Source organism: Balaenoptera borealis, assembly GCF_965194805.1.
Source record: "Balaenoptera borealis genome assembly, chromosome: 13".
Classification (NCBI taxonomy): Eukaryota; Metazoa; Chordata; class Mammalia; order Artiodactyla; family Balaenopteridae; genus Balaenoptera; species Balaenoptera borealis.
In genome coordinates, this window is record NC_138870.1 from 43,565,170 (window position 1) to 43,825,977 (window position 260,808).

The 260,808-nt window shown below is 45.5% G+C and overlaps 8 protein-coding genes and 2 pseudogenes across 21 annotated transcripts; 4 read left to right on the forward strand and 6 right to left on the reverse strand.

Moving 5' to 3' along the window:
• The first annotated feature begins 4,619 nt into the window (after positions 1-4,619).
• DAZAP2 (DAZ associated protein 2) lies at positions 4,620-8,932 on the forward strand. Its single transcript, XM_082352560.1, has 4 exons — positions 4,620-4,770; positions 5,769-5,887; positions 6,303-6,548; positions 7,478-8,932. The coding sequence occupies exons 1-4, from the start codon at positions 4,758-4,760 to the stop codon at positions 7,604-7,606; spliced, it is 507 nt and encodes a 168-aa protein (XP_082208686.1). The 5' UTR covers positions 4,620-4,757; the 3' UTR covers positions 7,607-8,932.
• A 946-nt stretch (positions 8,933-9,878) lies between these two features.
• Positions 9,879-35,495, reverse strand: SMAGP (small cell adhesion glycoprotein). Of its 3 annotated transcripts, XM_082352565.1 has the most exons (5): positions 34,957-35,160; positions 34,197-34,268; positions 14,922-14,974; positions 11,338-11,418; positions 9,879-10,642 (listed from the first exon to the last, which is right to left on the reverse strand). In XM_082352565.1, the coding sequence occupies exons 4-5, from the start codon at positions 11,408-11,410 to the stop codon at positions 10,464-10,466; spliced, it is 252 nt and encodes an 83-aa protein (XP_082208691.1). In that variant the 5' UTR covers positions 11,411-11,418; positions 14,922-14,974; positions 34,197-34,268; positions 34,957-35,160; the 3' UTR covers positions 9,879-10,463. The 3 variants fall into 3 exon arrangements, with proteins under 3 accessions (XP_082208691.1, XP_082208690.1, XP_082208689.1); XM_082352564.1 differs by lacking the exons at positions 14,922-14,974; positions 34,957-35,160 and adding an exon at positions 35,168-35,495; XM_082352563.1 differs by lacking the exon at positions 14,922-14,974.
• A 4,483-nt stretch (positions 35,496-39,978) lies between these two features.
• On the reverse strand, positions 39,979-72,674 carry BIN2 (bridging integrator 2). Of its 3 annotated transcripts, none has more exons than XM_082352460.1 (12): positions 72,548-72,674; positions 65,725-65,805; positions 55,028-55,082; positions 54,637-54,731; positions 53,950-54,045; positions 52,560-52,667; positions 52,170-52,255; positions 50,572-50,647; positions 49,185-49,267; positions 44,362-45,106; positions 41,266-41,340; positions 39,979-40,460 (listed from the first exon to the last, which is right to left on the reverse strand). In XM_082352460.1, exons 1-12 carry the CDS (start codon positions 72,626-72,628, stop codon positions 40,431-40,433), a joined length of 1,611 nt encoding a protein of 536 aa, XP_082208586.1. In that variant the 5' UTR covers positions 72,629-72,674; the 3' UTR covers positions 39,979-40,430. The 3 variants fall into 3 exon arrangements, with proteins under 3 accessions (XP_082208586.1, XP_082208585.1, XP_082208587.1); XM_082352459.1 differs by having other exon boundaries at positions 44,362-45,109; XM_082352461.1 differs by lacking the exon at positions 39,979-40,460 and adding an exon at positions 40,476-40,726 and having other exon boundaries at positions 44,362-45,109.
• Positions 60,248-173,962, reverse strand: LOC309610094 (THO complex subunit 7 homolog; the record flags this gene model as incomplete). 2 transcript variants are annotated; one of them, XR_014233712.1, is made up of 2 exons in its annotated part: positions 60,248-60,317; positions 173,058-173,962. XR_014233712.1 is itself a non-coding variant. In XM_082352553.1 (2 exons), the coding sequence occupies 2 exons, from the start codon at positions 173,960-173,962 to the stop codon at positions 172,652-172,654; spliced, it is 510 nt and encodes a 169-aa protein (XP_082208679.1). In that variant the 3' UTR covers positions 171,507-172,651. The 2 variants fall into 2 exon arrangements, 1 of the variants encoding a protein (XP_082208679.1); XM_082352553.1 differs by lacking the exon at positions 60,248-60,317 and adding an exon at positions 171,507-172,689 and having other exon boundaries at positions 173,491-173,962.
• On the reverse strand, positions 60,315-64,933 carry LOC309609634 (protein DBF4 homolog A pseudogene; annotated as a pseudogene). The gene is made up of 2 exons: positions 64,906-64,933; positions 60,315-64,297 (listed from the first exon to the last, which is right to left on the reverse strand). The product of its transcript is annotated as a protein DBF4 homolog A pseudogene (transcript).
• Positions 72,996-100,915, reverse strand: CELA1 (chymotrypsin like elastase 1). Its single transcript, XM_082352505.1, has 8 exons — positions 100,804-100,915; positions 92,305-92,523; positions 91,532-91,614; positions 90,285-90,385; positions 88,641-88,766; positions 87,742-87,878; positions 86,080-86,225; positions 72,996-78,059 (listed from the first exon to the last, which is right to left on the reverse strand). The coding sequence occupies exons 2-8, from the start codon at positions 92,342-92,344 to the stop codon at positions 77,736-77,738; spliced, it is 957 nt and encodes a 318-aa protein (XP_082208631.1). The 5' UTR covers positions 92,345-92,523; positions 100,804-100,915; the 3' UTR covers positions 72,996-77,735.
• Positions 97,371-131,609, reverse strand: GALNT6 (polypeptide N-acetylgalactosaminyltransferase 6). Of its 5 annotated transcripts, XM_082352423.1 has the most exons (13): positions 131,501-131,566; positions 130,741-130,813; positions 124,610-124,851; positions 119,562-120,154; positions 117,527-117,699; positions 109,028-109,177; positions 107,757-107,991; positions 104,399-104,516; positions 102,816-103,016; positions 102,153-102,284; positions 101,440-101,541; positions 100,054-100,206; positions 97,371-99,001 (listed from the first exon to the last, which is right to left on the reverse strand). In XM_082352423.1, the coding sequence occupies exons 4-13, from the start codon at positions 120,050-120,052 to the stop codon at positions 98,888-98,890; spliced, it is 1,869 nt and encodes a 622-aa protein (XP_082208549.1). In that variant the 5' UTR covers positions 120,053-120,154; positions 124,610-124,851; positions 130,741-130,813; positions 131,501-131,566; the 3' UTR covers positions 97,371-98,887. The 5 variants fall into 5 exon arrangements, with proteins under 5 accessions (XP_082208549.1, XP_082208548.1, XP_082208550.1 ...); XM_082352422.1 differs by lacking the exon at positions 130,741-130,813 and having other exon boundaries at positions 131,501-131,587; XM_082352424.1 differs by lacking the exons at positions 124,610-124,851; positions 130,741-130,813 and having other exon boundaries at positions 131,501-131,609.
• Positions 131,120-142,859, forward strand: LOC309609676 (uncharacterized protein; the record flags this gene model as incomplete). Its single annotated transcript, XM_082351376.1, has 4 exons — positions 131,120-131,123; positions 131,243-131,254; positions 131,465-131,831; positions 141,732-142,859. The coding sequence occupies 4 exons, from the start codon at positions 131,120-131,122 to the stop codon at positions 142,060-142,062; spliced, it is 714 nt and encodes a 237-aa protein (XP_082207502.1). The 3' UTR covers positions 142,063-142,859.
• Positions 148,769-152,405, forward strand: LOC309610101 (small ribosomal subunit protein eS12 pseudogene; annotated as a pseudogene). The gene has a single exon. The product of its transcript is annotated as a small ribosomal subunit protein eS12 pseudogene (transcript).
• SLC4A8 (solute carrier family 4 member 8) lies at positions 152,497-240,875 on the forward strand. 3 transcript variants are annotated; one of them, XM_082352349.1, is made up of 25 exons: positions 152,497-156,719; positions 176,032-176,113; positions 183,459-183,605; positions 184,115-184,250; positions 185,894-186,054; positions 188,578-188,766; positions 189,792-189,883; positions 190,811-190,968; positions 191,859-191,946; positions 192,914-193,060; positions 193,878-193,978; positions 199,839-200,013; positions 200,624-200,757; positions 202,030-202,275; positions 213,527-213,632; positions 214,223-214,384; positions 217,312-217,425; positions 219,795-219,956; positions 220,865-221,116; positions 223,986-224,054; positions 227,661-227,834; positions 230,161-230,298; positions 232,326-232,417; positions 234,288-234,383; positions 235,526-240,875. In XM_082352349.1, exons 1-25 carry the CDS (start codon positions 156,675-156,677, stop codon positions 235,536-235,538), a joined length of 3,279 nt encoding a protein of 1,092 aa, XP_082208475.1. In that variant the 5' UTR covers positions 152,497-156,674; the 3' UTR covers positions 235,539-240,875. The 3 variants fall into 3 exon arrangements, with proteins under 3 accessions (XP_082208475.1, XP_082208476.1, XP_082208477.1); XM_082352350.1 differs by lacking the exon at positions 152,497-156,719 and adding an exon at positions 156,738-157,076; XM_082352351.1 differs by lacking the exon at positions 152,497-156,719 and adding an exon at positions 174,008-174,042.
• Positions 240,876-260,808: the final 19,933 nt, after the last annotated feature.

Sequence of the window (260,808 nt, forward strand, 5' to 3'; positions counted from 1 at the left end):
TTTGGTTAAATTTTTTCCCCAGTTTTATGGAGATATAATTGACATATATCACTATATAAGTTTAAGGTGTATAACAAAATGATTTGACTTATGTACATCATGAAATGATGACCACAATAGGTTTAGTTAGCGGATATCCGTCATCTCATGCAGATACAAAATTTAAAAAAATAGAAAAAATGTTTTTCCTTGTGATGAGAACTCAGGATTTACTGTCTTAAGAACTTTCATTTATAATGTACAGCAGTGTTAATGATCTGTATCGTGTTACATTCCCTAGTACTTATTTATAACTGGAAGTTTGTACCTTTTGACTACCTTCATCTAACTCCCCCTCCTCCCAGCTACTTTTTCTAATGGTTGGCCATATACTTATTGATCTCTAGGAGCTATTAATATTTAGGGGAATTAGCCCTTTGTGATACAAATTGCAAATTTTTTTTTTCCAATTTGTCATTTTTCTTTTGACTTTATGGAGTTTTCATCCCTGACATTAATCCTGTTAATTAACCCTGGACATTAATCCCAATATTAGTCCAGCTGCTTTGCCTCCTAAATATTTCTGGAATCCCCCCACTTCTTTCTACCCAAATGCCACTTTCCTAGGCCAGTCTGCCATCATCAGTCACCTAAATTACTGCATTGTATCCTGTGTCTCCCAGGCACACCTCAACTCTTGCCCCTTTCTAATCTAGTTTACATTTGGTAGCCAGAAAGATATTTCTAAAATAAAAACATAATCATGTCACTTTTCTGCTGAAAACTCTCGGTGGCTAACTAGTGCCTGTAGGATAGACTCCATTATCTTAAGATAGAATCCTCCGCGGGCTCCAAGGCCCCCAGCACGGAAAGGCATCTGTTTACCTCTTCAGCTTCATCTCTGACCAGTCCTCACTTCCCATTCCATGTACCGGCCATACTGAACTGTTGTCACATCCTCCCTCTCCATAAGCCCTCCCACTTGTAGGTCTTTGCATACACTGTTCCCTATTTGGGGAACCCTCTTCACTTGCTTCAATTCCACCCACCCTTCAGATTTCATCTCAGACATCCCTGCCAGCATGACACCTTCCCTGACCACAGTAGAAAAGATTAGATACCTCACCCAGGTGTTCTCATAACACCCCATACTGTCCTTATGGCAGCATTAATCACACTATATTTTGATTATGTTTACTTTTCTGTCTCTCCCATTAGGTAGACTAAGTTCCATGAGGATAGGGACTAAGTGTGCTTCTTCACTATTGTTCCCCTAGTGTCTATTACAGGGCCTGGCACATAACAGGTGCTTGATAAATAGTTGTTAAATTAACTCAAGAAAGGATGTTTGATGACTTAATGACATCTTCATCTCATTGGGGGACCAAGGAGAATGAGGAAAACAGAAAGGCTCTTGACTCCTGTTCAAGAAAGTAGCCAGATGCCCCTTAATCCCACCTGCCAGAGAAAACAGCGGCTTGTAGCCCCTTCTTTTCTGTTGGTAATCTTATTTGGCTCCACCCTGGCTTTCAGGAGACCCTGGTCCCAGCGTGTTAAGCAAAATATCTAACATCCTGTAGAGGAGGCACTGACCAATCTGAAGGCAGCTTGTCTTAGCTGGAGCTAGGTCCTGCAGGCTTCCTGGGTGTCAAGAGTTAACCCTTTAGGGACTTCCCTGGTGGTCCAGTGGTTAAGAATCCGCCTTCCAATGCAGGGGACGTGCGTTCGATCCCTTGTCGGGGAACTAAGATTCCACATGCCGTGGGGCAACTAAGCCCGCGCACTCTAGAGCCCTCGTGCCAGAACTAGAGAGCCTGCGCGCCGCAGCTACTGAGCCCGCGCACTCTTGAGCCCTCGTGCCACAACTAGAGAGAAGCCCGCACGCCGCAACGAAAGATCCCGTATGCTGCAAAGAAGATCCCGACACAGCTAAATTAATTAATTAAAAAACAATTTAAAAAAATAATAATAAAAAAAAAATTTTAAAGAGTTAACCCTTTAATTACTGGACCATGGAAAGGTCTGGGGAAGAGGGGTTTCAGTGGAGGGCTGGAGCAGAGGAGGGTATTTGGGGAGAGGGCTTGGGGCAATGGCTGTTTACCATCCAGTAGAAGTATTTGTACTTTTATCTAGGGCCTGATCAGAATTTACAACCTGATTATCAGCTTGGCCTACTTCCCCTCTGCCTTCTCAGGCTCTTCTTTGCTTTTTTCCTTCCCTAAAACAGAGCCTAGATTTAGAGCCTGAGGTGACACAAGGATCATGTGAATTTTCTGGCAGATGATGAAATTGAGACCTTTGGGAGGCAGCAGATTAAAAACAAGGTAAATAGATTAAACAATGTAAACATTAGAAACAAGGCTTGTAAAATCAAGCAAAGCTGAGTTTGAACACCGGCTCTGCAGCTGTGTAACTTAGTTCAGCTACTTAACCTCTCTGAAATACAGTCCGCTTGCCTGCACTTTTCCTTGGTCTGCTATGGACACGAGGTGGATAATATCTGCAAGGACAGTGGTGCAGTATCTGACTCCTACATGACAAGGAATAAGTGGGAGTGGAGGAGACGAGGACCAAAGTCAGTTAGTTGGTGACACAGTGAGGACTGGAACTAGCTAGCATCCCTCTCCTACACTCTCACTGACGTGGGCTGCTATAGTCAACACAATTTCAGGGTCCCTAACTGAGGGCCCAGTAAGAGAAAAAAGGTAAGTTTCCTTTCTCAGGTACACTCCTTTATTTTCTGAGGCCCAGAGCACAGGTTAGGATGGGTATAGGTTAATGACCTCTCCAGTTTTAGGCTTTAGGGTGGAATCAGTTTAGGATCTGACTTGTAAGAGTTAGGTTACAGGAAGAAGATTTGACTGATCTGACCTCCAAGGATGTTCATTCAAATTAACCAACTACTGCTTGCAAATTTCATGCTAAGAAAAATGCAAGGCCCTGAGGGTAAAAGTCCACTAAAAAAAAAACCCCAGTGTTTTTCAAACTGTGAGTCCTGACTTGTTACTAGGATGTGAAATCACAACCAGAAGTGAAAAAAGGAAATAGGAGAAAAGAGAAAATATGACAGTGCATTGTACACAGAAGGAGGTATCAGATCATAAAATTTTCAGTTACGTATATTTATAAATGCGTGTGTACTGGGTCATGATTTAAAGTGTATTACTGTCAATTTTGGTCCAAAAAGTTTGCAAGCCCCTTTACCAGAAGGTGAGATTCAGGAGAGCCAGAGCTTTGTTTTGTTTTAGAACAGTGCCTGGCATTTGTTAGTGTTCTCTGAAGAACCGTTCAATGAGTGAATATCTAACACTGTGCCTGCCTTCAAGATTAGAGTCAGAAATACAGGAAAAGGTAAATATCATAGGCTTTAACATACTAATATTAATGTGAACTAAATAAACAATATGAATCTACTGAAAGGGAAGGAACCTAAAAGAACTCCAAATACACATAGTCTTGGAAATTGGGCTTTTAGAGTATTTTAGCCATGATAGGCAGAGTGAAGTGATAAGAACAAAACAAAACTGACTTGGGAACCTGGGAACCAGGATACAGGACCTGACTTTGTAACCTGCTCACTGTGTGACTTAGGGCAAATCTCTTTAATCAATTCTCTCATTTGAAAAACAGGAATGATCAAACAGGCCCCGTCTGCCACACAGGGCTGCTGTGAAGACCTGTGATGACCCCATAAAATCGTGCATTTTAAGGGTGCTCTGCAAACTGTAATACGATACTGGAGAGAAAAACAAGGGATTGCTGAGTTGAAGTGAGTACAGCTCTTTTCAGTGGTTTAAGTCATTCATCAGCAAGTATTTATCAGGCTTCTAATGTTTACTGAGGACTTTTCTTTCCAAAGCTTTCACTTTTCAGATGCTTTTCTAATATTCTTCCTGCAGTACAGAATGTAAACTCCATGAGGAAATAGTGTTGGGCTGTCTTGTTCAGCTCCATCTCTGTACTTGCACATAGCAAGCGCTCAGCAGGTATCTTAAAATGAAGAACGGAAGGAAAAACTTAATTGCTGCCTTAACGGATGTTATCTTTGCCCTTAAGAACAATTAAGTTAGAAGAGAAGTGATAACACGGAGAAAATACACGTAAGGTGCCTGTAACAGGTACCAAAGGGCCGGGCCACAGGCACTCCTTGGGTACCACGAGTATGCCAGTTTTAGTGCTAGCTGCTGCGGGAGGGACACAACACAGCATACCCTTCTTTATGGTGAGAAAGCGACACAAATAAATACCGACCGTCCGTCGGCAGGACAGGCAGCGAAGATTCGAGTGAGGGGAACGCGTGATCAATAAATCAAGGGTTAGGGAGGGGAGCGTATCTCAGGCAGTTAGAGACGTTTGTAGAAATCTATGCCCCTCGTGGAAAGACTGTCAAGGTGAGATGACCTTGAGGTGCTGTGCGTAGGTGGAAAAAGGTTCCGGAGAATAGTTTAATGGTACTGCCTCCGAGCGCCCAAGAGAGAGAAGTTCCTATTTCGAGACAATACCTGTATTTGGTTTTCTTCCAGTCGAGAGACAAGGGTAGGGGTTGGAGGACAAGACCCAGTGGGCGGGGCCCACACGAGCGGGCGGGATCACGTGGGCCCTCCCTCCAGCTACCGGAGGCCGGGAGAAGGGGCGGGGTTTCCGGTGGCAGCGGCATTCGGGCGTCGGGTGACGCTAGGCGGACAAATCGTCACGTGACACGGAAGTGACTACGAACAGGAAGAGGACGAAAAAAATAACCGTCCGCGACGCCGAGCCGAACCGGACCCGCAGCCACCATGAACAGCAAAGGCAAGGACAGGGGGCGGCTGAGGCCGCCGGGGGAAGTAGTGCTGGCCCGGACCGAGCGGGCCGGGAGCCCAGGGTCACTAGACGCCAGGCCTGGGGAGAGCTGCGCCGCGCTCCTGGGCCAGCTGCAGTGCCCGGGGCTTCGCCGGACGCCTTTGTCATCCCCGAACTACGGCTGCTCGCTCCCTCCCGGCCCTTTCCCCCTTAAACTCTGTGGCGCAGTTTGGAGCTGCGGGCTCGGGTTGGGGGGGGCAGTGGGGGGGGGGAGAAGGCTTGTCGAGATGGGCATCTGCAGGAGCAAATGGGGAGCTAGAGGTGAGATTTGGGTGGGCCAATGGAGAGCTGGCAGAGGCGGGGCGCCGCGCTCCGGAACCACAGGCAGGCCCCCGGGCTTAACTAGTGAAGTGCCGGCGCTGGTGGGCGGGCCAGGCGGGCCCGACGGGTCTCTTTCCCCTTACCCTCGCTGGCGGCCAGAAAGTCTGCCGGTTCCTGTGTCAGAACATTCCCCTCAACCCCCTCTCCGATCTCAAGGTTTACTTCCACCACTCACTTTTTTTATTTGGAAGTCGACCTTGAGTAGGAACCTGTGAGGTCGATGACCACAACCACTGTAACTCATGAGGTCTTGGTCAGTTACAACGAGACCTTTGGAGACCACCCAGAGTAGAGAGATAGGACACACTCTTGAAACATCAGCAAGAAGGGGTTCCCAGAGCTGCCCTGCATTCTGGAAGGATCTTGGGCCCAGCTAGACTTTCCCCTCACACCAGTCTTCTCCTGGAACGAGCTTTTCCTGTCCAGTTAGAATCCAGCATCTTCAGTTATAAGGGTGCAAAGAGGATGCTTATTTTCTTGGCTCCAGGGATCAGGCCCTTCAGGGCAGTCGGTCTGTTTGCAAATCTCTTTCTGCTTGCTCCGGCTAGGTTAGCTACCCAGTATGCCCTGCCTTATTTTGGTGACTCTGTATTGTAGGCAACATGCATTGTTTTCTTGTCTTCCAGGTCAATATCCAACGCAGCCAACCTACCCGGTGCAGCCTCCTGGGAACCCTGTGTACCCTCAGACTTTGCATCTTCCTCAGGCTCCACCCTACACTGATGCTCCACCTGCCTACTCAGAGGTGCTTCCAGTTTATTAGACTTTATTAATGGAATACTCTTGGATCATGTTTTCAGTCTTTAGCTAAGTCTGACTCCACACATTTATTTACTCTCCACAAACAGGAAAGAATGCTCACATGAATAATCTAAAACATTATATAGTTCAGCAATTTCTGTTGGGGTTGAGAATGCATTATCTGATTATTTTATGTTATTTGGCACAGGCTGAGGTTAAGAAGATGAGTTTGCGTTCCTTGAGCCTAACATTAGCTATAGCAGGAAGTGATCCAGGAGAATATTTAGTGGCAGTGGAAAGGCAACTTGTGTAACTCAGAGTGTAATCTGCACAAGAAGAATTAAGAATTGACTCATTAAAGAGATCTGAAATATGAATGTCATAAAGTAACTAGTTGCCTTCTCTTCTGCCTCTTTTAGCTCTATCGTCCGAGCTTTGTGCACCCGGGGGCTGCCACAGTCCCCACCATGTCAGCTGCATTTCCTGGCGCCTCACTGTATCTTCCCATGGCCCAGTCTGTGGCTGTTGGACCTTTAGGTTCCACAATCCCCATGGCTTATTATCCAGTTGGTCCCATCTATCCACCTGGTTCAGCAGTGCTGGTGGAAGGAGGGTATGATGCAGGTGCCAGATTTGGAGCTGGTGCTACTGCTGGAAACATTCCTGTGAGTATGACTTTGTCACAAAAAACTCAACCCTTGCCTATTTTAACTTTCTGAAATGACTACATAGTCATCCTTTCATCATCCCTGGGTAATAGTTGCTGGTATTGGTGCAATCACTGACGTCCAGTAGTCAGGCAGAAAGCACTTGAGGGGGCAGGAGAACTGTGGCAAGTCAGTAGCATCTGGCACATTCACTGGTGTCTGAGTTAATCAGATTCCTTTGTTTTCCTGTCTTAGGAGTCCTGCCTGCTGCTTTCCCAGTTCACTTTGGTACTGGTCTAGTAACACTGCTCATTCATTCCATAAGCATTTACTTAATATTTGCTATCAGTATGGCATTGTATTAGGAACCATGATGATTAAAAAATAGAATGCACAATCCCCATTAGATTACATTTAGAAAGATACTAGGGCTTTTAGTTATGTCTCCTGCTTAGTTCTCCTATGTATGAGAATTAGAGCCCAAATGGTCCTTGCTAGGATCATCTACTCAATAACCACAGGCTAGGGATGAGGTGAGAATGCTGTCATCAGGTAGAGCTTTCAGATTATCTAGGGCCATTTGAAAACTGTCGGACCCTGTGACATAAGGCCCTGCCTGGACCTAGTACCCGCTCCCTGTATTTTAGAATGTGAGTAGGAGTGATTTTCTGCCCTGAAAATGCCTATGGGTCTGGACTACCCACACTCCGAAGGTATCCATAGGCTTTATCTTGGACCTGGAACCCTTTAAATGAGTGGGTTTCCTGTTTATATCTTTGGGCTCACAGAGACTAGAGACCTGCTGTACCCGAATTGGTGGCACAGCTAGCTCTTCGAGATGCCATGGGTTAGCACATTGCCGTCTTCCTGACTGGTCCTCTTTCACCTTTGTCCACTTCCCTTCCACAGCTGCCCCGTGTCCAATCAACCTTGTCTTTTCCTTTCAGCCTCCTCCCCCTGGATGCCCTCCCAATGCTGCTCAGCTCGCAGTCATGCAGGGAGCCAATGTCCTTGTAACTCAGCGGAAGGGAAACTTCTTCATGGGTGGCTCAGATGGTGGCTACACCATCTGGTGAAGAACCAAGGCCACCTCTGTGCCGGGAAAGACATCACATACCTTCAGCACTTCTCACAATGTAACTGCTTTAGTCATATTAACCTGAAGTTGCAGTTTAGACACATGTTGTTGGGGTGTCTTTCTGGTGCCCAAACTTTCAGGCACTTTTCAAACGTAATAAGGAACCACGTAATGGTAGCAGTACCGCCCTAAAGCATTTTGAGGTAGGGGAGGTATCCATTCATAAAATGAATGTGGGTAAAGCAGCCCTAAGGATCTTCCTTTAATTCCTCCGGAGTAATACTGTACCATACTGGTCTTTGCTTTTAGTAATAAAACATCAAATTAGGTTTGGAGGGAACTTTGATCTTCCTAAGAATTAAAGTTGCCAAATTATTCTGATTGGTCTTTAATCTCCTTTAAGTCTTTGATTTATATTACTTGTTATAAATGAACCGCATTAGTTATCTGCCTTTTCCTTTCTGTCCTTTGCCCCACGTCCTACCCTCAACCCTCGTCTTCCATTCCTTCCCACCAATCTCCATTGAATCAATGGTGCAGGACAGAAAGCCAGTCAGACTAATTTCCTTCTCTCCTTGCACTTCTCCCCACCTGTCATCTTTTAACTAGTCTTTCACAAAGGATCCTCTGAAACCCCCTCTGTGCCCCAAGCACAGACCCCATTACTTCTGCTTTTGCGTCTCCTCAAGCAAAAGTGGAGGGTGCCTTTTGGACCCTCCTCATAGGTTGTCTCTTCATACATGAACCAAATTTGCAAACCCAAATTTGCTTTGGTGCCAGAAAAACTGAGCTTTGTTTTAACAAAGGATGCAAACTGTATTGTAAACAGCAGTTTGTTTATAATTTGAGGGGCAAGGAGGAGGATGCATTTAAAAGCCTGATGACTCTAGAGCCAAATTAAGGGGAGTTTTCAGATCAAAAATTGGTTACCATTTCTTGTCAGTGTCTGATGGCAGCCACTCATGGCTCCCAAGAATTCCTGAGCTGGGTTAATGGGGTTATATTGTGAATGCCTCACTACTAAATGACTTGAGTCCAGTGAAATCTCATTAGGGTTAAGAATATTTCAGGGATCCTTAATATTTTGATTTTTGTTCTCTAAAATTGGATTTTATTTTATTTTATCTTATAATTTCAGTTCATCTAAATTTTGTGTTCTGTACATGTGATGTTTGACTGTACCATTGACTGTTATGGAAGTTCAGCGTTGTATGTCTCTCTCTACACTGTGGTGCACTTAACTTGTGGATTTTTTATACTAAAAATGTAGAATAAAGACTATTTTGAAGATTTGAATAAAGTGATGAAGTTGCATTACACCTCACTTCAAGGATTCTTTACTCAGCTTGTTTTTAGATCTCTTCTGTATATATCTTCTTTTATATCCCACCTAGAATTCAGATAAGTGCTGCTGTCATTCTGGTTTTTTAAATGAAGCCTTTCAACTAAATGCAGGAGTACAAGGCTAGGATTTGACCATTTTCATGAGTTCCATTCTAGATGTTTAACTTTTCTTCATTTTACTTCCTAAGCTCTTTCAGATTCTTATGAGCCTATTATGCCAGAGGAATTCAGAACATAAACTTAGAAATAAGGGAACAGTTGATTCTCCTAACTTGCCCTTAAGTTTGACTTGAGGAAGATGTTTTTTAGCAGGATGACCTTCAGTTTTTCCAAAATCCTGTTGGAGAAATACTGAAAACTCCTGGAATCTAGGTTGCCAAGATTGATCCCTCAACTCTTGGGTCTCACCTTGGGTGGACTTGAGCTTGAACAATGGAGGCAATATATTTAAGACCTCGAAAGAGATACAGCTTAATTCCAAAGTAAACAATACCTGAAGAGCTAATGATTTCTATCAAAACATTGTACCTTTTAAACATACCTCATTTTGAGACGAAGTTAGCTCCAAGAAGCCTCTCTGGGCTTGATATAAAGGGCACCGGTGGGAAAAGTGATAGATAGGTTGTTCCTGGTTCCCTCTGTGTGTACGCAGAATGGGTCTGGGAAATTCTGGCCCTTGCCAGGATGGAGGCTAAACAACTAATCCCCCAGGGTATGTTTCTAATGACACTCTTCTAGGACAAACCTCCCAGGACCATCTTTGTTTCAAGCCCCTGAGATTGTTCTGGGAACTTCTGAAACTTCCCTGGGGCCCCCTTTGCTTGGGAGAGAACACAGGCAAAGGAGTTAAGTGAGCAAAAGAAACTGTCAAAGTTTAAGCAAAGAAAAAGTGTAAAGGTAGTTATTTCTTACACATGAGAATCTGATTTCTGTGTCAACGAAAGATTTTAATTCTGAGAAAAATAGCCTAAGAAGTCTGGCTTGCTGGGGAATATGGAAAGGAAGGGCTCAGATTAAGGGATGTGGCACGTTCATCAGGAGAGAGGTCTCCACAGTCTCCTGCCCCTCCTGGCCTGGCCTTTCACTGTGGTGTCCGGCCTCCGGGAAGAACTTCTATGGGACACTGTTTCCACTTGGGCTGTCACTAGGTGACCAGGTATGGGACAGAGGAGCATCCAGTGACCCCCAACTCTCCTCCTTCCCTTCGACCTGTGAAAAAAGTGAAGATGACGGGGCACATATTCCAGTGTTGCCTGGTACAGCTCAACCTCGCTGGTCAGCCAGAAGCACCGGCTGTATGACAAACGCCTGGCTAGAGACGTCATGAGCAGCTTTCTTCGTGTCCCCAGTCCCTGGCGTCGGTGATGTTAGCACTTGTGCCTGTGTCCCAGAAGGAGCTCAGTTCTGCCAATATCAGTCGATGCTTCTCACCGGTTTCAGATAAAACTTTCACCTAATAAATTGTGTGTTAGCACTGGAGCCTGGATAAGCTCCTTGGGGTCTGGGAACCATTAGATGAAATATTCCTCCTTCTCCCTGCCCTTGGCTGAGTTGCTCTCCATCTGGAGGATGGCGCCGGGCTCGCCTTCTGCAGGTTCGTAGGTGACGTAGCTGCCTTTGTTCTTGTACAGGTAAAAGAAGATCAAGATCACGACTGAGAGCAGGGTGAGGAAGACCACTGTGATAACAACTTGGAAAGGAGAGGGAAAATGCAGAGATGTTTCAGGATTGAGGACGTCTCAGTAACTCACAAGGTCCCCTGCATTACACGGTCCCCGCACTCTTGGTGAGGATCCTCCTGCTGAAGTTAACTAAGCGTCCACTTCCAAATCCATATTCTCCCACCAAGCCCGACTTCTTGGTACATGATATCTGGAGCCTCTTTGTGCTTAGGGACATAAGGCTTTTGATTTCTGACAAAACTGAACTCCCTCTCAACTAGTTCCTGATGATTATGACAGAAACAGGAAGGAAGGAAACAGGAAATCGCTTATCCCAACAGGAAGGGTTTTAAAATTCATAGCCTCCTGTAGGGGTTTCTGATCCCTCCCATCCTCTTTCTCACCCACTCAACAAACTGCACACATCCTTATCCCTACCCCCATACTCAACTGTAGTGCCCATATGCACTGCAGCTATTTGTGGCCACCTCCCAACCTGTCATTTACTGGCGGCATCTCTGGCACGAAGCCTCTAAGAGTCTTTTATAACCTTGTGTGTGTGTGTGTAATACAACTTGCATGCCAAAACGAGCCCATTAATGGATTTGGTCTCTAATTTGTGGTGCTTTCCCATGTAGGGAAAATCCTGGTCTATCACATTGTCTCTGGAGCAACAGAGCCCCTGAGCTCAGAAGGTCCCTTGATTTGGCTCAGAGCCTGTTACCTGCAATGAGTGCTGTGCTGGCTTCAGCTTCTGGGGATAGGGCCTCAGTGGCCTGTAGGATTGGGGTGGCCATCGGTTCTTCTGGAAAATTTAGCAAAGTGGAAAAGGAAATGGGGTGAATTCTTTTGTTCTAAAACACGTTTGTCCTTCAATTTCACTACCCCACCTTCTTCCCTAGTCAGACTTTTATCATTTAACTCCTATAGGACATCTGTATAGAAAAACCTGGAGAATAGAGGAGAAAACAAACCACCACCAAAGACGATAAACATTTTGATGGATTTCTCTCTGTCTAACATAGTGGTTAAAGTACGGGCTCTCGGGGGCTTCCCTGGTGGCGCAGTGGTTGAGAATCTGCCTGCTAATGCAGGGGACACGGGTTCGAGCCCTGGTCTGGGAAGATCCCACATGCCACGGAGCAACTAGGCCCGTGAGCCATAGCTACTGAGCCTGCGCGTCTGGAGCCTGTGCTCCGCAACAAGAGAGGCCGCGATAGTGAGAGGCCCGCGCACCACGATGAAGAGCGGCCCCCACTTGCCACAACTAGAGAAAGCCCTCGCACAGAAACGAAGACCCAACACAGTCAAAAATTAATTAATTAATTAATTTTTTAAAAAAAAGTATGGGCTCTAGAGCTGACTGACTAGGTTCCAATCTGAGCTCTTTTACTAGCTGTGTGATCTTCAGAAAATTACCTAACCCCTCTGTGCATCAGCATCCTCATCTGGCAAATAGAGATAATAGTACCTACTTTATAGGGTTGTTGTGACATGTATTAAGTAATTCAATAAGGGTAAGCTATTATTAGGAATACATTTTTGCATAAATGAGATAAATGATAAATGTATATACATGTATATATCAATATATTTATATTATATGCCACATGCATTTCTTCACTGTTTTTACAAACTCTTTGTAAACGTTATTTTTTAATAATGAAATAATGCTCCTTCCCTTATTAAAACCCTTTTCTACGCTTCCAGAGTAAGCCCTGCCATTTGAAAGGTTCTGAAATAAGGCCTCTCCTACCCTAAAATATATCCCATATCTCCTTCTGCTATTGGTCTATCTGTCCTTCAGAGCCTGAAAGTCCCACTCCTAAAGTCACTACCCAGACTTCTAAGTGTTTCCAAAAGAAGTCAGGAAGCCCTTCAGTTCTCTCCTAGTTAGCATTTTAGTGTAGGCGTTTGAAAAGGTTAGTTACTGCAGGACAGAGGTATCCTGGGGAAAACAGTCTGACTGACCCTAAAATCACCCACAGGAGGCATCTCAGTATTCATTCAATAAATAATAATAGCAGCACTCATTAACTCTCTACTGTCTGCCAGCAGGAACAGCCTCCCCAGGAAGCAGGATTTGAGCTGGGGGCTGAAGCAGGGGTAGGAGTTTACAGGGTGAAAGGGGCGGGAGGTGGGGCACATTCTAGGCAGAGGGAAGAGCCTGGATCAAAGCTCCGAGATGAGAGGACCCAAAGGCCAGTGTGGCCGGAGCACAGGGCGTGAGCCTGATTCCTGTCTCTTGCCTGACACCTTCAGGATTCCATCCGGGACAAGGGAAATTCAGTCACTAGCGGTGGCCTGGTGAGCCTGGGAGCGGTGCCAAGAGGGGTCAGTGGTGTTGAAAGACCTTCTCACACAGGCCAGGGGAGGCCTGTTGAGCCGTCCTGGTTTTGCAGGAAAAGCAGATGTGGGTTGCCTGGATCGCCACCCGGCTCCCAGGGCCAGGCCAAACCCTTCTCCACTCTTTCTTTAAGAGCGGTGATACAGTCAGCTACTTTGTGGCTTCGGGCAAATGGTTACATCTCCCGATTCATCCATCCATTCTCATCTGTAACCAGTAGGAACTATATTAACCAACTCTGCAGGGCTATTGCGAAGGCTAAGTGAGAAAACGTGCAGGCAAGCATCATTGAAAGGGAAAGCCGCTCTAGGTTTGAATCCTGCCCCCAGCATAGTCCTAGGTAACCTTGAGGAAGTTACCAAACCTCTCCGAGCCTCAGTTTCTCTCCCATGCGTAAAATAGGAGTGTGGTAGGCAGCTTCTAAGATGAATCCCGATAGTTCCCACCTCCTGGTGTTTACATCCTTGTGTTAAGCCCCTCTCCCCGTGTGTCAGCTGGACCCAGTGACTAGCTTCTAACAAACAGAATACAGCCAAAGTGATGGGCTGTCACTTCTGAGATTATACTGTGACTTCCATCAAAGACAAGCCCTGAAGTTTATCCACCTGATCACTGCCTCAGACTGCTGCCCCTCACCATGCATGCTTTCCTCCCCCAAACGTCCTGGGGCTGCACACCATCTTCCCACCATTGATCTAGAGTTCTATACAGCTGCTCTCAGTTTTGTCTTTCTTAAACATTTGAGAACTTAAGATACACAAAGCACCCAGAAGAATAATGTATGTACAGAAGCTTCAATATAAAGATGAGTCAGATTCAGTTCAATCGATCAACAAGAATTTAGTTTGCACCTACCACGTGCCAGAGGCACTGTCATAGATGCTGGGCAAGCAGCAGTGATGAGGTTCACCAGGGACCAACCACGGAGCTGAATTTTAGTGAGGCTTCAGAGAACAGATATGTATGAGTCCTCGGAAAGAGAATCCAGGAGGGTAGATGATTCCTAGTTGGGAAATTCTGCAAATAATTCCAATTATAACAGCTGCCATTTGCTAAGTCCCTGCTTTGTGCTGGGCATTTTGTATACATAATTATTAATCCTTAGAATACCAACCACTTCACAGCAGGTGTTTTTAATTGCCAATGTGGACCCTGAGGCCCGGGAAGAGTTAAGTGACATCCCTCGTATTACACATGAAGGAACAGTGGATGGAGCCAAGATCTGAATCCAGGACTAGCCCCTCCAAAGCCCAAGCAAGGTATTTATACTAAGCCTTCCTAACGCTGTCCTTTTCTTTTTTTTTTTCCAATAGGGAAAAAGAGGAAGAGGTAACAAAAGATAACTATGAGGCAGCACAACGAGCTTTCCAAAAGTGCAAGGTTTTAAAAGATATGGACATGGGGGCTTCCCTGGTGGTGCAGTGGTTGAGAATCTGCCTGCCAGTGCAGGGGACACGGGTTCGAGCCCTGGTCTAGGAAGATCCCACATGCCGCGGAGCGACTGGGCCCGTGAGCCACAACTACTGAGCCTGCGCGTCTGGAGCCTGTGCTCCGCAACAAGAGAGGCCGCGATAGTGAGAGGCCCGCACACCGCGATGTAGAGTGGCCCCCGCTTGCCACAACTAGAGAAAGCCCTCGCACAGAAACGAAGACCCAACACAGCCAAAAATAAATTAATTAATTAAAAAAAAAAGAATGCAACACAATTCTTAAAAAAAAAAAAAAAAAAAAGACATGGACAGTTGCGGAAGAAAAACCAGAGGACCACAATCAAATACAGACCGTTGCATTACAAAGAGTGCTCCTTTAATGTGAACTTGCTCACAGGCGACTGGTGAGCAGGTTATGATATCAGAATGATATCAGTCACGTTGGTTCATATGCAACCTCAAGCTTTCTACAACTGAAGAGTACATTTCATCAATAAGGACCTTAAGAAACATAAAATGCACTAGAAGTACCTTCCTTGGACGCAGTTATCAGTTGGTTTCCACTTATATTAAGCCATCTGGTGCTGCAGTAAGTACAAATGAAGGAGGTACAAAAAAAAATTACTTCTATACAAAAACATTAGAAGAAGGCAGAGCCATGTAAGAAATTTACCTCTATATGAAATCTACCTCTATGAGAAAACACTAGAAGGAGGCAGATCCTACATCAGATTTTTATTTTTGATGAAAATAATCTCTGTTGGAAGTTAAGTCTCTCTGGAACCAGCTTCTAAAAGGAGGAAGCACACTCCCCAGGGCACAGGGGGTCTAAGACGGACAGGGATTCAAGGTTCAATGTTGGTGGAGATTTAACTGCCAATATTTTAATTCAGACTGTTGTATTTTTAGGGTTCTCGTTACAAAGTTTCATAAGTTTCGAGTGTTCTGTCCCAATTCTGTCTTTCCTGTAAGCCCATTTCCAGTAATGTGATTTCAGAATGTGACTCTTTTCAAAACTGCACATAAAAAAAAAAATGCACATAAAGGTTAAAAGCAGAAACTTAGAAGAATAGTGTCAGGAAGCTCTATACAGCTCAAGTTGGCAAACACATTGGAAGGACAATTTAAAAAGTGTTATATCTGGAGCAAAAACAAGGAAATGGGCCAGGCTTGCTCTCTGGGCCTGAAGCTAAGAGATCGGAGGTAACAGAGAAACTAGAACTCTCCCAGCCCGTTTTGCCTCTGTCTCCTATCAAAGAGAATGATTTCTGCACTAAAGGAGAGCAGGAACCTTGGTGACGTGGGGAAGTGAGCTCAAGAGAAGGGACACAACCCAGAAAGCACCAAGCTAATCTAAAAGGGATCCAGGTAAGTGACAGCCAAGGGCACCGAAAGAACATGTAAATGGGATCGCTATTGATGATACAGGAGCTTCTGAGAAAGACAGAGGGGCCAGGAGCCTGAAGGGCCACAGAAAGAGGTGGATTCTGTAAACAACTGGTGAAATTGATATAGTTCCTCAGCAAAATTCTAGAACAAGTTATAAGGAACTGCTTTGGGGGTCCTGAACTTGAAACCACAAGCATTAAGAGTTAATATGAGACCACTATGAGCAAGCTGGGTCAGACAAGTCACACAGCCTTTTTAGACTGAGGTTCCAGGTTCATAGACAGAGAAATTAAAAGGCTGATTCAACAAGTATTTACGGAGTGTGTACTTTGTGCCAGGGTCTGTTCAAGGTCCTGGGCATAGATTAGTGAACACAACAAGCAAAAACTCATGCCTTCACAGTTCCTTAAAAAACTAAACAGAATTATCATACGGTCCAGCAATTTTACTTCTGAGTATCTATCCAAAAGAAATGAAAGCAGGAACTCAAACAGATATTTGTACACCAATATTCACAGCAGCATTATTCACAATAACTAAAAGGTGAAACAACTCAAACGTCCATCAACAGATGAACAGATAGACAAAATATGGTGTATATATATACACACACAATGGAATATTATTCAGCCTTAAAAAGGAAGGACGTTCTGACACATGCTACTATGTGGATGAACTTTGAAGACATCATGCTAACTGAAATAAGCCAGTCACAAAAGGATAAATATCGTATGATTCCACTTGTCTGAGGTACCTAGAATAGTCAAATTCATAGAGACAGACAGTGGTCATCAAGAGCTGGGAAGAGGGGAGAATGAGGAGTTATTGTTTAATGGCTACCAAGTTTCAGTTTGGGATGATGAGAAAGCTCTAGAGAGGGATGATGGTGATGGTTGCACAACAATGTGAATGTACATAATGCCACTGAACTGTATCCTTTAAAATGGTAAATTTTAGGATTGGTTCAAGATGGTGGAGTAGAAGGACGTGCGCTCACTCCCTCTTGAGAGAACACTGGAATCACAACCAACTGCTGAACAATCATCGACAGGGAGACACTGGAACACACCAAAAAAGGCACCCCACATCCAAAGACAAAGTAGAAGCCGCAATGAGATGGTAGGAGGGGCACAATCACAATAAAATCAAATCCTATAACCGCTGGGTGGGTGACTCACAAACTGGAGAACAATTATACCACAGAAGTCCACCCACTGGAGTGAAGGATCTGAGCCCCACGTCAGGCTTCCCAACCTGGGGGTCCAGCAATGGGAGGAGGAATTCCCAGAGAATCAGACTTTGAAGGCCAGCAGGATTTGATTGCAGGACTTTGACACGGCTGGGGGAAACAGAGACTCCATTCTTGGAGGGCACACACAAAGTAATGTGCGCACCAGGACCCAGGGGGAAGGAGCAGTGACCCCATAGAAGACTGAACCAGACTTACCTGCTAGTGTTGGAGGGTCTCCTGCAGAGGTGGGGGGTGGTTGTGGCTCACTGAGGGGACAAGGACACTGGCAGCAGAAGTTCTGGGAAGTACTCCTTGGCGTGAGCCCTCCCAGAGCCTGCCATTAGCCCCAACAAAGAGCCTGTAGCCTCCAGTGGTGGGTCGCCTCAGGCCAAACAACCAACAGGGACAGAACCCAGCCCCACCCATCAGGAGACAAGCGGATTAAAGTTTTACTGAGCTCTGCCCATCAGAGCAACACGCAGCTCTACCGACCACCAGTCCCTCCCATCAGGAAGCTTGCACAAGCCTCTTAGATAGCCTCATCCACCAGAGGGCAGACAGCAGAAGCAAGAAGAACTACAATCCTGCAGCTTGTGGAACAAAAACCACATTCACAGAAAGACAGACAAAATGAAAAGGCATAGGACTATGCACCAGATGAAGGAACAAGATAAAACCCCAGAAAAACAACTGAATGAAGTGGAGATAGGCAACCTTCCAGAAAAAGAATTCAGAATAATGATAGTGAAGATGATCCATGATCCAGGACCTTGGAAAAAGAATGGAGGCAAAGATCAAGAAGATGCAAGAAATGTTTAACAAAGACCTAGAAGAATTAAAGAACAAACACCGAGAAGAATTAAAGAACAAACAAACAAAGATGAACAATACAATAACTGAAATGAAAAATACACTAAAGGAATCAATAGCAGAATAACTGAGGGAGAAGAACGGATAAGTGACATGGAAGACAGAATGGTGGAATTCACTGCCATGGAACAGATTAAAGAAAAAAGAATGAAGAGAAATGAAGACAGCCTAAGAGACCTCTGGGACAGTATTAAACGCACCAACATTCGCATTATAGGGGTCCCAGAAGGAGAAGATGGAGAGAAAGGACCCGAGAAAATATTTGAAGAGATTATAGTCGAAAACTTCCCTAACATGGGAAAGGAAATAGCCACCCAAGTCCAGGAAGTGCAGAGAGTCCCAGGCAGGATAAACCCAAGGAGAAACACGCTGAGACACATAGTAATCAAACTGACAATAATTAGAGACAAAGAAAAATTATTAAAAGCAACAAGGGAAAAACGACAAATAACATACAAGGGAACTCCCATAAGGTTAACAGCTGATTTCTCAGCAGAAACTCTACAAGCCAGAAGGTAGTGGCACGATATATTTAAAGTGATGAAAGGGAAGAAGCTACAACCAAGATTATTCTACCCGGCAAGGATCTCATTCCGATTCTAAAGAGAAATCAAAAGCTTTATAGACAAACAAAAGCTAAGAGAATTCAGCACCACTAAACCAGCTCTACAACAATGCTAAAGGAACTTCTCTAAGTGGGAAACACAAGAGAAGAAAAGGACCTACAAAAACAAACCCATAAATGGTAATAGGAACATACATATCGATAATTACCTTAAACGTGAATGGATTAAATGCTCCAACCAAAAGACACAGGCTCGCTGAATGGATACAAAAACAAGACCCATATATATGCTGTCTACAAGAGACCCAGTTCAGACCTAGGGACACATACAGCCTGAAAGTGAGGGGATGGAAAAAGATATTCCATGCAAATGGAAATCAAAAGAAAGCTGGAGTAGCAATACTCTTATCAGATAAAATGACTTTAAAATAAAGACTGTTACAAGAGACAAGGAAGGACACTACATAATGATCAAGGGATCAATCCAAGAAGAAGATACAACAATTATAAATATATATGCACCCAACATAGGAGCACCTCAATACATAAGGCAACTGCTAACAGCTATAAAAGAGGAAATTGACAGTAACACAATAATAGTGGGGGATGTTAACACCTCACTTACACCAATGGACAGATCATCCAGACAGAAAATTAACAAGGAAACATAAGCTTTAAATGACACAATAGACCAGAAAGATTGAATTGACATTTACAGGACATTCCATCCGAAAACAGCAGATTACATTTTCTTCTCAAGTGCACATGGAACATTCGCCAGGATAGATCACATCTTGGGTCACAAATTAAGCCTCAGTAAACTTAAGAAAATTAAAATTATATCAAGCAGCTTTTCTGACCACAACGTTATGAGATTAGAAATAAATTACAGGGAAAAAAACATAAAAAACACAAACACATGGAGGCTAAACAATACGTTACTAAATAACCAAGAGATCACTGAAGAAATCAGAGGAAATCAAAAAATACCTAGAGACAAATGACAAAACATGACGATCCAAAACCTATGGGATGCAGCAAAAGCAGTTCTAAGAGGGAAGTTTATAGCAATACAATCCTACCTCAAGAAACACGAAAAAACTCAAATAAACAGTCTAACTTTACACCTAAAGGAACTGAAGAAAGAAGAACAAACAAAACCCAAAGTTAGTAGAAGGAAACAAATCATAAAGATCAGAGCAGAAATAAATGAAATAGAAACAAAGAAAACAATAGCATAGATCAATAAAACTAAAAGGTGGTTCTTTGAGAAGATTAACAAAATTGATAACCTTTAGCCAGACTCATCAAGAAAAAGAGGGAGAGACTCATATCAATAAAATTAGAAATGCAAAAAGGAGAAGTTACAATGGACACTGCAGAAATACAGAGCATCCTAAGAGACTACTACAGGCAACTCTATGCCAATAAAATGGACAATCTGGAAGAAACGGACAAATTCTTAGAAAGGTATACCCTTCCAAGACTGAACCAGGAAGAAATAGAAAATATGAACAGACCAATCACAAGTAATGAAATTGAAACTGTGATTAAAAATCTTCCAACAAACAAAAGTCCAGGACCAGATGGCTTCACAGGTGAATTCTATCAAACATTTAGAGAAGAGCTAACACCCTACCTTCTCAAACTCTTCTAAAAAATTGCAGAGGAAGGAACACTCCCAAACTCATTCTATGAGGCCACCATCACCCTGATACCAAAACCAGAAAAAGATACTACAAAAAAACAAAATTACAGACCAATATCACTGATGAATATAGATGCAAAAGTCCTCAACAAAATACTAGCAAACAGAATCCAACAAAACATTAAAAGGATCATACACCATGATCAAGTGGGATTTATCCCAGGGCTCCAAGGATTCTTCAATATAAGCAATCCAATCAACGTGATACACCATATTAACAAATTGAAGAATAAACACCATATGATCATCTCAATAGATGCAGAAAAAGCTTTTGACAAAATTCAACACCCATTTATGACAAAAACTCTCCAGAAAGTGGGCATAGAGGGAACCTACCTCAACATAATAAAGGCCATATACGACAAACCCACAGCAAACATCATTCTCAATGGTGAAAAACTGAAAGCATTTCCTCTAAGTTCAGGAAGAAGACAAGGATGTCCACTCTCACCACTATTATTCAACATAGTTTTGGAAGTCCTAGCCACAGCAATCAGAGAAGAAAAAGAAATAAAAGGAATACAAATGGGAAAAGAAGTAAAACTGTCACTGTTTGCAGATGACATGATACTATACATAGATAATCCTAAAGATGCCACCAGAAAACTACTAGAGCTAATCAATCAATTTGGTACAGTTGCAGGATACAAAATTAATGCACAGAAATCTCTTGCATTCCTATACACTAACAATGAAAGATCAGAAAGAGAAATTAAGGAAAAAATCCCATTCACCACTGCAACCAAAAGAATGAAATACCTAGGAATAAACCTACCTAAGGAGGTAAAAGACCTGTACTCAGAAAACTATAAGACACTGATGAAAGAAATGAAAGATGACACAAACAGATGGAGAGATATACCATGTTCTTGGATTGGAAGAATCAATATTGTGAAAATGACTATACTACCCAAAGCAATCTACAGATTCAGTGCAATCCCTATCAAATTACCAATGGCATTTTTTACAAAACTAGAACAAAAAATCTTAAAATTTGTGTGGAGACACAAAAGACCCTGAATAGCCAAAGCAATCTTGAGGGAAAAAAAAACAGAGCTGGAGGAATCAAACTACCTGACTTCACACTATACTACAAAGCTACAGTAATCAAGACAATATGGTACTGGCACAAAAACAGAAATATAGATCTTTGGAACAGGGTAGAAAGCCCAGAGATAGACCCATGCACCTATGGTCAACTAATCTATGACAAAGGAGGCAAGGATATACAATGGAGAAAAGAGAGTCTCTTCAATAAGTGGTACTGGGAAAACTGGACAGCTAAATGTAAAAGAATGAAATTAGAACCCTCCCTAATACCATACACAAAAATCAACTCAAGGGCTTCCTTGGTGGCGCAGTGGTTGGGAATCCGCCTGCCAATGCAGGGGACATGGGTTCGAGCCCTGGTCCGGGAAGATCCCACATGCTGCGGAGCAACTCAGCCCGTGTGCCACAACTACTGAGCCTGCGCTCTACAGCCCGCGAGCCACAACTACTGAGCCCGCATGCCACAACTACTGAAGCCCGTGTGCCTAGAGCCCGTGCTCCGCAACAAGAGAGGCCACTGCAATGAGAAGCCCATGCACCGCAGCGGAGAGTAGCCCCTGCTCACTGCAACTAGAGAAAGCCCGCGCCCAGCGACGAAGACCCAACACAGCCAAAAATAAATAAATAAAATAAATAAGTTAAAAAAAAAAAATCAACTCAAAATGGATTAAAGACCTAAATGTAAGACTGGACACCATAAAACTCTTAGAGGAAAATACAGGAAGAACACTCTTTGACATAAATCACAGCAAGATCTTCTTTGACCCACCTCCCAGAGTAATGCAAATAAAAACAAAAATAAACAAATGGGACCTGATGAAATTTAAAAGCTTTTGCACAGCAAAGGAAACTATAAACAAGACGAAAAGACAGTTCTCAAAATGGGAGAAAATATTTGCAAACGAATCAATGGACAAAGGATTAATCTCCAAAATATATAAAAGCTCATGCAGCTCCATATTAAAAAAAAAGAACCCAATCAAAAAATGGGCAGAAGACCTAAATAGACATTTCTCCAAAGAAGATATACAGATGGCCAAGAGGCACATGAAAAGCTGCTCAACATCGCCAATTATCAGAGAAATGCAAATCAAAAGTACAATGAGGGGCTTCCCTGGTGGTGCAGTGGTTGGGAGTCTGCCTGCCGATGCAGGGGACACGGGTTCGAGCCCTGGTCTGGGAGGATCCCACATGCCGCGGAGCAACTAGGCCCGTGAGCCACAATTACTGAGCCTGCGCGTCTGGAGCCTGTGCTCCGCAACAAGAGAGGCCGCGATAGTGAGAGGCCCGCGCACCGCGATGAAGAGTGGCCCCCGCTTGCCGCAACTAGAGAAAGCCCTAGCACAGAAACGAAGACCCAACATAGCAATCAATCAATCAATAAATAAAATAAGTAAATCTTTTAAAAAAACAAAAACAAACAAAAAAAACTACAATGAGGTATCACCTCACACCAGTTAGAATGGGCATCATCAGAAAATGTACAAACAACAAATGCCAGAGAGAGTGTGGAGAAAAGGGAACCCTTTTGCACTGCTGGTGGGAATGTAAATTGATACAGCCACTATGGAGAACAGTATGGAGGTTCCTTAAAAAACTAAAAATAGAATTACCATATGACCCAGCAATCCCACTACTGGGCATATACCCAGAGAAAACCGTAATTCAAAAAGACACATGCACCGCAATGTTCATTGCAGCAGTATTTACAATAGCCAGGTCATGGAAGCAACCTAAATGCCCATCGACAGACAAATGGATAAAGAAGATGTGGTACATATATACAATGGAATATTAGGCATAAAAAGGAACGAAATTGGGTCATTTGTAGAGACGTGTATGGACTTAGAGACTGTCATACAGAGTGAAGTAAGTCAGAAAGAGAAAATCAAATATCGTATATTAATGCATATATGTGGAATCTAGAAAAATGGTAGAGATGAACAGGTTTGCAGGGCAGAAACTGAGACACAGATGTAGAGAACAAACGTATGGACACCAAGGGGGGAAAACAGGGGGGTGGGGGTGTGATGAATTGGGAGATTGGGATTCACATGTATACACTAATATGTATAAAATAGCTAACTAATAAGAACCTGCTGTAGAAAAAATAAAAAATAAAATTCAAAAAACTAAAATGCAATAAAAAAAGGTAAATTTTATGTTATGTATAATTTTACCACAACTTCAAGGAAAAACATTTTGTCATATAATTTACATCATGCGGGGGGAAGATGGACAATGAACAGGTTAAAGAAGTAAAAGATATACTATATTAGATGCTGGTTAGTGCCATACAGAAAATAAAATCAGGAAGGGGGATAAGGAGTTGGGATGTGGATAGGGGTGGTGAGGGAGTGTCCCTGATGAGGTGACTTGAGTAAAATAAACACCTATAGAAGGAGAGGGAGGCAGCCATGAGGAGACGTGGGAGAAGAACATTCCAGGCAGAGGGAACAGCAAGTTCAAGGTAGGGCCATCAAATAATATTGAAAAGCACCTGGGGCCGTCACAGGCTCAGCATGTTAAAGGTGCATCATGGAGATCACTGGGAAGGAGCAAGGGGGAGCGGAGGATCAGGTGAAGTAGAGGGGGCTGTATAAGAGGGGTGTTGAGGTCATGGAAGGCCTTTGGCTTTTTCAGTGAGTGAGATGCAACCCTTTTAGAGGTTTTTGAGCAGAGACTGGATTTACATTTCAAAGGGGTGCTTCTCAAACTCTGCAGCGCATAAGAATCTCCTAGGGAGCTTGTTAAAATGCAGACTATAGGGGCTTCCCTGGTGGCACAGTGGTTAAGAATCTGCCTACCAATGAAGGGGACACGGGTTCGAGCCCTGGCCCAGGAAGATCCCACAAGCCGCGGAGCAACTAAGCCCATGCGCCACAACTACTGAACCTGTGCTCTAGAGCCCACAAGCCACAACTACTGAGCCCGTGTGCCACAACTACTGAAGCCCGCACTCCTAGAGCCCATACTCTGTAACAAGAGAAGCCACTGCAATGAGAAGCCTGCGCACAACGAAGAGTAGCCCCCACTCACTGCAACTAGAGAAAGCCCGCACGCAGCAACGAAGACCCAACGCAGCCAAAAATAAAAAAATAAAATAAAAATAAAATAAAATAATGAAAAAAAAAATACAGACTATGGTTCATTAAGTCTAGGGTGGGGCCTGAAATTCCAAAGACTGCCCTTTTGAAACACGGAGACCACCATGTTGTATGGAAGACCAGTCTGGCTCACTGGAGGATAAGAGGCCACATGGAGAAAACTGAGGCACCCCCAGCTCAGCCGACAGCCAGTACCAACTGGCAGACATGTGATGGAGGTCATTTTGGACCTTCTAGCCCAGTGGACCTTCCAGCAGATTGCAGCTGCATGAGTGAGCACTGGTGAAAACAGCAGAGGAGTGCCCAGCCAACTCCCAGAATGGTAAGAAATAATAAATTGCTGTTGTTTTAATTCACTAAGTGTTGACGTGGTTTGTTACACAGCAATAGGTAATTGAAACAGAAACTGAGTTTTAAAGCATCTCTTTGCGTGTGGACAACGGGCTGTGAGAAGGTGGAGACAGGAGGAGAAGCAGATTATACCCAACACGTGGGCACAGCTGAATCCACCCAAAGGAGGGAGTCTTTTTCTAGTTTGCACAAAGGCACTGGCTGGGTCTAGCAGCTGTCCCGTGAGAAAGCGGTGGGATTCTGGAGACTTCTCGGGTGGTCCAGTGGTTGAGAATCCACCTTCCAATGCAGGGGATGTGGGTTCGATCCCTGGTCGGGGAACTAAGATCCTACATGCTGCGGGGCAATTACTGAGCCTGCGCACTGCAACGAAAGATCCCACATGCGTCGACAAAGATCCCACATGCCGCGACGAAGATCCTGCGTGCTGCAACTGAGACCCGATGCAGCCAAATAAATGAATAAATAATTTTTTTTTTTTTTAAAGAAAGTGGTGGGATTCTGGATATATTCTGAAGTTAAGGCTGAGGATGTGGGGTGAAGTCAAGGATAACACCAAGGTTTGGGGCCTGGGTAACTGGAGGGAGAGAAGGCCTGCTGTTATCTGAGATGCGAAGCCTGCAGGTGGAACAGGTTTAGAGGGGAAGATCCAGAGTTCAATTTTGGACATGATTGCAGACATCAAGACTGGAATTTGGGGGAATTCACTGGTGGTCCAGTGGTTAGGACTGCGCTTTCACTGCTGAGGGCGTGGGTTCAATCCCTGGTCAGGGAACTAGGATCCCATGAGCTGCGTGGTGTGGAAAAAAAAAAAAAAGACTGGAATTTGGGGAAGAGGTCTGGATTGGAGATTTTAAAAGTCAGCACCTTTACAATCATGAGACTGAATGAGATCACCAAGGGAGTAAGTACAGATAAAGAGGACCAAGGACTGAGCCCAGGGAGGAAACAGCAAAGGAGGCTGAGGAGTAGCAGCCAAAGAGACCAAGTACAAGGACCACCAGGTTTTCCCACAGAGGTCATGAGTGACCTTGACAAGAGAAGCTTGGTGAAGTGCTGAGTATAAACCCCTGGTTTAGAGTGGGTTCAGGAAAAAAAGAAAGCAAACTAAGTGTCAATTGACAGATGAATGGATAAAGAAGATGTGGTATATATATACATACACATACACACAGACACACATGCATGCACGCACACACACACACAATGGAATATTACTCAGCCACAAAAAAGAATGAAATAATGCCACTTGAAGCAACATGGATGGACCTAGAGATTATCATACTAAGTGAAGTAAGCCAGACAAAGACAAATATGATACGATATCGCTTATATGTGGAATCTAAAAAAAAAACAAAATAAATGAACTTATTTATAAAACAGAAATAGACAGACAGACATAGAAAACAAATTTATGGTTACCAAAGGGGAAAGGGGGGGGAGGGGTAAATTAGGAGCTTGGGATTAACAAATACACACTACTACCTATAAAATAGATAACCAACAAGGACCTACCATATAGCACAGGACACTAAACTCAGTATTTTGTAATAACCTATAAGGGAAAAGAACCTGAAAAAGAATAGATATATATGTATATGTATAACTGAATCATTTTGCTGTACACCTGAAACTAACACAACATGTAAATCAATTATACTTCAATAAAATTTTTAAAAAAAGAGAAAAAAGGGAAGGAAAGGCACTGAAGGCAGAATATAAACTCTTTTTTTTTTTCTGTAAAGTTGAGCAGGGAAATAGGGCTATAGCTGGAAGGGGAAGAGAGTTCAAGTTTTTTTTTTTTTTTTGCTTTTTTTAGATGGGAGAAATGACAGCCTGTTTATGTATGGACAGAAATGACTCAGATGAGAGGGAACAATTGACGGCTGGAGCCATGTCCTTGAAGGGATGGGACCCAGTGCACGGATGAAGGGATTGGCTGCAGACAGCAGAGATCGTTCATGACTAATGTGCACATGAGCACGGAGGTGGGCAGTAGGTAGATGGGGGCAGTGGGAGCCTTTGGCAGTTCTCTTCTGAGAACTTTAATTTGCTCCAGAAAATAGAAGGCCGTGTCATCAACTGAGAGTGAGCATGCAGAGGGGGTTAGATGAGTTGAAGGTGCTGCCTGAATAGCCAACGTCTCATCCCAGAACCGTGATAGAGTGTTTCCAATATCCCTGTGGAGTAACACAGCCTGGCTTTATTGAGGACTAAGTTGGGTAGGGACTTCCCCGGCAGTCCAGTGGTTAAGATTCCACCTTCCAATGCAGGGGGCGTGGGTTCTATCCCTGGTCGGGGAACTAAAATCCTACATGCTGTGCAGCGTGGCCAAAAATTAAAAAAAAAAAAGGACTAAGTGGGGGGAGTAACTGGCCATCAGGGAATGAAGTGATGCCAGTCTAAACAGAGCTTCTTCTTCCACTGGGATTTGACCTTAATTCTTTTTGAATTGATATTATTATGTCAGACCATGCCAGGGCCAAATTAAGGCCTTTGTGTAATTCAAAATAAAAATACAGACTTCCCTGGTGGTGCAGTGGTTAAGAATCCGTCTGCCAATGCAGGGGACATGGGTTCGAGCCCTGGTCTGGGAAGATCCCACATGCTGCGGAGCAACTAAGCCTGTGGGCCACAACTACTGAGCCTGTGCTCTGGAGCCTGCGAGCCACAACTACTGAGCCCACATGCCACAACCACTGAAGCTCACGCGCCTAGAGCCCGTGCTCCGCAGCGGGAGAAGCCACCGCAATGAGAAGCCTGCGCACCGCAATGAAGAGTAGCCCCCGCCAGTCTCAACTAGAGAGAGCCGGCGCGCAGCAATGAAAACCCAACACAGCCATAAATAAATAAATAAATAATAAAAATAAATAAATTTATTTAAAAAAATAAAAAAAATTAAAAAATAAAAATAAAAATACTAAATCACAAGACAGATATAAGAAAGTCCAATAATACATTTTCCCTTTATGGTAACAACTCTTGGCTTTTTTGTTTGTTTTTAAAATATAGTGAGGGAATTCCCTGGCTGTCCAGTCGTTAGGACTCTGCGCTCTCACTGCCGAGGGCCCGGGTTCAATCCCTGGTCGGGGAACTAAGATCCCACAAGCCAGGCAGCACAGTCAAAAAAAAAAAAAAAAGTGAATATTAAATCCTTTGTGAGAGCTTTTGTTTTGGTGTTCTGCCTTATTGGTGCCTTCCACACAGGCTTAGTGTGGAAGGGTTTAGTGTCCTTTGGGTAAATACAGACCCCAGTAGACCCAGGGAAGGTTCAACAAATCTGTGGACTCAAAGTTAGAGGGGCAACTAGTAAGCTGCTAAACAGAGATTTAAAATGACTGGAGAAATTGGCCAAACTGAACAAGATGAGAATTCAACACACACCTTGCTCTTAGGTCCGGGAAATCAACTACTCACAAATAATGGGGAAGCCACAGCTTAGCAGCATCTATAAAAGACTTACAGTGGGATCACTAGAAATTCACCGACACTGGAAGAATAGAACCCAAAATAGCAGCAAGAGTGATAGGAAGGTCGTAGAATTTTGGATACTTTTTATTTTCTTTCTTTTCCTTTATCTGCCAAATTTCTTAGGATGATAATGACTTTTATAATCATAAAATATTTAAAACTTGCTGTTATTTTAGGCACCATGAATATAAATGTGGTCTCTACAACGGCATCAACAGTGCAGCCCTACTCTGCACTACTCCTAGGCCACTGAGTTGCATCTGGGTGCCAGTTTTGAGCTGAGCAGCCAACACAGTGAATGGCTTGGAAACCATATCAGATCAGGAAAGCCTGCAAGAGAAAGCTGAGTGAAAACTTAGTTGGGGATGGAGAGTTAGGACTTGAATGCTGTCTTTGAATATACCAACGATGACCTGTACAAGAGGACTAATGGCAGAAACTAATGGGAGATGGATGTCTTCCCCAGAGAACGAAGAGCAAAACTGGGCAGATGCTTCATGGGGAACTGGAGAGAGAATTCCAGCACAGAACGGGTAGTTGAACTATCTGACCCTCAGGACCTGTCTCAGCCTTAATGTTAGAATTTTTATAAATTGAAAATGTTCTATCAGAATTCTCTACAAAATAAAATTTTCAAACTGGTGAACTCTCAATGAAGTCTGTAGTTTAGTTAACAGTATCATACGAATGTTGGGACTTCCCTGGTGGTCCAGTGGGTAAGAAGACTCTGCACTCCCAATGCAGAGGTCCCGGGTTTGATCCCTGGTCAGGGAACTAGATCCCACATGCATGCCGCAACTAAGAGTCCTCATGCTGAAACTAAACATGCCACAATGAAGATCTTGCGTGCCGCAACTAAGACCCAGTGCAGCCAAAATAAATAAATAAATATTTTAAAAATAAATAAATTAAAATTGAAAAGAATAATGCATTAAAAAAAAAAAACAGTATCATACCAATGTTAATTTCCTGGTCTTCACAAATGTACTGTGGTCATCTCTATCGACGTCAAATGTACCAAATGACATTTGAGGAAACATGGCTGAGGGGTACACAAACTCTCTGTACTATTTTTGCAACTTTTCTATAAATCTAAAATTATTCCAAAATAAAATGTCTATTAAAAAATCAAAAATTTAAAAGAATCTAAAAAAGAGTGGATATGTGTATATGTATAACTGATTCGCTTTACTGTACAGCAGAAACTAATACACCATTGTAAATCAACTATAGTCCAATAAAAATTTTTAACAAATCAGGGACTTTCCTGGTGGTCCAGTGTGTAAGACTCCGTGCTTCCACTGCAGAGGGCATGGGTTCGATCCCTGGTCAGGGAACTAAGATCCTGCATACCGTGCAGCAAGGCCAAAAGAAAAAAAAAAAAATCAAGAATTTGAATTCTATTCCACACAGAAGAGGTTTTCTCAGACTAAAAGTCACAGGGTGTCCGAGCTAATGAGCTGGAGCCTTCGGGCTTTATGTATCAGAACGGTAATCTATATTTATGACTTACAGTTTGCAAAACATACATTATTTTATCTCCACCCCAAGAATGTGATGTAAGTAGGGTTGGTATTATCATTATGTACAAGCCAGAAAATTGAGGTAGCTCAGCAAGCTTCGTCAACCAGCCCACCGTCACTCAGTGGTTGGCCCAGCCAGGCTTTAAATCTATCTCCTCACTTCAAGGTTCTTTGCAACTTCTGGAACCATCCCTGCTCTGCCTCCAGCTAAACATTTTGTTGACGTGTCCACTGGGTTTGGTTCTCAGAGTTTTATTGCAGGATGGGTGTTCACTAAAGCACTGTTTGCAAGAGTGACACATATCTGAATGTCTATCAGCAGAGGAATGATTAAATAAATGACAGGTCATTCATTCTGGAAATAGTACACAGTTGTTAAAAAGGATGTGGTAGATCTGCAATTACTGGGACAGAATATGTGGTTAGACGAAAAAAGCAAATTGCTAGGGCTGTATGTGTTATATGATTACATGTCTGTAAAAAAAAGTAAAGTAAAATAAAACTATAAACATACACACACACACACACACACACACACACACACACACACACATAGAAAAAGTCTAGAAGGTTATTCCCTGAGGGGCATGTAATAGCTTTGTAATGAAAGAACAACAACAACAAAGTAAACTAAGTTCAGGAAACGTGGCATACAAGGGGGGAAATGGTTTACAGCTCTCCCCCTATTATCTCCTGTTCCTACCCCATTTCTCTCCTGTCTCCTCTTCCAAACAAAGGAATAAAGTTACTCTGGGGACTTCCCTGGCAGTCCAGTGAGTAAGACTCGGTGCTCCCAGTGCAGGGGGCCTGGGTTCGATCCCTGGTCAGGGAACCAGATCCCGCATGCATGCCTCAACTATGAGTTTGGATGCCACAACTAAGAGTCTGCATGTCGCAACTAAGAAGTCTGCCCACCGCAACTAAAAGATCCTGCATGCCTCAGTGAAGATCCCGTGTGCCACAACCAAGACCCAGTGCAGCCTAAATAAATAAATAAATAAATAAGAAAGGCAATATACTAAGGAAAGAAGAAATATTAAAAAAAAAAAGAATGTTACTTTGTTCCTTCCCTTCTCCGGCTTAGAAAGACTGTAGCACCTATTTTCTTTAAGGAGGGAGGCCTGGGGCTGAGGACCACAAGATTTGAGATTTGAGGCTCCACCCAAATCCTAACCTACAGCAAATGAACTTCAAGATCTATTTGGCTCACTCACCTTTTTTTTTTTTTTTTTTTTTTGTTAACCTAGATACTGGTTGGTTTCTTTGTGGCCCTTGTTCCTGGGCTAAATCTCTTATCACTGAGGCATCAGATCCTTTGCCACCTGAGTCTGACAACCTATTTATTTGCTCTAGCCCTGCCCAGCAAAGGGCGGCTCCCCCAATTCTCCTTTCCATGGGAACCCGCCCTGGAATTCTGCTCCCTTTCTCCTTCCTTCTCTTTCATGTGCCCCAGCCATGGGGTGGAGTGGCTGAGAGCAATATACCATGACGGAAAGAATACAGGACTTGGCACAATATCCTGCCTCTGCCATTATTAGCTGCACGACTTTGGGAGAATTTCTTAACCTCTGAAAATTTCTTAACTTCCCTGAACCTCAGTTTTTGCTTCTGTAAAATGAGAATGAAACGTGCTCACAGGGTTGTGACGAGGAATAAGCGAGATGAACAACACTGAGCGTCTACTCTAGAGTGAGGATAACCTAGGATGTAGCTAGTGTGACTACATGGCAAGGGATGGGCTTTACCCAGTGGGGTGGGCAGAGCGGACAATGCCTATTCCACCCCACTCTCCTTCCAAGAGGGCAATTTATGCACTAGGTACAGCAGGCAACGCACCTAGGGTCCACCATACTTCTAGGGGCCCATGAAAATGTTTTTTAATGATCTTAATTTCTTTTAAAATCAGAAGAAAAAATTGAATGTTTATGTCAAGGAAATTATAATATTGTTATATCAATCAATTATAAATATAACCATTAATGATTTTATTGTATATTAATATTGTATTCTTCCTTATACCAACATAGTTGTAAAATACAATTTTTAACATATTACCTTTTTAAATAGAGGAATGGGCCCACAAAGGCAAAAGTGCCAAGGGCCCCTGAAAGTTCTAATGTGGCCCTCACTTTCAGCCCTCTTAAAAGGATATCTCCTTTAGGAGATCTTTATAGATTGGGGCAAAGGGATGTGAGACGGCATAGGTGGGGAGGTGGGGAAGAGACATGCAAGACCCTCAGTGATCCCATTCTTCAAAGTACAAGCCCTCACCCTGTCTGTAATTTCTCCACTTCTGTCCCTGAACTTACATTTGCTTGGACCCAGTGGGTAGGGAACTATATGATATGTCCTAAAATGCCACTCCACTCATGTCATTTGTTGGGTTGAAAATGTAAACATATGACTCAACAACAACAAAACCAGACAATTGAAAAATGGGCAAGGACTTGAATAGACATTTCTCCAAAAGATATACAGTTGCCAATAAACACATGAAAAGATGTTCAACATCACTAATCATTAGGGAAATGTAAATCAAAACCACAATGAGATACCATTCACACCCATTAGGATAGCTGCTATTAAAAATCAGAAAATAACAAGTGGTGTCAAGGATGTGGAGAAATTGGAACCCTATGCATTGCTGGTAGGAATGTAAAATGGTATAGCTACCCTGGGAAACAGTATGGCGGTGCCTCAAAAAATTAAACAGAATTACCACACTTCTGGGTATATACCCAAAAGAACTGAAAGCAGGGACTCGAAGAGATATTTGTACACCCACGTTCACAGCAGCAGTATTCACAACAGCCAAAAGGTGGAAGCAACCCAAGTATCTATTGATGTATGAGTGGATAAACAAAATGATACACATTATATACATATAATATTATTCAGCCTTAAAAAGGAAGGAAATTCTGACACATGCTACGAAATGGATGAGCCTCGGAGATGTTATGCTAGTGAAATAAGCCAGAGACAAAAGGACAAATTTTGTATAATTACACTTATACTAGGTACCTAGTCAAATTTATACAGATAGAAAGTATAATGGTGGTAGCCAGGGGCTGTGGGGAAGGGGGAATGAGGAGTTATTATTTAATGGATACAGAGTTTCAGTTTGGGAAGATGAAAAAGTTCTGGAGATGGATGGTGGTAACAGTTGTACAGCAATGTGAATATCACTCAATACTTAATACCACTGAACTGTACACCAAAAAATAATCAAAATGGTAACATTTATATTATGTTTCTCTTACCACAAAATTTAAAACAGAATGTATATAGTTCTGCTTTTGTCCCAGTCCTAATTTCTCAGCTGCCCAAGAAAGCATCACCTCTCTTCCCTACAGGCAGGTTTATTCTGGAGGTCCTCTGCCCTGTCCCCCAGAATACCCTCCAAGGTAAGCACAGTCTCTGTAGTTTCAGAAGTGGCGGCGCTACCTTTATCTGGAATCCCTGCTGCACCCCTCTTTGCCTGTATAAACCTCACCCATCCTTCAAGGGTAAGGGCTCCATCCCTTCCCCACTCATGAAGCCTGTACTAACTAATCTAGACGGCTACCCATTTCTCCTTTTCTTATTTCCAGCAGACAACTAAGGGTCTGAATTGCTACATCACCAGTCACAGAGGACACTGCCTTTGACTTCCCCTGGGGTTCTCACTCACATGTTTCCACATCAGTAAAGCAGAGAATGTCTGTCCTAATGACAAACGAGACCGCATATGGAAACAAAGGTGTATAGACCAACCAAGGTTTTGTTCCTCCCTTACCCTAATTAACATGTAATGAAAACAACCAATGAGTATCTGATGGTTTGTCCAGCTCAGCTTGGTTATGAAATGTAAGGTAGGAATTCATTCTCATTCTCTTTTTTTTGGGAATCCATTCTTAACGTGAAGGGGAAAGAGGGGGATCCCTGACTAGGGAACAAGGGTAAAAATAGTTCCGGGAAACAAAGGATTTTTGATGCTGGAGTGAATCATAAGAGGAGTGGAATTAGAAAGCAGGCAGAGGGACTTTCCTGGCGGTCCAGGGGTGAAGACTCTGCACTTCCAAAGCAGGGGGCACCGCGGGTTCGATCCCTGGTGGGGGCACTAAGATCCCACGTGCTGCAGAATTCCTTTCTAGGAATAGGTGGGCTTTTCTAACAAGCACCCAGTAATAATAACCGATGTTACTGAGTGCTTGCTAGATATGAGACACTGTGCTAGGTGTTTTACATGGATTATCTCATTTAATCCTCACAAATAAGGTACTATTTCCCCCGTTTTACAAATGAGACTGGAGCTTAGAGGGTAGCTCACAAGGTCACAAAGCTCTAAGTAGTAGTACCAGGAATTGGTCCAGGTGCATGAAACTTCAGATTCAAACTGCACTAAAGTGTGCACGCTGGTTGCCTTCTGCTTCCTCCCAGGACCTTTTCTGGTGTGAGGCAGGTGGAGAGTAGTGGGAGTCTTCCCACCTGGGCAGAGGGCTCAGGGAATTCCAGGACTGGGCTAGGGTGGGGCAGTTGAAGTGGGAAAGGCCTTCACCTACCTCCTGGAGAAGGCGTGGTTGGGAGGCTAGTCATCTCGGCAGGTGGACGGGCACCTGCAGGGAGGTGCAGATCTGTAGGAAGAGGGACAAAGAGCGGAATGAGGTGGATAGGCCCATGCCTGGGGCTGAAGACGACTGGAAATCCCAGGAAAGCCTTTGGTGCCAGGTTTTCCTGAGTCCCTTCCCCAACTCTCCCCCCGCACCCCCCGCCCTATTGAACGTCTATCCGGGGATCCTTTCATTGGGCCACCACATTCACCTAGGAGGTTTCTCAAGGCCTGAGAAAGTTAGGTAGATGTATGCAAATTAGCAGCGGACCCAGTTTCACCCAGGCGAGGTAACAGGTCCCCGGTTCTCTCCCAGCCCGCAGTCTGGGGGGAGCCGTCCACTAGGTGTCAGGAGAGCGCAGGGAGGTCAGGCCCCCGGCCCAGGCTCGGGGCCGGCGCGGGGGCAGCGGCGGGGCCGGGCCGGGGGGCCAGGCGCCGGGCACCGGAGGGAGGGTCGTCAGTCGCCCTCTGGCCCGCCCGAGACGGCCAGTTGTCGGGGCTCGGCCCTCCGCCCCCAGTGCCCCCTCGGTCGTCCGCTGCAACGTCCGCGCGGTCTACCGAGCCCCGCTGGCCTGGCCCCCGCGGCCGCCCACCACCGGCCCGGCCGAGACTCTGGCACCCTGGGGCCCTCGCCGCGTCCGCGGACGTCGGGGCTCGAGCCCGCGGCACCGCCCCCCGCGCCCTGACCCCGGTCCAGAGCCCTCCTGCGTTACCCGCGCCAGGCAGGGCTCACTGCGCTCCGAAGGCGGCCCGTCCCAGGCACCGGTTCCGAGCCGCCGCGACGGGAGGCTCCAGCCGAGGCCCGAGCTCGGCCGCTCTCGTTTTCAGTTCTTGACGCGGCCTCGGCGGCTGCAGCGTGAGTGTGGGCGACCGGGCTCGCCTGGCCCTCCGGCCCTGCCCGGGTCCCCACCTCCGCGTGCTCACCTTACCAGTCGGACGGGCTGCAGGGGAACGGCAGGCGCCGCGTCGCGCGTCCTGCTCAACTCGACGGGGGCGGGAACCGCAGGCACCGCGGGGACCCGCCGGGGACCCAGAGCTGAGGAAGCAGCGCAAAGACGCTCAGAGTTAGCTGCCGAGGCCGGCCGGGGGCGGGGGGGGCGAGGGGGCGGCCGGCTGGGTGGGACAGGAAAAGAGGAGAGAAACCGCCCTCTGCAGGTTCCCTCCGCCCGCCGGGCCGCCTCAGCTCCCCCGGGAGGAAAGGCTGCTTTTCCTTCTCCGATTGTCACTTTACTCTCCATCCGGAGCCGCTTCCTCCCCCGCCTGCCTCGAGGCACGGGAGGGCACGGGATCAGAGTGAGCCCGGAGCTAATGGGATGTGTCCTCTTTCCCCGCCATCGACGTTATTTGAATTTTCAGCAAATGTGGAAAATTACATTTACTTGCGTTTGCATATCACTTACGTAAATGGGTCTGTATCCAGAAGCTTGGAACATAAGCTAACTTAGTGGGCACACCCCGGGCCGGGGAGCGGGGTGTGAGGTGGGGAAAGGAACGTTGCCCCATTCGGATCTTCCTTGCCCGAATTCATCTGAGGCAGTGTAGTGTAGAGGTTAAGAGCATTGTGGACTTTGGACTCAAACAGTCCCAGCTCCGCTGCTTCTTAGCTGTGTGACTTTGGGCAAATTACTTAACATCTCTAAAAGCTGTTCCCTCATCCCTGAAATGGGGGACTGAAAAATCATGCCGTTTCATAGCGTGGTTCTAGCACCTGGGAAGCACATCAATTTAACTACTAATTAATGCCATACTTTAGTCACCTCTTGACTCGCTTCTTTCTGGCAGGAAATGTTCCCAAATTAATGAGGAACTCAATGAGTAAGGATGTAAAGTATAAACACAGGCTCTGGAATCTGCTCTGCTGTGTGATCTTAGACAGTTTTGTTTCATTTATCTGGGGCAGTATCTACTGTGGGGATGGAATGAGTTAATATTGATACATTTAAAGCATTAGAAGCTTACCTGGCACACAGTAAGTGGTCAGTAAATGTTATCTTGGCTTCCTGTTTAGGGTTAGAACTCTTGTGGTTATTCTGTCTTCCCTCCCAGTGATACAGACTTCTGTGCTTACTTCTTATTCCTGGGAGGCAGTCTCTAGGTTTGGGACTCAATATTTATATAGATCGATAGAGACAGGAATTGTGCATGTTCATTTGGGAGACAAAGACTGAAAGAGTCTCAGAGAATGGGGGCACAGAGTGAGAAAAACAGCAAAGAAAGAAAGATAGAAAAGAAGGGAGGGAGGGAGGAAGGAAGGAAGGAAGGAAGGAAGAAAGAAAGAAAGAAAAAGAAGGAAAGAAAAGAAAGCATAGTTGCTTTCATTCCTAAAGATGTTATGTGGTTGGAAAAAAAATAAAAATAAAAACAGAGAAAAAACAGTAAATTGACTAAATTTATTTACTTAAATATATTTTTAAAGGCATAGCAGTTATCAGTGAGGAAGAAGAAAGCCCATGTATGGGAAAACTACCAATCCAACCAAGAAAGGCAAAGAAAGTAACACGTAGGCAAGGTGGATGTAAGTTAATAAAAAGGTAAGGCTGGCCAGTCCTCAGATAAAAGAATACCCAAGAGAAAAGGAAATTCAAATCCTAACGGTTAAATTGCAAAGGTGGGCAACTGCTTGCATTTATTGACAAGCTGACCATGAATTCCAGGAAAAGTTGAGATTTTTCTTGTTATCTGGGTCAGTCTCCCGCATGGCATATTCCATTATGTCTGAAGATTGTTAAGAACCACAGACTCTCATAGGCCATCCAGCCCAAGTGAATACTGATTTGCTGTGTTACTTTTACAATTTAATTTGATGGCTAATAGTCTCTCACAAGCATCTTTTTTGTTTAAAATGTAACCTTAAAAGTTTTGCTGGTACATGATTTTAACCCTGTAGGCACATGCTATTCATTTTCAAAGTGTAAACATGCAGAAAAACAGGATCCCATATGCACATGCTCAGCACCCACCCAATTTAGCATAAAGTAAGCAATACTGTAAGCAGTGTGTACTCTGCTCTTTGGGGTGTCCCATATATCCTGGATGTGTGCTGTCCCTAGTACTCTCTGGATATCTTACCTAGTCTGTCAGTATTGTCCTTCACATTGCTGGAAGGCAGGGACTGGGTGTTCTTGCAATTAATTCTAGATAGAGATGCATACAGATAGGTGATGAATGAAGCCTCGGAGCAGTGGTGAGCTACCGGTGTTCTCCAACGATTAAATGCTAAACTTCAGAAACCGGAACAGCCATCCTTGTGTTAACAGACCTCCAGGGGCCTCAGGGCAGGGGATAAGAGATATTCATCTCTGCCCAATTTTATCAGCTTTCAGCCCGGTCTTGCACTGCTGCCAGGATGGCAGTCTTCTAAGTCCTAGTTCTGTTAATGCACTACCATTGGACCAACCACAACTTCACTATTTTGTAAATTAGAGTAAACAATTTGGTCCCTGGCTGGGACTATCTACCCTAGATAAGCAAAATTATTACTCATGCCCAGCTTACTGGCCCTTTTCCCTATCTTCCTGGAGCCTCCAGTAGGGCCATATGCAAATGAAGTGTCAGTCTCACAGTTTAGTAAAATTTTCCACTTCATTTGTGCCTCTTTTGTAGCAGTTACCTTGAGTGCTTATCTCCCCACCACCAGACCATAAGTCCCCAGAAGTATTCTCTGGCACACTCTCCAAAGAGGATCAGTTTCCTAGGAGATGAGGGTCAGGGAAAGCCTGGTAAAGAAAAGGCTCGAACTGGGTTTTGCCTTGGGAGGGGTATTCTAAGCAGGTCCTGGAGGACCTTGGACAGCCAGGAGCCTGTATCCCTAGCATATCCCCGACCCTTCCGTTAGCCCTGAGTATCACTGCCAGCAGTAACTGAGTGCCACGGGAGTGGGATGCCTTCTAGGAGAGGAATTAAAGTACAGACAGTAGGGCTTTTACAGGGGGATATGCAACCTCCTCTCCATTACAGCAGTAGAGATCCTTTGAAAGTTTTTAAATGGACGAGTAACAGGATTAGATCTTAGAAAAATGACTCCTAAATACAAATATGCATTACCAGCTCCCTAAGGGACATGTCTACTGAAAAGTCATGCAAGTTCTCAAGCTCTTTGTATCAATGTTTGTATGGGACACCCAATAAACTGCCCATAAAGGGTACAATTTGATCAGTTTTGACACATGTATACACATTAAGCTATCACCATAATCAAAGTTAGGAACATTTCTATCACCCCAAAAGCTTCCTTGCGCTTCTTCGTAATCCCCCCTCCCTACTCCCACCCCGTATCACCACCACCACTGGTCTTCCTGTCACTGTAGACCCTAACATGCCTCCCCCCAAACTGGGCCAGTCAGATTCTTTCTCCAGGGAATCTGCATCTGGAAAGGACACAGTGGCAGGAGGCAGCTGAAGCCGAGTCTTCCAGTGACAGCTGCCTGGAGGGGCAGTCCACATGTTCCTGCTACAGACACCCGAGGACGGGCTCTTTCCGCAGCCTGGTTGTTCTTTCAGTTCTTTTTTTTTTTTTTTTTTAATAAATTTATTTATTTATTTATTTTTGGCTGTGTTGGGTCTTCGTTTCTGTGCGAGGACTTTCTCTAGTTGCGGCAGGCGGGAGCCACTCCTCATCGCGGTGCGCGGGCCTCTCACTATCGCAGCCTCTCTTGGTGCGGAGCACATGCTCCAGACGCGCAGGCTCAGCAGTTGTGGCTCACGGGCCTAGTCGCTCCGCGGCACGTGGGATCTTCCCAGACCAGGGCTCGAACCCGTGTCCCCTGCATTGGCAGGCAGACTCTCAACCACTGCGCCACCAGGGAAGCCCTGGTCTTTCAGTTCTATGAGCTGCGTAACACCCTTCCAACATATCCTTTAGTGCTTAACTGTGTCAGTTTGTTGCTTGCCACCAGAAAACTCACATATAATGCACTTCTTCCTACAGTCACCACTTCAGGGAATGGCACCACCAAATTCTAGTCTCTCACACCTAACCTAGAATAATTCCTTAAAACTTCAGTCTTCATCACGTCTCCTCTCACTCATTGCTAAATCTGGCCTGTCTGCTCCCTGCTCAGTATTCTGTCTCTATAACGTTCTTACTTTTTTTCCTCATCATTACTTCTCTAGTACCTAGCACAGCGCTTGGCAGAGTACTCAATGAATTCTTGCTGAATGACTGAATGAACAGTGACATCATCCATCACCCCCAGAAACAAAAGCAAAGATGGATGAGTGAGTGCTTGCATATGTATGCATGTTTATCAGGGTGGCAGGACTTCAAAGTTAGTTTTTAATGGTTTCACAGAAGCACATGATAGGACTTGAATCCAAGACTTCTGACTCCAACTTCCATACCATTTCCATTATACTTTGTATCTATACCATGTATCCTTTCTCTTCACTTGGAGTTCCCTTTCTTCTTCCATCCTGCTCAGATCCTTACTTACACCAAGTACCAAACTGTAGGCACTAGATACAGCTCTAAAATATAAACCCTTTCCAAGAATATCTGCTTGTTAACCAAAGGGTGGGGGGGGGGGGTCAGGCAATAAAGCATCTAGATTGAGGAGAGGAGCCTGGGGCCCCTGGCATCATCAAAGAGTTCTAGCCAGGAGGGAGGGTGAGCTGGGGGTCAGGGATGTGACTAAAGCTTTCTGAACCGGGGGTAGAGTCAATGACCTTGCCTAAGTGGAGAACAGTTTGCTGGGCTGGAACAACTTCCTGTGTCAAACAAAAAAATCCATACATCGTCAGAATAATACTTTATTTAACAATCTGAAAATCTGTTCTTTTGGTTTTAAGTCTTGCAAAATGAGTGGTAAATCAAAGATCTGTTCACTATTCTCTGAGTATGTGTGGTTATATGCCTGTGGGTGGACAAATGTCTATGTCTACAGATGCTTGTGCTTTTCATAGTCATTTTAGCCCCACTTCATTAGTATATAAAGTCTTATTATTCTAACAATGCTAAAACCTGAATTAAATATTCCGAGTCTAACAGTCTCTTCACCCAAGACTGCCTCCCTCCCTCCCCTAAGTCTGCTCCTCAGCCTCCATTAATGCTAGGTCTTTAGAGACCGCCAGCATTCATAGTTTGAGAAACCATAAATGAATGCTGGATCTTAAGTCCCTCTGACTTATATCCTCTAGCTGAGGGGCTTTTCTGGGGAGGTGTGTGTGGGGAGGTCTTGGCAGTTCCTCTTCAGAGTTGTGCATTTTGAATGGTAGACACCTAGAAAGTAAACATGATTGCATTAGATGCTGACCTGCCCTCCCACTAACCAATTAATAAGGGGGGGGTGAAAACTCCATTTTCTTGTCCTGAATTATATTTCATGTAATGCACTGGCCTGTATGGAGGTGGGGGCAATGTGAAACTGGCTGTTAGGATTATTGTAAAGACTTGTTGCAGATACTGTTCATTATGTCATTCACCATCTCTTTATGAGGATTCGCAGAAGAGATTTCTTTTTCATCTTAGTAGCAGGAGTTGTTCTCCTAAGGAATGGGCATAATAAATTGGGTGAACTGATCAGGTTTTTCCTCTTCTTCTTGGATGTTAGTCTGGAACCAATTTTGTGGTCCATCCTTAGTAAGTCTATTTTATAGAATGCACATTTGTACTTGCCTAGTTCATGGCTCCATTTTATGTCACTCTCACTAATACACTTCTGAGTTACTTTACTACATTTCATGTGGGTGCCTGTATGTATTTACATTTTGTATGCCTTTTGTAGCTCTTAACTCCTTTTTGAAGTAAGTTCAGGTATAACTAAATCAATTCTTAGGAGACAGGGCTATGGGAAGAGGTCAGGAGGCTCAAAGCCAGTTGGGAAATGGGCACAAAGGAACCACAAAGTGTGGTCACTCTTGGTTCTTCTGGCTCCCACCTGCTTGACTTTGCCCTAAGGATATTGTTCACTGCTGGGTTCCCCTCACAGCCCACAGCGAGGATGCCAGCCTGTAGCCAAGCATCTGTCCATCCATAATCCCAGTCTCACCACCCCTCCTGTTCTCTGCATATCTGGATTCCTTACCTCTTCTTGAGGCTCGGGTGCTATGACGCTGCTCTCTTCTGGAACCGCAGAGACATGAAGCTGAAGACCTTGGTTCTACAAAAAGAAGAGTTCTGCCAGTGAGACGTGTCTCAACCTCCCAGCCTCTCAGCTTAGAAGGGTCTTTTGTGCCTTACACTTCATAAGGGTCATAGATAATACTAAGGGCAATCATACAATGTTGTTTCACTACAGCCTGAAAGCAACAGGGAAGGCTCTACTGCCATCCTCCCTCATATCAGTAAACCAAGATTTGAAGGGTGAAATGACTTGCTGGGACAGGAAGCCAGGTCTTCAGATTCCAGAGTTGTTTCCATGATTTGTGTGACATGGCATCTATATGTATAGCTAGGTGAGACTCTGTAAGTGTATAAATATAGGTCTTAAAACCACTACCTATCACTTTTAGGCTAATCCTCCTCAAGAATGCACAGCAGTTCTCACACTTAGATGATCCTAACCCACAGCAGTTAGGAGAGGCAAGTGGTAGGATGGTTTCCTTGGGAAAAGGTCTAGGTTCTGAGATGGGAGCCCAAGGTGTGGAAAAAGCCGTGTCTAGTAACTACTAAGCCAGGGGAAGACCTTGGCACTCTAAGGTTTAGAATGAACTTTTTAAAAATGAAATTTATTTAACACACTATAAAATTCACCCTTTTAAAGTAGAACCGATTTCTAACAGTATGACAGCCACTTGAAATTCTGTGATTTCTCCTTTCAGGAAAATTTCCTTCGTCGTACTCCCTCTGCTGATTCTAGGCCATGAACTACCTCAAAGGTAATACTATTAATACCTCCAAGAAAGTTATCAAAATCTTCATTTTCTCTCAGGTGAGTCAAATGCTGAGCAAGAACAGATTTTCTCACAGTTACCTTTTTATTTACCCGTTTTTATATGTGGTATGTCCATAATTCTGCTTGAGAGAAAATATGATTTATGATGCATCTGTGAGGGAGATGAACAAATCTTATAGGACACAGGCTTCAGAGGACTGATAATATTGATACACTAGGATCTAAGATGCTCTACTGCTTAATTCCATAGGAAAAATATGTCTCCTTAGCCAATGACCAAAGCCATCCCACAGGAGAGGCTGGGAGTAAATCTCAAACATAAGGAGGTAACCTCAGGGGAAGGAGGTTGTGTCCTGTACCTCATTTCCAAGGAGGACAGTGTTACTAGCCTGTTCCTCCAAATAGTCAGACAGCATCTTAGTCCCCATAATCCCTTCAGTAAAATTACTCCAAGAATGCAAACTTGTTATATTATTCACCTGAGCCAAACAGGTCATTCTATTGTTGTCTCTATACTAAAATCATATAACATATTACAAAGTCAAATTTAAATTAATTTTGGATTTTCCATACAGTTGAGTTGCTCTTTTCAGTGCAGAAGTGGCTATACTCTTCATCTACGCAAAATCCCACATTTATCTTGGGCTTATTCACTATCCACGTGCCCTGCATCTCTCTCTCACTCAGTGTAGCTACCCCAGACCAGAAACCAGCCAAGGGAAAGTTTTATATTATGCTCTGTTAGGACCTTCAGTACCTCCCGTGAATCAAGACTGAGGGCATACTACTGCTGATGACTCAGATTTTAGTGTCTCGGGGGAGTCAACTGAGATAAGTCTATTGTCCTCTTGTCTTCTACCTTCCTTGCCTTGCCAGACATCACACCCTTGTTCCCTCCGTCCATGTTAGTTCCTCTCAGACAGCAGGAGGCTCCCAAGATAGCCTGGTCAACCTTCAGGTAGGCATATTCAGTAGTAGGGTGGTATGATCTGAGGGGTACCAGACATCTCACGCTCCCAGATATCCACATGGCTCATGCCCTGGCCTCCTTCATTGCCCAAATGTCACCTTCTCTGACTGCTCTGTTTAAAGCTGCAATTCAGCCTCCACTCCCTATGCCTCGCCCTGCTTAATTTTTCTCCCTAACTCATGTCACCACTAAACTGTAATTTTACTTACTTATTCTGTTTCTTGTCTATCTCCCCCTCCACTAGAATGTAAGCAGCTGGAAGGCAGAGAATTTTGTGTTTTGTTCACTGTAATACCCCACTTTCTAGAAAAGTGCCTGGCACATAGTAGGGGTTTAATGAGTGATTGTGGAATGAATGAATGAATCTGGGTGCCATCTAGTCAGACGTTGCCCCATAATCCTCTCTACAACGCACCTGACAGGGAACCATATAGCCTTAGCTTTTAACATCAAGGAAGGGGAACTATTTTTCAAGGTGGCCCAGCACATTTTGGTTTTTGGATGCCCCTTGTGCCCCCTTTCCTCTGTATTAAAAAATTTTTTTTCCCATACCACTTCTTAGGGCTAATTGCTGAAAGTTCCTCCTATATTGATCCAAAATGTACTTAAAAAAACAAAAACACTTTACACACAGGGCCTTTTTCTGTCCTCAGGAGTCTTATAGAACAAGTCCAATCTCTCCTCTATATGACAGACTTCCATGTAATTTGAATAGAATATGACTTGATTTCCAGATCCTTCACAGAATTGGTTGCTCTCCAGAGGGTCTGTGTCTCTATTTTAACAGAATCCTTTTCTCATCCATATTTTCACCTTTCAAAAGACCATCCCTTTTGCTTTACCTTCCCTTTGTGAGTTCCTTCTTCTAGGCCTCTCTCATCAAAGAAGATATACTTTGGAAATTTGCTGATGCCATTTTGCTCGGGGTCTATTCACCATAATCACAAGTATGACAAAGTGAAGTGAGACCTTCCTCCCTCTCCCACATTAAAAAAGGTAAAGATCAGGATCCAGTTGTAGGTTCTTTACGTTGGGAACTCCCAGAACTTGGAGCAAAAGAAAGAAATTAGTAAGAATCTGCTTATATTAGGGATAAGCCCTTTGCAGAAGTCAATTACCCTGGGAGTACAGGTCGCTAAATTAGTTACTATGAAGATGTGCAATCCCCAGAACCAAAAAAGGTGTCCAAGAGTATCCTTGAAACGGTAATATAATGACATAAAGTCTTATCTACTGTGGGGCAACCTGACCATAGTAAAAATAATCTACATGGAGGTTATAAGAGGGAATAAAGACTCAGCCAGATCCATTCTCACCTGAGAGATCATCAAGGCTGGGGCAGTACAAAGTTCTTCTGGGTTCAGATTATCGGTGTTTTCCTTTTCTCCGGCCTCAGGAGTTCTTGCTGGCTTCTCTGGTGGCTGTGGATCAGGAGAGGCCTCTAAGGAGGCCCTAGGACTTGGAGTCTCAGCCCCCAAGGAGGCCCTAGGGCTGATGGGTGAACTCTGTTCAGAGGCTGGAGGGCTGGAGGGCATGTTCCCTAAGGAGGACCTCGGGCTAGGAGTGGCTCTGGGTGGAGGAGGCCTATCAGGTGCTGAGGCCCTCTGCATAGAGGCTCTCTTTGGCTGTTCAGATCCTTCACTTGAGGTGTGGGTTCGGAGGACTACTTCTGGGAGAGATGAAGCCTGCTCTGAAGGGATCAGAGCTCTGCCTGGTGATGGAGCTGGGGAGCAAGGGAGAACTTCCTCCTGGGACTCTCCACCCTCAACGGTGGGTGAGGGCTGGGCCTGGGAGGGGCCGTTGAAGGCTGGCAGAGGCTCTTCCTCCTCAGAGGAGCTTGCTTCTGCCTCCTCCTCTATTTCCTTGTCTTTTAAGGGCTCTTTTTTAATCTCGGAGTTATCTTCTCCCTGGGCTGGATCAGATGCCAGCTCTTCCTCACTTGCTGAGGTGGAGTCCTTCTCACTCTTCAAGGAAAGCGCAGAGGGACTGGTAGGTGAGGTAAGAGGGCTGGAGACTGTAGATGTTCGAACTGGGGGAGAGATGACTAGAGAGCGTCTGTTGCTGCTAAGAAAGGAAGGGCATTTAGATTCAGAAGAGCTAAAAACTGGAAGTAACCTAAATCCCCAAATAAATAATGGTACATTCACATAATAATAAAACAGAATAAAGCAATTTAAAATGGTATTAGAAAGTCTGTATAATTTGCAGTAATGCTTATGTTATAAAGTGAATTGGAAAAAGGCTATAAAATTTTATCCATATCACAATCTTGATTATCTAAAAATATATAAAGAAAAAGAAACTGGAAAAAAAAACTCAGCAATATATTAACAGAATACTGTCCTTGGGGAAAAGATTCACAAGTGATATACAGTTGATCCTCATGGATTCCGTATTTGCAAATGCACCTACCCCCTGAAATTTATTTATAACCTCAAAATCAACACTCATGGTTCTTTTGCGGTCATTCACGGACATGTGCCAGCTGTGAAGAATGAGTGCCTGACCAGTACTTTCCCAGCTGAGGTCTAACAAGGCAAGCCTCTGCCTTCCTGTTTTAGCTCTCTTACTGTAAATATGTCCTGTTTGCCAAGTTTTTTGTTGGTGATTTTGCTGTTTAAAATGGCCTCCAAGTATAGTGCTAAAGTGCTGTTTGAGAGGAGAAAGTCTGTGATGTGCCTTACAGAGAAAATACATGTTAGATAAGCTTCATTCAGGCATAGTGCTGGTGGCTGTGAGTTCAATAGGAATGAATCAACAATATGTATTAAATGAGGTGTATTTAAACAAAAACACACACAAGAAAGGTTATGTGGGCTTCCCTGGTGGCGCAGTGGTTGGGAGTCCGCCTGCCAATGCGGGGGACATGGGTTTGGGCCCTGGTCTGGGAGGATCCCACATGCCGCGGAGCAGCTGGGTCCACGCACCACAGCTACTGAGCCTGAGCTCTGGAGCCCGCGAGCCACAACTGCTGAGCCCGCGTGCCACAACTACTGACGCCCGTGCGCCTGGAGCCCGTGCTCCGTGGCAGGAGAGGCCGCTGCGGTGAGAGGCCTGCGCACTGCAGCGAGGAGGAGCCCCCACTCGCTGCAACTGGAGAAAGTCCATGCACAGCATCGAAGACCCAACGCAGCCAAAAATAAATAAATAAAATAAATTAAAAAAAAAAAAAAAAAGAAAGGTTATGTATTGATCGATCGATGAAAATGTTAGGACCAGGGGCTCACAGGAAACTAACCCTGTGTCCCTGTGTTTCCCCTAGGAGCAATGGTTCAGTATTCACTAATTCAGTGCTCATGGTGACTTAGGACAAAACTACCACGAACAATGAAAACTGACTATAACATTATCGTGTATGCTGGATACTGTGCTGAGTGCTTCTACAGCAACATCAGCTTGACTCCTGCTCACCTCCTTAAGGCCCTCCCATGTACCATCCACTAACTGATTAAGCAACTCACAAATATTGACTTGACATGTACCAACTATGTGCTGTGTCCTGGGTTCAAGAATGGGAGATGGTGACAGGAAGAGAAAGAGAAAAACTTAGTTCCAGCCCTGTGGGAGTTTCTGACGTAAGATAAGCTAAGTGACATAAGGTTCTTTCTAGCACTAGCATTCTATGGGTCAGCAGGTTTAGAAGGCCCAGGATATAGCAAGAAAAGACCAGATTTCCCTAAAAGATTCTGGGACATCTTCGTGTAAATGATGGTAAGTTTCAGATGAATGGACGCTTAGAGAGAACTCTGGTTTTCAATGCTGGGAAGAGGAGAAAAAGAGTTTTTGGAGTAAAAGGGAAATCTATATTGGCCTGTTAGTGATTCTTTTTAACAGTCTGTAACTAACTGCTAAATGAGGAATAGAAACAACAAACTGAGACCCATTCTTCCTGCAAATCTCAAGCTCAGTTTCACCACCTCCTCAAAGCCTTCCCTGACCATCTATCTGCACGCTGCAATTACTTAACTCTTTGAATTCCTACTGGTTTCCTCAGGCCCTTAGTCTGTGCAATCTTATACTGTTCCTTGTTTCCTTAGGCACACTTTGTGTCCTTCCAACTTTTTTTAAAAAAATAAAATTTATTTATTTTTGGCTGCGTTGGGTCTTTGTTGCTGAGCACGGGCTTTCTTTGGTTGCGGTGAGTGGGGGCTACTCATTGCAATACGCAGGCCTCTCAATGCAGTGGCTTCTCTTGCTGCGGTGCATGGGCCCTAGGCACACGGGCTTCAGTAGTTGCAGCACGTGGGCTTCAGTAGTTGTGGCTCGCAGGCTTAGTTGCTCTGTGGCACGTGGGAAGTTCCTGGACCTGGGATCAAACCCGTGTCCCCAGCATTGGCAGGCGGATTCTTAACCACTGCGCCACCAGGGAAGTCCCCCTTCCAACTTTTGTAAATCACTTCAGGAGAAAGACAAGTCACCTATGTCCTTAGATGCCTAACTCTCAGCATAAAACCTTGTGTATAGAAGGAACTTAATAAAACTTCTTAAACAAAGGCATCAGAATAAGAAAATGATCACATTCTGAGGGACCAGTAAATTGCTTACATTTACCAGCATAAAGAATGCATGAAGGTAACAGACACACCACATACACACACACAGAAAAGCAAACCATAACAGGTTAAGAAAAGATATTTGTGGGACTTCCCTGGTGGTCCAGTGGGTAGGACTCCACGCTCCCAGTGCAGGGGACCTGGGTTTGATCCCCGGTTGGGGAATTAGATCCCACATGCATGCCACAACTAAGAAGTCTGCATGCTGCAACTAAGAGCCTGCATGCCGCAACGAAGATCCCACACGCCGCAACTAAGACCCGGAGCAGCAGAAATAAATAAATATTAAAAAAAAAAAAAAGAAAGAAAAGATATTTGCAGTACATATCATTAAAGGATTAATATCCAGAATATACAAAAAACCCCATCTCATGTAAATCAGTTTTTTAAAAAGGGTAAACAATCCAAATGAAAAATGTGAAGAAAGGATAAACATGAAAGTCACACAAAAGGAACCTTAAAAGGCCAATAACACGAAAAGATGTTCAAGCTAACCAGCCATTGTGGAGACGTAATTAAAACTGCAAAAATTCCATTTCATACCCATTACCTTAGAAAAATTAAGAAGTCTGACAATGTCGCATGTATAGCAAGAATATGGAGCAACGAGGGCTTTTATTCACTTCCGGTGAGTTGTAAATTGGAACAATCACTCTGGAGAGCAATCTGGCAATGGTAATATCTAGTAAGGCTGAAGAAGCCCAAATGCACAGACCCTATGACTCAGCAATTCGACTCCCAGTATACATCCTAAAGAAACTCTTGATAATATTCACAAGGAGAAATGTGAAACGCGTTCACTGCACCATTATTTGTAATAGCATAAAACTATAAGACAACCCAAATGTCCACTAGCAGTTCAGAGAAATAAACTGTGAACTAGCCATACAGTAGCATCCATAACAATTATGAAAAGGAAAGATCAGAGCTGGCAACATGTAGCAACAAGGATAAGTTATCTCACAAACAATACTAAGAGAACAAAAGTATTTGCAAAAGAATACATACAGTATAATTCTAATAAAATTTTAAACCATGCAAAATAATATTTTCTATGTGTGCATATATGTGTATATAATAAAAGTAAAAAGACATGCATGGGAATAATAAATACTAAATTTAAGATAGTGGTTACACTTGGTGGGGGACAGGAAGAGAAAGTGAGTGGGGAAGGGGCACTGGGAGATTTAATTATATATATATAATAGTTGATTTCTTTTCTTTCTTTATTTTTGGCTGTACCACGCGGCATACAGGATCTTAGTTCCCCGATCAGGGATCCAACCAGTGCCCCCTGCATTGGGAGTGCAGAGTCTTAACCACTGGACCGCCAGGGAATTCCCAATAGTTGATTTCTTAAATTTGGTGGTGGGTATATGACTCTTTGTTGTATTATTCTTTATACGTTTAGCTACCACTAAAATATTTCATTAAAATACTTTATATAGGGGTGTAGCACCAACAAAAAACAATATTATGTACATGAACAGAAAGGAAAGGTCAGGATTTGGGATTGGAGGTGAGAGTGTTGAATGTGTTCACACACAGGGCAAACCAAGCAGAAATGAGTCTCAGAAGTGACTCACCTTGAGAGTCCCTTCACCACAAAGACTTTGTCGGAATGTTGCTTCTCCAGTTTGCTCATCACCTCGTACAGATTGTGGTTCAGCTGGAGTAAGCAAGAGAGAAGGAGATGCTAGCCATGTGGGAACCTGAGACTGGCATATCCCTTCTCTCCCCAAAATAAAACCTTCCTACCCTTAATGATAAAATTCCTTATCCCTTTTGCACTAGTGCCCAGGGTCCTGTCCCACCACCCCTTCTTCCTTTACTATGTCTAAAGTTCTGCTTCTTCCATCAGACTGGCAGCTCTCTCAAGGCTGGGTCCTTGGTATTTGATGTTGATTTGAGGTTCTAGCGTCTCTCAGGTGATCCAGGGAATGAAAACTCATTGTAATATTAACTAGGCAAATCATAATTTAGCCAAAGAAACTGTGGAGAGGAATGTGTGTGGATGTGGATGTGGATGTGAATATAATTAACATTTTAACAGCAAAGAGTCTTGGAATCGCAGGACTAGAAAAGACTCCGTGAGGTCATGTTCTGTGGCTGCCCGTCATTGAACAGGATTGGCCCTATTCAAGACGAACTACCTGAGAAACTGACCTGTGCCTAAACACTGTCCTCTCTGCTCCCCAGCAACAGAAGATAGAGATTGAACTTGGTTCCCCATTTCAGCTATTCCTTCCATAAGTCTAATCTCTTTTATGCATCTGAAGCCCATTTGGATGCCATTATTCAGTTGTTAATGGAGATGGAGAGGGCCCTCTGACATTATATAAACACGTGCTTTTTTTTTTTTTCATTTTCTTCTGTGTATTAAAAACAAACAAAAACTCAGTACACTAGAAATAGGGAAGAATTTCTGTTAACTTATGAAGGGTATTTAAAAATATCCTAAAGCAAACATCATACCTAGAAATGAAACACTGAAAAATTTCCCCTGAAACTGGAAACAAGACAAGAATGTCCACTATCACCACTTCATTCTGTGTTTTTTGTTATTTATATTTGTGTGGGGTTTTTTCCATATAATTATTGATCATTTAGGTTTCTAGCTCTTACCTCACTCTGTTAGTTTGTCAGTAATTTGGTTTCCCTTTGCTAAAATCTCCTATGAAGATTTATCAATTTCTCCTTATAGGGCCTTTCAGCTTTTTATACTATGTATTTTTTAACATCTTTATTGAGATATAATTCACATTTAAAATATACAATTCATCCTTTTTAAGTTAAAGATGTGCTTTAATACAGTTCAACACAGTCCGTCAAGTGCTATTATTTCATCATGAGAAAGAAGTAAAAATTTGTGATGCCAATATGGATATCTAATGAGGTTATGTAAATTAGAGCGACCTTCATATTTATTAGAAAAACCCTCCTAGATGTCTAAATTGGCCGGATGTTTCTCACCTTGCTCATTTCCCTGTAGAAGACGTCTCTCAAGTTGGAAATGTTTTGGAAGATGGTCACATAACAGCCAATACGACTATCAAGAGGCAAAACAACAAACACGTACAGGTAAGTGTTGGTAAAGGAAGTCTTTGAAGTACAAGGTAGGAGCGTAAGCCAAAGCCACCGCCGGCTCCGCACAGAAAAGCACCCCACGGCCTAGGCTCAGGACGTTCTGGGCTCCGGATTCGTCAGAGCCAGGCCAGGGGTACACTTGACTCTCAGGAGTGGGAAGGCCAGAGGAGACACGACCAGCCTAGGCTGACACCAAAGTATAACAGATCTCTACGAAAGAAGTTATCTGATTCAGGCTCTTTAGGTTCTGAAGTAGATATGAAAGTGCTTTGAAGAATTTTTAAAGTGCCGTATAAACATAAAGCCATACAATTATAATTATTATAGTAAGTATTCTTTCTCAGTATACAATACTTGGACTTCTATGAAGCTGTACGTACATTAATGGAATTCTACCGTAAATGAATTGGGGAAGTTTACATTTAAAGAAACTATTAAATTTCAATTCTGTTTAAATTAGGAATCACATAATTAAAGTTTTAGAATACATTTAGTCATTAAAAAGGCTCCCTCATTCATAGACTAATATAAAGTGACAACATAAAATACTCTGACTACAATTGCATTAAAGCATATCTTTTTTTTTTTTTTTTGGCTGCACTGGGTCTTCATTGCTGTGCGCGGGCTTTGTCTAGTTGCAGCGAGTGGGGGCTGCTCTTCATTACGGTGCGCGGCCTTCTCATTGCGGTGGCTTCTCTTGTTGTGGAGCACAGGCTGTAGGGCGCGCAGGCTTCAGTAGTTGTGGCATGCGGCCTCAGTAGCTGTGGCTCATGGGCTCTAGAGCACAGGCTCAGTAGTTGTGGCTCATGGGCTCTAGAGTGCAGGCTCAGTAGTTGTGGCACATGGGCTTAGTTGCTCCACGGCATGTGGGATCTTCCCGGACCAGGGCTCGAACCCTTGTCCCCTGTATTGGCAGGTGGATTCTTAACCACTGCGCCACCAGGAAGTCCCTTAAAGCATATCTTGTGCAATGAAAAGGAAATAGGATACAAATAGAGCTTCTGTTCAGATTCCTCTTCCAATGTGGAAAATTTACATCTAAAACATTTTTACCTACTGTAAAGCAAAGACATCTTCATTAATGGAAATACTCATCCCATGGTGTATCTTCTACATGAATCCGGATGTTCGCTAACCAAGCTTGTTTAAAACAATACATGCTCGAGCAGAAAACCAGATACTCCTAGTATGCATGATGACAGCACTTTACTTGCCAAGATCTCTCCTATCCAAGAAGCATCTTGTCTTTAAACCCGGAAAAGCTGGTAGGGCAAGGATGGTTATCTCTGTATTGCAGACAAAGAAACCAGGGTCGAGACAGAAAGGTGGCTTGCCTAATATCACACAGCAAGTTAAGAGCAGGGCTGAGGCTACATCCCACTCTTGGACCAGGGCTCTTTTCATGAGGACATGTTTGGGCTGTCAGGTGGCCTGGGACTCCACTGGCCCGAGAGTCCAGCCCCTTCCTGAATCTCAATCATTACCTATTATAAAGAACAGGCAGCTCCTCTAGTAGTTCCTGGTTCAGATCTTCAAATACAACCTGGGCTTTGTTGAACTCTTCCTCTGCCTAGGTGGTAAAAGAGACAGGACAATTCCCCTCATTCCTGAACCCAAAGCTAGAGGCTGCTTCCTTTATTCTCTGCATGTTTTCAGGGACTGGGCCTGGAACCATGCCTCCCCTTCCCCAGACCTATGTCCTCCCCAGCCTCAAGTCTCTGACCATCCTTAGAGCGTCAGTGTCAGAGGAGACAGGATCTCCTTCAGGACACTGGAGGCTGAATTTATCGTTTCCTAAACCCAGCTTGGCCCAGCCACCTGCCACCATTATGGGGAGAGGGCGGGCAGGGAGGTTTTACCAGGCTCTTCTTTACCTTGGCAGTCTTGGCCTCATCTTTCTTCTTGGCACTCTGTACCGCCTCCAGGTGGTGTCGGGCACTGTCATAGTCCACGAGTTTCCGGCCCCGCTTGGCAATTCTTTCCTAACCCAGAGTCAAGAGAGAGGGCCTTGATACTCACTTTTCGGTGGCCAGGATGTGGGTAACAGAGTATCAAACGGAGAAGCAAGATTCCTGTCCTATTATCAAATTTTACTCTCTAACAGGGTTTTGTGCCAAAGGGATCTCCCTCATTATCTGGAAAGAATGGGAGTTCTCAGGGGGAGAGAGAGTAGAGGGCAATTCTCCAGAGCACCTGGAAGCCTGCACTGAATTTTAATATATCCTGTGAACCCACTAGAAACTGGTTCAGCATCCAGAAGAAATGGCCTTGAGAATCCTACTAAATTGAAAGTCAGGAGTTTTGGGTTTTACTCCCAATGCTGCCGTTTATTAGCCTTGTCACCTAGGGCAAGGCACACCTCTTCTGGAGCCTCAGTAGCCTCATCTGCCCTATAGTGTTATTTTAAAGATCAAATGCTCAATATAAAGGGCTTTGAAAATCCTAAAGCATAATACAAATAGTAAACTATTATGAGCACTGAGAGAACGTTTACTCAATCTCATCCCAACTACAAATTATACCAGGGAGAGGCAAACAATGTTAATGGCTTTGTCTTGTTCTCTCAACCACAGAATTTGAAAGGATCTTGGTGATTATCTGATCCAACTTCCTGTTCAATACACAAAGCCCCTCTACAATATCCAAGATAAGAAGTAGTTCGACTTCTTCTTGAAGAGAGAATAGAGAACTCACTATCTCACAGTATATTTCATCTCTTTCTTGGAAAGCTTTAGCTATGAGAAATTTAAGTGAGGCTTCCTTTAATTTCTTCCTATATTAATCTAAAACCAGCACAGTGCCCAACAGAGTAGACGTTTAATAAATATGAGTTGAATGAATTAATGAATTCTAATTCTACTTTCTGGAACAGTTTAGAACAGGTTGAATTCCTCTTTTATCTAACAGACTTTCAAGTATTTGAAGATAATTATTATAACTCCTCCAAATTTCCTCTCCTCTACAATAAACGTCTTTAGTCCCACCAACTGTTTCTCACAACGAAATGGGATGCCCTGACCTGGATCTAATTCAAAGCCAGCCCAAATCTAGTTCACTGAAATCTAAGTCTAAATGTAACCTTCACACTACCTCTAACCCTCCTCCCTAACCTCTTGTCTAACCCTCAACTTTCAATCTTTTTCCTAACCTATCCAACTTCACTCCTAACCATGGGCTCTAACTCTGCTTATACTTTTAACCCAACATGTTTTCTAACTTATATGGGTCACCCATACCCCATCCTTGATTCTGTAAATTGATTACCTTAATCTCGCTGAATTGGGCTACATAGTTTTCCATGGTCCTCAAAGCCTGGTCAGCTAGTTTCTCTTCATAGTCTTCCCAAAGGAGATCATTATTCTGTGGGATAGAGGCAGAGGGGAGTGGTGAGGGCTCCACTTCTCAACAGCAACTGCATTCCAGGGAAATACCTAAATTTTTCCTGCAACAAACCTCCTTTTTGGAGCACTGATATTTTTAGAATATCATTTTGGATTCTGGGGAAGAGTCAGATGAAGAAACAGCCCTTCCCCAAGGAACTGCCGTATAAGAGACTGGACGTGCATTCAAGGGATTAAGAACAGGAACCGATGGTCGAGAGTCTTGGACTCTAGAGCTTGAAGGATAGGGAAGTTTGGGTGCAAATAACTGCATGAAATTAGTTTTCAAAAACAACCAATTGGTTTTGTGTAGGTAAAACTTCCTAAGGTTTTAAAGAGAGGAAGAGGGTAAAAAACAGAGGAATCCACAGATTACGGAAAACTTGTTTTTAACTTCATATAATATTTTCCTGTTACAGCTTTTTCCTACCACCTATGACCACAGCTATACAAATGAACAGTGTGAACTGGCTCCTTTGTTTTCCTATTTGCTTGGACAGAGAAGCTGGGGTGAGGTTGAGATGACGGTAGAGTGAGTGTTGAAGAGCTGTAAAGCCCAGAATACTCTTACCGCTACAATGGCCTTCAGCTCCTCATGGCCATCCCACTTGCTGCTGTAGATGTCCTGCAGGGTTTCTGACACTCTCTTTGAACTTTCATGCATCACTGAAAGGAGAGAACTCAGTTCTACCATAAAGTAGTTTGGTATAATCATATGAGTGACAGACAAATCAGTGGCTCCAATCCAAAAGGACAAACTCAGAAGGTTTGGGTTATCAGTCAGAGAAGCTGGATGGGGCTGGGATAGGAAAAGTTACTCTTCCTCGGCCCACAAAGATCCAGGAGTCAGGCACAGGCAAGTGATGAAAAGCCTGAGTACGGCTGTTTTTTTTTTCCATCCCCCAGACCTCTTAGTAGCTGCATAAACGCCCTCTGGATCCCCTGTGCTCCCTGATACCCACCTTTGACTGCACTGAGGAAGTTCTTCAGGTCCTTGTATAGCTTGTGGCCTTCCGCCTGAAAGGGAGAAATGCCTTTGATGACTAAGGAGATATATTTGGAAAGATGCTTCAGAAGTCAAAGTTGAAAAGTAGGTTAAAAGCAGAAATCAATCCTGGAATTTCTTCAAACATTTGCAATTGTTATATATTAGCCTCTACTCTCTTTACCAAGAAGTTGTTGGTTGTCTCTTTTGGGGCAAATTTTAAGTTGGGAAATTGCTCCCATTGCACTGGCATGTCTTCTTTCCTCTGTTTGTTCTCCTTCCAGTGAACTAGAACCTATAGTTCCTCTGTTGGAATTTAAGAGTCCTATGTGACACTATATATGTGATCCTCTGACTTACACCTTCCTCTCTGGGTAGAAAAACTGCTACCATTTTCTATAGACACCAGGCCCTCTTCTTCTCTGCACCCTCACACAGGCCATTCCTCGTCTCCCATGCACTTCATTTTTTTTTTCCTGTATTATATGTTTTAATCAATAATACTCTTTACCAGGCCTAATTATAGGCAGGTCTTATGAAAATTTAGGTTCACCATCATGAAACTAAATTGTGTCTTCTCTAGGAAGATTTTGACCAATGTATAGGTTTTTTTAAAAAATTAACTTTTATTGGAGTATACTTGATCTACAATGTTCTATTAGTTTGCACTTCTTTTTTTTTTAATTAATTAATTAATTAATTTATGGCTGTGTTGGGTCTTCGTTTCTGTGCGAGGGTTTTCTCCAGTTGTGGCAAGCGGGGGCCACTCTTCATCGCGGTGCGCGGGCCTCTCACTATCGCGGCCTCTCTTGTTGTGGAGCACAGGCTCCAGACGCGCAGGCTCAGTAGTTCTGGCTCACGGGCCCAGTTGCTCCACGGCATGTGGGATCTTCCCAGACCAGGGCTGGAACCCGTGTCCCCTGCATTGGCAGGCAGATTCTCAACCACTGCGCCACCAGGGAAGCCCTGCACTTCATTTTTTAATAGCTCTATTAGAACTTCTGCCCACTGGTCTTAGGTTGGCCTTCTGTATTTGGAGCAGGCTAATTTCTCTTGCACACAGGTTTGAAGATGTCTTTCACATGCCTGCACCGAGTCCTCTTTTTCAGAGGCTTCCTCAATTGTTCCTCATGGTGTTGTCTAAAGCCCATTCCCATTCTGGTCTCTTTCCTCTATGTGAACTCTAGTTTCCAGTTGGGTGAGAAGGAATTTTGAGGCCAGGCTGTTGACATTTTGGAGCTTGGCTTCGGGAGTGTGAGACTGGACTGAAAGGTGCACAGCCCACATCAAGGGTGTCGCACAGGGCCAGGCCTACGGACCAGGACAGTGATCCTCACAGCAGTTCAGATGCTTTGAGCTAAGATCCATTTTGCAGTACATGATAAAAATACTTGTTCACTTGTTTTATTTGCTTATGTTCATTATAGGTAGGCTATTGAGCATACCAAAAGTATAAAAAATTTATGAGAGAAAAGCTGAAAATTCAGAAAATTCTATCTAATAACTTACATTTTAAATTTTTTAATCTGTGCAATTCTTTGAGGGAAAAATCATTATTATTTAATTTTAGCAGCAGAAAACCCAGGTCTACTTGGTCAAGTAAACAAAGGAAACTGGACTAATTATTTTATCCAACTTCTTGCCTCCAGAGCTCACCTCTGAGCCAGTCCAAACTCTTGACCATACCTCAGGTTAAAAGTCCGTTTCAAGAGGCTGAATGCCAGGGCTCAAGGGACACGAAGACACAGTCTCAAGGGAATCTAAGGCGCTGTCAAAGAGGTAGGAGAAGAACTGGGATCATATGGTGTGTTATAGCAAATGAGGATCAAGACAGCATTCTCTGATGACTGAAGAAGGATCAGATGCTACAGAGAGGTTAGAATGCATGAAGAATCAGTAAATCACTGAACGTGGTAATTGGAGGTCACTGGTGACCTTGAGAAAGTGCTTTCAACAGCATGATAGAGACAGATTCAGTCAGTTAACAAAATTCAGAAACACTCAGCATTCACCAGGAAAGATGTCCCACTTCCTCTTTGCTTTTCATTCACAGAAAAAAAAGTTTAAACAGTCTAAGATGTTCAATGTACATAATAGCTTTTAAACATGGACATGGTAGGTAGGTATAACTTTGAGAGTTTTGAAAATGTGATAACCATGGTTTGGAAGAGTTTTGGGGATTATAAAAGTTAACAAGGATTTTAATTTCTTTCTTGAAAGAAAACAACATGGACCCAATTTTTTACTTCACCATGAAGATTTGGTCACCAATATACATGTCTGAATAACAAAAGCTGTTAAATGATCTTGCATAATTTCTAAAAATGAAATTCTTAATTTTTTATCCCACTAGATATTATATGGCCTGAAAAATCAGATCAGTAATCAACACTACCACGTATGGTAAGGTACAGGTTGTATGTACACTCTTCAAAACTAAGGGTACTATTTATACCATAGTCCTTATGATGGGAATGCTTCTGCCCTTCATTGCACCTCACAAAAGTCCAACTCCATTTCCGTGTTTTAGAATCAAGTGTTTTGGTCAAAGTTCTTCCTTTATGCTCCTGCCCTTTCCTTTGAGGAGATGGAGAGGGGGGGAGAGAGAGAGAGAGAGAGAGAAGGAGAGACAGGTGGTGGTAGTGGTAGTAGAGGGTGGGAGGGTGGGGTGGTGGGACAGCACCTGTGTCATTTTATTCCTTTGACCTGAAATGTCTCCAGGCTGAATAATCCCAGCATCTTTCTTCTCTCCTGACAGATGTGACTCTCACAGTCTTAGCTTTCCACTGGTCTGGGAGTCAAAAACTTGTTTCTACTACCAACTAGCAAGTGATTCCACTTCTCTGGCTTTAATTTCCTCATCTGTAAATATCAAGTAAGGCTATCTCTAAATGTTAATTCTAGCTCTAAATGTTATGATTTTATCACTTCTGCTCTCTAAATCCTTGCAAAATTCTTGGCAGTGCCATAAGGAGTCTGAGTTAGTCCTTCCCATCCCTTATATTGATACAAAGTCCCAGCCCTCAGTTAATGAATCACTCACTCTGGAAGTGTGTCCTAAGCACTCAGGTAGCAGAGCTATGTCCTAAGAGACTGGGGTTCTGAGGATAGAGAAGAAGTGTCTGTCCTGGGGTTTCCAACTTGCTAGAGAAAAATGGACTCAGAATCCCAAACACTCAGCAAAATAAGAGCATGATCAACCCTGAGCAAGTGCTGACAGTTCTTGATCTAATCGAGGTCCAGAAGGGAAAGATGAAGCTCGATTGTTAGATGTGATTTTAAAGGCAATGAACTGGAAGCAGCTGTCACTACCAAAAATAAGAGATTAAAATGTTGCTTGACAAAAATAATTCTTCCCATTGGCTTGGCCAAAAAGTTTGCTTGGGTTTTCCCATAAGATGTTATGGAAAAATCAACCCAATATATGTTTTGAGGAAAGGGAAAGGAGGAAGCAAGCAGAGCCCTCAAAGAAAAATTACTTATGGAGATTTGATTAAGAACCTAGGCAAGTGTCAAGGCCTTGAAATCTGGCTGGGAGGTTTGGAAGTGATATTTATTAATAAAAAGTTTACCTACAGGACTTCCCTGGTGGCACAGTGGTTAAGAATCCGCCTGCCAATGCAGGGGACACGGGTTCGATCCCTGATCCAGGAAGACCCCACATGCCGCGTAGCAACTAAGCCCGTGCACCACAACTACTGAGCTTGTGCTCGAAAACTTGCGAGCCACAACTACTGAACCTGTGTGCCACAACTACTGAAGCCCACGCACCTAGAGCCCGTGCTCCACAACAAGAGAAGCCACCGCAGTGAGAAGCCCGCGCACCACAACGAAGAGTAGCCCCCGTTCACCACAACTGGAGAAAACCCATGCACAAAAAGGAAGATCCAATGCAGCCAAAAAAAAAAAAAAAAAAAGTTTACCTACAAACTGGTTGCAGGTAGGGCACAAGATCAACTGGTCCAACTTCTGGAATACTTCACTTTCAATTTCCTTGACCTTGTCCTTTTTCCTCCCGTTCATCTTAGACACCTAGGTCCAGCTTCAAACCTGACTTTTTTCACTGTCTTTCTCCTTAAGCTGTGAGAGTCTTGAGAACAGGCATGTTGTCTTATTCAAGTTGAAGTCCCGGCATCTGGCACAGTGCCTGGCATACAGCAGGTACTTATGAAATGTTTGTTAAATAAACTTTCCAAGCATGTTCAAACACCAGTTACTATGTGTATCATTCTCTCAGGAGAAATGTTTTTCCTTATTCCTAGCCTAACTCCATTTCATTTCTCAAATTATTTCCCTGCTCAAGTGTTTAGTTGGTAGGCTCACGTAGGGAATTCTGAGGGGGTTGTCCCATCTGATCCTCTTCTTCTTCTTCTACTTTTTTTTTTTAATTTTTATTTTTGGCTGCGTTGGGTCTTTGTTGCCGTGTGCAGGCTTTTCTCTAGTTGCGGCGAGCGCGGGCTTCTCATTGCAGTGGCTTCTCTTGTTGCGGAGCGTGGGCTCTAGTAGTTGCGGCACATGGGCTCAGTAGTTGTGGCTTGCAGGCTCAGTAGTTGTGGCGCACAGGCATGTGGGATCTTCCCGGACCAGGGCTCGAACCCGTGTCCCCTGCATTGGCAGGTGGATTCTTAACCACTGCGCCACCAGGGAAGCCCCCTCTTATTCTTCTTGATGGCCCTTCCTTCACCTCCTACCCTTTCTACCCACACATCTGCCATTGTAGGTCTATCCTATAAGGTAGAGAAAGGACTGAGGGACAGAATGGGCCTAGAGTCAGAAACCTTTCAAAGTGGGTGTCAACTTACTGATTCCTATCCTGGAGTTGGAAGTAGAACAGTAATTGGAGTTGTGAAGAGGCCCAGGGAGGCCTCCTTGTGAGGTAGAGGGGAAAAAGCACAGGGTTTAAGTTAGACTCCTAGCTCTGCAACTCTTATGGTATATTACCTTGATTAAATTATTTCCCTCTCAGGGCTTCCCTGGTGGCACAGTGGTTGAGAATCTGCCTGCCAATGCAGGGGACATGGGTTCGAGCCCTGGTCTGGGAAGATCCCACATGCCGTGGAGCAACTAAGCCCGTGAGCCACAGCTACTGAGCCTGCGCGTCTGGAGCCTGTGCCCTACAACAGGAGAGGCCGTGACAGTGAAAGGCCTGCGCACCGCGATGAAGAGTGGCCCACGCTCACCACAACTAGAGAAAGCCCTCGCACAGAAACGAAGACCCAACACAGTCAAAAATAAATAAATAAATAAATAAATTTAAAAAAAAATTACTTCCCTCTCAATCAGATCCTATTTCCCTTTGATGGAGTTAGACTAGATCAGTGGTTGCCAAATGCTGTTCTCAGACTAGCTGCTACATCATAAACATAGAAAGCTTAATGTAAAACACAGATTCTCTAGTTAATGATCACCTATTGTTAATACCACACAAAACAGGAGACAACCAGACATTATGTGCCTCCAGATGGAAGAATATAACACCTATAATAACAAGTATTCTTGCCTCCAAAACAAAAACAAAAATCGGAATCTCATCAAGCCTCTAAATCTAACTATTAATTTACAGAAAATACGAGACAGAGTAACATGTTAAACAATACCATGGAGATTCAATCAGCAAAATTTAGAGACTGCAGGAAACGGCAGGAAAACAACCTAGTATCATCAACAAATAAACTGCAAAAAGGAGGGATTAGAAACCTACAGATCAAGAGATTTATTAAACATGGCAACAAATTGCTGATTTAAACAAATTGTTAAAAAAATGACACAATTAGAGGAGTGTGAACACTGAATATTTTATGATATTAAAAAATTATTGCTAATTTTTAAAGATATTACTGAAATTTATGTTTTAGCTGGATATTTAACCTGAAATATCTGAAAAGATATTTGTATTAAATTAAGTGAAAAAGTCAAGTTACAAAACCATAAGAATGGAACAATCTCACTTGTAAACCTATTTATTTGTTGTGGATATATTTAGAGATCATACACATACATAGCAAAGTAATTGTAAGCATAAAAAAACAACAGTAGTTGTAGCATGGGAGGTGTGAAATCATTATTTTTTAATTCACTTTTTTCTTGATATACTTTGTTTTTTTTTTTTGGCCATGCGGTTTGTGGGATTTTAGTTCCCCAACCAGGGACTGAACCCAGGCCCTGGGCTGTGAGAGCGCAGAGTCCTAACCACTAGACCACCAGGGAATTCCCTCTTGATATACCTTCTGATTTGTTGTAATGATTAAATGTTTAATAGAAAAATATTTTTAGGTATGATAATGGTTTTGTGGTTATATTTTAAGCCCTTATCTTTAGAGACTGATAATGAAATTTTTATAGATAAAATGATATCTAGAATCTGCTTCATAATGATCAAGGATGGGGAAAGTGGGTAGAGACATAGATGAAACAAGATTCCCAAGAGTTGATAAATTATTGAAGTTGGGTAATGGGTACCTGTGGATTCATTATACAGGTTTTTCTATCTTAGTATATATTTGAAATCTTCCATTAAAACAAGTTTAAAATATAGATTCCCAAGCCCTACTAACGGAGATGTTGCATTATTTCTCAAATGATCCTGACACAGTCAACTACTGAATTAGATTATAGCTAATATCCTTTTAATATAATTTTTAAAAAAATAAATTTATGTATTTATTTATTTTTTGGCTGCATTGGGTCTTTGTTGCTGCGCATGGGCTTTCTCTAGTTGCAGCGAGCGGGGTCTACTCTTTGTTGCATGCGCGGGCTTCTCAATGCAGTGTCTTCTCTTATTGCAAAACATGGGCTCTAGGCACGCGGGCTTCAGCAGTTGCAGCATGCGGGCTCAGTAGCTGTGGCACACGGGCTCAGTAGTTGTGGCTTGCCGGCTCTAGAACGCAGCCTCGGTAGTTGTGGCACACGGGCTTAGTTGCTCCGTGGCATGTGAGATCTTTCCGGACCAGGGCTCGAACCCATGTCCCCCACATCGGCAGGTGGATTCTTAACCACTGCGCCACCAGGGAAGTCCCTAATATAATTTTAAAGAATTATTTTCCATATAATTCTTGCATTATACCATAAAGAATTTGACTGGTCTTTGGCCCTGGTTTCTGAGAAGTAACTTCTAAATCCTTGGGATTTTGTTATTCATGGTGGGCCTCTCAGATCATACCTGAGTCTATGCTAAACAAATGACTCAGGATGGTGGCTGGTCAGGCGGGAAAGGTGAACCAAGTGATTAGAGGGTTGGGGCTTTCAGACAGGTGATATCAGTATGACCTCCAGAAAGGAGAGGAGGGAAGTTAGAGATTAAGTTCAATCACATGGCCTATGATTATCACTATGTAATGAAATCACAATAAAAACTCTAGACACCTGAAGTTTAGGTGAGCTTCCCTGGTTGGTAATCCTACATCAACGTGCTGGGAAGGTGACATGTCTTGAGAACACAGAAGCTTCATGTTTGGGATCCTCCCAGACCTCCCCTTGTGTGTCTCTTCATTTGGCTGGTCCTGATTTGTACCCTTTATAATAAAACTGTAATTGTAAGTAGAGCACTTTCCTGAGTTCTGTGAGTCATTCTAGTGAATTACGGAAGATGAGTGGTCGGTAGAAACCCCCAAATTTGTAGCCAGTTTGTCAAAAGTGCAGGTGGCCTGGGAACTTTGGAGCTTTACAGCTGGTGTCTGAAGTGAGGTAGTCTAGTGGCAGACTATGCCCTCAACCTGTGAAATTTGAACTAACTCTGGGTATTTAGTGTCAGAATTGCATTGCAACTGGATATTCATTTAAGTTAATAACTAACTCCCTTCTATTATAAAGAGGGGATCCAATCTCCAGGACTCATGTCAGAATTAAATGAGATAAATGTGATGCCTGGCACACAGAGATGGAAAGTCAATGTCCCATAGGTCAAACCTCTGTAATCCACTTCTTTTCCCCCCTTTTTAAAAAATGAGCCACAAGTTTATTCTATAATTTCTCTGTAACAGGTAATCAATTCTGCAGAAAAATGCAAACATCACCTTTATTGTTAATATTTACATTTGGTTCTGTAAACAAACTTGGCCAAAAAAAAAAAAAAAACCCTAAGAATTTTTATACAAATTTTTAAAATTTCAAGAATATGACCTTCATCACTTCTGAAAGCTATTTAAGTCAAAAGCCAGTAAATACACAGGTTGAAAGGGAAGAGAAAAACATTGACAACAGATTATTTGAATTTCCCTTTTCCCGAATATCTAAAACATCACATATACCACTGTTTTCAGCATAGCTTGTGAAATCTAAAAATTCTGACTTCACTAGTCTGAAATAAGTTCAGTAGAGATTGTAGTGGTGAACTACAGATTGTTTTCTTCTTGTGTAGTAAGAAGTTCAGTTCTCTGCTTATCAAACTCCACATTTGGTTCCAGATTTTTTTTTTTCTTCCTTATAATATTTTCACTCTCCGATGGATTTTACCAGAAGGTAAACTACCTGTATTCTTGATGTCACATTCACTGGGTTCCTAGGAGGACTCTGGAATGTGGTCTTTGCCTGAATTGTTAGATGTTCCTATAAACTGTTTATTGCTAACAGACTAGAATCATGACCAAATGCTGAATGAAGGTCCTTTTCCTTCAGATCCTTTGCTGGAAAATGCACAGCATCTGACTTTAGTTTTGGTTGAGATGTACTCTTATCCATATTGAAATTAGAAACTTATATACATGTCTGTGGCCTACATGGATAGTGATCTACCCTTACTTCTAAGTCATTTTCATGTATAATTAATTTATGTTCAGAAATGTCAGGAATGCATTCCTGTTCATTTTTATGTGGAGGTAGATGGGTAAAATTTTGTTTTATGTCATTTTCGGCTGGATTTAACATGGAACATTTATTAGATGTTTTCTCATCAAGCCCTCTCAATTCACTGGAAAAGTAGGGAATATGTTCTGAAATAAACACAAATTTTGTTCAGGTTCCTGGGTTTCTTTATATAGGAAACTCTGCTCAATCACTTGTACATTATTTTCCCTGAAGTCTGAGATGTATGTTGCAATTCTAGCTTTTCTTTATATTCAGGCTTTTTCAGGACAGTTGCAGTAATAGGAGAAATGGATCTAATACTGTATTTTATTCTTTTAGGCATGTCCCTTTCATATTCCACAAAGTCAAAAACTAACTTAGATACAATATCATCAACAACTTGATAGTGATTACTCTGCAAAGTTTCTGTGCTGCTCACTTAGAATATGTGGCTCATATCTTCTACCTTTACAAAAGGCTTTTTGAGTCTACTTGTTCTTGCCTTTTGTGGACCAATACCTATTCTTTTCCCCACATCGCTTACAGAAATGCTTGATTTCTTGAGTAAATACAACTCTTTTTTTCTTTTATTCAATGTAGCATCTAATGTCATCAATATGAAGAATTTTTACTCCCCATGACAAGGTATTTGATAATATACTACTTAAAGGAAAAAAATCATGGTCATTTCTAGCTTTTTCGACTACTAATTTTCCTCTGATCAAACACACTGAATCTGGAGACTCAAATGAACTTCCATCATGGCTAGAATGAGGTGAAGTGGTTTCTGCACTATACGCAAATTCAAGGCTTGGTACACGAGAAATCTGTCCTTTTTATTTGAAATAAGATAACTGATATCTTTACTGAGAAATTCTTCAACTCGCTGTCCCAGATCCTTAATGTCCTTTGGCAGTTTTTCAGATACAGTGACAGAAGGTAAGTCAATGTAAAATACTTTTCCCCAAAGTGGCTTACATTTGGATTTTTCTGGTTTGTTATCAGTTTTCAGAGTTTAAAGACAGCTATTTTTTTCATTTTTGACTTGGATTCCACCCTGGAAATGTCCTTTACTGTAGATCCTCATGGCTCCGTAGTTCATGGCAGCCACCTGGCATTCATATGCTGGGTCTGGAGAGGGCGTCACGTCCAGCAGTTCTGGAAACACGGCTCTCCAAGGCCCACTGACTGGCCAGTTGCCTCTCCCCTTTTGCAGGCCACCAACTGTTGTCCACTTCTTTTTTTTTTTAATGTTACTATAAACGAATTACATATTTTTTCTTGTTCCAATTGCATGTGTACTATAGAATTTTCAGAGTTGGTTGCAGTGACCTGTTATCCACTTCTTAAAGTAAGTTTTCTACATAAAATTACCCATAACATCCAGTGAAGACAGAAGGAACAGTGAGAACAGGAGGTTTGGGTGAGAATGACAGGTAAACGATGGAGGTATTATTTTAGAATAAATGGCTTTGGTGAGGTAGATGCAGTGGACAAAGAGGCAACAAAACATGGAGCCACTAAGATGAGAAGACCCTTAGGGTGGGAGAGAGGCAGCCTAGGGAAGATAGTAAGCCAGAAACTAAGGTGACAGGGACTTGTTTTGATTTTGTCTAAGGACCTGGTGATGTCACTGTACCCTGGGGGAACCACCAAGAGAAAAGAAGAACACTCGTCTGTCCCCCCAAACCCAGAGTGAGCAGGAACAGGAAAGGTAATTTTGTGGTTCCCAGGAGAAGGATAAGCAGCAGGTCACCCTGTGGCCCTTACTCCTGGGGGGAGGATGGGTTAGTAGGGATGCTTGCTGATTTGCAGAACTTGCTATTCTTCTGCCACTCGGCCCTCATATCTTCTTTCTTCCTCCAAGCTTCCCTTTCCCACCCTCCAGATTACCTGTTGTTGGTAGAAGTTATTGGCATTTTGTTCAAACCGTTCATCTTTGGTTTCCACAGTTTTCCCCAACTTCTGCAGTACCTGGGGATATAAATCAGAGAGGTCCACACTGTTAGCGTGAAGTCTCTCTTAACTGTTGGCCTCATTTGACCCTGGCTTCTCTCAGAGTCTCAGATGCAACTTAAGGGATGCACTCATATCAGTCCAACAGAATTAGAAATATAGCATGTTGCTGAAAAATCAATCATGTTTTATGGTTGTTCTCAAATTGGGGTACTCCTGGGGATATGCAGCAGTGCCCTAGGGGGTACATATAAAGACCAGAATAAATAAGGTATATGTTCCTGGAATGAAATTGTTATTTACAGTGGTTTTCGGCGTGGGGGAGAGTATTATATTAAAACAAGAATTAATTAGAGGAATGTAAAATGTGCATGGCTTTTGAAGATAAAACATGAGCCTCGAAGATATTTTTTTACTTGAGAGACCCTCTTCCAGCCATAGCAGCAGATTCCTTTAGATAGATGAGGTCAGAGAGGCGAGCAGGAGACTCTCATCTTCTGAAGGCCCTTGTGGAAAACTTTGAGAAGCCCTGATATAATGCATTTGAAACTCAGCTAGAAGTGAGTGCTCCTTATTGATCTCCTCTCCCCGGTGACAGGGAGAGCCAACCATCATACTGATCTGAGTGCTGATGCAAAGGACATGGAAATGAGAAAGGCACTGCTCCTATTCTCATAGGGGACACTCACTCATAACAAGTAAGAAAACCCTGACTCGGGCTTCCCCGGTGGCGCAGTGGTTGAGAATCCGCCTGCCAATGCAGGGGACACGGGTTCGAGCCCTGGTCCGGGAAGATCCCACATGCCGCGGAGCAACTAAGCTGTGTGCCACAACTACTGAGCCTGTGCTCTAGAGCCCGTGAGCCACAACTACTGAGCCCGCGTGCCGCAACTACTGAAGCCCGTGCGCCTAGAGCCCATGCTCCACAATGAGAGAAGCCACTGCAATGAGAAAGCCCGCGCACCGCAACAAAGAGTAGCCCCTGCTCGCCGCAACTAGAGAAAGCCCGCGTGCAGCAACAAAGACCAAACACAGCCAAAAATAAATAAATAAATAAAATAAATTAAAAAAAAAAAAAGAAAACCCTGACTCTTCTATCTGTAACCCCATTTTGGAATGAGGCACCACCATCCCCCAGGCCCAAGTCAGAATCAGGAGTTGCCCTCAACTACTTCTCTCACTTCCTTCATGGAATCCCTCACCATCTGGAAACCATCCCATGATTTCCAGTCTCAGTGTCATAGCTTTAGTCCAGGCCTTCATTGTTTTCCACCTGGCCTGGTCTATCATGCTGTAAAACCTTCTGATGATTCTCCACTCATCTGCTCAACAGATTTTTATTAAATGCCCAATATGGGACTTCCCTGGTGGCGCAGTGGTTAAGAATCCGCCTGCCAATGCAGGGGACACGGATTTGATCCCTGGCCCGGGAAGATCCCACATGTCGCAGAGCAACTAAAGCCCGCGCGCCCTAGAGCCCATGCTCCGCAACAAGAAAAGCCACTGCAATGAGAATCCTGCGCACTGCGATGAAGAGTAGCCCCTGCTCGCCGCAACTAGGGAAAGCCCATGTGCAGCAACGAAGACTCAACGCAGCCAAAAAAAAAAAAAAAAAGTATCTACAAGTTATAGTTCTAACTCTAGCATACATATGGGTCTCAATGATCTGATCCCCACTGAGCCTCAGCTCTCAGTATTCCTTCTTCCTACCGGTCTCTGTCTCTCACACTTATTTAGTTTTCTAATAAGCCATACTGTTGCTTGTTGTAGATGCTGTTCCCTCCTTCCAGAATGCTCTTCCTCACCTTATCATCAGCCAACTATCTAAAAAGACCTAATTTATACTCTGTATCCTTTGTGACACTTAATCACATCTACCTCATCCCATTAATCAAGCTAAATTGCTCCCTCCTAAGCAGTTACAACTTCTGTACCTGTATACACTTTTATTAGTGATTTTGGTTTTTGTTTTTTTGTTTCTTTTGGCCATGCTGCGCTGCTTGCGGAGTATCTTAGTTCCCCAACCAGGGACTGAACTCGGGCCCCAGCAGTGAAAGTGCTGAGTCCTAACCACTGGACCACCAGAGAATTCCCCTATTACTATTTTATTATTTGCATTTATCTATGTCTCCTTCTAAACTGTGAGCTCCTTGAGGATTGGGCACTTGCCTTATCTGTATTTCTCAGTATCCAGCAAATAGATACTTAATACTTACAACAGGAAGGAGAGTGAGACTGATACAGGAGGGAACCAATGGACTGGGCCTTGAATTAAGATTTTGCTAGGGACTTCCCCGGTGGTGCAGTGGATAAGACTCCGTGCTCCCAATGCAGGGGGCCAGGGTTCGATCCCTGGTCAGGGAACTAGATCCCACATGCATGCCGCAGCTAAGAGTTTGCATGCCACAACTAAGGAGGCTGTGTGCCGCAACTAAGGAGCCTGCCTGCTGCAACTAAGGAGACCACGTGCCGCAACTAAGGAGCAGGCAAGCCGCAACTAAGGATGCCATCTGCTGCAACTAAGAGCCGGTGCGACCAAATAAATAAATAAATATTAAAAAAAAAAAGATTTTGCTAGACTGAAATAAAGTAAAAAGGGTGAGGATAGAAAGAGGATTTCAGGCAAAGGCAACATCAGCAAAGTCACAGGAGTATGCAAATTCATGGCAGTTTCATGAGATGGTGCAGCACGACTGGTTTAGGGTGTGTTATGGGGAGTGATGGGTCAGGAAACTAGAAAGGGAGATTGGAGTCTCATTGCGAAGGACTCTGAATCTTATGAAAGAGTGCCCAGGTCTTGGGCGTGAGACCGGCTCTACGTAGACTCTGACTAAGGTGTCTCCATTCTTAATCCTGGGGCTAACATCTCTCACTTCCGGAGCTCTCTCTATGGTGGTTAAGCTCAAGGTCGCTGGAGTGAGACAGATATATGCCCCTATCTTGGCTTTTCCACTTACTGGCTATAAGCCTTTGGGCAAATCACTTCAACTCTAGAGCCTCAGTTTACAGAACTCCCTTTCCCCCACTAAGATAATAATATCTCCTGGAGTTGTTGGGAGAATTAAATGATATTATACACATAAATTGCTTTCACAGTGCTGCCCTATGGTGAGTACTTAATACAAATACTATCATTGTGTCCAGCTCCACTCCCTTCCCTATAAATACCTGTCTTTATTTCCTTTTCAGTTTAGCCATACGTGTCTGTCTGTGTCTCTCTACTCCACCTCACTTGACAGCCAGCCCTGGGTGTGCAGAGTCACTCACTCATCTTCCTAGGCTCCACCCTCTCCCCCCAACCAAACACTGTTCTCTACCAGAAAGTTGCAACACCACCTTGTTTAGTGGTAATGGCAGCTCTCACTTCCTTCCTGCCACCCTTCCCTTCCTTTGCCTGGGGCTTGGTTCTTCTGCTGGTGGGGGGGGGGCGGGGGGGAGGTTGTGTAGGTTGGGGTGGAAGTATAAAGCTTAAAAAAAAAAAAATCACTGCAGACATGTTTTATATTTTAGTTAATTCTGTCAATTGGAGTAATATGAAGAGGGGTTGGATATTAGACATTATGGAATTTTGTTAGAAAATTTTTTCTTAGATGTGATAATACTGTAGTTATGTAAAAAATCCTTATTTTCAAGATATATTCTGAAGTAGGCTCTCCTTAATATGGTCCTAATATATTTTCCAGCCTTTTCTCCCACCACTCCCTGAGCTCCAGCTCAGTTGCATTTCTCCCTATTCTGCCTAAAAGGATTTCCAGATTCCATGCCTTGCTCATGCTGGCATTCCTCAGCTGGACTGCTCTCTCACCACTTGCCTGAGGAACTACTAATCAGCCATAATTCCTATCTCAAATTCAGCCTTCACTACAAAACCTCCCTCTATTCTCCTCAATTCTTCTGTCCTCTGAATTCCCACGGACAAGCAGATCTCTCAGGTCACTTATTTTACTTTAAACAAACAAAAAACAACTAGACTGTAAGCTTCTAGCAGGCAAGAACGCCTCTTGCTCATCTCTAAATTCCCTCCTGGGTCCAGCCCAGTATCTCGCACAAAGGAGTTTTTCTGTAAATATTGCCAATTGAACTCTCTGGGATACAAGTTGAGTAAAAGTCAGCAGAGGAAAAGACCAACAAAGGAGTGGTAAACAATGAATGCCCTTTCTTGGGGGAGATCTGAAAGTCTGCCACAGAGAAATCACAAACAGATGGTGAAAGTATTAGTTTGAAATATGAAGATGTATCATACTGTAAAAACACAATAAAGCCAGATTCCTGTTGAGTCTGAGTAGGAACTGGAAAATAAAACAAGAATGCTTCATCTCCACTGTGTTTAACAGTCACCAGACCTTCACTCCTAGGTTTGCTCCTTCGAGAAGATCAGCAGGAAGTGGGCAGGCACAGCAGGAAGTGGGGAGACACAGATGTTAGAGTGGTTTTTCAGGAAACTTGTAAAGAGAGCAGCCTGCGATTGGGATCCTAAGGCAGGACACCTGAGTTTCAGTGATAATTCTGCCACTTGCCAATCTCTTTTGAGACTTATTTCCTCTTTTCTAAAGTTGGGATACTAATAGCATACTTAAAGAGTTGAAAAGATGAAGTGAGATCATATCACAAGAATGTGGGCTCCATAAAGGGAGATATCATGTCCTTCTTATAATCCTGTGCTTTGTCCATAGCAGGCACTTGATATTTGACACATTAGTTGTTACATATTACTCAGATGATTACAGTCAACTGCTTATAGTAAAATTGCGGTGTCCCAGTGAGTCCTTTCTTTTGACTATAACATTCTCCCTCTTTATCTTGCCTTGAATAACTTCCCAAGACTCAAAAACTCTGGCAGGCTGAGCTGAGCTCTTTCTCCCAAACCTAGGCCATTCCCATTCTATCCAGGCAACATCCACTACCTCTAGAGGGGCCAGCGGTACAGCTCGAAGTTCAATGTCTGCCTGCCTTTGTGTCTAAGTCTGGGTTCCGAGTATCTCCTTGTTTTCTGCAACAACCTGGGAGTTCCTCAGTGCAGATTTGAGTTTGCTCCTCTCTCTGCTTTCTCAGGGTTCAGACTAGGAAAATAGAACAGGGTGTACCTGGGCAGCTGGTTCTCTTTTTGGGAAATACTTGACTCTGAGGTTTGAGGAGCCCTCTCCCCTTCTCACTTTGGTGTCCTCACCAAATTGAGTTTCCAAATCACTGAACATCAATTCTCCTTTTACAGATGCAGAATCTGAAGCTCAGAGCAGGGATGTTATTTACCTGAGGCTTCGGAGCCCATGCTTAAAAAAGGAGAGAAATCCTAAAGCAAGGGCATAGTGCTGATAGGCTAGATGAGGACAGAAGGTGAAAGAGTGAGGTAAAATCAATTGCTGTGTCTTTTAAACATAACTATTACCCACGAGTGTTTGGTCTTTGGCGATTTCTTTTTGTTTTTCCAACCCATAGAGTAGCTGGCCTTCTCTTCTCTAGTACCTCCTTTTCCTCCACAAACCACTTCTAACTAGACCTTCCCATAGGCTCTGATCACTATCAGATTTGTAACTAGACAGCCTTTGGAGAGACTGAAACCATGATCAAGGTGAAGTTAGGGTAAAGTAACAAAGTCTAGCCACACAAAAATCTTTTCCTTTTCCTCTGCTCTTTCACATGACCCCAGCTTCCTCAAAGACCGGGGAAAAAACACACACATTCCCCCTACCCTTCCACTGTGAGCCTCTTAAACATAGGGACTACATCTATATTCCATCAATTCTCTGTTGATAATCCCACTTGGGAGAGCTGGTTGCCTTTAATCCTTCCCAGCACTCAAGCTAGTGCTCGCTTTTAGAAGATGATACAAATATTTAAATTCTTAAGCATATGGTGTTCATTCAAATGCTTCTAAGACCATGAAGTCTTAGAAAACCAAAATTCTCTCCCAGGTCCTTATCTCTCTCTCCCTCCGGTTTTTCTTCTAGCCTATTCATTTACCCATACCACCTCACCTACCAGAGTGTTGGTGGGTGGAGAGCAGGGGTTCAGGTTAGAAGCAAAGAAAATACTCTGAACGGGTAGAAACACTAATGCCACTGAAATGTGTGGAGCACGGTCCACACCATCTCCGTAGGCGGGCAAGTTATAGACAGACGTACAGACAGCCTACCTAGATGGAGCAGGGCCACCCACAGCTCACCGAGGATACAAGGCAAAAAGAAGTGCTCCTTCCCCACCCTGAACAGGAAGCAGATACGGGCTTCTGCTTACATCAGCTTCAGCAACACCCCGCGGCCAGGCCGGGTCAGGTGCAGAGGGAATTGGGCACAATTCCTCTAGTTCTCCTGGACTCCCGGTCCCAGCTAACGGGTAATGCTCGCTGGCAGGCCAGTTGGTCAGTACTGTCTTATGACTCTGGGAAATGACCCTCTTTGAACCTTCAGTGTCATCATCTGTAAAACATACCACCCTCGCTGGGTTGCGAGGCCAAAATCTGCTACACAGCAGTCACCAACGTTAGTTCCTTTCTTTCCCCTTTTCTGGGTCAGCTTGGGCGTTGTTTAAGGTTCCTGCGAAAGGCCGCGGGAACCGTCTCCCAGCTTCCCCCATCCCTGCCCAAGACCAGGCAAGGCTCTGCCTTCTCTCAAGTCTGCCTGTTTCAATGGAAACCCAGTCCCCGCTCGCGTTTCCCGAGGTCAGCCGGATACCCCTGTGGGCGGCCCAGCCTCCCGGCCCCGAGCACCCCGCACGCCCTCGTCGCCCCGTTGGGCCTCGGCCTCGGCTCCCGGCTGCCTACCTTCTCCTGGGCCCTGCTGAACTTCTTCTGCACCTGCTTGGCGAAGAGGCCGGCGGCGCCGCTCGCCCTGCCCTCAGCCATCCTGCCGGCTCCCCAGGGGCAGCAGGCCCTGGCCCGGAGCCCTGTGGTTTTCTCGGGGCCCCTGAGGAGGAAGCGCGGTTCCCGGCATGCCTCGCATCCGGTCGGGCAGGCGGGCCTCGCGACGCACACCCCGCCCCGCCGCCGCCTCGGACTCACCCTGGGCTGCCCGAGGCTGCCTGAGGCCCAGGGCGCCCGGCCCTCACGGAGACCCTTGCGAGGCCCACTCGAGGCCCAGCCGGTGGCGCCCCTGGGCCCTCCCCGAGGCCCATCGCCGTCCGGCTCCCGGGTGCGGCCCGGGGAGGGGCCAATGGGGCACCTGTGGGGCTCAGGCTGGGGCTGGGCCTGTCCCCAGGAGGCGGGAAAGGCGGGCCTACCCTCAGGCGGCGCTCCCTCCAGGCCAGCTTCAAACCCCCCCGGCCCTGAGATAGAGGAACACCAGACCCGTTGAAGAGTTTGCAAACGTGTGCGAAGACTCAGTGTTCCCCGAGAGCCAATTAGCTGTAACCGATCAGCGGGGAGGGGGGGGGGGGGGATAAGTGAAACAAGGGGGTAGAAAATACTGTGATTTCCACTCAGCAAGAGTGTTGTACAAGGGACTTCCCTGGTGGCGCAGTGGTTGAGAGTCTGCTTGCCAATTCAGGGGATACGGGTTCGAGCCCTGGTCCGGGAAGATCCCACATGCTGCGGAGCAACTAAACCCGTGCGCCACAACTACTGAGCCTGCACTCTAGAGCTGGTGAGCCACAACTACTGAAGCCCATGTGCCACAACTACTGAAGCCCGTGCTCCGCAGCAAGAGAAGGCACTGCAATGAGAAGCCCGCGCACCACAAGGAAGAGTAGCCCCCACTCAATGCTCTAGAGAAAACCTGAGCACAGCAACAAAGACCCAATGCGGCCAAAAGTAAATAAATTAATTAAAAAAAAAAGATGTTGTATGGGAAAACGGGTTTGACTTATATGGGTATGTGTACTGGGTCACCAAGTAAAATTTCTTACTCCAGGGTGCAGTTTTTTTTTTTTTTTATAAATTTATTTATTTTATCATTTTATTTATTTATTGTTTCTGGCTGCGTTGGGTCTCCGTTGCTGCTTCGTTGCTTTTCTCTACTAGCAGCGAGCGGAGGCCACCCCTCATTGCAGTGCACGGGCCTCTCACCGCGGTGGCCTCCCCCGTTGTGGAGCACGGGCTCCAGGCACACGGGCTTCAGCAGCTGTGGCACGTGGGCCCAGTAGTTGTGGCTCGAGGGCGCCAGAGCACAGGCTCAGTAGTTGTGGCACACGGGCCCAGTTGCTCCGCGGCATGTGGGACCCTCCTGGGCCAGGGCTCGAACCCGTGTCCCCTGCATTGGCAGGCGGATTCTTAACCACTGAGCCACCAGGGAAGCCCCAGGGTGCAGTTTTTAAAGATGGAAACCCTCTACCAGAGAGGTTGGCTCTGTCAACTGAAAAAAAAAAAAAAGCACAACCTAAAAGTTGAGAATTACGCTTTATTTGGCAGACAAAACCAAGGACTTAAGCCTGGGACACAGCCTCTCAAGTAGCTCGGAGAGACTGCTGGGAAGAGGTAGGGGAGGAGCCAGGATATATAGGAGTTTTTGCAACAAAGACCAGGTTGTCAGAACATCAAAAGATTATGGTTAATTAAAGAAAACCAGATATCTCAAATTAAGGAATTTGGCGCTTTTCTATTTGTGGGAAGATGCAAGAGTCTGGGCTCACTGAAATCACTCCTTTGATATGCACCTCAGCTATCTGGGGCCGGTATCCTGTGCTTTCTCATCCTGAGTCTCCTCAGGGTAAACTGTTGGGGCTGGGGGTGGCTTCAGTGGCTGATGGCTTGATGGTCGGCATCCTGTTTCTATCCTGAGTTCCCTCAGGGCTCACCACTGGGGGAGGGGGTGCTGTAGTGTGATGGCTTGATGGCTGCAACATCCTTTGTTTACTGATATGGCAGGCAGCATTCTTTCACTCACAGCTCTAAACCTAGATCTGGTAGGGGTAGGCTGAGCAAAGGGGACAGGACTCCAGATCTGGACTTGAAATGGAGGAACAACTGAGCTAGAAGTAGAAACAAGGATGCTTAGGAAAGGAGAGGACCTTTATTGAAAAAAAGGCTGAGGAGGAGGGTATGGAAGCCTGTGCTGGGGATGGGGAGCAAATTTTTCTAGCTGGAGGAACTAGTACAGTGTACTAGATGGAGAGAGGATATCAATTATGTAACTTGGGGTGGGACTGCTCAGATTATAACAGTTTCTTCTCTAGGTAGAAGGTCTCCAAATTGAGTTACTCCCTGGGACTTCCCTGGTGGCACAGTGGTTAAGAATCCCGCCTGCCAACACAGGGGACAAGGGTTCGAGCCCTGGTCCGGGAAGATCTCACGTGCCGCGGAGCAGCTAAGCCCATACGCCACAACCACTGAGCCCGTGCCACAACTACCGAAGCCCACACTCCACAACAAGAGAAGCCACCGCAATGAGAAGCCCGCGCACCGCAACGAAGAGTAGCCCCTGCTCGCCGCAACTAGAGAAAGCCTGCATGCAGCAACAAAGACCCAACGCAGCCAAAAATAAATAAATTAATTTAAAAATAAACAACTTAATCTCGAATGCAGAGAGGACCACATTAAAAAAAAAAAGAAAGAAAAGAAAGTTACTCCCTGACATGTTTGAGGGGATAGCTGGAAATTAGGACACTGGGTTTGGAGGAACTGCTTACTCAAGGATTTTATAGTACAGGTAAAATTCCCTGAAAGAAAGGAAGAGGGACAAAATACACTTCCTAAGGACTGGAGAGGGAAGCTGGAGGTCTGAGACAAAATTGGAGGGCCTTCTCTGCTATTGTTTTTCAGGTCATTCCCCCAAAAAGGCATACTGCACTCAGGGTCAACCATGTGACAGGCATTGCTGGGTGTTGGGGAAGCCAAGAATGAATTTTAAAAATGTGATCCCTGACTTCAAGATGCTTAATGTCTGGAAGTGGAGATAGGTTGTTAATCAGATGTTTATAATGTTATGTGCTTAATTTCATTTCTAGAGATGGATACAAAAATTTCAGGTAATAGGTCATTAGGGTTTATTCTGTTATTACGCTAGCTGTGGGGATGGTCTAGAAGAGGCAGAGTGAAGAAAATGGAAGGACTTGACGTTGGGTGGGGAGCAGTGGGGGCAAGTGGGAGGACTGTGGTGCTGTGGGAACACTGAGGAGAGATGGCGATGACAACAGGTGTGTCACTAGCAGAAGGAGGCCGATACCTGGGTCACTGTCAGGAATCCTCAGCGTCCTCAGCAATGCAGCCCAGCCACTGCTTCCTAAGAAACCGTCTTCAGTGCCAATCCCTTGGGAACTGAAATTGGTCGTCACCAAATCATATAGTATTATTAGAGCAGGAAAGATCTTTAGACGTTAACTAGGTAGGGAAACTGAGTAACAGAAAGGGCTGGTGACTTGCCCAAGGTTACCCAGTTCCTCAGTGGTAGAGGTGAGTTGGGAATAAAGGTGTCCTGTCTAGCCCAGCTTCTTTTGGTGTATACACTGTTCTAGAGGCCTCTGCTGACAAAGCAGCCTATAAACTGCAAGACCGGTCTTAGCCAGTTTCTCCTGCTGTAATGTTAACTATCCTGGTACCTCTTGTCTGGTCCTCAGTGATTGCTATGAAAAGCTACTTCTCATCCTCTTAGCCTTCTCCTTTCAGTTCCCTCTTCACTCTATCACAGGCCACTCTAACAGACTGAGCCCTGGCCAGGATAGGACAGAATTATCAGCTTCCCAGTTCTCTGTGGTTTATAGAACCCCGGATCTGGTTGTTTATTTTTGTCCAGCCTTGAAGTGCTGACTCATACTTAGTTTGAGACCACATATTATTTTCCCCTCAACCCTTTCCTTTCTTTGTTCCTTATCTTCTTTTCTCTTTTTTTCTATTCTTTCCTCTCTGTCTCCTTTCTAATTTGTCACTTACGTTGTCTGCTGGCATCTGACCTACCACCTAATCCTGTACTCCTATCTCTAATGTATCCTTGTAGTTGCCATGACTGAGAACTTTGGGGTGAGCCCTGTTCTAGGCACTGAAGGGAGAAACAAAAGAAGGACAAGCCCACAGTCTACTTGGGAGAGTCAGGGCACGTTTAGTCACTCAGGAACATTTTAAAGCCCTCTGTGCCTTTGTTTGGGAGGAGGGACAGATGGGCAGATTAATGGATGAGTAGGTCCTAACATAATCCAAAAAGGACAATGTAAGACCACTCTCACTTGGCATAGTTTGTGAACTGATAGAGATGGCAGCAAATGGAAGAACGAGCCCAGAAATGTGGTGAAATCCAACTCAGGCCCTATAACTGCATTTCCACTAGAGGGCTTAATTACAAATAAAAAGACACAGGGTAATATATATATTCAATTTTATTTGCTTTTCTGTATCTGGCTCAATAGTCTGTTAGAATGGTTTTTCCTTGATGGCCTCAAGTCCTGCTGTGGATCTAAGAATCATCTTGGGAAGGCCGTTGGACACAAGAACACGTTCAGTTGTTGGCAGTGACCTGAAGGAAAAACCGGTTATATCCAGTCAGTAACTTCTGCCCACCTCCTTTCTTTTTCCTTCAGGGCTCCCAGTTGAGTATGGCCCTGTACTGGGTTTATGGGGAGGGGGGGCAGGAAGTAGTTCTCAGCTGTGTCAGGACAATTCAATGTTATAGGCACATACTCAAGACTTAGTGTCAAGGGCAGACCTTGAATCGGTTGTGAGTCAAGGTTCATGCCACAAGACTCCAGAATGTGTTTGAAGACTGGAGGGTATAGGTGGGATAACTGTGAGCCTCTACCACCAGGTCAGTGTAGGTATAGTCTCACCTAACCCTCAAGCATTGTTTAAGGTGGTAAAACCTCTTGGCAAAGGGTAGAGCAAATTCTCATCATGCTCTTAGAAAGAACTGGTGGAGGAGAAGGTTAGTGCCTCTTCCCTCGCCCAGGAGAGGGAAGCCATTTTCCCCTTGGCTTTGACTTTGGACAGCACTGATATGTACCTGGTTCAGATCTGCTGTTGCCACCACCCACCTTACCCTAAGCAGTAAACAATACAGTGAAGCATTCTTAGTGGGTATGTGAAGTGGAACTCAGAATGGCAACGTTATCGAGCGAAAGTACACTATGGAGGAAGGGAAAGGAGTAAACATTTGAATGCGGTGAGGAAGAGGATGGCTTCCCCTGCTTAACTTTTGCTCCCCACCCCAGTCAGTGCATGGGTCTCCAGGTAACCCTATTTCAAACCATCGTTTGAGAGGACTCACGTTATTTATCCAAGAGATGTAAGCAGAGACCCGAGTGAAGACTGTGGGCTTCCTGGAGACGTTACAGCCCAGGCTGGATACAAAGCTGGTCACACCGTGGACAGTATACTGGCCATTCACCAAGCAATGAAGGGGGCCCCCAGAATCACCCTGTGGAGAGGAGAAGCAGTGTCCTAAAACTCCAGATCTTTTGATCTTTGGGACTTTGTTTCTGCTTACACCCACCCACCCCCCATCTCTGTTTGTACAATCCTGCACTGTTTAAAAGCTCCAATTAAAATCCCCACTTCCTTCATATCCCCTCAATCAAGATGAATCTCCTCTTCCTTTCTAAACAACCATAGCACTTTTTCCTTTCTTTTGTAGCACTTATGTCATGTTCTGCCTTGTATTTTGGTTTCATAATTTGTTTCTACCTCCCACGCTTATCTGTGAGCTTCTTGAGACAGGAACTACATCTTACTGATATTTTCCTCTCCACGATGCTAGCATAGAACTTTGAACATCTTAGGCTCAATAGCTGTTACTGACTTAAATTGAACCTGGGGTGAGGGGATAGGTTGTTCTAATGATTTATTTATCCCCAGCATTCAGACCAACGGGTCTAATTAGACTTAGCCTTTAGACACAGGGTAGGTAGTCAAAACATGTTAAACTAAACTGGTGTAAAGAGAAGAGAAAGTGATGTATTGGGTTGTGGTTACATGCTCAGGTTTAGAATCAGACAAACCGGAGTTTACAGACCGTGACCTTGACACTCGTTTCCTTACTCAGTTCCCAGAATGTCAGTTCTGTGATTCCAGACATAAAATTGGAAGATATTTCTTTGGAGAATCTGACCAGCACAAGAGGGAAGATCTAAAGATACTAACATTGGAAGTCCCCCAATGAAACGGCCTGGCCAGATCCCCTGACAAAGCAGTTCACTATAGATGAACCCCACCTAAGGCTCAGAGCTACCTATTAGCTCTTCACTGTCCCACTCTGAAATGAGAGCATATGGTCAAGGATGACCAAACATCTGAAGAAAGCCTCAATATAAAAGTAAAGATCAAGGGGCTTCCCTGGTGGCGCAGTGGTTAAGAATCGCCTGCCAATGCAGGGGACACAGGTTCAAGCCCTGGTCCGGGAAGATCCCACATGCCGCAGTGCAACTAAGCCCGTGCACCACAACTACTCAGCCTGCGCTCTAGAGCCCGCAAGCCATAACTACTGAAGCCCGCACGCCTAGAGCCCGTGCTCCGCAGTAAGAGAAGCCACCGCAATGAGAAGCCCGCGCACCGCAACAATGAGTAGCCCCCACTCACGGCAACTAGAGAAAGCCCGCGCGCAGCAACAAAGACCCAATAAAAATAAAATAAATAAATTTAAAAATAAATAAATTAATTAATTAAAACCTCCTTATTAAGAAAAAAAAAAGATCAAAACAAAGAGAAAGAAATAAAAAATGAAGACAACCAAGATTATGCAGGGAAAAGAATATAAACAACAAAACTATGATTAATATTGCATCCATGATACAAGAACAGCAAGCTATTAGAGCATTCAGAAAACAAAAAGAGCCTTTGGAAATTATGAATATGATAGTAGAAATGAAAGATTGGGTTAGGAGATAAAGCAGACAAAATATATAGAGAGAAAATATGAAAATAAAAGGACCAATTTAGGAGGTAGATGTGTGAATAATGGAAATTCTAGAAAGAGAAAATAAAAATGGAGGGGAGGAAATGATCAATAAATAAACATTTTCAGAAGCAAAGGTCTGGAGTTTCCAGAATGAAAAAACCCACTAAGTGTCCCTCAAAATGAATGCAGATAGACCCATACCAAGACACAGAACACTAGGGTCAAGAGAAGATAAAATAGGTCACTTATAAATTAGTGGAGAGTTTGGGGCTGAACTGGTGATAAATTGAGTATACATTATGCAAATTTAAAAAGACAATTATTAACCCCAGGGAAAACAAAATTATGCAGGAAATAGCATTTTACATAATCATAATAAATACTAAATGTTAATTTAACCAAAATTATTTGGGGAGGTTGGGGGTGCAGATAGAAAAGTTCATGCTGGGGGCGAGTATATATCTGTAAAAGGAAGAGAGGTTGCACATCTTGCATAATGCCTGAGCTGAAAAATTAAGTGGCAATATAAGTATATGCTTTTAGAGAGGTGGAAGTAGACACTGAAAGAAATCAGCTGAAGAGTTGAAAGTGGTCCCCTCTAGGGAGGGAGAACTTGAGGTGGTGGAAGGAACACTATGACTGTTCTTTCCCACTATTAAGCCTCATAGTTTTATTGGCCACCTTAAGCAGTTTAATACACAAACCTTCAATAAAAATTAAACTTCAATAAAAATTAAAACTTAAAAAAAGAAGAACTAGGGAAAGAGACCAAAAGTTCAAATTGGGGATAATTCTTTTAAAAAGGAAATAGCTGTACCCCATCCCAACTATGTTTAGGGAAAGAAGATGCTTTCTTTAGATTATTGTACTCAATACAAAACAAAACAGTTTAAATATCTTCCATCCAAATTCTAATAGGGGTTTGCTAGTATTTCTAAGCTAGAGGAATGGAAGGTAATTGAATTGTATATCATACGATTTTCTTATGCTAATTGACCTGAAAAGAAACAAAGACTGTAGCGATGGAGGGTGTGGCTGAGGATTTTAGGGCAGAAGGAAGAGATGGGAAAGAGCTCAGTGGGAGACGGTGGCTTGAGGTGAGAGGAGGGGCTTAGTGAATCCACTCTGAGGAGAAGGGCTGGGACCCAGAAATCTGAAAGCCCAGGAAACAAAAGACACAATATTTGGGAAATTCCAGTGGGAAGAGACCTGGCGACACAATCGCCTCAGAGAATTGCCTATCTGGAGTGGCAGCCAGAAGAAAAGTACTCTAGTTTTTCAGAGTTCAAGGCCTTGAGAGACAGCAGAGGAAAGTGAATTAAACTCCGAAAGGTTAAACCTTAAGAGGTTATAGGTGAAGGTGGCTGGTGAGGACCTGTAAGAGCTTGACTTATGTGTTCATCTTTTTTTTTTTTTTGCCCCAACTTGCAGGTAGGGTTCCCAGGATATAGGACTTTTAAGTTTTGACACTGGTGTGGACAAAAAAATGTCGCCTGCCATGTCAGTAGACAAAGAATTTTGCCTTCCATTCTGGGAAACAACGAATGTTGCCCGCCATCAAGCCACCAGCTACTGCAGCCACCTTCCACATCCTGAGGGGACTTCAGGATGGAGAAAAATGATACTGGCCCTAGATAGTTACGATGCATATCAAAGGAATGATTTCTATAAGCCCAGACTCTTGCATCTTCCCATACACAGAAAAACACTAAAATCATTCATGTGAAATGTCTGTTTCTTGTTATTAGCAGTAATCTTTGATGGTTGTCTCCATGTTTTTTTTTCAGCAAAAACTCCAATATATCCTGGCTCCTCCCTTACCTCTTTGGAATAGTTGCTCAGAGCTGTCTAAGAGGCTGTCTCCCAGGCTATAGTCCTTAGTAAGATCACCGAATAAAACGTAACTCTCAACTTTTAGGCTGTGCGGTTTTGTTTTGTTTTCAGTTGACACTGGGGAAGTCCTGGGAAAATTGGGAGGAGTTGCTCACTTTACTTCCATAGTTCTAAGTGCTCACAAAAAAACCCTTTAGGGACTTCCCTGGAGGTCCAGTGGTTGGGACTCAGCCCTCCAGTGCGGGGGGCGGGGGGGGGGGGGGTGGGGGGTGGCGGGGGTGTGGGTTCAATCCCTGGTTGGGGAGCCAGGACCTCACATGCCCTGTGGCCAAAGGGCCAAAACATAAAACAAAAGCAATATTGTAACAAACTCAGTGACAGACTTTAAAAATGGTCCACATCAAAAAAAAAAAAAAATCTTTAAAACAAACACAAAAAACCCTTTAATCTTTGATTCTACTATTTCAGTGAGCCTACCAGCCTCCTTCTGGCTTCTCTTCCTTCTCCACCTAGCTTGGAGCTTGCATTTGATCTGCAATGTTGTCTTTATGTCCCAATAATGCATGAAAACTAGCCCTGGATTAATCCATTCCCTACAACTAGATCTTTGAATGGAGTGAATCATATATCCATTGTGATTATTGCATGGTCTCCAACCTCAGCCTATCAGTAACATCATGGAGGCCAGTCTTTCTAAACCCATTCACCTTAATTAATCCAGACGCAAACAACCCTTGTCCCTTCATTTTCAGCATTTAATCTGACTCCTAGTTCAAGAGTAAATAGAAGCAAGATGGCAGAACACCCGCCAACTTCCAGCTACCCAGCCTGCACTCTCCTTCATGTCCATGCACATTTTTGTGTCCCTATTCTGTTCAAGGCCAGCTCCACCTGTGCTCTTGCTTCATCTCTTCCTTCTCGTCCGGGATCTTGTGTCATCCATTTTTTCCCTCTCTACGACTCTACAGGATCCTTTCCTCTCTGCCCAGAAACACACTCAATTTTCTTCCCTCTTAAAAGATCCACCCCCTCCATGACTGTCATCCTCCTTAAAGCTACCAGACTTTTAAAATTCCTCACTTTCATCCAAGATTCTTGGAGTAAAGAGTATTCTACATTCTTTGCTACCTTCCTTCCTTTCTTTCTTTCGTTCCTTTAAATTGGAGTATAATTGCTTTACAATGATGTGCTAGTTTCCGCTGTACAACGAAGTGAATCAGCTATATGTATACATATATCCCTCCCTCTTGGACCTCCCTCCCCCACCTCCATCCCACCCATCTAGGTCATCACAGAGCACCGGGTTGAGCTCCCTGTGCTATACAGCAGGTTCCCACTAGCTATCTATTTTACACATGGTAGTGTATTTCTGTCAAACCTAATCTACCAATTCATCCCACCCGCCCCTTCCCTGCCCCCGCCCCATGTCCACACGTCTGCGTCTCTATTCCTGCTCTGCAAATAGGTTCATCTGTACCATTTTTCTAGATTCCACATATATGTGTTAATATACAATATTTGTTTTTCTCTTTCTGACTTCACCCTGTATGACAGAGTCTAGGTCCACCCACATCTCTACAAATGACCCAGTGTTGCCTCTTCATTCCTTACCCTTCAATCAAGCTTCTGCCCTCACCACTCCACTGAAACTGTTCTAGCCATAGTTACTAGTGACCCGCCAACTGCCAAAGTAGCCACTTTCAGTTATCCACCATGGCTCCTGGCTGCAATGAATGTATACTATGTGAAGACCTATCAGTATTTCCTGAGATTTTATAAAACCTTTATTTACTATGCTTTTCTCTTACCTCTTTTTTAGATCCTTACGGGTCCTTTGTCCTCCACCTATCTCTGAAGCACTCAAATATTTATGTTATCACAGTTCTTCCCCCCAACTCACTGTTTGTTTGGTTTTTTTCCCCTCATTCTACCACTTTTCCCTGGGGGAGGTGGGGATGGGGGGTGGGGGACTTTGAGGGATCTCATTTCCTGTTAAGCTTATCTCTAGCCTAGCTTTCTCCTTCAGGCTCCACTCTCTTTATATATAGTTTCTTACCAGTTAACTATAACTGAATGTCCCACTGGGATCTCAGACTCAATTTGTCAGACTCAACCTTCCCTCCGAAATCCTATAAATATTGTCTCATAGAGGCAACAAACACCTCCCCCAAATCACTGAAATCAGATGCCTGGAAGTCATTCCTGAGCCTCCTGACTCCTCTCCACTGCCCTAATTCCGGCCCTCAGATTTCTTGCCTAGATAATTGCAATAGTCTCCTAAGCAGTCTCCCTGCTAATTTTGCTCTCTTCAAAAACATGCTTACCTTGTCATCAGAGAGTGCTTCTAAAAGGCAAATCTGGGGCTTCCCTGGTGGCGCAGTGGTTGGGAGTCTGCCTGCCAATGCAGGGGACATGGGTTCGAGCCCTGGTCTGGGAGGATCCCATATGCGGCAGAGCAACTAGGCCCGTGAGCCACAGTTACTGAGCCTGCGCATCTGGAGCCTGTGCTCCGCAACAAGAGAGGCCACGATAGTGAGAGGCCCGTGCACCGCGATGAAGAGTGGCCCCCGCTTGCCGCAACTAGAGGAAGCCCTCGCACAGAAACGAAGACCCAACACAGCCAAAAAAAATAATAAATAAATAAAAGGCAAATCTGATCATGCTGTTCTCCTGTTTAGAACTCTTCAGTGGTTTCCCAGTGCCTAAGATAAAGGTTCATGTCCCCAAGCATGACATCTGAAGGCCTAAGTCATGTGGCTCCTACCTGTCTCTAGTGTCATCTCCTGACATTCCCTAGTATGGTAGTAGTTTATGTTTTAGCCCAGAGGTCAGCAAACTTTTTCTGTAAAGAGCCAAAGAGTAAATATATCTCAGGCTTTGCAGGCCAGTCTCTCTTGCAACTGTTCAACTCCATGAAAGCAGCCATAAACAATATGTAATGAACAAGTAAGGCTGTGTTCCAATAAAACTTTTTTTTAACGAACACTGAAATTTTATATTTTTCATGTGCCATGACATATTATTCCTTTCTTAATTTTTTCCCAACCATTAAAAAATGTGAAAAACATTCTTAGCTCACGGACCATGCAAAAACAGGCAGCAAGCTGGGCTTGGAGGCTGTGGGCCCTGACCTCTGCTCTAACGGTAGGGAATGCCCTATAATTCTCTATGTGGTCTAGCTTCTTGGGCCATGCCTTTCTTTATGTTCCCTCTCTCTGAATATCTTTTCCTCTTTTTTTGCCTGGCTTTCTCCTATTTAAGCTTTATGACTCAGTACAGACTCTAGTTTCTCAGGGAAGGCAAGTCTTTTCCGACACCAACAGGTAGAGGTAAGTACCTATCTTTTGGACTCCCATATCACCCTATGCATATTTTTGTTATAACACTTAACCACGTTGTATTACAATGTTCTGTCCTATGTCTGCTCTTCCCATTCCTCCACTAGACACTGTGTTTATCTTTGTATCTTTTGTATCTTTAATACAAAGATGAATCAAACACAGTGCCTAGTATTTAGCAGATGATCAGGAATATTTGTTGAACTGCATTAAGAAATCTGCAAACTTATGGTCACCAGGGGATAAGGGTGGGGGAGGGATAAATTGGGAGATTGGGATTGACATATACACACTACTATATATAAAATAGATAACTAATAAGAACCTGCTGTATAGCACAGGGAACTCTACTCAATACTCTGTAATGGCTTATATGGGAAAAGAATCTTAAAAAAAAAAAAAAAAAGAGTGGATAAATGTATATGTATAAGTGATTCACTTTGCTGTACACCTGAAACTAACACAACATTGTAAATCAACTATACTCCAATAAAAATTTTAAAAAAAGAGAAATCTGTGAGATGATGTATTGCTGATTGATCTTGTCTAAATAGGGGATGATTTATATATATATAATTATATATACTATTATAAAACTATTTTGTGCACTTTCCCCTACCATATTCACCTGTATACATTCTGCTATCAATAATATCGGGTCAAAAGGGTGGTGGTGGAGGAGCTATAAGAAAAATTGGGGTTGATGGGAGGGGAGCTACCTTATACACAATTACAACCACCACTCCAGGCCTAGCCCCGTGGCAGCCATTAAAAATCTAGCGCACAGGGGCTTCCCTGGTGGCGCAGTGGTTAAGAATCTGTCTGCCAATGCAGGGGACACAGGTTCGAGCCCTGGTCCGGGAAGATGCCACATGCCGCAGAGCAACTAAGCCCGTGCGCCACAACTACTGAAGCCCGCACGTATTCCGCAACAAGAGAAGCCCGTGCACTACAAGAAGAGTAGCCTCCACTTGCTACAACTAGAGAAAGCCCACGCACAGCAACAAAGACCCAACGCAGCCAAAAATAAATAAAAATAAAAAAAATAAATTTATAAAAAAAAATCTAGGGCACAAATAACTTCTAAAGAACACTCACATATACCAACACACAAATGTTGGGCCACATACAAACTTTTGAGGTGGGGGAAGGCAACAGGCAAAATGAATTTTAAGGTTCCTTTCAACTTGGAGATTCTGTGAATATAAACTTAGTAGCACAGAATCATTCTCCTTCAGATGCTAGAATAGAAAGTTTAGTCTGTACATAGGGGTGGGAGTAGGTGTGAAATAGGTGAGTAAAAGGTGGGGGATGGGAAACAGAGAGGGGAGGGACCTGGGGTGAGACTTCTGACGCTTCCCGCCTGTGTTCACCTGGCATCCAGAGCGAACTCCGTCTCCTCCAGCGCACACCATGGTTTTCTTCACGGTGGAGCCCCAGTAAGAGGACCTGGAACAGGTGGCGTAGTCCACGGTGGGCAGGTAAGCCTGCTGCAGGGTCTGGGCCAGCTGCCCATTGGCTGAACAGGACACACAGCATTGGAGGTCAGCCCCAGACGCTATCCAGGGAAAAAAAACCTTCCACACCCGGCCAAACCTTCCCAAGCTCTGATGAAAGCTGAAGTCGGGGCAAGTTCCTTTTCTCTGCCCATTGCATGTCATAGATCCTCCTTTTGTCTCTCTTTATATAAAAGCTACAGGCACCTTCCTTTAAGGAGTCATCCTTGACTACTGTTCCCAGGTTCCAAACCACTAATCCTACGCCGGCTTTTTTTTTTTTTTTTTTTTTTAAATCTCATGGATACCTTAATTAAGTAACTAGAATGGTCTTATTTGTTAATAACTCATCTGTCCTGCTTCCTCCTTACACTGTAAACCCTGTGAAGCAGAACTGGGACTATGGACCCTTGTTTCCATTTCTTAAGAGCTTTCCTTTATCTGCATTTTTTGACTTTTCAAAGCCTTTGCACATGAATTACTTCTTTGGATACTTACAACAATCCTTTCATGTTATATATAGATCGGGAAATTGAACTACAATGACATTGAGTGAACTGGGAGCAGAGCTGGATTAGAAGCATGTCTCTCTCAGTCCCAGTTTCCCCAGTAGACTGGCTGCTCCTAGCAAGGCCTTGCCTCTCCTCCAGAGCTCAGATCCTTCCTGATGGCTGACAGCCTTCTGTACCAGGCCTGCTGTCTCTGCCCTTGTTAACTATCTCTGCGCATAGCCTCTCCCACCCTTCCATGTCATCTAATGACTTTTCCTTCCAGAAATCTTCCCATGATTGACCGGAAGAAGCTGAAGCCTCCTCTGCCTCGACTTCTCTGTACCTGCAGCCACCCCTGGCTCATTCACTCCAACCCACTGTCTATGAAGGTAGCGTGATGGTGTAATGACCAGCAAAGCAGAAGCCAGGATACCTGCGTTCTGGCCCCAGATAACTAGTTACTAACTAGTCATGTGATTTTTTTTTTTTTTTTAATATATATTTACTTGGCTGTGCCGGGTCTCACTTGCAGCACACGGGATCTTTGTTGCCGCGTGCGGGATCTTCTTTGCGGCATGCGGCATCTTTTAGTTGCAGCATGCAGGCTCTTAGTTGTGCCATGCCCGATCTATGTTCCCTGACCAGGAATTGAACCTGGCCCCCTGCAATGGGAGCGCGGAGTCTTAACCGCTGGACCACCAGGGAAGTCCCTGGTCATGTGATCTTGAACAAGGTCTTTAATTTCTTTGGGCCTCAGTTTCCTTTGGGCCTCAGTTTCCTTATGTATAAAATGAGAGGCTGGTAACAAAATACTCTCTGAGGTAAGGTGTCTATCTTTTTTTTTTTTTTTTTTTGGTTATAAGAATCTGAGAATCTCTGACTTGACTATTCCATGGCTTGTTCTTAGCTTGTTTTCATGAACCAGTTATTTTATCTCTGGTTCCTGGTCTTTGGCTCTGAACACCTAGGACCACAGAAAAAGTGCCCCAGAAGCTCAGCTACATAATCAGGATCCATGTGGTGGATGGTGCCAATGTAGGCGACTTACTTCTGGTCCTGCCCCAACCTGTGATGTAGCAGGGGCTGTTGTTAGCCAGGATGGTTCCCTCCTTTGGCAGAACACCCAGCTGGACATAGCCGTTGAGGGTAACGTTCCGGGCCAGGCGCAGCAGGGCGATGTCATAGCTGCGGGAGGAAAGGAGACCGCTCTCTTGCAGGACCAGGCCTTCCTTTAAGTCAGCATAGGGACAAGCCCTCCCTAAGCCTTGTGTGACCATGGAATTGGAAACCAATGACTCCGAAGAAGGAGGGGACTGACTCGCCAAGACTCAAATTTGAGGAACTACGCATTTGGATTGTAGGATATTCTACGTTTAACAGCAGCCCCTGCTGGTGAGTTCTCAGCATTGTCGCCTAGCTCTGGTCTGCAACCCAGGGGGAGTGGAGCTCGCTTCTTTCAGTTGTGAATGGGGACTCAGAAAGGAGCAGAGTGCTTTGATCTTCGTAGCGGAGAAGAGTTCTCAAAGGAGAAAGATGTCAAATGCTCTGCAGAAATATCCGAATTACTTGAACCCACGCTATAGAATTGGCTACCATCTTAACTACTTCCTTTCCAAAAGTTTACAGCTCAGTCTTGCAGGAGTTTTCTCACTGTGAGATTCATTTTAGGAAATCTACTTTTGCTGATGGAGTCTATTCCATAAAATGAATAATGACTAACAATAAAAACGGGAACATTAAACTCTGCAGAGAAGGAGATTCAGGGGATCCAATCGTGCAAACCAGCGTAGATCAAACAAATCCCCATAGATCTTCGTACATTCTCAAGTCCTCCAACATCTTACTTCTCAAAGTCCTCCTGGATGAATGTGAAGGAAGCCAAGACCCCGTGGCTGGCCAGTCAGCCCTCCACCTCCCAGCCCCAGGCCAGCCCCGCCTTGCCCCTACCCTGCAGCCACATTGTTGCCGTTCCAGTAGGGGTGCACCACGACCCTCTGCACTCTCATGTACTGCTCGGTGCCATCGTTCTGGCTCAGGTTGTGGTCTCCAACCACCACACGGAAGCTCATTCGGCTGGAGGGAGAGAGGGAAGCCCTGAGTGATCCTTCTTTTCCCCCTCTTAGAGAAAAGTTGGGAAGCCATCTTACATCTTATCTTTAGGACAGGAACCCATCTTATCTGGCCCAGGCAGTGGAAGGATGGAAGACCCTGGAAGATAAGGCAGTAACCAACCCTCTCATCCCCAATTTGCTAACCTGTGGAAGTGACAAAAGCTACCATCGACTTCATTTTCCCAATTTACCAAGCTAAACATCAGAGGCTGAATATCTCATAACTTGGGAGAGGTGTGGTGAGCATAAATGAAATAATGGTTCTCAGCCCATAGAGGGATTTCGAGGGACATATAAACTTCTAGACCAGTAGCAGTAGTCCTTTTGTTTTTAAAATTGTTTGGCCACACCACATGGCATGCGGGATCTGTCATACAGAGTGAAGTAAGTCAGAAAGAGAAAAACAAATACAGTATGCTAACACATATATATGGAATCTAAGGGAAAAAAAAAAAAAAAAGGTCATGAAGAACCTAGTGGCAAGACGGGAATAAAGACAGACACCTACTAGAGAATGGACTTGAGGATATGGGGAGGGGGAAGGGTAAGGTGTGACAAAGAGAGAGAGTGGCATGGACATATATACACTACCAAACGTAAAATAGATAGCTAGTGGGAAGCAACCGCATAGCACAGGGAGATCAGCTCCGTGCTTTGTGACCACCTAGAGGAGTGGGATAGGGAGGGCGGGAGCGAGGGAGATGCAAGAAGGAAGAGATATGGGAACATATGTATATGTATAACTGATTCACTTTGTTATAAAGCAGAAACTAACATACCATTGTAAAGCAATTATACTCCAATAAAGATTTAAAAAAAAAAAAAGAAAAAAATTTTTTTGGCCACACCACATGGCATGCGGGATCTTACTCCCCGCTGACCAGGGATTGAATCCGTGCCCCCTGCATTGGAAGCGTGGAGCCTTAACCACTGGAAGTCCTAGACCAGTAGTTCTTAAAGCATGGTCCCTGGACCAGCAGCATCAATATAACCTGGAAACTTGTTAGAAATGCAGATTATCAGGCCTCAACCTGGACCTTCCTGTCAGAAACTCTATTGGGTGGGGCCCAGCAATCTGTGCCTTGCAGGTGATTCTGATACATGCTCAAATTTAAGAACCATTGCTCACGATAAATATGAAAAAATGGTTACCAGTCAGGCGTTGACTAGGCACTTAAATATTTACCTACTTAATTCTCACAATAATTCTACCAAGTAGGTAGAGATAAGAGAGTGAGAGCTTAGAGAGCTAAGTAAGCCATCCAAGTTCACAGAGCTAGAAGAAGCTGGGACAGGAGGTGAACCTGAGTTTGCCTGACATTATAGTTTGTACTTTCCATTATATCCTACTACCTCCCCGCAGGCCCCCAAACACCTCCTTAAAGCCTTGCCCTGAGTGGTCAAAGATACATATGCCTCCAGAAGGACCAGACTCTTCCCCTCCCAGGGGCTCAGAAAAGCTGGTCTTTGTTTTTCTCACTTGTCCACACAGTGAGCAGCTGTCATCACCCAGTTCCGTCTGATGAGGGTCCCTCCACAGGTGTGAAACCAGGAACCTCCAGACTGGTACTGGAGGGAAATCTAGATGGGGAGAGAAGAAAAGAGGGATAGGTTGGTGTTTCTTGAAAGGCATTGACCCAAGCCACGTGTTACCTCCTTAAACTGCTGCCATACCTCAAAACAGCCTCCAACTTTCTGGGCTAGAGATGGTGAATTGTTTTCATTTGACCTGTTGCTATTGATTGGTTGGTGGTGGCTACCTGGAGTAGTGGTGAGAAGGGGCATGTAGATGCCCCTGGGACCAGCAGAAAAGAGTGCTCCGTCGTTTGGTGACGTTTGCTGTGTACATGGAAGGGGGAGCAAAGACATACACACACAGTGCATTCAGCCTCCTTACCCTATATTATTGCAAAGGGCCAGGAACCCAGGTCCTTCTACCTCCGTTCCCTCTTGGGAAGGAAATGTAGCCATGGAATTGCTCCATCACCTAAGCCACAAACTTAGGTCCCCAGAACTCCCCTCCGAAGTTTTTAAGATACACCCTGTCTCCTCACCCCAGCAGGTACTTAGAAACACCACTGGAGTATTCATTTTTATCAGTTCACGACTCCTCCTTCATTGCCTCATATCGCACAATAGCTCTACCCCTGAAAATTGGGGCACAAACTTTTGTAAATTGAATTTAATTCTAATCGCAGTGATTCCTCCCAAAGTATGGCTATTCACCAGTTAATTTGCCAGTTTTACACTTTTAGAATTGCTTAAATCACAGCCTAGCTGCCCTATTTTGAAAGTGGAAACTCTTTAAATAGCCAAATGAGCAACGTGCTCCATTTGGGGGCAGAGGTGTGTTTGCATGTGTGACACGCACTGCGTGGAGTGCGGTGTGTGTGTGTGTGTGAAGGTGTGTAGAGTCTGAGGTGTGGGTCTGGCACACAGTCTTGCTACTGTGGCACAAGTGGTATTGCTGGGAGTGTAAATGTGGTTTGTGTTTGGGTGTGTGCCTGGGAGAGTGAGTGTGATTGGTGTTTAAATCCTTTCCTCCAAGCCTTTTGCATTTAGAAAAAAACTCCTAAGCCTGGTCCCATTCATCTTTTAAAGCTAGAATCCAGGCGGTTGGAGAGCTTCCTGTTGATAAGGATATACACAGACATACATAATATTGCATATCAGGACACGGGCAACTCTCATTTCGTTGGCAGTCTGGGGTTGTGAAGGAACACCCACCTGAGAGGGCCAAGAATTCCTCCGGGCCTGAGTCCCTCCAACTACCCGGGCGTTGGTTTCTGGAAAGTCCTGGGCACTATGTCCTTTGTGGGGCAGAAGAAAAGTGAGTGATGACTAAGCGTGGGGTCAGCTCAGGGTGGGAGGGCGGGTGGCAGTTGTGCTTCGTCTGCAAACTCACAGTTCCTCCCTAGCAAATGAGGGGCCCAGCTGTGAGTTCTCTGAGCCCCTTTTGAAAGCAGATAAGTCTAAGTGCCTTCTGCTTTTCTGCTTCCCCTACGTGTCCCCAGAACTTTGGCATGCTATGAAGAACCCATCTCACATTGCCGCGCCAGGCCCCAGAGGCTCCTCATGGCCTCAGCCTTGCTTAGGGTCACCCCTTGGCCTGAGGTGACTCCCCGCTCCCTACCCCCCACCCCTGACCCCACCCTCACCCTCCCACACACAGTGCTTTGGCGGGATTCTCCAGGGGGCAGAGACAGCAGTGCACATGCCACCAGGTGCCCGCTGAGGATGTCTTCCTGTCGGTGGGGTTGGTGGGGGAGCCCAGGGCTCTGGAAGAGACTTCTCTCTGCTTCATGGCCCAGAGACCTTTCAACCAGAGGCCCCCGACCTTTTCTATCATGGGCTCCAGGAGAATAAAGTTTTTGCTAGACTCACAGGCAGAGTCTCCTTCCCATCCTGGGATAGAGAGCAGACCTGGGCTTAAGGAAAGCTTTCCAACCCTCCTGCTCAATCTCCCTCCCTCCAGAACTCCAGCCAGATGACCCACTTACCATAAAGGACCAGCGTGGTGAACACCAGCAAGCGCAGCATGTTGCCAGCAAGTAGACCACTGCCCCCTTGCCACGAACCAAGCCCTCTTTATGCTCCTCTTATCAGCAGCTTTGCTGACCTTCCTGTCAACTGGCAGGGCTGCCAGTGGAAGGCAGGGAAAATCACAGGTGATATGGAAACACAAATGAAAAGATTTCTTTTCACGTAAAAGAATTTATCTATGAACAAAGACAGAACAAGGTCAGGGCTGAATTAATCATTTCTTTCAGTTGAAAAGCATCCAACAAAGTCTTTTTCAGAAATAAGATGGAATAGCACAGCGAGATCAGCTGGGTGCTTTGTGACCACCTAGAGGGGTGCGATAGGGAGGGCGGGAGGGAGGGAGATGCAAGAGGGAAGAGATATGGGAACATATGTATATGTATAACTGATTCACTTTGTTATAAAGCAGAAACTAACACACCATTGTAAAGCAATTATACTCCAATAAAGATGTTAAAAAAAAATAAAAAAAAAAAGAAATAAGATGGAGAACCAGGACTGGCATTTCCCTTGGGATGCTCCGCTTGCTCGTAGTCTGCCACCGTCTCACTGCCTTCGGGGGCACTGTAAGTGCAGAGACCTACCCTGTGCACCAGGGGGTGGAGGCATGGGGGGCTGGAGGAGGGAAGTGTGCAAGGAGAGCAAGAAGAAGGAAGAGACAGCAAAGAGGGAAATGGCACGTGCCCCCAGGACGCAGACAGTGGTGTAAATGCAAGGAGACAAAAGCAGAGTAGATGCAGTGGAGAGAATTCTGATGGAAGAGGGTACTAGTGAAACCGTGCACCGCAGATTGGGACTTGAACCCACGCGGCTGGGACTCGAACCTGGCCAGAACCCACAGACTGCCAACTGAGATCACACACCTGGTTTCAGGACTTAATGAAGCTCAGGTTCTTGATGTCTCATCGCAGAAAGAATTCAGTGAGAGACAAAGTGATAGGTAAGAAGTGGATTTATTTAGGGAGAAACACACTCCACAGACAGAGCGTGGGCCATCTCAGAAGGCGAGAAAGGCACCAGAGTATGGGGTTGTCAGTTTTTATAGGGATGGGTAATTTCATAGGCTACTGAGTGGGAGGAGTATTCCAGCTATTTTAGGAAAGGGAAGGGATTTCCAGGAATTGGGCCACCGCCCACTGTTTGATCCTTATTGTCGGTCTTGGAACTGTCACGGCACCTGTGGGTGTGTCATTTAGCTTGATGTGTTACAATGAGCGTATCCTGAGGCTCAGGGTCTAGTGGAAGTCGACTTGTCTGCCGTCTTGGACCCATTTGGTTCTAATAAGTTTATGTCGTGTCCTCGGGCTACGTCATTCTTTCAAAGGTTGTGCCCTGCCCCCTTCCCTCCTGTTTCACTAGGAAACAGGTTTGGGGAGACTCATCTGGCGAGCAGATAAAAGAGAGCTCCCAGAGAAGGAGAGTGTCGGTGAGAAGAGGGAGCCCTCAGGATAGGGAGCTAGTCTGCGTGCTATGAGGGTGGAGGGCAGGAGAGCAGGAGTTGCAGGGCAGGAGTGTCCTGCAGGAGACGAGAGGCTCTGGCCGTTGGAGTCAGGAGAGGGGGACGGAGGGAGGTGCCCGCGTGCCTTGCGGTGGGCAGAGAACTTTGGGTTGGGAGGTCCCAGAGGGAGGACTGTGGGTGGAGCTGCGACTTAGGCTGAGAGAAGCCAGGAAGCCCCGGAAGAGGCAGGAACATCTGCCAGTCCCCCTGGGGGCTTTTGTTGCCTAGACACTCCAGAATTCAAGTTTCATGCCTGCAGGTGTGGGAGAGGCCTGGAAAAGGCTGAGGAAGGAGTTCTGTACAGACACTTTTTGAGGTCCTTGAGCTGTGGGGGTGGGGTGGGGGGGATGGGTGGGAATTGCACTAAGGGCCCCCTCTCCAGCCCCACCCCCAGCATTCTAACCCAAAGGAGACGGGGGGGCGGGGGGGGGGAAGGGTTGAGCTGGCTGGGGAATCCGGGCCTCCTTTGTCATTCTCCTCCAACACCCCCTCCCACTCCCCCCGCCTCCTCTGGAGAATAGGGAGACAGCCCTAGCCCCCAGGATCAGGAGTCCAAGGGGAGGCTCAAGGGCCTCTTAAAGGTTACCCCTCCACATCACAGACTCCGAAGTGAGCCCTTGAGCGCAGGGTCAATATCACAACCATCGCTGTACCCTTGGCGAAGCCTAATCTGTATTTGCTTAAAAACCAAACTGTTTAGGACTGCACTTAATGCTGCCAAGCCATTGCCTAATCTACACACCCAGCCTCATCTCCCACGCTGGTCAGACTCTTTTCCTCCTCTTAGGGTGAGGTGTAGAGGAGGGCTTTGGCTTTCATTCTGAGGCACTGCATATTTTCCAAAAGGAATGTGTCCTTTTGAAATAAACACGGGCACAAAAATAAATGTACAAGGATGTGGGTTCTAGTATAGTCTGTCCCCAAACTTTGTGTAGTTTGTCATAAAGTTTGTCACAAAATTGGGAAAAACCCAAGTATTCATCAATAGGGGAAGATTAGAGAAATTGGGTTTAATCATATTAAGGAATACTATCCAGCTTTTTTTAAAAAATAAATTTACTTATTTGCTTTTATTTTTGGCTGCACTGGGTCTTCGTTGCTGCGCGCGGGCTTTCTCTAGTTGCGGCGAGCAGGGGCTGCTCTTCGTTGCAGTGCGCGGGTTTCTCATTGCGGTGGCTTCTCTTGTTGAGGAGCATGGGCTCTAGGCGCGCGGCCTTCAGTAGTTGTGGCATGTGGGCTCAGTAGTTGTGGCTCGTGGGCTCTAAAGCGCAGGCTCAGTAGTCGTGGTGCACAGGCTTTGTTGCTGCGCGGCATGTGGGATCTTCCCGGACCAGGGATCGAACCACCAGGGCTTCACCACCAAGGAAGCCCAATAGTATCCAGCTTTTAAAAAGAATGAGTTAGACTTAAATGACCTGACATGAAAAGATGTCCTTGGTATATTAAATGAAGACATCAAGTTTCAAACATATGGTACCCTGTGTGTGTGTGTGTGTGTGTGTGTGTGTGTATTTATATATGTATTATGTATATTCATAGAAAAAGGGTATAGAAGGTTTATACCTAGAAATTATTACTTTTCTAGAAGTTATTACTTCTAGAGAATGAATCAATAGGTATGGCAGCATCATGAGGATCAATTTCACTTTTTCTTCTTTTGTAATTTTTCGGCCACATCTCATGGCTTGCAGGATCTCAGTTCCCCGACCAGGGATCGAATCCGTGTCCCCTGCATTGGAAGTGAGGAGTCTTAACCGCTGGACTGCCAGGGAAGTCCCTTATTTTTGTAATTAAAAATAAGAATATATTCTGGGACATTTATCTATTTTTGGCAATGGCGCCAATACTCTTCAAGTGGGAAATAGATCCCCAGAGGAGACGAACCATTCAGTGCTAAGGGGAGAGAGGTTCCTGGAGCCAGGAGATAGTAGCACAGGGCTAGTTAGCATCAAGATTTTAAGCAGGACTTGGGTGTCCCTGGTGGCGCAGTGGTTAAAAATCCACCTGCTAATGCAGGGGACACGGGTTCGAGCCCTGGTCCGGGAAGATCCCACATGCTGCCGAGCAACTAAGCCCGTGCGCCACAACTACTGAGCCCGCGAGCTACAACTCCTGAAGCCTGCACACCTAGAGCCCGTGCTCTGCAATGAGAAGCCACTGCAATGAGAAGCCCGCACGCCGCAGCGAAGAGTAGCCCCCGCTCGCCGCAACTAGAGAAGGCCCGCGCGCAGCAACAACGATGCAGCCAAAAATAAATAAATAAAAAAGATTTTAAGCAGGACTTAAGGTTTTAGGTTAGCCTGAGAATGGTCAGAGGGGTGGATTTTAACAGTGCAGATGTGGGGTTAGGGCAAGGCCAGCCTCGGCTAAGGCAAGGCCAAGAAGCTGGTTTCCTGAGTCCTCCCACCGCCCTGTTCGTGCCTTCTCCCTCTTCTTGAGCACCCCTCTTCCCTAGTCCTCCCTTCACCCCCAAACCTGCTGCATCCCTCAGTCCCTGTGGGTTACCCTTAGCTGACTGCCCTTGCGAGATGCTCTGCCGTTGTGTGGTCGAGGTGAGGAAACTGAGCACCACAGCAGGGCACCTCAGTTGGGCGTGCATCGTAAGATCGGGCTGGAGAGCTGTTGAGTGATGTTATAGAGTATGAGGGATATTAGGATAAACGGCAAACAAACAATGCCTGATAAATGTTTGGATGTTTAATGCAACCAAGAGTAGGGCTAAGATTGGAGTTAAGGACTAAGGCTCCCTAGGATTTACCGGACTTATTAGCATGGCATTCAAAGCCTTTTCAACTGGGCCCCAAGCCACTGTTCTACAGGGCCGACTAATCCAGTAAGCACAGCAGGTACAGTGCCTGAGGCCCACTTTTTAGGCCCACAAAAATGTTTCAGTTTCTTTTAAAATCAGAATACAATCATCCTGGATTATATTCGTGGTTATATCAATGCAGTTGTAAAATATACTCTTTAACACTTTTTTAATGAAGGCACAAGTGCCTAGGGCTCATGAAAGCCATAGTGTGGTCCTGATCTTCTACATTCACTGCGCCCTCACCCTGAAGTCCTCTTGGTTCCCTGCATCCACTTGCACTGTTGTCCCTCTGTGACTTTTCTCACACTTGAGATCTTTGCTAACTGAGCTCTTCCTACCTGAGGATCCATCCTTTGAGGTCTAAGGTCAAATGTCACCAACTTTGTGAGGCTTCCCTAAATGGAAGGAATTGTTCTAATTCATGTAGCACATCTCTGAACATCTCCAGGCTTGGCATGACTTGCTTACATCTCTGTTTTCCCAGCTGAAGTGTAAGTTCCATGGGGGAAGAGCCTTATTATTTCCTCATGTCTACATGTGCTTGACACAGTGTGTAGGCTAGATTGGGGGCCACAGGATATTTGGAGACGAGACAGTGGCTGTGACAGAACTTTTCAGATGTGTGTGATTCTTCACAGCTTGAATCAACTGATCCTCCAAACGGATCAGCTAAGGGGCATTGCAGGGGAGGAGGAACCCAATTGCAAACTTCCTTTACCAATGCCATAAAACCTTTATTTCCACTGGGATCTCATGTACGATTCTCTTCTCTTCCTGGGAAAGAACTTTTCCCTTTCCCCACTCCAGGACACGTCCTGGCCACTCTCTCCTCTCCCTTTGGCTGGGCTACCCCATGGGACCTAGGAGACGTCCTGCAGCGGGGAGTTGCGTGGGAAGCAGAGGCAGCTGTGGTCCCACGGCACCCTCATGTGGTGCTGTCCAAGATGACAGCCTGCTACTCAAAGTAGGAAGCCCTCCAAGAAGGAATGCGAGTCCTCTGGGCAGCTGGGCTCTCTACTTCAGGCAAAGCAGCCATGCGTGGTGGGGTCCAACTTGCTTGGGGAAGAGCTGACACGCACGGCAGGTCTGCTCTGCGCGGGGAGTTCACGCGAGACCCGCAGACAAGGCCAGTCACGCAGTCATGCTGTCCCGGCTTCCTCAGACTTCCCAGGGCTCTTGTTAGCCTTATCTGGGTCCTAGCCTCAGGGCTGCCAATACGTGGTGGCGTGGCCTGGGGCAAATAACTTCACTTACCTGGCCTTGGTTTCATAATATGAAAATGATAGGGTTGGACTAAAACGATGATTTTCAAATTGTGCTTGCAGACTTTTAGAAAAGTTCAGGGGCTGGTGGGCAATGCCCTCCCCCACCCTCATTTTCATCCATGGCTATTTTGCTTCTGAATTACATTATACATGGAGCACTGAAAAAAGGTTCTGGGACTTAAACCTGAGAATCACTGGCTCCACAAGCTTTCTTTCAAAACGAACATCCCAGGATTCCTAAGTGTGGTCTCCCTCACGGCTACCTGGCTGCACTGCTCTAGGCTTTATGGAGACCAGCCAGCCAGAAATGATCAGACCGGAGGGAAGAGAGAGTGGGGAGCTGATGGCTAGTTGCCTAGTGTTCTTGTGGTGTGGTGGGAGGAGCCCAGGTTCAGGATACAGGCCAGCTCCTTTATTTCTCTCTGCCTCAGCTTTCTGGTCTATAAAATGGGCACGGTGGTTCCTGTCTTCCTCACAGGACTATGGTGCTGATGAAATAAGATAAAGGATTCCTGTCAAGGAGCTTCAGGTAATGTTAGCAAGGGAGACTCTTAGACCTCTAATCCCTCTGGTAGAATATACTGTTTCACTGGATTCTGTGGGTGTTCTAGATGACCAGGGATTCAGGACGTGGCTGCAGAGGTATTTTTCTTGAATTCAGCATTGCTGCCCTGGGCTCTAGCCCAGCTGCCTCCTCTGCTTTGGAAGTCTGTTTCTAGGGCAGAAGGAAAGCTCTAGGTCACATATTATGTGTTCTAACAGTCTCTTCCACCAACGTGGAGGAAAGAAAATGGGCCCAATGTTGTTGCAAGGAGTAGGAAGGTCCTGCCTTGATTTGCATCGGGTTTGAAATCCATCTTTAAGGCCGACAGGGAACTGATGATCAGGTTCTCAGACATCAGGTTCCCCCAGATCCTGTTTCCTGAGAGGCCTGTGGGATCTCCCACAGGGGGGTGATCCAGGGCCTAGATGAAGAGCCAGTGCTGGTGGGGATCACTGGGATTGCAGGTGGCCATGGCTGGCTTTTTGTCCTTGGATGTCAGGCAGGTACCAGATCCTGAGTTCCTGATGAGTTGATCCTAAAAAGATGACACGGCAAAGGGTCAACCTGGGCCTCAGACCTCTGACAGTGCTACTAGGGGGCAATGAAATAGGAGTCAGTAGACAAAAGGCAAAGGAAACCCAATGAGGCACAGAGAGGGCACTTCCAAATTCCTTTCCTTGGATGCCAGATACTCTGATGGGATGCATTCCTGAGTTTCCACCTGTGCGTGGTACCCATTCTCCACCCCCAGCTTTAGCATGAATGGCTGGAACAGAGGAAGGCAGGACCATGGGCTAACTGAAAAAGGCTTTCAGGACCCCCCCCCCTCCTCCAGATGGCCAGTCTCAAAGACCTGGGCCACTGCTACCCACCCACACCTTCTGCCTTTGATCATGTTCAGACTCCTCCCTTCCCTGTAGCCCCAAGGCTAGGCTCCTCTTTCCCTAAGCCAAGGACTGGGGATTGGGGTGGAGTGGGGTGTGGAGGCTCACTGGGGGCTGCTAGTTTGGGCCCAGTCCTGTAGAAGTTACATCATTTATCCCAAGACAGTGTGGTGTAATGGAAAGAACCCATGCTTTCCAGCCAGATTTATCTAGATCAGAACCCCAGGCCTACCATTTACTAGTGAAGGGTCTTGGGCCAGTCACAAACTTGCTGAGCTTCAGCTGGCCCATCTCTAGTGACGGGGACACCACTTACTTGGGAAGAGCCTCTGGAAGATTAACCAAACCAATGTATGTGAGTGCATAGCCTTGTGCCCGGCACACAGAGGCCAGGCAGGAACCACAAGTGACTCTTCAACTTCACCTACTTGTGTTCAGCCTAAAAATACGTGAGCTATGACAGAGCTGGTCCTGGATCATAACCCCGACCCCATCTTTATATCAAGCAGAACCAGCCATCACCAAACCTTACTTAAGCCCTGAGGACCCTGCCTGTGACCAAGCCCACATTCTCCATACTTTCTATTGTACATTGTCCGGATCCACCCCGTAGTATCTCAGGCAGAAGAAGATGCAGAAGGAAGGGAGGGGGCAGTTGTGGTCTCAGGTTCTTGATTCTGAGCTTTCTGGGCAGCTGACTCACCTGGATGAATTCCCATTCCTCATCCTCGGGCACTTGGCTATTCTTGCCAGTGAAGTGGCAGCCCCTAAGGCCCAGAGTGCCAGCACTGGCATATAGACACAGCTGCTTCGCAATGTTGTGGCGAAGGTCCCTCTGGGTTGTGTATTCAAAGTACTAGAACACAAGATAAGAGGAGGTCCTGAGGGGCAGGCAGAGAGTTTGCCCATCACCTTCCAAAGCCAACTGCCTTGAGATGCCAACCACAGATGGCCTCCTGGGGAGGAAAGTGAGTAGTTGCTAAGACTTCAGTAATTCACGTGCCACCGCATCTGGGTGATACTGGAATGATAGATAATAGTTACTAAATATTTTTTCTTTAGTTAAAAACTTAACTTAGGGACTTCCCTGGCGGTCCAGTGGTCAGGACTCCACGCTCCCACTGCAGGGGGCACGGGTTCTATCCCTGGTCGGGGAACTAAGATCCTGCACGCTGTAAGCCATGACCAAAAAAAAAAAAAGGGTTAAAAAAAAAATTAGCCTCATTTAAGGCATTACTGGTGAAATCATGTGCTAGTTCTTTTTTTGCTAATAGATTACTATTGAAAAAATGTCCATCAGTGTACAACCTAAAGTCACCGTGCAGGCCAAGTGGTACAGGAAATTGCTCCAGAATGACTTTGTCTTCATTCGCACATCCTGTTGGCATCCTGTTCGGCGGCCCATGCCACTCTTTTCCTTGTTTCAGCTCTGTTTCAAGTGCCTCTTACTTACCAAATGCTGGGCATTCAGGGTAGATTGAGGGGCTGGGTCCAGGGAGGTTATTAGTTATTCCTCAGGAAAGAGCTGGGCATTGTAGGGCATGGGGGAAATTCCCAGGATGCCAGGTAGCTGTGAGATGTCAGTAGGTGGTTGTTTTGGGGTCACTGATGGGTGCTGGGATCATAGTGGTAGCTTCTGGGCAGGGAAGGCATTGAAGATAGAAGTTGAGTGTAGCTGAGGCAAAGTGCTCAGAAACTTTCCACAGTCACCCTAAAACATCACTCAGCAACTGGTATCCTCCAGGAAGCCTCCTCTGATGAACAATCTTCCCCTCCTGGGGTGGGGGGTGTGGGAAAAAAAAAAACCCCGAACCACAAAACAATCCTCCCCCCCAGCCCCTCTCTAGCAGCCAGCACTGCTGCCCACTCCTCTCTGAATGCCCCTGATCCACACTTAAGACCTTGTCTGTCGGTATCATGCATTTCCCCTCAGACTGGGAGCTGTCTGAGGGCAGGGCTGGTATCTTCCCCTCTCTCTGGGTCTCCCCTACCCTAGTCCTCAGGAAAGGACGATTCTGAGTGGAGGAAGGGGGCCTGTGAAGAGAGAAGATGTCCCAGAGACAGGCTTGCCTCGGGCTGGGCTCTGTACCTGGTTGCCGCCAAGGCCATGGCAGGTGTACATGATGAGGGGCTTTCCTCCATTGTTATTCTCTCCCACATCCAGGCAATGATCCATGCCGAGGTTCTTGAGCTGCAGAATGTTGAGCAGAGAGGGGAACCAGGGGAGCACAGTTAGGAATTTTTTGGTTTTTGGTGTGGGATCCATCTGGAATAAAATTTGCACGGCTGGATTTCTCCTCTGTGACTTTCCTCCTCTGCTCATTAAGGCAGACGCCTGAAGTGAACAGTAAAGTGAGGTGCAGAGCCCAGGGGCTGGGCAAGGTCAGGGTGGGCAACCTGCCAGGTCCCTGGGAGAAGCCCTCAGCATATGGGAATGTCCTTAAGAGCAGTGGTTCTCAAAGTGTGATCCCCAGACCATCAGACCATCACCTGGAGGCCTGTTAGAAATGCACATTTTCAGGCCCCAACCCCGTCCTACTGAATCAACAGCCTGTGTCTTAACAGACCTTCCTGGTGATTCTGATGCATGTGAGTATTTGAGAACCACTGCTTAGGGGTTGTTTCCTCCTTATAAGGTTTTTAGCTCTAGAAGCCCAGGGTGGCCTCTTGGGCCTCCTCCTGGATAAGGGAGCGTGGAGAGTAAAAATCAGTTGTTTGTCATCCAGCTGCGGGGTAAGTGGTCCTGAACTTCTCCCGGGGGTTCTGTGATGATGGGTAGGCACGTTGGTTCTCAAGACTCACAGCTCCATAGAAGGTGGGCTTCAGGTCAGGAACAAACATCTCTGGGTAAATGTTGTGCAGGAACCAGGAAAAGTTACGACAGTTTAGTCGTTCCCTCAGCTGCAGTCGTTCCGAAATGTCACCGAAGGATTTCTGTCAACCAAGCCAGCCCCCTAAGGGTCAGTTCCACCAGCCTTGACCTTCTTGTCTGGGTGGAAGTAGCCCAGAGTTCCTGGGACTACTTTCTCCTAGAGTGGGTCTCCTGTTCATCCCTGCTCAGGACCAGTTGGGCCCCACATCTAATCCCAACCCCCCTGCCTTGGCTTTGGGACCCGCACCCATAGCACCACCCCCATCTCCTGTGAACGCCCAGTTTTCTCCCAGTCTTCAATTCCCAGTTTCTCAGAGTAAAGCCATTCTTCCCGTAAGAGGTTCTTCCTCCAAATCTTTTCTCCCTCCCCTCCTAAAAGATACTGGGGCTCTCCAGGCAGGGAATACAAAGCCTCCTCTCCTCATTCTCTAGCCTCCAAAACAGAGCCTGGGCTCTAGCTCCCAAGGTCTGAGGGGTAAAGGCACCAGGTGGTGGAGATGGGTGGGTCTCTGTCATCAGTAAGCTCTTGACCAGGGGCTGGGATTCTGCCCTTCTATTCATCTAAACACCTCCTGAGCACCCTCCCCTCTCACCTCTTGGGCCATCTTTGCTGCCTGCAGATTCCTCCTGTAGAAAATCTCCTTGTAGCTATCCATCCAGACCTCAGCCAGGCGCACTTGGTTGCGAGCAATGACACTGATGCCCTTGGGGAAGGTGTGAGGGCTCTTGGTACGGAACACGTGGCCGACCACAGAGCAGGGGATGATCTCCAGCTGGCCCCCGCACTGCCACACCTGCCGTAAGAGGATATGGGATGGGGTTTTCAGGGGCTGGGTGGGAAAACCTCCCCCCAAGCAGCTCTGTTCCATTCCCAGGGTGCCAGACCCCAAGTCCACAGACTCAGGGAAATGCTGGGCTCTCTCCCTGGAAAAAAAAGACACTGACCAGGCTTCTTCCCAGACCATAACTACACAATCTCTGGCTCTCTGATGTTGGTTCACTCTGATTAAAGCAAACAGAAATTTGCAGGGTCCTGAGGGTTACCAGGGCCCACTTTGGAGAAAAGACAGTTGGTGAATTTTATGTCCATCTACCTACTGTGAGCTCTGGCCACCTGGTTTTTTGACCTGGAAATGTGATTTTATCAGCTCACACAGGTGTTACTGGAAACTCAAGCTCCTCCAAATCGAGATCAACTTGTGACCTAATCAAAGCATCAATTCATTAATTAATAGCCACCATCAGGTGGCTTGTGGTGATCACCTGGACCTTTAGCACACTAGCTTCCTTGCAGAGAGACTGAACAAAGGTCAGAGGCTCACGGACGAGCCTAGGGTCAGAACCATGGGCGTTATGGTGACTGAGCTGGTGACCCTCCTCTGTCAGAGGGCTGGTTTACGACATCCCTTCCACCTGTGTCTTCTCCTTTTTTTAGGTTTCAGATTGGGAGGTATGTTGTCATTCATTTTAGTACAGCAGCAACAGAAATACATAATCATAGCCATAGGAACAGCAGGTATCAGTGATGTGCTTGTATGTGCCAAGCACTGTGAGAGGTGACTTCATAAACAAGCTCATTTACTTGTTAATTACTGTCCACTGGATGGGGATCTGTGTAGATTTCATGAAGAGGCAAGCCTTTCTTCTAACCTAATCCTGATTTTCCTTATTCCTGGAATCCCTCAGAGTTCTGGGGCCCACCAGAATTTGGCCATCATCTTCTCCTATGGTTATGAAGAGCTTGCTGAACACAGGGGAGGGAAACTCCTAAGGCTACCAAGGCATGAGGTCTCTGACCTGGAAAGCGGAGCCTGATTTTTCCAGAAAAAGGATAGTGACTGCTTACTGACCTGTTCCACCTTCACCCTAACCCTTTTCCAACAGACATCATGAAAGATGTCACCAGTCCCCAGATGTCTGGTCCCTATTACCTCTATTATTCCTTCCCTCTGAGGAGTTCTGCCCAGTAATTTGTTCTCAGTTGTCCAATCTGACTCCCAAGGCCCTACTGCCATGGACAGGGAGGGGGCAGAGGGAAGGTGGAGCCATGACGGGAAACAGCCACCCTTCCAAGTTCAGCTGAAGAATTGATATCCCTGCCACTGCCTAAGAGACAGGTTCTCAGGCCGTCCCCTGGGACGTTGTGGTTCCCCCACGAAGCCCTCTTCACTCTCACCCGGAAGGACATTTCCACGTTCTCCCCTCCCCAGATCTCCATCTGATTATCATAGGTACCGATGTGCTCAAAGTAGGACTTGGAGATGGAGAAGAGGCCACCAGCAAACGTCGGGGATCTGGAGAGACAGAGGGAGAAGCATGTGCATCTTCTGGGGGGAAGAGGGGCCAGAACCTGGCGTGGAAAGCTGTGAACTCACCGATGACCCCTCCTAAACTCCCTCCCTCCTCCTTTCCTCTCACCTGGGATATGCAGCCCCTCTTCCACTAACTTATGCACTTAGCAAATGCTTATTGAGCTTTTATTGTGTTCTCTTCACCTTCTAAGATCAGGTTGAGGAGAGATGTAATTATCATTACTCTCTTCTAAAAGGCATTCATTCATTCATTCATTCAACCAAGGATGTGTTACACACGGGCTACCAGGACCTGTGCTACGTGTTAGTTGTACAGAGTAAAGAAAGACAGATCTTGTCCTCTGAGAGCTCAGTGTAGTAGCTGAGGGAAAAGCCACAATCGTTTGCTTTTTGGCAGCAAAGTTCCTAAAGCATAGTAGATACTCGGTTATCAGAAGCTATGTGAAGTTGTTTTTGGACATAGGTGCTCCCAGAAACAGAGTAGGGAGCGAGGTGAAATTAAGCTCAACTTGGACTACAGGGAGCATTTGGAGGCTACAACAAGATTCTGGCTTTCAGACAAAGGCAGGGAGGCACAGACCCATGTTTAGATAAATTGACAAAAACATCTAGAACTTAGATACCACGCTGCTCATGAGAGGGGCTGGGCTAAGGGTTGAAGGCGGGGCTGGGAGACAGGGCAGGAGTGCACCCAGATCATTAGCTGTTGGCCTTTGTGCCACGCCAGGCTGGCTTGGACGGGGCTTTGCTGCCCTCAGCGGGTGGCTCCACGTGGCACAACCAAGCAGAAACCTTCTCTGTCAGCCCAGAAACGGTCAAGGTGCTTCACACACAGCAGGGGCTCAATCAGTGTTCACTGGACTGACTGGTCAAGGCGACAACCCAGGACCCTGGTCTTACCCTATGGCTGTTTTCGTCGCCCTGAAGTTGGCTCCTGCAGCCACTTTCCGGAAGGAATTTCGGTTGGGGAACCCTCAAGCTCAGGCAAGCTTTCTGTCACTGGTTGTGGCCTCTACCAGGGGTTCTAAGCCAGCCCAAGTAAGGCCAGGAAAGCCTCAGAGAGTCCTGGGATTCTAGATGAGCATTTTGGAACTAACCTGCTGCTTCCTTTTTTTAAAAATAATTTTATATTTATTTATTTGTTTTTGGCTGCATTGGGTCTTCGTTGCTGTGTGCAGGCTTTCTCTAGTTGTGACGAGCGGGGGCTACTCTTCGTTGCAGTGCCCAGGCTTCTCATTGCGGTGGCTTCTCTTGTTTCGGAGCATGGGCTCTAGGTGCACGGGCTTCAGTAGTTGTGGCACATGGGCTCAGCAGTTGTGGCTCGAGGGCTCTAGAGAGCAGGCTGAGTAGTTGTGGCGCACAGGCTTAGTTGCTCCGTGGCATGTGGGATCTTCCCGGATCAGGGATAGAACCCGTGTCCCCTGCATTGGCAGGTGGATGCTTAACCACTGCACCACTGGGGAAGTCCCTAACCTGCTACTTCTTCAGGGTTTCCCCAACCTGGGTCTGTCTCTTGGCTTTGAGAGGTCCCTCTGACCAAGAAGCCACTGACAAATTATCTCTGAGGATAAACTCTACATGGGGAACTTTGCTGCAGACCCACAACCAACAGGCAACCTCTGGAAACACTCTGCATTTCCTGGCCTGCTTCCTAGGGTCCCCTGGGTCCTCACCTCTTCTCTTGGCCTCCCGTTGACTTTGGGAGTGGAGGAAGGGAGGGTGCTGCCTGCAGGCCTCCTGGTGGGTACTATGCAAAGTGCCTCAGGCAAGCCCTGCACGCCACCAGGGCATTTGGACCAGGGAGCAAATTAATTCCTCAAACACTGGAGCTTTGTCTTCCAGTTGTATGCTCCTCGGACAACGGAGCGGGGGACGTCAGTGATGGGTGGGGGCCAGGTGCCCTTTCCCTGACTGTGCCACTGTGTGCCTGGCCCCAGCTTGGGGGAAGGGGGTTTTGTTGCTGTACATCTCAAACAAAAGACATCTATGAATCAAGCAGAGGGTCTATAGGGAGTTCTAATTTCTTTTCTCTCCCCTGCCTTCTCCTTTCCCCTCTGCCCCCTTCTGCTGCTTCTTCTTCTCCTTCTAAAGGACACAGAGCAGCTGGCTGTTCAGAATCCATGGGATTCCTTCCTGTGGCCCACCCGAGCCCTCTCTACTGAGGCTCTGGGCAGCACTTCTTAGGATTTGGGCACGTGCATGGGGAGAAAGCCTTCCCTTTTATCTCTGCTCACCGTATCCCCAAACTCTGCTTCCCTCCATCCCTGGTATATATATTTGGTTGACCCTTCAGTTTCCTGGCCAGTATAGGAAAGCAATGGCACAGAAAATCCAGAAGTAAAGGGTACTCTAAAAGTCACTCCCCAACTCGGTTTAGCTGAGACGTCTGTGGTCTCTAACAACACCAACAGGCAATCTGGAGAGGGAGGGGCAGGGTGGGTGTGTGAGGGGAAGGCAAACCCAGCTGGGCATCAAACAATGGATAAACTTTCCAGCATCTGCCCTCTAGCTCAGGGGTTGGCAGACTGTGGCCTGTGGGCCAAAGCTGGCCTGGCTTTCTAAGGTTCTGGCAAAGAATGGTTTTTACATTTTGAAAGGATTATTTTTTGTAGCTGGCAAAACCTAAAATATCTGCTATCTAGCCCTTTTCCTGAAAAAGTTCAGGGCAACTGCAACACACTGTAAACTGCAGGACATTTGTCTATGTTCCTTTAATATGTTCTCAGTCTTTTCAAAGACGGTGACCTGGGTGCACACACCACCCCCTCTCATTATAATGGCTATTTTACAATGGCCTCTCCCCTCCATCTCTCTGAAAGCAGCAGTCACACCCTTCTACATGTAGGGAGGAATAAATGAGATCAGGTGTGGAAAGCCCTTAGCCCAGGGCCTGGCACACAGAAGGTGGTGAGTGAGAGCCAGCTGCTATGGTGAGAGGTAGGACAGAGCCATGTTGGGGGCACGGGCTTGGGGCCAGATTGGCGGGATGGGCACCCTTGTTCCACCACTTTCTAGTGTATAGTCTGAGGCCAACTGTTCATCACCAGGAGCCTCAGTGTTCTCACCTGCAAACCAGGCTAATCACAGTACCTACCTCATAGGGGATGACGATTAAATATGTCAAGTGCTTCACAGAGCACCTCATAAATGCTGACCTGAGATGGCCCAGGTCCCTGGGACCACGGAGACCAGGATGTGGGCCCACCAGGCTACAGTACTTACTTGATGGGGTAGGTCTCATCCTTGCGCCTCTGCTTCTCATGTAAAGGTATGGTCTCCCAGCCGAAGGTCAAGCTCCAGTCAAAGTTGCCACGACTCTGGACTCGGCCCCTCTGGACGGGCTTGGAGAACTCAAAAGTGTTCAGGTCAATAGTGACAATGTTTGGGCTCACCACCACCGTCTCGTCCTCGGCGATGCGAGCCAGGAGGGGCTCCAGCCAGCCATGGAAGCACTCACCTGCAGGTCGGCACCAGGAGACATCAGTCAGGGTCCTGCCCACAGCTGAGCCTGTGCCCCCCGCCAGTGGGGAGCCCCAGGAGGACAAGCGCCCACTCCCTAGCTGTAGACAGGGAAACACGTGCAAGCTCCACGGTCACAGAGAGTGGACAGAGATCTCCCAGGACCCTCCTACACCTGCCCTCTCCCCCCAAAAAAGGTGGAGGTGGCTTTGGAGAGGAGAATGGAGGTCTCAGGGGAGTAACATGGTGGACCCAAAGGCACAGGGAAGGCCCTGGAGGGGTGTCTTCAGGGTCTGTAGCCTATCCACTCAGTCGGCCCTCCCCACCCAAGTGTGGGTTTCACAGGCGGGTGTCCCCTCTCCCAGGGATCTCTGCACCTCATGCTTCAGCTCCAGTTGTAGAATAACCATCCCTTTCGGATTTTCAATGAACTGCACGTATGACTTGATTTAGCCTTCATTTTGTTGGTGAGTGAGGTTGGCCTCCTCACCCCACTTGATAGAAGAGAAAACTGAGGCCTGGTTAGTGGCGGGGCCAGGATGCAAATCTAGGGCTTCTGACTCCAAGGCTATAGCTTCTCAGAATATGTATCACTGCTTTTAGGGAACATTTCTTTCCCTGACAATGGTGGGGAAGTGTTTTGTTTTGGGGCAAGAAGCAGGCTTTCCTGGCCCCATGCGGCCCTGCAGGAAAGTGCCACGCCAACCAGTGCCCAGTGGCGACAGGAGGCCTCTCCGGGGGGCTGAGCTCAGAATGAGGTTCAGATGGTGGGGGGGAGGGAGGAACGGCTGGGGCTCCAGAACACACTCCCAGCAACTGTGGCGTCACCAGTTGTTTTAGGGCTGTGTGTGCCTCCGGATAACCATCCTCGGCACTGGGGTGAGAAAGGGGTAGAAGAAGCTAGGGGCGTCCCAAGCCTGCTTCGATCCTGGGACAGCAGAGCTGGAAGGTGTTCTGCTGATGCCATGGTCCCAGCTCTTCTTTCTGCCAGGGAGGGAAGGGGGACAGAGCCAGGCCGGCCCTCTTCTACTCACAGTGGGCATCCAGGAAGGTGAGCACCTCCGCCTGGGCCACGCTGGCTCCCAGCAGCCGGGCGGTGATCAGCCCCTTCCGCTCCTCCTGCCGCACCACCTTCACCACCTGCAGGCGCTTCACGTACCGCTCCAGCGGCTCCTTCAAGTACTCTGGAAGGGACAGGGTCATTGTCGCCAGCTCACCACTTTGTTGCAAACCTAATCCCCCGTGTGCACCAAGTCTGGGTGCTCTCAGGCCTCCAGCAGGCCTGCATTTTAACCCTCCTGCCCTCACTGCGCTGAGCAACTCCATAGAAGCCCAAGGTGGGGGGGGGGTGGTAGAGGAGAAGGTCCCATGTGTGGTCCTACTGCCCGTGGCCACCTTGCCAGGACATTCCACCGGCTCTGTTGGGCCCTTCCTGTGTCTGCTTACCGGGGCGCCTTCTCTGATGTCTGACACAGGACCTCAGAGTTGTGTTTCTTTGGTCTCAAATCAAGTATCAACTTCTGACAAAGGCTCTCAGATGCCCCTCTTGGTCTCCGCACCCTCTCAGCCCCCCATCTTTTCAGAGCTGGGACTTGGGCCTCCCCTCCTTTCCACACCTGGGGTTTGTGGCAGTCATTTCTCCCTGTCTGAGTCCCTGTCTCCCAGGCTCTTCAGAGTAAGTCTGACAGGTAGAGCGGACACAAGTGTTGATTTCTGGCTTCTGGGGCAGCAGCAAGAAGTCTTACTCTAATCCTCTTTTTTTAAAAATAAATTTATTTAGTTAGTTATTTTTGGCTGCGTTGGGTCTTTGTTGCTACGCACAGGCTTTCTCTAGTTGCGGCGAGCGGGGGCTGCTCTTCATTGCGGTGCGCGGGCTTCTCATTGCGGTGGGTTCTCTTGTTGCGGAGCATGGGCTCTAGGTGCGCGGGCTTCAGTAGTTGTGGCACGTGGGCTCAGTAGTTGTGGCACACGGGCTTAGTTGCTCCGCGGCACGTGGGATCTTCCCAGACCAGGGCTCGAACCCATGTACCCTGCATTGGCAGGCGGATTCTTAACCACTGTGCCACCAGGGAAGTCCCTACTCTAATCCTCTTTATTACCTCCTCTGCACATGGAATTCTTTAGGAAGATGAAAAGATGCTGAACGGCTTTTTAATTAAATTTAAAAACCATGTACCCAGCACCTCCATGAGCCAGGCACAGTGGTGAGCCCGGCCACCCAGGGAACGGGTGGGTGACGGCAGGGTAGGTGATGAGTGACCTGCCAGAGGTGGTGCAGGGCTGGGGGAGTCTCCAGGAGGGGCAACCATCCTGAATTGGAGGGGGTGGGGAAAGCGCTTTGAAGGGAGGAGAGGTATCTGCTGAGATCTCCAGCCCCTTCTGAGAGGGGGCTCACTTCATGACTCTGTTATTTAGTCGGAAATCCTCAGAGCATTAAATATAGCCCTATTCTGAAGCAATCCACCTTGGAACATAGTCCAAATCTCAGTGATGTTTCAGTAACTGCTGTTTTGGTTTATCTGTGCCACTGTTCTGTTCCCCACTGTGCAGAATGGAGTTGCCTATGGTTTCAGAAGTGGCGGCGCGGGGCAGGTGTGACGGCTGACTGTGTCCTTTCTCTTGAGGGCTGTGGGATCGGCCCAGAGCTTAGGCCTCGCTCTCAACGCAGTGTCACACAAACTGGGGTCCAAAGTCAGTTTTGTGAGGGCGCGATTGATCTCTCGCTCTACTCGTTTTGTTTTTCTTTTTGGCCACACCGCGTAGAATGCGGGATCTTAGTTCCCCCACCAGGGATCGAACCCGGGCCCCCTGCAGTGGAAACTCGGACTCTTAAGCACGGGACCGCCAGGGAAGTCACTCTCCCTCTACTTTGACACACTCACAAACACACACACCCACACACCCACACACACACACAGAGTGCCCAAATACTTGAGCACTACTATGTGCCACTCATGGAACTAGGTGCTTCCATGTTGACTTTCTTATTTAATCTTCTCTGTGAAGATTAAGGCGCTATGAAATAGGGAGTATTGTCCCCAATGTTTATAAGTCAAAATTAGCCTCATTTGGCAGCTTCAGCCCAGCACTCACTTAGCAAACACCTGTGAACACGCTGCCAGGTGCCAGCCGCTATCCTGGGCAGGGAGGGCCGGGGTCTGGGTCCTGCCTTCACGGAGCTCCTAGGCCCATCCTCCAAGTCCAGCCCCGAGTGCTGGCTCTAACAGGGAGGTGGGAGGATCCCTGTGCGGGAGTCTTACCTTCTCGGCGCGGCTGACGGCGGACGTTTCCCCTGAGAACATAACTGTGCTTACAGGAAGTTCATGGTGGTGGAGATAACCCAGGGACAAAACATCATAGGAAGTGGGTTTTGTGGTAAGAGCTCGCCAAGCATTGAGCTGTGAACGTCAGGGCAGCCTGAGCTCTACAGAGCCCTTCTCCCACGCTTTCCCTCCAATCTCGGGTGTCTAGGCGGGACCTGGGAATTCTGAGCGTGAGCCTCAGGCCCTCTGATGGGGGTGAGATAGCTCTCCTAAGTCATGCCCCTCCCTGGACCCACTGGACATAAACCCAAGAGCTGAGTACAGCAGAGCCGAGTGTGGAAAGACGGACGGGCCCAACCATTCTCCCTTATGTCCCTCAGATGAGAGCCTCCTCATTTAGGTTCAACACCACACCACCCCAGCCTGGCTTCATTCCTCACGACTGGAGTCTATGAGACTCCTGTGACCTCCCACACACATGCCTTACTCAGTCCCATGTTTGAAATACCATCTATATGCAGATGCTCCTGGGCCATTTTTCCTGGCCTTGCCATCTTCACTTGGATGTCTAACAAAACCACAAACCTAACATGCCTGAAACGGAGCCCCAGATTTCTTCCCTACCTGCCCTCCCAGCCTCCCCCCATGTAAATACATGGTACCGGCATCCCTCCAGCTGCTCTAAACTAGGAATCGTGCTGAATTCTCTCCCTTCCACAAACAGTCCTTCAGCAAATATGGCCAGTTCTCTCTCTCCATCCCCACCGTCACTGCAGCAATCATGTCTTAACTGGTCTCCCGGCCTCTACTCGACACTCCTCTTCCCAATCTACTTGTGACACAGCAGCCACGGTGAGTTCTCTCTTAAAACTATAAATCACATCATGTCACTACGGTGGTTTAAAATTGCACTTAAAAAATGAATCCAAGGGACTTCCCTGGTGGCGCAGTGGTTAAGAATCCGCCTGCCAATGCAGGAGACACGGGTTTGAGCCCTGGTCCGGGAAGATCCCACATGTCGCAGAGCAACTAAGCCTGTGTGCCACAACTACTGAGCCTGCGCGCTAGAGCCCGCGAGCCACAACTACTGAGCCCATGTGCCACAACTACTGAAGCCCGCATGCCTGTGCTCCGCAACAAGAGAAGCCACTGCAATGAGAAGCCAGCGAACCGCAACAAAGAGTAGCCCCAGCTCAACGCAACTAGAGAAAGCCCGTGCACAGCAACGAAGACCCAATGCAGCCAATAAATAAATAAATAAATAAATTTATAAAAAAAAAAACAAAACGAACCCAAACAGTATGATGGTTCCTCAAAAAATTAAACAAAGAACTACCATATGATCCAGTAATTCCACTTCTGGGTATACAGCCAAAATAATTGAAAGCAGGGACTCAAAAAAATATTTGTACAGCCATGTTGATAGCAGCGTTATTCACAATAGTCAAAAATGTGGAAACGATCCAAATGTCCATGGGTGGATGAATGAATAAACAAATGTGATCTACACAAACAATGGCATACTCAGCCTTAAAAAGGAAGCAAATTCTGACATGTGACAACATGGATGAACCTTGAAGACATTATGCTAAGCGAAATAAGCCAGACACAAGAGGTCACATACTGTAGTGATACCACCTACACAAGGTACCTCCAGTAGTAAAATTCATAGACAGAAAGTGGAATGGGGGTTGCCAGGGGTTGGGGGGCTAGGGAATGGGGAGTTATTGTTTAATGGGCATAGAGTTTCAATTTGGGAAGATGAAAGAGTTCCGGTGATGGTTTCACAACAATGAGAATGTATTTAATGCCACTGAATGGTACACTTAAAACCCGTTAAGAAAAAAAAAAAAAAACCCCGTTAAGATGGTAAATTTTATGTATATTTTACCACACACATTCAAAAATCCAAACACTATCGCTTAAAAAGGTCTTGTGATTCAGTTCTGCTCACCTTTGTAAACTCACTTTGTACCAGTGCTGTTTCTGCTTCCTTGCTCGCTTCTCTGCAGCTATCCTGGTCTTATTTCTGCCCCATTAACACACTAAGCCTCAGGGCCTTTGCACTGGCTGTTCCCTTTGTGGGGAGCACTCAGAGTAGCCTTTCTTGGCTACTCTGACTAAAAAAGCTGCCTAATTACTGAGTAGCCCATCACCTGCATTCTTATTTCTCTTCTAATTTAATTTCTTCATAGCACTTATTATCTGCAATTATTTATTTTCTATCTTTCCCATTAAAAAAGTAAGCCTCTAAAAAGACAGACACCTTGTTCTACTGTTCACTGTTATACCCCTGGAGCCTGCCCAGGGTCTGGTGCTCAGTAGGTAAGTGATAAACACTTATTAAGCACATCAGTGAACTGCCTTTATTTATGCTTCTCTTGTGGACTCTCCCCCTCTTCTTTGGCTGCTGAAAAATCTAGAAAAGAAAAACAAAACAGAAAGCCTTTCCTGTAGGGAGGACTTCCTCTCTTAACTTTCCCTCTCTCGTTTTATGCTGTTTTCATTTCATGCCCATCTATACTCTATCCAGCCTCAAATCGAACTGCAATGGGGAAATTTTTCTTGATCAATCCTTTTGCAAGGAGAAGAGGAGAAAGGAACGAGTGTAACACCCTTTGGGCGTATTCTACAATCCTCCTGCCCAGATGGAACATTTAGACACTGGGCTATATTTTCGAACCCAAATCAAGACTCATTATCGGCCTCTTTCCATCTCCAAGCGTGAGGATTAAACTGGCAGGTGAAACTGACAGGCGGGAATAGCAGAATTTCTTTATGGGGAAGAAAATATTGAATGGAAACTTTCCTAGAAAATCCAGGACATAGAGTTACTACAGAGACATCTTCCTATATTATAAAACAAGGACAGAGGTAAGAGATAGCAGTAATGAAGCAACTTTACCTGTTAGAATAGACACTGGAAGTTGTAATTCAACTAGAATTGGAGGCTTTGAATAATTCCTGACTTGCATTACTGGTGTCTCTTGGGAGTTGAGGGGGCCACGAGAGGAACTGCCACTCACTTCAGTTCTGACCAGCCAGGGGAGACGGCAGTGGGCGAAATCGTGGGCTAATCCAAAGTGCTCCCAGTGTCTCCTCCCCTGCGTTTCTCACAGTGTGTTTCCTGACTTTAGGGCTGCCCCTCCTCTCCTTTGGGCTAATCCAAAGTGCTCCCAGTGTCTCCTCCCCTGCGTTTCTCACAGTGTGTTTCCTGACTTTAGGGCTGCCCCTCCTCTCCTTTGGGCTAATCCAAAGTGCGCAGGAGGGAGGCGTAGGTTCTCCTACTCAGCCTCCCTGCCAAGGGCAGGGCAGGGCTTTGGACAAGGGGTTGCCCTGTTTGGGGCATGGTAGACTGTCAGGCTTGGGGGGGCCAGTTTTTAGGAGCTTGTGGAATGTGCCAGACCAAGAGTGGACCTCGGCTGCTGACCTGGCCACGCAGGAGGGAAGTCTGTGCCTGGGGACGGACTGTGAAGTGGGAAAGAAAAAGTTCCCCAGCCTGGCACAGGGCCCCTTTCTGATACCTGCCCCCCAGTATCAAACGCCCGTACACTTGTGGTCAAACCGTGCTGCCGGGCACCTGGATAGGACGACAGAGAGCAAAGACATCGAATTTCAGCAGACACAGCCATTGTTTGTGTGTGTGTATAATGAGAGCCGGGTGATCTGATCAAACGGTCAAAGGTGTGGGAAATTTTATCCCACCGTGGACTGCAGAGATTTCTGACCATGGATCTGAGGGTATTTTTCTTTCTTTGCTGAACTGAACATTGCTGAAAATATCTCTATAGTCCAAAAGCCCTCAAGGTAGGGTGGTTTATCCTGGGGTCCACAAATTCCCTGGAATTACATGCACAAATGTGGGTGTGTGCACACTTGTGGCAGTTGTGCACTGTTCTAGAGAGAGGGGCATAGCTTTTAACAGAGTGTCTAAGGAGGCCAGGACGCAGGAAATTAAGAATGGCTGGTTTCGGTTTTTCAGGCAGGTGATTCCGAGATGCTGGAGTTGGCTGTATGAGAGAGTCCAGGGCAACAAGGGAGAGGCCACCAGAAGGAACGGGAACAGGTCTGGTGGCCCGAGAGGGACTGGCTCTTTGCCAAGCCCACCCTACTAGGCACAGGCCACTCTGCCCTTTCAAAGCTGTCCGTGGCAGCCTGGCACTATGTCACTGGCTGGCCTGGTCAGAGGAACTGCCCAACTATGCCTTAGGGATGTACACAATTCTGAGTGACAAGTTGAAACTGTTTAGAACTTCTCCCACATGGGATTCAAGGGAAGAAGCTTCTGAGGGATGGGCCGCTCAGGGTTGTGGGGAGAAGGGTAATGAGAGAGCCCAGTTTGAGAGGAAGGGCAGCTGATACATTGGTTCCCACTCCTTACAACCATTCTACTGCTACTGAGATTCCCCGGAGGCCATTCTCAAGCCCCAACCCTCTCGCCAAACTCTGCCCCCCCCTTTCCAGAAGCTAATCTCTCTGCTCCTTATCCACCAGACCCTTTCACTGCATCGCTGATACTTGTCTGCTTTTGCTTTGTAAGTGCTGCTAGGTGTCTGTCCTTCCCGGGAAAATGGGAGCTCGCCGGAGGAAATGGACTCAACAGTGCCCATACTCAGCTCCTCCTTCCACTGCCCTCCCCGGCCCTAGTCCTCTTACCCAGAGGGCAGGAGGGGGCTGGGGGAGAGGAGGGGGCGTCAGCAGCTCCACTGGAGGGGCCGCACAGTTCCTGCCCTCAATACGGGAGCGTGGGCACAGGAAGCCAACCCGGGAGAGCCCCAGCCCCCATGTGCCACCTGGGAGGAGGGCTCAGCTCCTGGAGGACCCCAGTCTACCGAGGCATGGGTCCTGCAGTCCCTTTCCTAGTTCTGGCCCCGGCATCCCATGCTCAAGTGATTTATGAACTTCCCCCCTGGACTCGGGGTCCTCTTCCTCTCTTCCTGACCATTACCCTCCCCAAAGCTGCCATCCTTCTGAGATAAGGTCACTCTCCAGCTTAAGCACCTTCAATGATACGTCGTTTTATTTTCCCCCCCAAATAAATACTTTTAGCATGGCATGGATTTCATTCAACATCATTTCTCACAGCACAGACACACTGATGTCTCTAGGGCTCTGCTGATGCTGTTCTCTCTTCCGGGACTGCCCTTCAACACCTCTTCTCTCCCTAAACACTCGGGCTTTCAGGCGCCGCTCTAATCCGGCCTCCATGGGGGACCGCCCCAACCATGCCACACAGAAATAACACCTCCCATAGCGCCTTGCTCCCATACAAAGAATAAAATGAAACTAACGCACACGGAGCTCTTACTCGAGACTAAGTGCTCTGCAGCGCATGAATGATCTCATTTACCACCTATCTCTGAGCCCTCGGCCACCACTGTCTTCATTTTTAGAAGAGGGGACTGAGGCTCAGAGAGGTTAAGTGTCTTGCCCAAGGTCACAGAGCTAGGAAGAGTCAGAGCTGGGACTTGAGTTCCTGGGTGTCAGACTCTCAAGTCCACGCACTTTCACGTCCGTTGGGGTGTGTTGCAGGCCACACCATTGTGGTTGGTGTTGTTAGCAGTCATCTGACTACGAGGGCTGTCAGCCTACTCAGGGCAAGATCTGTCTCATTTGTTATTTGTCTTCTCTTTTGGCCACGTGGCACGTGGGATCTTAGTTCCCTGACCAGGGATCGAACCTGCGCCCCCTGCATTGGAGGCGTGGAGTCTTAACCACTGGACCGCCAGGGAAGTCCCTCATTTGTCATTTGTCATACTATTCCCTATGCCTAAGTCAGTGCCAGGCACAAAGTACTCTGTAGATGTTTCTGGAATTGCTTTGAATGGTGGAAGTTTGGCGAGCAACCTCACTTGTCTATTACCAACTATAGCAAAGGGCTTCTGAGGTGGAATCTTCAAGAGCAAAGGAATGGTCCGGCAGGTAGGAAACAGAGGGAAGGTTGTCCCCACCCTCTGCCCTGCCCTGACCTCTCCCGGCATTTCTAACTTGGGGTTGGGCTTGGCAGCTCTAAGGGAGTCCTTGAAGCCAGAACTGCCAAGCTTTTGGAGCTTTGGGGGTAAAAATGTGAATGAAGCTTGGGCTCTAGAAATGTGGTCTACCTGCTCCCTGGCCCCCACCTGCCTTCTTCCTGCTCCTAGCCTCTATGATGAACTGTGATGCCAGACAACAGGCCATGAGGCAGTGCCTGTTCCCTCAGGAGCACCTGCCCTCTTTCACAGAATACCGGGGAGACCCCAGGCCTCTCCTTGGGGGGCCCCCTAGCCTCACCTTCCGTGCTGGCATCATCCACCAGAATGATCTCCTTCAGCAGGATGGCTGGGGTGGCGTGCAGGACACTGTACACCGTCCGCAGCAGCGTGGACCAGGCCTCGTTGTGGAACACAATGATGACGCTGGTGGCAGGCAGTGGGGGGCAGCGCCGGAACTTCTGGTCGACACATCTGCAAGGATGAACGTGTAGATACAGCTCTCCAGGTCCCTGGGAGTTCCAGGGGTAGGGAGGGCTCGGTCCACAGATTCCTATAACCATCCTTTGCTCCTTGGATCCCCCAGCCTCCATTCCCCATTGGAGCTGGGAATAGCTGCTCCCTGTTTCCAGCTTCCCCGCTATTTGCCACCTACTCTGAGCCTCTGCACAGGTCCTAACCAACCCACTCCAAGACCTGTCTCCCCCAGAGCTGGCTCGGTGCCCCAGCGGTGATGCCGAGGGCATCCCCCTCACTTCTCTCATCTGCTCTAGGAGTTCCCAGGGCTGACTCTCTCTTTCTCAGTGATATGTGTGCTGCATAAAGTGTAATCCAATCCAGAGGTCCCAGAGGGGAAGTAATAAAAGGCAACTCTGACATCTGAGAAAAGTGACTACAGTCTCCATACTCAGTGAGAGGAAAAGGCTTTTCTCTTTACAATGTACAGTTTTTCTCTGATCCATTTCCTCATGAATTCCCTGGAATCTGATACTATTATCACAAACAATTTCCTGTGACCTTTTCTCTATCCTCATCCACTCCAGCCACTCTGTGGCACTGGCCACACTGCCACCCTCTCTGACACGCCATCTCGGCTGGGGGCAGGAATGTGTGAATGCTGGATCTCAAGGAGTCATGTGGCCTAATGCCCTTTTCTTTTTTTAATCATTATAGTTTTTTAAAAAAAATATTTATTCATTTATTTTGTTGCAACAGGTCTTAGTTGTGGCTTGTGGGCTCCTTAGTTGTGGCATGTGAACTCTTAATTGCAGCATGCATGCGGGATATAGTTCCCTGACCAGGGATCAAGCCCAGGCCCTCTGCATTGGGAGCGTGGAGTCTTAACCACTGCGCCACCAGGGAAGTCCCCTGATGCCCTTTCTTAACCCCCTCTGCTGATCAGAGAGATTTCTCAGGGGCCTTCCAGAGGAGACTCTCAGAGTTCCTCCACTGGCTGCCCTCACACCCACCGCCCTTCCCTGCTAGGAGCCCTGATAACTTGGGGTGGTTCCATGTTCTAGGCCTCCAATACTTGGTCCTAGTCTGAGGAACCCCAGGTTCAAAGTCCTAAAGAATCACGAACTTGAGGACGGGAACGGCCATGTGAGAAAAGGCTAAAAAGGGTATTACTCTTGAGTTGGGAATGACAAAGTCTACAGGAGAAAGACACAAAATCTTTGACATGAGGACAGTATGAACACAGACTGAAGTGGCTACGGCTCAAAGATCTAAGAACTGGTTCATTGCCCGGGATTGAAAGTACAAACAGCTTCAAATAAAGATTGGAATGAATTCTTGGCCCTGTGAGTCTTCACTGAAAGAAACCAGGAGGTGTGGGGATAATCTTGACCACCAGGGCTGCTGTTGGGAAATGCCCTTTGCCAAGAGCTCAGCAGCGGAGTCCTGCAGTCTCTGGGGCAGGCCTCAGGATGGGACAAGGCCACCGAATATGTGGCCTGCAGTCAGGCCTTCCCAGTCACCCCTAGGCCAGGTCTGGTCCCAGCCCGGACAGAGTTCCTTTTCCTGTATCCTGTCACCTTCACAATCGTGTTTCACTCTCACAGGTCTCCCTGAGCCTCCGGCCTGACCATAATATGAACCCCACACAAAATCTTTGACATGAGGATACAAAATCTTTTTGTATCAAAAGATACAAAATCTTTTGTGCCCTGGGATAAGGGCAATTGATTAGGAAAAGTGAGGCCTTAGAGGAAATCCTTGCCCATACTCTAAAATCCCTGTCAGCCCTTTACCTGGCACTCAGCCCGTGGCCATGGCCATACCAGCCACGCCTTTGGCAGAGCCCTGGCCTCACCCCAGGACACGGCGCCACTTACTCAGGCGGTCGAGTGTCCGGCCCCAGGGCCCTCTGCAGGGAGATGCGGTCACTGGCAAAGGCATTGAAGCAGTGCTTCTTATAGCCCTCTTTCTTTTCCTGGGTCTCCTGGGGCGTCCACTGTTTCTTCTGAAATGCTTTCCCATCTGCCCCCGGGCCATTGGGGTCCTGTGGTGGCCGTTCCCAGAAGGGCTTCAGCTCAGCTGGGGCATAGAACTCGGGGAGGCAGGTCCGGTTTGTGGAGGCCAGTGTCTGCTGGGGCTCCGGAGCCCTGATCTGGAACCTGGGCATTGAATCCCTAAGGTTGTGCACGGCCCCCAGCATGAGGTCCAGGACATGATCCTTCTGGCTCACCAAGGACTTCAGCCATGGTTTCTCTGTGGCCTGCTCCCTGCCGCTGACATCCCTCTGCAGGATGAAGAGGAAGAGCACGAAGGCGCTGCCCGCCATGGCCAGGCGCACGGCCATGTGGCGTCTGCGGAGTAGCCTCATCCTTGGGAACCAATGGGAACCCCGGCTGGGTCAGCTCCAAGCGCTGGCCCGGCCCTGGAAATAGCCTGATGGGTCGTGGTGGCCACACCCTGGGGCCTCGGCCTGAGAAGCGGGGGATGAGAGAGAGAAATGAGCCAAGGCAGTGGTGGGGAGGGAGTCGGGGGATTCGGGGTTCGCGTCCAGGCTCTGCTGCTGAATGGTGACATCACCTTAGCCCAGTCACGTCACTTTCCTGCACCTAAATTTCCTCCATCCAGAAAATGAGGAAAATGGACTCTCTTTCTTTTCTGCCCTAAGATTCTGACATTCATGGATCTAGAATAATTGGAACACTGAAACTCTACATGAAGAGATTTAATCAACTTAACCACTTTGAGAAACAATTTGGCATTCTCTAGAAAAATTTAAAACGTACATACCCTATGACCCCACAATTCCTCTCCTGGTTTTATATCCCAGATAAACTCTGGCGCACATATGCCAGGAGGCATGCACAAGAACGTTTCTAGCAGCACTGACTAAAAAGGCAAAAATCAGAAACAATCCAAATGTCTGTCAGCGTTATAATGAGTAAATAGCGTGAAATATCCACAGCACAGAGGACTGCACGGCAGTGACAAAGAATGAACCACTTCTACAAGCCACAACTTGGATGCAATGTTGAGTGAAAAAAATCACGTTGCAGAAAGATACATCCAGTGCTCGCTTCTGCAGCACATATACTAAAATTGGAATGATACAGAGAAGATTAGCATGGCCCCTGTGCAAGGATGACACGCAAATTTGTGAAACGTTCCATATTTTTTGCAGCACTATTTACAATAGCCAGGACGTGGAAGCAACCTAAGTGTCCATCGACAGATGAATGGATAAAGAAGATGTGGCACATTTATACAATGGAATATTACTCGGCCATAAAAAGAAACGAAATTGAGTTATTTGTAGTGAGGTGGATGGACCTAGAGTCTGTCATACAGAGTGAAGCAAGTCAGAAAGAGAAAAACAAATACCGTATGCTAACACATATATATGGAATCTAAACAAACAAATAAAAAAGGTTCTGAAGAACCTAAGGGCAAGACGGGAATAAAGACGCAGACGTAGAGAATGGACTTGAGGACACGGGGAGGGGGAAGGGTAAGCTGGGATGAAGTGAGAGAGTGGCACTGACATATATACATTACCAAATGTAAAATAGATAGCTAGTGGGAAGCAGCCGCATAGCACAGGGAGATCAGCTCGGTGCTTTGTGACCACCTAGAGGGGTGGGATAGGGAGGATGGGAGGGGGACGCAAGAGGGAAGGGATATGGGGATATATGTATATGTACAGCTGATTCACTTTGTCACACAGCAGAAACTAACACACCATTGTAAAGCAATTATACTCCAATAAAGATGTTGGAAAAAAAAAGATACATCCAGTATGATTCCATTTATAAAAAATTTAAAAACACATAAAACTAAGCAACACATGTTTTATGAATACAAAAATGAATATGTGTGGGACTTCCCTGGTGGTCCAGTGGTTAGGACTCCGCGATTTCACTGCCGTGGGCCTGGGTTCAATTCCTAGTCGGGGAACCAAGATTCCTGCAAGCCGAGAGGAGTGGCCAAAAAAAAAAAAAAGAATATATGGTAGAGCTACATATAAAGAAAACTAAAGAAACAGTGAAACCAAAGTTTCTGAAGAGGGAGGAAAGATATGGGAATAAAGGCATACAGGGGACTTCTTCAAAGTGAAGTGATTTTTTTTTAAAGTGGATGGTGGCGGGACTTCTCTGGTGATCCAGTGGGTAAGACTCTTCGCTCCCAATGTAGGGGGCCCAGGTTCGATCGCTGGTCAGGGAACTAGATCCTGCATACATGCTGCAGCTAAGAAGTCTGCATCCGTAACTAAAGATCCCTCATGCCGCAACTAAACAAGTTCCTGCATGCTGCGACTAAAAAAGATCCCGAGTGCCGCAACTAAGACCCTGAGCAGCCTAAATAAATATTAAAAAAAATAGTGGATGGTGGTTGCTGGTGGCACTGCTCTTCTTTGTACCCTACACATATTTTATAAATATTCTTCTGTATCTGCTCATATTTAATAAAAACAATCTTTTTTAAAATCTAAGACTCTAATGATAGCACCTTCTGGCAGGAACATGGTCCCAGCATCTACCCCCATGTACGTGGTCCCAGACCTCAGAGGAGGAGTGATTGTAAAACTTTCTGTACACAGCTCTGCAAGTATAAGGCTCAGGGGTTAAGGACTAGACATTGGTGGCAACAAACCTGGGCACAAATTCTGGATCTGCCGCTTCTAATAATAACAGCACCTACTTCCTAGGGTTGTTTATTGTAAGCACTAAGTTCAATGAAATAATTCATGGAAAAAGCTTAGCAGTCTCTGCACCCAGTAAGTGCTCTAAAAGTGTTAGTTTTTATCAGTAGCAGCTGTGTGACCCTTGGGTATATGATTTAATCTAAGCCTCAACTTCCTCATCTATAAAGTGGGGGTAACTAATACCTAACCCACAGGGTGGTGGGAAGGATTAAATCAGAAATAATGTATGTAAAATACTCGGCAGAGTGTCTGGCACAGACTCAGCCTTCAATTAGTTCTATTATTATCATTAATAAATCCCTTCTCGGTTTCCCAGGAATTATCCTTAAACACCTGGTCCTTGGCCAGAGCCACACTCCTTACTCTGTCGTACTTAAAAGTAACTCCAGCTGAGCTGCGCTGTTATTTAAACACACAAGCTGCTGCCTATGGAGAAGCCTGGTGTTCGGAGTCACTTGGATCCACTTGGGGCACACGTGGCTGTCATGATATCAAGGGGGAACAGGGGTCACTTTGGGTGGGGGGGAGACAGGTCGTTTTCCTTTAAAACATGAGATGCAGAAGCAGAAGCAGCAGCAAAAATCAAATCAAATCAAATCTCTTTGAGTGTCTATTTTATATTAGGTGTTGTCTGGGAGACAAAAGAGATTTGTTCATTGTGCCAGTATTGACTGAGTTCCTGCTTCATGCCAGGTTCTCTGTCAGATGGAGGAGATACAGAGATGAGCAAGCCCAGTCTTCCGTACAGTCAACTGGGGGAGTCAAATTTTAAACAGAGATCGCCGAGTGAGAAGACAGCATGAGAGAGGCACCCTCGGGGGTTGAAGGAGAGAGGATGAAGTCAAGTCAGCCAGTGGGGGAGGGTGGTGTTTGTGAAGTCCCTTGGGGGAGAAGCTTGGGCTGAACACTAACCCACAAGTAGGAGTTGGCCAGTGAGGTGAGCACATTTCAGGCAGAGGGAACAGCACATAGAAAGCCCTAGAGGCAGGAGACAGCATGGCCCATCAGAGAATTCCAAGTAGTTTGGTTTGGTGGGAGTATGAAGCCTGAAGGGAGTAGCAAATGATGGGTCTGGAGAAGTGGCTGAAACCAAGTCATCATGGCAAGGAGTTTGCCCTTGACCTGAGGTATGGGGAGCAGTAAAGGATTAGTGGGAGCCCAGCATTACAGGAAGAGTCGTATGACAGCTGGTGGAACGTGTCCAGGAGATGGACCTGACTGGCAGCTGGATGGCCAGTTAAGAGGAGCTTGGGGGTCTGACCCAAGATAGCAGCAGTACGGATGAGGAGGGAAGATATGGTGTTAGGAAAACTCCCTTGGGTGATGGGGTGGGACAATTCATCCCAGCTGGGACACAGATGGACACAGAGAGGTGTGAGACCATCCCTCTCCCCATGGGATTTTAAAATCTAGTTAGAGAACAAGAACCGTTAGCACCGGGTTCAGGTAGCACCCGTCCAGGGAGGGAACAGGAGTAGGAAAAAGATCTTTCACTGAATACCCTTTTGCACTTTGAACCCTGACTACATTACCTATTCAAAAATCAATAAAATTAGAACTGAAGAATAGCACAGAGAAGTTGACAACGGTAGAGTTCCCTGTGGGCTTGAAGAAGGCTTCAAGGGGGAAATGGAGATTCAGTGTAGAGGCGATGTCCTGCCCCAGGGGTTGCTGGGCCGGCACAAAGGGTTCTGCCCGACACTGACACCTCATCAGTCCTGCAACTGCCTCAGCTAAGCGAAGACTGAGGGCCGCAGAATGGGGAAGTGCTCGCCATGACAGTGTCGAACCATCCTGCAGGCTGCATCTTCCCTGATACTTTGTCTACCTTCCACTCCAGCAAGAAAGAGGGAGCACAGTTACAAACAAAGGCGTGGTACAGGCATATCTCGGAGATATTGTGGGTTCAGTTTCAGACCACTGCGAGAAAGTGAGTCACACAATTTTTTGATTTCCCAGTGCATATAAAAGTTATGTTTATACCATACTGTAGTCTATTAAGTGTGCAATAGCATTACGTCAAAGAAAAAGGAAAAAATCTTAATTAAAAAATAACGCTGTTGGGAAAATGGCAGGGACAGACTTGCTCAACACAGGGTTGCCACAAACCTTCAACGTGCAAAAAAACCCCGCAGTATCTGTGAAGCAAAATAAAGCAAAGCACAATAAAACGAGGTATGCCTGGAAAGCTGAGTTACCAGCTGTTGCCAAGTGCTTAAGACTCACCTCTTCCAGGAAGGCCTCCCTGACTGACCCACACAGAATCACCCAGGTCACTCCAACTCCCTCATCCTGGCATTGCCTTGTAGTCCCTTGCAGTGTGGTTTCCCTTTGTTCCTTTTTTTCCCTCCTGGAGAGAGACTTGGGGTTAAATTGAGCGCTTCCCAGGCATCTGCTCTCTCGATCCAACCTGGCTGTCTAAGGCTTTCTCTCTGGTGTCTGCAGTTCCTCAAGGTACTAACCACATCCTGAAATGAAACAAGACACCTGTGATTAGCCTTGGCAGTAAGGGACGCGGTCTCTGGTTTGTTTGCTCAGCATGTGAGAGATGGGAAAGAGTCCCTTAGAATGGACACATAATCCGATGGAAGCCAGAAGACTTTGGGTTTAAGGATTCCTGCTCTCTGCGTAAGAGACGATTCCCAGAAGTGTGGCTGGCAAGGTCGGGGAGGTCACCAGCCTTGGGGAAGAAATAGCCCCTATTGTACATAGTAGTTTGTCAAGAGCAGGGCTTCACATGGTCCTCCCCGCAGTGTAGCTCCCTCACCTTCAGGCTGGCCACCAGGTCCACTGGCAAGTATGCCCATCGGCCCTCACCCACTCATTCCCCACCTGCTGCTGCTGAGTGTTCATTCCCAACTCTTTTTCCTCCAACCACCCTTGGGATTGCAACACATCAGACCATCTCGGGTTTTAGTAGTGAGATGATGCCAGAAATTCTCTTATTCTAGGAAGATTTCCTAGGCTGAACAAATTGGACCTGTTTTCTTGGCCTCACCAGTCAGAACACAAATTTACCTTCTGTCCCTGGTATAAGGGAACTAAGGCTTCACCCAGTGCATTGTCTATCATACTGTTGATCGCAAGTCATTATAGGATTGTGAAATAAATTTAAAGTGTTGCAAGTCAGCATGAAAAAAAAAATTCTTTAAAAGGTCAGACTAGGGCTTCCCCGGTGGCGCAGTGGTTAAGAATCCGCCTGCCAATGCAGGGGTCATGGGTTCAAGCCCTGGTCTGGGAAGATCCCACATGCCATGGAGCAACTAGGCCCGTGAGCCACAACTACTGAGCCTGCGGGCCAGAACTACTGAAGCCCACACGCCTAGAGCCCATGCTCCGCAACAGGAGAAGCCACCGCAATGAGAAGCCTGTGCACTGCAACGAAGAGTAGCTCCCGCTCGCTGCAAAGCCCGGGCGTAGCAACGAAGACCCTACGCAGCCAAAAGTAAAAAAATTAAAAATTAAAAAAAATAATAAATGTATTAAAAAAAGAAAAAGATTAGACTAGAGTAGAACAAAAAAGAAAATACCAACTGCCATTACATCATATGTAACATGGGAAAGTATTGTTTCGTTCAAATTTCATTTCAGTTATTATAAATACATATATAGAGTGTACTGAAAGTCCTAGTATGGTTTTTAGCTTTAATAACTTCAGAAGTATAAATGCTACAGACTTACAAAGAACATCATTTGAAAGTTTTATTTAAATTTCTTTCACCTTATTTTTATGAATTTTGAATAAAATTTTATTTTAATGTTTGTCTCTGTCCATTGAAGATGATAAACATTTCCTGATACAAAACTAAAATGAAAAATTTGTTATTCAAAATTCACATAGGTAAAAGAAATTTAAATTATTACATTTTCAAATGATGTTTTTTGTTAGTTTGTAGAATTCATACCTCTTATGCGATTAAAGTGTAAAACTTTTCTAAGGGAATTCCCTGGTGGTCCAGTGGTTAGGACTCGGCACTTTCACTGCTGTGGCCTGGGTTTATACTTCTACTTTGGCCTTATCACAGTCTGTCCTCTCTCACACCTTTGTGAACTCCTGGACCAGAGAGGACAGGTTATTTTCACCTTTTTAATCACTTGCAAAGTCTAGCACAAGGTTCATATGTAGCAGGTATTCCATCAACTCTTGTTAAATGAGATGAGGCCAGTGGGGTTAACATGACCCCTTTAAAGCTACAAGGGTGAGGGCTGGCTTCACTAAATGATGTTTTGAATGCACTTACGCCAACAAGCATGTGAGTTACATGATGTTCTGTTGTTACACACCAGTGTGGCACTTAACACTAGGTCTGTCTGAGTCCAGTACTCTCATTTGACAGTGAGGCCAGAGTGGTTAGGTGACTTCTCTTGTGTCACACAGCTCACAGCTCTCCCAACTCCCAGGCCACTGCTCTGTTTCCACCCTCTTACCTCCCCCTTGGAGGTCACCTGGGGAGTTTGGGGACCAGGTTTGGCTCTCCTGAGCCTGGGGTGGGGCAGTTTTCCAGAGCCTCCCAACTCCACTCATAGACAACCCCCCAGCCTCTACCCCTCCCTCTTCCCCTCCCCCCTCCTCCCACCACCCCCCGGGGCTTGCCCTCCTCCAACTCCCACCTAGGACTACAAATGCTTTAAAGATGCCACAAATCAAAGTCCCAGGTAAAGTTTCGGCTTTTGTGAAAGCTGGGGTTAGCTACCCAGAAGTGCTCTTGCTGGCCAGGTGGCCTCTTTGTAACAAAGTTTCTTTCTGTTTAATCAGTGGAGCTGCTGACCTCCTGGAGACGTGGGGGCCAGGAAGTTAGCAGTGGCAACACCACCAACAGGGATGTTTGCTCAGGTTAGTCAGACTACCGCTCAATTACAGGTTTATTCTTTGAAAAGTGATGACTGTTGCCGCTCTCACTGGGAGCATGTGTGTGGAGGAGTTAATACCACGCTGCGGAGCGGGGCGGGGGGACAGGTCAATTTCAAGCTACTGGTTGGGGGGAGGGAGCCAAGAGGCTGCATTTCACTTCCTCTGTTCTCATGCTGTGAACAAAGTAGCAAACTATCTGCTCCAAACTCCTCCTCCCACCTCTGACCCTTTGAATTACAGAATGCTGGGAGGTTTTCACTTTTCTCCATAATTACACTTTCAAGACACTTCAGCTTTCCCCCAAGACTAAAGCTGTAGTACGCGGTTATTTTCCCAGAAAGATGCACTGAAAGTTATTTCAGTAGCTAGTCTGTCAGGTTTTCTCCCTGGCAGATGTAGGTTTATGTTTTGTTTGCATAATATTTTAAGCTTTAGTTACCCAAACAGATTTTTCCATTGAAAAACCCAACCCAACTTTACTCACACTGTACACCTAGAATATGCCTGGCATATAGTAGGTGCTCAGTAAATATTTCTTGATTTATTCCAAGTTTGTAAAAGTCACTGAAAATCAAAATAATATGTGACCAAGCAGGAAGTTCAACAGCTCACAGGTTTTTTGTTACTGGAGGACCTCCATGCCCTGCCAGGTGAGGCACGGATGTGCAACTATCTCAAACTGAGCCTTGAGACTCCTCGGAATCCAGGGATAAAGAAGGACCCCAGGTGGGCATGAGCTGGGATTCCCTAATTATCTAGGAACCCTGGTGAAAATCAGGCTGGGTTTGAGAGAAGGCAAAAAAAAAGAACTTGGATTGAGTCTTATCATCCTTTGATTGTCAGAGGAAGGGGAACGGATGGGGGAGTTTAACAGGAGGGGTATTCCTGAAGGCTTGCGCTGGTCTCCAGATTGGTGGGCAGGTGATGGTGAGGACAGAACTGAAGTTTTCCCTTCTGTCCTCACCGCACAGGGTGCTCCTGGCTGTAGGACTTCTGCCTAGGGCTACTGGATACTCAACGTGCCACACCCTGAACTCAGTGTCTGTGCCCTGCCCCCTAAGCTAGCCAGCCTTCCCAACTGCTGCCAGTAGTGTCGAGATTCTGGAAACAACTCTTGGCCCTGCCCTACTCCCAGGCACGGAGTTTCTAAACAGTTTTCAACATCAGGTTCACTCCATGCCCACGCCCAAGTCCTGCTGATTCATTCTCTGCCTCCTGGATCCTCCTCTTCCTCTCCACTTTCAAAACCGTCATCTGAGACTGTGCTCTTATCGCCCAATATCTGGAGGATGAGCAGACGCTGCCTGCCAGCCTCCTCTGCCTCAGGCCTCTCTCTCCCTTTCACAATCAGAAGAGCCATATTCATATTCCTGTAGTGCCATCTGATTGTAGCAGAAACATGGCCTGGGCAGTCTGCTTCCTGTTTTCTACTCACCCTCACTGTCTATCTTTTCCTCTTCAAAGTGTTTCCCTTATATTCTTGCTAAGCAAGCCATGTTCCCTTTCTCTCTCAAATTCTTACCTGAAACTCCCCTCCTCCAAGGAGCCTTCTTACACTAAGGTGCATCTTACTGCCCTCAGTATCTGGGTGTATTTGTTTCCAAGTTTCACTGCCCATGTTTCCCCATGTGGGACCTCCTCACTAGATTTGTATGGGGGAGGGAGAACCAACAAGTCTAGACATTGGGCCACCTAGATTCTGTTCTTTCTTCTTCCCAATCCTTAAATCCTAGCCCCCAGTCTTTTGCCTCTAGTATGCTTTTCCCTACCAGTTCGCCCAGCTTTCTGGTCCCTGCAGCATCTCTCTGTCCTGAGGTATTTGGCTGTTAATGCCACTGCCCTGATCTGTCTGTTCTTTGTTTTCTATCATATGCAGAGCTGAGAGCGAGGATTGGGTTTCTTCCTTTCTTTAAATCTCTACCTAGGGCTCAGGACCAGGTTGCACAGGGCACAGGAGAATAACCTGACCTCCCAGGGCTCTCAGGTGCCACAAAAGAGTCTTGTAAACAGTCCTTTTTCTCCCCAGACTGAGCCCATCCTTGTTCACTGGGCAAGCCTTTTTACACAGCACAATTACAGCTTTGAGCTCAACACAGTGACAGGCAGTGCCCTGCACTTGACCTCCCATTTATTCAAACCCTCACTCTCATTCCCATCAAATGAGAAAGGACATTTTGGGCCTTCCCAGAGAGGGGCAGAGGGGTGTAGGGGGAGCCAAGTTCGCCCAAATCTTTGGCACAGTCACTGGGTCCCTCTGGTACAGAGAAAGCCACTTTGGTCCTCAGCTTCACTTCTAGGGCTGGAGATGTCAGAACACATCCATGGAGCCAGAGGAGGTTCAGGACAATACCACCGCCATTTTTAATATTACTACTTACCTTATCAACAGTTGTCTTTTCCATTTTACACATAAGGAAACTGAAGCACAGGGAGGTTTAGTAACCTGACCAAGGTCACATAGCTAGGAAGTGGCAGAGGCAGAATTTGCTCCCAAGCACATGTCTTTCCAAAGCCCACTGTCTTAACCATGACACCAAGTGCTGCCTTGCACTTGGCTGGTGCTTGGAGCGTTGCCAAAGCATTTTCATATACTCCTCATTTGCTCCCACCCAGGGAGTGTTTATGTGCTCTGGCCAAGGCTAGACAGCTAAATTGGTGACAGAGCTGAGCCAGCTCTCTGCCTCCATTATACCTACTGCCTCTGCCCTAGGGTGAGCTGCCCCTCTGATTCCTGATTTCTGTTCTAGACAATGGCTGCATGGGCTAAGCCCATGGTCATATCTCCTGTTCAGTTTTCTCCCAACTGAATTTGGGCTAAGATGTTTTTGATCTCAGAGGGCATCTGACATTCCTCAGGGCTTCCCCTTTTCAGGAGTGAGTTCTTCCATTCTGCTGTGGGTAGCAATCAGCTGTTCTGCTAACTGTGGTTAGTGATTACCAAGGATGAGGCCATCTCAGGCAGCCCAGTATCCTTCATGGTTCCTTTGACAGACCTGCCCTGCTTACTGCCCTGGTGCCCCTGAAAGTAGTTTTCTCTTGTTACCTCTGGGTGCCTAAAGTGAATGTCATTGTTGAGAAACAGGAGCTAGGGAAGTACCTGCAATGATAGTGGCTTCTGCTGGATAATTTGAACTAAAGTATGTTTCAAACCCCTCACCTTAGCTTGTATTATTCCTCCCACGCATTTGCCTGTCTAACGCTTTTCACCCTTCCTGTGACGGGCAGACACAGCTCATCCGTCGGGAGGAGAATGCGGCATGGGTAGTGCACACACATCTCTGGCAAAATGAGCCTCAGGTTCTTTGGTGTGTCCAGAGTTGTTAACTTCATGCAGCGTCTGTAAACTGCATGTGTGGGTCTGGCAGTGCCCTGAGAGGGCAGCATTAAAACCCTCCCTGTGAATGTTGCAATGGGTGGTTGGCTAATAGCGGGGTCTGTTCTACGCTTTGCTGGCAAATTGACACCCTCCCTCCACCCCCATACACACAGGAGAGCCCTGTCCTACCTGCTGCAGAGGTCAGGGTCTGGGATGACTGGCTCTGGGGGCAAGTAACAAACTATTTCTTCTTTCGGTCAGCCTGGGGTTTGGAACAAGTGACAGGAAATCAGGAAGTTGGTGACAGTCACAGTCATGAACACCCATCAGACTCCCTCCCCACAATACCGTGTACACAGCTCCCGCCCCCCCAAAGGCCCAAGCCTCCAGAGGGAGAACATCTGAGGCCCTGCGCCCACCGCCCAGCGGGAGGCTTCTCACCGCTAGCCCCTTCTGCTCAGGGGCAGCGTGGCACCGGCAGGAGGAAACCTCTCTGAAAGATTTTCTGTAGCGGAGAACAGGGGGTGGCCCAACGTGGGGAGATGGGGCACAGAAGGGATGCGGGGGCATGGGTGGGTGAAGGTGGGTGAAGGGCAGAGGCCACAGGGTCCCGAGGGAGTGCACTGGCCAGTCCCTCTTCATCCTACCCCTCCAGGTCCCAGAGACCTGAGCTTTTCTTTCGTCCTTTCAGGAAGGCGCAAAGGTAGAGGGGGTCCTACCGAGGGAGGAGCTAGAGGCCATCACGACAGATGGACCAGCCCGGTCCTGCCCCTTCATTTTACTGTCGGGGGTGGCGAGGAAGAACAGGAGGAGTAGAAGGTGGGCCGAGGGGGGAGGTGGGGAGCAAGGACTTGGCAGAAGCGAGCTCGACTGGCGGGAAGTCCCGACAAGCAGGAGAGCTCTGGGTTCCAAGTCCGGGGGAGGGTCGCGGGTTGCTTCTGCCGCTTACCTGTCGCGCCCAGGCAGAGCCACAGCCGCGCGGCCGTGGAGGTCGCGGGTTTCCCGACGGGAAGTCCTGGAGGGCGGGGCCGGGGCGGGCCCTGCACGGCCGCTGGGGCGCGTCCTCTCCGCCTCTCCCCGGGCCAGGTGCAGGCGGCCATCTGCCGCGCCCCCGAGCGCTGCAGCGCGCCGCCGAACGCCCGGCTGCTCCGAGGTCGCCCCCGGCCTTATGCACCCAGCCCGCCGCCGCCGCCGCCGCCGCTGGGAGCCCGGCTGCTCCAGCTTCTCCGGATCTCAGCAAACCCCGGGGGGCAGTCTCCGCGGCCAGGTTCTCAGCGCCGGTAAAGATTGGAGGGTCCTAGCCACCCCAAACACGACAGGCATTAGCCGAGCCGCCGGCGGCGGAAGCAGCTTGTTTATGGAACCGGAGCGTGTGGCGCGCGGGCTGAGGGGCTGCGCTGCCGGAGCGCTCTGAGCCGGGCAGAGAGGCGCCTCTGGTCTCCGTCCCAGGTTTGCTTCTCATCGGCTGGGTGGTCTTGAGCAAATGACTCCTCCCCTCCATCCAACAGTGAGAGCAGGGAATTTGCTGTGTGCCACGAACAATGCTAAAGCCTTCATGTGCCAGGTCTCAGGTAAATCCCAGCCCTAGCAAATACCTACGATTATTGTCCGGAATATATATGGGAGGCGGCTGATCACACAGCTAGCAAGTGCTGCTCAAAAGTGTGGTTCCTTGACCAGCAGCGTCAGCGTCGTCGGATAATTTGTTAGAAATGCGGATTCTTGGGCCCCACCCCAGACCTAAATAATCCGAAACTCTGGGGATGGGGCCCAGCAATTTTATCTTTAAAAGCCCTCCGGGTGATTCTGGTGCATGCTCAACTTTGAGAACCACTCAACGAGTAGAGGCAGGATCCAAATAAGTAAGTTCAGTTCCTAAACCCACGCTCTGAATCATCCCCCTCAGGCTGCTCACCGGTTCAATCCAGTTCTAAGGTTCTGTGATGTAATCTTTTGGGTCCTTGTCTCAGTAATAGAGAAGGACCGCTCCAAATAGCCGATAATTTGGAAATTTTCTGGCGTAGAAAGTTCGACCACCAATTCTGTTTTTCTTCTGTTTTGATATTTAAACGAGTTTGTATTTCTAAGTCTGTAAGACCTGGCAGCAGGGGCGTGGGTGGGTCGATCTGAGCAAGAAGGCAGTTGTGACGTGAACTGGGAAGGGCAGGGGAAGCCGCTGGGGATTAACAGTTGGATGGAGAGAAGTAACCTTGTTTTCTAATCTGGGACCCCAGGGTAGAATTGAGCTATTCAGAAGGAGGCCAGTGTTATTCCAGTGATGGATTCTGGAGAGAGGAGGCCAGTGGAGCATGGAGAAGAAGATCTTGCCTAGCCACACTAGATCAGGAAGCAGGTGAAGGATGGACATTCCCAAAGGGGTAGAAAATGGAGGCATCCACTCACTCTCAGCCTGGTCACCTATCTCCTCCCCTAACACCAAGCAGCTGAGTAATCCCACCCCCCCGCCCCCCAACTCCCTTCCTTTCACATTAGAGACTCTGTCTGGGGTTTAAATTCCTAAACAGAGACTTTCTACAGAGTTTGCCTTGATCATCCGTTTTGGTTCCTTTACAGACCCTCAGGGTTCATTCTCATTCCCACTGCTCCAGCTGCCACCCTTGTCACTTGCCTGATTCCACAGCTATTTTTCTCAGAATAAGGGCATTTCCTGTTGAAGACTGTGGGATGCTGCCCTTCATTTCTCTCTTTCCGGGGGCTTGACACTCCTGTGCGCGTCTGACCCTATAGTCTTTGCACCACCCTTCCTCTTGATCCTGATCTGACCCTTGAGCCTTAGTCAGGACCCAGCCTGACCTGAGGGTGATGGGCTCATCTGGACTCACAGCCTCAGTTCTTCCCCAGGACAGAGTCATGACTGCTAACCCCATCCCGGAGTCCCTGAGAGGCTGATGCCCAAGGAAGCAGCATTGGTCTGTGTTGTGTGCTCCACATTCTGGAAGCAAATTACTTATTCAGTTTTACTTTAGCTGACTCTGATTTTAAACATGACTTTGAGTCCTCAGAACAATGAGCTGCCTGATTTGGAGGCACATGTAGTCCACAGGATGTGTGACCACACTGACTGAGCTGTTCTTTTTTTTTTTAAATTATCAATTAATTAATTTTTGGCTGTGTTGGGTCCTCGTTGCTGTGCACAGGCTTTCTCTAGTTGCGGTGAGCAGGGGCCACTCTTGGTTGTGCTGCATGGGCTTCTCATTGCAGTGGCTTGTCTTTGTTGTGGAGCACGGGCTCTAGGCGCGTGGGCTTCAGTGGTTGTAACATGCGGGCTCAGTAGTTGTGGCGCACGGGCTTAGTTGTTCCGCAGCATGTGGGATCTTCCTGGACCAGGGCTCGAACCCGTGTCCCCTGCATTGGCAGGCGGATTCTTAACCACTGCACCACCAGGGAAGTCCTGTGACTGAACTGTTCTGTCCTCGCAGGAAGGACTGGAGCCGAGCCACACAGACTGATGACTGCATGGCAGGCCACTTAAAAAATAGTTTTCTTTAATTGAAAACGTTATAAAGGCACCTGGTTAAAAAAATTCAAGCAGTAGCAAAAGGTATACAGTGAAAGATACATTTCATTCACTCCTCTCTGGAAATCATCTCTGCCTACTCGTGACTGAAACTTTCCATCATTAAACTCTTCTGCAGGACAGGCCTGGATTCCCCACGCCTCAAGAAGTCCTGTGAATTTCTTTCTTTCTTTCTTTCTTTTTTTTTTTCTTTTCTCAGAATCGTATTCTTATTTCTTGGCCATTTTAGTTTCTGTTTTTGGGTGTTCTGAAGTTTCGCTTTTCACAGCAGTGTACTTCAGGGGGTTTCCCCCACCAAGGCAGGAAGTGTGGTTGGGAGCAGATCGGTGGAAGCAAGCGAGACAAGAACGGCTCTGGGAAGCTACTGACATCAGCCTCGGCCCTTATTGAGTCTCTCCTTTATGCCTGTGGTCCCTGGCGAGGGGATGCCCACCTCCGGGTGGGGCAGAATGAAGGAGACCTGCCCACCAGGAGGAGGTGCTGGCTTCACTTGGGAGGGAAAGTTTGACGGAGAAGCTGCCACGAGCACCCCAGGGAGGTCAGGAGGGAGGGCAGGCTCCCCCCAACCCCAGACTGTACCCCTCCCCCGCCCTCTGCAGGTGCCTGACCAGCGGAAGGAACCTAACATGTCCCTTGAACTTCTTTAGTCTCAGTTTCTTATCTGTGAGGACTAATGATGCCTTAGGGGTGGTTGTGCAGGTGGAGCAGATAACTGATGTGACAATGGGATAGTTCAGGTCTTCTGTTACATCCGTTTATCTCTTTTCTCCCCCTATTTCCCCCTTCCTCTTTCTCATCTCATTCCCGTGCTCTGAAGAGAAACCATCAAAGCAAGAAATGTTTTAGGGGGCTTCCCTGGTGGCGCAGTGGTTGAGAGTCTGCCTGCCAATGCAGGGGACACGGGTTCGAGCCCTGGTCTGGGAAGATCCCACATGCCGCGGAGCAACTGGGCCCGTGAGCCACAATTACTGAGCCTGCGCGTCTGGAGCCTGTGCTCCGCAACAAGAGAGGCCCGCGCACCGCGATGAAGAGTGGCCCCCGCTTGCCACAACTAGAGAAAGCCCTAGCACAGAAACGAAGACCCAACACAGCCAAAAATAAATAAATAAATAATTAAAAAAAAAAAAGAAATGTTTTAGGAACCCAAGCAGAGCTGTTCCAAGTTCTGCCGTAGTCACTCATGCATCACAATTCACTCCGCTCTGTGGGCCTCAACTTCCTCATCCGTAAAAAATAATATTTTTACTGTTGAGTTGTTACATTAAATAAGTAAAATGTTTAACCCAGTGCCTGGTATACAATAAGCACTCAACAAATGTTAGGATGTCAGTCGTTATCACTAGCTGTTGTCCTTCCTCCATTCCTACCTTCAACAATACCGTGTTAGCCCACCATGCTTTAGCCCTGTGCTAGGTATTGAGTAGGACCAGAGACACAAAAGTAAACAATCTACTTCTTTCTCCTCAGGACACCCTTAACCTAGGAAGGGAGGTTGATAAATGTAAAAAGGATTATGACAGGGCAGAGCCAGTACTCTAAAGCGAGGCAAGTGCTTTGGGTTTAAAATTGAAGGGGGCACCAAAAACTCAGTAATCAAGTAGTATATAATGTAATATTTAAAAACATCAAAATTAGTGCAAAAGATGTCTATGATGAACAAAATATGAACAATTTAAAACAAAGAGTAGTGCTCTGCTGAGCCATATTGGAGCCTGAGGTAAAAGAAAAAATGTGGACCCCATGTCCATGTTTTTTTTCTATTAATTTTTTTTTGGCCTCGCTGCACGGTTTGTGGGATCTTAGTTCCCCAACCAGGGATTGAACCCAGCCCCTCATCAGTGAAAGTACAGAGTGCTAACCACTGGACCACCAGGTAATTCCCCCATTTTTCTTTTATATAACTGAAGCCTCCTTATATCATACAATGAATAATTGTTTACTCTCTTGGGAAACATGTGGGATAGGCGCATTATGACTAAGGACACTTCTACTTAAATTACACATGATTTTCTTCTTAAAAGCACTCAAGATACCCAGGATCTGTGTGTACTTTTTAAAAAAGAGAAATTTAATAATTGTGAAGAACATCTACATGCTTGCAAGATTTTGCTATGAGAACTCTTTCTGATGAAAATTATGATATATTATTGTTCAATAACTTTTTTTAAAAAAGAAGGAGATATGCACATTGAACCTTCTGAAACAAAGGTAATTGTATCTCAACCTGACAAAAATATAAGAATAAACTCTCCCCCAGCTAACTGCAAAACCTCTGTTATCAATCCCTAAAAAATAAGAAAGGAGGTTCCTATCTTCTTAGATATTTGAACAGACAATACATTTCCTTACAGAAGGTTGAAATATATATGATGGCACTGGAATGTTGTTTAATATTGTTTCAGATTGAAAGTAAAGGAGAGGTGATGGAATAACTGAATGGCAGGTCTAATGTCCTGATTTTTAATGTCCCCTTAGTGTCCTGAAGTTTTTGCCTCACTGCTTCTTAATTCCCATGGAATCTTATTTATTTATTTTCAATAGGTAATGTGCATATGGCACAATGATTAAAAGTTCATAAGTATAGTGAACTACTCCTATCCCTGGTAACCTAGTTTTCCTCCCCAGAAGCAGCCACTGTTACCAGTTTCTTTTGATTCTTTCTAGAAACACAGCCCAGAGAAGGAGTCACCCTGATTTTAGCAAGTACCTTAAATAGTAACTTTTTTCATTATATTGTCTGAAGTGGTTAAAGTTATTTTAAAAGCAATTAACTTACTGAGCTCTCTTTGTGGCTCTGATAGATTTCCAGTGGACTCTCTTGGGTTTTCTAGGTAGACAGACCTATCAACAGCATAGGATTTTGGCAAAGAGAAAACGGTTTTGGAGTGAGACCTGGGTTGAATCTTGGCTCTGTCTGATTTTAAATCCAGCCTTTAAAAAATGTTGGCACTCTCAAAAAAAAAAAAAAGTTGGCACTCTCCAAAGGCAGCATGTAAGTACAGAGTCGTCCTTCCCCCCAGGTGTGGTGGGTAGAGTGGGCAGAGGCCACACAGAGCCAAGTACTGCTCCTCTGCCCTCTCCTGGGTTGGTTTGACCTGGATCTGCATAGATCCAGAGGGCTTTGATCTTGGGGATTTCTAAACAGCCAGTGATCAGGAGGAGAGACTGAAGGGGAAGCCCTAAGCTACAATAACCTTTTCTTTCTCCACGAATGGAATGTAAGTTATGTTTGCTGAGAGCAGATTAAGATAGATTTTATTGTTTGAAATCATGGATTTATAGCTCTTTAAAGAGCTGCTAATTATCAGCAAGGCCTACAACCCCAGCCCACCCCCCATGTAGTAGTGGGAAAAAACAGTCCAGCACATGGGAATGTGTAAAGGTTTTCTCACAGGTGGGACCCACTGCCAGACAGGGAGTTGGTGGTATTTGATGAGGAGTGGTACTAAGAAACACCTATAGTTGGTGAGGAAAAAACCCACATTCTTACTTACTCATGGAATTTTATCAATTTGAAGGGATGCCCCAGGACATCTCTGATCCCTTTATCCACTCCATGGAAAAGATGACTGGGGATGTGGATTATCTAGTTTATTTATATCACATAATTTTTTTCAACGGGACCTCAGAGGAGCATGAATGAACTCCTTTATATCTTACACTACCAGGAAAAGACAGACCTGAGGTGGTGCTTTGATATAAGTACAGTCCTCCAGACTGCAGTAAGATGGGACAGCATTATATTGTCATAACGAGGGATGAGCTTAAACTTTGAAAAGATAATTGGCTCCACTTATTAATTATCAAGACTTAAGATATCATGGGGTTTAGCTGTTACACGAGGTTTACGGAAAACTATTCCAGGCTTGCCGAACTACCAGGTGACTTACCAGGTACAAAACAAGGATGCCTCACAAATAGAAGGAGAAGCCCCACTGTGGGGAGATGGAGACAGACTTAGGACCCTGATGGGCTCTGTAATGTGTTATCCTGTCCTGGCGTTCAGTACCCTGAGGAGCCCACAGGTACTGAATTTTTTTTTTTAAATTTATTTATTTAATTTATTTATTTTTGGCCGCATTGGCTCTTCGTTGCTGTGCGCGGGCTTTCTCTAGTTGTGGCGAGCGGGGGCCACTCTTCGTCGCGGTGCGCAGGCTTCTCATTGACGGGGCTTGTCTTGTTGCGGAGCACGGGCTCTAGGCGCACGGGCCTCAGTAGTTGTGGCTCGTGGGCTTCAGAGCGCAGGCTCAGTAGTTGTGGCACACGGGCTTAGTTGCTCCGCAGCATGTGGGATCTTCCTGGACCAGGGCTTGAACCCATGTCCCCTGCGTTGACAGGCAGATTCTTAACCACTGTGCCACCAGGGAAGCCCCAGGTGCTGAATTTGAAGGCAGTAGTGGTCAGGGTATTTGACCTTCTGTCATTTTTGGTCTCTTGGCCATTAGCTCAATATGGTGATCTCCTTGCCAGTGATGGGCAAAGAAAGGTGTCTACTGGGGGTCTGCGGGAAAGCTTTCCATTCCTTGGAATGAAACAGATACAAGAATAAGACAGCCCCTTAAAAGCCTATCTGAGAACAAAGCCCACACAGTGACAAGGTGGAGCAAAGGGATGACAGAACCTGGGCCACCACTGGCACTGTGTTTTTTTTTTTTTTAATGTTTATTTATTTGGCTGCACTGGGTCTTAGTTGCAGCACGTGGGATGTTTGTTGCCACGTGTGAGATCTTCATTGCCACGTGCAGGACCTTCATTGCTACGTGTAGGATCTTTAGTTGTGATATGCGGTATCTTTAGTTGTGGCACGCGAACTCTTAGTTGCGGCATGTGGGATCTAGTTCCCTGACTAGGGATCGAACCTGGGCCCTCTGCATTGGAGCGCGGAGTCTTAGCCACTGGACCACCAGGGAAGTCCCCACCACTGACACCACTGAGCTGGAGCTTATACTGCTCATGGGGTCCATCCTATCCTGGTATCTGATATGTGAGATAACTCAGTGGGCTCTTCTGGAGCCAAGGGAAAGATAGGGGGCCCCAGTCCAAAGGGACTCAGACCTCCTCTAAGGACATTCAGATTTTGCTTTGAGTGTACAAAAACTAGAATTTTCTACAGAACCTGGAGCACAACAGTGGAAACAATCCTACCTGGGGAGTCGGAGAACCTCAGAGCTGATATGACCGTCATCTTTTAACTCCCATGGCGAGGAAGCCATGTCTGAATGGGAGCCTTAACCTGCTGCCCACGTGAGCAGCTCCTCTGAGACGTCTCAGAAGAGGGAAGCACTGGAGCTGGGGCTCATGCACTCCTTGCCTTTGGGACCAGAGAGTAGGAGCCCAGGGAACGTTCTGGAGGTGCCAGGTCACCTCGCCCATTCTTCACAGGGTTACCCCACAGTCAGATGCTCTGGGGGAGGCACATCTCAGTATATGGGGTGGGAAGCCTTGATAGAACTCGCCCCAAGCAAAGGAAGGACTTGGAGAGGGACGGCATGGGGTCCCTCAGTTAGCTGGCAGTTCTGTAATCGTGGGCAAATAGTTCAACCTCAGTTTTCTCTTTTTTAAAAAGAAGATATTGAGGTGGGTCTGTTGTGGAATTTGATGAGATAATGCATGTAAATCACTTGTAATGTGCTCAGAATATAATAAATGGCTTTCCTAGTACGTGCCCATAACTCCTCCAGAAAGCCTCACTTACTGTTTTCAGCGTTTGGGCAGGAGCCACACAGCTTGTTGATGAGCTTGGCTGACTGTGGATTTTGGTCTGGGTTTGAGGCTGGGCAAGAATGACCACTTGGATCCTGCTCAAAGTTCTTTTGTTTTGGCTTATTCCCCAAGGAGCTGAAAGCAGTCCAAGGGATAGAAATGAGACCAGGGTACATCCAGGTGGCCAGTTGCTGCTCCCCATGGCCTCTTGTGTCAGTTCCCAGAGAAGCATCTCTCAGAGTTTGGTGACGTTGGCAGCCAGCGGGCAGGAAGACGTCTGCCGGAATGGAGGAGTGCAGAATTGCAGGCTGGCTGCCTTTATACCCCAGGCACAGCACACCCAGAAACAACAAAAATACCTCATCAGGCAATCATTCTGTTACTCAAGCCAGGTGACCCAGGTCTAAATTCCAAGCCTTGAAATTCTTCCTGGATCAGCCGTGGGGCAATCTGTCTCCCTTTATCTGTCCCCGTGCTGCAGGCAGGCAGCTGTTAGTCCGTAAAGAGCCTTATGAGTTGTGAGCAGGCCCCCCTTCCTCTGGGCAGGTGCAGACCTGTGTCAGGGCGTGGCTTGGCAAGCGAAGCACGAGCCGGGCGCAAGCTGCACAGCCACCCGGAGCGGTCTTGGAGTTCCCGTCTCTGTCCAGAGCCTGCCTCAGTGATCTCTGCCTCAGAGGCAAGGGAAGGGGCTTCACTCAGGGTGAAACCAGACTCAGGGACAAACTCTAGGAATCTGCCTGCTTAGCCACTGTTGCTGTTTGCCGTAAGAGTAGACCCAGATCTGATGTCAGGAGCTGCATGGAGGAGACTGATGACTGCCTAGGACCTGGACTGCCTACTGAGCATGAACTTGTCAGTCTGTGAGGTTGACTCCTGACCAGATGCAGGAGAGACTGGGGAGCTTGACTGTGTACGGGGACAGACGGAGACTGGGACAGGGCCAGTCGAGTGTAAAGGACCTTCTTTCTTCTTTGTCTAGCATGTCTTCAGGGAACCACCTTTGATTCTTAGTCCGTGGAGTTCAGATGAGGCCCACTTCACTCCCCAGTACCAAGGGTGGACCTACAGACGGAGGAGGCCCTGCCTTCACCAAAGGAGCCTGCATCCTTGCCCAGCTCAGCAGACAGCAGCGTCTATCTGCAGACACCACTGCACATGACGATTGCCTATAATCATCCAGATGTGGTGTCTGTCATCCTGGAGCAAAAAGCTAATGCTCTTCATGCCACCAACAACCTGCAAATTATTCCAGACTTCAGCCTCAAGGATTCCCGAGACCAAACTGTGCTGGGCCTGGCATTATGGACTGGCATGCACACAATCGCAGCCCAGCTGCCGGGCTCCGGGGCTTGCATCAGCGACACCATGTCAGACGGGCAGACCTTGCTGCACATGGCCATGCAGCGGCAGGACAGCAAGAACACACTCTTTCTCCTGGAGCACCAGGCGGACATAAACATCAGGACTCAGGATGGGGAGACGGCTCTTCAGCTGGCCATCAGAAATCAGCTTCCCCTTGTCGCGGATGCCATATGCACCCGAGGAGCTGACATGTCTGTGCCAGATGAGAAGGGGAACCCCCCACTGTGGCTCACGCTGGCAAATAATCTGGAGGACGTCGCATCCACTCTGGTCAGACGTGGTTGTGATGCCACGTGCTGGGGCCCAGGACCTAGTGGGTGCCTTCAGGCACTGCTGCACAGAGCCATTGATGAAAACAACGAGCCCATCGCCTGCTTTTTTTTTTTTTTAAACCAGTTTCCATGGTATTGCAGCATTTCTTTTTTTTTTTTAAAGATTGATTGATTGATTGATTGATTGCTATGTTGGGTCTTCGTTTCTGTGCGAGGGCTTTCTCTAGTTGTGGCAAGTGGGGGCCACTCTTCATCGCGGTGTGCGGGCCTCTCACTATCGTCATCGCCTGCTTTCTTATTCGCAGTGGCTGCGATGTGAATAGTCCCAGACAACCTGGTGCTAATGGAGAAGGAGAGGAAGAGGCCAGAGATGGGCAGACCCCCTTGCATTTGGCAGCCTCCTGGGGGCTGCAAGGGACGATACAGTGTCTTCTGGAGTTTGGTGCCCCTGTAAATGCACAGGATGCAGAAGGAAGAGCGCCTGTCCACGTGGCCATCAGCAACCAACACGGCGTCATCATTCAGCTGCTGATTTCCCACCCTGACATCCACCTGCATGTCCGAGACAGGCAGGGCCTGACCCCATTTGCCTGTGCCGTGACCTACAAGAACAACAAGGTGGCGAGGCCATCCTGAAACGAGAGTCCGGGGCTGCCGAGCAGGTGGATAACAAGGGCCGGAATTTTCTTCACGTGGCAGTTCAGAACTCTGATTGCGAAAGTGTGCTGTTCCTGATCAGTGTTCAGGCTAACGTGAATTCCAGAGTCCAGGATGCTTCCAAGTGGACCCCTTTGCACCTTGCTGTCCGAGCAGGCTCAGAAATTAATGTAAATATGTATATTTATGTATATGTATATCATACGTATGTGCAAAGATCCTCTGGCCACCGTGATTAGATTAGGGTTCAGCACATTACCCAAGCCAGGCTACTCAGAGCCTTTCCTGAGATATTTCCTGGAACTAGCAAAAAAGATGACCCCCCTCCCCCCGGCCCCACACCTCTGATCCCCTACCCCACGTGACCACTGATGGAATCATTAGCTGGGAAGGTGATGTAAGTTCAGAGCAGCTAATGGCCATCTTTGCTGTTACATGAGGAAGGAGAGTCAGCCTGAGCATGAAGACAACACTGAGAAAGCAAAGAATAAAGGTAAAGTGTGAGAGGACCCTAATGTTATATTTTGTACTCCTGGATCCTGCTATACCTGAAGTCATTTATTCCTCGATTTCTCCCTTCTTCCACTTTCTCTTTTTCTCCTTTTCTTTTCCATTTTTCCTTTCCTTTACTGTCTCTCCCTCCCTCCCTCCCTCTGTTCCTTTTTCCCCTCTCTTCCTTCCTTCCTTCTTTCTTGTTTTGGTTGAAATTTGTTTGAGTGTGTTTTTGTTACTTGCAACCCAAAGAATCTGACCAATAAACAATATGATGCAGTGAATTAACTTACTGCTATAGGAGAGAGGTAAAAGGGCTATCTATGTTCATTTAAAACCAGGCCTGGCAGAGAGAAAGCAGAGAGGAACTCCTAAGAAAAACTTAGGAAAGGACACTTCTGACTCTCCAAGGAGCAGAGAGAGTTGAGTGGTAACTCATAGTGTGGCAGGGTATGGGGGGCACTTACAGATTGGGAGGGATGGACCACCCATCCTTCTAGGCTTTAACCTGTGAGATATGCTTGAACCAGACAATTTCCCAGGTAGGACTTGGAGATAGCTGGGAGACCAGGGAACTGGAGGGCTTCTGCTTGGGAGACGTCCCCAAGTCTAGAGAGGCAAGAGGCTGTTGCAGGGTCTGGCCTATCCCTAAGCCCCCAGGACATGGTGTGCCTCAGACCCTGTTAGTGCTGGGTGAGCAGAGAGTTCACCATTTCTCCACTTCGTTACTACGTTAGGTTCAGGCCTGTTGCTGTTCTGTGGCCAACCATGTCCCCCATGTTTGCTTTGGAGAGATTGTACCAAGTTCCCTAGTGAGGTCTTCCCTGTTGCATATAAAGAGTGCCTCTGTAACCTTCCTTTGTGCAAATCTTTGGCCATTTTCCTAGGGTTCCCTGCTAGAAGTGGAACTTGCTGGATCAAAGGCTATGAACATTATTAAGGTTTTTGATCCTTATTCCAGGAGGCACTATTATCCATTACGAGAAAAGAGATGTAAAAAGTCCCCACCCTTGTCGGCTAGGAGAGGGCTGATGGCTAAATAACTAGAGTAAGAGGTGACCTGCTTTTCAGAAAAACAGAGCCATATCACAATGTCTATAATAAATGGAATTAAGACCATAAAATGTGGTGTGGGTGCAGCAGATCACATAGCATTAAACAAATTGGACTGCCTGGCTCCCTGAAGATGCACGGGTCAGAAAGTACCAGAAAGACCTAATGGGGTTATCAGGGTGCTTCCCTGAATGTAGGAAGTGTGGGGACAGCAACAGCTGAAGTTCCATTTACTGAAGGTGACTTTTGTGTAAATGGGGTTAGGACCGGAGGAGGGCAAAGAACTAGCATTTCTCTCTCAGGGAGCTCTTTGTTTAATGAGAGAAATCACCAGCTACAAATCAAATTATCCCAGGAGGGAAAGTCTGTCCTGGCGTAAGCAAGAACGTCCTAACATTCTATCCACAGTTGGAATGGTTAATGCACGTGGAAGCTCCGTGGAAGCCGTAAAGCATCGCTGGCGTGGGGTGCAGTGGTAGGCGCTGGGGGATCAGAGATGAAACCTCAGTCCCTATCTGTGAGGAGATATCCGTCTACTGCACAAACCTTCTAGAATGAGATAAGAGCCATACTGTAATAGAGGGATGTATGCAGGAGGTCCAGGATGGCACAAAGGAGGGAATGATTAACTTCCCTGCTGGAGGAAGAGGCGAGGTGACCTGGTTTGCGAAGAATGAGTAGAAGTTTGCCAGGTGGGCAAGTGGGGGAGACACAAATAGAGGGAGGGGCATACGTGTGACCTGGGTGGCCCCCAGAATTTGGAGTACAAATAACATGCCCCAGCTTGTCCCCAGGATTTAGTGCTCTAGGTCCCTTGGCCTGCCAGAGCAGATCCAGAAGCTTAGCCTGGGGCCCTCTGAGGCTCCATTCTCTCCCCAGCAACCCTGTGGTCACTAGTGTTGAGTAGCAGCAGAGCTAGAGGGGTGCGGGGTAGGCGGGCTTGTTGCAGAAGGGGGCCAAAGATAATGAGGAGCCAGCCCCAGCCAGCTGGTCCTCAGGGCAAAGTTGGAGGCATGTGAAAGGACGAGGGTGCTGCAGCGATGTCTTGCCCTGAGAGTGTGTCATTCTTGCACTCCTGGCTGGACCGGTCAGAATTCCCTGTTTAAAACTCTTTCGGTTTTTCTACTAGGCCACTTCCAGCGGGTTAGCAGCCTCCTGCCCTAGTGGTGTGGAGTGCACAGATTCTAATTGTAGACGTCTGTATTTGTTTCTTATGACTGCTATGACAAAGTACCACAAACTGGGTGGCTTAAAACAGAAATTTATTATCTTACAATTCTGGAGAAATCTGCAGGGTCATGCTCACTCTAAAACCTGTAGGGAAACCTTTCCTTGACTCTTCCTAGCTTCTGATGGTTTGCCATCCATCTTTGTCATTCCCTGGACTGGAGACACATCGCTCCAATCCTCCGTCTTCACGTGGTGTTCTCCCTGTGTCTCTCCGTGTCTTCACATGGCTGTCACTTTATAAGGACACCAGTCATATTGGATGAGGGACCTCCTCTACTCCAGTGTAACCTCATCTTAATTAATTCAACCTGCAGTAATCACCTATTTCCAAATAAAGTCACATTCTGAGGTCCTGGGGGTTAGGGCTGAAACATATCTTTCTGTTGCTGTTGGTTGGGTGGAGGCATAACTTAACCCATAGCAGCATCTCTCAGACACACGGCAGAGCTTGCAGATGGTAAGGAGAGCCTGGCAGCTCCCAGGGCTCTGAAGTGCAGCTCAGGGGTGACAGCCCGGGAACACAGTGTTTACATTTCTTTGCTTGCAGACCCAAGGCTGCCTGCAGTTGTGGCTACAGGAAGGTGTGGGCTCCAGGGAGCTGGGGCTCTGCCACACCGCAATGATGCTGGGTCTGGAGGAGGTTGTAGAGTTGAGTCCCTATCAAGCCCCTGTTTGGGGGCTCTTTCACAGCCATTCTTCAGGGAAAGAGGTCCCCAGTGTAATGCTCACTCCAGAGCGTTTTCCTTCCAGAACAGGTAAGGAGTGAAAAGCGATCTAACTAGAGACCCAGGTTTTTTTTTTTTTTTTTTCCCAGAGTTTTCCTAGGTATTTTTGTTTGCCCATTAAAAAAATAAACCTTGTTGGTAATTTTATTGTGATGTCCTGTAATTTATAGATGAATAAAAAGAGGATTAACAGCTTTAATAAAATTGAGTTTTTCCTACCAGATGCAGCGTGTGCCTTTCAATTTACTCAAGACTTCTTTTGTGCCACTCAGTAGTAGTTTTCATATTCTTGCATGTTACTTTTCTGCTTGATCTCTTCATCTCTTCGCTATGACTGTAATGGGAATCTTTTCTCTCATTCTATTACGTAATCAGTTGTGCTCTGTGTTACAGGGAAGCTATTGATTTTTGCATAATAATCTTGCACCCAGCCACTTTTCTGAAGCCTTTTGTTTGCAGTAGTTTTCAGTTGATTCCCTTAGGTTTTCCAGGTTTACAATAATATAATTTAGTCTATTCCTTTCTGATCATTTATCTATTTTATTTTTTTCTGTCGTCAAGTTCTGCTGGCTAATTTCCGCCCTATCCATTAATACTGGTGATTGTGGTCATCTTTAACTAGTTTCTGACTTTACTGGAAATACTTCTATTGTTTTCCTATTAAGAATGGTGCTGGCTTTGATTGTTCCAGTCAGAGTCACCCACAAATGCATCTGCGCTTGAATTTATTCATCTTTTTTTCTTTTTAAAAATAAATTTATTTATTTAATTTTGGCTGAGTTGGGTCTTCGTTGCTGCGCAGGCTTTCTCTAGCTGTGGTGAGCCGGGGCTGCTCTTCATTGCGGTGTGCAGGCTTGTCATTGCGGTGGCTTCTCTTTGTTGCAGAGCATGGGCTCTAGTTGCGCGGGCTTCAGTAGTTGTGCCTCGTGGGCTCTAGAGCGCAGGCTCAGTAGTTGTGGCACACGGGCTTAGTTGCTCCGCGGCATGTGGGATCTTCCCGGACCAGAGCTCGAACCCGTGTCCCCTGCGCTGGCAGGCGGATTCTTAACCACTGCGCCACCAGGGAAATCCTATTCATCTTTTCTAATGGAGGGTATTTCTTTGAAACTTTCTTGTCTTTCCTTTCCCTATCCATGGTTTGGATTTTCTACCTCTTCTAACAATCTTTCTTTTTATAGAGCGTTTGTCATTTAATTGAGTTTTTCAGTTACTTAAACAGAATTGAGTACATTTTCTTTGCATCAGTGAGGTTATTTATATCATCTCTTATTTTTCACGTTTATGCTTTTTTCACTTACCTACCCCTCCCCACACTATGATTTGGTTAGCTGATGGTTTATCTTTTGTTTTTTTCTCTAAAGAATTAGTTTTTAATATATGTTTTCCCAGATTTATTGAGATATATTATTATATTGACATATAACACTGTGTAAGTTTAAGGTATACAGCATGATGATTTGATACATATGTATATTGTGAAATGATTACCACAATAAGGTAATCCATTACATCACATTACTTTCAAGTATATAGTGCAATATATATATATTTTTAAATTAATTAATTAATTTATTTATTTTTGGCTGTGTTGGGTCTTCGTTTCTGTGCGAGGGCTTTCTCTTCTTGTGGCAAGCGGGGGCCACTCTTCATCGCGGTGTGCGGGCCTCTCACTATCGCGGCCTCTCTTGCTGCGGAGCACAGGCTCCAGATGCGCAGGCTCAGTAGTTGTGGCTCACGGGCCTAGTTGCTCCGCGGCATGTGGGATCTTCCCAGACCAGGGCTCGAACCCGTGTCCCCTGCATTAGCACGCAGATTCTCAACCACTGCGCCACCAGGGAAGCCCTATAGTGCAATATTTTTAACTATAGTCACCAGCTGTACATTAGATCCCCAGAACTTATTTATCTTATGACTGGAAGTTTCCTTCTTTTTTATGACTATGTAATATTCTTCTGTGTGTGTACACATCACTTTTTTTTTAACTGAAGTATAGTTGATTTATAATGTTTCAGGGGTACAGCAAAGTGATTCAGTGCTATATATATACATTTATATATATATGTATATATATATATACATTTTTTTCAGATTCTTTTCCATGATAGGTTATTATATGATATTGAATACAGTTCCTTGTGCTATACAGTAGGTCCTTGTTTATTTTTTTATATACAGTAGTGTATATCTGTCAATCCCAAACTCCCAGTTTATCCCTTCCCCCTTTTTCCCCTTTGGTAACCATAAATTTGTTTTCTCTGTCTGTGAGTCTATTTCTGTTTTGTAAATAAGTTCACTTGTATCATTTTTTAGATTCCACATATAAGTGATATATGATATTTGTTTTGCTCTGTCTGACTTACTTCACTTAGTATGATAATCTCTAGGTCCATCCGTGTTGCTGCAGATGGCATTATTTCACTCTTTTTTATGGCTGAGTAATATTCCACTGTATTTATATACCACATTTTCTTTATGCATTCATCTGTTGATGGACACTTAGGTTGCTTCCATGTCTTGGCTGTTGTAAATAGTGCTGCTATGAACACTGGGTACATGTATCTTATCAAATTAGAGTTTTCCTCTTTTCTGGATATATGTCCAGGAGTGGGATTGCTGGATCATATGGTAACTTTATTTTTATTTTAAAGAAACTCCACACTGTTTTCCATAGTGGCTGCACCAATTTATTGTACATTCCCACCAACAGTGTAGGAAGTTTCCCTTTTCTCCACACCCTTTCCAGCACTTATTATTTGTCGACTTTTAGATGATGGCCATTCTGACCCCTGTGAGGTGATATCTTATTGTAGTTTTGATTTGCATTTCTCCAATAATTAGCGATGTTGAGCATTTTTCACGTGCCTGTTGGCCTGTCTCCTTTGGAGAAATGTCAATTTAAGTCTTCTGCCCAATTTTTGATTGGGTTGTTTGGGTTTTTTTGATATTGAGATATATGAGCTGTTGGTATATTTTGGAAATTAATCCCTTGTTGGTCGCATTTTTTGCAAGTATTTTCTCCCATCCGTAGGTTGTCTTTTTGTTTTGTTTATGGTTTCCATTGTTGTGCAAAAGCTTTTTTTTTTTTTAATAAATTTATTTATTTATTTTTGGCTGCGTTGGGTCTTCGTTGCTGCGCGCGGGCTTTCTCTGGTTGCGGCGAGCGGGGGCCACTCTTCGTTGCAGTGTATGCAGGGACTTCTCCTTTGTGGTGGCTTCTCTTGTTGCGGAGCATGGGCTCTAGGCGGGCGGGCTTCAGTAGTTGTGGCACATGGGCTCAGTTGTTGTGGCTCGTGGGCTCTAGAGCACAGGCTCAGTAGTTGTGGCACACGGGATTAGTTGCTCCGCGGCATGTGAGATCTTCCCGGACCAGGGCTCGAACGCGTGTCCCCTGCGTTGGCAGGTGGATTCTTAACCTCTGCGCCACCAGGGAAGTCCTGTGCAAAAGCTTTTAAGTTTAATTAGGTCCCATTTGTTTATTTTTGCTTTTATTTCCATTGCTCTAGGAGGTGGATCAAAAAAATATAGCTGTGGTTTATGTCAAAGAGTGTTCTGCCTATGTTTTCCTCTAGGAGTTTTACAGTATCTGGTCTTACATTTCGGTCTTTCATCCATTTTGAGTTTATTTTTGTATATGGCGTTGGAATATAGGACTTTTATGTCCCTTCCAACAATTCTCAGAGAACAGGGACAAGAAGTTCTGGAGAGATGCCAACAGATATATAGATTATAATCAAATTGTTGGGACTTCCCTGGCGGTCCAGTGGTTAAGAATCCACCTTCCAATGCAGGGGACGCGGGTTTGATCCCTGGTCAGGGAACTAAGATCCCACATGCTGCGGGGCGACTAAGCCCACGTGATGCAACTCCTGAGCACTCGAGCCACAACTACAGAGCCCATGTGCCGCAGCTACAGGGCCCATGCGCCACAACTACAGAACCCATGTGCTCTGGAGCCTGAGCACCGCAACTACTGAGCCTGCTTGCCACAACTAGAGAGAAGCTTGCACGCTGCAACGAAAAGCCTGCACACTGCAATGAAAAGATCCTGCATGCCGCAACAAAGATTCCACATGCCTCAACTAAGACCCGATGCAGCCAAAAAGAAAATAAATAAATATTAAAAACAAAACAAAACAAAAAAATTGTAATGGCCCTTGTTCATTTTGCCTACCCCAAACAAAGCTGAGTGTTTCTATATCTGCTTCAAGGCTGGATTTTTTTTCTCTGCTATTCATTGACTGACCATCTCATAGTCCTCGTTGTTTGTGGTAAATCTAGCAAATACTCTTTCTTTCTTATATTGTATAAGAAAGGACCAGAGAAACTCTACCTTCTTTAAAAAGGAGGCTGGCCTTTTCAATTTGGCAAAAGATTAGAGGTAGAAAAAGGTAAAACCATGAGATACATTCAAATTCTATGTCTAGTCCCTTTTGCCCCAGCCCAAATGCTGAATAGGTCTCTTTTATTAACTGCAAAATAAAAGGCCTCAAGGGGTGTTTCAGTGGGAGTAGAAGTAGCTTGGGTTGAAATTATATCTATGTCAGATAATATGTTTCTGGAGATAAGAGGCAGTAATAGTTATTTTCAGAACTTCATGAGAGTTTGTTCAGTAAACTAATGAATGGGTATCACTGACAAGCTTTCCAAAGTGGAAATTATATGAAACTGTAATCTGATGGGAAAGGGTAACAGAGGGGAAGCCCTTGGTTTCTGCTATGGGGAGTTCATGTCAATTCTAAAGGAGATTCACAATTCACTGTTCAAATGAAGGCAATTCAACTTTATGCAGGAAACGGCTGAATGGAATTATATTTCTAGGAATCCACACAATGAAGTGGAAAGCATGAGTAGTTCTTGACCCAGCTCTGCTGCTAACTGGCTTGGGCAAGTCCCTATTTTAGGCACATTTTAGCTTTCTAGTCTGTGAAGTGTTCTGTGTACATTTACAGACCCGTTGGAGAGAAATGAGATAAGGCGATAAAAACATTGAGCATATAGAATTATACAGATGTGGGGCATTGAATTTGCAGCCGCCTTAAGGATATACTAGGCCTACTGGCTACAAGTGAAATAAGAACTTCCCTACTTAGCATAACAAGCTCATGAGGTCTTATCCCCAAGAAGATAAGATACAGAGTGAAACCACTGTAAACAGGCTTGATTTCTAAGCAGGGCTAGGTTTGGTTAGAAACGGATAAGATAAATGTATTTAATGAATACAAATGTGTTCAAATCTGATATCAAGGACTTGGCAAGTGGTCCTTGGTTAACACCTGTTTCTCCTAAATTCCTGAATGACTTCCTTCCTATGTGGATCTGGAAATCCCAAAGTTTTTTTCTTCAAGGCCTGCTTTTCTGTTTTGTTCTGATCCCTCTATAAGTCCTCTCCTTCTGCCTCTGTCCAAATATCTCAATTGTGATTCCAGAGAAAGCAGAACATAGTTTTCTGCCAGTTTACGTGGGTTCCGTCTACCAGAACCTTAGTTTAGTCTGGAGCAAGGTGTAAATGAGTACAGTATAGGAAATTTCTTTTATTCTTTCTTCTTTTTTTTCTTTTTTTTTTGGCTGCGTGACTTTCAGGATCTTAGTTACCCCACCAGGGATTGAACCTGGGCCCATGGCTGTGAAAGCACTCCCCCCCTGGACCGCCAGGGAAGTCCCCATTATAGGCAATTTCTAGGATGATGATGACAAATGGAGGGAGAGTGATTTTCCCAGTCAAGAGTCAGTTTTTGTGGTGCTTCATTGTTCTTCCCTGTGATGTGTAGTGTCCCAGGATGGCAGCGTGCTGTGAACGAAGAAAATCGTATCCCGTAGTCTCTTTAGATAGGCTGTGACTTGGTAAGAGCTGAAGGCATATCATGCACCTGCATGACCTTTTCAGCTTGACAAAGAATAATGTCTCTCTCCCGCTCCCCCCTCCCTTCACAGGAAATGCTCCCAGACAACCGCACAGCGAGAGCCCTAATTAAGTCTTTCCTCGGATCTTGACATCTTTTCCTCCAACATTTCCTTGGGTGTAGACGTATAAGTAAGAGGAAGCAGGAGAAAGCAAATCAGGTATAAGATGCAGCTGGGAATTGGGAGCTACCCAACGGTAAGTAAAGACTAGAACCTCTGCCCTGGCAGCTCTTTTGACAGTTTAAACAGGGCAAGAAATATGGTAAGTTGATGGAGAAATTAAGATGCTTTAGATGGAAAAATTGGTTGCAATGATGTGAGAACACTTTTCTCAGACCTTCTGAGTTTCTTGTGTTTTCGCCTTTTTTGTCTCTGAATAAGAGAATTTCAATGTCTTCCAGCCAATATTTAAAAATAATATAGGCGCTCTTTCCCTGCTTCGCGCGGAGGGGGAAGCTCGGGTGCATTCAAGATTCGGCTCCACCTGTAACCCACCGCCATGGCCGAAGAAGGCATTGCTGCTGGAGGTGTAATGGACGTTAATACTGCTTTGCAAGAGGTGCTGAAGACCGCCCTCATCCACGATGGCCTAGCACGTGGAATTCGCGAGGCTGCTAAAGCCTTAGACAAGCGCCAAGCCCATCTTTATGTGCTTGCATCCAACTGTGATGAGCCTATGTATGTCAAGTTCGTGGAGGCCCTTTGTACTGAGCACCAAATCAACCTGATTAAGGTTGATGACGACAAGAAACTAGGGAATGCGTAGCCCTCTGTAAAACTGACAGAGGGAAAACCCTATAAAGTGGTCCTTTGCAGTTGTGTGGTGGTTAAGGACTACGGCAAAGAGTCTCAGGCCAAGGATGTCATCGAGGAGTACTTCAAACGCAAGAAATGATCAAATAAAAAAACTGGGCTCTTGTTCCTCATAAACTAAAAATAATAATAATAATAATATAGGTAAGGTGCCTAGTGGAAAATTTGGGGCTTTTTTTACTTACCTGAAAAGAAAGTCCCACAGATTTTACCATGTCCCCGGAGGTTCAAGACCTAATCTCTCCCCACCAAAGTCTAAGGACATTGGTATTAGAGAAGGAAGGATCTAGAGACAAAGTTGGAAGGATAGCCACATTTGGAAGCCACGAAGAGAGGGTGGGAGGCTACAAAAGTTAGGGAAGGACAAGAGCCCAGGCAGCCCCATGGGAGGCAGTAGGTGGTTAAGCGTGTGCACTCTGCAATCAGATACATCTGAGCTGAGAGCTCAGTGTCTCCATTTATTAACTGTGCTTGCTGCGTGAACTGGGGCAACTTACATCTCTAAGCCTCAGTCTTCGGTGTTCTCATCTGTAAAATGGGATGATAGAACCTACCTCATAGAGTTGCTGCAAGCCTCCTTGCTTCCCTGTGGTGTGTGTGTGTGTGTGTGTGTGTGTGTTCTCTGTCTTTACCCATATTTTGCATTTTCCTGTCCATTTTATGACTCCTTCTAGGCCGAGAATTCTGTGCAGTCCTCAGAAGTTTCTGAGTTCTGTTTTGCTGTTTTTTCTGCTTTCTTTAGAAGAATAATCAGTGTGAGGTGGTGTCCTTGGCTGAAAATCCTCCTTCCAGCTCCTCCTATGCCTCTTTGCCGGCCAGGCTGAGAGCAGCGTATCTGCACTTTTCCAAGCAGTGTAGGGAGCAGTAGTGGTTGGGAGCCTAGAACCTGGAGCCTGGAGCCAAGTGAGCTAGCCTCCTTTGGGAAGGAGAGACCAAAACAGCCCTGGGAGGGGAGAGCCTATCTGCAGCGCCCCAGCTAGCAGCTGCCTCAGGGCAGCCTAATTCCTTTTGTAATTTGCACAACAGACCAGAAGATGGGGCTCTTGACCCTGAGTCAAGGGCCAGAGGCTCTGACTTTTTCTACATTTGAACTGGAGGAAAATCAGACCCACTAGAGTTCCCAGGAATCCTCTACCTCCTCATTCTCCCTGCCCTGACCACTCATGCCCACTCTCATGAGAGCACCATGGGAGCTGGCTTTCTAGGGAGTGGGGAATGGAGGACACATCTTCCCTTTGGTCGCCATCCTTGGCCCCTCCTGAATTACGTTACCAGAGTCAGTATAAATGACCCCCTGCCTCACGTTTCCCCCTCTAACCCATCTTGCCCCCAGTGGCAGATTTCAGCAATAGTACCATTTATATAGGACAGTGTTGCACTGTGGCCAAGAACTCTAGAATCAGACAGATTCATCCTTGACTCATCTCATCAGATGAGACTCTCCTCACCTCCTCAGAGAAGCCCCCCTGACCACCCCATCTAATGTAGCTCTCCCCACCCCCATGCCCATTACTCTATCACATAACTTTGCAATTTACTTCACAGTAGCTCTTATAACCTGTAATTGTCTTGTTTTTTAATTTGTTTGCTGTCTCCCCACTAGATTGTAAGTCTTAAGAGGTCAAGACCCTGTTTGTTTTATTGCTGTTTCCCTAACACTCAATGCTGAATACATAGATTCTCAGTAAATATGTTCTGAATTAATAAATGATCAAATCCCAGCTTAATGACTGCTTAATCTTGAGAAAGCTGCTAAACTTCTCAGCCTCAGTTTTCTTACCAGTGAAATGGAGAAATAATGGAGAGTTAGGAATATTAAATGACACAGTGCATTTAAACCCTGGGCCTGGTGCATGGAAGTGTTCTTTAAAATTTTCAGCAGTGTCCTACTTTCTATCACATGAGAGAAAAAAAAAGTCTGAACTAATTAGCTGGCTCTCTATAATTTGGCCATAGTTTTTTCTTTACCACAATTTTTACTTCCTACTGCTCTTGTCTATAACTTTCTGCTTTGGTCCAAGTTGTGGCTACTCTGAATGGGTCATGTGCATTCCTATTGTTAAATCTTTGCCCAAGAATTGAGATGCTTGCTCTCCTTACCTTGGCTCGACTGTTTTCAGATTTAGCCCAAACCCATGTCCTCTGTGTCATGTTCCTAAAGTGTCCCAAGTCATAAAGATCGTTTTCTCTTCTGAATTTTTATAAACTGTGTTGTCTATGTTACTCATATGGCTCTTGTTTTATGTTCTATTGTCTTGTCATCATATTAACATATATCCTATTTCCCTGATTAGACTGTAAGCCCTTTGGAGATATGTATTTTATTTTATTTTTTAATTAATTAATTTTTATTTATTTATTTTTGGCTGCGTTGGGTCTTCGCTGATGCGCGTGGGCTTTCTCTAGCTGCAACGAGCAGGGGCCACTCTTCGCTGCGGCACGCAGGCCTCTCAATGTGGTAGCCTCTCTTGCTTCGGAGCACGGGATCTAGGTGTGTGGGCTTCAGTAGTTGTGGCATTTGGGCTCAGTAGTTGTGGCTCGTGGGCTCCAGAGCACAGGCTCGGTAGTTGTGGCTCACGGGCCTAGTTGCTCCGCGGCATGTGGGATCCTCCCAGATCAGGGCTCGAACCCGTGTCCCCTGCATTGGCAGGCGGACTCCCAACCACTGTGCCACCAGGGAACTCCCTGTATTTTATTTTAGATTTCTCTGCATCTTCAGTGCCATTTGGGCTTGTACTTAGGTGTTCAATATGTTTTTGGTTAGACTGAATTAAAAGCACATATATTCACTTATGTATTTATAAATTATGTATATATATTTATACAACTTGTATAACTTACACATTTATAGCTATGTTCTATGTGCCCAGCATTCTTCTGAGGCTCTGTGGAGTATACAGAAGGGCATAAGAAAAATAATTTTGCCTTCAAAAACTTACAATATTATAGTAAGCTAAAGTCAACATTTAATGAAAGTACTTAACCACAGCATGGTAACTGCTATAAGAAAGTTATGAGGTGCTATGAAGATTCAGAGGAGGGAGTGATAACATCTCCTAGGTGTGTTGGGGAGAGTTGAGGTTTCTTGGAAGAGGTAGCCTTTGAGACTAACTTTGAAGGATGATTAAGATTTCGATGGGCAAAAATGGGGGTGAATTCCAGATTCAAGGGACAGGATTAGTGAAGTGATGAATTAGGGAAGAGACTGTCACAATGAACACTAAGAAACAGGACCAAGGCCTTAAACCGGAGACCAGAAACATGGTTCTGCCTCAGGGACACTGAAGCACAACCTTGTTTCAGATTTTAGGGCCAACACAAGGAGTGGTATGCAGGGGTTGAAACTTTAACATGCACCAACCATACTATTTTCCCCAAGTGTAACTTCTTTGGAGGCTGAGGATGATTTCCAACTGTTCTTTTTCCTTTAATAATGTGGACTCACCTACAGTCTGATAGTGGACATAAAGCAAAAACCCCTTTCCTCCTCTTGGGGACAGAGGATTGGCTGGATTATGGCCAGCCTCTCTTTTCTTTTAAACCCAAATCAAACTGAATGTGTTACTCATGGGTTTCTAACCTTGCCTTAGATCAGTAGTTCTTCCGTTGTTAAATAATTTGCCTTAGATCATTTCTCGGAAAAGCTGGAAGCATTTTTGTGGAATTATTTCAACAATCATCTTTAGCTCAACTCTGTGCTTGTACTGCCAACCTGAGACCCAGGGAGAAGACCTAAACTGCAGTGAGTCCATGGAGGGGATCGGATCACTGCCTGCCTGCTTCTCGTTAATACTCTTTACTCTGGCCACTAGCTCGCGGATTAACAAGTAATTTCAGAAGGCCCTTCCCCCTCACCCTCAGTTCCTTCCTTCTGCAACCCCAAGGGATGATTCCCCAGAATTTAAAAATCAACACCCAAGGAACAAAATCACGATAGACAAAACCGACACTTTCTCCGTTTTCAAGGGTCAGGTGCATCCTCAAATAGAACCACGAAATTTTCAATCTCTAGCAAGCAGTCGGAAGGACCTTCAAACCCAGAGGCCCCTGAAGGGAGGGAGGCGGTTTCCATGGCAACCGGGCCCCAGAGCGGTTGGCTCCCCCGGCTCCCTCCTCCTCCTCCTGGTAGTCCAGGGTACCGCCGGACAGCGTCCTCCGGTGCTCCGCGCCCTGATTGGCCGCACAGGCCGCGCGTTGATTGGCTGCGGCGAGGCCTCGCGGGCCGGCGGCTATGGAGGCGGCGGCGGTGGTTGATGGTTGATTGTTGGCTCCAGGGTAGGGGTCGCCGCTCGGGCGATCTCCTCAAACCCGACCAGAGTGCGTGGACTGCTGACGTTCGGCCTGGAGCCCGCGGGCGAGACCTAGTTGGGCTCCGCCATGCGGGCCGGGAGTAACGAGCCGGACGGCGTCCTCAGCTATCAGGTAGGGCCCCGCCTCCCGCCCCTCCCCGGGGCTCAGCCTCCTCATCCTCTGCCCACCCTCCTTTCTCTGCCCCCGAGTCGGGGCTCCGCAGGCCACTCCCTGAGGGCGAGGGGAGGCCAGCTCGGGACACCAGGGGGCGCTCCGGGCGGTCGGGGATCGGGCCCGGGCTGCGAATGGGTGACCTTGGGCCAAAAGGGGGAGCCGCATCCTTTGCGTGGCCGGCTGAGGAGCCCTGACGGCCCGCGGCCGGTGACCTCTGTTCTCCTCGGATCCTCCTTGCTGGGAAAGAGGCTGGCTTCTGGCCTTGCCGTGTCCTCCTGGAACGTGGGAGAAAGGGTAGCCAGGGACCTTGCTCTGGTGAGGCATGTCTCCTCTTTGTGTTTTTTTTTCTGGGGGTTTCTGGTTCCTCACTGGCTCAGAGGAAGAGCTAGAAAGACTTGAGGCTGAGACCAAACCCTAAACCTTGTCAGTGTGGTCAGCTTTATGACTCCCTCCATCCCGTTGCACAGCCAGCTGTCAAGTTCTGGATAGGGAAGTGGAAATGGGCTGGGGAAGTGTTAAGGGGTCAGGAACAGGTGTTTATTTAAAGGAATGAGGAAACTAGGTTTAAGTAGCTGATAACCCAACTGTTGGGGTGGCTAATGTAAGGTAAAGCACTGGACTAGGGGTCAGAGACTATACGTTCAAATCCTACATCTGCCTCTCACAGGCTTTGTGACCTTGAGTAAGTCACTTGCCTCTTTGAACCACAGTTTCCCCATCTAGCAAAATGGGAATGATAATATCGGCTTTGCTTACCTCACAGGGTGATTTTGAGGACGAAATGAGGCGCTGTTTGTGAAAGAGCTCTGTAAAATGATGTTTATTGTGTGGCAACCAGTATAGGAGTGGGAGCTCATTGAATTCTCACTCCCCCCTTTCCTGTGCCCATCACGTGACAATGTGGTTACTGCTCTGGAAAGAGGTGTTGAAGGGAGGTCAAGTCTGAAGTGGAGGGCTGTGAAGAGAATGATGGACCTTCTCAGAAGGATGACAGGTCTTGAAACAAGGACCATGTTGACGTCAGGATGGTTTCTGTAAAGAGGCAGAGAAAACTTGAGTTTGTAGCAAAATGTGTATCACTGACTCACTCTTCTTCCTGGTAATAGTTTACTACTAGATGATCCCATTGAGTGTGTCTGTGTGTGTGTGTGTATGTGTGTGTGTGAATAACCATTTTAATCAGTCACACAAATAAATGTATTATTTATAAACTGTGATGCGTGCTTAGAAAGGAAGATATGCAGTGCTGTGAGTGTATATCACAATGGTTCCAGCTTTGGCCTCAGATCACACATTTTGCTAAGGAAGAAAATTTGGGCAAAGATCTAAAGAATAAGTGTCAACTGAGGGAAGAGGGAGATCAAAGGGCTTTGGAGACAAAGAACAGCAGAGGGGGCACATCTGGTTAGAAGACCTGAAAGAAGGCCATTGTGGATGGAGCCATAGGGAGCAATGAGGGGAATGGTGTGAGATGTACTCTGGGGTCATAACATACAGAGAGAGAGAGAAAGAGAGAGGAGCCAGAGAGAGAATGAGAGCTAACGAGATCATGATTACATTCTCCTCCTGAAAGATTTCTCTGGCTGCAGCGGGGAGAACAGGCTGGAACGAATGTGAGGAGACAGTGTCCTTAACATGCAGAATGTGTTCCAGTTGTATTGTCAAGATCATAATAACCCCCAGGCTTCTGTTAGTGCTCTGTGAAAACGATAATTCCTGAGTGCTTCTGGGATAGGACAGAAAATAATTATCTCTTTTATATCTAGTTCATGAAACTTTTGTGGGCAGTGGGGTGACGAGAGAGCAAAGAATGGAGTGGGAACAGCAGGACCTTGTAAAGGCTGAGTCAGGTGATGGGCAAATGGGTACTTGAGATATAGGGTGGAAAAGAAACAAGGGTAGAAGGAGGAAAGGAAATGGGGGTGACTTGGGGGAGACACAGTCAATCGATTGAAAGTTACCAACTAAGCCTCCTATGTGCCAACTGAGCTGTGTGGAAGGGAGCGGGCGTTGCAAAGTGAGCAGACTGTGTAACTTGATGTAAACTGAGATTCCAGGCATCACATCTAAATATCCTAAGTCTAGGCTGTTTTCTCTGGTTTGGACTACTGTGCTGGCTCCTAACAGTTTCCTCCTGCTCTTCCTTCTACAGTCCACTTGCCCCATGGCAGCCAGGGAGAGGTTGTTTTTTTTTTTTTTGGCTGCGTTGGGTCTTCGTTGCTGCGTGCAGGCTTTCTCTATTTGCGGCGAGCGGGGGCTATTCTTTGTTGCAGTGCATGGGCTTCTCATTGCGGTGGCTTCTCTTGTTGCGGAGCATGGGCTCTAGGTGCACGGGCTTCAGTAGTTGCAGCACGTGGGCTCAGTAGTTGTAGCATGCAAGCCCTAGAGCACGCAGGCTTCAGTAGTTGTGGCTCACGGGCTCTAGAGCGCAGGCTCATTAGTTGTGGCACAAGGGCTTAGTTGCTTCATGGCATGTGGGTTCTTCTCGGACCAGGGGTTGAACCCGTGTCCCCTGCATTGGCAGGCGGATTCTTTTTTTTTTTTTGAACTTCTGTTTCTTTTTTTCTTTTCAATTTGAAAGATATATGCATATACATGCACACACGTATATATGCATATCATATATACAGAAAATAAATTCTGGTTAACCCAGTATCATGCTGAAGAATCACTAAGCATCATTTTTTTTTTTTTTTCAATCTGAAACCAGTCTTGTCCCTGGACTGTTTAATGATATGTGAGTTAATACATTTCCTATTTGTCCTCAAGTCACATTGAGTTGGGTTTTTTTTTTTGACCACAACAAAAGCAACAATGATTGCAATTACCAAACATGAAACACACTCATACTATGTCATAATATTGACATTCAGTCCAGTAATCCTCCACTGTAACAGCTCCTTTACTTTGCAGTGAAAATTGATTTGTATATTCTTTGGGCAGGCGGATTCTTAACCATTGCGCCACCAGGGAAGTCCCAGAGAGAGCTTTTTTTTTTTTTTTTAAATTAATTAATTAATTAATTTTTGGTTGTGTTGGGTCTTCATTGCTGCCCGTGGGCTTTCTATAGTTGCATTGAGCAGGGACTGCTTTTCCTTGCAGTGCGCGGGCTTCTCATCGGGGTGGCTTCTCTTGTTGTGGAGCGTGGGCTCTAGGTGCGTGGGCTCAGTAGTTGTGGTTCGCGGGCTCTAGAGCGCAGGCTCAGTAGTTGTGGCACACGGGCTTAGTTGCTCTGCGGCATGTGGGAGCTTCCCGGACCAGGGGTCGGACCCATGTCCCCTGCACTGGCAGGTAGATTCTTGACCACTATGCCACTAGGGAAGTCCCCCAGAGAGCTTTTAAAAACACAAATCAGATGTCATATCCTATCTCGAAACCCTTCAGTGGCTTCCCAGTACACTTTAGAATAAAATCCAAACTCCTTATTGTGTCCTACCAAGCTTCACTGTGACCAGGGCCTTGCCCACCCTCCCTGACGACGTCTCCTCCACTCTCTCACCACTCACCCCTGCACTGGCTATCTTTCTGTTCCTTCAATATGACCAGCTCCTTCACGCCTCAAGAACGTTGTTCTTGTCATTCCTGTGGACATTCTTCTACCTGGGCCTTCTCGTGACTCAACTCAGATGCCCCCTCCTCAGGGTGGCTTTTCTTGGCCTTGACTCACAGTTAATCTCTTTCATATGATTCTGCTTTATTTTCTTAATAGCATACATAACTTATCTGGAGTGTTCTTGTTTTGATTTCTTGATTATTATCTTTTCAAATAGAAGCTTCATGAGGGCAGGGACTGGGTTGAAAATCTTGTCATCTACACAGTGCCTGGTATAAAATCTGTGCTCAGTTGCTGAGTGAATGAACGACTCTCTTGTGTCCCAAGTCAATGTACTTCTCTTTAAGGAGCTCCTGGTCTTGTCAGTATCAGCCCAGAGCCTCAGATGGTCATTGCTTTATTACACAAAAGCTCTCCTTTCTCTGCTGCTGTACCTTTGCTCAGGTATTCTAGCTGGAAAACTTTTCCCCTCCTCTCCACCTAGAATATTCCATTTGAATCTTTAACGTCTGGCTCCACGTCACCATCAGAATTTATCACTCAGTCTTTTTTGCTCACAACCACCACCACGTGCTATAACTTCTTCCATCCCTAACTTGTGGAATCTACATGTTCATCTCTGCTGCTAACCTGCCAGCTCCCTTTCATGTTGTTTATGTAAGTTAACTTGTATTGAGTGCTTGCCATGTGCCAGGTACGCTGCCAAGTGCTTTCCATGCATCGTCTCCTTTAATTCTCTCAATAACCCTGAAACTTACATGCCCTTATTATGCTTATTTTCCAAATGAGGAAACCAAGATGTAGAGTGGTTAAGTAACTTCTAAGAAGTGGCAGAGCTGGCTGTCTCTAAAGAAGTGTCCTTAATCACTCTACATTACCGTGGCTTGTGTCTCTGACACCTAGACCGGTGACTGATTAAAAATGAGCACTTAAACGTGTTTGGGAAGATACGTGTGGCAAGGTGTACAAAGGATGTATTAGAGTGGGAAGAGCTGGAATGAAGGAGGCCAGCTAGGCGGCTGTTGGTGGAGTTTAGGATGAGTTAATGAAGGCCTGCATTATTGAATTTTGATGAGATCACCGGAGGTGGTTATTGCAATTTTAGGAGTCTGTGAGCTCTTAAAAGGGATAGTAAGAGTAGAAGAAGATCAGAAAGCTTGAGGGAGAGCTCCTAGTTTGGACTGGAACTAGGGACAACTTGTAGCTTCAAAATTCTCGCAATCAGCACTTCCAGAACTGAACAGAAAGAATTTTTGGAAGAGAAGGCTGGAGAGGTTGAAACCAGCAGCACTTGAGCCAAGTGGTGCTGGGAACCGCAGGGAGGTTCAGAGAGGGTGCAAGTGGCGGAGAGGGGAGCAAGTGAATTTGGGCAATTACCAAGGCTTTTATGTGAATCAGGCCGGCTCAGAACGGGAGATTTTGAAGAAATCTTCAGAATAACAAATCCTGGTGAATGGCTGATAACTGGGAAGCTTGGCGGTTGGGAAGAGAGTCACACTTCATGTTTTAAAGTAGACCTGAAAAACTCGGATGCTAGTGCCCAGCGGCCCTGGCACGTGTTTGTGCTCAATAAATATTTGCTGAGCGAATGAATGACTCTGTAGAGAGCGGATAACTTTTCTGAGGGTCATGGTCAGTTCATGGGAAGCAGTCAGTATGTATTTGCTGAATGTTACTGAACAAAAGTATCAACCATAGCAGCTTCTCCTCTTCCTGCCTTGCAATGTACAATCCATATGCCTCCAGCCCCTCCCCACACACTAGGTGTTCCTTTCCTGTGTGGGAATTGGGGAACATGTGAGCATTCTCTTTATCTGGCGTTACCATCTCTACTGGGGAGCTTCAGTAGGAGAGGTGTGGACTTTCCTGCCAAGCAGAGAATTGAGGCATGCTGGGGGGACAATTCAGTTTGCAAATTTACTTCCTTCTGAACTTGTAGATAATTGTCTTACCTCATGGTTTGCCTTGGCAGGGTAGACAGGGCTCTCAGTTAAGCCTGCCACAGTGGTAATCAGGACACAGAAAAGCAATGTGTTTATTCTAAATCTGCTGCTAGGTAACAGCAGCAAATCTGAGATAATGGGGAGGTTGGTTGTTTCCTGTAAGGTAGTAACAAGTTTACTCTGGTTTTGCTAGTTAGAAAGCCATTAATGTATGTATTAGTGTCTATTGCTGCCCTAACAAATGACCACAAATTTACTGGCTTAAAGCAACACAAATTGATTATCTTACAGTTCTGCAGTTCAGAAGTTCAGCACAAGTCTCACTGCGCTAAAATCAACGTGTTGGACGGGGCTGTTTCTTTCTGGAGCTTCTAGGGGAGAATCTGTTTCCTTAACTTCTTCAGCTTCGTGAGGCTGCCTGCATTCCTTGGCTCACAGTTCCCTTCCTCCACAGTCAAAACCAGCAACACAGCATCTCTCAGACCCAGCTTTTGTCATCAAACCTCGTTCTCCAGCTCCACTCTTCTGCCTCCCTCTTCCACTTTTTTTTTTTTTTAAATTTTTATTTATTTATTTATTTATCCATTTATGGCTGTATTGGGTCTTCATTTCTGTGCGAGGGCTTTCTCCAGTTGTGGCAAGTGGGGGCCACCCTTCATCGCGGTGCGCGGGCCTCTCACCATCGCGGCCTCTCTTGCTGCGGAGCACAGGCTCCAGACGCGCAGGCTCAGTAATTGTGGCTCACGGACCCAGTTGCTCTGGGGCATGTGGGATCCTCCCAGACCAGGGCTCGAACCCGCGTCCCCTGCATTGGCAGGCAGACTCTCAACCACTGCACCACCAGGGAAGCCCCCTCTTCCACTTTTAAGGATCCTTGTGATTACATTGATCCCACTGGATAATCCAGATAATGTCCTTATTTTAAGGTCCACTGATTAGCAACCCTGTTTCCATCTGCAACCTTAATTCCCCATTGCCGTGTAAGGTAACATATTCATAGGTTCCAGGGATTAAGATGTGCAAGTCCTTTGGGGGCCATTATTCTGCCAACCACGATGTGCTAACTAGTAAGTTGTATGGAACAGGAGTGACTCCAAGTGGGGTTCAGTAAAAAAGTCACTGAGAAACCAGAGCTACTTTGGAATTTTAGGCCCCTAGCAGGCTGCTGAAGAGTCAGAATAGGAAGCTCATGGGTGTTCAGGAGCTCACGGCCACTGGGAGGGGGTCTAGAACAGCTGCACACATCCTCATGGAACCCCTTTTTCTTGCTATAGGTTGTCTGCATTCAGTGAGGAAGTCAAATTGAGGGCATTAGAGAGTTGGGGATCTGTGGGTCAGATTCAGTGATGGGCTCTACAGGGGGTCAGAATTCATGGGCTTTCTGGATGAAGAGGGAGTGGGAAGTGAATAAGGAGATGGAGAAGTATTGGAATTCTGGTCAGCAAAGGCAGCGTGAAGTACAAGGATTTAAGAAGATAATAATATGACGATCTTGAGCTGTTTTCACTGTGGACATTAATCCATGATTAGGTGACCAGAGCTCTCTAAAATGACCAGGTTCTTTGCTTTTGGCAATGTTAGTGTATGATGTTAATGCACTGTAGTATATAATGTTAATACAGAGAGACTTGAGTTGACGTTCCTCCTATCTCACTTAACTCTTGTGAGATCTTACTTAGCCTTGATTTAGGACTGTTGTGCGGATTAAGTGAGGTAAGGTGTGTAAAGCACAATGCTAGGTATACAGTAAGTGCTCAGTAAATATTTGTTCCCAGTACTAATTGTGGTGACTCAGTTTGTTGATTAGAAACCCTGGAAGTCACTTCTGTATTTGTTGATTTTAAAATGATTGTGTATCAGAACTCAATAAATACTTGACTCGTTGTTGTTGTTGGGTGGGTGGGGTAGGAGGGTGTTACCTGAAAACATTGGATAAAAGATGAAAGGGGGGGACTTCCCTGGTGGCGCAGTGGTTAAGAACACGCCTGCCAGTGCAGGGGACACGGGTTCGAGCCCTGGTCCGGGAAGATCCCACATGCCGTGGAGCAACTAAGCCCGTACACCACAACTACTGAGCCTGCGCTCTAGAGCCCCCGAGCCACAACTACTGAGCCCACGTGCCACAACTACTGAGGCCCGCGCACCTAGAGCCCGTGCTCCGCAACAAGAGAAGCCACCACAATGAGAAGCCCGTGCACCGCAACGGAGAGTAGCCCCTGCTCGCCACAACTAGACAAAGCCCACGTGCAGTAACGAAGACCCAACGCAGCCCAAAAAAAAATGAATTAATTAATTAAAAAAAAAAAAAGATGAAAGGGGCTTTGTAGGTGAAAGAGTCTGAGAGTGATTTCAGGAAAGGAGGCTGAGCTGAGTCTGGCAGTACTACCACCCTGCAGGTTCAGAGTGGAGCCGCAGCGAGGGGTCAGGGAGAGGGCTCAAGGTGGGCTCCACTGCCTGCTGCTTCCCCCTCGCCTGCAGCCTCTGCGTCTGCTCCAAGGATCTGGGGCCATTATGTAAGACTCAGCCCCACGCCTGCCTTTTAATTTGTCCATTAACTGTAAGTGAGAATCTGGTCTGCTACTCAGCTATGATTCATTCATTTGTCAAGGCTTATAACAGTGCTTTCTTTCTCACGATATGCCTTGCAGTTTCAATGTTTTAATGTGTATTTAACCCTCTTGGTTCTTTTTATCTTACTTAGTCCTTCAGGTAGGCACCCAAGTCAATTCACATTTACATAGTGGGTCATTCTCATGAGCCAGTAAGACATACAGAAACAGGGTCTTTTCTCTAGTTCATCCTTCTTTCCCTTTCTCTTTCCCTCCCTCCCTCCTTTCCTTTTTCTCCTAAACTTATACAGTGTGGTTCTCATGATTCTAATATTTTCTGAGTCACAAGCTCCCCTGAGAATCTGATGAAAGTTATGGACCCTCTCCCGAGAAAAATGCACGCTCACACATAATCCTCTGAAGCCCATAGGAACATAGGAACCCTGGAAATCCATGGTTAAGAAATCCTCTCAGCCATAAATAATGACGGTATCAGAGGAAGTAATAATCAACTGGTGAGGAATCTGCAGCAAGCACAGACCAATGAGACTTGATGTTCCTTTCTTTTCATTTTTTATGATTTTAAGCAAACTTTAATATATTTGAAATTTATGGAACATTTTAAGCATATACCAAAGTACAGAGACTTGAAGTACCCCATGACCTGGCTCCAACAATGAACAAACAACCTATCTTGTTTCATTTATGGGTCTACCCATTCTCCAGATCCCAGACATCGTATAATTAAGTATGTTTCACTTAAGATTAAGGGCCCTTTTTTTATTTTTATTTTTATTTATTTTTATTTTTTTTATTTTTTAATTTTTAAAATTTATTTATTTATGGCTGTGTTGGGTCTTCGTTTCTGTGCGAGGGCTTTCTCTAGTTGCGGCGAGCGGGGGCCACTCTTCATCGCGGTGCGCGGGCCTCTCACTATCGCGGCCTCTCTTGTTGCGGAGCACGGGCTCCAAACGCGCAGGCTCAGTAGTTGTGGCTCACGGGCCCAGTTGCTCTGCGGCATGTGGGATCTTCCCAGACCAGGGCTCGAACCCGTGTCCCCTGCATTGGCAGGCAGATTCTCAACCACTGCGCCACCAGGGAAGCCTGGGCCCTTTTTTTAAAAAAATGACATAATCACCATATCACAATACAGGCATACCTTGGAGATATTGCAGGTTCAATTCCAGACCACCACAATAAAGTGAATATTGCAATAAAGCAAGTTGCACAAACTTGCTGGTTTCTCAGTACATATAAAAGCTATGTTTATACTATACTGTAATGTATTAAGTATGCAATAGCATTATATCTAAAAATGTACATACCTTAATTAAAAAATACTTTATTGCTAAAAAATGCTAACCATCATCTGAGCCTTTAGCAAGTCATAATCTTTTTGCTGGTGGAGGATCTTGCCTTGATGCTGATGGCTGCTGATGGATCAGGATGGTGGCTGCTGAAGGCTGGGCTGGCTGTTGCAGTTTCTTAAAATAAGACAATGAGGTTTGCCACATCGTTTACTCTTCTTTCCACGAATGATTTCTCTGTAGCCTGCAATGCTGTTTGATAGCATTTTACACACAGTAGAACTTCATTCAAAATTGGAGTCAGTCCTCTCAAGCCCTGCCACTGCTTTATCAACTAAGTTCATGTAATATTCTAAATCCTTTGTTGTCATTTCAGCAGTCTTCCCAGCATCTTCACCAGGAGTAGATTCCATCTCAAGAAACCACTTTCTTTGCTCATCCATACGAAGCAACTCTTCATCTGTTCAAGTTTCATGGTGAGATTGCAGCAATTCAGTCCCATCTTCAGGATCCACTTCTAATTCTAGTTCTCTTGCTATTTGCACCACATGGGCAGTTACTTCCTCCTCTGAAGTCTTGAACCCCTCAAAATCATCCATGAGGGTTGGAATCATCTTCCTCCCAACTCCTGTTAATGTTGATATTTTGACCTCTACCCAAGAATCAAGAATGTTCTTAATGGCATCTAGAATGGTGAATCCTTTCCAGAAGGTTTTTTATTTACTTTGCCCCTACCCATCAGAGGATTCACTATCTATGGCAGCTACAGCCTTATGAAATGTATTTCTTAAATAATAAGACTTGAAAGTCAAAATGACTCCTTGAGCCATGGGCTGCAGAATGGATGTTGTGTTAGCAGGCATGAAAACAACATGAATCTCATTGTACATCTCCATCAGAGCTCTCGGGTGACCAGGGGCGTTGTCGATGAGCAGTAATATTTTGAAAGGAATCTTTTTTTCTGAGCAGTAGATCTCAACAGTGGGCTTAAAATATGCAGTAAACCATGTTGTCAACATATGTGCTATCATCCAGGCTTTGTTGTTTCATTGATAGAACACAGGCAGAATAGACTTAGCATAATTCTGAAGGGCCCTAGGATTTTGGGGATGGCAAATGAGCATTGGCTTCAACTTAAAGTCACCAGCTTCATTAGCCCTTAACAAGAGTCAGCCTGTCCTTTGCAGCTTTGATGCCAGGCATTGACATCCTCTCTAGCTATGAGAGTCCTAGATGGCATCTTCTTCCAATAGAAGGCTGTTTTGTCTACACTGAAAATCTGTTCTTTAGTGTAGCTACCTTCATCGATTTTCTGAGATAGCTAGATCTTCTGGATAACTTGCTGCAGCTTCTATATCAGCAGTTGCTGCTTCACCTTGCACATTTATGTTATAGAGACGGCTTCTTTCCTTAAACCTCATGAACCAAGCCCTGCTAGCTTCAAACTTTTCTTCTGCAGCTTCTTCATCTCTCTCAGCTTTCATAGAATTGAAGAGAGTTAGGACATTGCTCTGGATTACATTTTGGCTAAAGGGAATGTTGTGACTAGTTTGATCTTCTATCCAGAACACTAAAACTTTCTCCACATCACAGTAAGGCTGTTTTGCTTTCTTATCATTCGTGTCTTCACTGGAGTAGCACTTTTTTTTTTTTTTTTTTAAGAAGGATATTTATTTTACTTTTTTTAAAAAAGGAATTCCTTTATTTTTATTATTTATTTATTTATTTATTTATTTTTGGCTGTGTTGGGTCTTCGTTTCTGCGCAAGGGCTTTCTCTAGTTGTGGCGAGCGGGGGCCACTCTTCATCGCGGTGCGCGGGCCTCTCACTATCGCGGCCTCTCCCATTGCGGAGCACAGGCTCCAGACGCGCAGGCTCAGTAGCTGTGGCTCATCGGCCTAGTTGCTCCGTGGCATGTGGGATCTTCCCAGACCAGGGCTCGAACCCGTGTCCCCTGCATTGGCAGGCAGATTCTCAACCACTGCGCCACCAGGGAAGCCCGGAGTAGCACTTTTAATTTCCTTCAAGAACTTTTCCTTTGCATTCACAATTTGGCTAACTGGTGCAAGAGACCTAGCTTTTGGCATATCTCGGCTTTCAACATGCCTTCCTCACTAAGCTTAATCATTTCTGGCTTTTGACTTAAAGTGAGAGACGTATAACTCTTCCTTTCACTTGAACACTTAGAGGCCATTGTAGGGTTATTAACTGGCCTAATTTCAATATCGTTGTGTCTCAGGAAATATGGACGCCTGAAGAGAGGGAGAGAGATGGGGAACTGCTCGTCAGAACACAGACAACATTTATCGATTAAGTTTGCCGTCTTAAATGGGCATGGTATGTGGCGCCCCAAAACAATTACAATAGTAGTATCAAAGATCACTGATCACAGATCACCATAACAATATAATAATAATGAAAAAGTCTGAAATATTGCAAATTACCAAAATGTGACACAGAGACATGAAGGGAGCAAATGATGTTGGAAAATGGTGCCAATAGTCTTGCTTCATTCAGGGTTGCCACAGACCTTCAATTTGTAAAAAATACAATACCTGTGAAGTGCAATAAAGTGAAGCATAATAAAATGATGTACTCCCGTATTATTATTTTACTTAAAAATTGACAGTAATTCTTTAATATAATCATATACCCATCCAGTTGATTAAATTTCTGTTAGCACCTTATAGTTTTTTAAAATAGTTGGCTTATTTGAACCAGGATCCAATCGAGGGCCACACATTCACATTCAAGCCTGACCTTTCAAATGCTCTGGCTGATGGTGTTTGACAATGGCTCTGTTTTCTTTGGCAGGACAAAGAAAGTGGATGAACATTTATTCAGTGACTTTAGACTGTGATTAACCCATCTAAACTAGGGAAACAAACAACAAGTTGATTTTCAACCTGAATATTTTAGATGATTGACCTTGCTCTTTATATTTTGCTTTTATAGTCTTAGAGTCAAGAAGTCAGTCATCCCTCCCTCTGCACCACAGCCCCGCTCCAGATTCCTGCTGTGTTCTATGCTGTGTGAGGTGTCTGTGGACAGTACTAAGCATTGTAATTAATTGGTCCCTGCCCTCCAGATATTCCAAACCTGTGGGGAAGCCAACATGAAAAATTACTCGTACATATGTATACATAGGTATAATATATAGGTATATATATATAGGTATGTATAGGTATATATAGGTAATATATATTATAATATATAATATATATTATTATATATATTATATATATTATAATATATATTATATACATATTGTATATATATATATTATATATATATATTACTCGTATATATGTATATACGAGTAATATATAGGTATACATATATGTGAAGTTTTATGAGGAAATATATGATCATATGAGAAAGAGTTAAAAAAACTAATAAATATTTACTCATCAAAATGTATTGGAGGGCTTCCCTGGTGGCGCAGCGGTTGAGAATCTGCCTGCCAATGCAGGGGACATGGGTTTGAGCCCTGGTCTGGGAAGATCCCACATGCTGCGGAGCAACTGGGCCCGTGAGCCACAACTACTGAGCCTGAGCGTCTGGTGCCTGTGCTCTGCAGCAAGAGAGGCCACGATAGTGAGAGGCCCGCGCACCATGATGAAGAGTGGCCCCCGCTCGCTGCAACTAGAGAAAGCCCTCGCACAGAAACGAAGACCCAACACAGCCAAAAATTAATAAATAAATAAATTTTAAAAAAAATAAAAATGAGAATAAAAAAACTCCCTTGCTACCCCATCAGCAAACATTGCCTGTGGGAAACTCCAAAACATTATTTAAAAAAAAAAAAAAATGTATTGGATACCCACCACATACTGGACATTGTACTAGGTGCTAGGTACATAGTGGTGAACATAAGACACAGTACCTACCCTCCTGTAACTTACAGGAGCACAGGCTACTTAAAATGGTAAGCTACTGTATTAGGCTCAGGGAGAACAAAAAGATGAAAATATGTGACTCCTGCTGTCAGGAAATTCACAGATAACAAATAAGTGTAAAATAAAGGTAAGTTTTTTCCACTTAAAAGTTATTCTTCAGAAAGGACTTGACTTATTTTATGAGAGTCTTTACAACTTAGATGGAAGTGAAACTGACATGCTCTGGGAAATTGACTCAGCATCATGGTAATGAGGAAAACATTGATGTTAAAGATGTATCTGAAGATTTTGAATAACATTACTTTATAAAATGTGAGAAAAGTAGTATTTCTAAGTTAACATTATTTTACATATCTGTAATCGTTTGTAAATATTTCAGTATGAATACTAAAAGATAAGGATTCTTTAAAAAATAAGCATAGTACCACCTAAAGAGAAAATAATAATTTCTTTAATATCATAAAAGATAAAAATTTCTGATTGTCTCAAATGTCATAACTTTAAAAATTATTTTATAAATAACTAAAAATTATTTTGGTTAGTTTAAATCAGTATTCAAATTAAGTCCACATATTGAGATTGGTTTGTTGTCTCTTTTAACCTATTGGTTTTGCCTTCCTCTCTCTCTTTCTCTTCTTGCAATTATTTATTTTAAAAAAGATGGTGGGGAGAGGATTTGTTCTATAGCTGTAGAGTTTTCCATTGTCTGGGTTTTGCTGATTATATTCCTGTGGTATTTTTTTCCCACTGAACTCTGTTTCTTTGTATTTTCGGTAAATTGGTATTTGGATTTAGAGTCTTGATCAGATTCAGGGACAATTTATTTGGTGAGATTACTTCATGGGTGGTGGTAAGGTATCCCATTAGGAGGCGCACAGTGTCTGGTTTTCTCTTTTTGTGATATTAGTGGCCTTGAAAATCAATGCAGTCCATTAGGGATTGCAAAATGGCGATGTTCTAATTCTAACATTCCTTCTTCATTTATTCTTTTCTATAATAAGAAGCTTCTCTCATCTACTCTATGGTACCACTCTATGGTACAATTTAAATAGGAAAGCCGGGATAAATTTTTACTATTTTGCAAAATAATGAGTTGGTTTGCTAGTATTATCCTCCAATGTTGACCAATTAGCTAATTTTTAAAGTGACATGGTGAACTCATGGATTTAAACATATTTGATATATTCAATCTGTTACAGTTATCACCCTTACGAATGTTCAAATTGTCCTGTTTTTGGCAAGGGACCTCCCTAAGTTGGATCCTGAGTCCTTTTGACACAACCCTCGTTGTCTTTGAGTGTCTTTTAAGAGAAAATGGCATTTTAAGAGACCACAATCTAGGTGCTAATGATACTTATTACTATTGGCTGATCATTTTTTCTAGGCCTTTAGTCTAGACAGAGCTAGGAAACATAAATTTACAAATTTTAAAGCATTAAAAAATATATCATTGTTGATACTTCCAGTGCTTCCAATTCACATTCAGGACTATGTGTCCTGCAACTGTATCTGCTTTCACACCTTCTGAGAACCCCAGATCTCAGTCACACTGAGAGTGCCAGAGAAAGTTCACATAATCACTCATTTATTTTATCTCACAATACACAACAGTCTCAGAAAAATAACACCAACACTACAACCAACAATATGACAACTAAAAAGCAGTTTAAGATCTTTTCAAATTCTTTTTGTCCTTAGGATATATGTCACTAAGAACGTTCAGTCAGTTATAACTTTATGGTATAAAGTTACTTGGAATAAGTTCTCTTGGAATAGTTATGCCATCAGTTTGGCACTTGTTTTCATTTTGTTTTTGATTTGTGGGAATTGCTTTTTAAAATGTAAAATTTTGGTTTTTTAAAAATTAATTAATTTTGTTTTAAAATTACGTAAAAAATGTGCAAAATAAGTTATCTTCAAAGAAATTTAGTTTCTATCCTTATCTTCTTTACCCCATTCCCTCTCCCCTCTGTAGGAAACTATTTAAAAACATCTTTTACGGCTCATTCTTCCTTTGTATGTTTTTAAGTGTAAGCAGATGTTTTTGTTCCAACACCCTTTCTTAGATAAAAGTTAGCAAATTAAACAGTTTCCTCCACCTTGCTTTTTATTTATCTTTTTTATTTTTTATTTTTTTAAAGATACGAGTTTGTATTAAAATTACAAAAATGTAACATTATTAAGGTATGGTTCATGCAAAGTGCCATGTTTCTGAACTAAAATAAACGGATAAGGATGGAACCTAACAAGTATTAGACATGTAATTCAATACTTAAGACAATTACAAGTGATTCAGATTTAGTTTAATTTTTTTTTTTTTTTTAAAGAAATTCACGTTCTTTTATTTATTTATTTATGACTGTGTTGAGTCTTCGTTTCTGTGCGAGGGCTTTCTCTAGTTGCGGCAAGTGGGGACCACTCTTCATCGCGGTGCGTGGGCCTCTCACCATCGCGGCCTCTCTTGTTGCGGAGCACAGGCTCCAGACGCGCAGGCTCAGTAATTGTGGCTCACGGGCCTAGTTGCTCCGCGGCATGTGGGATCTTCCCAGATCAGGGCTCGAACCCGTGTCCCATGCATTGGCAGGCAGATTCTCAACCACTGCGCCACCAGGGAAGTCCTACTTTAATTTTTAAAAAAGATCATGAAATCCTTTTTGCAAGACTCTTGAAAATGACTCCTACAGAACAAAACGATAGAGAGAAAACATTTCAACAAAACATTTAACAACCACATTGCTCAAGTATAAAGGACAGAGATCTAGAAAGTAATACATATTGATTTACTTTGCATCTTGTAATTACCTCTGATATCAGTGATTCTTACTATCACGGAACCTCTCCCACAATAAGCATACATCACAAACATTTTGTACATAATTTCACAAGTTCACAGCCCTCCTGAGAGCCTATTCATGGCCTTCATTTTCAAAAGTGGTAACGATTTCCAGAAATTGACTCATTTTCTCATATACATCCTAGAAATGCCACCTTCTCACTGTCTTCCACTTATTTTGTGAGCAACTCAATGTTACCAGTTAAAAACTACCTAGAATACCAAAGAGCACTAACATATCTGGCTTGAAAACATTTTATTAAACATTTTTGGATGTTGCTTCCTACCTTTTAAGTATAAAAAAGGCATTTCAATAAGAACAAATATATGATGAAGTCATCTTCCTTTGTGTGAAGAAATATGAATGAACTGTGCATTAACATTTAAAAGCAAAGTAGTTCACTGCCAAAACTTTAAATGTCTCAAGAGCACAACAAATTCTGAACACACTAAGATCATGTTGCTACTTCAATATTCTTGGGAATGGTGAGTGGTTAGTTGGTCTATGGTTTAGGATCAGTTTCCATGCTTGTTTCTTGAGCTGCTTCTACCTTTGAGGGCTTTTCATCATTTTCCAGTGTTTGCTTAAGTTCATAGAGGATACTAAGAAGAACGTAAAACTGTTTCCTTTTCCATTCCAGGTTACCTTCAACACTTTCTTTAATATGTGAAAGATGCTCTAATTCTTTTCCCAGAGCCTCTAGTTTCTTTAATGTCTCATGCCTGTCTGGATGACGGTGGATCACTTTTGCCAGTGCATCGTATTCTTGGTGATATTTTCGTGTTCGTTTTGCTTGAAGAATTTGCTTTTTGCACTCAGCAATTTTTTCATGTGCTTCAGCAATGCTACGTTCTATTTCTTTGTAAGTTTTTTCATAATTTTTCATTTCTCTGAGATTCATATCATATACCAGCAAAGTTTTGCCCATTGAAAATTCACATCGGGACAGTGTGCTCAGCATACGTTGGTACTGGCTGTATTCCTCTTCCTGGGATCCAGAGTTGCACCATTTAATGAAACTTTTCACTAGCAGATTAATTCTCCGATCATCTCCAGCGCCATCTCCATCAATTAGGAGACGCTTCCGTATGATTTCGTCGTCAGTCACAGGCCCCATGGCGTGGGCGGCGGCGGCGGTGGCGAAAGCTGAGGCGGCGGTTGGCGGCGACGGAGGTCAAACTCCCACAATGCAGCCGGGTAAACAGCTATGGAGGTGGCGGCGCCTGCGGCCGTCGGCGGCGCCTGCGGCCGTCGGCGCCGTTGGCGCTGTTGGCGCCGTTGGCGCCGGCGCCGCCGCCGTCGCCGTCGCCGTCGGACCTGCGCTCCCCGAGCTCCCCGGGGGCGGCCGCTCCACCTTGCTTTTCAAACTTAATATTATATCTTGGAGATTATTCCATGATAGTAATAATATATAATTTAAAATATGCCTATAAAACTAAATTCATAAATAAAATACTGTAAATTGACATTTGACTATTTTATCTACTTCCCTAGAAGTTTGGCCTGGAAAACTGTTTTTGAATCTTTTCATTGGGAAAATGGATTGCTTTATGTTCAGGGTTGTCTTATTTGGGAGCATAGGTGGTCAACTATAAAACAGTAAAATTAGAACCGGAAGCTGGAAATTTGAGCAGGATCTACAAGGATGGTGAGGATTTGGGGTGCTGGAGAGTTGGGGAAGGACCTGCTAGATGACCAGACAGTGTGGAATGTGTATGGTGCCTACAGGATCAGAGAGCCTGGCTAGAGCTGCAGGTTTGGTAAAGGAAATTGATTGTCAGGCAAATAGTTATTTGAAATAATTCAGGATCTGGTGAAGGTCTTGATAAGGTAGATACCATTATCTTTGTTCTTTTAACAAAGATTTATTGAGCACCTACTATGTGAAAAGTCTGCAGGGTGCTGGGGAAACGGGAAGAAAGATATGGTCCCTCCCTTAAGGAGCAGAGACATGTCATTACTAAGGAGAAATACAGTGTGCTATGGGGGCATACTAATGGGAGGTAGTCAGGGAAGCCTTCTAAGGAAGTGCATTTAGGCTGAGATCTATGGGTTGATGAATAAGTGTTAGCTGCTGGTGATGGACGTGGGAGTAGCAGGGAGAGGGTGATAGTTCTAGGCCAAGGGGCAGCCCTCAGGGAAGAAAATGAGTGTGGTTCTATAACTGAAAAAATGTCCTCTATGTTTGAAAGGGCTGGACAGTGGAGGATAGAGAGGATGAGAGATGAGAGTGAATTCGAGAGAAATTGCAAACGAGGACTTGATAAGAAAAAAGAACTGTTTCCTGGAAGGCATATGATAGGCACTCAATACATGGAATGGATGAATAAATAAGTTTGAAATTTCAAATGTGGACTAAGAAATGATGGAGTCATGGGTAGGAGTAAATAAATGGGCACAGGGTACTAGTTTGGAAGGCAGATTAGTTGGGTTTTAGACACATGGATCTTGAGGCGTGACATTCTGGCGGTTTGTCAGATACTAATCCTCACAGCTTCAGGCTACTGTTGAAATTGTAAGGCTCAAGCGTGGGAAACAAAAGATAGAGTGCTTTTCCTTGGGAATTATGGTTAGAAAAAGGAGATGAGACTTAGGATGGGACAGAGGAGCAGGGTGGAGAATTTCAAGGACAGAGTGGTAAACAGAGAGGTCAAGGAGACCAGCTTGTACCAAATGAGACAATGTGGTTGACACCACTTGCAAAATGCCAACATGTTATACAGACGTATGGGTGGAGTGGGGAGGGGTGGGAAAGACACGGGATCTGCAGTCACAAGACCTGGACTCAGTCCTCGCTCTGCCTTTTACCATATTTCTGACCTTGGGCAGTAATTAAAGTTTTCTGAGTATCGGGCTGCTTATTTATGAAATGAGAAAGAATGGCTGCCATGTTTGCATCTCAGAGATATTGTGAGATTGAAATTAAAAATATCTGTAAACCATTGGGTTTTCCCCCTCAGTGTTGCATAAAGGGTGTGGCATACACACGGTACTTGAGTGAGTGAATGTTATTTTGGGGGGGCCGCGCAGCATGCGGCATCTTAGTTCCCCAACCAGGGGTCGAGCCCATGTCCCCTGCAGTGGAAGCGTGGAACCCTAACCACTGGATCGCCAGGGAATTCACTTGAATGAGTGTTTGAATGAATGTATGGGTATTACTGTGGCTACTACTTTATGTTTCAACAGAGACCAGATGAAGAAGCTGTGGTGGATCAGGGTGGGACCAGTACAATTCTCAACATCCACTATGAGAAAGAAGAGTTGGAAGGTAAGCACTGCTGTTCTGTGTACTGAGGGAAGTCAGCAAGAGGCAGCCTGGTGTGGGAGGAGCAGCTTTGCCATCCGGAGACCTGGGCTGGAGTCCTAACTCTTCTTCACGAGCTGTGAGACCTTGGGAGAAAATCACTTAATTTCACTTAGCCTCATTTTCCTCATCTGTTAAATAAAAGTAGGGATAATAATACCTGTCTTACTGTTAGGATCTAGTAGACAGCTTGTGAGACAGTGCTTTCAGCACAGTGAAGTCCAATATAAATATTAATAAATGACCTATTCCTTGAGAATGTGAAGCACTCAGATCAGTTTATTGATTCTTGACAACTGCTTGGAAATATAGATACAAATTTACACAAAAGAAAATAAAATACAAATAGGTTTAAAAACTCAGTTTGGCCATAAAACCCTGTTTTTGCCCCATTTCCAATGTATGCTCTTCCCATTCTAACTATACCCATTTCTGCCTGGTGTTTTCATCTAAACAAGAACAGGGAGAACACACACATACTTATAACATATTTGCTGAGAGTTCACAGCATAGAGTTGTATAAAAACCCACTGAAGTGGAAGGGAAGGAAGAGGCCTTTTAATTAAATGACCTGCTCTATCTAGTTTACCTTATCAAGGCTCTTCCTTTCTCTCCTCTCCCACCCCCACTCCCCCCATGACCCTTTTGTGCTGTCCTTCTGCTTTCCTTTTTCCCACGGAGCCTAGTTTCCTGATAATGATGGCAATGCTCAGTTTGATTAAAGAAAGGCTCGTGTCCACTGTAGCTTGAACGAGAACCCACATTTGGCTCAAAAGCCTTTGCGCAATCTCTGCAGCATCTCCTGCAACGTTGAAGGCTATGATACAGCAACTTTCTAATGACTGAGACAGCACGTGAAGTGTTCTCTCTGTACTGCTTGTTCCTGTGCTGTTTTTTTTCATCAAAGTTGTACTGTCCCCAGAGAAAACTTGTCCTTTGGACGAGAGAGCCAAAGCTGTAGAGGCTGACTCATCCTCTGGGTCTGTTACCATGAGAACTTATGTGGGTGGCTCTGTGGAGGTCAGTGGAGTTCGGACATATCAAGGTCAAGCTTTCGAAGTTATTTTGACCAGATGGAAGAGGAGCCAGTGTGGGTTTCAGCAGTTGGGAGAAAGGGGAAGAAGGATGGGTGTAGAGGTGGGAGGCTAACATTTGTTGAATGACCCTTGTGTGACAGGCATTTGATTAGGCACTTTGTACAAGTTGTTTTTTTAATCTTCACAGCAACCCAGGCAGGGTGATGGGGAAACTGCTCAGGGTCATCTAGCCTAACAGCAGGTGAGGCTGGGATGGAATTCTGCTCTTTCCACTCTGCCACACTGCCTGCAAGGGAGGACGGTACCCAGCGTTAACCACCCAACCTCAACTTCTCGCTCCATCATATGAACGTTTTTTATGTGTTGCCCCACCCCTCCTTCCGCCCTGATAATCCTATTGCCTCCCTACCAGTCTCACTGTACCGTGGGGGTACTTTTACTTTTAGTTTAGTTGTCTGGGCCCACTAGACCTTTGCCCTCAGCAAAGAGGTAACCATTTATGAACACTCTTATCTACTTGGGAGTAGAATAATAAGCCTGGGCAAACAGTCTTGGATCCCGAGGACTGGGTTCCATCACAGAGTTCAGCTGCGTAATTGGCAGTAGGAGCATCTTCTCAATATGACATCATCTGTTCCTTACGTAGTCTCCATTTTCCTGTAAAAGAAGGCCGTCTGTGATGATGGCATTGCTAGGGGAAAACAGTCCTTTAATACATAGAAACCTTTTTGAAAACTAGAATCTTATTTATGTTAGCGCTTAAAAAAAAAAAACACTACAGGCAATGGAGGACAAACAGTGCCCACTCCTCAGGCCTGATGTGGTTCTCAAGTAGCTCTGGAGAAGAGAAGAGGAAGTTGGGATTTGCTGTGCTGTGGGCCCCGCCCTGACTCACCCCGAGGGCAGCCCTAGGGCTCAGTGAGGCTGCACTCAGGGAAGTGCTGTCTCTTGAAGGCGTGGAATAAAATCAGTCCCACTCTGATGGAAGACAAGTAAATTGTTCTAATTGTGTTCTAATTGGCCATGTGTGCCATGATACAAGGTTCTGTGGCGGCAGATAAAGCTCTGGGTCTTCCTTCCCCTTTGTTCTATACCCTCTACACCACGTGACATAAACCATTTTCAGAACTACTTCTGAGATGTAGTCTCTGGACATTGTTAGAGACTTGTAAACGTGGTTTTTTTTTTTGGCAAAAATTAACTCCATCAGCAGGAGAAGGTGCATTAAACCATAACATCGCTTTTTTTTATATACATGGGAAGAGTCAAAAGCAAACAGTAGGACAGATTTCCAAAGAGAAACTCACAAAGAGCAATAGTTCATGATTACTTCAGTGGACTCTCCCAGTCCCGGAAGAGCACCGAGCAGTGGCTTTAATTAGAGGAATGGCTTTTTCCGTCTTTCCTGGCAGAACATTATTCCTGATTAACTACTAGACTAATGAATCCTAGAGTAAGTTTGGTACCTTCTAATAAGTTTTTAACAGAGGTAAGAGCCATTTGGCCTTAGTTATAAGTTGAATAAAAAAGGCTTGCATGTGCTCCACATGTTAGACTCCCCCCGCGGTTACTGACTTTGTGTCAACCTGAAGCCCAGGGGATGGGACACCCGTCCCTGTGAGCTAACGAGTTCTGTGCGCATGCTTGATAGACAGTGTGCTCGGAATGTACTCCGCGTCGGAAGGCCCAGGTTCCATCTGCAGGGTGGGCTCCCCCTGTGATTTCTGTCCTGCTCTGCAAGGTTCCATCCCAGTTCACTAATGATTGCTCTCTGTACGTGTGTACATACTTATTTTAAAAAATAAATTCTAAAATTACATCTTCTAATAAGTTTTTACTAAATGAATACTTGTATTTGCACACAGTCCCCAGAGAGTAGGTTTGACAATAACTGGAAAAAAGACTGGAAAGAAGGCAGAATTTAGGTGAGTAGGTAGGTGGATGAGGGAGATGAAGACTGTGTGGGTAGGAGAGCAGTTGAAAGGCCAGCAAAGTGACCACAGGATTGGTTTAGTAAAGTCACTGGGCTGCAGAATCCCGTTAGATGGACTGGGTTTTATTGGTGCTGTATTCATTTCCCAGTGTCTCTTTGTTTGTCTTCTTTTCTGATTTCACTCAGGATATCCAAGTCCCTGCTTCCAAGTCTCCAGCCTAGAAACTGATGCCTAGTTTTCTGATAACCACTCGGTCATTCTTAGCTCTGTGTCCTGCTGGGGCTTGTTTTCATTTTTGCCTGTCTCTCTGGTGTTTTCAAAAGGCAGGTGCTGTGGTTGGCTAATGTTTGTGGGAACTGATTGGACCAAAAAAATTTCTTAGAGAAGGAAAAGTCTTCCTTGGTAATTCTTTCCAAAAGTCCCCTTATCCAGGAACTCTTCCTGGAATAAGGTCTCCATCCTCAGGCTGGCTAGGACCTTCTCAATCATCCCATGCCCTGGTGAGTATTTCATCCACTCTAAACACATTCACTTTGGTTACATGTTCCTGTTGTGACCCCTTTCAGATCAGAGGCCTTCTTAGTTCAGGTTGTGTACTCCTGAGGGGATCCTAAGGGGTTATGTTGCTGGTGGAGGCACCTAGGAGGTAATCCATTTTCTGAATATTTGTGGAGTGATGACCATGTGGAAGATACCGTGCTTTGTTATGTGAGGGATTCCAGGAGGAGGAAGGTCTGACCTGGGACTTTGAGGAGCTTGCAGATGAATAGCGGGAGAAAGACTGATAGATGCCTAACTTTAATGCAAGGCATAAGATAAGTTCATAAGAGAATGCTAGCCAAGGACTCAGGGTTTACAGGAAGGAGGCAGCACCTCTGATCAGGGGGATCAGCAAGAATACCAAGAAGGAAGGTGCATTTGCAATGAATCTTGAAGGAGTGAGGCAAGTCAGTGTCCGGAAAGCATTGGTACATCTGGGGAAGAGCAGTTTGGTTTAGGTGGAGGAGAGTGTGAGGTGAGGGTGGGAGCATCAGCTGAGGCCATGAGGAGGAGACGGAGTCAAAACCAGGCTGTTGGGCTTCCCTGGTGGCGCAGTGGTTGAGAGCCCGCCTGCCAATGCAGGGGACATGGGTTCGAGCCCTGGTCCGGGAAGATCCCACATGCCGCGGAGCAGCTGGGCCCGTGCGCCACAGCTGCTGAGCCTGCGCTCTGGAGCCTGCAAGGCCACGTGCCACAACTACGGAAGCCCGCGTGCCTAGAGCCCGTGCTCCGCAGCAGGAGAGGCCACCGCAATGAGAAGCCCACGTACCACAACGAAGAGTAGCCCCTGCTTGCTGCAACTAGAGAAATCCCACAAGCAGCAATGAAGACCCAGTGCAGCCAAAAATAAATAAATAAAATTTTAAAATTTATTAAAAAAAAAAACAGGCTGTTCTGTTGTTGGTGTAGATGCAGAAGGTGTACATCTCTAGATTTTTTTCCCCCCAGAACATTTATTTGGTGTGGGCATGTGTGGGATTTCCACTTTGATCTCTCTTGAGATGATCACTCAGTTCTTTTAGAGAGCTTTCCCTTTGTTTCCCTGTTGAATGTATAATTTGTTCTAGAGGAAGAAAAAACTAGAAAGGAGGCTGGGGCCCGAGCATGCTGGAGCATGAAGGGTCCCGACTGTAAGAGTGAGCCGTGATCAGACCAGTGCTTCTGGAGGATTTGTTTGTAGGATCGAATTGGTGGGGGAGGCAGGAAGCAGGCCCCTGCTGTTGTCAAAGTGGGAGGAGAGAAAGACTTGACATCCCTAATCTATGGGATGGAGTGCTGAGGGGCAAGGTGGAAATCCAAGGTAATGCTGAGATTTCAAGCCTGGAAAGTTGAGAGAATGCCATGAACAGAAACATAGAAGAAGTGAGTATGAGTCTGATTTGAGCTGGAGGATGGTGAGTTTGCTTTGGAACATATTGAGTCACTGGAGATAAAGATTTGGGGATCATTTGCAGAAGTAAACTTTGAAATCAGGAGAGCAAATGTCACTAAAAAGAGAGAAGAAAGGGACCAAGGACAGAAACCTGGGGAACCTTCCTTTGGTGGATTGTGGTAAGGCTGGAGAAGCAGTCAGAGGAGTGCAAGTGAGCCAGGGAAGGCAGTGGTACAGGTGTGGGGGAAGCCCAGACCACCAAGGGGAGGAAGTAGTCAAGGGATGGGGCTGCTGCCTGGAGCATGGTGGGCTCTCCAGAAAGTCTTTTGAATTGAACTGAGAGAGACGTAAGATGATAGAGATTTGGTGATTTAGTGGGCTTTGGCGTCCCTAATGAGGGCAGTTTCAGTGGAGAGCGGCCACATGCAGAGGCTGTGGAACAAGGGGATGGTGAGGAAAGGGAGCTGGGTCGGTACACTGTTCTTGAACATGACTTGATGGAGAAGGGAAGGGGACAGGCAGAAACTTGGGAGAATAGCACTGCACTGGGAACATTTCTTTTTTAGTTTTATTTTAAAATATTTATTTATTTATTTATTGAATGAAAGATTCTTTAAATCGTTATAGTGTGCAAAAGTTTCACACACGTGATTTCATATAATCCCATAATAACCCTTTTTTCTCCCTACTCCTATATTGCCTATCCCTCCTCCCCCCCCCACCACTGGTAAACCACTGGTTTGTTCTCTATATCTGTGAGCCTGCTTCTTTTTTGTTTTATTCACTAGTTTGTTGCATTTTTTAGATTCCACATATAAGCGATATTATAGAGTATTTGTCTTTCTCTGTCTGATTTATTTCACTTAGCATAATGCCCTCCAAGTCCATCCATGTTGCTGCAAATGGCATTATTTCATTCTTCTTATGGCTGAGTAGTATTCCATGGTATATATGTACCACATCTTCTTTATCCATTCATCGGTTAATGGACACTTAGTTTGCTTCCATATTTTGGCTATTGCAAATAATGCTGCTCTGAACGTTGGGGTACATGTATCTTTTCAAATTAGTGTTTTTGTGTTTTTCAGATCTATACCCAGGAGTGGAATTGCTGGGTCATATGGTAGGAATATTTCCTTTTTAGGTAAGAGGGACTTGAGAAACCCGTGGAAGGGATGGATGGAAAGGAGAGACTGAGGATAACTGATGGAGTGGGACCCAGTGGGGTGGGAGGCGATGCTCATTAGCCTGGAAAAGAGGAAAAGCTGGAGGAGGAAAGTGAGCCTGACTGACAATGGAGGGAGTTCCCAGGACAGGGCCTGTCTTTTCAGTACAATATGAAGCAAGGTCAGCTGCTCAGAGGAAGTGTGGGTAAGGTTGTGGATTTGAAGGCAGTGACTAAAGACTGTAACAGCTCCTGTGGTGGAAGATGTGCGGGGGCAGCCTGAGATCCAGAGTGTCGAGCAGCAGTAACTGGGCAGAAGTGGGGGGAAGATCACTGCTCTGTGTATCCAGGTGTAGCGTCCCTGCAGCTACTGATTCTGGGCTCCAGGCTCACCAGGAAGACCGGGGAAACCAGGTGGAGGTCAGAGAGGCCTGGACGTCAGGCACAAAACAAAATAATGTTTATGGATGGAATGAGAAAGTAGGAAGGAGGAACTAGAGAGAAACACTATGGGATCACTTCTTTTCTTGTGTTCCCCTCTTTTTGTAAAATATTTAATATCTCTCCCTTATGCTCCCAGCCTTATGCCCCTTATGATTTGTAACTAGTACTCTCACTGCTATTCTAGATGGTGCAGAAAAAATATAATGGAAACTGATCCTGGAATTTACTGGTTGCTAAAATTGATTCCAGGCATCGTGATAAGCATTTTACTTACATTTCTTACTTGCTTCTCACAAAAATCTTCTGAGTTTAAAGAATAAGCTTCAGTATTCCTTTTTAAAGACAGTCACAGAGAGATTAGATAACTTGTTGAGGGTCACACGGCTAGTGAATGATGACGTCCAGTTTTGGACCCGGGCAGGTTGACCTGAGCACTTAACCACTTTCTCAAATGGCCTCCCTGCCGAGACCTGCTGTAGGTGTCATGGCGTGACTGCATCACGTTTTATCAATTGCTCAAATCGTTGTAGTAGCAACAACTAGCGTTCGTTTCGGACTCTACAGTTTGCAAATCATGTTCACGCCCATTATTTCCTTTGATCTTAACAACATTCCTGTGAGGTTTGCAGCCACATACAGGACTGAGACCTTCAACTCCCCCATCTCTACAGCTTCAGTCCTGGAGGTCTTTGAAGTTTTGTCATTACAGCGTTGTGACCAGGCCAAAGGACTGTACTCTTTTTCTTCTCTCCTCTCAAATATACTAGCCTCCTTTTCCTGAAGGAGTTCTCTCCACAGACCTTCTGCTTCTTTTCAGGTCATAGGACTCTGTACGTGGGGGTCCGGATGCCGCTGGGCCGGCAGAGCCATCGGCACCACCGAACCCATGGCCAGAAGCATCGGAGACGAGGGCGGGGCAAGGGAGCCAGCCATGGGGAGGAAGGCCCCGAGGCCCTGGCCCATGGTAACACCTCGGGAGGGAGGGCGGGTGGGTGTCCGAACCGGGAGGCCTGGTGAGGCTGAAGGGGTGTGGGATGGACATGGAGCAGGGGGTGGTCTTGATTCTCTTCCATAGACTTTCCCCAGCTTGCTTCCAAGAAGAAGAAATGCCTCTGAGAATCAAAAGTATCTTCCTGAAAACTTCACAGTTCAGGCCCCTCAAATCAATATCATAGAAGGTGAAATCATTTGCTAGAGAATTAGCCATTCTTTTTGGTCAAATTCATCAGATTTCTAGTTTCTCATGGGTTTTCTTCAAATGGTCTTACTTAATAATTTTTTCCTCCCGTGAAACTGCTTCCAAAGAATAGCTTTTTTTCTGGGAATAAAGAAATCTTTTTGACCTGAGTTCAGGATTATCTTCTGTATGTTCCTGAAGTTGTGAGGCCCCCAGGTGCGCTGAGTGTGGCAGGATGCTATTTCTGCTCTAAGCTGAGGCTGGGAGCAGACCTTTCTCCGTGGCTGATTTTCCAGACACACCATCTCAGCGTGTTCAGTTCATTCTTGGCACTGAGGAGGATGAAGAGCACGTGCCTCACGAGCTGTTCACAGAACTGGATGAGATCTGCCTGAAAGAGGGAGAGGACGCCGAGTGGAAGGAGACGGCCAGGTGAGGCCTTAAGGTAGCCTGGGTCAGGATTTGCTCGGGCAGGCAGATGTGTAGCTTTCCGTGAGTGACAGGCCTGCCTGCCTTTTATTTCTTCATGGGAGACGTGACGACTGACATGGGGACTGATGTTCTAGGGTCCTCTGTGGGAAGTCTTGATGTTGGCCTCTTTGTCATGTCTGTGGTAATACCTATGTCAGTTGACCTTGAGCCCGGGATTGGTGACGGAAACACAGAACGTTAAGGCGGTCCTCTCTCACTAGTTCCTGGGCTCTTGATGTTAAAGGTCTGGCTAATAAGATGCCTGAGGGGGCCCCCTTGGTTTAGACCTAGCCCAGCAGACACAGCGTAGGTCCAGCCTTTTCCTACGCGTGAACCATAGCATCATTTGGGTTTTAATTCACTGGAAATTCCAGAATTTTTGAGACATCCTATAGGACAGTCCAACTTCACAGACACCTTTGGGATTATAGCCAGCCTGACAGTAGGCCCCCCTGGATTAGTTGTAGAGTGACTATGCTTGTCTAAGGCCCAAACCCCAGAAGAGCCCTCAGATTGACCAGGGCCATGTCTAGGGCTCCTCCAGTGACTGACAAGTGAGACTTCTGGGTGATGCAAAGCCAGCGTGCCTGAGCCTCGGGGAAGAAGGTAAGGTGGGTAACCAGCAAAGCGTGGCTCCACCTCTCATTGGAACAGCGCTTCCTGGATACCTGCTGTATCCGTGGGTGTGTTCCCTGGGTAGAGAGGATTAAACAAGCCAGTCAACCTGGTACCAAGCAAGGAGGCAATTAGCCTTGTCATTCTGTCTTTGCCAACGTCTGAAGGTCACACAGATAGGCTTTTTATTGTTTTTAATTAATTAATTAATTAATTTATGGCTGCGTTGGGTCTTCCCTGCTGCGCGCTGGCTTTCTCTAGTTGTGGCGAGCGGGGGCTACTCTTCGTTGCGGTGCGAGGACTTCTCATTGTGGTGGCGTCTCTTGTTGCGGAGCACGGGCTCCAGGTGCGCGGGCTTCAGTAGTTGTGGCACGCGGGCTCAGTAGTTGTGACTTGCGGGCTCTAGAGCTCAGACTCAGTAGTTGCGGCGCATGGGCTTAGTTGCTCCGCGGCATGTGGGATCTTCCTGGACCAGGGCTCGAACCCGTGTCCCCTGCATTGACAGGCAGATTCTTAACCACTGCGGCACCAGGGAAGTCCCAGATAGGCTTTTTAAAAAGATAAATATTATCATTTTATTAATGTGATTTGTCAGTGTATCCAGATGATATAGATTAGATCTGTTATTTTTTAATTGCGTAGGCAATGCGTGCTCACTATAGAAAATTAGAAAATAAAGATAAGCAAAAAGAAGACGAAAATTACGTGAAATTCTACCAAGCCAGGGATAATGAGGAATATAACATTTGATGTCTTATACATGTGTGTGTTTGTATTTTAAATTTTTTCTTTAAAGAAAAATGGAATCAGTTTTGCACTGTTTTATAACCTACTTTGTTCACTTACCAGTGTATCCTGAACATATAGATTAGATTACAGTGTTCAATATGATTATTTGGGTATCTTTCTTTGTGGCTTACGTTAAAAACTCTCTCCTGAAAATTCCTCATTTTCTGTCTTTAACATCTGGTTGTTTGTAATGCTTCCAGGTGGTTGAAGTTTGAAGAAGATGTTGAGGATGGGGGAGAGCGCTGGAGCAAGCCTTACGTCGCAACCCTTTCACTGCACAGTCTCTTTGAGTTAAGGAGCTGCCTTATTAACGGAACGGTCCTTCTGGATATGCATGCGAACAGCATAGAAGAAATCTCAGGTAAGTTAGGTGAGAGAAAACAGAGGAATGTTTGTGTCAATTAGGAAGAGTGGTGTAGAGCAAAGAAGAAAGTGGCTGTGTGTCCTTGGGCAAGTCACTTACCTTCCCGACCTCAGCGCCCTCAGCTATGGGATGGGTTTCAAACTAAGAAACTACCCTACCTATTCCCCGGCTTATTATGGGATACAAATGACATGGTGTGAAGTCTTCCATTTGCCTGTTCATTCGGCAAACGTTTATTTTGTATCTATTAATGCTTGATAATGTGCTAGGCACAGGGGAATAAAGATAAGATACAATTTCTGTCCTCAAGGAGCTCCCCTTCTAGTGGGGAAAATAGCCATGCGTGCAAGAAAAGAGCACTGGTTTGGTAATAATTAGAGAAAGGGGCAACTGGGAGTTGTGCAGAGAAAAGGGGGTTACAGTGAAAGAAAGATTTTAAAATATGGCAGCTAGGGAAGACACGTATGAAGTTGAGCCAGAGTATCCCCACTTCTTCAGCAAGACGTGAAGGGGAGGTGTCTGATGGAGTTGCCTGGTACAGGTGAGTGTAAGTTACTATGTTTTAGGAATGGAGTTTGATAAACACCTGGGTGCATGTGAGGATTTTCCTCAGCCTGGCTTTGTGTGGCTGGACAGGTTAAATAAAGATTTCTCCAAACTTTTCTCCATTTCAGGTATCCAAGTAATTCTGCCTCTCTGGGATCACATGGAGACCCAGGGAGGGGTCAGTACTGATGGGATCGGGTGTCACCTCTGAAGGCCCTAAGAGAAAGTTATTCCATGCTTCTTCCAGTTTCTAGTGGCTCTAGGTGTCCCTTAGCTCGGGACTGCGTAACTCCAATCTGCCTCCGTCTTCACCTGGACTTCTTATCTGTGTCTCTCTCATAAGGATATTTGTCAGTATCATCCAAGAGATGATCTCATCTTGAGATCCTTAGTTGCATCTGGGAAGACCCTTTCTGCTAATAAGATCACGCTCACAGGTTCTGGGGGGTTAGTACATAGACGTATCTTTTGTGGGGGAGGCACCATTCTACCCACTATGAAAGCCAAGAGAGGAGAGAGTTTCAATTCATCAGTGTCAGATGCTGTAGAGAGGTCAGGTTAGGTAAGGACCAGAAACATCTGCCAGATTTAGCAACTGGAAGGTTGTTGAAGATTTTATTAAAAGCAGTTTCATTGAGGCAGCCAAATTGCAGGGGGTGAGGAATTTTTCTTTTGAGAACTTTAAGAAATAGGGGAGAGAGAGAGAGAGAGAAAGAGAGGGAGAGAGGAGGCAGTAGATAAAGGGAGACCTGGGGTGGACATTCTCCTTCTTTTTTTTTTTTTTCCAAGATGAAGGATCCTGAAGCATGTTTATAATATGGGGCAAGGAACCAATCAATATAAAGGATAAAGATAGAGAAACCTGGATCTTCCACTTGAATATTTAAAATAGATTTTCTTTATTTATTGCTTCCAGCACTTGGATAGTCATGGATGGAGTTGGAGTTGAAGATAGGTTGGAGTTTTGGGGAGGTGGGGGGATGGGTATGTAGGGTTGAAGTAAAACTGCTGTGGTTCTTCACATCAGGTACCTGAGGTATTCATGTTAGTGATAAGGATAAGTAAACAGTTTCAAGTGTTTACTGTGGATCAGCACTTTATACAATCTTATTAATTTTTTATGACAACCTTCTGAGGTCGGTGATAATATTAGCTCCATATTACAGATGAGGAAACTGAGGTACAGAGAGGTTATCACACAGAAAGTGGTAGAAGTGGGATAACTGTGGACCTTTAGCGCTCGAACCCATGCTGTTAACTGCTGTGCTGACTACCTCTCAGTAGCGGGTATTGGGATTTTTTCCCCTCAGTTCCGCCGGGCTCGGCAGGTCAAGGTTGATGCTTGGTGGTAATTATGTGGGGTGCTTAATCAAGAACAACTTAATTATTCTTGGCAGTTCCACCTTTACATAGTCATTTGGAGTTCTACAGTTATAGTTTCTCTAGACAATCACAGCAATGTTAAAATCTCTGAGAAAGGGAACGTAGAGGAACTTTGGCAGATGGCAGAACAAAATGGTAGTGATGTGGACTTTTGAGTCAGACAGTCTTGGGTTTGAACCCCAGCTCTGCAACTTACTGGATGTGAAACCTTGGGGAATTTTGTAATGTTCGGGCCTCAGTTTCCTGATCTGTAAAAATTGTTATAATGCCACCTACTTCTCAGGGTTTTTTATAAGGATTAGATTAGATAATTATGTAAAAAGTTCAGAGTGTAGTTCCTGGCACATGTCAAATGCTCAATAGTTTCCATCTCTAATAATAATGATTTGTTACGTGAATAACGTATAGTGTGTCACAGCTGCTATCATCAAATAGCTCTTTCAGGCCCTGAAGCAGAGACTGTACATCAGTGACCCTGGTAGAACTGCTTCCCCCTACTCCTTGTCCCTTGCCCCTCACCCCACTTGACCTTGGTCTCTTTGGGTTCACTGACCATCAGTTTGAGTGTTCATGTTAGCACCTGCTTTCCAGACCTGATCCTGGACCAGCAGGAACTGTTCAGTGACCTGAATGACAGCATGAGGGTTAAAGTACGGGAAGCCCTTCTCAAAAAGCATCATCATCAGAATGAAAAGAAGAGAAATAACCTCATCCCCATTGTTCGCTCCTTTGCTGAGGCTGGCAAGAAGCAATCTGATCCACATTCAATGGATAAACATGGTAAGATTATTAGGAGTAACTGTTTTCTCTTTTGATTAATAAGACATTTAGGAACTAGTTGGAGATGCTGAGTTACTAGAGGGTAGGGGCTATATTTCTCTAATATGCTTTCATGCTCACTTAGACACAGTCCTTTTTGGTGGGTAGGCACGATGGGTGGCTGGGGCTGGTGACGGTCATCTCTTGTGGCACTAGGGATGCATGCCTCAGATAGATCTCAGTGGACCCCAGGGGAGAAGTTTGTGCCCCAGAATGGCCTCAGAACTGATGTGGCTTTGGGGAGGTAGCCACATTAGGGATAATTCGGGGCCAGAGAAGTTCAACTGGAGCTTTTTAGAAGTAAACAAATGTCTTAGATTAGGGAGGCAAAATGCAGTAGTGTAAACTCTTGAGTCAGATTTCCAGGCTGGAGATTCTGGCTTCACATTTTGCAAAGTGTGTGACCTTGGGCAACCTCCGAAACCTCATTAAGTCTTACTTTCTCCTCTGTAGAATAAGGATAATAATGAGATCTGCTCCCTCAGTCTATAGTGAGGCTTCAATAAATTAATACATGTAAAGCCCTGGAGCCAGGTGCCTGGTGGGTTGTAAACATTCAGTGAATTTCAGCTGCTGACTAGTTTCCTTTTCTGAGGCCTAATCTATGCTGGTCTCCTTGTCCCCCCATTTACTGAATCACAGTGTGCAGGGGATGTGCCTGGGAGTCTAAGTTTTTGAAAAGTTCTCCATAGGACTTTATGGTATGTACTCCTGGTTACGGATTACTGCCTTTAATAGAGGAAGAAAAGAGGATCACAGATGGTTCAGGAAGAGAGTGCAGGAGTAGTAAGACCTCTGTTCCCCCCTTTACTGCTAACTGGTAGGTAAGGAGATAGGTATGTGTGGGTCCTCGCTTCATAGTCATCTGGACCACTTCTCTATGTGGACTTTGCAGGAGATAGTCACAGCCAGCTGATGATGGACGGGGCGTGTCAAAGGGGGAAAGGGCAGGACTCGGAGAATTCTGTTTGATTTTCTCCAAATAGGTCAGACTGTGTCTCCTCAGTCCGTTCCAACTACAAGTCTTGAAGTAAAAAATGGAATGAATTGTGAACACAGTCCCGTGGACTTAAGCAAGGTGAGCAGAGACGTGGAAGTTGGCTTACAGGCCTAAGCAGATCTCTAGTGGAACCCAGAGTCTCATTGCTGGAAGCTGGATAAGCTTTGGCATTTCAACACCCTTTCTCCAGGACCAGAGCCCCTTCTGCAGAAAAGGAGGCCCATCTGCTCATGTCTTCTTCCTTCTCCAGCCCAGACCTCTCTGACTCATCAGCTTGTTCCCCAGATTCAACATGCTGAAACCCACTAGCCACTGATAATCCTCCCTGCCACACACCTCCTGGTGTTTCAGAACTATTTTCTGATACCTGCTCTCCAGTAGCTCCTTCTTAGCCTCCAAGGGTTCTGCAGAAGCAGTATTTTTGCTACTGTCTCCTAAAACTGCTTTGCGCTTGAAACTCTTCTTGGGGACTGTGGCTTGGTGTCTGAGGCATCCCGCAGGACAGGGCCCCCTGCAGCTTCCGGCTCAAACCATGATCTCCCTGCCGCCAGCCTCTCCTTGCTCTGGTCTCTCCCTGACACTGTCTTTCCAAAATGCAGAGAGTGTCATGTCACTTCTCAGCTCATAAGGCTCCTTGAAACCTCTGACAAAGCATTCCAGTATTTTAAAATGGAAATAATTCGACCTGGAGCTTCAAAAACATTCTTCTTTGGGGAGGCATGGTGTAATGGCATTCAAATCAGAGCCCCTGGATTTAAATTCTCTTTCTTAGAAGCTCTGTCGTCCTGGGCAAGTCAACTTCACTTCTCTGGGTCTCAGTGGCTCCATTTTTTAAAATAAAAAGTGAGGCTAATTAGACCTTACAGAGCTATCGTAAGGATTAAGTGAAGTAGTATGAGAAAACGTGTTAAATCAAAAATGATTTATGAATGTCAGTTATGAGGAGGGTGATGGATGTGTGAGGTGATGGCTCCCACACTGTCAGGGGGTGCTTTGGATTTTCAGGTCGACCTTCATTTCATGAAGAAAATTCCCACTGGGGCAGAGGCCTCGAATGTCCTGGTTGGAGAGGTGGACTCTTTGGACCGCCCCGTTGTCGCCTTTGTGAGGCTGTCTCCGGCAGTCCTTCTCTCGGGCCTGACAGAAGTGCCCATCCCAACAAGGTAAAGACCTGGACCGCCAAGCTCAGTGCGTTCCGTCTGGTGTGCAGGTTTGTGTGTGCTCTGGTGGAAGAAACCAGCTAATGCCAAAATGGAGGATTAATTAATTTGGGGAATGCTGTTTAAAATTCAGCAATGATCTCAGAAAACTGGGGTATATTTGATCAACCTCTGTGCGGAAGAATTGTAAGACTTTTAAGGCTATGACGGTTCGGTTTCTATGACCTTGGAAATGGAGAACCAAAGAGCGTTCAAGGGCCGCTTGCTTGCTGGGATGGGAAGCCTGTCTTGCTCTCCCTGTTCTGCCGAGCTCTATCCCAGGGAAACGTCTCTGACCAAAGGTATTGATGTCTCTTTCCACAGTTCCGGCAGGATTTGTATTGTTTGCAAGTATGTCCACATTTGTTCAAAAGGCTATTCATGCACTCTGAAGGTGGTGATTCAGGGCCCCATTAATTACGGAGTATTCAGATGTCTGGGACACAATTTAGACTCCTCTACAGGGCTTGATCATTTCAACTGCCTTATCCCTCTCCTGTCCCCATCATTTTCTTTTTAGAGCAATGAATGAGATTCAGATAACCTTGAATTTGCACTACAATGCCATGTTTTGAAAAAGTGTCCTTCCTATAGTAAGGAATTGTGGCTATGGAAACCCTGAGAATTATAACCACATTATTGAATGGAGTTGTACAGGTGGCTTCGCATGCCTACAGTGGAGCTATTAGGTCAAGGCTACTCATATTGCTCCATCATTAGTCTGTCTCCTTTTATTGAAGGTTCTGTGATGATTTCTGTTTGATAGGAAAGAGAAATGTTCTGCTGTTTAGAGAGGAAAGATGCCACTTCTTTATATTTACTTACATAATTTAATCCTTTTTGTGTGTTGCCAGATTTTTGTTTATCCTACTGGGTCCAGGAGGGAAAGGTCAGCAGTACCATGAGATTGGCAGATCCATGGCCACCATCATGACAGACGAGGTACGCACACCACTTCTGCTTTTCATGCATTCATCTTGTAAATGTTTATTGAGCATTTACTCTGTGCCAGGCATTGTGCTGGTCACTGGGGATAAAATAATTATAATCGTGATGTTTGCTGGAAAGCAGTGCAGGTCACGTCTCTGAGGACCAAGCCCTCTGGGGGATTTTTCTTCCTCTGTCATCTCTCCCTTTTTGAATAATCAAGGAGGCAGAGAAATCTTTCTCTGGGAAAATTATTTTTGCCAAGTAGGATACCTAGAGAGAAAGATATTAAGGCTGACTTAACTTTCTAGATCTAGAAGATGGTTAATTAAATGCATCCAAGCTATTTACACAAAGAAACCTCACCCCCATTTCACGTAAATGAGACCAGTTAGTATAAAGGTCAGGGGGATGCTCTCGGACACTGTCATGTGCATGTACCAGGGTGACTAGACGCTTCGGCTGCCGTGGTCCTGAACCCCCACTGCATCCCTGCTGAGGACTGTGCTGCTCAAGTAAGTTGCAAAGTAAGGCCTTGAAAAGGCATATGTCTTAGCAGGCAGAGGGGCATGGGCTGTGTTTTATCAGCTCTCTTTGGTTTGGAGGCATATTTCATGAGGAACCTTTATTAGGAATTCTATCCAGTTTTTTCTACCCATTATGATCAGGAAAATTCCTCATGCGTCTTGGCTTTTGTTCCATTCTTTGAGGAGATAACAGAATTATAAAACTTTAGAGTCATCTTATCTCTTTCTATACTAATAGACATATATTTAGTTCTTTTTGACTCATCTCTTCTTTAGATTCATTTTTTTATTGTTTTATCCTTGCACTTCTCTAAGTGCTAAAGTTATCTACATTTCAGATCCCCATGACCGAGATGAAAATCAAGAGGTTTTATCCGTCTTTCACCATATCCATTGGTCATTGTTTTAAGTAAAGTGACTTTTAGTTTTCCTGAGGATATTTTTCTTCTCTGTAGATTTTTCATGATGTGGCATATAAGGCAAAAGAGCGGGACGATCTCCTGGCGGGGATTGACGAGTTCCTAGACCAGGTGACGGTGCTGCCTCCAGGGGAGTGGGACCCCTCCATTAGAATTGAGCCACCCAAAAACGTCCCTTCCCAGGTAACGTATGCACGTGAGCCAGTGGTGGCTTAGTATCACTTACTGAGTGCACACCATGGACAAAGCAAAGACCATGTGCGTGTGTGCTAAATAAGTTGAGACGTGGTTCTGTTTCTGGGCACCTAGAATGTCAGAACAGTAATAAAATATGAATATGCAGTAACATAGATTGGCTCAGGTGTGATGGGGTCAGTCAGGATTACCCTGGGATGAATTTTAAGCCAACTTTTGAAAGATTGATGTAGAATGGCAGAGAGGAGAGGAGAGGACATTTCTTGGGAGCATATCATGAATGAAGCCATTCAATGAAAAGAGCTAGTTGTATAGAGAGAGCAAATAGAGTCCCTCACACTTTTTTTGAGAGGTTAAAGATGATAGGGAACTTCTACTGTACACTAGTCCCCAGGCCAAGTGCTTTACATATGCTAATTCAACCTCCCAGTAACATCTCCATATAGGTATTGTTATTCTTTGTTTTACAAATGAGGAATAAAAAAACTATCTTCAAGGTTTTAAGGTAAAGATTACACACAGATTTGAAACTTGAACTTAGGTCACGTCTGATGCCAAAGCCTCCACTTTTCTGTCTCTGGGTGAGACAGAGTTAGGTATCAGCGGAGAGAAGGAGAGTTTTTTTTTTTTTTCAGGAAAGTCAGTAAACTCCTCCAAATCGGTAAATGCATTTGAAAGCTATGACAAACAATTGGGTATTTTGGGGCTGCTTTTGGATTTTCTCATCACCAATCCCCCCCACCCCCCAGCAGGAAAGACAGAATACGGGACTGAGTTTGTTAATTTTGCGGTCTTCTGTTAAAAGGAGAAAAGGAAAATGCCTGGCGTTCCAAATGGAAATGTTTGCCACATAGAACCGGAACCACATGGGGGCCACAGCGGGCCAGAACTTCAACGCACTGGGCGGTAAGTTCTGGAATGTTTCACAGCTGATACTGCTTACCGGACAGAAGTTGTATAAAGGAATGAGTCATCCTCTTTACTTTCAGCCTTCTTCTCTGTAGTATCTTTATTGGCTGGGAATGACTTTTCAAGTGGAACCACTGACTATAAGTATTACAAATATATCAAATATTATATTCATTCATTCAAATTTCTCAAACCACCTAACATGTTCTGTCTCACCTCCTGGCCTTCCCCCAGGAGGTGAGACAGAACACGTTCCCTCTGATTTGAACACTTGTCCCCTTCCTCATTTCCTGGCTGACTGCTTCTTATCCTTTGACGCAGCTTAGCTGTCACTTCCTTTGGAGAGCCTTGCAGGACACTCTTTAGGGGAGGTTAGGTGTTCCTGCTAGGTGGTGTCCCAGCTTTGAGCTCTGTCCCCTGCCCACCTGCCATCCTCCCCCCAGCCACCTGTTATAGTACTGATCATACTTTATTACTATTTATTGATTCAATGTCTTTCCTGCCAGAATGTTTGCTCCATAAGGGCAGGGACCCCATTATATTCGTAGCACCCAGCACAGTGCCCTGCACAGAGTAGGCACTCAATTAATATCTGGTGAATGAATGAATGAGTGAATGAACGCTTTTAGAATGATGTCTGTTCTGTAGCATGAATGGACAAGGTATGGATAAATATTGAATGGTTAAGTTAAGAAACCCCTTGAGGTAGGGAAATAGGTACTATTTTAGGTGTGTGTCTCAGAATAGGCAACCTACTCTTCTGGACCCAGATTTTAGGACAGATGTCCAAGGAGGAGGTTCTCTATGGTAGGTGAGGAAAGCAGGTCCCCAGGCTGGGAGGCTTTATATTCCAGGTAGGGAGGCAGTAAAAGAGGATGATATCTTGGGTTGGAGTGGCATCCAGAGGTGTCCCCCAGATCGTGGGAGAAGGTTCAGTCTATGGTTCTGGCTCTGTAAGTCGTGCTTATGTCTAAGAGGGATCTGTTGGGCGGAGATTCTCAGGACAGACTCAGATGATGGAAAGGAGCTTTTACTGTCCTCTATTCTATTGCTTTCACCTTATTTTTTCCTCCTTGCTTGAAGTTGCTTTCCTTATTTCCCTATCCTCAGTACCCTGCCTAATGGAAACTCAAGGTTGTTTTTTTTTTAATCGTGGAGAGCGATTTATTTTTGCATTCTTGGAAATTCAGGGAGAGAAAGGAGAGGAGACTGAGAAGCAGGAGAGAATGGCACTTAACGAGCAGTGTCCTGCTGGGGAGTGTGCATCTGGTCGAAGGAATGTATTAGAGGGCGGGGAAGGATAACTGGGCTCTGGGGAGGGATCACCGGAGGAAAGGAGGAGCCTTTTGATGGAAGGGGTCGCTGAAAAGAGGGAGCAAGCTCCAAGAGTAAGTTTCACATTTTCCTTACAGTTGGAAGAGGTCCGAATTGGGTGGGGAGGCCTGGTATTGAGAAGCAGTTCGAAGGAAGCATCTGTCTTTAGAATAGTTTCCAGGATTGAGACTGTCTTAGATGAAGTGGTGGGTTTTTTAATAAATTTATTTATTTATTTATTTTTGGCTGCATTGGGTCTTCGTTGCTGTGCGTGGGCTTTCTCTACTTGCGGCGAGCGGGGGCTGCTCTTCGTTGCAGTGCACAGCTTCTCATTGCGTTGGCTTCTCTTGTTGTGGAGCAGGGGCTCTAGGTGCACGGGCTCAGTAGTTGTGGCACATGGGCTCAGTAGTTGTGGCACGCGGGCTTAGTTGCTCCGCGGCATGTAGGATCTTCCCGGACCAGGGCTCGAACCTGTGTCCCCTGCATTGGCAGGCGGATTCTTAACCACTGCGCCACCAGGGAAGTCCCAAGGTGGTGTTTTTTAAGGGAAGGGTCTTGGGTTTGGATTTGATAGAACTTCAGAGTTATGATTTATCCTTTTGACTGTAAAGCCAACAGCTTTCCTCCAAACACATAATCCATGCAGAAGTGAGATCTCATCTTTCGGTGTCAGAAAGAGGAGAATAAACTAGGTGGGCAGTCACTTATAATCAATTCCACATGGGGGTTTGGGAGCTCATTAGATTGGATCTAAACAGTTATAGATTCTTGGAAATGGTGCCTATCATCCCAAAAGAAAATCCCGTAGAGCCAGGACCGACATACACTTAATCAGCAACACCAAGTACCTTTACTCACAAATTCAAATGGAGTTTGAGGAAGTCCTCCCGTAATGCTGAGTGAGGAGCTGCTGGAATTGACAAAGCTGAAAGGAAGGGTCATCTGGACACAGAGCCTCACTGTGCTTACTGTGGGAGATGCTGCCTCTTCCTGAGCTCCGGAAGTTTTCCTCAGTCCTCAAGACACATGACCTTCCTCCCCTTGTAGCCTTTTAGGCCAGGTGACCTAATGCTCACATTGGGGATCATAGTTCATGCCAGCTCTGGCTCTTTTCCCAGTCTCAAATTACATAGGGGTGAACATGAACCTTCCCCTGCAGATGGACATCCTAGAATTTTCTGGACCTTCCTGGACTTCACCGACTAAAAATACATTAGCCTGGGCTTTATAATTCTTCATACCTTTAGCTGTGTTTCTTTGAGGTGGGGCACAACCCGGGGGTGCCATCCTCGTCGGATGGAGAGGTATTTAAGATGTGGTAGTGTAGGCTCTAAGAAGGTGGGAAAGGAGGCAAAGTTGAGAACGGTCTGAGTTGTGTATGATCTGACCTGCCAAACCAGGGCTGAGACAGTGTCTTGGGCCTCCCTGATGTTGACATAGGCCATGATACCAAGGCATTCCCATACAGAACGAAGAGGAAAGTCTGACTAGAGTGTTTCTAGGCCAGAAGCTTCACAGCAGAGAGGATACTCTGCAAAGGGATTTTCCAAGGTAGATTTGTGTACCTCACTGGGGAGGCCACGTTTGGGAAGGGTTGATGAAGAGAAGAATCAGGAGCTGCTGTCTCGATGATCGCCCCCCACACTTCAAACAGGTTTCTTCCAAAGCACAGCAGACAAATGGATGGCTGGCCTGTCCCTAAAGCCCTCCTGAGAGGGCTTCCTAAGTCAGTGCTCCAGAGCCTAGTGACCCTCTACACGGGTAAGTCCTTTCTTGCATCAAGCTTAAATTCATATCCCTGTGTGCCTCCTGCCCATCCCCCCCCACCCAAACTTGAACACCAAGGGTAGTGTTGAAAGGGAAAGGAAGTCTCAAATGTGGAGGGAAGCATCCATGTCTGATTACTGTCTGTGCTAGATGTGCTATTACGGTCTGCGTGAGTGAGGGATGAGGCTGACGCCATAAACAGTATTCGGAAATCATTTTGTTAATTTATAGTTATACCATCAATAGGAGCCTCAGATCTTTTCTCTCCCCTTTCAGTCACTAGGCAGACAGATGTCCTCCCTTTCTGTGGCTTCTCATCAATCCGTTTCACATAAATCTTTTGCCCATTACTTACAGACACTCCTCCCTGAATAATGAGCCTGCCTCATCCAGGAGGACCACTCATGGCAGCATCATAGGGTGAGGCTCATTACTGTAGAAGATAATTCTCCCAGAATAATACCCTTCAGAGGAAGGTCATTGGTGATCGGGAGGTGATATTCACACGGTACTGAAGATTCTGTGTTGGCTAAGGACCTAGAAGCACTTGAATCTTGCCCCAGACTAATCACGGTTGCCCGTAAGGACCTTGAGGGGCTATCCACTCAGAGGAGAAAGCAGGACCAAGTGACATTTTATTACGAACTGTAACCTTGGTCCCAAACCCTGAGGCGGAACTCTTATGCTCTAGGTTAGACCCTGTGGATGGCTCCTTACCTCAGCTAGGTTTGCCAGACAGGCTAAAACCAAAGCAGGTCACAAGGCTGGCTTTGCCTTTCTCCCCTAAACCCAGACCCAGACTGTGATGTTACTGCTGTAAGGTGAAGAAGGATGAATCCCAACTGTGCCCCCGAAACCAGAGGAAAAGAGCAAGTGGGTCAAATAGAACAGCATGTGCCCCGTGTCCATTTGCTAGATGAGAGAGGGAGCTTCTGAATGGGGAAAGAGAGCTGGCTGGGCCTTCTCCCCTGGCATACAGGTCCCAGGCCTTGTGCGACACGAGGGCAAAGAGAAAGAAAGAGCTAGCCAAGCCTCCTTTCATGAGAGAGTAGCTCGGTTTTTGTTTTTTTGTTTTTGTTTTTTTAGTTTTTTATTATAGAAAATTTCGAACATAAACAAGAAGAGAGGACAGTGTAATGAACCCCCCACGTGACCATCAATAGTAATCAACATTTTGCCAATCTTGTTTCATCTATTTCTCCCCCACTTAATTGTTTTGTTTTTATGTTTTCTAGATTATTTTAAACCACATCACCAGTAGCATGTCATTTCCCCTGTAACTACTTGAGCAGGTATCCCTGTCCGATAAGGACATTTTGAAAAACAGCTATCATGCCATTATGAAATCTAACAAAATTAACAAAAATTCTTTAAATTGTCTCATGCTCAGTCCATATTCACCTTTTTGTGGTTGTCTTAACGACATCTTTTTAGAGTTCATTTGTTTGACGTAGGATCCAATGGAGGTTTGCATTTGGTTTTTATGTTCCCATTCTGTAACAGCTCTCCTCCTGTTTTTTTTCTATGTCATTCATGTGTAGAAGAAACTAGGTAATTTGTCCTGTAGAACGCTGAATGGCACTCTTTGTTACTCACCTAACAGCTTTTACCCTGGTGCAGCGATTCCACTCTGAGAAAAAGTGCCCCAGTCTGGGAATACTCCTCCTCCTTGGTGTAGGACACCTTGCTCTTGATCTGTCTCATGCTTGGGAAGTGGAGAGGGGTCCTGAAGTCCTGCCGCCAAGTCCTGTTAATTCTGCCTCCGGATTAGCCCTTGAATACACACACTTCTCCTCTTTCCAGTCCACAGCCTCCAGTCTTGCCCTACGTTCCACTCATTACACCCCCCCATCAGAGTGATCCTCCCAGAAGGCCTGCTTACTTATGCTGCTTCCCTGTTTACAGTCCTTCAGTGCTTGACACACAATTGGGCTGAAGTTCTAATTCCTTTTTTACAAGGCCTTTGTGACTCACCTTTTCCAGCATCTCCAGCCTTGTCTGTTGGTATTTGCCCCTCACACGGTCTTATCCAGCCATAACTCTTTGAGCGCCTTGAGCCCGCCATGTGCTCTCATCCCTAGGTGTCGTCCATGCCAGCCCCTCTGCCTCAGCTGGCTAACTCCTGGTTCACGCTCCATTCCCCACTGCAATGCCCGTTCCTGTTCTTCGCTGCCATTTGCTCCCTCACAGCACTGCCTGTCCCCTGCACTAGATTGTTGGTCCTAGAGAGAAGGGCTGTGTTTGCCTTGCTACTGCTGCATCTCCAATACCTGGCACAGTGCCTGGCATGAAGTATCCGCTACTACTTGTCAACTGCATGAATGAATTATTATGCTAATTTCTCAAGAGTAAGGTGGGTAGTCGTTCCGAGTAAGAAAGTGCATGTGATAGGGACTTTTTTATCTAGAAAATGTATAATAAAACTAACAATTTTAATACCCTGATGCTTTTGTACCTTTCTTCCTAACATCTCAGAACTTGAAGTTTGAAGCTAATACTTAATTTCATGTTGAATTTTGGGAACTTTTTACTGAATGGGTATTATGCACACCCAAATTAATTCCTTTTATGCTTGGGATAATCATTCAAACTCATGCCCTTGGTTGCAGATAGAATCCGTGCTGGCCCCAGAGAGATCTCTTGAACTTGGGGTCACATTGAAGCCAAAATATTACCTCTATTCAGAGCACATTTGAAGTGCTTTCAGATGTGTGCTGTTGACACACTTTCCTGGGAGAGGGACTGCGTTAGAGGCCTGTCTGCCATGTTTCCGCAGGCTATTTGGGGGCTTGGTGCTGGACATCAAGCGGAAGGCCCCCTGGTACTGGAGCGACTACCGGGACGCACTCAGCTTACAGTGTTTGGCCTCCTTTCTGTTCCTGTACTGCGCCTGCATGTCACCTGTCATCACCTTTGGGGGACTGCTCGGAGAAGCCACTGAGGGGCGCATAGTAAGAACTTTTAACCACTTCTAATGGTCCCAAAAACAAGGGTAAAAATTTCATGATGGCAGCCAAGTCCACTGTGGGGGAAAATTCCCTGGGCGAGGACTGAGGAGATTGGATTCTTCCTACTGAATTACTGTGGTCTTCTGACTTCATGCCAGCCAGCAGCACAGCTCTCCCTTTAGAACAGACCCTCTTCTGCTTGAATATCAATTTCAGTAACTGATTGCCCAGTTGCATTGCCCATTGCTCCAAGGATGGAAAATGATGTATCAATGTCATATGCAAATGAGATTTAAGGTGACTCTGTATGACAGCCCGTAGTGTGAATGGTATCATTGTGCTTTTCTATGTATATTTATAAATACTGAATTGAGTCATTCAGAACAGGACTTAGTTAAGGAATCATATGTGGATGGATTTGGGCACCTGAATTATCAAAGTGGTATCCGTTTAGAGGAGGATTAGACTGTGTACACATCACTCTTGCTAAGACGAAATACAAGCAAATGACTTGTAGGCACACCGGAGAGCTGAGTTGGGGATGAACGTAAGCCTGCATCACTCACTGCAGTTGGGCTGTGGACTCAGAGATAATCTTTTCTTCCCCTCTCAGAGTGCAATTGAATCCTTGTTTGGCGCCTCCATGACTGGGATTGCCTATTCCTTGTTTGCCGGACAGGCTCTCACCATCCTTGGAAGTACTGGGCCAGTGCTTGTGTTTGAAAAGATTTTGTTCAAATTCTGCAAGTAAGACATTTGGTTTTCTGAAAACTCTATCTGGATGTGTTAGTGTGCTGTTAGGGTTGAATGCCAGGGTCCTAGGTGAGTATAAGTAGGCGAAGAACATTGTTTGGTCTGTTGCCCTGACCCCAGGTAGGACCATACCTAAAATAGCAGATCTCTTGGCCTTAAAGAGCTTTATTAATGTCCTTCAACCACTATTGAAGTCTTGACTTTTTATCTTTAAAAACACTTTCCCTAGCTAATCCAAACTCCTCCATTTCCATTTCCAGTCAATTTTTTTAAATTTTATTAATTTTTATTGGAGTATGGTTGCTTTACACTGTTGTGTTAGCCTTCACTGCACAACAAAATGAATCAGCCATACACATACAGATATCCCCTCCCTTTTGGACTTCCCTCCCATTTAGGTTACCACAGTGCATTAGGTAGAGTTCCCTGTGCTATACAGTATGTCCAGTCAATTTTTATTTAAAAATTAAAAAAAATTTTTTTTATTGTATAGATATTTTCTTTTTTAATTTTAAATTGGAGCATAGTTGATTTACAATGTTGTGCTAGTTTCAGGTGTACAGAAAAGTGATTCAGTTATACATATACATACATTCATTCTTTTTTAGGTTCTTTTCTCATATAGGTTATCACAGAATATTGAGTAGAGTTCCCTGTGCTATACAGTAGGTCCTTGTTGATTATCTATTTTATATACAGTTATGTGTGTATGTTCATCCCAAGCTCCTGAGTTATCCCTCCCTCCCACGTTTCCCCTTTGGTATCCATAAGTTTGTTTTTGATATCTGTCTGTTCCAGTCAATTTTGAATTTGACCTAATACTCCCTTTTCATATTGTTTGTGGTGATGGGGGTCCGCAGTGCCCTCGTTTCCCTTCTTTTCCTATAAAGTCTTTTTCTTTCATTTTGTATTAGAAGTAGGAGCATGTGGAACAAGGGCCAGCTCCTTTTTCTTAACTGCGAGAATAGGATCTTAATCACGTCGGGCAGTGATGGCAGAAGTGTGTGGCGGACAGTTTCCACCTCCTCCACTGTCTCTGTCCTTGCTGTGGCAAATACCACCCGTAAAGCAAATCTTTGTCACACCGTCCCAGGGCAGCCTTCAGGAGTGAAATGCAGTCAGAATTCGGGACAAACTGGGTTGCAGTACTGGAAGTGATAATAAGAGATGAACTAACCACGTTTCTGACCCTTTGCCTGTAATGCAATGGGTCAGAATGTAATGCCATCCACCCCTGATTTTTGATGAACTTTGGTTTTGTTTCAGAGACTATGCTCTTTCATACCTCTCCCTGCGAGCTTGTATCGGACTGTGGACCGCCTTCCTGTGTATTGTCCTTGTGGCAACTGACGCCAGTTCCCTTGTCTGCTACATTACCCGCTTCACCGAAGAAGCGTTTGCCTCCCTGATTTGCATTATTTTCATCTATGAAGCAATAGAAAAGCTGATTCACCTGGCAGAGACCTACCCCATCCACATGCACAGTCACCTGGACCACCTTAGTCTGTATTAGTAAGTATGCTTGCTGCTTCTTCTTTTTTTAAAAAATAAAGTGAAGGACCTGAGTATAATGGCTGAACTAGTGTGCCAGGCAGTACTTTACTTGTAGCTTCTGTTAAGGAAGTATCTTGGCCCTCTGGGAAACAGAGCTCAGACATGATGTGGAGACCTGGGGGCCTGCCAGAGGAGAACAGTCAAAAGTGATGATGGGGGGGCTTCCCTGGTGGCGCAGTGGTTGAGAGTCTGCCTGCCAATGCAGGGGATACGGGTTCAAGCCCTGGTCTGGGAAGATCCCACATGCCGCGGAGCAACTGGGCCTGTGAGCCACAATTACTGAGCCTGCGCGTCTGGAACCTGTGCTCCGCAACAAGAGAGGCCACGATAGAGGCCCGCGCACCGCGATGAAGAGTGGCCCCCACTTGCCACAGCTAGAGAAAGCCCTCGCACAGAAATGAAGACCCAACACAGCCATAAATAAATAAATACTTGCTACTCTAACTAGCTCCTCTGACATCTCTCTGTATTCACTATAAAAAAAAAAAAAAAAAAGTGATGATGGGGAAGATGGATTAAGAGTGAAACTCAGGGCTTCCCTGGTGGCGCAGTGGTTGAGAATCTGCCTGCCAATGCAGGGGACACAGGTTCGAGCCCTGGTCTGGGAAGATCCCACATGCCACGGAGCAACTGGGCCCGTGAGCCACAATTGCTGAGCCTGCGCGTCTGGAGCCTGTGCTCCGCAACAAGAGAGGCCGCGATGGTGAGAGGCCCGCGCACCGCGATGGAAGAGTGGTCCCCACTTGCCGCAACTAGAGAAAGCCCTCACACAGAAACGAGGACTCAACACAGTCATAAATAAATAAATAAAAGAACGTGAATTTCTTTAAAAAAAAAAAAAAAAAGAGTGAAACTCAGAGGGGACTTGAGAAATGCTTTCCAGAGCATGTCTTTTGGGTCCAGGCATTGAGACAAAAGTAGGCGGCAAATGTAGCAGGGAGAATTCAAGTTAGTTGTTGGGAAGAACTTCTTTTGCAAGGACTTGTGAGGCCTTGGACCACATCAAGATCTCTGTAAGTACATATAGGCTACTCTTAGGAATTATTAGGTAGAGAATATTAATAATTCCTTACAGATCACAGGTCTCTTACTCTGTAGGCTAAAGATCTAGAAATCTACTTACTTACCTAGATTTCAACTCAAGAGATTGTATTTTCTTTGGTTATTCAGTATGGTTTGGATCAGTTGGAAAAGGGACACAGTAGTTGGCTGTGTTTTCAACCCTCTAGGAGAGTCTGGTCCTATAAACATTTATTCTCTGGAATAGTGTTCTCCAAATTATGACTAAATAGAATTCTCCTCATCCTTTAGCTTTGAACATCAAGTCCCCTCCTTCTGGCTGTACCATTCTGATTTGGAAGGTCTGGTTGTGAAGTGAACAATGTCAACCTGAAACTGCCTGAGCGGAAGGCACACTGCATGGAAGTGCCTGCCAACCAGCCACAGATACACTTTCCTAGATTCTAGCTATCCTTTCATTCACCCTTTAAAAACCAGGACTCATAAAACATGCATTAGAATTTAAAAATGATTTTATTATAGAATAATCACCATTAGGGAGTATAATCTTTGAAGCCTAGTGGATTGCTGATTGGCATTAGAGTTCGGGATTGCCCATTGGCATTGGAGTAGGGTTCATTCTTTGACCTTTTTTAATCATTCATTTATTCATTTAACAAATATTTATTGAGCACCTACTATGTGCCAGGCACTGTTTAGGCTCTGGAAACATAATGGTGAACATGACAGACAAAGGATCTACCCTCATGAGGCTTATATTCTAGTGGGAGAAGACAGACAAAAGTGACCAGCTCTGGACTGAGTAGACTTTGAATCTGGATACTGTAGTTCTTGTTAATAAAGCTCAAGATGGTATTTTTCTTATATTTCCGTTGCATTCCACTGTTGATTCATATAGAGCTGATATGAAGCTAGAACTCCCCAACTCTTCAAGTGATTTTATGTTAATATGTGTGGAACTGATTTTTTAAATAGACTTAATTTTTTTAAAAAATAAATTTATTTATTTATTTATTTAGGCTGCATTGGGTTTTTTTTCTTTTTTTTTGTTTTTAACATTTTTATTGGAGTATAATTGCTTTACAGTGGTGTGTTAGTTTCTGCTTTATAACAAAGTGAATCAGTTATACATATACATATATCCCCATATCTCTTTGCTCTTGGCGTCTTCCTCCCTATCCCACCCTTCTAGCTGGTCACAAAGCACTGAGCTGATCTCCCTGTGCTATGCGACTGCTTCCCACTAGCTATCTATTTTACATTTGGTAGTGTATATATGTCCCTATATACACTACCACTCTCCCACTTTGTCCTAGCTTACCCTTCCCCCTCCCCGTGTCCTCAAGTCCATTCTCTAGTAGGTCTGCATCTTTATTCCCGTCTTGCCCCTAGGTTCTTCATGACCATTTTTTTTTTTTTTTTTTTTAGATTCCATATATATGTGTTAGCGTACGGTATTTGTTTTTCTCCTTCTGACTTACTTCACTCTGTATGACAGACCCTAGGTCCATCCACCTCACTACAAATAACTCAATTTCGTTTCTTTTTATGGCTGAGTAATATTCCATTGTATATATGTGCCACATCTTCTTTATCCATTCGTCTGTTGATGGACACTTAGGTTGCTTCCAAGTCCTGGCTGTTGTAAATAGAGCTGCAATGAACATTGTGGTACATGACTCTTTTTAAATTAATGGTTTTCTCAGGGTATATGCCCAGTAGTGAGATGCTGGGTCGTATGGTAGTTCTATTTTTAGTTTTTTAAGGAACCTCCATACTGTTCTCCATAGTGGCTGTATCAATTTACATTCCCACCAACAGTGTATGAGGGTTCCCTTTTCTCCACACACTCTCCAGCATTTATTGTTTGTAGATTTTTGATGATGGCCATTCTGACCGGTGTGAGGTATCAACCTCATTGTAGTTTTTATTTTTTTATTTTTTTTAAATTTATTTATGGCTGTGTTGGGTCTTCGTTTCTGTGCAAGGGCTTTCTTCTAGTTGTGGCAAGTGGGGGCCACTCTTCATCGCGGTGCGTGGGCCTCTCACTATCGTGGCCTCTCTTGTTGCGGAGCACAAGCTCCAGATGCGCAGGCTCAGTAATTGTGGCTCACAGGCCCAGTTACTCCGCGGCATGTGGGATCTTCCCAGACCAGGGCTCGAACCTGTGTCCCCTGCATTGGCAGGCGGATTCTCATCCACTGAGCCACCAGGGAAGCCCCTCATTGTAGTTTTGATTTGCATTTCTCTAATGATTAGTGATGTTGAGCATTCTTTTATGTGTTTGTTCGCAGTCTGTATATCTTCTTTGGAGAAATGTCTATTTAGGTCTTCTGCCCATTTTTGGATTGGGTTGTTTTTTTTTTGATATTGAGCTGCATGAGCTGCTTGTAAATTTTGGAGATTAATCCTTTGTCAGTCGCTTCATTTGCAAAAATTTTCTGCCATTCTGAGGGTTGTCTTTTCGTCTTGTTTATGGTTTCCTTGGCTGTGCAAAAGCTTTTAAGTTTCATTAGATCCCATTTGTTTATTTTTGTTTTTATTTCCATTTCTCTAGGAGTTGGGTCAAAAAGGATCTTGCTGTGATTTATGTCATAGTGTTCTGCCTATGTTTTCCTCTAAGAGTTTGATAGCGTCTGGCCTTACATTTAGGTCTTTAATCCATTTTGAGTTTATTTTTGTGTATGGTGTTAGGGAGTGTTCTAATTTCATTGTTTTACATGTAGCTGTCCAGTTTTCCCAGCACCACTTCTTGAAGAGGCTGTCTTTTCTCCACTGTATATGCTTGCCTCCTTTATCAAAGAGAAGGTGACCATGTGTGCGTGGGTTTACCTCTGGGCTTCCTATCCTGTTCTATTGATCTATATTTCTGTTTTTGTGCCAGTACCATACTGTCTTGATTACTGTAGCTTTGTAGTATAGTCTGAAGTCTGGGGGCCTGATTCCTCCAGCTCCATTTTTTGTTCTCAAGATTGCTTTGGCTATTCGGGGTCTTTTGTGTTTCCATACAAATTGTGAAATTTTTTGTTCTAGTTCTGTGAAAAATGCCAGTGATAGTTTGATAGGGATTGCATTGCATCTGTAGATTGCTTTGGGTAGTATAGTCATTTTCACAATGTTGATTCTTCCAATCCAAGAACATGGTGTAGCTCTCCATCTATTTGTATCATCTTTAATTTCTTTCATCAGTGTCTTTTAATTTTCTGCATACAGGTCTTTTGTCTCCTTAGGTACGTTTATTCCTAGGTATTTTATTCTTTTTGTTGCAATGGTAAATGGGAGTGTTTTCTTAATTTCACTTTCAGATTTTTCATCATTAGTGTATAGGAATGCAAGAGATTTCTGTGCGTTAATTTTGTATCCTGCTACTTTACCAAGTTCATTGATTAGCTCTAGTAGTTTTCTGGTAGCATCTTTAGGATTCTCTATGTATAGTATCATGTCATCTGCAAACAGTGACAGTGTTACTTCTTTTCCAATTTGGCTTCCTTTTATTTCTTTTTCTTCTCTGATTGCTGTGGCTGAAACTTCCAAAACTATGTTGAATAATGGTAGTGAGAGTGGGCAACCTTGTCTTGTTCCTGATCTTAGTGGAAACGGTTTCAGTTTTTCACGATTGAGGATGATGTTGGCTGTGGGTTTGTCATATATGCCCTTTATTATGTTGAGGTAAGTTTCCTCTATGCCTACTTTCTGGAGGGTTTTTATCTTAAATGTGTGTTGAATTTTGTCGAAAGCTTTCTCTGCATCTATTGAGATGATCATATGGTTTTTCTCCTTCAATTTGTTAATATGGTGTATCACATTGATTGATTTGCGTATATTGAAGAATCCTTGCATTCCTGGGATAAACCCCACTTGATCATGGTGTATGATCCTTTTAATGTGCTGTTGGATTCTGTTTGCTAGTATTTTGTTGAGGATTTTTGCATCTGTGTTCGTCGGTGCTATTGGCCTGTAGTTTTCTTTTTTTTGTGACATCTTTGTCTGGTTTTGGTATCAGGGTGATGGTGGCCTCGTAGAATGAGTTTGGGAGTGTTCCTTCCTCTGCTGTATTTTGGAAGAGTTTGAGAAGGATAGGTGTTAGCGCTCCTCTAAATGTTTCATAGAATTCACCTGTGAAGCCATCTGGTCCTGGGCTTTTGTTTGTTGGAAGATTTTTAATCACAGTTTCAATTTCAGTGTTTGTGATTGGTCTGTTTATATTTTCTATTTCTTCCTGGTTCCGTCTTGGAAGGTTGTGCTTTTCTAAGAATTTGTCCATTTCTTCCAAGTTGTCCATTTTATCGGCATATAGTTGCTTGCAGTATCTCTCATGATCCTTTGTATTTCTGCAGTGTCCGTTGTTACTTCCCCTTTGTCATTTATAATTCTATTGATTTGGTCTTCTCCCTTTTTTTCTTGATGAGTTTGTCTAATGGTTTATCAATTTTGTTTATCTTCTCAAAGAACCAACTTTTAGTTTTATTGATCTTTGCTATCGTTTCCTTCATTTCTTTTTCATTTATTTCTGATCTGATCTTTATGATTTCTTTCCTTCTGCTAACTTTGGGGTTTTTTTGTTCTTCTTTCTCTAATTGCTTTAGGTGTAAGGTTAGATTGTTTATTTGAGATGTTTCTTGTTTCTTAAGGTAGGATTGTATTGCTATAAACTTCCCTCTTAGAACTGCTTTTGCTGCATCCCATAGGTTTTGGGTTGTCGTGTTTTCATTGTCATTTGTTTCTAGGTATTTTTTGATTTCCTCTTTGGTTTCTTCAGTGATCTCTTGGTTATTAAGTAATGTATTGTTTAGCCTCCATGTGTTTGTATTTTTTACAGATTTTTTTCCTGTAATTGATATCTAGTCTCATAGCGCTGTGGTCGGAAAAGATACTTGATACGATCTCAATTTTCTTAAATTTACCAAGGCTTGATTTGTGACCCAGGATATGATCTATCCTGGAGAATGTTCCATGAGCACTTGAGAAGAAAGTGTATTCTGTTGTTTTTGGATGGAATGTCCTATAAATATCAATTAAGTCCATCTTGTTTAATGTATCATTTAAAGCTTGTGTTTCCTTATTTATTTTCATTTTGGATGATCTGTCCATTGGTGAAAGTGGGGTGTTAAAGTCCCCTGCTATGACTGTGTTGCTGTCGATTTCCCCTTTTATGGCTGTTAGTATTTGCCTTATGTATTGAGGTGCTCCTATGTTGGGAGCATAAATATTTACAATTGTTATATCTTCTTCTTGGATTGATCCCTTGATCATTATGTTGTGTCCTTCTTTGTCTCTTGTAATAGTCTTTGTTTCAAAGTCTATTTTGTCTGATATGAGAATTGCTACCCCAGCTTTCTTTTGATTTCCGTTTGCATGGAATATCTTGTTCCATCCCCTCACTTTCAGTCTGTATGTGTCCCTAGGTCTGAAGTGGGTCTCTTGTAGACAGCATATGTACGGGTCTTGTTTTTGTATCCATTCAGCCAGTCTGTGTCTTTTGGTTGGAGCATTTAATCCATTTACATTTAAGTTAATTATCGATATGTATGTTCCTATTACCATTTTCTTAATTGTTTTGGGTTTGTTATTGTAGGTCTTTTCCTTCTCTTGTGTTTCCTGACTAGAGAAGTTCCTTTAGCATTTGTTGTAAAGCTGGTTTGGTTGTGCTGAATTCTCTTAGCTTTTGCTTGTCTGTAAAGGTTTTAATTTCTCCATCAAATCTGAATGAAATCCTCGCTGAATAGAGTAATCTTGGTTGTAGGTTTTTCCCTTTCATCACTTTAAATATATCCTGCCACTCCCTTCTGGCTTGCAGAGTTTCTGCTGAAAGATCAGCTGTTAACCTTATGGGGATTCCCTTATGTGTTATTTGTTGTTTTTCCTTTGCTGCTTTTAATATTTTTTCTTTGTATTTAATTTTTGATAGTTTGATTAATATGTGTCTTGGCGTGTTTCTCCTTGGATTTATCCTGTATGGGACTGTCTGTGCTTCCTGGACTTGATTAACTATTTCCTTTCCCATATTAGGGAAGTTTTCAACTATAATCTCTTCAAATATTTTCTCAGTCCCTTTCGTTTTCTCTTCTTCTTCTGGGACCCCTATAAGTCGAATGTTGGTGCGTTTAATATTGTCCCAGAGGTCTCTGAGACTGTCCTCAATTCTTTTCACTCTTTTTTCTTTATTCTGCTCTGCAGTAGTTATTTCTACTATTTTATCTTCCAGGTCACTTATCCGTTCTTCTGCCTCAGTTATTGTGCTATTGATCCCTTCTAGAGAATTTTTAATTTCATTTATTGTGTTGTTCATGATTGTTTCTTTGCTCTTTAGTTCTTCTAGGTCCTTGTTAAACGTTTCTCGTATTTTCTCCATTCTATTTCCAGATTTTGGATCACCTTTACCATCATTATTCTGAATTCTTTTTCAGGGAGACTGCCTATTTCCTCTTCATTTGTTAGGTCTGGTGGGTTTTTACCTTGCTCCTTCATCTGCTGTGTGTTTCTCTGTCTTCTCATTTTGCTTAACTTACTGTGTTTGGGGTCTCCTCTTCGCAGGCTGCACGTTCGTAGTTCCCCTTGTTTTTGGTGTCTGCCCGCAGTTGCTAAGGTTGGTTCAGTGGGTTGTGTAGGCTTCCTGGTGGAGGGGACTAGTGCATGTGTTCTGGTCGATGAGGCTGGATCTTGTCTTTCTGGTGGGCAGGTCCACGTCTGATGGTGTGTTTTGGGGTGTCTGTGACCTTATTATGATTTTAGGCAGCCTCTCTGCTAATGGTGGGGTTGTGTTGCTGTCTTGCTAGTTATTTGGCATAGGGTGTCCAGCACTGTAGCTTGCTGGTCGTTGAGTGAAGCTGGGTCTTGGCGTTGAGATGGAGGTCTCTGGGAGATTTTTGCCTTTTGATATTACGTGGAGCTGGGAGGCCTCTGGTGGACCAATGTCCTGAACTTGGCTCTCCCACCTCAGAGGCACAGCCCTGACGCCTGGCCGGAGCACCGAGAGCCTGGCATCCACACGGCTCAGAATAAAAGGGAGAAAAAAAAGAAAGAAAGAAAGAAAAAGATAAAATAAAATAAAGAGTTATTAAGATAAAAAACAAAAAATAATTATTAAAAAATTTTTTTAAGTAATTAAAAAAAAGAAAGAAAAAGAACAACCAAACCAAAAAACAAATTCACCAATGATAACAAGCACTGAAAACTATACTAAAAACAAAAAACAAAAAACAAAAATGGACAGACAGAACCCTAGGACAAATGGTAAAAGCAAAGCTATACAGACAAAATCACACACAGAAGCATACGCATACACACTCACAAAAAGAGAAAAAGGGAAAAAATATATATATATTGTTGCTCCCAAAGTCCACCTCCTCAATTTGGGATGATTCGTTGTCTATTCAGGTATTCCACAGATGCAGCGTACATCAAGTTGTTTGTGGAGCTTTAATCCGCTGCTCCTGAGGCTGCTGGGAGAAATTTCCCTTTCTCTTCTTTGTTCGCACAGCTCCTGGGGTTCAGCTTTGGATTTGGCCCCTCCTCTGCGTGTAGGTCGCCTGAGGGCGTCTTTTCTTCTCTCAGACAGGACGGGGTTAGAGGAGCAGCTGATTCGGGGGCTCTGGCTCACCCAGGCCGGGGGGAGGGAGGGGTACGGACGCGGGGCGAGCCTGCGGTGGCAGAGGCCGGCGTGACGTTGCAGCAGCCTGAGGCGCGCCGTGCGTTCTCCCGGGGAAGTTGTCCCTGGATCACGGGACCCTGGCAGTGGCGGGCTGCACAGGCTCCTGGGAGGGGAGGTGTGGAGAGTGACCTGTGCTTGCTCACAGGCCTCCCGGTAGCGGCAGCAGCAGCCTTAGCGTCTCATGCCCGTCTCTGGGGTCCGCGCTGATAGCCGCGGCTCGTGCCTGTCTCTGAAGCTCCTTTAGGCAGTGCTCTTAATCCCCTCTCCTCGCTCACCAGGAAACAGAGAGGCAAGAAAAAGTCTCTTGCCTCTTCGGCAGCTCTGGACTTTTTCCCGGACTCCCTCACGGCTAGCTGTGGCACACTAGCCCCCTGCAGGCTGTGTTCACGCCGCCAACCCCAGTCCTCTCCATGGGATCCGACCTCCGAAGCCCGAGCCTCAGCTCCCAGCCCCCGCCTGGCCCCGGCGGGTGAACAGACAAGCCTCTCGGGCTGGTGAGTGCTGGTCGGCACTGATCCTCCGTGCGGGAATCTCTCCACTTTGCCCTCCGCACCCCTATTGCTGCGCTCTCCTCCGTGGCTCCGAAGCTTCCCCCCCGCCCACCCCCCGTCTCCACCAGTGAAGGGGCTTCCTAGTGTGTGGAAACTTTTCCTCCTTCACAGCTCCCTCCCAGAGGTGCAGGTCCCATCCCTATTCTTTTGTCTCTGTTTTTTCTTTTTTCTTTTGCCCTACCCAGGTACGTGGGGAGTTTCTTGCCTTTTGGGAGGTCTGAGGTCTTCTGCCAGCGTTCAGTAGGTGTTCTGTAGGAGTTGTTCCACATGTAGATGTATTTCTGATGTATTTGGTGGGGGGGGGAAGGTGATCTCCACGTCTTACTCTTCTGCCATCTTGAAGCTCCTCCTCGCTGCGTTGGGTCTTCATTGCTGGGCGCGGGCTTTCTCTAGTTGCGGCGAGCAGGGGCTACTCTCCGTGTGGTACACAGGCTTCTCATTGGGGTGGCTTCTCTTGTTGCGGAGCACGGGCCCTAGGCGCACAGGCTTCAGTAGTTGTGACACACAGGTTTAGTTGCTCCACGGCATGTGGAATCTTCCCAGACCAGGGCTTGAACCCGTGTCCCCTGCATTGGCAGGCGGATTCTTAACCACTGTGCCACCGGGGAAGTCCCTAAATAGACTTAATTTTTTAAGAGCAAGTTCTAGAATCACAGCAGAATTGAGCCGAAAGTACAGAGAATTCCCACACACCCACTGCGCACACACTCACAGCCTCCGCCACTATCAACATCCCTCATCAGAGTGGCATGTTTGTTGCAGTCAATGACACATCATTATTACCCAAAGTCCAGAGTTTACATTAGGGTTCACTCTTGGCATTGTACATTCTGTGGATTTTGACAAATGTATAATGACATATCTGCTACTATAGTATCCTACAGAATAGTTTCCCTGCCCTAAAAATCCTCTGTGCTCTTCATATTTATCCCTCCCCATCACCCCAACCCCTGGCAACCACTGATCTTTTTACTCCGCAGTTTTGCCTTTTCCACAATGTCATATAGTTGTGATGAAAGAGTATGTAGCCTTTTCAGATTGGCTTCATTCTCTTCATAATACACACTTAAAGGTCTTCGATGTCTTTCCATGGCTTGATAGCTCATTTCTTTTTAGCACTGAGTAATAGTCCATTGTCTAGATGTACTACAGTACATCCATTCACCTACTGCAGGACATCTTTGTTGTTTCCAAGTTTGGAATTGATTTTTTTATACCTAAATGTAGGACTTTTTGGCTTCCCCTATTTTCATTTTGTTGATTTCCTCCTATTGTTATTACCTATTGAGATCTTTTTGAATTTTAATTCTGTGATGCTATATCCTTAGAAGGCATGCTTATTAAAATCAGAGATGAAACAAAGTTGGTGGGAATGGCTGTATCAGTTGAGTATACTGGGAGGCAGTTCAGGAGTGAAGCATGCTGGGACTGGGAAGCAACATGGTGGCCAGTGGGACAGGTCTGGTCTGCTCTGGTTTGGATGCGAGACGAGGCTGGGGGAAGCCAGGGAATGGTCAGGATAGTGGGATATTACCAGGGATAATGTAGCTTCCGTCATAATTCCAAGAGGCTCTGATTTTTAGAGCAAGAATGTGATGAGCAGGTTTAAGGAGCAAGATACTTAGGCTTGGGGAAGCTGTTGAGAGCTGAACGGTGTATCCGGTCCTCCTTGCTATGTAGAGTGAATTTCATAGGAAGAGCCTAAGAAATAGAAACTAAGCAAGGAAACTACCACATCAGATGCCAAACTTGGTTGTCAGCACAATTTAACCCAAGACCCACATGCCGATTTGAGCCCAATTTTAGTAATGATTGACTGAAAAATCAGGGTGTGGTTGGGTCTCAATGAATAGGACCAACCTCAGGGATCTGAAGTGGGCAAAGGAGAAATAATTTGGGCTTTGGCAGTGTCTGTGGCCCTGTCATGGCTATATTTAACTGAATACTTGGCTACTTCCCTTAGGAATCTTTTTTCTTCTCCCCTCAGCTGCAGGTGTACTCTCCCAGAGAATCCAAACAATCACACCTTACAGTACTGGAAGGACCACAACATCGTGACAACAGAAGTCCACTGGGCCAACCTGACTGTTAGTGTAAGTCTGGGTGCTGCCAGGAGGCTCAGTCTTGTGACCACCAGGTTTAAGGGGACCTTCTAGGTAGAAGTGGGGTAGCCCTTCAGCAAGCTCTGGCATTTACAAAAATAAAGCTTTTTTTAAACTATTCTTACTGACTTTCCTTTCCCCTTCAAAATTCTCTCTGCATAAAGGGAAAGGAGGACTACCTCTCTCTTCTCTCCCACACGATCCCACCCAGTGACCCTGCACTCAGGATGTGGGCAGATGAAATCAGAGAGGGTAGGGGGGGCACATCCAGGTTTTGTGGGGCTCGAAGAACATTCAAGTTTGGAAGTCCTCTGTAATAAAAATAATACAGATTGTTAGGGCCCTCCTAGAACCTCGTGTTTTCTTGAGACAGTTTGGTTTCCTTTACAAAAGTGTTTTAGTTAGGACTTTAAGTAGTCACCCTACCTGCAAGCAAGAGCCCCACAACTACACGAAGGGCAAGTAGATGCTGCAGGCAGCCTGAGCTTCCCAGCAACCGTGGGATGACAGTGCTGGTGGACTCAGCAGCTGTTTCTTCCCTCGTGCCTGCCTTTCATCACCCAGAATGCCTGTTCCTTCAGGAGTGCCAGGAGATGCATGGAGAGTTCACGGGCTCTGCGTGCGGCCACCATGGACCCTATACTCCCGATGTGCTCTTTTGGTCCTGCATTCTCTTCTTCACCACCTTCATCCTCTCCAGCACCTTGAAGACATTTAAGACAAGCCGCTATTTCCCAACCAGAGTAGGTAGCACGCTCTTGCATTTCTTTTGTGTTAGACTTCTAATATAACAGAGCCTGTTCTCAGCCTCCATGGTGCTTGTGAGTAGATTGGCAGGCGCCAAGCTCCAAATGACCTGATTTTGGAGGCCGTGGCCTTCTCTTCTTCCTGCGTCCAGCAGCCTCTTTCATAGATGTGTGGTGTGGGATGAGGGGTTAATACTTAAGAGGTTTTGATTGAAAAGTGTCAGGTGAGTTTAAGGTGGTAATCGTGTTCTCTAAGAGTGATTAAGTCTCATTTCCAGCGTGCTGGGGCACATAGCGAGCAGTAGCTGGAGCTGGCTCCTGAAGATAGTAAATTGGGGTGATTGCTTGGGATGTGTAGGGGACCCCAGAGTTTCCTCCCTGGGATGGCTCTGGCAATAGCTTATGAAATCACTGACTTGGTCTGCATGACGGTTTGAAGCCTCAACCGTCTCTCCCTGACGCAGATGGCATTATTTGTATCGTGACTGGTTTTGGCAGGGTGGAATTAGAGGCCAAGCGTAGAGTGGCTAAAGGGGTCTTTGCTTTGAGGAGGAGAATAATCAGGAGGAAATGGCAGTTTTTCTGCGTGTGCGAGTCTTCAGTCGGGCGCCTTTGCAGAGCAGGATGTGTGAATGGGTGAGGGCTCAGCAGCTGAGGCATTTACTGTGCACACGTTCACGACGAAAACACAGTCTCAGACATCAGTCAACCTACCCAGTGGTTAAGGGAGGCACATATGGAATCAGTTCTGGGGCGTGTTTCCGGTCTGGACCAATTGTGAACAAGTGGCAGCTGTGTACTGACTACTTGCTCAGGCCCGGGTCGAGTGCTATGGGAGATGCAGAAGAAGTTTAAAATATGACCTCTGTAACATACACACTACTATGTACAAAATAGATAAAACAACAAAGACCTACTGTAGAGCCCAGGGAACTCTGCTCAATATCTTATAATAACCTATAACGGAAAAGGATCTGAAAAAGAATATATGTGTGTGTGTGTGTGTGTGTGTGTGTGTGTGTGTATATATGGAACTGAATCACTTTGCTGTACACCTGAAACATTGTAAATCAACTATCCTTCAATAAAAAAATAATAATAAAACAAACTGTAAAACATGTTAATTGTATCTCAATAAAGCTATTATATGATTTTATAAAATATATGGTCCCTGCCATCAGATAGGAAGGGGAAACCCATGAAGCAACCATGCCCATAGGAGACAGTAGTAAATAGTTAGATGCCATAAGGGCCATAGGAGTTCAGAGGAGAGAAGGGCGCTGGGCCCCAGGCTGGTCAGGATGGGCTTCATGGTGGGGCAGCTACATTTTCAGAGAAGAATTTATGTAACATTCATAGGAGAACTAACAAAACCAGGGAAAGGGAGCTGGAAACGTCAGGTTTCAAAGGAAAGCAAAGTCAGATGAAGGTGTCAGTGATGTTACAGGGGGCTAAGATATATTTGGTTCTGTCTCGTTGGAAGTTCAGATTAAGGTGGGCACTGGGCATTTGAGGGGCATTGTATTTTATTAAAGCTACACTAAACTATAGAGTGGGAGAGTCAGTCCCCTAAGGGGCACAATGGTGATAAGTGCTATGGAGAAAAATAAAGTAGGAAAGGAGTTCAGGAAGTGCTGGGATGGAGGGTGGTGACCAATTTTAAGGAGGAGCATCAGAGAAGATCTGATGGGGAAGGTGATATTTGAGTGAACGTAAGGGAGGGAGCTACCCACAGGGTTACCTGGAGGGAAAGCAGTTGAGGCAGAGGGATGAGCAAGTATAAAGGCCCTGAGGTGGGAGTGAGTCTGGCATGAGTAAGGAACAGCAAGGAGGTCTGTGTGGCTGGAGCAGAGTGAGTGAGCCAGGGAGCATTGGGAGCTGGGTCAGAGCAGTAAAGATGCCAGTGCGTGCAGGCCTCACGGGCCAAGAAGGGCTCTGGGTTTTTTAACTCAGTGAAATGAGGAGCCATTTCAGGGTTTGGGTAGAGGAGTGATGTGATCTGACCTGTGTTTTAAATGATCACTCCAGCGGCTTTATTTTTTTTAATTAATTAATTTTAAAATATTTATTTATTTATTTATTTTTGGCTGCGTTGGGTCTTCATTGCTGCACGTGGGCTTTCTCTAGTTGCGGAGAGCGGGGGCTACTCTTCGTTGCGGTGGGCGGGCTCTAGGCGTGCAGGCTTCAGTAGTTGTGGCCCACAGGCTCAGTAGTTGTGGCTCGTGGGCTCCAGAGTGCAGGCTCAGTAGTTGTGGTGCACAGGCTTAGTTGCCCCATAGCATGTGGGATCTTCCCGGACCAGGGCTTGAACCCGTGTCCCCTGCATTGGCAGGCAGATTCGTAACCACTGCGCCACCAGGGAAGTCCCTCCTGCAGCTTTAAATAAGGACAGAGGCAGGGTTAGGAGTCTGCTGCGGCTACAGAGACAAGAGTTGCTGGTGCCTTTGATCTGGGTGGGAGCCATGGGGGTGGTGAGAAGGGCTCAGATTCTGGGCATGAGCTGAAGGCAGAGCCAACAGGACTTGCAGATGGACTCGATGTTGGGTCTGAGAGAGAAGAGGAGTAGTGCTGCTGAGAGGTTCTTGGCTGGCACAGCTGGACCTTGCTGGTCCCAGGAAATCTTATCCCAAGTTCTCAGAACTGTTCTCTAAATGCTTGGCCTAGATGCTCTAAACAGAACTCCTCAGAGTTTGGAGTGGGTTCTGGTAGAGTTTGTCAGAGGATTCATTCTCTCCCATCCTATCCACACTTAAAGGGGGATGAATTTGGGCATGTTAACAGTGTCCTGTTGTTTAAAAATGCTTGTATTAATTGAACCATAAAATTAAAGCATTCTTCTGAGGATGTTTAAGCCTTTTAACACCTGAGTCTTTTCTATCGTATTTAACCTACTGAAACACATCTCCAATCCTTTCTTGTGCCAGGTCCGCTCCATGGTGAGTGACTTTGCTGTTTTCCTCACTATCTTCACAATGGTGATTGTTGATTTTTTGATTGGAATCCCATCACCAAAGCTTCAGGTTCCCAGTGTGTTCAAGGTAAACAGATCTCAGGGTACTTGATGCCCTTACGTAGTTTCATAGAATCTGGTCCCAAGTTATTTCAAAGGCCTTTCCCCATCCTGATCATGAATTTTTTAGTCCTCTAAATCTGAACGTTGCTCCTCATGCCTCACCATTCAGAAAAGCAAACTCTTCAGGCTTGGCTGAGTTCAAGTCAGAAAAGTCAGAAAATCTAACGTTTAATGAGTGAAAAGTATTATTTATTTTCATTAGTGCTACTTATTGTTTTTAATATGTGAAGATTTAAAACAATGGAATATGCATATTTACGTAAATATATACCAGAGACTGTGGAAATATGAGTCTCTGGAACAAGTCTGGTTAACAGCACTTCATTGAGCATCAGCCGTATAAGGGTATCAGGAAGGATGAAAAGACTCTTTGTAGGCCTTGGTCCCGCCCTTCAAGAATCTTGCCCTGTGAGGAGGTGAGCTGGCCCAGGAGCTTCATTCTCAGTCTAGGGCTCCCACCAGAGTAATCGTGACACCTCTTCAACCCTAATTCATTGTTTGTATATCTCTCTATAATCTATACTGTTTATCCAAAAACCAATGCAAAAAAGTAAAACAAATGATCAAAACATGGGGACTCCAAATCTATTTCAGTTTGGGGGCACTAACTGAGGAAACCGAGAAGATGGAAGAGCTGAGCTCAGTTCCGTAGGTCCCCACAGGGTGGAGAGGAGAGAAAACCCAGGGACCAGAGAGGAGCCAGGAGAGGAGAGAATGGGGGAGGCTGGGGAGGAGGAGGGAGCCGGAACGTAGGCCGTTATCTTGTAAACACCCGGCACAGTCGGCCTTCGTCTTCCCTTTCTCTCTCTCTCTCTCTGAAGTAGGCCTGGTTAAAAATACCTTTTTCCATATTGCTTGAAAATTTTAAATTTTATTTTGTTCAATTCACTGAAATGCCACCAGTTAGAAATTGATGGATTAAAAAACACCCTCTTTAAAAATATATACGTCCTAGAATATGTCATTCTCACCTTTGTGTGAATGAGTGCAGTCAGCTTTTTCTCTAATACCTGGCTAAGGTCGACCCTGCGGGAGGAATGGATTTTGTGCAAAAATAACTAATCTGGGAGCATTAAGCAATCCCTGGAAATGTTCCCTGATGGGTAGGCTTAAGATAGTCAGAAGGCACTGAATTTCTGGGACATCTGGGAAGAAGGCCTCTGGGAGGTAGGAGAGACGAGAGGGGAAATGGGAGAATGTCAAAGAAAGTGTTGCTCATTGGCAGGCCTCACTTTCAGGAAGCAGAGAAGAAATTTTCTTCCTTCTCCTCTTCCCTGTTACACCACATGGCCCCCAGTGACCAAGACCCAATCTAAAGGCTAGTACTATTACTGATGGGGTAATGTCAGTCAGGGTTTAATAAGTTTTTGTGTTGACCTAACAATTTAACTACCACTTAGAACATTGTTACTAAGGAAACACAGATTCTGTAAACTTTCAGAACCTAAGCTATTCATAATTTGAGACTTGGTGACATTACTGAAGAGTCTTTGAATCCTAGAGTCATAACCAATATGGAACCAAATACTTTGGATGTGATAGTCTTTGCTTTGTTCATTGAGTTTTGGTGAATTCTGGGCCAATTTGTACCCCTGGCCTTTTATCCTCCATCACTACTCGCCAAACAAAGTGAACTTTTCTTCCTCAGAGTACCTTAGCATTTTTTTGAGATCTAGGAGAGTTTAGGAATTTTACAAACACCCAAATAAGGTTTATGAACAGTGGTCTTACAGGGACATCCGAGAGAGTCCTAGATCACACAAGTTCCCAAGTTCAGCAGTCTTGGGCTCCTTTCTCAAATCTTCAGTGCCTGGACCCCTGTTTCACTGCTGATGGGAGGAGGTCCTTGGACCAATCCCCTGAAATTCCATGTAACTGGCTCTACGTTGCCTTTATTTGTTCTGTAGACGTACATTATACGGCTTCTGGAGGGGAGCAGTGAGGAGGATAATCAAAGTTATTTATATTTGTCTTTGGAAGTCGTTAAATTCTTTTTTGACAACAGATTTTGTTGTTAATTATATTTTACTTGGGCTAATGTTGAGATAAAGTCACTTTTTCTGTACACAGGGGTTTGGAGAGTAGGGGAAGGAAGTGAAGTAGTAATGAATATTCTATAAGAAGTTGACAGTTGAGGACTGACTCTTTCAAAAACGGATTTGGAACAAGGCCATAGATTTCCTGTATGTCATGCTTTTTTTTTTTTTTTTTTTTTTTAAAGGATTCTCATTCAGGAATAAAAAGAAATGTGGTTGTTGTGATTCAGTTTGATCTGTTTTGCCCTAATGACTGTAGTTAACTTAGAATACAAAAATCTTGTTTTTTTCCCTTTAGCCAACACGGGATGATCGAGGGTGGATTATTAGTCCCATTGGCCCCAATCCCTGGTGGACTGTGGTAGCTGCAGTTATCCCAGCTCTTCTCTGCACTATCTTGATATTCATGGACCAGCAGATCACAGCTGTCATCATTAACAGGAAGGAACACAAACTCAAGGTAACAAGAAGTTCTGACCTAGAAGGACTAATAATGGCAGCCTCTTATTTTTTTTTAAATTTAGGGTAAGCCTGTTTAGGTCAGGAACTGTAGAACCTGGATAAAATCAATCGTGGAAGGAGCTCATATGGGGTTTCCAGGGGTTTCCAATCCCTCCATTAATGACAAAGATTGGTTTGGAGATGAAACTAGGGTAGAGCATGATTGTATGCTGTGAAGGAAGCTTGGAGTCCATTACTCTTCTCTCAAACCTGTGAGGGAGGTTGGTGGGCAGAATTCCTGGTGGTCCCCATGTAGCCACATGGTCTGGGTCGGGCTTACGTTCCTGATGTTCAGGTCAGGGCTTGGGCCACTGTTTCCTAGAAACAGGTATTCTGTCATTGATGTCCATTATCGAGGTTTCCAGACTGAACCTTGAGCCCAAGGATTCTAGGAGGTAGGCTTGGTGCCAGTACATTTATTAGTGAGAGGCTTCATGCCTCGTCTCTATTCCTTTCTTCCCTAGAGTAGGCAACATCCAGACTTGGCAAGGAATGGGGAGTGTTTGTAGGAACCTGTTTATCTCCAACTCCTGTAGGGTCTACCCTCTAGAATGGTCAAGATGTGGCTTGGTCTCTGCTTACTCTGCCAAGAAAGGATGAATCTTTGAATATGTGAGACTCAGGGTGAGATCTGGGGACACTTGAATAAAAATTGGATATTGGCATGTGTAAGACCAGCTAAGGTTTCTCTTTCTTCTCTGTTCCCTCCAAACCAGGAGGGACTGGAAGAATCTGCTGGAATCTCTGGACCCCTTCCTTCTTATCCATACACTCCTTCCTGCTTTGGGCCTGAGACTCTTAGCTCACTGTCCTATGTCCCACTACAGCCAGCCCACTGATGGTGACGGAGACTCTGTTTCCCCACAGAAAGGATGTGGCTACCACCTGGACCTGCTGATGGTGGCCATCATGCTGGGTGTCTGCTCCATCATGGGCCTGCCCTGGTTTGTGGCTGCAACTGTCCTGTCCATCACACATGTGAACAGCCTCAAACTGGAATCTGAGTGCTCTGCCCCTGGAGAACAGCCCAAATTCTTGGGTATCCGAGAACAGAGAGTAACAGGCCTTATGATCTTTGTGCTGATGGGCTGCTCAGTCTTCATGACAGCTATATTAAAGGTAACCGTTCATTCATTCATTAGGTAAATATTGAGTGCCTGATTGGTGCCAGGAATCCTGTTAGGTGCTGGGAATACAGCACTATGGCAAACAGATACACATACAAATACCTGCCCTGAAGGAATTTATTCTAGTGGGATAAGACAGATAAGATGTAGTTAAGAAAGCAAACACGGTAATTACAGAATATGATATGTGATAAAAGGAAATATATAGTGCTCTGTGGTACTATAGAGAACTAAGGGGAGGTGTTTTAGTTACTGTGGTCAGAGAAGGCCTCTCTAAGGAGATGGTATTTAAGATGAGATGGAGCCAGCCATGCCATGGATGGTGGGAAAGGGCATGGGGGAAGAGAGAAAAGCAGTCTAGACAGGCCCTGAGGTGGGAAATAGTGATATGTGTTCTAGGAGATACCAGGGCTCAAGGGTGTTGAGTTAAGGCAAGAGCATTGAGATGAGATTGAAGAGTGGGCAGGGGCAGATCATGCAGGGCCTCGCTGACACTGGTAAAGGTAACCTTTGAAGGGTTTTAACAGGAGAGGGACTTGATCCATTTAGTATTTTAAAAAGATCTCTCTGGCTGATATCTAGAGAATAAGTTTTTAGGGTTGAGGAAAAATAGAGGCAGAGAGACCGGTGAGTCTATTACAGGTGAGAGAGGATGGTGGCTTGAATGAGGAAGTTGGTAGTAGGGATGCATAGATATCTTAGAGGAGATCCAGAGGTCTTGCTGGTCGACTGGGTATGGAAGGGGGTGAGGAAAATGGAAAAATCAAAATGCCTGCTGGGTTTCTGACTTGACCATCTGTGTGGAGAGTGGTGGCATTTAAGAGGGAGAAGACTGTATGAAGGAGGAAGTGATTTTGTAAGGGGTGGGCAGTGGTCAGATTTGAGTGAGATGTCGGGGAGGCATCTGAGGGAAGAGGCTAGAGGAGGTTTCTGGACTAAAAATATAAATGTGGGAGTCAACAGCACATTGGTGGTATTGAAAGCCAAAGGAGTGGATGAGGGAGAAAGGTAGATATAAAAGAGGAGGACTAGAGAGAAGAGCAGAGTCTAAGGAGAGCCGATATTTAATTTTATTTATTTATTTATTTAGTTTTGGCTGTGTTGGGTCTTCGTTTCTGTGCAAGGGCTTTCTCTAGTTGCGGCAAGCGGGGCCACTCTTCATCGCGGTGCGCGGGCCTCTCACTATCGTGGCGAGAGCCGATATTTAGAAGTTGGGTAGAGGAGGAGGTAGCAACAGAGACTCAGAGGAGCTGCCAGCGGCGGAGGGGGGACACCAGGAGGCCGTGATGTCAGGGAAGCCAAGCAAGGGGAGTGATTGGTCAGAAACTGTCTGGAAAGATGAAGACTAAATCAAGGCCATTGGGTTTGGCAACATGGAGGCCTAACGGGACTTGACAAGAGCAGATTCATTGGAACAATAGAGCAGAAGCCGAATGACAGGGGCCGAAGAGTAAATAGGTGGTGAGGAAGTAAAGGGCATGTGCATGTGGGCAGACAACTCTTTCAAGAGGTTTTTTTCTGTGAAGTGGAACAGAAAAATGGGCAGTGGCTGGTGTGACATGTGGGTGAAAAGAGGATTTTTGGACAGATGGAGCCACCTTGAAAATGAGAAAAAAAATTTTTTTGGTGGGTGTAAGACCTGCATCTGGGAAAAATGGAATAAAAAGGAAAGCTCTATCTGCAAGGCCCAACCATTCTGGAGCACTTACTTATCTCCTTTGCCTCCTTCTCCCTCTTTTTGATGAACTGTCAACCACCTCAGCCTGCACTGCAAATGCTATTTAAGGGTGAGAAGTGGGAGAGGTGGGAAAGGATTCTGAACCATCTTCCTGTCCTCTTACCTTCCACTTAATCTTGCCACCCCTCCTCATGGCCCTGCCTGCTTCTACCCTCTGTCCCCAGCCCTAGGTGCCTCTGGTCTAGGTGCCATCTGGAGGAGCCCAAAGGTCGCTGCTCCTCTGGGAATGTAACCATGAAGGCCTGGTGGTGGGCACTGCCTGGCCTTCCTGTAACTGTCTCAGGGGGATTCTTTTAGGAAACCATTCAATAGTTCTTCCAACCAGGTTAGCACCAAATTGAGATGTCTACTCACTCTAGAGCTGGAGCAACGTAAAATCCAATGGGGATTTTCTAGTTCAAAGAAGGATTATGTTTGGGAATGTTCTTTAGCCTCAGAATAAAAGCAAGTCGAGTTTAGTCTTTGCAACAAGACTTTCCTTGCCTTGATTCCATAGGCCTCATTACTCTGCCTCATAAAGTTGCTCTGAAAATTACCTAGATTGATATAATGTGGTAAGTGTGTATGTATATTCAAGTGCAGTAGAGTAATGTTGATATTTCTCCCCAAATTATTCCTTCTCTGATAAGATAACCTCCCTACTCCTGCCCTCAAGTCTCTGGTTAGTAAAAAAGCAAACGTTATTAGTCTGTATTAAAATACACCAAATCCCTGAGGAGATGATTCTGCGACTAGAAAAGATTTAAAAGGTTTCAGTTCTGTAAAAGAGATGTGTGTGTGTGTGTGTGTGTGTGTGTTTGTGTGTGTGTGTGTGTGTGTGTGTGCCCATTTCCCTGGAGGAGGAAGAGCTAGATGGGGAGAAGATGTGAGACCTATGATTTAACCAGGACCAGATTACACTTACGTGTAATCGTTTCATTTCAGAACAAAATGATTTTTATCATTGTCAGCTTCTGTTTTTGCTTCTACTTCTAAATCATGTAAAGGCAGCAGAAACGAATGCAGCATCTATGCAGTGATTTTGTGACTTTGCTTCTTTCTTGGAGATTTGGAAGTTTATATAATCTTGAGTGTGCTATGATACCAAATTTAATTTCTGCCCTTTCTGCCCTTTCGTCTTCAGTTTATCCCGATGCCGGTACTCTATGGAGTTTTCCTCTACATGGGAGTGTCTTCACTACAGGGAATTCAGGTATTTCATGGTTCAGCCAGGCAATGTCTTCTCTTGGTGAGCTCACCTGTCCTGACCAGGGAAAGACAGCCTCCCTAGGGGAACACAAACCAGTTCTTGAGAAACCATTTCCTAGTCTTGCTGCTTCAGCTATTTTAGACATTTCTTTGGACATTGGGCAAAATAGGGTCATGTTGGCATGAGTGCACAGAGACTTTCAGGGTGGCCTGACTCAATGTCATGGTTCCAGTCATTCGTCAGTTATTCAACAGACGATTATCAGGCACGTATTAAACACATTTTGTCAGATGCTGGTAAACTTAGATCTGAAAGGTTGGTCAAGAACTAAACTGGCTTCCACACATGGACAACACTAGGTTTAGTGCCAGGCTAAAGTGTGAGGCGGGGGGGCGGGTTTAACTGGGGGTACATTGGTGAAGAGATTGGGGAGTCGTGGGAGCTGCTCCAGGTAAGCAGGTATTACTTCCTGTCACACTCTGCCTTTTCCCATCTATCAACTCATTCCTCTGAGTCCTTTGAACAGAGAGAATCAGGAGCTAACTTGGGTACCCAGATAATTTGATAATTTAGCCACTTCTTATACTGGTGGCTCGTTCCTCTTTGTTATTTTACAATGTCTAGTGGTCACTCTTTTTTTTTTTTTAATCATTCCCACTCTCTCTTTTTTTTTAAAAATATTTATTTATTTATTTATTTGGTTGCACTGAGTCTTAGTTGTGGCAGGCAGGCTCCTTAGCTGTGGTTCGCTGGCCCCTTAGTTGCGGCAAGCAATCTCTTAGTTGCGACATGCAACCTCTTAGTTGCAGCATGCATGTGGGCTCTAGTTCCCTGACCAGGGATTGAACCCAGGCCCCCTGCATTGGGAGTGTGGAGTTTTATCCACTGCGCCACCAGGGAAGCCCTAGTGGTCACTCTTATACACTGAGTTCTAATGTGACTTTGGGCAGGTTATTTATTTATTTAAAATTAATTTTTATTGGAGTAGAGTTGCTTTACAATGTTGTGTTTGTTTCTGCTGTACAGCAAAGTGAATCAGCTATATGTATACATATATCCACTCTTTTTTAGATTTCCTTCCCATTTAGGTCACCACAGATCACTGAGTAGAGTTCCCTGTGCTCTACAGTAGGTTCTCATTAGTTATCTATTTTATACATAGTAGTGCATGTACGTCAATCCCAATCTCCCATTTCATCCCACCCCGCCCCCGCCTTAGTAACCATAAGTTTGTTCTCTACATCTATGACTCGTATTTCTGCTTTGCAAATAAGTTCATCTATACCATTTTTCTAGATTCCACATATAAGCGATATTATACGATATTTGTTTTTCTCTTTCTGACTTACTTCACTCTGTGTGACAGTCTCTAGGTCCATCCACATCTCTGCAAATGGCACTATTTTGTTCCTTTTTATGGCTGAGTAATATTCCATTGTATATATATATACCACATCTTCTTTATCCATTCCTCTGTCAATGGACATTTAGGTTGCTTCCATGTCCTGGCTGTTGTAAATAGTGCTGTAGTGAACATCGAGGTGCATGCATCCTTTCGAATTATGGTTTTCTCCAGGTATATGCCTAGGAGTGGGATTGCTGGGTCACATGGTAGCTCTATTTTTAGTTTTTTAAGGAACCCCCATACTGTTCTCCATAATGGCTGTACCAATTTGCATTCCCACCAACAGTGCAACAGGGTTCCCTTTTCTCCACACCCTCTCCAGCATTTATTGTTTGTAGATTTTTTGATGACAGCCATTCTGACCGGTGTGAGGTGATACCTCATTGTAGGTTTGATTTGCATTTCTCTAATAATTTGTGATGTTGAGCATCTTTTCATGTGCCTCTTGGCCATCTGTATGTCTTTGGTGAAATCTCTATTTAGGTCCTCTGCCCATTTTTTGATTGGGTTGTTTGTTTTTTTGATATTGAGCTGCGTGAGCTATTTGTATATTTTGGAGATTAATCCCTTGTCAGTCGCTTCATTTGCAAATATTTTCTCTCATTTTGAGGGTTATCTTTTCGTTTTGTTTATAGTTTCCTTTGCTGTGCAAAAGCTTTTAGGTTTAATTAGGTCCCATTTATTTATTTTTGTTTTTATTTTCGTTACTCTAGGTGGTGGATCGAAAAAGATCTTGCTGTGATTTATGTCAAAGAGTGTTCTGCCTATATTTTCCTCTAAGAGCTTTATAGTATCTGGCCTTACATTTAGGTCTTTAATCCATTTTGAGTTTATTTTTGTGTATGGTGTCAGGGAGTGTTCTAATTTCATTCTTTTACATGTAGCTGTCCAGTTTTCCCAGCACCACTTATGAAGAAACTGTCTTTTCTCTATTATATACTCCTGCCTCCTTTGTCATGGATTAGGTGGCCACAGGTGCGTGGGTTTATCTCTGGACTTTCTGTCGAGTTCTGTTTGATCTATATTTCTGTTTTTTGTGCCAGTACCATACTGTTTTGATCATTGTAGCTTTGTAGTATAGTCTGAAGTCAGGGAGCCTGATTCCTCCAACTCCTGGGCAGGTTATTTAATCTCTTTGGGACTCTGTTTTCTTTTTATTATATAAGGTGGTCATATTTTCTATATCCAGAATGTTATGAGATTTCCTTTTTTTAAAAATAAATTTATTTATTTATTTATTCTTGTCTGAGTTGTGTCTTTGTTGCTGCGCGCGGGCTTTCTCTAGTTGCAGCGAGCGGGGGCTACTCTTCTTTGTGGTGTGCGGGCTTCTCATTGTGGTGGCTTCTCTTGTTTCGGAGCACGGGCTCTAGGCACGTGGGCTTCAGTAGTTGCGGCTCACGGGCTCTAGAGCGCAGGCTCAGTAGTTGTGGCACATGGGCTTAGTTGCTCCGTGGCATGTGGGATCTTCCCCGATCAGCGCTCGAACCTGTGTCCCCGGCATTGGCAGGTGGATTCTTAACCACTGCGCCACCAGGGAAGCCCTATGAGATTTCATTTTATCTTTTTACTTTTTAAAAAATATATATATTTTTTGAACATTTTATTTATTTATTTATTTGGTTGCGCAGAGTCTTAGTTGTGGCAGGTGGGCTCCTTAGTTGTGGCTTGCCAGCTCCTTAGTTGAGGCACATGGGCTCCTCAGTTGTGGCACACAAACTTTTTAGTTGTGGCATGCATGTGGGATCTAGTTCCCTGACCAGGGATCAAACCTGGGTCCCCTGCATTGGGAGCGCAGAGTCTTAACCACTGTGCCACCAAGGAAGTCCCTATCTTTTTAGTTTAAATAATCAATGAAAAGCTCCAAACTCCTCAGAGAACAAATAAGAGATTTGGTCTTTTAAGCAGAAAGATACCACTGGCTTATTTTGTTTTCAACACTCCCTGAGAAAGATCTCTCTCAGGAGCTACATTGTGGGAGAGGAGAGAGAAAGCTGAACCCAGAATTAGAAGAGATAGGTTCAAATTTTGACTGTCACTTACCAACCTTGTGCAAATTACCTGTTCTCTTTGAGACTCAGTTTCCCCTTCTGTCAGGTAGAAACGGTATTGCCCACCTTTCGGAGCAGGTGATATAAGAGATATGAATGGGATTAACGAGGCCCGGAGAAACCACCTGAAAATAAATGCCAGTTCCCTCCTTTCAGTTCTTTGATCGTCTGAAGCTCTTTGGGATGCCTGCAAAGCACCAGCCAGACTTCATCTACCTTCGGCACGTGCCGCTGCGCAAAGTGCACCTCTTCACCCTCATCCAGCTGACCTGCCTCATCCTGCTCTGGGTCATCAAGGCATCTCCAGCTGCCATTGTCTTTCCAATGATGGTGAGTTTTAAAAGGTATTATTCTTTATTTTAAAAAACAGTGATAAAATATACATAACGTAAAACTTACCGTCTTCACTATATTTAAGTGTACAGTTCAGTGGCATTAAGTACATTCACATTGTTGTGCAACCATCACCACCGTTCACCTCCAGAACGTTTTTCATCTTGCAGAACTGAAACTCTGTACCGATTAAACAATAACTCCCCATTTCTCCCTCCCCTTAGTCCCTGGAAACCACCATTCTAGTTTCTGTCTCTGTGAATTTGACTCCTCTAGTTACCTCATGTGAGTGGAATCGCAGTATTTTTCCTTTTGTGACTGTCTTGTTTTGCTTAGCGTAATAACGTCTTCAAGGTTCATCCATGTTGTGGCATGGTGGGTTTTTTTGGATAACAGCCATCCTAATGGGTGTGAGTTGGTATCTCATTGTGGTTTTGATTTCCCTAATAATTAGTGATGTTGAGCATCTTTTCGTGTGCTTATTGACTATTTGTATATCATCTTTGGAGAAATGTCTATTCAAGTCCTTTGCCCGTTTTAAAATAAGGTGGTATGTCTTTTTGTTGTTGAGTTTTAGGAGTTCTCTATATATTCTGGATATTAATCCTTTATTGATGGTGAGTTTTTGTTTTTTGGTCGGTCTTTGCAGGAGCAGCATTATTTTGGGGACCTTGAGGTGTGGATGCATGTGTGTAGTAGTTTACCATGTTTACTTTTTTTTTTTTTACCATGTTTACTTTTAAGGCTACTAGTCTGCCTGTCTGTCTGTCTGAATTTCTTTCTCTCTCTCTCTCTTTCTTTCATGTGTCTGACATGGAGAGGACTCTTCATGTTTGCAGTAACTTCCATATTACCTCAAAGCAATATGGTTCCTATTTAGAATTTACTGCAATCAGAAGTGTCTATAGTGGTGGAAATGCACCATTTCAAGCCACTGGGAAAGAGGAAGAGGTCTAGCACTGATAAGTGACTGGGACATCCTTGCCTCTTTTCTAACTGAAGCAAGTGCTTTGGAAAGGAGAGCAGGAAAGCTGAACTGTGTGGTTCAGCAACAGGTGACAACCTGTTTTCTAAAACCAGGGTGATGATGAAATTCTTGCCACCTGACCACCTCACTGTTCCATCTTGTCCTCTTGATGCCTTCCTCTCGCTGGCTCACTCTGTGTCATGAGGATGCTGAGATTTCAGTGGGCTGTTTGAAAGTTACCCAAAGGGTGGGCCTCAAAAGGGAAAAGCCAATGAGGGTAATGTCTGGTACTCATTTAGGTACTTTTGAACTCTGTCTTACTGGGAGAATATTCAAGGGTGAGGAATCTTCGGGGTTCTTTTCCCCTAATCTCCTAGATATATACCCTCCTGATGGGTTTCTCAATTTTGTCAGAATACCTGTAGAGTTCTGCATTTGGGTGTTATGTTCAGGGCTTGAGTGTTTGGTTAAAGAAATAGCAAATTCCTGGCAACTCCTGGAAGGGATACTATCAATTTTGGCTGTTTTTGGAAAATAGTCATTGAAATTAGGGAGAAATGAATTTAATTAGCCTGATTTGCTCCATGCCTGGTCCAGTCACCCAATTTAGCTGGTGAATACCAGTCAGTCCAGGCAGGTCATTCTGGGTTATTATTGGTTCTCCTTTGGCTGCAATGGCCCTCATGGGGAGAAAGTGGGGCAGCAGTTGAGATCCCTGGTCGTTTCCATTGAGGAAATTAGCTGTCAGATTTTAGGTAAGTCACTTTCTCTCCCTGGGCCTCAGTTTCCTCATTTATAAAATGAGTGTCAAGCCAGGCCAGAGGGCAGAGACAAAAATCACTAGAGATCCATGATGCAGGCATAGAGCAAGGATTTTGTGAGTAAATGTATAGGCAGAGGATCAGAGGAAATCCAGACGGCCCTTCAAGGCCCTCTCACCGCCTGGTGACCCATGTTTGGTTTGAGCTTGGCTGGCCCCACCAAAGCCATCTCCTGGAGAGGTTCGCCACCCTGAGGCTGCCCGGTAGGCCTTCCTGCTGGCCTCAAGCCAGGGGAAGGCAGCTCGTAGGGCCATCTGCCGATGAAGTGTTCCTCTTTTCAATAAAGGAATTAAATTAGTTCAGTTAGGGAATCATTAAGTTGTAAGGTTGTTATGATGAGAGTTAAATAAACTATTGTATAGAAAACACTTACCTTAGTATCTGGTTCAGAGAGCCTCAGTAAAGGCAAATATTATGATTATTATGAGTTTGATCTTGCTTGACATGTTCTAGTCTGCTGTGAAAATAAGACTTTGCTTTTAAACTCCAGGGAGGAAATGAGCCCCTTTAATTCACTTTCTTTATTTTTCTTCAGGTTCTGGCCTTGGTCTTTGTCAGGAAAGTCATGGATCTCTGTTTCTCTAAGCGGGAGCTGAGCTGGTTAGATGATCTCATGCCGGAAAGCAAAAAGAAGAAGTTGGATGATGCCAAAAAGAAGGCCAAGGAGGAAGAGGTCATGGTTCTTGCGCCAACTGCAGACTTTGGGGCAGCTTCGAATTACAGAACATAGGAAGGGCCACGTGAAAAGTCAGCATGTCTCGAATCGCAAGGGTTATATTTAGGAGTGGGGAAGATTACTCCAAAGATATTCTTAGCCGATGTCTGTCCTTCATCTTCAGACTTGATAACCGGTTGTTTTCCCTCTGTTTGTCTACAGTCTACTCATCAGGTTCACACTTAGAATATGAACATGGAATCCGCTCTTATTATCAGAGCAAATGGTTCATGTTCTCCCAAAGGTCTAATTTGACAAGTATACAAAACCTATTATCTTCCAAGAGTATTTGTTACGTACCTAACTGCAGGGGTTGTTGTGGTTCGCAAAGATAACTTGCATAGGACTTTCTGTCCTTCCTCATTTCCCTCAGCACTTGGCATCTGCCATCCACACAATGGACCTTCAATCAGTGGCCTATACGTGCAAAGAATGGATGTGTAGCAAAATGAAAATACCAGTCCAAGAATGAGCCTGAAAGTATTTCCAAATACAGTTAGTGCCTGAAATAGTGTCCTTTGAAATTCATTTTAAAGGAATTATTTTCCTAAAATCTTGAATTTTTAAAATCTTGTATTATTTTTTCAAGCATTATTGAGATATAACTGATATATAATATAGTGTAAGTTTAAGGTGTACAATGCAATGATTCGATATATGTATATACTGTGAAATGATTACCACAATAGGGTTACTTAACACATGTATCACCTCACATACTCACATTTGTGTGTGTGTGTGTGTGTGTGTGTGTGTGTGTGTGTGTGTGTGTATGTGTTGAGAAATTTTAAAATCTAATCTCAGCAATTTTCAAATATACAATAGAGTATTGTTAACTATAGATACCATGCTGGATATTATATCCCCAGAACTTATTCAGCTCATTGGCCACCTTCACCCATCCCTGCCCCCTATGGCTGGCAACCACCAGGCATTTCTGCTCTCTGTTTCTATGACCTCGGTTGTTTTAGATTCCACATGAAAGTGAGATTATACAGTATTTGTCTTTCTCTCTCTGACTTATTTCACTTAGCATAATGCCCTCAAATTTCATTCATGTTGTTGTAAATGGCGGGATTTTCTTCTTTTTTAATGGCTGAATAGTATTCCATTTTGTGTGTGTGTGTGTGTGTGTATCTTATTGTGGAACATTTCAAACATATACAAAGGTAGAAAGAACAGTCAGTATTAATAGTTCCCTAATTGCCGCCTTATTATTATTATTATTATTTTAATTAATTTATTTTTTAAATTTATTTTTATGGCTGTGTTGGGTCTTCATTTCTGTGCGAGGGCTTTCTCTAGTTGTGGCAAGCGGGGGCCACTCTTCATCGCGGTGCGTGGGCCTCTCACTATCGTGGCCTCTCTTGTTGGCGGAGCACAGGCTCCAGACGCGCAGGCTCAGTAGTTGTGGCTCACGGGCCCAGTCGCTCCGCGGCATGTGGGATCTTCCCAGACCGGGGCTTGAACCCGTGTCCCCTGCATTGGCAGGCAGACTCTCAACCACTGCGCCACCAGGGAAGCCCCCTTATTATTATTTTTAAACATCCGTTTGAATCAGGATCCAGTAAGGTTCATACATTGCAATTGGTTGATATATTTTAAAAATTTCTTTTGGGGTTCCCCTCCTGTCTTTTTTGTCTTTGACCTACAGGGTTTCCTGCCATTTAGATTTTACTAAATATAACTTTTGGTATCATTTAACATATTCTCTGTCTCCTATGTTTCCAGTAAATTGGTAGTTGTATTTAAAGGTTTACTCAGATTCAGGTTCTTTTTTTTTTTTTTAATACTATTCCATACGTACAGATATTGGGTTGTCTCTCTTTTTGTGGTGAGTCAGATCTATGAAAGACCATAATTATACTCTCTTATAATAAATGTGAGAGAAAATTAGGTAGAAATTATGGTGATTGAAAAATGGGCTGGTGTAGACTATTGGTTTCATTTGATCTAAGATAAAATAATGTCTCCTTTTCTTGCAGGAGGCTGAGAAAATGTTAGAAATGGGGGGAGACAAGTTCCCCTTAGAGAGCAGGAAGTTACTAAGTAGTCCTGGAAAGAACAACAGTTTCAGGTAAAACTCCCCCAGCCCCAAGGAGTTGACTGTTTTGGTGGTTGTGTAAATGTTCTGGCTTTGTGATGGGGGCTGTGTCACAAATGCAGCTGCTGGTATAAAGAGCTAAACATTCAGCCTCCCGGTTCCAGCCTGTGAAAACACCATTCCTTTCCCGGTTTTGTGAGGGCCTGCCATGCATTGGGCACTATGCCAGGTGCTGGGAATCACAGGAGGACGGAGCTACGGGAGCCATGTGCTCCCCAAACCAGTGGTCCTTCTGCCTCTCTCTGCCACCTTCCAAAGGTGAATAGGATGTAGTCTTTGCTTCTCAGCCTGGTGGGCATGAAATTCCCATGCTTAGGCAAGCCGTTGGAGGCTGGGCAAAGGCAGCCCCTTCCAGCTTGGCTCATGGCGGCTACAGTCCTAGGAGCCAAGGGGGAACCGAACTGGGATTCCCCAAATTCCTTACTTCTGCCAGCGATCTTAGCCCTTTGATCTGTTGAACCTGTTGCTCACCACAAATCACAGGAAGCTAAACTGGTCCATTTACGGTTTCATTCCTGGTGTTTTGTTTCCGCTTTGGAAGAGGAACACAGAAGCTGAAAGAAGCTCAGAGGTGGAGAGGGTACAGAAAAGGAAGAGAGAGGGGATCTGGGTTATCTAGATGCTAGATAATTTACTGCTGAGTTATTGAATTGATTGTGGTTTATACTGAGGGGGAGATGAGGAAAGTCTTTTCTTTGGTTATTTATTTATTTATTTATTTATGACAGCTAAAAATAGTATATATTTAAGGTGTGTAACATTATATATATATGTAAAATGATTACTACAATTAAACTAACAACATATCCATCACTTACTATACTTACCATTCTTTTTTGTGTGTAGCGAGAACACTTGAGATCTACTTTCTTAGCCAATTTCAAGTGTACAATACATTATTATTAACTATAGTCACCCTGCCTTACATTGGCTGCAGAACTTACTCATAACTGAAAGTTTGTACCCTTTGATCAGTATCTCCCCTTTTCGCCCACCCCCCAGCCTCTGGTAACCACCATTCTGCTCTCCGTTGCTATGAGTTCAATTTTTTTTAACTTACCCCAAAGAAATGGAATCTTTGATCTTTAAGAAACTTTCTGTAAGTTGTCATGAAAGGAGCCATAGGCTTTGCATTCTCTACAGCAAAGCAGGAATCATGTTCCTTCTCTAGCAGGTGCTGCCTCCCCTCTTGGCCTTTTAGAAGGAGAGTCTGGCATGTGGAAAAGTTTAGAGTACTGGCGGGGGGTGGGGGTGAGGGGGTGGGTCTAGGAGACCAAGGACTGGATTCAAGGTCTTGATTCTCCACTTACTGACGTCTGACCTTGGACAATCTCTTAACCCTATGAGCTTTGGTTTCTACACATTCAAAATGAGGATGTTAATAATCTCTGATACTGTGATAGTTAAGATAATATATTGTAACAGTCCTTTGTAAACTACAAATGGAAAAGATCCGGCCATGTAAATGAGAAAATGAACAAAGAGTGCTTAGCACCGCGCCTGGCACACAGCAAGCGCTCCCTAAGTGGTAGCTCCTGATGCTGCCACTTCTGGCATCATAGCACTGTCACCAGCATCCCCAGAGGGGCCCTTCAAAGGAGAGCAGAACTGTGGGGGGCAGGGCTGGCCGCTAGCCGGCACCCCGGCCCAGCCCTCAGCTCTGACTCACGGGCCACCTTGCTTCTCGACATTCCGACCATCTGGTTCCCAGTGCTCCCGAGAGCTGTGAGACAAGCTCCCTCACGCCTCACCTTTTCCCTTCTGGTGGGTAGTGGGTATCATAGCCTGAGATGTAGACCTTATTTGTATGTCTGACATTGACTGTCCTAAGCATTGATTTCAGATGTGACCCCTCTGAGATTAATATATCTGATGAAATGCCTAAAACCACAGTCTGGAAAGCTCTCAGTATGAATTCTGGAAACACAAAGGAAAAGAGGTATAATTGCTGATTTTTATTTCTGACTTTTAAAACTAGCAATCATGTTGAAAGTAAAATATGTTTTTGTTGTAAAGTTGAATTTATCCATTAATAGCACATCTAGGATTGTTGCTAACCCCACAGAATAGCTATAAGCCTAAGAAAAGCAAAAATGTTTTCTAACTATTTGAGCAGATATGCTGGTTTGAGCTGCCCATTTACCCAGGTCCAAAGTCAGGATGGAATTATTTTGGAATGGAAATTTGCTTTATCTGTTTTGTTCCCTTAATCCTCTTTCTAGTTCCCATTTCAAAATCTGTAGAGCATCTCTTTGGTTATTGCAACCACACAAACTGGAAAATCCTTAAAATATTTGGATAGTGTTGATAGTATTGATACAGACTTTAACCTATTTAACTTATTCCACAATGAGAATTATTGTCAAGTAAAGATTTTGAAATATTAAATTGTAACGGTTTTCTTATTTTGGAAACTAAATTCTGAGTATTGTTTGTCAGTAGCATAGATCAATTTTTAATCTGGTTAATGAAAAAAATGGAAAGACTTGAGGCATTTTTGCCTACATTGACGTAGGCTATGTACTCAAATTACATGAATAATTTGGTCCAAACACTAAGTCATCAGATAACCGAAGGTAAAATCTTAGGTCTTATTAAAGGCAACTTTTCTAGTTAAAAAAATAAAATAAAGCCGTAGGGTAGGTTAGGAGACTTGGCTTAGCTATTAATTCCATGTGTAACCTGGCAGACCACTGTTTCTGGTACTCGGTTTATTCAGTTGTGAAATGGGGGTGATAATAACTGTCTCACTCATACGGCTGCTCTGAGGAGAAACTGATGTGCTTTGGAAAGTCACAGCCACCAGTGGGTGGTAGTGATGGGCTATTTCATCGAATGGGTTAAAAGAAATCTGTACTGAATGTGAGTGAAATATAGAATCTTGTTTCCTTCAGAGGAAAATCCAGGCAGCTGTCGAAATGTATAACGCACATGGTTATTTTTAGTTGAGAACTAGTCTACTTGTAAATGAACTTAAAATATAGCGAGATCCAAATTGTGGTGACATCTTCAAAGTATTGTGTTAAAAGCAGGAATGAATCATGTGTTCCCGTTTTGTCTAATTGTAACACTTTTATTCAGTCTCTTCAACTAAAAGTCTTTGCTGAGATGGAGGATGTGGGCCGTGAGGTGCCACAGGGAAGTTCTGGTTACAGAGAAGATGACGAGTGTCTCAGAGAAGAAGCGAGCCCAAGTCTGGCCCTGTCCTTGGTCCCGTCCAAGTCACGCGAGCATTCAGTTATTGGTGGTGTGCGTCGGAGGGCATTGCCTGGTATGAGTGTGGAAGCAGAAGACCACCTCCCGTTGGTACTTCTCCTCTTCCTTCTCTTTCTCTTCAGAACTGCCACCACTGAAGACCCAGCTTCCCATTTGCCAGACGTTTCCTCTGAAACCCTCTGCTGGCCTGCTGAGCCGTATGGATCCATTCTGCCGCTGAGGATTTCCTCAGTGAGGTCCCTCTTGCTCAAGGACAGGGTGAGGAAGTAGGAGGAGAGCGGAGAGGAAAAGGAAGCCTCCCCAGTCCCATAGTGACTGCAGGGTCCTGGGCAGCCCCGGGCCTTGGTTTGGTTGCCTGCTCTGGGGGATGCTGGTCAGACCCAGAGGCCACCAGGAGGGTCTGCTCCTAGGAGGGTCAGCGCCCTGGGCGTTGGCAGTGCTCACCGCCACAGCCAGAAGATGCCTCCGGCCTGGTGCATCTTCATCGCTCCCTAACAGCAACCCGCATAGCTCAGCAAGAACCTTGGATGATGAAAGGGCCGAGAGGGACATTGAAGTTGCTTAGCTCAGACAGGAAAAGGCCTGGGGGAAAATCAGTGGTGGTGAGTGAGGATGAGCATCTCCTCTTGACTTCATTGATAGAGTAAGAGAACAAGCTTCAGTGCCTACAGAAGGAATTAGTTTAGACACCAGGAAGGACTTCCTAGGCTGAAGATTTGTCACAGTGTCTGCTTTCTAGATATCTGGGAAAGGTTTGAATGTAGTCGTTTGTGAGTAGAAAAGGAGATAAGGTTTTTTAATTGGCCATGTTGTGGAAACATCCATGTCCTGCTGCTGTCTCTTGAGAACACACTCTGATTCCATTCCTGGAGAGATCCAAGTGCTTACGTAATGTCTCCTTAGCTGCCTTAGTAGCAAACCATCACCAACCCAATGGACCAAACCACCTTCATCATCCTGGATTTTTTTGTTGACAGATGTTCTGACTTTCAGATGTAAAAAGCCACACTGGGAAATGAACTGTAAGTGGTGAAATTTATTTTGGTATTTAGTTTAAAACTATATTTATAGTTTCTGTCTCCTCTTCTCTTTTGCAATGAATATCGAGGGTTTGGGCTCCATTGTGTATAGACTTTCCCTTCCTTTGTGCACAGAATGTGACTAGCAAGCATGTGGGTACCCAGGGGATCTGATCAGTTCAGTTTCCATCCTGGAAAATAATTGTACAGTGGGACCGTCCCTCGGTGTGCTCTCCTTTCATAGGTGAAGAGTTGGCTATGTAACTTTATTGAATTTTGCATTCCTTAGACTCATAAATATATTAATGTAGTCTTACTCTTAGGACCTTTGATATTGAAGGAATCCTGCCTTTTCCTATTTCCCTATCTCTTAGAGTCAGTCCTTTTAATACACAGATGATTTTCAAAATATTTAACAACTGGTACAGGATGGGCACCAACCACTCAGAACGGATGCCTGCTGTAAACAAGCAGTATGTGTGGCCATACCAGTGCCTATTGGCTGAACGTCACGCTGCTTTCAAATATTAAAGTGACATCCCTTTGAATTGTGGGTATTGTTCCTGGCTTGTCTGATTTCTACTCACAAGGTTTTTTCAGGGACAGCCTTGGCATCCTTTCGTATGGTGCAGACAGGAACAGGCATGCTTCTTTGAACTACATGGGCATTAAAATCTTTGAGAGCCAAAGCTTCACATTTTATCACTTTAGGATAAATGTAATATTGTACCCGTTTACCTACCTAATTTAGAAAAATCATAAGGCAACCTGTCATTGGGAAAAGCTTTCTTGCTGACTTTCCCTGTCCCTCTCTGCTTCCTTGAGCTTGCCTCCTTTTTCATCTTCTCTGTTCCCTGAGGACATCCCCCGCTTTTCTTCCCCCATCTTGCCCCGCCCATCTTTTCCTGCCACTTCTGTATAGGGAGGGTGGTGACCGCTTCACCTGTTCCCCTGGCCTCAGCGTGGCTACGAGGAATACAGCAGGGAAGAATCCATCATGCAACAGAACTACGTGACAGAGTCACTCAGAAAAATCTCTCTACTCACACGCTGACGTCTTGTGATGCCCTGTGCGGGCAGGCTTCCTGAGAGGGGGAGCTTGTCTTTGTTAACTCTGTGTAGCGCGCTTCCTGAGCCAGACCCTCCCAGGTTACTGCGCCTTTGGAACGTGAGCTACTTTGGAAGGCTATGCCAGTCTTTTTAGGCTATTAGATTTTCTTCAAACAACAGCCAGCCTCGTTTGTGCTACATCTCGGTGGTAGGAACCATTCCCTACTCTTCCTCTCTTATCTTTCCCGAGTCCCACCCATCCCTCAGCCCCAGTCCTGGCTGCTTCCCTGCTCAGTGGCTGGTGACTCTGGGTTGCAGAGTCAGGTGCAGGGGTGGGGTGTTTAGGGTAGGAAACTGGGACTGGTGGTGGAGCATCAGCCACGCGTATGTACCTGTGTGTGTACGCACGTGTGTCAACCAACAAGCGAGAGTGTATCCATGAGATTTCATTGCTGCTGCTAAACAACCTCGTGCACCTAAGCTGTGGGGACATCAAAAGAACATGGTCCTTCTCCCTTCTAGGGCTTCCCCTCTCTATTCTGATAGGATTGCCTGAGGGCAAATACAGGTAGATTAGTCTTAGAAAAAGGTGTTTAAGCTCAACATTAAGGAGAAACTGATTTAGGGGTAGAAAGCAGGTAGTTAGGTAATTCCCATGCCCAGGCTTGCTTGGGCCAGAGAAGTAGTCCACCTCTTTTCTGACAAGGGGAAATTTCAGGAGTCGTTTGAGTGTTGGCAGGGCAATGCCCTGATAGGCTGGCAGTGGAGAGTAGGATGGGAGGGAGGCCAGGGATTTAAGAAAATGATGGTGAGTGGAATCTTGCTTCTAAACAGAAGAACTGGCATCACTAAGTGGGTGGGTTACGTCCTAGCCCATGACTTACGGAAGGTTGGTTTAGATAGGAGGTGAAGGCCAGCAGAAATATGCTGTGAAATTGCTCAACATGTCTGGTTGCAGGAAATGCAGGCTAGTTCTTTGTAGCTGTATATGATTTCAGACTTCTGATAATGGGATTATCAGGAGGGCTGGCCTTGACTGCACTCAGCTCCTATCCCCCTCTCCTTGTTGGTATAAATTTGCCTTATGGGGTAAAGAGGTAGGGAACTATATATTTTAAAAAGATGTTATAAATAGTTGCTATTTCTATTTGTCTGAGATGTGACTGGCTTTTAAATTAGTCATAAATATTTGATAAGAATCTGGTATATGCTAAGTCTTAGGTTTTGTTGACATCTCAGGCTGACAACTGTGACCTTCAAGAGGTCTCTGGTTTGGGGAATCTGGTTTCTGGTCATTCAAAAAACACAATTCCCAGTTCGACTTTATTTTCTACCTACTCAGTGCTCTAGTCTTCTCTCTTAATAGAGGAATCAGTAATTCTCCCGGGAGCTTCTCTGTCGACTTCAGTGTCCATGTTCGGAGTCTCCACGTTTTCCTGATGCGTAGGAGAAGACTTGAGCCCAGGGCCCGTGGCTTTCATTTTAACCAGCATCAGACATACTATTTAGCATGTTCTCTCTGCTACTTAATCAGCTTCTCTAAATGTCTCCTTTTGCTGGAGAGTTAGTACCACCTCCAAGGATTTTTAATCACTCTTTGCTAGTTTGCTACTGCATTTTCCTCAGACTTCTCAGGTTTCCAAGCCATATCCTGGCAGGACATTCAACATGCATCGGATGTTCTCAGGCTTCTTGACTTTCTTTTGGTTGTAGCTGCCTGGCCTCCTAAGGTAGAAATCCTTCCTTTTGGCCCTGACTGGCCAAATGAGACAGCGTCTAAGTTCTGCCCCCTTGTACTGACTCAGCTTTTTCGCGTACTCTTTCCCGTCCTTTCTGCCTTTTCCTCAGTCTTTCAAGTTTTCCTTGGAGGGAAGAAGTTCTTGGTCAGAGGTTCTAACCACCACGGCCAGTTAGGGCTGGTGAGAGGGGGAGGAGGCTGGACGGTTCTGGGGCTTCTCAAAAAGGTGAGACTTTATGGTTATTTGCCTTATTTAGGACGAGGGACTAAGGATTCTCAAGCCCTCAGGGTCATCCATATTTCAGTGTAAATAGAGAAAGACATTCCAAAACCAAATAGAAGGGATTTTTCTGCCAAATCTACTCTTTATGATTCTTGGTGCCCTTGGGGTCTTGCATTAATTATAGAGAATGGGTAGTTGACTCAGTTCACATTTCTTTATCGGAAAGGAGGCTGATTTTCACCACCAAAAGAGGTGTGAAGTAACTATATGATTGCTTGAAGCTTGGAAAGAGGAAAGGAGTGTCACGTGAATCTTTTCAAGAGGAAAATTCAGAAAGTGGCATGATTCATCCATTAGGCATAATTCTTTTAGAAGATTCTGTGCTCAAAGGGAATGGAATGGTTTCTGATCCTTCTGGAAAGAAAAAGAATAGCATTTTCTTTAACCCACTTTCAGCATTGGAGAATACAGAAGTTTTCTTCTAGCTGATGGCATTAATATTTCTGAGAGAGAGCGAGCCCACTCACAGCCCTTTCCCGAGCCCAGCAGAAATCAGCAGAGCTTGGGTTCTCTTAGCAGGTTTGCAGTTGACTCCAACATGCAGGTTTTTCACACGTGCAATAATGTTGGAAACAGAAGTACCAAACTGAATATGCAATTAACTCCTTTTGCAAAAGAGGCCAAAATCCTCCTCCCCATGCCTCTCTCCCATATTCACTCCTCCAAGACGATAAGCCTCCCCCTCGTTGATCTGTGTCTGTCTGTCTGTCTGATTGGTTAGATACGGCTGCCCTCCCAAGCACATGGTGTCAGGTGGAGAGCAGAGCGACCTTCCCACGGAAGGGGACGGCTTGAGGTGCTGGTACATTTCCCTCGTTTTCTGTGTTCTTCTTTCTAGTAGGTGTCCTGTAGAGATAGAGATATTTTTGTTTTAGAGATTCCAAAGTATATATTTTTGGTGTAAGAAATGTACCCTCTCCACACTCCCTGGTGTAAATAGGACTGAGAACAAATGCGTCGCCGTGATAATCCCATAGCCATCTGCGGTAGGGATGGGACCCTTCTCCCTCACCACCAAGTCTCACGGCCTGTGTCTGTGAACCGGGGGAGGTGATGGTGACACCTCTGCCTGCCCAGACCTTCCTGTGCTCAATGGGTGAAAAATAAAGTCTGTGTAACTGTTCACACCTGTGGTGTTCTTTGAGCTCGAACCGCGGGGCTGAGCCAAGGTGACCACCTTCCAAACTTGGGAAGGGCAGTTATGAAGGTGGGGGAATGCGTGGGGTCTGCTGAGCGGGCCTGAAGAGGGGCCGGTACACCTCTGGGTGCAGACCCTGAGCAGTCCCTAGGCAGAGCCATGGAAGAGGCTAGAGGACCCTTTCTTTGGGGACCACTTAGATTTATGTTTGGGTGGGGGGACAGGACAGCATGAAAAGAACGCCCGCTTTGGAGGTACAACCAGGCTGATGAGACCAATTGCTAATGTTTAAGGACTCAACCACTGCATAGAAATCCAGATTTTAAAAATCTACTGTCATTCCAGATAGTTTTGGTTTGGGGCAGGGGGCAGGGCAGGGGTGCTCCATTTCTCTTCCTCTCAAATCCAGTCACTGGAGGGATGGAGAAAAGGGAAAGAGGGAAGCAATGCTGTAAGAGTAGAGAGGTGAGTGAGGGGGTGAAAGGCAAGGGTGGGGGGAGAGCCAGTCAGCCGGCTTTGTGGAATGTGACCAGGAGGGCATCAGCTGGAAGCATCCTGAACACCAGCCCAGTGTGGATCTTGCAGTAAGGAGAGCGAGGGCAAGCGGGCTGTGGACACCGGATGAGCCAACTTTGAGGCCTTTTGTTCTCTTTGGCTCTATACATGTTATGTCACTCTGTCTCACAGAGACGTGCTCATATTGCATTGAATAGTGGGTGGTGTATGGGAAGGTGCAGGGAGTGGAGCCAGCTTTCATCCATTGAGACAGTGGTCCCCAACCTTTTTGGCGCCAGGAACCGGTTTCGTGGAAGACAGTTTTTCCACGGATGGGGGGTGGGCGGGGTGTGGTTCAGGCGGCAATGCGAGCCACGGGGAGCGGCAGATGAAGCTTCACTCGCTCGCCCGCCGCTCACCTCCTGCTCTGCGGCCCAGTTCCCAACAGGCCGCGGACTGCTGCCGGTCCGCGGCCCAGGGGTTGGGGACCCCGGCATTAAGACATGAAAAGCGCTTAGGACGGCACCTGGCACACAGTAAGCATAAAGTAAGTAACAAGAAGTCTGGAGGTGGGTGGTTCCTGGGTGGTTAATGGCAGCAGTCACATCAGGCTCTGGTCACGTTCTCTGCAATTCTCTTGGTTTTCCCCTCATAGTCACAAGATGGCTCCAGGAGCTCCAGGCATCACATCAGGCAGCATAACTCCCCAATACAAGAGAGGCTAAGGGGGCATTTCACTAGCTTCTCCCTCTCTCTCTTTTTTTTTTTTAGAAAGCTGCGTTTTATAGCTACTTTATTTATTTATTTATTTATTTTTGGCTGTGTTGGGTCTTTGGTTCGTGCGAGGGCTTTCTCCAGTTGCGGCAAGCGGGGGCCACTCTTCATCGCGGTGCGGGGACCGCTCTTCATCGCGGTGCGCGGGCCTTTCACTATCGCGGCCCCTCCCGTTGCGGGGCACAGGCTCCAGACGCGCAGGCTCAGTAGTTGTGGCTCACGGGCCCAGCCACTCCGTGGCATGTGGGATCTTCCCAGACCAGGGCTCGAACCCATGTCCCCTGCATTAGCAGGCAGATTCTCAACCACTGCGCCACCAGGGAAGCCCCTCTCCCTCTCTTTTTAAAGGGGAAAACCTTTCCCAGAAGGTCTCCCCCCGCAACATGTCGTTGGTCAGAACTGGGTCACATACCCATCTCTAAGATGGGAGAAGGGGACGGGATTGTCCTGTTTGGCTAGGACCAATTGTCTTCATCCTCTGGGGTTGAGCCCATCTTCCTTGACCATACTGCTGCTCCAATACTTGTACAAAATTAGGATTCTGTCAGCAAGGAATAATGCAGGAGCTGTAAGCGATTAAATATCCAAAAGGGTCTGCCAAAGGATCCAGGAGAATCTGAACCACGGGGCCTCCTGCGGAGCTGGAACCAGGCCGCAGCAGCAACAAGGATCCTCAGGAGGCCCGGGAGCCCCCCCGCAGGTCAGTGGTTCTCCACCTGCCTCTACCTGAGAGTCACCTGAGGAGATTCTTAACCTACTAATGCCCGGCCCCGACTCCACACCAATTACATAGACTCTCTGGGGATAAGTGCAGGCACTGGCGTTTGTTAAATTCTCTCCAGATGATCCTTATGTGCAGGCAGGGTTGAACGTCAACTGCTGTTACGCTTCACCTTCAACTTGGCCTGACTCAGCTCGTCTGTGTCTGCTTCACTTCAAACCAGCTCATTCTCACCCTCCCCTGTATATGTTCTTCTACCTTACAGCCCTTCTGCAATGTCAGTGTCTCTCTGCCTAACCTGTCACGGCCTTAACCATCTCCAGCTTCTTTCAGCTTCAATCTCTATGGCTCACAGCTTTCACCATCTCTGTATTTCCAGAATCAGATTCCCAAGATTGAGAATGTGATTGGTCTCTGATCATCATTTCTTAGCCACATTGTAGGTCCCTGACCAGCCTATGAATCAGGGGCCTTTGGGTCTGGGACCACCCCTGGGCCAACTGGGGGAGAATTAGGGTCAAGCAGTAAAAAATATGGCAGTTGAGGGATGTTCCTTCAGCAAGGGCTGTGACTTGTCAGTTTCTCTTAGAAGGAGACAAGGGCCAGGGAGACAGAGTAATTGACATGCCTAGTTATCTTAGTGATGTCCAAGGCTGATCCCTGGGTTACAGACCTGGTCACAAGTTCACCCCTTTTACCTCTTGGTTGTGTTTAATTACTGGGACTCACAGGTACATTCTTGCAAGAAAAATGGGCAAGTATTCCACTGCTCTTTCCTTCAACCATTGCCCCCAAAGGTCCCTAGCAGAACACACCCCCCCCCGCAATCTCACCTGTCTGGTGGATGTCAGCGCTCACAAGTGGAGGGAAGTGCAGAGCTTCCCTGTCAGGAGGCTAAGGGGGTGTGATTGAGGCTCCCAGCAAGTGGCAGGGTAAATGACAAGAAGCCAGGAACAAGCCTGCCTGCCTTCAAGTCCCGCTCTGCCTTCACAGCTGTGTGACCTGGGGCAACGTGCTTCACTTGTGCCTCAGTTTCTTCCCTGCAAAATGGGAGTAATACCGCCTACTTTATAGGTGTATGGCAAAGACTAAATTAATTAAGCACGTTAAGGCCGGCCCCTCCCTGCGCACCCTCTGTGCCTCCTTTAGAAGCGGGTCCACCCCTCTCCTGCCTTCCCGGTCCTCGGTCTTGCAGCTGTGTGGTGGAGTGGACCCGCTAGAGTCTAGGAGAAAGGGGTCACGGTGTTTGTGTGGTCTATAGGTATTAACGCAGGAAGGAGTCTTCCTGGTCTCAGCCATGCTCCCCAGCTCAGCTTCCATCTGGGGCTGTAGGGCACCAGCCCAGTGTAAGATCATCCGTTCCTCATTCAGCCTCATTCAGACCTTTGGGGGTATACTCGCTAGGTGCAGAGGGGAGAGACGGGGTGACTAGGGGCTTCCCAAGCCCTAAAGGGTAACAGCCATTTCTCTACTCTTACCAGAGTCCCCAGAGCCCCTCGGCACTCTCAGAAATTACAAAATAAACTATCACCTGATTTCCCTAATAGGCACAGTGGGTAAAGAGAAGATGCCCAGACCTTGACTGCTCAAAGTAGTGGTAAGTTTTCTAGTAACTTTGGGCTCTGTGATTCTAGCTCTAATTTTGAGTCAGAGGGGCCTCCGTGTCCTCTTTTAACAGTTCTATCATCACCATCAAAAGCCTTCCTTGGCCACCTCATAACCTACCATGCAGGGCTGAAGCCCTCACCAGAGAATCACTGGCAAGAGTGGCCAACATCTGTTCTGTGTGTGTGCCGTGCCCGGCTAAATGCACCACGCATATGTGATCTGATCCTCACAATACATGGAATGGGTACTGTTTCTCCTACAGCTGAGGAAGAGGGAAGCTCACAAAGATTACAGTATGTAAGTCCACACAGCTGGTATAGCAGAGACTTGAGTGAGCCCATGTTCGTGTGTGTGGAATCTGTGCCCTCAGCTGCCACTCTCTACAGGCTTCATAAGGTTTCCAACTATGGGGTCTGCATCTAAAACACATGCCCTGATATATCCAGAAAAGGACAAGGGCAGACTGAGAAAATTATTACAGAAATGTGCAATGAGAGAACATACCAGTTACGTGACTTTTAAATAGCAGGCAAAGTTGAGAAAACAAACAAAAATTCCAGAAAGAGTGCCTATGATATGGCAGGTATGCAACCATTTTCTCTTCCTTCCTTCCTTCCTTCCCTCCCTCTGTCCCTCCCTCCTTCTTTCCTTCCTTCCTTTTTTTTTTCTCCGAATGGCCAAGGGAAATGGTCACTTCTGAGCAATACTGGAAATATTTTCTCAAGAAGAGGAACTTTAGGATACATTGTTAAGATGTGAAGAACTCAACGGCTGATCAAATATTTGGGGAACCTGGGTAAATCATTGTTGGTGGCCAAATTGCTGCATCGTAATCCACTGCGTCCCTCTCCCTACCTTGGCTCAGGGGAACTGTGGTTTCATGGTACCTGACGGTGGTCAGACCCCACAGAGACTCCTGTGTCTTCTTCAGATGCTGCTGGAAAAACAGAGGAGGAGGAACACTTGAAGAAAATGGAGGAGAGACTCAGGGAGTCCTGGCAACTGGGTTGATCTCATCTTTGTCCTCAAAACTCATGTGTTGAGTGCCTACCAATGAAGAGGGTGGGGGAATAAAAGTTCTCAGAGGACCTACAAAGCACAGCGGTGAGGACTGTGTGTTCTGTGGGATGTAGGAGGGGATCCTTTTAGAGCCCAGGTAGTCAGGGAGGCCTCCAAAGATGATACAGGAGAGAAGGAAGGAGAGGAGAGAAAGAAGACCGTATATAGATCAGGTCCCAGAGGCAAGAATGCTAATGGAATATTTTGATGACAGTGAATTTGTCTGGTTTGCCTGCAGTTAAGCGTTTTGTGTCAGAAAGCAATTGTACATGAACTTGGAGACAGAGGAAAGAAGACCTCGAACGCCAGGTTAAGGAGAACCTTACTATAGGTTCCAAGCCACTATCTCAAGGGAGACGTTTGCTCGTTGACGTTTTGGAAAAATTCATCTCGTGGCAGTGAGGAAGAAGGCTTGGAAGAGGGGAAATGATGTGGGTGGACCAGCACGAGGTGGTGAGGCTCCGGATCAGGAGGGGGCAGTGGTGATGGAGAGGAAGGGCAGGTGAGGGAGCAGAATTGAAGGAAAAAAGCTGCTGGATGTGGGGGACACACAGGCGGAGTGGACATCACTCCAATGTCACACGTCTGAGCAAAAGGCATAAAGAGTGAACTCGTTTGACAGAGCTCCAGAGGACATAACTGGAACCAGCTTCTCTTCTAGGAAGGCCGATTTGGGCTCAAGGTTTGGAACTTAGGGCTAACCAAGAGTGGAATCCGCTGCCTCAGGAGCCAGGGCGTGCCCAGCTTGCAGGGGTGCAGGGTGGACGCCGGCCAGGAACCTGCAGGTGTGGGAGGATGGACGGGCGGGCCCATGACTCCGTGACAGGGATAGGGAGGGTGCCTCAGACAGACAGCATTGCCCGGGAGGAGGATGAGAGATGAGAGGGTGGTGATGAAGGAGTGGGTGGGGAACAGATGTCTGAGTCGAGTGGAGGAGCAAACGGTGCAGGGAAGAGGGTGAGTGGGATGTAGTTGTCTGCTTTTGAGGCCGAGCAGGAGGATGAGGGCCTCAGCACTTCGAATCCCCACCGCTCTGGAGCAGGGTTTTTGGGTTATGTGGGTCTAGGTTAAAATTTGGGGTTCCATAAGGACACAAAAGGATATTTTTCTGACTGCCTCCTGCTCCCCACCTGCTATTATAGGACCTCCAGGCCCTCTCAAAACCCCCAGAACCGGCTCACGTCTGCTCATGAACACGGTGACCTCAGTGACAACCTCATAGACAAGCTGCACGCCCACTGCTGAGCGAGACCCTGCTGCCACTGCCACCTCCGTCACTTCTGTGGACACGCTGTGCTGATCCGCTCTGCGCTGGGCCAGCACCCTTGTGTGCTGATGGCATTGGCTCGCTGGGGACCTCAAGGCAGCAGCGCCGAGCTGCTCACTCTGATCCAGGGCTGAGGAGCTTTTCCTCGCAGTGTTGAGTCACCCTCCGCCAATGGCTTCCCAAAGCTAAACTGCCTTGGTTCCTCCAGTGGCCAAAGGGAGAGAGCATTCATTACAAGGTGGCAACTGCCTGGAAGGCCCAGGTCCCGCAAAGAGGGGGGACTGAAGAGGTTGACCCCTACTAATTCCCTACCCTGGTCCAGTCAGCTGTGTCCAAGGTCAAGGTCACGTGGGCAGCAGAGGCTGTGAATAGGGGTCGCTCCTAGAAGGAGATATGGGTAGGACCAGCTTCATTGCTCATGTAGGATCTCTAATATAAAAAGCTACTGTACTTTAAAGACTCAGGATGTGTCAAACACTGAGCCAAGTACTTTAAATGCATGATTCATTTAACTCTCACAACAATTCTTTCAGGTAAGCATTGTTATTCCTTTATTACAGGTGTGGAAACTGAGGTTAAGAAAGTTAAGTGATGTACAGCCAGTAGATGGCAGAGCTAGGATTCAAACCCAAATCCTTCTGAGTCCAAAGCACATTGTTGCTCAAAACCACATCATTGTTCATTGTTCTGACCACACTGGTTCAGCTCATCCAGCTTCTAGGCCCAATGACCACTTTGAGGGCTGAGTAATTTGGTTTGGCCATATCTACACTGACTTGCTTATTGATTCAACAAGTAATGACGGTGCATTTACTCCAAACCAGGCACTGCCCTTAGGGCTTGGGACACAACGGTGAACAAACTCACGGGGCTTCCGGTCTAGAAGGGGCTGACACAAATGAGCACATTACACTGAGGGGGGAGGCTGATCTCACTAACAGGATGGGCAGTTTGGAAAACTTTGTAAAGGACTCCCAGCCTCACGGTCGTCACATGGCTCTGGGAAAGGGGAAGTCAGGAGACAGGATTCTGGCCTGACTCTGCCGTTTGCTAGCTTCAGTTTCCTTCTCTGGGCTTCAGTTTCTTCGTCCGTATAAATGAGAGGTCATGTTTAGATGGGTTTTAAAAAAATTTTTATTGAAATATAGTTGATTTACAATTTTGTGTTAGTTTCAGGTGTACAGCAAAGTGACTCAGTTATACACACACACATATACACATATATTCTTTTTTAGATTCTTTTCCATTATCGGTTATTACAAGATAGTGAGTATAGTTCCCTGTGCTCTATAGTAAGTCCTTGTTGGTTATCAATTATATATAGAGTAGTGTATATATTTTAATCTCAAACTCCTAATTTATCCCTCCTCTTCTTCCACCTTTGGTAACCATAAGTTTGTTTTCTATGTCTGTAAGTCTATTTCTGTCTCTTTTTAATTTATTTTTTTTAATTTTATTTATTTTTGCCTGCATTGGGTCTTTGTTGCTGCTCGCGGGCTTTCTCTAGTTGCAGTGAGCAGGGGCTACTCTTTGTTGCAGAGCATGGGCTCTAGTCACGCAGGTTTCAGTAGTTGCAGTATGTGGGCTCAATAGTTGTGGCACACGGGCCTTAGAGGGTGCAGGCTTCAGTAGTTGCAGCATGTGGGCTCAGTAGTTGCGATGCGCGGGCTCTAGGGCACACGGGCTTCAGTAGTTGTGGTGTGTGGTCTTCAGTAGTTGTGGCTCGTAGGCTCTAGAGTGCAGGCTCAGTAGTTGTGGTGCATGGGCTTAGTTGCTCCGCGGCATGTGGGATCTTTCTGGACCAGGAATCGAACCTGTGTCCCCTGCATTGGCAGGTGGATTCTTAACCACTGCGCCACCAGGGAATTCCCTGTGAGTCTATTTCTGTTTTGTAAATAAGTTCATTTGTATCATTTTTTTAGATTCCCCGTATAAATGATATCATATGATATTTGTCTTTGTCTGACTTACTTTGCTTAGTATGATAATCTCTAGGTCCATCCATGTTGCTGCAAATGGCATTATTTTATTCTCTTTTATGGCTGAGCAATATTCCATTATATATATATATATATATATACCACATCTTCTTTATCCATTCATCCGTCGATGGACATTTAGGCTGTTTCCATGTCCTGGCTATTATAAATAGTGCTTCTATGAACACTGGGGTGCATGTATCTTTTCGAATTATAGCTTTCTCCGTTTACATGCCCAGGAGTGGGATCACTGGAAAATACGATTAGATGGTTTCTTAACTCTCTTCCAAGTTTGATGTCCCCTGAGTCTTTAATGAGGGCAGGAATCGCTTGGCAGGATCAACTCTGTGGTGAACCAGGAGCCACAGAGGTGGGACAAGCCCAGAAGACGGGCCAGGTGCAAGTCCGGGGAACCCTGTTTAGAGGACCAGAGACATCAAGGAGGATCCAGGCACGTTGGAGACTGGAATCCAGTGGGTGAAAGCTTGAGGCAGCAGCACGAGGGTGAAGAAGTCACTCACAGGACCTAGACCCTCAGGGACGCTGTTAGGGGCAGCCTGGTGCCTATGTCCATGTGTGGTCTCCCAGACTTGGCGTACTGACCACCATGAAAGTCCAAAATAAGGGATTTGTGGCCTCTGATCTGCCTGCAGAAGGGAACACAGTTCCATTCATGTCATCACAGACTCAGCTTTGTATGGCTTTTAATGAGTTATTGGAAAAACTCTAACCAGAGGGAGCCTGTGTTATATACTGTTGTGGTAGCCGCACCCCCAGACACTGTGACCTTGCAGACCAATTCCCTGGAACTGGGGTCTTCATCCCACTGGCAGTATCCCAACCAGAAAGGGTGGAAATGAACACCCATAGAGGAAGAAGGGACTGATCTAGCCCTCCAGATCAGCCTTCCATCATCTACATGACAAATATCTCACTACTGGTCATGTCGCCAGCTTCCCCGGGGAGGTGATGAGAGCTGGTCATCCACCCGCATCCGGGTCTTGTCCTTCCCACCTATTTCTCCTCTAACACAGCCCCTCCCCACATCTCCCATCCTCATTCTTCCCACTGGTTCCTTCTCACCCGCCTCTCCCCTTGCACAGGGCAAACACACCAGGAGTGTCATGTCTCAGGGGACACTATGGGGCCTCACTCTTCTCTTCAACGCCCAGTTCCGGGTCCCCCCTGGTTCCTGCTCACATCACCTCCCCACAGCGCATGTCCAGCAAAGCCCTCTCCCGCCTCCAGCTGCTCTCCCGTCTACCTACTACTCTCAGCCTCAACAGAGAACTGGAATTGGCTGAAGTATATGGATCTGTTGGGCTAGACATAGTTTAAAATAAAAAAAACCCTTCATGGAGCACAGTATAGAAGGTATAATCAGTGGTATTTTATAGATCAGAGATGCTAAATAATTTTCCCGAAATCACACAGCTACTAGGTGGCAGATATGCCACCTAGTAGAGGAAAGCCCTTCCTCTTTCCATTACATTAATTTACCTCCCAGAGCCTGCAGAGGAACTTTTTGTTTGGCCACAGCACGGGCAGCTTGCGGGATCTTAGTTCCCCCACCAGGGATCAAACCCATGCCCCCTGTAGGGGAAGTGCATTGTCCTGACCACTAGACCATCAGGGAATTCCCCAGAGGAAGTTTTCTTAAGCCTTTTAACCAGATGGTCACTATCCAAATATAAAATTATTTCATAATTTTTCATAATTATTATTCATAATATAATTCATAATTATAATTCATATTCATAATTATAATTCATAATTATTTCATACTTATTTCATAATTATTTCATAATACTAATCAGGGCTTTTCCTACTCTATATCCCCACCCCCCAGAGAGCCAGCTGTGCACATTCATAGGAAGAGATTCTCCCCACCCCCATCCCAGCTCCTGGGGGTCACGAGCAGCTTTAGAGGCATGTGATTCCATGTGTGGAGAAGCCAAAATGCCCCTGTACTCAGCCACAAGAGTGCGTCTGAAAGAAAGGTATCTGCCAGTGCCTTGGAGTGGGATGCACCGGAATCAGTCAAAACACAAGAGAATCGACCCTGGGGTCCTAGCGGGAGAACAGGAGCCTGTCCTTCCTCTCTCCTTTGCCTGGGCTGTCTGGTTGGAACGCACCCAAGTTCCCCAGAAAGTAACTCTTCTTCCATTCAGTTTGTCCTGAACTGGAGGGGAGTGAGCGGGCCTGATAGTCCAGCTGATACTTCCCCGGCAGGGCGCGAGCACGCCCATTGCGCAATGCGCATGCGCTGCAGTGGGGTCATGGTTTGGGACCACTTGGTTTGGGTTGAGCTGAGATGGTTGAGCCTCCCTGAGCAGGATCACAGGATCTCCAGCTCGGTCTCCCCACCAGACTGAGCACCTACTGGCAACAGGTAGGGGTAGCCCAGATTCTTCATCAGCCCCCGGGGCTTCAACAGAACCCGTGCCAAAAAGCGCAAGTTTTCCTGGTCCAGAGAAACTGACGGATGCCAGGCTGGGTGAGGGCCTCCTCCAGACCTCCCAACATGGAGAAAAGAAAGAGTGGGTTCCCTACTTTCAGGGTTTTATCTGCTGTTTGAGTACAGTACAGGTGCACTTCAAGAGAAATAGGAACTTAAAGAAATATTTTAAAATGTAGAAAATCTGTGCCCAGATTCTGGGGGACTTCTTCATTTTTTAGGGAAAACCCTCCCACGAATACCACCAGTTTATTAGGGAGCAACTTCCCCCTTCCCTGTTGAGATTCACATCCTGGAGGCGAGAGATTTTCTGTTCAGTACTGAGCATGCTCAGTGAATAGGGAAAAGCTCTTCTGTTCTTTCTCTACCCAAACCCACAACACTTCTGACGCCAGATGTGTGGGTTTTCCATACCAGGCAGTTCTGACACTAACTGCCTCACGTTAGCACAGACCCCACAGGTTAAGGGCTCAGTCCCACAAGACTGTCCCCCCTTCCCCACTTCAGATGCCAATCACAAGTAGTGGGTCCCCAGGTTATCCACAACCTCTGTCCGAGTTGGCTACAAACTTCCCACGATCCCTTCCTTGGATTTGATAATTTGCTAGAGTGGCTCATAGAATCCAGGAAAATAGTTTACTTACTATTGCCGATTTATCTCAAAGGATATTTTACAGACTACAGGTGAACAGCTATATGAAGAGATACATAGGGTGAGGTCTTGAAGGGTCCCCAAGACAGGAGTTTCTGTCCCCATGGAGTTGAGGTATCATCACATGAATGTATTCACTAACCCTGAAGCTCTACGAACCCTGTACTTTTGGGGTTTTTATGGAGGTTTCATCACTTAGGAATATCAATTATTGACTCAACTTCCAGTCTCCCTCCCCTTTCCAGAGAATGGGGGTGGGGGGAACTGGTAGTTCCACACTTCTAATCGTGACTTGGTCTTCCTAGTGATCAGCCCCCATCCAGGAGCCCCCCCCAGGGTCGCCTCATTAGAACAAAAGATGCTCCCATCACCCAGGGAATTTCAAGGGATTTAGGAGCTCTGTGTCAGATGCTCTGGTAGCTCAGGAAATTATAAGGGTTTTAAGAGCTTTGTGCCAGGAACTGGGAGCAGAGACCAATCTACACTTTTTCTATTATTTCACACTCAGAATCTCCCTTTCTGCTTTAGCCACACAGGTCAGGAGCAAAGGCAAGGCCTGGGACTTCAACCACTAGTGAGCCTTCTCCCTGCTTGCCGGGCCCAAACTCCACTCCCCATCTGACTTTTCTTTCATCTCCGCATCCCAGCTCTGCCACTCACTAGCTGTGCGACTCTGGGTAAGACACTCCTCTACTTTGGGTATCAGTTTCCTTCTCTGTAAAGAGAGGATGTTGAATTTCAATGAGTTTAAGATCACTTCCATCCCCATCATTTTATGATATATTCGAAATTACTCTGCTACAATACAATGTACATATTATGTATTTAATGTTTATTCTGTAGTGCATAAATATCATACAAATGATGGTCACAGAGAGAATGAGTCTCCATGTTTAATCCACAAGCATTTACTGAGTATGAGCAGAGCTGATGTTGAACTGAGAGATACAGAAATGATGTAGAGTAACAGAATCTGAGGTGCTGGCATTGATGTGGGACTTGGGCATCTCAGGGAGGATGGAGTGAGGGCAGGGACAGCAAGTAATGACATGGAGATCTGCTTGCCTGGCTCCCTTATTCTTGGGGCCCAGAAGCCATTGGACCCCAGCATTAGGCTGGAAGTCTACACCTTCCTCATTCCTACTAGTTCTAGGATGAGTTTCCAAGGTCTTTCTTTCCTGGTAGAGCCCTTCCAGGGCACCACCCGGATGGCCACCAGACTCTGAAAACTACTTCAGCCCAAATTCCACAGCTGTGTCTGCCCTGCCCCTTGGATTGAAATGCCTGGTGTGGGTAAGTTTGCCAAACTGCCTTTGGACTTGGTTTGGCTGATCTCACTTGGGGAGGAGAAAGGAGACAGGGCTGCCTCTTCTGCCCTGGGGTGTCCTAGGGTCACTCTGTGTATTCACCCACAGGTTGCCCTGAAAGGTGCCCAGGTCAAAGGGAGAATGGGAGCTGGAACCCAGCTCTCACTCCACTCACCATGCTGTGTGCCCCAACATGGCTGCATTTGGGTGGGGGAAGGAAGACCTTTTTCAAATTTGCACAAAGGTGCCCTAAGGGCTAATCATGGTGGCTCTGCGTTTCCCAAGCTCCTGCAATTTCATCTGTTACTGCCTTGGTCCATCATCCCTTCCCACATGTCTTAGAGCTCCTCACCTCTTTCTTGTCCACTGAAATGTGACTCTGGGAACTTCAGATCTGCCCTTAGGTGTTTCTTCTTGAACTCCTGTTTCCAACCTCATTACTGACCTAGCTCGCTTCTCAGACTTCAGACTGATTCTATCTCCACTTCATGGATTACCTGAGAACCAATACATCTGGGGAAAGCTGAGCTCCAGTGAAAGCAGAGTGCCAGAAGCAACAGAAGGAAAGTTCAAGAATAAACGGGAGTATGTTCCTATGAGAAAGAGGGTTTCTAAGGATGTAAGGAAAGGGACCGGTTAGGGAGAGGCCAAGGAGGACATGAGTCTGGGATGGGAGGGTTAAGCTGATGGGCATATGAGAGTAAGACAGCACTGGATCCAGAAGGGGCTCCAGGGGCAGAGCTAGTGGTGTCTGCTACCCTTCCCAGGACACGCAGCCTGCATCAGGAGCATGGCAGGAGCTGCAGACAGGGGCATGGGGTGGCAGTGGGTACTGCGCACAGTAGCTGCCATATAAGTATTTGATAAATACATATGGACACAGTGTTGATATTCTCTGGCTGCCCTTTATCTCAGAAGGCAGCCTTGCTTCAAGCAAATCTCTGGCCTCAGACAAGCCACCGGAGGATCCCCAAGATCTGCAGCAGCAGGTTCAAGGGGCAGAGCTGACCATATGGGAGGAGCTTTCTCACTCATATATTTGTTATCTTGATTCCATGGTCCCTTTTCCCTGCCTACCTTTGAAATAGATTATCTCAGAAGAATCCTTTACATGCCAAAGTCCAAAAACTGGCCTGTAACTAGACTAGACTCTAAACTTCTTGAAGACGGAGACGAGGTCTATTGTGCTCATTTTTGCATTCCCAGTGAAACACTGCATCTAGCACATGGTAAGATGCTTGGTAACTCTTTGTTAAATGAACGTATAGCCCAACTCTGAGGCAGAATTAGCCTGCCAGTATATGCTAATTAGGTACAATGATGTTTAAGGAGAAGTCAGATCAACACCAAAGAGACCAGTTACAGAACAGCCTCTGTTGGGTCCATGTTGAGTGTCTGATTATTGATATCTGTGCAGAAAGGTTAACTCAGCAGGCCTGGGTTCCTCAAACCCTGCACATTCCAAGGAAAGGCGTGGTTCTGGACTGGCCCCTGACCTGGCTCCTAGGAGATAAGCTTTGAGCCCTTGGAGTATCCTGCTTGACAAGAGTTTTTTTTAATGCCTGAGGCCTTGGGCCACACTGTATCAGTTTGACCAGGTAGTTTATGCTAACAATGTGACTTTTGGTGAATACCTGTTTTTGCATGTCTGAGGCCCTGGACCATGCGTATCAATTTGACCTCTATGGGGCAGGGAGCTAGAGCCTGGGTAGCTAAGATCAGCCACTGGGCAGTGCATGCCTACCTGACTGGCCCCTGATAAAACCCCTCAACAAGGGTTGGATGTGCTCCTCTGGTTGGCAATACTTTGCATGTGTTGTCACACATAGTTTCTCATCCTCGTGTAACTCCACTGGGAAGGGACACCTGCAGATTGAGCCTGCTTTCTCCTGGACTTCACCCCATGCTCTTTCCCTCTTTGCTGACTCTAATCTGTATCCTTTTATGGTAATAAACCATAACTGTGAGTATAAGAACTTTTCTGAGTCCTGTGGGTCTTTCCAGTGAATCATTGAGCCTGAGGGTGGCCTTGGGAACCCCCAAAACAATGTCTATGATGAAAGAAGATAGAAGTGGAATAATCTTTGTCTTCAGCTGCACTGAGGCCTCTCCACAGAAATGGTTCATTCATTCATGCAACAAATATTTCTTGAACACCTGCAGTGTGTAGATGCTGCCGTCTAGGTACTGGAGCACCCCAGTCAGGGAGACACACATCTTTGCCCTCATAGAGCTTATTAGTTCCAGTGGGGACACGGCAGAGGCTAGAAGCAACAGACATAATAAATAAGGTAATAAATGTGATGGGAAAAAGAAAAAGTCAAGCAGATGCAGGGAATCGAGTGCTGGGTGGGGTGAGATGCTGCTTGATGGAGAGGAGGGAGTCGGCCACCAGGGTCACTGCTAAGAAAGTTCTCTGAAGGCCCCGCCCTGCTCATTCTTTTTTTTTTTTTTTTAATTAATTAATTTATTTATGGCTGTGTTGGGTCTTCATTTCTGTGCGAGGGCTTTCTCTAGGTGTGGCAAGCGGGGGCCACTCTTCATCGTGGTGCGCGGGCTTCTCACTATCGCGGCCTCTCCCGTTGCGGAGCACAGGCTCCAGACGCGCAGGCTCAGTAGTTGTGGCTCACGGGCCCAGTTGCTCCGTGGCATGTGGGATCTTCCCAGACCAGGGCTCGAGCCCGTGCGCCCTGCATTGGCTGGCAGATTCTCAACCACTGCGCCACCAGGGAAGCCCCCTGCTCATTCTTTAATGCGCACCATAATCAGGTAGGGAGCTTGTGGAAAAAAACAGATTTCCAGGCTCCTTTGGCGTGTGTGGAGGGGAAGAAGGGTTAATATTTTTACAGGCACTTCCTGTTAGTCTGACGCTGGACGTCTGAGAACCGCAGGTGGAGACTCCACAGTAAGCAGGCTGGATGGTGACTAGGGCACAGCCCTGCCCTCAAAGAACTGACTCTTCAGTGAAATAGAGGGTCATCGGGATAAAACGTACTGCCTCTTGGAGCATTTCTCTGCCATTCATACGCACATGGGGCTTTCTGAAGTGAAGATTGCCTGGAGTAGAGAACTCTGGAGGGATAAGTCTCGAGGAGCTAAGGAAGGAGGGATTCTGGGACAGCGATGGGAAGGCCTGCAATGAGCATCTAGGTTCCTGAGAGCCACAAAGGAGGTGCTGAGATACTGGGAAACGTCCCTTATGGGAGGATGAGAGGCCTTGAAATCTTCATAGGTTTTCCCAGAAGCTCTGCCTGGGGGGACAAAGTCTTCAGTCATGGGGAGACTGATAAATAGAAGGGACCTTGCAGAGAGTAGCAGGTGCTATCGGTGCTGCCCCCGACCCCCTCAGGTCCCCTCACTGGCTCCGTGTCCACCGCCGGCTGCTTGTCTTCACTCCTAAGGGCTCCTGCCAACAACTGTCTTCAGAGGGTAAAACAAGGCTTGCGGGAGCTGTCTCAGCCAGGCACCAAGAGTCAGAAGTGCCTGTGAGTTTATTACGTCCCCTGGGTCAGTGGGAGCCAGTGATTGATGGGTGCAGGAGTATGAAGGAAGAGTCCCTTTGCCCCGAGATGGGCTACACATTATACTCCTGAGCTCCCCGCCGGGTTAGGCTGGGACTTCACCTGAAATCAAACACTGGCTTCTCCTTCCCTATTCTGCTTTCCCCAGCTCCTTACAGAAGTGGGACTGTTTCTTTAGTAAATCACTTGACCTAAGATAGCAGAAAGTTCAAGCTCCAAAGCAACCTGCAGTTCTTTATGGAGAAGGGACAAAACAGGAAAAGTTGAACCTCTTTCCATGGCAACCTAGAGAAGCATTCCTCTCCCCTTGCCCAGCTTGGACCACTGAAATCTGCCTGGCCTGGCTTCTCTAGAAAGGGCATCATTAGTGGCCCAGGAGAGGAGGCACCAGTCTTTGGAATGCCCTGAGCTACAGGAAAATGATGGAAAATGCAAACTCGGTATCAATTTCAGGCAAAGCTAAAGGTGTAAATATGGAGCCCACACTTGAGTCAAAATAACTCCAAAACTCACACAGAGAAGACTCACCCTTTTTCGAAAGTCTAGGGAGCTGTCCAGACAGTTCAGGGTGTGCTGAGACCAGCATGAGAGACTTGGCCAAAAGATTGGACTTTCCATCCCATCTTTGCTCAGCCTGCCCTCTGCTGGAGTGACTTGTGAACAGCGGCTAGTCCAGAGGGACAGAGCCAAAAGCAGGAGGCCTCCAGGATCCCATTCAAATCCTACTCATCCTTCAGAGTCCAACTTAAATGTCACCTCCTCCAGGAAGCCTCCCCAGATTCTTGCAGCTGGAAGCAAGTCCTTTTACTATGTGCTCTCACAGTCCTTCATTTACACTTCCCTAAATGGTGCTGTCTACCTTATGTCACGGTCATGTAGTGCATACGTTATCTCCCTGACTAATTTGTGAGATCCCAGGAGAAAAGGATTTCCTTTTTTTTTTTTTTTTTTTTGGAAATTTACTCCCGAAAGATTTTGCACCTGCCCAGAAATGACTCCTAAAAATAAACCCTGAATTTACATCATTAAAAGAAGTCCTTTGAATTCAGATGTATCTTCAAAAAGACCCAATGAAAATGTAACTATGAAAAGATGTCATCATGTTGTCCGGACTGTGAATTATTAACCACTTAGGGCATTAGCACGTCAGCAGTGCCCAGAGCTCAGAGCCGTAGTGTTATGGGAAAATTTTTTAGGTGGCAAAGAAAGATGATAAAAGGAAGAAGGTTAAAGAATAAAGGAGGAGGGACTTCCTTCGTGGTCCAGTGGTTAAGACTTCGTGCTCCCAGTGCAGGGGGCACAGGTTTGATCCGTGTTCGGGGAACTAAGATTCCGTATACCGCATGGCGCGGCCAAAAAACAAAAAAAAAGAATAAAAGGAATAAAGGAGGAGAGCTTGAGCACGAGACAGTTCTGAAGACAGCTGGCTGGGGAGGTTGGGGAGAGGTTGCGGTATTGGAGAGGGCAGAAGGGGACTCAGGACTCCCTTACCCTGAGCCAGAGGTTACAGAAGGAAAAGTGTGGGACACATATCAAAGGAGCCATTGCATCTTGTAGGATCCAAAGAGAAATTATTGGCTCCAAATACAAAAAGAAAACAGTAAAACAAAATGAACATGTACTTAATTAAATGTCAGTAAAATATAACATGTCAAATTCATTAATTGTTAAATTTAGCATTTATAAATATTCATTCCATTTGAATAGAATTTGTGGGTTAGATTTTCTCATTCATAAAAATTCCCAAGGAGAGACAATGACTCCTGAAAAATCGTAGCCAATCGCAAATTAAATATTACTCACAGCCAAATAATTTCTAAAGTAAAATTATAAAACTCCATTCAAATTTTCAGGGCAAAATTATATTTAATGTAGGATGTGAGTGCATTTTAATATATTTGATATAATAAAAGTAGGAGTCCCTGGGGCTTACAAAGTTTTTAAAACGGCCCTGAGTATCAAAGATCAACTTCATCCCCTTCAATTTCACTCTCTATGACGTCACACCTTCCACAAACAGACAAGCTGCTTCGTTCTCCAAAACAAAACTTGCATGGACCTTCTTGTCCACCTGCAAGGGCCAATCTTTTAGAACTGACTGATTGATTAAGTGCTTGGAATAAATAACTGAAATTTTTTCCTGTTCCCAAGGGATGCTCCAGAGGGAACCATTGTTATTCATTCCTTATGTGTATTTTCCCAGTATCTTCTGCATTTACAAGCAAAAACTGGAGACATGCTTTCCTACTTTCCCCTTTACATAGCTATTAAGATACTGTGCACATCACTCACACTGCCATGTTCCTGGTCCTTTCTACTTAACAATCGAATCCCCTTTTTAAAGCCCATAATTATGAGGAAACTACTAGTAACCCTCCCCGCGAAATGGTCAGAAGGGGAAGAAACGTACAGCCCTTTAGGAGGCAGAAGCAGTTTGTATCTAGTCAGAAGACACTGAGCTACAGAATGTAGTTAAAGAGAACTCCTAAGTCATTTTACACAGGAACAATTTGGACATCCGCAGAGAATGCCAAAGTCAGAGGCTATGGAATGAGTGAGCCCTGTAGAAGCCTGATGGCCAAGAGTGACATTTTTTCTTTTTTAATTGCAAGAGAAGCAGTGATAGAGAAGGCCAATGCATCATCTTTCTCCTCATCCTTTCTTTCCTCTCTTATTCTTGCTGGAAATAAAAAAAGATGGCTGAGAAGTCTGGAGGCACAGGCAGATGGAAGCAGAGAGGGACCAGCTTGTCAATAAAAGTTGAGTGCATGCTGGGGGCAGAAGGAGAGGCATGGGTTGCAGGGCCTGGTCGCAGCAGGGCTGCAGAGAACTCAACACCAATTCAAGAGACCGGAGAAGGGCTGGAGTCCATAGTTAAGGGGGGGACAGGAAGAAAATCCAAGGTTTAGTCAAGCCGTGCTTTCTCTCCTTGCATTTAGAAATTTAGTGAAGTCAACGAAGTGATATTTACTTAGTGGCTGCTGTGTACCAGGAAGGAGGACACAGGCGTGAGCAAAACAGATCAAGTCCACGTTTCATGGGGCTGTCAGGGAGAGACACAACACGCAAATAGATGGCAAATACATGGGACATAATATCAGGTTGTGATCAGTGCTACAAAGACATAGAAAGCAGGGTAACAGGACAGAGAGTGACAGGATTATGGAGGAAGTGTGACTTTAGACAGGATAGTCAGGAAATGACTTTCTGGGGCTGAGGTGGTGTTTGGGCAGAGACTCATATAAAGCGAAGGTCTGAACTATTTCAGTATCTGTATAATGGGTGTTCCAGGTATGAGTGATGGCACTTTGGCAATGTGCTGGGCTGGGTGGGAGATAAGGCTGGGGAGCTGGTCACGTGGGCAGAGTCCCAGAGAGAGGCTCACTAGTGGGGTGAGAGCAGCATGTGAAAAATCAGAATGGAATAGAATAGAAAACATCAGAATGCACTGTGGGTGGTACAGTAATATATATGTGTACACAACATAAACAGAATTTCTTACACTAGATGTCCCAGTTGGAAAAGTCTGAAAGGCACTGATGTGAAGGTACTCAATCTGAACCTGGATCATCTTTACACACACACACACACACACGTATTCACGTATTGTCGTAACATATACAATACCCATATATATGCAAATAGTAATATACATATACATGTATAGTAATAGACTTTTTATCTTGAAATAATTTTAGATTTTATAGAAAAGTCGTGAAGACAAAATACAGAGAGTTCCCACATACGCCCACCCAGTTTCCCCTGTTAGCATCTTACATTACCATAGTGCTTTGTTAAAACTAAGAAAACAACATTGGTATATTATTATTAACTAAGCTCTAGACTCTGTTTGGATTTCAGTCATTTTTACAGTTTTTAGTTCCAGGATCCAACCCAGGACACTGCCTTGCACTTAGTCACCATGTCTCCTTAGCCGTCTCTGGTCTGTGATAGTTTCTGTCTTTCCTTGTTTATCATGACCTTGACGATTTTGAGGAGTATTGGTATAAGATATTTTGTAGAATGTCCCTCAACCTGCAAACCATCCAGAGGTGGGTTTTTATCTTGTGTTTTTCTCA

What these genes read in the sequence shown, in the direction of transcription:
- DAZAP2 (XM_082352560.1), top strand. An exon ending in CTCCACCTGCCTACTCAGAG is followed by an intron (nt 5,888 to 6,302) that starts GTGCTTCCAGTT and finishes TGCCTCTTTTAG; the next exon opens with CTCTATCGTCCGAGCTTTGT. An exon ending in CTACTGCTGGAAACATTCCT is followed by an intron (nt 6,549 to 7,477) that starts GTGAGTATGACT and finishes TTTTCCTTTCAG; the next exon opens with CCTCCTCCCCCTGGATGCCC.
- SMAGP (XM_082352564.1), bottom strand. Translation starts at nt 34,230, where the DNA reads ATGACTAGCCTCCCAACCACGCCTTCTCCAGGAG. An exon ending in AACCACGCCTTCTCCAGGAG is followed by an intron (nt 11,419 to 34,196) that starts GTAGGTGAAGGC and finishes TAAATTTTCCAG; the next exon opens with AAGAACCGATGGCCACCCCA. An exon ending in CAGCACAGCACTCATTGCAG is followed by an intron (nt 10,643 to 11,337) that starts GTAACAGGCTCT and finishes CTCCTTTCCAAG; the next exon opens with TTGTTATCACAGTGGTCTTC.
- BIN2 (XM_082352459.1), bottom strand. Translation starts at nt 72,628, where the DNA reads ATGGCTGAGGGCAGGGCGAGCGGCGCCGCCGGCCTCTTCGCCAAGCAG. An exon ending in TCTACAGGGAAATGAGCAAG is followed by an intron (nt 49,268 to 50,571) that starts GTGAGAAACATC and finishes TGCTTACTCCAG; the next exon opens with CTGAACCACAATCTGTACGA. An exon ending in CAGCCTTGATGATCTCTCAG is followed by an intron (nt 41,341 to 44,361) that starts GTGAGAATGGAT and finishes TTCTTTTTGTAG; the next exon opens with AACCAAGGTCTTCAGCTTCA.
- CELA1 (XM_082352505.1), bottom strand. Translation starts at nt 92,344, where the DNA reads ATGCTGCGCTTGCTGGTGTTCACCACGCTGGTCCTTTATG. An exon ending in CACCACGCTGGTCCTTTATG is followed by an intron (nt 91,615 to 92,304) that starts GTAAGTGGGTCA and finishes TGCCCCACAAAG; the next exon opens with GACATAGTGCCCAGGACTTT. An exon ending in GGCAACAATGTGGCTGCAGG is followed by an intron (nt 87,879 to 88,640) that starts GTAGGGGCAAGG and finishes TTCCTCCCGCAG; the next exon opens with CTATGACATCGCCCTGCTGC.
- GALNT6 (XM_082352424.1), bottom strand. Translation starts at nt 120,052, where the DNA reads ATGAGGCTACTCCGCAGACGCCACATGGCCGTGCGCCTGGCCATGGCG. An exon ending in CACCTTCCTGGATGCCCACT is followed by an intron (nt 107,992 to 109,027) that starts GTGAGTAGAAGA and finishes GCCGACCTGCAG; the next exon opens with GTGAGTGCTTCCATGGCTGG. An exon ending in ACGTGGAAATGTCCTTCCGG is followed by an intron (nt 103,017 to 104,398) that starts GTGAGAGTGAAG and finishes CTCTTACGGCAG; the next exon opens with GTGTGGCAGTGCGGGGGCCA.
- SLC4A8 (XM_082352349.1), top strand. Translation starts at nt 156,675, where the DNA reads ATGCGGGCCGGGAGTAACGAGCCGGACGGCGTCCTCAGCTATCAG. An exon ending in GTCCCGTGGACTTAAGCAAG is followed by an intron (nt 189,884 to 190,810) that starts GTGAGCAGAGAC and finishes TTGGATTTTCAG; the next exon opens with GTCGACCTTCATTTCATGAA. An exon ending in GGAAGGAACACAAACTCAAG is followed by an intron (nt 219,957 to 220,864) that starts GTAACAAGAAGT and finishes GTTTCCCCACAG; the next exon opens with AAAGGATGTGGCTACCACCT.